This window comes from Sciurus vulgaris (assembly GCF_902686455.1).
Source record: "Sciurus vulgaris genome assembly, chromosome: 5".
Classification (NCBI taxonomy): domain Eukaryota; kingdom Metazoa; phylum Chordata; class Mammalia; order Rodentia; family Sciuridae; genus Sciurus; species Sciurus vulgaris.
The window spans coordinates 155,488,787-155,777,144 of NC_136465.1; the positions used below are offsets into that span (position 1 = coordinate 155,488,787).

Sequence of the window (288,358 nt, forward strand, 5' to 3'; positions counted from 1 at the left end):
AGTCCCAGATGAGAAGAAAAGTTATTGCAATCACTGGGAAGAGGTACCAAGGACTTGAGCCAGGCCTATACAAAAACAAATAGCAGTACAATGAGGAGGGAACGGATACAAGAGCAAGGACAGAGTCTTTTTTGAGATCTGGAGTCAGATTCTGGAGCCTCATGTGGTATCTTCCTATTACAAAGGGAAGTAAACAGACTTGAATAGGAAGAAAATGAGTTAAGTGTTAGTCACACAAAATTAATCTGCTTGGGGACTCATGAAGATATCCCAACAGGTAGTTGCAAATGTGGCCTCGCAGGATAATGGAAAGTCGTGTATGGTCTGAGTTTGAACACGGGCATTGGGGCTATGTTTGAATTGTAGATAAGAATTGTTCTACTTTTTTCTGTACAAGTGAACATTTTCTCTGTAAAGATCCAAGGAAGTTCTGTGGGAGAAAGCAATATATCAGATACAGCATCAGCCTTCAAGGAGTGTACACTACAATAAGAGAAATAGGGTTTACCTCTCTGAAAATCATGGTGACTACATTTGACCACAGTGAACCTCAAACTTTTCAAACCCTGAAAGCAATGGATGTGTATTCCAAAATGATATCAATGTATGCTGTGGAAACATTTATATTTTAACTAAATTATCAAAATAGGAGGCTTTCCCCTCTTCTAGGTATTTTATTAACCAAATAGTAAACATACATCTGTCTAACAAAACTATAAAGTCTTCCTCAGTAGTATCATTTTAAATTATGATGAATCAAGGGTTTGGTCTGATGTTCTCATTTACAGAAATGCTGCTAGGACTGGGGATGTAGCCCAGTGGAAGAGAATTTGCCTAGTGTAATCCTGGGTTTGATCCCCAACATCCCTAAAAAAAAAAAAAAAAAAAAAAGCTAGGGTCTAGGCAGGATGGCACATACCTATAATCGTGGCTAATCAGGAGACTGAGGCAGGAGGATCACAAGTTTGAGGCCAGCCTGGGAACTTAGTGAGGCCCTGTCTCAAAATTAAACAAACAAAGAGGGGATGGGGGTGTATCTCAGCATGTGAGGGTCCTGGATTCAATCCCTAATACCACAAATATAAAACAGCAACCCCCCAAACAAAACAAAACAAAACAAAACAAAACAAATTCCAAATACTCAAGCATTCAGTTGAAAAAGAGGGAAGTCCGTATCTTGGACAGTCAAAGCACAGTAGGAAGATACTGGCTACATTAGAAAATGGGAAAAGAAATTGGAAAGAGGTTCAGACAAGTGGGATCATTACATAGAACCTTTCTCACTTTCTTTGGACTCAGGTGGTCTCTGCATTACTGCTGCTACATATAAAGGAAGAGTTGGTCGGGATGCTTGCTAAGCATGCTCCTTTCCCCTAGTTCAGAGGCATCTCTTGTCTAGATTATTTTCGGCATCCTTGTTAGCTTAGCCATGTAACTACCTCTGACAAAGGGTTTCATGGAAATACATGTATCTGTAACAAATATAGTATTATTGGGATCTAGAGACTTATACTTTTTCCCCTCTTATAGACTGTACCTCACATTTTTTCCTTTAAAATGCTATCAAGACATGTTTTTAAAAAGTTTACAACAAATTGTATATAATTGGGTTCTCAGCACTGAATGTGCCAGATTAAATAAATAATAATTGGTCATCTTTAGTAGGTTATGAAGGACTGATACAGGAGGAAAGGGAATCCACATTTAACACATCTTTATGGGGGAGGATAATCTGATACCTTCTATTTTATATTTTTAAAAACACTCCATAAGGCTAAGAGAATAGTTAATACAGTTATAACTGAGTTTCACATGTAAAGAAGGAGAAATACTATAAGTCTGTGCTAGCTTTGTCTTATCTATGTATGTGTGTTTGCATATGTGTGTGTGTGTGTTTAGAGGGGTGGGTACTGGAGTTTGAACCCAGGGGCACTTAACCACTGAGCTACATTCCCAGCCCTTCTTTTTTTTTATGTTGAGACAGGGTTTCACCAAGTTGCTTAGGGCTTTGCTAAATTCCTGAGTCTGGCCTCGAATGTGCAATCCTCCCAAGTTGATGAGATTACAAACAGAAGTCACCTCACTGAGCTAGACTTTATTCAGTCAGGTGCCGAAGACAGAATAGTCTGGTTGGTAATTTTTAGATCCTGAGGCTTATGCCAAATTTTAGAGGCTGAGAACTCAAGGGGCCGGGGGGGGGGGGGATAAGAACCACAAATAATTTGTTGTCTTGCTAAATGCCAGACAACGCAACAGAAGGAAATACTTATTAGGTATTCATTGGCCTCCAAAAATAATACACTAAAAATGCAGAGGGGTTAACACAGAAAACTTAATGAATGTAATCTTGATTAAAGTGAGTTGCAAAGAAATATCAGTTTACCTTCTGTGACAAAAATACTTGAGAGGATAGTATGTTAGGATTGTGTGGAAGGCTGCATAGGGATTGTCACGATGCCATAGCAGGAAATAACCAGAAAAACACTAAAGCTCCCAACTCTAGATCTAGTTTGTTTGCAACAAACAGCATCTAAAAGGCCCCATGAAGCTATTCAGGAGATAATTCTCTTGACTATCAGAATCACACTGAATTAGAAAATTCTTTACAATGAAGCAGAAAATTCTTATGCCCTTTAATGACATAGTCTATAGATAACCTTGCCTTTTAAGATAATTTATAATTTAAACTCAGTCGACAAAATGTATATTATAAATATCGGGAATAACTTTAATCACAGTGCTAATTTCATTTTTCTTTTGGTGATCCAAAATTTTATGCACAAGGTAGTTCATATATTAAATAATAAGAGTGCCAGAATTAGCAATATAGGTGAACTGACAGTTAAAGAAAGGAATTTTATTATCAAGGTCACATCACAAATGGTATAAAAAGACCTGAAAAAGAATACTATACAATTTCAGTTAATACTGGCTTAGAATTTGTGCTTTTCTAAGTGGTAATTCCAGTTCATTTGTTAAAGCTCAATATTATAGGAAACATAACATTCTTTTTAGATATAAATACTATCATTGACTTGGGCTCAGAACTCTCAAAATAGCAGGGAATATTATATAAAATAATAGTTGCCTTATTTTGCTATTCAAAAAAAATACTCAATTTAATGAAAAGCCCATAGAGTTGATTACTTGTGTCTCTGCAAATGAAAACATCCTTATTCCTACTCACAGTTAAAAAAAAAATTCAGATTTCTATCCCTTTGTTATAATTCTTTGATGATTAATATTAACTCATGCCAGAAGATATACATAAGGTAGAAATACTTTACTGAAATTTCATTTCACAGTTACTGAGGTAGAAGCTGGTCATGTGTTTTTCCATTGAAAGATTAAAAAACAATTCATCAAAGTTTATTAATTCAAAGACATGCATTTTTCATCAGCAGTTTTATGAAAATCATAATTTCTAAATCAAGCACCATGTGGAAATTTGCTTCTTGATATGTGTTTTTTACTTACAAATATTTGTCACCAGTGAAAATGTCACAATGTAAAAGCAGAGAAAACAACGTGAACTGTGTCACAAATAATTAACACTGTATATAATATTAAGGTAAATTTTCTGGTCTCTAAAAAAAATGGTACTTTAGAATTCAGTGTGAATCTCAGAAACAATTCTGACCATTAAGTAAACATTACAATTTTAATAAATAACATACATGAAAAAGCAAACATTGAAAAAAACTCTTTATACCTAACAAAATAATTTCTTGTATCTGATGAAGTGTTTGCTTGGATTTATCTTGGCAGTGTTTATTTTTATAAAATGCTTGAATTGCTTTTACTCAATTCTGATGAAATCCCACTTCCTTGGAATCACAGAAGAGATGAAACCAATATGCTACAATATTGTACCTTCCTGAAATGCTTCTATCCACCTGTTGATAAGAGAAATCTTGTTAGATGTGTAAAACCCAGTCATCTGATATATGTGAGCACAATATGGATCATAGATGGGCCTGTGGACTGGATTACCTTGACAGCATTATTTAACATCTTATAGCAAACTAAAATCGTTGCGTACAGGGAGTTACCCTTTGTTAGTCTGGTTTAATTTGGCCTGCCAAGGATCTCTCTTAGGTTTGTGAGGCAGGAGAAAGGGACCATTTCATGTGTAAAAGTTCTATAAAGTCTTGATGCTCCCATTTAATTGGTTTTGGAAGTGGCTGTATCAGCAAAGGCTTTTATTACAACTCCCTTTCTCTCTTTTCTGATGTTCTGACTCAGTACTATTAGGAACAGTAGCTGTGTGCCTGTTTCCTTCTCTTTGACCCTATCAGAGTTCCTCTGGATATTCCCTACTACAGGCTGGTCCCAATACTTTTCATTAAAGGACATCAATATGGCATTCAGTCCACTCCCAGTTGATCAAAATTCTACATGCAATGCAAAAGTCTTTCAAAATTTCATAGAAGTCTTTCCAAAATTCTTCAGTCTCTGTTTTAATTTGACAATAAACACAGCTGCAATTACTCATAAGGCACTTAGGGGTAGCCTTTTTTCTATCCCTATTAGTGTTATTGCTTCTGAACCTATTTTTCCCTTTCTTCCTGAAATTTGATTTCTTATAGTAATATGTTACATTAAAGAAAAAGAGTCCAGTTCAGTGCTTTGGTGCACACCTGTCATCTCAACAACTCAAGAGGCGGAGGCAAGAGGATTCCAAGTCAGCAACTTAGTAAGACCCTGTCTCAAAAAATAAAAAGTGGGGCTGGGGTTGTGGTTCAGTGGTCAGAGTACTTTCTTAGCACATGTGAGGCACTGGATTCAATTCTCAGTATTACATATAAATAAATAAAGCTATTTTAAAAAGTCATCTTTGCCATAATTTAAAAAAGGGGAAGGCTGGAGGTGTAGCTTAGTCAGTGGTAGAGTGCCCCTGGATTCAATTCGCAGTACAAAAGGAAAAGCAGGTGTGTGTGTGGGGGGGTGTGTGTGTCTCTCTCTCTCTCTCTCTCTCTCTCTCTTTCTCTTTCTCTTTCTCTCTCCAGGGAACTATGAACATTTGAAATCACTCATTTTAATTAGGAAGAACACCCCATAACAGATTCAGCTCAAATTTCAAGAGCAGAATTTTCAAAAATTTAAATTTTATACATAAATAGCCTATAAGTTATACCATAATAGCAAAGCTTTTAAAATGTCTCACAATTTTTCACTAAAATTAACACATTTTAATATTCTGTCATGTATAAAAAATGCAATCCGTATGATATCAATAACTTCAAAGAGAAACTTATAAATTTAGCTTGGATCAATTCTAAATAAGCTGATTTTCTTCACCCAATTATATTTAATTGTCTTAACAGCCTTTCAATTCTGTCAACGTAATGGTATAAGCAAAAGATCATGTATTTGAAAAGCAATAATTTTTAAGAGTCTCATGATAAATATAGATGAAAATTATGAGAAAGACAATATATGGCAGAATCTTAGGATGATTACAATTTTGTCCCAGTATTTTTTTACAGAAAAATAGTAAAGTAATATAATTTAAAAATGTTCTTCAGTACCCAGAGAATTAGAAAAGCAGCTAATGTACCCTAAAACTGGCAGGGGTGGAGGGTGGGGGCAGCCTTATATGTTCATAACGCTGTATATAACTGGTTGGTAGTTGTTAGGTCGGAATTCGGGCAACTGTAGGAGGGAGAGCAAAGCAACTGAGACAAAGGGCAGCGCGCCAAACGGTGATCAATCAAACGGGCAAGAAAACTTCACTGACCCTTAACTCCACCTGTTGACTCTAATTCCACTGACCCTTAACTCCACTTGTTGACCCTTAACTGCACCTGCTGACCTGTCACTCAGCAGGACCCCGCCCATTCCGGCCTATAAAGACCCTGGGCAGCCAGGGCCATGCGTGATTTTTTCCGGCTCCCTACCCTGACCTGTACCCTGGGAGCCTGGGAGTTTCGCCCCATGAGCCAAATTCCAATAAAACTTGCTTCTGCCGCTTCCTGTCCAGTTTTATTTGGCCGCTAGCCGTGCCCGGAGCTTACATTTGGTGCCGAAACACGCGATATTCTGGTACATTGATTCTAATTGCCTTAAGAAACCACCAGACTTGCTTACTCAAAGCATTCTTTTTTTATCTTCAAGGACATTAAAGCCCACTGAGAAAACACCAGCATCTCTTATGAAAAACACAAAAGTGCATTTTGTGAGCCAAAGTAAAACTAAAAAAGAGGTGAACTGATCTATTTTGTTCAGGAGGGACCCTGATTTCACAGAAATAGACCTCTTCTCTGTTAAACAGCCTTATAACATCTAAATAAATCAAGATTATTGTTGGAATGTTGAAGAGGCTTTCGGCTTTCAACATCTAAAATGATATTCATTTTCTTCTACTCAGTCACTGGGAACAGCATGGAGCCTCTTAATGTGTTTGACCTTTTTCTCAAAGAAGTAAGTTTGGAAGCAGCTGTTTCAACTCCTGCTGTTCCACAGCACAATTGAATCATTGGATCATCAAAGTCCTGGGATGTTTCAAGGGAAGAGTCTTAGCCTCAGTGAGGGAGAGGTCAGATGCCTCCACTTCTCTTCCTCAGCAGATCTGCACCACACTGCTTCCTCTGAGGTCATGTGTGGACAGAACACTTTGGACAGGACTACCCACTTTCTTTTCCCATCTGTCTCCTGAAACTATTCCAGATACCCTTGCTTTCCTTTGTTTTAGAACAATTCTAAACAGTTTGAATAGTATGTTAAATCTTTCTAATTTGGAACTGTGATTTAAATTCTGAGTAGTCCCCATACCTGAAAGAAAGTGATCTTAAAATCAATCATTTAAATAGCAACTCGAAATCTCATGTATAAAAGGAAAATAAGTCTACATTACTTACTTCTGAGCTGAGTGAGCATCATCTGCTTTGAATACATAAAATAACATGTTTTTGTGCAGTAACTGAAATACTTTAGACTCTGAATTTTCATCTTTGACTTGAGTGACAGTGAATCCTAATAAAGGCTGGCTCTCCAAAGCTGCCACATCCTGATTTAAAAAGACACAAATGAAGATGGGCTTTTAAACTAAGACACAATTCAGACTTGAGAACTGTGATCAATATACCTCTAATTTAACTTCATATACACATATGTAAAACAATGATAATTCTAACAATTTATTGATTTTTTGTTTATTCAACAATATTTATTGAGCCATCCTCTCCCCACCTGCCAGACACTGTGCTAGAAAATTTCAGCATGTTTGCATCCATTGAATTTCACATTAGTTTCACTACAACCAAAGAAAGTAAGTAACTATATTACTTTAATTTTGTGGATGGACAAACACAGCTCGGAGAGGTGAGTTACCCAGATCCTCTTACAGAACAGCTTGGACCCTGGAGGTTTTCATAGGCTGTGCGAATACCTCCAGGGCTCTGGGCAGGAGAACAGGACAGAATTTCAGCAACAGCTAGAAACTGTTTATAACCCAAACAAAGCCTATTTCATCTATGCTGATGCCTGACCAATACAATCAGGGGACAGTCCTGAGAGTCTGGACAGAAGCTGGACAGAAAGTGAAACCGATCTGGTGGAGATCAGGAATGGGTTCTTCTTGTTTCCCAGTGTTGAAAACCAACACTGGCCAAATGCCAAGGCAAGTACAGCAAGCAAGTTTTTATTTAAGAAAGTGATAGAGACAGACTTCTCCAAAGAGAAGGAGGCTTCAGAGCTGAAAGCCTGTGGGAGGGGGTGGACTTGCCTTTCTTACAGACCCCAGAACCCCACTCCTTAATCATGATCTTCTCTTTCTTCCCCATATAAGTGACCGGGAGCAGGAGTATGGAGGTTAATTGTTAGCAACCCAGAGTGCAGAGGAGCACAAGAGGAGGTTAACTTAGCAACCCATTGTTCTCTCTTTGATAACCAATCCTCAGTCTCTTGACCCCCATCATTCATACCTACACTGGCTGCTAACCTTTGCCTCGGCCTCAAAAGGATAAGAAGCTCTGCCTTTAGTGAAGTGGTTAGTAGTCACCCCAAAAGACTTGCACTTTATTACTATGGAAAATTCTTAACGAGTGAGTAGGTGAGTAAGAGGTCTCTAGGTATACTTAAAAATAGCCGCAATGACACTCCTTGCTCCAAACGAAAGCAATAAGGAGCCGGGGGTGTGTAATTCAGTGGTTGAGTACTGGAGGGCCTGGATTCTAGCTCCCCCACCCCCCGAACACAAAAAAACAACCAACCAAACAAAAGCAGAGCAATAAAACATGCACAAACTAAAACAAGACCCCCATATTACTCATCTTTAGATTTCACATCTTACCTCACTTGCTGCATATGTATATAACACTTTATTTTTTATGACAAACCACAAGTGTTTCCATGGTTTCTTATTGCCCTTTGATCTGTACAAATAGCCACTTATAGAAGAATCTTCTGTGTTTGCTGATACCTATAAGGAAGCCCCATACATAGTTTAATGGTTTGCAAACAAATTTTAAGACAGCAAAGTTGCCTGTAATCATTACAAGTTAGTTGCAATCACCATAACAACAGAATCTTTCAGAATGAAATTGTGCATTTTCAAAGTCTGCTGCAATACAAATTTATATGAGCATAAAAACCCTTTCTCTTAGAACCAAGTTCTAGAACGTCACCTGTTATCCTGCTTGCACATGTTTGTGTGTGTGTATGTGTCTGTTTCTTTGTGGGTTCCTCTGTATTTCCTGGTTTGGCAGGAGAAGAAAAATAATCCAAAAGCCTACCAGGCTTTTCTGAAGATGTATTTTGGGGACTGCATATGTCATGTATTGCTTTCCTTGCAAATACTAGGGGAAATTTATTTAAATGGTTAACTCTGTTCCTGAAGTAACTCTCTGGACTTCTAAAAACCATTCGACAAACAGTAAATAGAAAATCCCGGCCCCTAAAGGGGATCTAACCCAGGGCTTTACAATGCAACAAGAGCCCTCTCACTGAAAATTCTATTAATGGAGGTGATTTTAAGGATCAATCTTTGCTCCCCAAACTTTTTTCAAAAAGAAAAGAAGCTACTGAGGCATGGTGAAGCATGCCTGAAATCCTAGCTACTCTCTGGAGGATGAGGCAGGAAGATCATGTGTTCAAGGTCAGCCTGGGCAACTTAGTCAGAAAAAATATAAAAAAAAAATATAAAAAATATATAAAAAAATAAGCAGCAGCTTATTTTTGTTTTATAAAAGTTGAAAATGTTAGGCTGGGGCTCTAGCTCAATGGTGGAGTACTTGCCTCGCACATATGAGGAACTGGGTTCAATACTCAGCACCACATACAAATAAATAAATAAAATAAAGGTATTGTGTCCATCTACAACTATTTTTAAAAATGTTTAAATTTTTATGCAAAAATATAGCAAGTGTTCATTGATTATAATCTGGCAATTTAAAGTGTTTTTTTTTTTTTTTTTTTAAATCATGTTTAAGATTCACCTTGGGCTGGAGTTTTAGCTCAGTGGTAGAGTACTTGCCTAGCACATGTGAGGCACTGGGTTCAATAAAAATAAATACATAAAATTTTTTAAAAAGTTAAAAAGATTCACCTTATTAGAAGTATGGTGGGCAGATAATTTATGTATGTGTGTTGCTGGGAAATCATACCCAGGGTGTAGGCATGCACTCTACCTTCAAGCTACACCCCAGCCAGATGGGCAGACTTCTTAAGGTGGACTTCCTATGATTCTTGCCTCTGACAATCACACTGTTGTGCTTCCTCCTGTTGAGCATGGACAGGACCCATGACTTACTTCTAATGAAAAGAATCTGATGGGGGATGGGAATGGGAAAGACAGTAAAATGAATTGGACATAACTTTCCTATGTTCACATATGAATACACGACCAGTGTAACGCCACATCATGTTCAACCACAAGCAGGGGAAGTTATACTCCATGTATGTATGATATGTCAAAACACATTCTACTGTCATGTATAACTAAAAAGAACAAATAAAAAATTAAAAATAAAAGAATCTGAAGAAGGTGATGGGAACTGATTATGCTATATTATATAAGACTCTGTCAAGCTAGAAAACTGGCTACAGAGATTTTTTTCCTTTGTAGTCATGCTGAAAGGTCCACTGTCAAGGAGCTGAGAGTGACCACCAGAAAAGAGCAAGCAAGAAGCTAGACCCTCAGTGTGACAACAACAAAGAAATGAATTCTCCCAAAACCTGCAAGAGCACTGAAGTGGCCCCTTTCCCAGTTGAGGCTCCAAATGAGAACGCAACACTGCCCAAACCTTAACTAAGGCACTGCAGAAGTTCTATGCTTGGACTCCTGAGATAATACGTGCATGTTATTTCAAGCTACCACATTTGTGGTAATTTGTTATACGGCTATGGAAAACTATTATGGGGGTGGGAAGGGCTCTGTTAATTTTATATTTGTAGTGCCAGGGTCTTGTTCACTCTAGGCAAGAGTCCTACCACTGAGTTACATTCCCAGCCCTATGGATTTTATTTTGTTTAAGTTTTTTTTTGTGGTACTGGGAATTGAACCTAGGGATGTTCTACTACTGAACTATATCCACAGCCATTTTTATTTATTTTGAGACAGGGTCTTGCTAAGTTACTGAGGCTGGCCTTGAACTTTTGATCCTCCAGTTTCAGTCTCCCAAGTAGCTAGGATTACACGTACACATCACAGTGCTTGCCTAGTCCTGTGAATTTTAAAAGTATATCTTTAATTATGCATTAATGGATGAATTATATTAATTTCTTACAGCTTTCACAAAAAGGATTATATATTGTTTAGTGGAAATTTTAAGATCTAACACTGTTATAAATATCTACTAAGTGAAAGTACACTTGTTTAAAAAAAAAGTATCCTTTAAAAGTCTACCAAGTAATATCAGCTCTCATGTCTCTTAAAAAAACTAGAATGGTTAACACTCAAATGAGATTTTGCATAAAATATAGTTGCACAGGGACACTACTATGTATTAATACAAGTGTTACAATGTTGCTCAAAATATTACTCCTTTAGGATTAATATACTAGCCACACAAAATAAATCATAATACTGAATACCCACACAGTCTTCTATTATCCATGAAAAAATAAAATTGGTGTTAACCAATTTAACCACCTGATTCACAAAAGTTTTAAATTTTTAAAATAACACTCAAGAAGCAGTCTGTCATTACTGAGGGTACTGAAGCTCTAAATGTAATTCTAAAACAGGGTTTTCTAAACATTTTCTAATATTACTGGAATAAGGGCCGGGATACGTGTAGCTCATTGGTAAAGTTGCTGGTCCAGCATGTGTGAGACTCTGAGCTCGATACCCAGTATCACAAAACAAAACAAAACTTCTCAGTTCGTCAAAAAGTTAAATAGAATTACCATATGACCAAGCAAGTCCATTCCTAAGGAGAAACCTAAGATATATGAAAATATGTCTACAAAGAAATCTGTACATGGATGTTTATAGCAGCATTGTTTATAAGAAGGTGGAAAGATCTCAAATGTTCATCAAGGGATGAATGGATAAATTGTGGAATACAAATAAAATGAAATATCATTCAGACATAAAAGAAATGAAGTGCATGATACATGCTATAATACTGACACATGCTGTAATTTTGACAAATCCTGAAAACACTGTGGTAAGTGAAAAGAAGATGGACATGAAAGTCACACAGTCTATGATTTCTTTCTCATGATATAACCAGAAAAGAGAGAGAGAGAGAGAGAGAGAGAGAGAGAGAGAGAGAGAAGCAGATTAGAGGTTGCTAGAGGGTGGGAGGAGGGGAAAGGGGACTGATCCCTTAATGTACAAAGGCTGTTTTTATGGGGTGATGAAAAGGTTTTGAAACTAGAAAGATATCATGGTTACCCAACATTGTGAGCACACTGAATACCACTGAACTGTATACTTTAAAATGGGTAATTATATGTTATGTAAATTTCGCTTCAATTAAGTAAAACAAAACCAAAGAACACAGCTTCCCAAGGAGAATACTACAGTTTGATGTTTATAGCACTTAAATACATATATTAACTTCTCCAGTAATGACTGTAAAGGGCAAAGAAGTGACTCTCAAACATGGGCACACATCTGAATCACCAGGGTGCTCATTAGAATTTCTGATTTTGTAGACTTTGGGTGGGGGCTGAGAATTTCCAAGGTGATAATGATGTAGCTGGTCTGGGGGACACTTAAAGCATTAGTGGACTAAAGGAAGAAATGGCTGCATTCAGGAACTGGAGGGCTATCGTGGAAGGCCTGTTTTGTGGTCGGGTGGAGACAAGCATAAAATGGGACTAGAGTTAAACTGATCTAGTCTATAAACAGTCTTGTAACTAATTCTGGAGAATTTCAACTGAAGATGGGAGCAAACTGAAAGAATTCTATTTAGAAACTAACATGACATTGGAGAAGTAAAAAGTTATAGAGAATTGAGAACAACTTCAGTTGATTAAGAACCTTAAAGTTATTTATTTATTTAAAGACAAGGGGTCTTGGTGTGTTGCCCAGGCTGGTACCAAACTCCTGGGATCAGGGATCTTCCCTCTTCAGCTTCCCATGTAGCTGGGACTCTAAGTGTGAATGACAGCACATGGCCAGGACCTCAAAGTTATAAATGCAGGTTTATTTTGGGAATTGAGGGATGGAAGAGACAGTTCAGAGATGCTTACTAATTTGGCTTAATCAGTTTCATATAGAACTTGACAATTAGAACTTCAAATCCTTTTTTTACTATTTCACCAGATTGGTTATCAGTCATTTCATATTATTTCAACTGGGAATGTACTCTTAATTTTATATAAGAAACATGATCTTTATCAAATTTTTAGAGTTGTTTGCTTCCACTTTGTATAACAGAACACCTTTGTGATAAACAAGCTTGAGAATCGAAAACCCTAGTCAGATTTGTTGTTAGTGGCATGTGCCTACAGTCCCAGTTACTTGGGAGACTGAGGCAGGAGAACCCCTTGGGCACAGAAGTTTAGGGCCAACCTGGGCAACATAGCAAGACCATATTTCAAAACGATACACATGATGGTGCACACCTATAATGCCAGCAACTCGGGAGGTCGAGGCAGGAAATCACAAGTTCCAGACCAGCCTCAGTAACTTAGCAAGGCCCTAAACAACTTAGTGAGATCCTGTCTCAAAATAAAAAAATAAAAAGGGCTAGGGATGTGCCTCAGTGCTAAAGCATCCCTGGGTTCAATCCCCAATACCAAAGCAAGGACAACAAACAAAAGCAACCTATTCTGCTGGCTACAAAATCAGCACAAGAGGAACTAATGAATAAACTAATCATGATGGGAGTGGCCAGAATAGTAATACTGTCTGCTCTTTGGCACTTGTTGACTGACACTTATACTGAGGAACTGTGACAGTGTATTAACAATGCCTATGGATTTTATTGCTGGCAGGTCAAAGCCTGCAGGCTGTTATGACTGTTTAAAATTTTAAGCTTAAAGAATGTCAACAAATAACAAACCATGTAGATCAGTAAATGCTAACAAGGAGCCCCCGATTATTCCATGAACTCCTTCCCTTTGGAAGGAGACCTCCTTGAAGTAATTTTAAAAATTTATATGTGTTCAACTTAGCGTTATTCTCTATCATTGCTATAAAATTTTCTCCAAAGCTTTCAACAGCCATTTTCTAAATGATTCAGGTCATAAGGGAGACCAAGCAAGATTGTAAGAAACCAGCCATCTCCATCGCCAGTATTAAAATTCATATTTTAATAGCAATGGGAAATGACATCTTCCTTTATGAAATAAAAACAGCATATTATACGCATATGAATAATTCAGCCTCTATCTCATTTTAAGTTTAATGGAAACACTTACTTCTTTGAGCGCAGCTGGGATTTTTTTCTGTTTCCTCCCTGATGGAATACTATGGAAGACTGATGATAAGGCACTTGAAGGAGATTTGTGATTCCCAGGAGATCCAATCTTAGGGAAGTGCTGGCGATCTAAAACAAACCAGATACACTTATGGAGCCAATGGTGATAAGCATTCTGCACTTCAACCTAATTCAAATCAATAAACACCACTGCAGAAAATATCCATGAAAGGATGCTGGAGAAATGGATGACATCCATGGCCCTGGGGAAAGGAAGATGATTGCTGAGAGCGGAGGGGGAGGAAGACTTTGCCACTGTTGAAGATTTTCTACTTTTTTTTTTAAATATATTTTTAGTTGTCCATGGACCATTTTTTTTTTTTTTAAATTTATTTATATGTGGTGCTGAGGGGAATTGAACTCAGTGCCTCACACTTGCTAGGTAAGTCCTCTACCCCTGAGCTACAACCCCAGCCCGATTTTCTACTTTTTGAACTTTAAACCATGGGAAAAACTATCCTTTTGTGCCTTTAGAATTTTGAAACATATGAATATACTACTAAGCTGAAAAAGTAAATTTCCTAAAACTTCCCTACTGACTTAAAAATCACCTACCTTTGTTCAGCATCCAGATACTTAATCAAATAACATTACAGTGAACAAGGTACTAAATAGGGGCTGTAGGACACAAATGAGGGAACAATAAATTCTGACCCCAGAGGTTCAAGGAAGCCTAGGAAGAGAAGGAGATATTTATGTTGGCCACCGAGGCCTAAGTTTGCCAGGTAGAAGAGAAGGAGAAGGCTCCACACAGAGAAGTCAGCATGAGCAACTGCTTTGTAGAATAAGAAAGTTAAAAAAAAGGGGACTGGTTCTTAGGAACCTGGAAAGTTGTTTAGGTTGGGTGTGACAAGACCAGATTAAATTTAGGAAATTATATAACCAGTAGAGATTTGCAACAAGGAGTTCCCACAAGGAAATTATTAAACCTTATTAGGACTGATACAAAATCAAAGACAGACAGACTTTCTTAGATAAAATTGACAAGATTTACTCATCAAATAGGTGTGGATGATGAGAAAGGAAGATTCAAAGATAAATTATTTTGTGTGTATTGTGGTGCGGATTGAATCCAGGGCCTTATACATGTGAGGTAAGCATTCTACCAACTGAGCTATATTCCCAGCCCTCCAATAAAAACAAACACACACACACACACACACACATACACACACACACACACACACACACATTTAGTTGTTGATGAGCCTTTATTTATTTATTTATTTATTTAATTTACATGTGGTGCTGAGAATCGAACCCAGTGCCTCACACATGCTACGCAAGTACTCTTATCACTGAGTTACAACCCCAGTTCATCGAAGATAAATTTTGTATATCTACAGTTTGTACTAGGTACCCAAAGAACAAAGGGAGGAACAGAAAGGTTGGCAAAGGAATAGAGGATGTGCCTCCTTTGAAAATTTCCAGAGACTGTAATGTACCATTAATTCACAAACACATGGATTCTGAAACGGCATGTCATCTAGTTTTTTTTTTTTTACTTAGATATTCCTATCTGCTGAGAAGCTATTGTTCCTGGACATGAAGGACAATCTTTTCAAGATTTAGATTTTATATGTTTCAGAATTTCATCAGAGTTCCCTTCCCAAATGTAGACTTGGATAGTCCTACCTACATTTGCTTTGCTTGGAGGATGGTCACGAATAACTAGAGGACAGGTATGAAGTATCATTTTGTATTTGTTCAAACAGCTACAATAAAATCTCATTAAATCAGTCTAAGTGACTAGAATTAGGCTAACAAAGTGCCACCATGCACGTTTCCATAGAGGATGACTTTGTAAATAGAAAATGATTCTCACGAGCACTCTACTGTGGGAAACAAGAAACTTCAAAATTACGTGCAAGTTAAAGTTCCCTTTTGTTTTAAGCGTTTACTCCTATAATTTTATTTAATGGGTTTTCTTAGCAAAATATTTTCACACAAATTTCAGTAAAAACAAATTTCAGTCCAACTTTCCTTGGAATTTACCACAAAATATTAATTAAGAAAGCTTAATACCAATTTCAAGGCAAGCATCAACACTACTAATGTACCAAAGATGATTCTTTCAGAAGGCTGTTGGAAAGCATCTGGGGAAGAACTGAATTTCTGGTTAAATCTTTATTTATACATTACCTAATTTCTGCAACTCTTGGAAACAATGTTCACATACTCTTGCTGGTTGATTTTTCAGGTAATCCAAGCCATACTTATTTGATGAACAAGCTTGGCATACGATCTGAAAACACATTGCAATTATTTTGTTTATAATAACTTTTGTTTCCAAACAACAAAGTAGGTTATGTCTTACAGCACTGTTCACGTTTTTTTGGCGGGGTTGGGGTACCAGGGATCAAACTCAGGGGCACTCAACCACTGAGCCACATCCCAAGCCCTTTTTTGTATTTTGCTTAGAGAGAGGGTCTCACTGAGGTGCTTAGTGCTTCACTGTTGCTGAGGCTGGCTTTGAACTCTCCATCTTTCTGTCTCAGCCTCCCAAGTCATTGGGATTACAGGCATGCACCACTGTGCCCAGCTGTACACTTTTCAAAACAGTTACGTTCATGTCCTCTCACTTATCTTCATGGAGTTCAGGCATACAGTGGACTAGCACATGGTACCACACTTGAAAGAGAGAGGCCACACATTACAGAGCAGCGACTTTGTAAAATAATGCAGCCAAGAGCTGATCACCATCACAGTTGCAGCAATACCATTTCTATGCTCCTCTCCCAAGTGTCTGGCTCTGCACTAAGCGCTCTCTAAATGGGACCTTGTTTAATCTTCAGAGTAATGTGGATGTCATTGTTATTAAGCTCACATTACTGATGATGTCAAGAGGGTTTATGCTATAGTTTGGATCTGGAATATCCCCCAAAGGTCTATGACTGGAAATCTTGGTCCCCAGCTTGGGAGGTGGCAGAACCTGTAAAAGGTAGGGACTAGTGGGAGGTTTTAATTAAGGAGGGAACACCCTTCAAGTAAATTGTGGGACCCTAGTCTCTTCCTCTTTCTTTTATTTTTTTCCTGGTCATGAAATAGTAAATAGGTTTGCTCTGCCATGTCCTCTGCTCCTACCCCATGATGTGCCACCACAAGCCCAAAGCAAGGGGGCCAGTTGGTCACAGACTGAAACCTCTAAAACCATAAGCCCAAACAAACCTTTTCTCTTTATAAGTTGATTTTTTTCAGGTATTTGTTACAGTAATGGAAAGCTGACTAATGACACTACTACAAGTGTCATTAGGGATAATTTGAGCACTGAAAGTTCCCCTTGCTAAATACTTAGTATGTAGAGAGAGGTGGTTTAAATAACTACCTGTAAATGTGAGGATCATTTAATCATGGATTTGTTAGTTTTGGTTTCTGCATGAAAGTTTCTATTACTGACATCATAAAGTAAATTTGGGGTGAGAGGAGGGAAGTTCCCCCTAACAAGATTTCCCTTCCCCTATCCCTAAATATTTAGAGAAGACAATGTCCACTTTTCCCACCATGACTATCTTGTTTTTGTTTTGTTTTGTTTTGTTTTTTCTTTCTTATGCCGTGATGACCACAGTGGTTTCTGCGGGGGAATATGCTTCCTCACTGTGCACAGCCTGGAGAGAGTGGAAATCACAACGGAGACGGGCTGTCCTCTCTGACCTTTCCACAGGCTCGGCAGTGGTGTCGTCTCCAGGTCAGAGTGAATTCGCTTGTGCAGATCATACACATTGTGGCTCTGGTATCTGGAATCCAGATGGGAGCCTTTGATCCAAGGGGACTGACTTCATCTTTATTTTCTGAGTCAGCCTGCAGAAGAAGAATGACTTCTGATTACCTCCATGCACATCGTCTGAGACAGAATTAAGGCTTTTTTTGTTGGTGGTGCCGTCTCCCGGTGCTGATGGTGTCATTAAAGAAGTGGGAGGAAACATGGGCTATTATATTTTTCGTGTCCTCAGGATATTAAGATTAGCTATATTCGCAACATCCTCTTGCTGCAAAATTAACTTTAAAAATGGGATAACAGCTGATTAGCTTCTTCCTTAAACTATTTTGTACTTGCTAAATTTCCTGCAGTGGAGACCGGGGGTATAACTCAGTGGCAAAGCACGTGTTCGGCATGCATGAGGCTATGGATTTAATTCCTAACAACACACACACACACACACACACAGAGTAAATAAATAAATTCCCTATAATTTTTATAACTAGAAAAAAAATGAGTGCACTATATGTTATCACAGACTCACAGTCAGGCATTCATAGATGGATAAACATTTACTGCTAAAATTAGGCACCTCTGATCCTTCTCTGCAACATGTTGCTTTGTTAAACCCCTGTGACATGTTTCTTTAAGGTAAAAACAGAAATGCACTGGAAAAAAAAGGAAAGGCAATACCTCATCAAGACTCCTACTAGGACAGAAGGTGATTCTTTTCTTGGCATACTCTTCTATTGACCTGGAAATTGCTTCTAGCCATTCATCCCTTTCAGTGGCAGAACTGTTGGGGGCAAAAAAAGGTTCCATCAACCAGATGTCAGCTTTGACTTTTTGCCTTTTTCTTACTTCTTTTAGTTCTCCCATGGCAACCAACTCCACCACCCTCCAACACTCCTAGTCAAAAGCAGCAACTTTGAGGTTGACGTGAACAAATAATCAGGGCAGGCAATAGGGAACCCGAAGCATTTTAGCACATGCAATGCTTTTACCCTTTCCAAAAGTACTCCCTTCTATTAAATAGCTCCTGAAGTCTCCTAAATTTACAAGTATCTTTGTTTGGCTTAAGGGCTAATTATCCAATTAACAATTATAAGTACTTACATAACCAAAGAGTTTCCTAAGACATAATCCTAGAATTTAGAAATATTCCAAGGAATTCTGTTTCAAACACTGATATATATGGCACAGAATACTAAATACCTTTAGATTACTACAGATTACCAAAAATTTCTAGAAAGGATAGTGAAGTGAAGAGAATATATTTTTACTGTCATAAAACAGATGTTAAAAATTTTTTTAAAAAAAGTAAAACATGGGGCCAGGGTTGTGGCTCAGTGGTAGAGTGCTTGCCTAGCATGTATGAGGCACTGGGTTCGACTCTCAGCACTGCATATAAATAAATGAATAAAAATAAAGGTTTATCAATATCCAAAAAATATTTGAAAAAAAAATAAAAAAATAAAAAAGTAAAACAGAGGTTGAAGGAGTGGTTAATAAGGCAAAGAGTCCGTGGCTGCTTTGAGTGCTCCTCTCCCTACTTGGCCACCAGGTTTTCTGTTCCTTCCAACTCACTAACGGGAATGGGCCAAAGAAGGGAAAGCCTGTCCAGTAAAGGGCATTCTTGTTCTGCAGTTTTGCTACCATGCCTCTCCCCCCAAAACTCTGTCATAATGTCTAATCATCAGGTATCAGGACATTTGTGGAGCCATTTAAAAAATTTTGTTTGTCATATTCAAAGCTGAGAGGTGCACATTAAGTAACATAAGTAGGAATAAATATATTGATTTATGCACATACATGGGGAGAGGGAGAAGGAATGGGAGAGACTTTAACAATCAACTTAAAAATTCATCATAATAAAATAATAAAATAAAATTCATCATAATGGATTTGTGACTATGTAAAAAAATATTTGACCTGATAGCTGCAATTTGTTTTAAAAATACTTTAGAAAATCATAAACTAGCAAACTGAATAGCACCAGGCATGGTGGTACACTCCTATAATCCCTGAAACTCAGGAGGCTGAGGCAGGAGGATAGCAAGTTAGAGGCCAGCTTGGGCAACTTGGCAAGACTCTGTCTCAAAAATAAAAAGAACTAGGAACATAGTTCAGTGATTAAAACACCCCTGGGTTCAATTCCCAGTACCAGAAAAAAACAAAAACAAAAACCCAAAAAACCCAGCAAGAATAGAAAACTGTGCAGCAAGCAGCCTCAATGATTTACGCATCAAGTGATTAAATATGCAATTCAGTATATTATTCATTATAATTTTAAGCATAAAAATTCCATCATAAGTAAGGACACATATAGACATACAGTGCTGTGTTTGTTTTTTCAGTGTTGGGAATTGAAGCTAGGTCCTTGCATGTACTAGGCCAGTATTCTACCACTGAGCTATATTCCCAGCCCCCTTAGAACTATATTTTGAAGAGCCCAGAGCAGGTCAAGAAGATACTAGAAACTACTCACCTTTCATACAATAATCACTCTCAGAAATGTAGCTCTCTATTAAATGGCTTTGAGTGCCATTTAGAATATTCAGTCATAGGAATATAAAAAGGTAGAAATCCGGTTTACAAAATAAAATGTTAAAACAAATATATTTCCCAAATATCCATTACATATAAAGAACAAAAAAAGAAAAAAAGAAACAACCCCCTTCTCTCTAAACTAAACAAAACCTACCTCAGTTATCTCTACTATTCTAGCATTACTGCCTGAAACAGCTAGTATCTACTAATGAGTACATGTCAGCCTGCACGGAGTACTTCCAATGTCATCATGCCTCACCCTCCGAGCGACCCTAAGGAATAGATACCGAATCTGACACACACCCCTCTCCCTCTACAACACCACCACCCATCATCACCACTTACTGATCAGGAAACAGAAGATCAGCCATGTTAGATAACTGGCTTTAGAGACAACAGGCTACTACATCACGAGCGGGTATCAGACCAAAGTGTAGTTTTGGACTGAACCCTTCACCACCAGGTCCCTGCCAGCTTGCTCAAGTTCTCTGAAGGACTACACTGTGGCAACACATGCTTAGGCTTCCAGGCAAACATTCATGCGATATTACCATCTCTCCCTCCCACCCTGTCTCTTTACTGGAGGAAATAACAGAGAGCGGAGAGGCAGATGGCTAATTTGAGAAAGGCTGTTGGATTTTTCTGGAGCCCTGGGAGCATGTGGAATGTGACTCGACTGTGCAAATCATGTCGCATATGCTGTTCTCTCATTTAATCATTCCTGGCTCTCTCCTGTGTGGGGTCTGCCAAGACGCTGTTTACCAGCTCTTGATAACACTTCCCTCACAGACCACACACACTTGCCCACAGCTTCCAGAGGAGACAGACATTCTAGCTCTCTCTTTGTAACATGATTAGCAGAAGAATAGGCATCTTTCTTGGATTGGGAAACAGGCCATTCTTTTCTTTGTACAATTTGTTCATAACTAGAATGCAAAGTTGTATCAAGAAAGTGCCATTTTTCTGTTAATTGAGATGAATTATCAAGGGGGGGAAAAACCCTTCAATCAAAGGGATTGCTGGTGCATTAGATGGATCTACACCACTACTTGTACTAACTGGGATGCTACCATGAGGTTCAAAAACCATACATCTCTTTGCAGCATCTGAGTAACATTTACTGGGAGAATACTAAGGGCCAGGAACTCAATGATATACTGGGCACACATAATACACCTCACTCTTAAGGGCTTACATCTAACTGAGACAAGATAAGTAATTAATGTAAGATATAACAAATGTAAGGCAGATAAATAACAGAGAAGGAATAAATCACCTCACTTAGGTATCAGGAAAGATTGTGGAGGTGATGACCAAGTTAGGACTTGAAGAATCAGAGGAGTTAGGGAACTGCAGGCTTTCTGTGCAGGCTCATTCGGTTTCCTAGCTGGTTATCATCCCAACTGATGACACCCAAATGTATACCTGGAGCCCAAGCTTCCTCCTGACACCCAGATCCTTACATAAGCTGCTCTGAGGGCTCCATGCTGACCTTCCTCACATTTCATGTGCACGTGTGAAACTAAACTGACGTCTCACCCAAGCCGCTCCTCAGCACAGTGAGTGGTACCACCACATACAAGCTGGACACTCCCAAGGAAGAAGCCCTTTCTTCATTGCCACGTCCAATGAAACACTTCCTATAGTCTACCTCAGCAGCACATCATTCCCTGGTATAGACAATTCAGTGGCTTCCAGTGGCTCTTAAGCTAAAGACCAAAATCCATAAGGTGGTTCTGCATAAGGACAAGGACAAGCCCCTTGTCCTTCTGGGCTGGTCGTGTTCCCTGTCATGTTCGAGCTCATGCCACACTGGCCTTTCGGTTCTTTGAAGACTCCAGGCTCCCTCGCACCTCGGGATCTTCGGACTCATCGTTCCTAATGACCAGGAGGCTCTTCCAACGCCTACTTTTCCTTCTTGAGTCAGTATGAACAGCAGGCCTGTGGGGACTATCCTCTTATCTTCTCTCTGAAAATCTAGCTGAAGGCCCCTTGTTTTATAGCTTCAGAGTATCTGGGACTTCTCCTGGGTACTATTTTTAAAAAATATTTTTTAGTTGTCAGTGGATCTTTCATTTTATTCATCTGTTTATATGTGGTGTTGAGGACTGAACCCAGGGCCCCACACACGCCAGGCCAGTGCTCCACCACTGAGCCACAATTCCAACCCTCCTGTGTACCATTAATCACAATAATACCTAACAGTGGTGATGCTTCCTGAGTGTTTGCTTCCCTAATGAAATGTAAGCTCAGTGAAGGAAGGACCTTTTAATTACCCACTGTATCCTGATGCCTAGTACAATGCCCGGCCAGGCGAGAGGATCCATATTACTTACTGAATGAAGGAGCGAATTCCAAGTGGAATTCCACCTGGTTAAGGCAGAAAGATAGTAGGATGGAATGCACGGAGAACTGTAAGCTTTGAAGACAAGCATTGACTTCTCTCTAGAAAGTCCTAGATGGCACCTTCTTCTAATATAAGGCTGTTTTCATCTACATTAAAGATCTAGCAGGGTCCAAGTATGATGGTGCACACCTGTAATCCCAGTGGCTCAGGAGACTGAGGCAGGAGGATGCAACTTCAAAGCCAGCCTCAGCAACTTGGTAAGGCCCTAAGCAACCTTGTGAGACTCTATCTCAAAAAACAAAATGGGGGGCTGGGAATGTGGCTTAGTGGTAGAGTGCTTGCCTAACATGCGTGAGGCCTTGGATGCAATGCTCAGCACCACACACACAAAAAAATGATAATAAAATAAAATAAAAAGGGCTGGGGATATGACTCAGTGGTTAAGTGCCTCTGGGTTCAATCCCCAATAGAAAAACAACAGTTTTTGTTTTTTCCCTGGAATCTCAGTGATTTGGCTGAGGCAGAGGCTCTCACGCTCAAGGCCAGCCTCAGCAACTTAACAAAGCCCTAAGCAAGTTAGGGCTTTGACCCTATGTCAAAATAAAAATGAAAAGGGCTGGAGATGGTGCCCAGTGGTAAAGCACCCCTGGATTCAATTCCTAGTACCCCCATAACAAAGTCCCTCTTGTGTAGTGTAGCCACCTTCATCTTTATCTCAGCTAAATCTTTAGATAACTCGCAGCAGATTCTCCATCAGCTCTTGCTGCTTCACCTTGTGCTTTATGTTATGAAGTCATGTCTTTCTTTAAACTCACAAACCAACCTCTGCTAGTTGCAAACTTTTCTTCTGCAGCTTCCTCTCCTCTCTCAGCCTTCAAAGAATTTAAGAGAGTTGGGCCCTTTCTCTGGATTAGGTTTTGGCTTAAAGGAATGTCGTGGCAGGTTTGATCTTCTATCTGGACTACTCGAACTTTCTCCCTATTGACAGGGAGAATTTTTCTTTTCATTCAAGCATTCACTGGAGCAGCACTTTTCATTTCCTTCAAGAACTCTTCCTCTTCATTCACAGCCTGCCTCACTCACTTTTAGCCTGTTCTGGCTTTTGACATGCCTTCCTCACTAAGCTTAATCATTTTTAGCTTTTGATTTAAAATGAGCTATGTGTGGCTTTTCCTTTCACTTACAACACTTAGAAGCCATTGTAGGGTTAATAATTAGCTTAATTTCAATATTGTTATCTCAGTGAATAGGGAGACCCGATGATTGTGAGAGAAGGGGGAGGGTGACAGGTGGATGGAGCAGACAGAACACATACAACATGTATTCACTAACTTTTCCATCTCACGTGGGCGTGTTCATGGTGTCCCAAAACAGCATAACAGATCAAAGGTCACTGATCAAAGATTACCATCACAGACAAAATAATAAAGAAAAAGTTTAAAATATTGGGAGGGCTGGTGGTGCAGCTCAGTAGTAGGGCATTGTCTAGCACGCTTGAGGCCTGGGGTTCAGTCCCTAGCACTGCAAAAATAAGTCAAGTCAAATCAAATCAAATATCGTGAGAACTGTCAAAATGTGAGTCAGAGACATAAAGTAAGCACTTGCTGTTAGAAAAATGGCACTAACAGATTTTCAGGGTTGCCACAAAACTTCAATTTGTAAAAAAATGCAGTATCTGTGAAGCACAGTAAAGTGAGGTATGTCTGTATGAGTCACACAGCTTCAGTTTTCCTTAATGCTTGATTTACATTATGATACTGTGTTTTGGTTAACACAAGTCACTGCAGGTTTCAGTGTAAGGTAATTTGGTATCATAAATAACAATAGATTTAAAAGCAAAAGACTTTAAATTACATCCTGGCTTTGCCAGCTAGGTATCCATTAAAGAGCAACTCAACTATTCTATAATTTGGTTGCTTCATTTTCAAAATGAGATGACACCTACCTCATACATTTGCTATCTCTTTAAATGAAATGTGAAAACTTTCTAGTAAACTATACGGCACTTGTTTTTTTGTTTTTTTTCAAATATTGTGTTTCACTGTAAAAATATTTGAAATTGCCATGTGTGGATCTGGAATGTCCCCCAAAGACCCATGTGTTAACAGTTTGTTCCTTGTTGCTACTGGGAGGTGGTGGAACCTTTTAAGAGGTGGAGCCTAGTGGAATGAAGCTAGGTTTGAGATGTGCTCTTCAAGGGAACATTGGTACTCTGGCCCCTTCCTCTGTTCCTCTTACCTCCTGGCTGCAATGAGGTAAGCAGCCTCCTTCACCACATGCTCCCTATAGCAGTGGGGTCCACAGATCACTGAGTGAAACCTCTGCAACTGTGAGCCAAAATAAATGTTTTGTCTTAAAAGTTTCTTTCTATTCAGTATTTGTTACAGTGCTGGAAAGCTGACTAATGCAGAAATAGTCACACGTACACACACAAAAAAGATCAGTGAGGCTGGCAGCGTAGCTCAGTGGTATAGTGCCTTGCTTAGTGCGGGCAAGGCCCTGGACTGGAACCCTGTCACTATAAACAAAAACAGAAGTAAAGCAAAAGATCATTTTACAAAAGTATTATCCTATTTGGAGGAATATTTTTATCTTTGTGCTTCTATTATACTATTATATCAGTTGTCAGTCATTTATGTGCATGTAAGTCAACTTTGAAAAAACCAGTTTTAGGAAAGAAAAAGAAGGAATGAAAAATCTAATATATATAACCTAAGTGTTAAAAAAAAAAAAAAAAACTAGAGGTATCTGACACTGTTAGACTGGCAAAATTCATGTAAATGTATATATTTTAAAAAATTCACCTGGCTGAGAGAATGAAGGAGCGTTCGACACTTTCAATCTTTAATTCATTCTGATATGCTTCCTGGGTGGGTTTTCTGACCTGGAAGAAAGCATGGAAACCTGAGCAAACTCATCCTATTGCAAATTCCATCTGTGAATTGTAGCTGAAGATGCCCGGTGCCCTCAGCTGCTGACATCCATGACCAACCTTCCTGCTCAGCTTCATCTACTCCTATTCTCCATCATCTACTCTATGCTTCAGAGGAATTTAAATACCCTCATCCAGGCCTTTGGTCACAATATTCCCTCCAGCCAGAATTCCTTTCCTCCTATCCCACCATGGCCCCCTGTGACCCATACTTTAAGGCTCATTGGCTCTTCTTCCTAAAAGACTTCCTTGATTCTCCTCTTTCAAAGATGTCTATCAAACTGTGCATGCCAGCCCCTCCACTACACTCATCAAAAGATGTGTGTTTATTTTATGAACTCCTGGAAACCTTTCACTGTGCCTTCACAGCGATATTTATTACTGTCTACTGGACAGTGTATTATCTTTCCAACTGTGTGCTCAATCTTGCTGGGGAGGGAGGCTAAGGTAGACAAAAAGAATCATGCTTCAACACATCCTCCTACTTTCCATCAAATCTACTATCATGTTTTGTTTATAGTCATTCTCAGTAAATATGGTATCAATAAATTAATGCATGAGTGAACAAATGACATGAATGAATAAGCAAATGCATGAACAGTAGCATAAGGAGAGAGAAAGTTAATGATGTGAGAAAGATGATTATCTTAGGGAGTTTTCTCTGAATTTATAAATATGTCTGGTTAAAAAAAAAAAAAATCTCCTAGGGCTAGGGATGAAGCTCAGTGTTAAAGTACTAGTCTGGCATGCAGGAGGGCCCTGAGTTTGATCTCCAGCACCACAAACAAAGAAAGAGAAAAACAAAAAAAAAAAAACAAACAAAAACCCTCTAACAGATGCACCAACCTTCATCCCAGCCAATGAGAGCATATTGTTCAGTTTATACATCCCAGATTGCACCGGTGTTGTATATAACAGGGCATCATTAAACTGAAAGTAGAAACATTTCACAGGACAAATTACAGAAAGTAATACTAGCTATAAATAATTGATTTTTTAAATACAATTTAAAAAAATAATTCATTTTTAAAGACAATTCTTCCACACTAGAAATGAAACTAAATTCCAAAAGAAAATCATTTTCTGATTATGTATTATAACAGAACTTATTTTCTATACTTGAAATGAAACTAAGTAACATGGCCAAAGACACCACTAAAACTGATATTTGCTGAGTTTCTGTGTCATTTATAAATGTCTCATTACATTAAGCAATGACCTGGGCACATTAGAGCTACACACGGCCTCTTACCAGGAAAAACATTCGGGGCTGCATGACCTTCCGGGATAGCTTCTTCAAAATTCCTTCTTTAAGGAAAACCTGATTCATCCAAGCAAAAACCCAGTTATTCCAACCATCATAATACAACTGCATATACAAGAAATTATATTATACATAATATTAATTTTTCTTCCCTGAGAATTTTTTTTTTTTCTTTTTGGTGAGAGTCTAGGAGACACAGTTTCCTTGTGACTTTTTATAGTCATGCTTTTTTTCTTTAGTTGTGCTGTGATCAAGCCCAGGTTCTCCTGCATGCTAGGCAAGTGTTCTACCACTAAGCTACAATCCCAGCCCCCCATAGCTTCTTTTTAAACTCTGTAGGTCACTTACAAATTGGACAAAGGAAAGATATTTTTTTAAAGCCAGAAAACAAAAAACAAACAAACAAACAAGAATAGAATTAGATAAGCAAGCATAGTTTCATAAATCCAATATTGGCTCCAGAAGAACAATGTGGACTGATATGTAATTCAGTGTGAACTTGGTCCTGAGGTATATCCAACATCCTGACAACTGCATTTTGTAATTTTCCTGAATCTATTCCCCCGGCCACTTCTGTGCTCTATGAGGAGCATCAAAATATCAATTTTCTCCCTCCCTTCGTAATCCTCTTTGCATTAAAGATTTTAAGTGAAATTGACTTCAAAGCTGTGTGAGGTCAGGTGGTATTACACAATAAAAATGATCCCATTAAATCATGTTATTGGGACTCTGTGGGGTCCCTTGCCTTTATCCTAATTGAAACAGACTTCTTGTCAAAGTGACTTATGTTATGAATATTTTGAACGGATGGGGCAATCCATAGTAGGTCAATGAAGACTAACAATAATGAGTAACCTATTTTCATAACTAAAATAAAATAACAGCTACAGATGATGCCTGAGTGCACTGTGTTAAAATTGCAAGAGGTAGTCTAAAACACTTACCCGTCCAGGCTGCACTATTTCATGGTGTCCATTTAAGCTGTACTGAATTTGCATAAGTTTCTGAAAGTTGTCCTAGAGGAAGACAATGTAGAGCGTGTGAAGGCCCAGGCTCCCAGGTTGAACAGTGTACCAGCCACTGATACCAAGATACTTACTCCTTGCTTCATGGTGTCATTGGCATGATTCGCTACCTCTATAACAACTGCAAGGGCATCTAGAATGTGTAGGAATAGAAGGTGGCTTTTGGTTATTACCATGACACAAACAGTTTGCAACATTAAGTAGTTCCAGATGGCAGGGTGGCTATTTCATAGCAACCAAACTCTGGTGGACTGGGTTGATTGTGAGTAGACATAAACAGAGACGATAAGGTTCAGTGGGGGTGTATCCAAGGAAAACAGGCAAAACGCAATACCTATGAACAAAAATGAGCCACAGAAAGACTCTAAAGAGACATACACAGTAGACCATATTTAGCAATAACATGGATTTCATGGTTTTGTTCTGGGACTTGATTGCCCTGTGGAAGTTTACAAGGGTAAGAATAGGATTTTACCAGGAAGCTAAGGACCGTATTAGTATAGGCTATCTTATAGAAGAGGGATCATGAGGGACAAGGATCCTGGCATAAGAAACAAGAACTAAGAGAAATGATTATTTAAAAGGCTCAGGGGTTGGGGTATCTCAGTAGTAGAGGGTGTGCTTGGCATGAGGCCCTGGATTAAGTCTCCAGTACCACAAAGTAAATAAAATTAAAATAAAATATAACTGGGCCAGGCTCAGTCTCTCTCTCCTAGTCTGATTCCAAGAGGTGTGGATTAGAAAGGAGAGAAATGCCACATGGTAGCACGTTAAGATCTTAGGGAAGTACAAGCATCATTTTTGAGCTGGGTTACTCAGCTTCATAATCAATCTATGTTTTATACTTTACATGAGTCCCTTGCCTTCTGCAAAGTCTGCAAAGTACTCCTGAATGCTCTAGGCTCGTCATCTTTGGAACTAGATATAAAGGACAGAGTCTACCTTTTGTCCGCTTTTGGGAAGTACTTGTTCTCCATCCAAGGCAGTAGCGCTCCCTGGGGACATGTGGACGTGTGTCAAGACAACTTGTGGTTGTCATGATGACCAGGAAGGTCACTGGCCTTTAGTGGGTAGGAGGCAGGGATTCTGAACACCCTGCATTATTCAGAAATCCACACAAAGAAGATTAGCCTGTGCAATATGACAGTGGCATCATTCCAACTGAGGAAAAATAGACTTGGTGATGAAAGGGGAATGATCACGCTCTTCTGAGGCTCTGTGGAAGTGATGATGTTTACCAATGATTAAAAAGAAAAAAAAAAAAAAAAAAAAAAAAAAAAAGACCATTTTCTTAAAAGGGGTTGAGTTTTTTGGTTCAACCACCATTAACTCATTAAGAGGTTCTCTAAAATTAACCCTGGAAGTTTCCATATTCTTTAAACATATATTACTGTGATTACTTTGTGTGGTGTGTGTGTGTGTGTGTGTGTGTGTGTGTGTGTGTGTGTGTGTGTGTGTGTGTGTGTGATGCTGGGGATCAAACCAGGACCTTGCTCAAGCTAGGAAAGAGCTCTAGATACACTCCCAGTCCTTTCACGGTTGTTAAAGATAAGCAGCATTTCCATACATAGCCATCTCAACCAAGTATCAGAATTTATGCACCTGGCGTGATCATCACAGCGTTACCCTGCACATGTTCCCTCCTTTCTGGCCTGCTGGAGTTCCCAGGGGGCAGAGTAAAGAAGTCTTGGGATTTAATGAGTGCAGGAAGGATAAAGCTGCTGTGGCCTGGTCACCTCCCTCTCCAGTCCATTCTGCAATTCTGCTTTCCCCGCGTCATCCTACAAGAGGGATTCGTGACTGTTCACTTAGCTGCTTACCTTGTAAAGGTGCATTTTATCTGATCCTCCCTCACCCTCAGGTAACCTCATCCGAAGCTGCCCACTACATTGTTCTGCTGCCCTCCGGGTACACAATGCACCTCACTGTTCTCTGCTTATTCTGATTTATGCCTTTCCTGAAGTGTGTGATTCCATTCAAGCTCCTTAATCTCAGGTCCTATATTTGTTTCATCCATAAAATGGAGCTAACAACTCACTTTATTTGAAGGCAGAAGCGCTGGGACATGGGACAGACGTCTCTTGAGGGTCCGTTTGCTAAGATCTCTCTACTATTTTCTTTCTTCATCCTCTCCCCCCTCCTCCCCTCCCCTTCCTCTTCCACCCTGCACCCCCATCCTCCTCCTCCTTCTTCCTGGTGAGGGGGATTGAATCCTGAGCCTTCAGCCCCTCAAGCATGTACTACCACTGAGCAAACCCCCAACCCCTGCCCACAACTGTTATCTTCACAGCACAGACTTTGTTCAGCAATGCTCACTCTTCTTTCCTACCCTTTGGCCTCTCTCCAATATCTCTTCTTTCTAAGCAAATCTTCCTGCCTCTCCAACCATCACCTTTCTCCTTCTCTCAAATGATTCTGTACTACTCATGCATCCTCACTCTCAGCCCTCCGCTGGGCTGGGGATGGAGCTCAGTGGTAGTGTTCCCAGCATGCAGGAAGCCCTGGGTTCAATCCTCAGCACTGGGAGGAAAAATATATGAGGAGGAGAGAAAAAGAATTTTCCTTCTTCCTCCCTCCCTCCCTCCCTTCCTTCTTTCCTTCCTTCATTCCTTTCCTTCCTTTCGTACTGGGGATTGAACCCAGGTCCCCAGGTTCACTCTACTGCTGAGTTGCTTCCCTGCACCTTTTAATTTTTTAAATTTTGAGACAGGGTCTCACTAACTAGCTCAGGTTGGCCTCCAACTTGCCATCCTTCTACCTCACCCTCCCCAATAGCTGGGATTATAGGCCTGCCCCACTGTGCCCAGCCCATGTGCTTTATTCTTTATTTGATGGAGATTATAGACTTCTTCATCAATTAGATTATTTGTTCACTGAAAAATATGTCATACTGCCCACCCCAAACTTTTCCTTTAAAAAGAAAATGGTAACTTTAAAAACATATCATCATTAAAGAATCCCAAAATAACATGGTATGTTAGACTATCCTTGATGCTTATAGCTTAGTCACTTCATGGGACTCATGACTTTCAAGCTTAAAAGAACCCTGCAGATCTTCTGGTTCAATTGCTGTGTTTGAAAGATGAAGAAATAGACATCTACAGAACTTGACTAGGGGGCACAGAGTGACTGAGCACAGGCAGGAGTATCCTGGCCCCAGGCCACGCCAGGGCCACTCTCAGGAAGCTGGTTCTTGTGTAGGGCTGCCTGTGGTCTCTAGGGTCTCTTCAGTCTCTCTTGTCACTAGCCACACTTTACTACTTTACTTAGTTCTATTTTAATCTGTACAAAGGGTTTTTTAAAAAGCTTCAAGTCTTCTTATGAATTAAATAGTTTTGTACAGGGGTTTTTGTTATCAGCATTTTTTTATTTCCCGGGTCTAAAAAAACATGATAGAGAAACTTGCAACATGAGATAGCAAAAGTTATTTACCTTGAGTGTCTCTGTAATCTCCAGAATCTTCTAAGAGATTCTTCAAATAATCTAGAAAAATATACAGAGAGAGACTTTAGCACAATGTAGCACTGTGCCCCCAACCACTTACCTTTCCTATTCAGTACTTCAGTCCGTTTTGTTGTTGTTCAACTTGAACTAAGCTTCTAAAAATGTGGAAAAATAAAGCCCTGGGATCCAGCTGAAACCAGGACATAGAATCAGAGCTGTAGAAACCCTTAGAAGTCACTTCTATCATTGTGAAGGAATCAGATGATTGAGTAGAAGAACTCACCCAAATCACACAATCTCTTTCTTTCAGAGCCAGGAGCAGAATCAAGGTCTCCTGGTGCCCAGTTCAGTTCTTTTACCCCAACATACATGAAATACCTTAAATGCCAGATCTAGTACAAAAAAAACTTTTTTAAGGTACCGGGAATTGAATCCAGGAACCTTCTCCCACTGAGCTACATCCCTAGCCCTTTTTATTTTTACTTTAATGGGAACTTGCTAAGTTGCCAAGAGTGGCCTTGAACTTATGCTTCTCCTGCCTTCAACTCCTGCTGGAATTACAGGTATGAGCCACTGCACCCAGTCAGATCTAGGATAAAATTCTAAGATAACCGATCATCATTCAATGCCCAGGGCACCAAAGGAACTCAATACATGTATCTGAATCAGTGGTTTTCAAGTGGGGGCACATTTACCCACCAGAGGACATCTGCTATTGTCTGGAGACACTTTTAGTTGTCACAATTAGGGCTAAGGGGTGCTACTGGCATCTGGTGGCTAGAGGATGGATGCTGCTAAACACCCTATAATATAGCCTAAAAACAAAGAATAGCCTAAAAGTCAATATGGCTGAGGCTGAGACATCCTGGACTATATGAAGATGGCTGATAAACAGTGTGATATACAGTACTTCTTAAAATGTAAGAAAAACTGAGGTGAATAGTTATATGTAACAAGTCTTCAACACTAAGGAATGTCACAGGAGTTCAAGGGAATACCTCCTTCTCTCCTGAGAAGCACTGGATGGCTCCCCAGTAACTATTGGATCAGTGCAAATTCCTTTCCCTGGAATTTACCATACCCTACTGCATGGTCCCTTTGGACTCTTCTGGCCCTTTGTCCTTAGCCACAATTTGGTTGTGCATAATTCCTTCTCACATGTTGCTGGCTCCATTTCTCTGAGTCTAGGACTCCTTTCTTTTGAATCCTTTCTCTGTCTATGCATATAATTCAAGTCATATTCTGTGTGTGTGTGTGTGTGTGTGTGTGTGTGTGTGTGTGTGTGTTTGGGGCTGGGGATTGAGCCCAGGGCTTCTGCATGGAAAGCATGTGGTCTCCCACGGAGCTATACCTCTAGTCTTCAACTCATATTTTTCAAGGCTTATCTCAAATTCCTATTCTCCTACAAAACTTTCCATTTGCAAGAACCATTTTATCCCTGTGAATAGGACTTGACACAGCAGATATGTGCTTTATGTTCTATCATTTTCTTTTTCATTGGACTCAAAGCTCCTTGAGGTCAGGACCCACATCATCTTTACCTCTATGAGCTTTGCACACAGAGGACAACAAATGCTTAATGAGTTAAAAAAAATTTTTTTTTGAAACAGTACTGAACCAGGGTCTTGCACATACTAAGCAAGTGTTCTACCTCTGAGTTACACTCCAGTTCCCCAACTTTTTATTTAAAGGCAGAACTGTGTCTTAGTTTAGATAAAGGCAATAAAGGCAGAAAACAGTCTGGATGCCAGTAGGAGCCCAGAAAATAAAAGGAGGAAATGCATGTTCAAAGACTGAATGCATTGCTATCAGACCCAATCTCTATTTATCAACACTATGGAACAGATATAATTTCATCCTGTTGATTCTGAAGTTATGCTCAAAGGCACAAAGGAACACTTGGATGTCAGTGCCAGCTTTCTGAACGTAATAATGACCCACACCCGCCCAACTGCTGAAACTTCCTAGGTCTTTGAGACACTGATCCAAGAGCCTGTGTGAGTCTAGACATGCATACCATCAACACCCAGCACTGGCAGTAAGCCATGGTGAGACGTGTATGACCACAATGAGCTTCCCTGCACCGCGGCACAGGTTCCATGCTGCTAGAGATCACTTAACTATTTACATCTTGAAGTGATCTCAACTCACAGGCTGAAGAGCATGCGTCTGATCAAAGAGCTCTTGAAATCCACAGAAATTAACAAAATACATTGATTTTACATTACATTATTCAGAGATGGAAAAAGAACCTTATTCTCATTCTGACTCCTTCCATATATAAGCCATGTTTGGCAAATCCAAGTGTTTAATAATCCTGTGGCTAGGAGTGATGTGGTTGAGACAAACTGATCCTTCTTGTTAGGGGTTCTCAATGACTAAGTTATTCATGAATCAAAAGTAATTTTTTAAAGCTTATAGTCAGTTGAAGTGTGTGGAAAGAAAAGCAGATTTGCTTAAATACTGGATTCACGACAGATTACAATTTTGTCTTCAATACTAAAGTATATTCATGCAAACTGAGGCATTTGTCTACACCAATAAAGCTCCCTAGAAGATGTCCATATTAGGAAATCCTGACCTCAGAATCACTGTGCTGAGTGAGCCTGATAAGCTTTGGAGCGGTTTTTTTGTTTTGTTTTTGCTTGTATTTAAGGTCGGCCACTGGCCCGTCAATCTGAACATTTAAGAACCAAGTCTATATACACAAGTTGGCTAAGCAGAAAACAGGCCACAAAGATGTTGCAACATCATGCTCTCAAGGAAGTGATGGGAGTTCAGTCTACTCTCTTTGCCAATTTTGAAAAACCTCTCAATGGTTTCCAAAATTCAATTTTCCAACTTATCCCTCCATGTATGCTTTTAGGGTAGTGTTATAGTATATCCTTCTGAGAACTTCTACCTTTTCAAAGAAGAAAGGACTATGATCCCCTTGAACAGTTATGAATCACCCAGTACCTTAGCTGCAGCATGACAAGTGTATGACTGATCACCCTGAGTGGGACGGGAGGAGCCTTGCATCCACGAGCTGCCCCAATGACTGCTATAACCAAGGTGACACCCAGGAGACGAGACAAGACAGACATGCCTGCATTTGTCATGGGGAATTACTTACCACCTACCACTTAGGACCAAGCTTCCTGGAGAAGCTTTCATAACAAGGGGGAAAACAGTCATTTCAGTTAGCCAAGTGAGACTTGTAGTATCTATGGCTTTCCTGCTCCTGCTCAAACAAGCTAAGCCCTGTTTAAAATTTCACTAATAAAAATGCATCAAATGCCACTGACTTTTTTTTTTTTTTTTTTAAATCAAAGAAAAAAATGAGTGGTGCTGGGTACAGGCACCACAAAATGTACCCTCTGGCCACCAGGTGGCACCGTTGATTTATAAAAGTTAATTAACTTGTGTTCATCGCCTGTCAGCACAAAAGTAACAGAAACACACCAAGTGCAATCTCCAAGGATATGCAAGTTACCATTCTACTCATGCAAGGCCAAGGATGAAAAGAAGGAGGCCCAACAAATACTCTACCCAATTAGAGGTGTAACTTTTCTCTACAGGTGTTCCTAGTAAGCCTTACTACTCCTTGATTACCTCATCAGTCATTAGCCAACTGAAAAGAGAAACTATTCAGAAGTTCTACAGTTAACCTTTACTCAAAATTAGTCATCAGTGGGAAGCTGGAACTTTCTACGTTCAACACCCAGTCAGATTCCCAGACTGTGTGCTGAAAAAGGTTTGGTGGCTGAGCACAGAGGAAATGAGCATATGCGGGGTAACATTCCAGAGGCAAGTGTTTCGAATTTGAGGATATTTCTTGCTTTGTATTATTCAGATTTCTTCTTTCTTCCATAAATATTTAGTGAGCTCAGCAACACATACAGAATTATGGGATCCTGAGAAATCCGGGCTTGTAAAACAAAGATCAGACCATTTTAAAACCCAAACAAATATCTAAGCATCGAATAAGATTGATATTTTCAAGGCAGCTTGGTGAAGTAGTCGAGAGCCTGGCGAGTGAATCAGAAGACTGAAATTCTTACTCCCCTGGTCCAACCACGTGGAGCCAAGGCACAGTTCTTTAACTTTTTAAAAATGCATTCTTATTTTTTTTAATTTGATTTTGTGGCATTAGGGATCAAACCCAGGGTCTAACACATGCTAAGCAAGTGTTTTATCTCTAGCCTCCACAGCAGTTTTGTATGTCAATATCCTCATACATAAAAGAGGGAGGGGGGAAGAGTATGAAAGATGGTGGACTGCGACAGACATCATTACCCTGTGTACATGTATGATTACACAAATGGTATGAATCTACATCGTGCACAACCATAGAAATGAAAAGATATACCCCATTTGTGTACAATGAATCAAAATGCAGTCTGTAAAAATTAAAAAATAATAATTAAAATAAAAAAAGAATCAGGCTGGAGTGGGTTGGAAAATACAATGACTCTCATTCTAAAGGACTGTGAGACATACTTTGTTTCACTGTAAAATGCATTAGGAGAAATTTGGAGATTAAACAACAGAGAAAACGTAAACCATGAATAACACCTCTCTAAAATAATGAGTTTCAATTTTCAACCATTTCATTCTGTTTTTATACATGCTGAATTTAACGCAGTTATATATGGGATTTTATACTCCACTTTAGCCCATGATGATCTTCCCTTACATCTGTTGTCCAGCCAGTAATTATAAATAGCATCCTCATTTGCTCTTGAAAGTTAACAGGTTTGGATAATAAATGATACACAGTGTTTGTTGCAGTAATGGTGATTGAACCCAGGGGCTCTCTACCACTGAGCTACATCACCAGTCCTTTTATTTTTTGAGACAGGTTCTTGTGAAGTTGCTGAGACTGGCTTTGAACTTGTGATCCTCCTGCCTTAGCCTCTTGAAGTCACTGAGATTACAGGTGTGCACCAATACACCTGGCCCAAGGTATGGACAAATGCTAAAACTGTGGGCTTCAGAAGGACAAGAAAGCTGAATTAGTTATCCTTACATCCCCAGCACTTAGAACAAGGTCTGATACACATTCATCAACAGTTGCTGAATTTACGATGGACTAAATGACACTCTACAGTTACCATTTCTTGCTTCAGATTTTACTAGGCAGTTGGGATGATACTTGGAAGGTGTCTTTGCTAATTAAAAAGTGCTATGGTCCCTGGCTGTAATTCTTCTGTTTCTCAAACACTAGTTCAATACTGGTCCCTAAATATGTGACCCAGGCCTGCCTCTTATACATGTAGTGTTGTCCTAAGGGGAGAAAAAAAGGTGACTCTTCTGGGCTGTCAGCCTCCAGGCTAATGGTTTGGGAAGCAAGCAATTCTTTCTGTGAATAAGAAAAGGCCCCTTCCTTGGGCTGATGCAACCCTCAGCAGGCCACAAAATATGGCCACAGAGCACAGGCTGCACCTGGACCTCACTCAGGTACCTGATGCAGAGAATAACCACACGAGGCAGCCTGTCCACTCTAGACTTTGATAACTGTGGTCCTGAAGTTGTACCCCCAAAGGACACATGAACAAAACCTGACTCCAGGCTTATCCTAGGGTAAAATTTTGGAGCAGATCTCACAATGGACAGAATTTCCCCTGGGTCCCTTTTTATGGGGACAGACAGGCTAGGCATATCCAGAGTGCCCTCAGATGAGTCAAACCCACAGGAAGTCTCTCACCAAAAGTAAACATCCAGTATTTTGACTTGGCTGAGACGGTTTCTTACTGGATACATTTTCCAATCGTTAAGGCTGCCAGTTTATCAAGTGAGAATCGTTAAGAGTACAGAAATGGCCTTGGCACAGTTAACCCACACTTTTAAAGAAGTTCTTATCCATATTTGTCCCCAACGCCCTATCAACCAAGAGCAAATTTAGGTTTAGGGAGACAGCATATCTTGCTATCCAACAGCCAAGTGAAGAATAAAGCAAACATAAGCACAAACTGAATTCAAATTTAACTGAATTTCAGTGTTTTCTCTAATTGGAACAGTTCCTGATGGGAGCCCATGATTCTGACAAAAACTGTGAGAGAAACTCTAGCAACAAATTCTGCCTGCTAGATCTTTGCCAAGACAAGTCCCAGCGACAGAGGCATTTGGCTACTTCCAGGGAATCTGGGTCAAATCTGCACTCAGAATTGGAATAAGAATGGCTTTGCAGTAATGTCTATGGGTAGAAGTCAGTGTCTCTGTAACCTTGAATGGGCAAAAACAAGCACATGAACAAACTCTAATTTCACTAACCTCTACGTGAAATATAGAATTTCCTTCCACAGTGAATACAGACAGCAAACCACAGAAGTATCAGCAATACCTGTGACATAATCACCATGGAAATTACAGATTTTTTTAATAACACCTTATAGCCATGGCAGAAAACTATCATTGATTCTTACTATTACCTCAAAAAAGCATGTTAATTATTAGCTCTGCCAGCAGATCTTATCTCATGAGGTATTAAAGAAGCACAGGTATTACTGTGGCACACTTTTAAAAGTGTGCTGGGGGTGTGCTTAGCATAAGGAGGCCCTGGGAGTTCCAAAAAATATAAATAAATAAATAAAATTTAATGACTTTTTCAGCACAATTAGTTTTCCTTTCAATCTTATTTATTTAATCCTGTAATTTAAAAAGAAAAGTTATTCTGAGAAGGACCCAGGCTGTGTCAGATCCCCAGCTAGATCCAGGCACAAAAAAAGATTAAGAATTCCTATTCTACAGAGAAGGTGAGGTTACATTGAAAGGCTCTAGGACAACAGAACAGGTAGATAAAGTGTGCTTACCTCTGATAGCCTAAAGTCTTTCCATAGTATTAAAATAGTTCACAGAATTTATTTAGCAGCATCTCTCAAAACAGTTTGTTCAAAACCACAATTAAAAATGAGTTGCAAGAGAGCAAGAGCTGAGCTAATTCACAACAGGAATTCTGAATAGTATCATCCTCCTATTTCACATGGACAGAACTGCCTTATTTCAGGGCCTTTGGGTTCATCAGAAACTAAACTCCTTGGCTGTAGTCCAGGACAGTCCCACTTTCTATCAAGTTCTGCCCTACAGAAAGTGTTAGAGTGATTTTTTGGTGTGCACAAATAGCCCTGGGTTTTAAAACAAATACTTGCTAAACAGAAGTTTTGTTTTTCAGTTTTTTTTTTTTTTAAAGTAATCCACTAGTTTGAGTGCTTGAATCTGCTTATAAGCCTGTTCACAGCTCAGGTTTATAGCATCAGAATACTATAACAGATGTGTTTAATAACCCAGGTTCTACCAACATGGGAAATCCTGGATTCCTAAAACCTAAGGGAGTTAATACCATCCCAGACAAAAGGCAAACACTACAGGAAAAAGTAATATGATATATTGTTAAGGCAACTTTATTTAATATAAATATTTTGAACAAGATCAAAGAAACTACCTGATCCACACTGAATCAAAGTTCAAAGGATTGTTTTTTCCCCCTAAGTATGTAAGTGGAAAAGATTTTTCAGAGGTATTTTTAAATTATATTTTTCATTATATTTTCCCTCTATGATCTTTACTGATTCAACTTGTTTCAGCACCAATGTAGTAACTTTCCACAAGTAAAAGATTCTTTATTGAAAAAAAAGGTATATATATACAACATATAACACAGGTAGAAGAAAAAACTAAAAGAATCTATGATAGTCATCTCTGGATGGCAGAAGATGAAAAGGGATTTTGCTTTTTTATATAACCTGTATATTTGTATAGCATAAAAGATCTCTTCAGAGAAAAAAAAAGTGACCCTTGCAAAAATAATTATCAGAATATTCTCCATCAAAATAAGCAAATATCTGTGTGACTGCTATTTGCATTTATTTTGCCTCTGACTTAAATGGCTTTACAATCTAGTTCAGAAGACCTGACATAGATTTGTGGGATAATTAAATAATTGAAAGATTCAGTCCCATAACAAGTGGTAAGATCAAGGATTTTTAGGGATGAGGGGAAGAAGAGGTCACTGGGAGCCTAAACAGTTGGGTACATCCTTAGAGAGGAGGCTGCCAGTAGCCAGGTGTCCAGCTCAGGGCTGGCTCATATTAATATCTATTGGGCAAGTGGTAAATGAGAGAATCTGGCCTTGAAGGACATGAGAAATCTATTGCCGTTAGAACTAAGGAAAATAAAGTTTAGATAATGCTGGGTTATAAACTGTGGTCTTTACACTATAGATAAGGACATTTTCAACTCTTATAATAAACAGAATCAAAGTGTGTCCTAGGCAGAGCAGTAAGCAATAATGTGCTAGGTTACTCAGGGTGTGTGTGACAAAAGGTGGCAAGACCAGTTTGAAAGAGATCGCTGCAATTGCTGTAGGTTGAGAAAGACCGCCCTGGATCATCATAGGGAAATGGAAAGACCAAGAATCAGAAGGGCAGGAAAGCTTGTTGGTAGATCCAACCAAGCAGGAGAGATGAGAGGGAAGGATTTTGGTCCTTCCCACGATTTTGTGCCTGGGTGACAGGAAGAATGCTTTCACTCTTAAATGTTTCTCAGTGATCCATCCAGCCAGCAAACATTCACTGGTGCTACTGCATGAGGATTCTGAACCTCATAAAAAGGAGCAATTTTTCACTTCCCTGAATCTTTCAGTTGACTGAGTCCCCGATATGTGTCATGACCTGTGCTAGACATAATGGGGGGCAATAAAGACAGTTCCCACCCTGAAGACACAGGAAGGAAGGAAACAAGCATCCAACACGGCTCCTGTAGCAGAGTTTGCTTTCCTCCTTCCTGCTGCTTCACGATTACCATTCTTCCAGCCTCAAACAGGATCTGAACCCCAAACAGACTTAAAGATTTGTCCCTATGCCTTGGCACAGAGTAGCCAGTATTAAAGAAAATTTACAAGATTTCAGGCTTAAATTAAGTAAATCTCTCACTTTATTTTTCCTTAAATATTTCATTATATAACTGTATGGATTCTCCTAGATCCTCTGTGTCTCAATGATTACTATTTATGTGACCTTTGCAGGACATTTCACCTCTCCAGATGAGATAGATCCTATTCGGAGGGTTTTTTTTTTTTCCAAAAAAAAAAAAAAAATTCCACCAATAATTTATTTTATTCATCTACTCACTTGTTTTGCAGTTTGGGTGATTGAACTTGTGAATGTTAGGCTCCTACTTACAAGTTAGTTGGAAGATTTTTACTATAATGAAGAAAGAGATAGCCTCAGTAGAATACCCTAGAGAACCTGAATTGTCCAGGAAAAAACAGTACAAAACAAAAGGATGGTTATTTGAACAGTAGCAAGGACTGCTGTTTTAGGGAATTCCCCCTTAATCTTTCTCTAAGCGGATTCTAAAAGAAATCCTATTTTATCAGCCCTTCATCTAAGAATTTCTCAATCTTCCTCTCCCAAGAAACCAAACTGGGTACAAATCTCCACATACCAAGTCAGGCAGGAACATTCCCTTTTCTGCCTAAAATCATGATAAATTAACATTATTACAAGGAGATGCTTCAAATAAAGCCTCACTCTTCCTTTCTGCTCCTGTACATCTTGTGCATCTGGAATAACTTCAAATTCCAAAATATAAATAAAAGTACTTATTTTACAAGGTTATTTTGGAGGATTAAATCAACTGAGTTTGTTTATCCAGTGGGGGCCTATTTAATTAACATATTTAAATAGATGCAAAAACTGAAGACTTAAAATCTAAACATCTCAGAGCATAGACAGGGGCCCTTTGGCAGCAGCAGTAGAAAGAAATCTTATAAAATAGGGAGCAATCAGATCGTAACAAGGAATATTGAAAAATAAGAATTTTTAAGTAAAATATTTCAAAAATATTTTAATATTAAAAATATTTTAATAATACTTATTTTATTTTTAAATAAAATCATATTTTATTTTAAATAAAAATATAAAACAAACCTTAGTATTCATGCCCACATGTCCCTGGGCTCATACCACCGTATGTGCTTCAATTAATACTATTCGTGTGAACTTTGAAGGACATTTTACTTCTCCAGATGTGTTTTTCTTACAGGGGAAGACATTTTCTCTAACGTACCGTAGGCCTATGAAATCATGTCTCAATGTTGTTTCTTTGCCTAAAAACTTTTGGCTAATGGAATGTTTTAAACCTAGCATAAACCCAATCAAACTTATTTCCCAGACAGCTTTATGGCATCTAAAACTGATCTAGCTTTTTTGGGGGTGGGGGAGCGGGTATCACTAAATTATAGATAAAAGATGCAGATCCCTGACCTCAAGAGGTTTATAATCAAGTTAAGGAAGTCAATATTTCAAGTGTCATAAATATTAGTGAATTTACAAATTATCACACGAATATTTTCTAAGTCACATGGTACTGATACTAAAGGGTCACAGGAGTGGGAGAAATTGGAGATGACTTCAAAGATAGAGGACTTCAGGTCAGGCTTGGAGGAAGTGAACAGTTTGAATCCATGGAAAGAAAAGGCACTGGGTAAATAATTCCATTTATTTCTTTGAGTTCTAACTTTGTGACCTCAAACAAGTCATTCATCATTTTTGCCCCTCAACCAGTCTGCAGTTACTGAAGGTTTGCTATATATAAGGTATTATGCATAACTTAAAAATGGGTAAGATTTTCCACTTTAAAAAACAGGGAAAACTGGTTTAAGATTAAATAGAGGCAAATCAAAACTAAAAATAACTCTAAGTTCACATGATGTGGGTACTATAAAACAAATAAAATCTGTTTTCTTAAAAAGAATTTTTAAAACTTGCTTCCTCCATTTCACCATTCCTCTATCAAAAATAAACTCAGCATGCAACCTAAATTAACCATAGTAGTTTTTTACTATATAGATAAGCCACAGAGTGGGAAATATTTCTTTTTCACATTATATTTTCAAAATGATGATTCTTCTTTCTCACATTTGAAACCATAGTTGTATTTTGCCACTAAAAACAGTACTCATTTGACATCTGTGGAAATAGCCTAAGCTATTCAAAAGCCAGTTTATGACAGTACATTGGATTTATCTAGCAAAAACACAACATGTGTATCAGTACTTCCTTTTGCACTGTGTATTCAAATCTCTGCCAAAAGTGAAAGAAAGAAAGTACAGATGGGCAGGATATCCTCCAATTATTTGGTTTGCTTTATGTCATTCCAGAGAGAAATCGAGTGACCAATTCACAGTTAGACATTAAAATTAAACATTTGACATGCCTTGGGTAGCAGGGCCTGGGGCTAAAAGGCTCGCCTTTCTCATCTGTAGTCTGTCTGTCACCAGGCAAGCATGGAAGGCCTAAAGTCTTTGTGTAAAGGGAAATGGGGATATCCTGGTTTTCCAGGATTCACCTACTACCTCCTTTTTAGTTCTCCATTTAAGATAAAGTGATTAAGGAGAAAAACATGCTCATCATTTCCTAAGGACACTAACTGGAGCCAAGTACCTCAAAATCTGTTTGCATAAAATTACAAAAATTAACTGTAAAGTCTTGGTGGTACTTCAATGTTATTTCCACTCTGAAACAATGCTTAATGCACATGTATATGTATATGAAGTCACTATACAGTCAATACATTTCAGCAAATATTCCGGAGGACCTAGTAGAATATGTTGTGTATTGTGCTTGGTACTGAGGCTATGTTCATTAGCATTTTTTGTGGTGCCAAACTACTGAATTTCTAAAAGCCTCTTGTTACGGTCTGCATGTGAGGTAAGCCCCAAAATCTCCTGTGTTAGTGCAGAAATATTCAGTAGTAAAAATGATCAGATAGAAAAGCTGAAACCTAAGTCCATCCTACTTTGAATGAACTGACTGGGTGGTAACTGAGGTAGGTGGGGCATGGCTAGAGGAGGTGGGTCACTGGGGGCATGCCGTGAGGAGTTCATCTTCCTGAGGTCCCTTCCCCTTTCTCTCTCTGCTTCCTGAATAGAGTAGCTTCCTTCCCTCGTGCCCTTCTGCCATGATGGGCTGCCTTACCTTGGGTTCAGAGTAATGGAGTTTGCCCACCATGGACTGAATCTCTGAAACTGACAAAAGGAACTTATTCTTCTGTAAGGTGTCCTTCTTAGGTATCTTCTTGGGATTAATAATGTTAATCAGGAATGATTCAAGGGTATTGTGGGGTTGGGATGGTGAAAGATAATCACAGCAAAGGAGTTACATGTATGAATGCCCAGAGGTAAGAATGCACAGGGAGAAACAAAGAACTGAAAGTAGGTCAGTTCAGGTCCATGTATGTGTAAAATATATAACATTCCATAAATCCATATATTAAGCAGAGTGGCTACTGGAAATGATAGGAGAAGGCAAAGCTTCATCAGGGCAATAGGGTTGGTGAAGCGTGGAGAAGCCCACCTGTGAGCAGCAGCCTGTACTGGGGAATCCTCTGGACCGGCTTGAGAAGGTAGTGCTTGAGGGCCAGATTAGCACAACGCGGGCTCATCTGAAAGAGACATCCAAAGTAAACATGATGTTGTCCAAAAAGCAAGGCACCCAGGTTCCAGAGCTCAGGAAGCCAAACTTGAAACAGCCAGAAACTCTGGAAAGGATTCAGAGATGCTCCCTTTCATGGTGAGGGACAGCTGTTCACACTGTTCACAGCTCTCGTGCTGCAAGGGAAGCCACAGCCAGACTCATCACCGAGGCCCTCCTCTCCTGCAGGAGATCCCTGAAACACCTGCTCCTAGGGAGCACTCATCTCGGTTCTCTCACAGAACGTGTGGCCATAGTCTGTGTTCCCTACTCAGGAGCTCCCACGCAGAGGGGAATCTGCCAAAGTAGTTATAACTACAAACCCCAAGGGACCAAGAAGGAAATGCTCAGCCCCCAAAATAAGGTGGCAGAAATAAAACCCCTGAGAATTGGACTCAAATGATAATCAGAGCCTTGGGGTCCACAGGCTCATAACAACAGAATGGTGGTGGGGAGACTTGCAGAAATTAAAGCTAATCTGAAGAGCAGCCTTGCTAAGCATGCCTTCTCTGCATGACTGAAGTTTGCAAAAACCTTTTTCAGAAGAATGACTCTACAAAAATCAGTTGCCAAATAAAAGTATATATAGGAGCCAGGTGTGGTGGCACATGCCTGTAATACCAGCAATTTGGGAGGCTGAAGCAGGAGGATTGCAAGTTCAAGGCCAGCCTCAGCAAATTTGCAAGGATCTAAGCAACTGAGTGAGGACCTGTCTCAAAAGAAAAAAATTTATAAAGGGCTGGGGATGTGACTCCATGGTAAAGCACCACTAGGTTCAATCCCCACTACCAAAAACAAACAGAAAGTATATATAGGAACTTTGGTGGTGCTGGGGATCAAACATAGGGCCTTATATGTGCTAAGTATATACTCTACCACTGGGTCACATCCCCAAACCTGGGACTACATTCTGAACTGACCTCAAAGGCATCTCGTTCTGCCTTCAAAGCTCTTTTCTTCAGTATGTACAACAGATATCTCTATCCTTTCCTGAGCCTGACCCCATTCTCCAAATTGAGAGTTTACTTTGAGGTGGTATCAAAATGTCTTGGAGGCAAGACACCCTGGCAGGCAACCGTCACCACCATTTAGTTCCAAAACTTTACGGCCCCGGACAGAAACTCTCCTCCCTCCCAGGAAGGACCCCTCCCATCTCCCTTCTGTCTGCTCGTTCACCTGCTGCAATGCTGCATGCAGGAGAGTCAGGTCAGATGTCACCCTGTTCCACTGGGTGGCCAGACCACTTCTGCTTTCCACCCATCTCTTTCAAGTAAAAACATTTCTGCATTCTTTTTATTTATACAGGGGCATACTACCACTGAGTTAATCCATCCCTTTTAAAATTTTGTATTTTGAGTCAGGATCTTGCTGAATTGCCAAGGATAGCCTGGAACTTGTGATAAGTGATTTTAGAGTCCAGTTATTTGTCTATTGCACAAATGAGCAATAAGTAATATTGTTATATTTTTGAAGTGTGACTGGAATTCACTGACCTTTTTAGTTTTGAAACAAAGAAATAAATACAAAATATAGTAACCCAATCAGTAGAGTGGACTTCAGTTACTTTAAAAAAATGTCACTGTATCCCTAATCGAATCAAGCTTGTACCCTAGAGCTTTGAGTCAAAACAAAGTTTTAGATGACACGTGCGATAAACAGATGCTTAATTTTTCTTAATGTTGACATTGAAACCGTTATTTATTTATCTAAAGGAAAACATAAATTCTATTTCCCTTCCATAGTAATAGGTAGTTGGGCAAATAAAAGGTAAGTTAAAAATAAGAAATGCTGGGTAGGGTTGTGGCTCAGTGGTAGAGCGCTTGCCTACCATGTGAGAGGCACTGGGTTCAATTCTCAGCACTGCGTATAAATAAATTAATAAATAAATGTCTATCAACATCTAAAAAAAATTTAAAAAATATAAAGAATGCTCTCAAGAGTACTCAGATTCATTGAGACCGAAAGCAGAAGGATGTGTAAGGGATGGGAGAGGAGAAAGGTGACAGTCAATGTTTAATGGTTACAGGGTCCCACTGCTGCAAGATGATGCACAATGATGTCAATGTCTACAACCCTTCCAAACTGTACGCTTGAAACTAAAAATCACCAGTGTGGTGGTGGTGCACACCTGTGACCCCAGCAACTCCAGAGGCTGAGGCAGGAGGACCATAACTCAGGGAGAACCTGTCTCATAATAAAAATTTTTAAAAAAGGAACAGAGATGTAGCTCAGGGTGGAACACCCCTGGGTTTAATCCCCATTGTTGGGGGAAAAGGAAAAAAGCTAAGATGGTAAGTTTATGTTTTGTATTTTACCAAAATGTTATAGACATCCCATCAACATACTGTTATTTCCCAAGGCAAAATAGACCAAAGGGCAGTAACACATTTTCAGAATTAAATCCTGTATACTGTTTGAGTTTTCACTATTTGATTTGATCAATTCCTTGTTTAATTTAGAAGGGATTCTATTTTAATACATTTTTGCCATTTTCAATGACCTTAAATTACTATTAAAGTTCTAAAACAAGGAGGAAAAAGAAACATTCAACATTAGATGGTAGCAAATACCTCAAATTCTCTAACAACAGCAGCAAAACCTGGGTTTTTCTTGCATTGCTCATCCAGCAAAGCTATATTCTTATCAAATTCTTTGATATATGTAGAATACATTTTTAGATATGGCCCCTTCTTTAAAAAGATATCGGCAATTCTTTGTTGTTCAGTCCTATGGATGGGGAGAGAGAAACAAAAACATCAAAGGAACATTATCAATGTGTTCAAAACACACCCAATCAGAAGCAGAGCTGGACATCTAAGCCACCAGGCTATCTCCTTCTCTTCTTATAAGACACGTCCCCAACCTGCTCTTCTCAATTTCCTCTTCTACCACCACATCTTGCCTGAACTCTGCTAGCTTTCTGACTGGTCTCCCTACTTCCACTCTTGTTCCCTATAGCCCATTGTGCAACCTGAGAGATCTGTACATATCAAGTACCCTCCAATGGTCCTCTATTACATAGGATAACAAACTCCTTCTTATTTTTTATTTATTTTTATTCATTCATTCATTTTCTTTTTTGCAGTGCTAGGGATTTGGGACATGCTAGGTAAGTGCTCCACCACTGAGCTACAACCCTGATACCTAAAAATAAAACGCCTTACTCGAGGTACAAAGCCCTCCAGGGACTCCTGCTGCCCACCTTTCTGATCCAGGCCATGGTTCTCTCCCCTCTCCCATTACTAACATACTGTCCTTCTTCTTCTTTTTTTTTTTTTTTTTTGTAGTTGTAGATGGACAGAATGCCTGTATTTTTATTTGTTTATTTATTTTTTTATGTGGTGCTAAGGATCAAACCTCACGCATGCTAGGCAAGTGCTCTGCCACTGAGCTACAGCCCCAGCCCACACTGGCCTTCTTGATACTCTCTGAATGTACCAGAGTTTATTCCCACTTCAGACTTCCACTGTGGTTCTCAGGCCCGGAAGTAAGGAACCCTGCCTGGTTCCTCCTTTACACTCTGATGTCAGTTTACATGCTCCTCCTTCTCAGAGGGCCTTTTTTGGCCACTGAGTCCTCACACACTACTCCAGCGGCACATTTGTCTCAGCAGATCAGAAACTGCTTCTGATATTTTCCTTATCTATTTATCTGGGCCTTCCCCTCTAAAGTGTCTGTTCATGGAAGCAAGTGCCTTGATGTTTTGTTTGTTTGTTCTGGTGCTAGGGATGGAACCCAGGGCAAGTTCTCTATCACTAAGCTACATGTCTAGCCCCATCTTATCTATTTAGTGAATATGCTGTGATATGCTCTGCATATTAAGAGCACTAACTAGAACACAGCATATATATAAACTCTTGTTCAATGTAAAATTAAATATTTCATTAAGTGTTATTAAGAGTCAATGGGGGGGCTGGGGATACAGCTCAGTTGGCAAAGTGCTTGCCTTGTAAGCACAAGGCCATGGGTTTGATTCCCAGCATCACAAAAGAAAAAAAAAAAAAAAAAAAAGCATTTAAGAGTCCATGGGACTCGACTCCTCGAGTTGGGCACAACGCGCTGGAATAAACACCTCTTGCGGTTTGCATCAAGTGACGCCTCCTGCGGTTGATTGGGGTTGCCGTCAATCCATGGGACAGAGTTGAGGTTTCCTTTTTGGGGGCCTTACATTTGGGGGCTCGTCCGGGATAAGACGGCCCCCCCTCATCCGCGGAGTCGACCTTGGAGGTAAGAAGGGGTACCCTGAAGTTGTCTGTCTTTGTCTTGTGTTTTGTTAGTTGGTCTGGTTCTGTGAGCGCGCTTTCAGTTTCGGTGGCAGCCGTTCGGTGACTCGTGAGAGTGGCCGGACAGTGGCCGGTAGACGTGCCTGGGGGGCCACAGGTTGCAGCCCTGGGGGACGCCCTAAGGGTGGAGGAGAGCCAGGGACGCCTGGTAGTCTCCGTTGGTAAGGGCGCTGATTGGGTTCAGTTGGTGGATCAGAGATTGGCGCCCGTCTGTATCTGGTTCTGTTGTGTGTTTGTGGCGGAGGTGGAGGAAGGGTTGGAACAACTGCGGGGTTCTCGGCCCGGGCTACTCTCGGGTGGACCCCAAAGGTTCCTTCTCTGGACTCCCCCTCCCGACAGCCCTGAAGGGTAACTTAGCAAAGTAGCTTCAGTCTCAAAAGTAATGAAAAATAAGGTCTCATAATTTTAACATCCAACCTGTCCTGATGAGATGGCTAAAATGCCTTAGACACAGAGTTTCTGTTAAAACCTGTTAGATCCTTCCAGATCTCAGTCCAGGCTTACATTGAAATATAAATAAAAGAAGCCTAAAGGCTCAGTAGGAGACCGGTCTCAAACCCAGGGAAAGAAAAGGTAAAAAGAGTCTTCAAAACTCCAGCAAAGTAAATGCTATGGTACTTTACTAAAGTAATTAACAGCCGTATCATTTTTCCAGGACTCTTGTTTTTTTTTAATTATATGTTTTTTTGAGCTCATGATTTTTTGATCGGTTCTATTTTTTATTCAACTAGAGTTTTTGAACATCTGTTACATTGCAATGGAGATTCACCTATAAAGTTACAAGGCCTTGATTTTGTGTTATTTGTATGTTGTGCTGTCTAATGTCATGTTTTGTCTGTATCAAAACTGAGCGCTCCTAAAATTAAAATTTTAAAATGGATCCAGATACTTTTAATTCACGTGATTTAAAAAGGTTCAAATTGGGTAAACTAATAAAAGTAAAATGTCTTTGAAAATAACTCACAAGTCTCTAGGTAGTCAAGCTAATAAAATACTGATGTTAATAAAGTGTCTAATATCAATTGTTTCTAGGACTTTTCTTCAACAGGAAAGAGACAGCAAATACTGTACAGGACACTTGTCTGATATCTTGGTTTTTACAGAATAAGTGAATTAGAGTTAACATATATAGGATTACTCTAATGTGTTTGTAGAGACATCTGATTAATTTACAAAGTTAAAATGCTAATTGTTAAATAACATCGAGTACTTTTAACTCCTTAAGTTCCATGGGGTATCATACTTGAACATTATTGGAGTTTTCATAGGTTGGTAAATAAAAGTGTTTACAATTTAAAAAAAAAAAAAAAAAAAGAGTCAATGGGAAAGTTGGGCACAGCGGCATACACCTGTAATCCCAGTGGCTGGGGAGGATGAGGCAGGAGGACCAAAAGTTCAAGGCTAGCCTCAGCAACTTAGCAAGGCCCTAAGCAATTGAGGGAGATCCTGTCTCAAAATTAAAAATAAAAGGGCTAGGGATGTGCCTCACTAGTAAATTTACCCTGGGTTAAATTTCCAGTACCAAAAAAAAAAAAAAAAAAAAAAAAAAAAAAAAAAAAAAAAAAAAAAAAAGGTTAGTGGAAAAATGGTACATCAGAAACTTAGAAAAATAAAGAAAATGTTCCCCCTAAGTACTGAGAATGGAACTTGAACATGCTCTACCACTGAGCTACATCTCAAGCCCCCCAAAATATGTTGACTCAAAAGACTCCTTAGAGGAAAAATACTTTAGTAGAAAATATCTTAACCACGGATTTAAAGAATTTTACATCACATAAGGGAAGCTTTTTCCATAATTATAGTTTTAATTATCCTGGTTCTTAGGAATGCTTAATATTTTAATAGAGAACATATGGATCTACATTTTAGGTAACTTTTAGCACAAGCAAAAAACACACCAACAGAAGCAAAAATATACTTCAACCCCCAAACACATAAGTATGTATATCTTTTAAAGACAATTCAGATTTTTAAGATATTTTTATAAGGAGAAAATAAAGCATGTGTAAGAATGTTTTTTGTAATTATGCTTTATTTCTATTATGACTTTTAAAAACTCAGTCATCCCTCAGTCCTTGTGTGTTATTTTATACTTAGCTATAGATAAGTATTAATTGTTTATCTAGCTTGGTTCCCAACACACAGTGGCATGATATTTCAAATACAGGCCAGGCCAAGGTGCTTTTTTGAACTGGGAAACTTTGATCAGGAAATTAGGTGATGCTATTCTTTTTTTTTTTTTTTTTTTTTTGTGGTGTTGGAGATAGAACCAAGGGCCTTCTGTATGATAGGCAAATGCTCTGCCACTGAGCTACATCCCGGCCCATTATTTTGTTACTCTTATCATTCTTTTTTTTTTTTTGCAGTACTGGGGATCGAACCCAAGGCCTTGTGCATGCAAGGCAAGCACTTTACCAACTAAGCTATCTCCCCAGCCCTGTTACTCTTATCATTCTGTATTCCTCATGGGCTTCAACAATATGTTCATTCCTCCTAAACCAATCTTTCTACAAATTTCCATAATGTCACTAAAGTTTCTGCTTATTTTCTTCAATCCAATAGAGATAGCCTCCAATACTACCTTTTGGTATTCTTTTCTTGTTCTGAAATCTAAAGTTTCGATAATGTGATATATATGTAATTTTGCCTTTGGAAACCAAAACAAACAAACAAGAACAGTGAATGGCCTCTTTCAAAATGCAATTAGTTTCATGACCTAAAATCCTAGATATATAAAATATTTAAAAACTTCTCTTATGTGAAAATCTCGATGGGGCATATAGCCAAGTGCCAGAGCACATGCATGCATGAGGCCCTGGGTTCCAGGCCCAGCACTACAAAAGAAAAAAGAAAAATCTTCATTATCAAAGGTCACTTATAGAAAGTTATGTCCACGGAGTTAAGTCCTCTGAGCGTGGAGCCTTCTTGCTTCTGAGCAAGCACTACTGAAGAATTGTTCAAACGATATGTACTGAACTCAGTGGGTCAAGGTTATGAATCCTGGCCACCCCAAATCATCAATCTACAGGTAACTGTCAAGAAAATTCAGTATATTGAAACAATGTAAAACCAACATCTTCCTGTCACAGGTGGGGTTATGGTCTCATTTAAAATTGGAAGCTTTGGGAGAGCCCAAAACTCAGTATTTTTTTTTTTTTTTTTTTTTTTTTTTTTTTACCAGTTCAACATTCTTTCTTCCAGTTCTTTCAGGAGGTCCCGGTTGAGCTCATACAGCTGAGGCAAGTAGTACAAGATCTGATTTAGGATCCGCTCCTCAATCACTGGCTTCCCAAGTTGCCTAGAAGCATGGGCTACAGCATCCCGGAAATCCTATTACAGTGCAGAGGAGGAAAAACAATATTTTATATATATATATAAAATATATAAGCAATATTGTTTATATATAAATATAAACAATATTTTATATATATATATATATATATCTCTCTCTCTCTTGACAAAAACCATTCCCTCCATCTTCCCTCTTCCCTAAAATGATATAAATTGCAAATTCCCATGCAGAATTCTCACTTCCTCCTATCCCATTCAGCAGATAGGAAATTTTAAGAAATTACAAGCTAGGGTACATATTTGATTTTAAAACGGACTATGATTATTTCTTTTTTAGCTGAGTCAGGAAGGTGTCTAGAAACTGTATGGCAAATCTAGACTTTAAAAATACTCCAAAATCATAATATACACACAATCATTTCAAAAGTCCTCCAGAGAGGTTAAATGTCTGAAATAAAAAGTCCAGGTAGTTCATTTTCAGAACACAGATTTAGCCTTAATTGGGATCTAAGATCCAATCAGAACCATTTTAACCATAGCCCTTCCCTTTGCCTACCTCAATTTTAAAATTAGCCAATTGTATAGATGGCAACCCCAGCTGCTCCTATCAGAGCAAGGGGCAGTGATGCCTTAGGGATAAAAACAGGTGGACTTCCCGACAGGTATGCTAGCTTGCCATACTTTGTTCCACAGCACACTTTTCTGCAGAAGTAAAATTCGTTTTGCCTACTTCCGAGCACATCTGATTCCTTGCTGTATTCCAATATTTCTAATATTAACTAATTTTATTCTCTCTTATGGTACCAGGGATTGAACCCAGGGGTACTTAACAACTGAGCCACATCCCCAGCCCCTTTTATAATTTTTCAGATAAGTCTCACTAAGTTACTGAGGATGGCTTTGAACTTGAAATCCTCCTGCCTCAGCACCCGGAGCTGCTGGGATTACAGATGTGCACCACCACAGCAGACTAATTTTATTCTGGATTTAAAAGTCCCTCTTTCCATTTTCAGTTACCATTTCCCAAAAACCAGAATATTCTAGGTGAGGCATGCAGAGGGAGCCAGACATTTGATAATCAGAATCCTGGGTCTAAGCCCTTGCTCCTGATTTAGAGGTTTCTTTGGGCTAAGTCTCATTATTCTCATTTGTTAAGGGGTATAATGGTTATGAGACTTCAATTAGATACTACATAAAAAGTTTTCTGCCATGCATGTGGTACCCAGAATCAACAAAACATTTTAACTCTGGATCTTAATATTTTTCCTCCCTCTAGCCACCCTCTCAATAAATTCACTAGGACTTGGACTTTTCACAAATAAGAAAATTTATCTTCACATATTCTTCATTTCCTGTGCCCAATAAGACCATCTGTACTGTGTTTTAATATGTCAACCCCACCACACCCTATCACTCCAAATCTTGGAAAGGGTGGGGTAGTAGATAAGTATTTGCCTAGATTTCCTTGTTCCCTGAGGGTGGGCCTAAGATGCAAGTTCTGTTTGGAGGTCCAGAGGATTCAAAATATTTGTTCCTTTTTAGAAAATGTTTTCAGCTGGGTATGGTGGTGCGCACCCATAATCCCAGTGATTTGGAAGGCTGAGCCAGGAGAATTACAAGTCCAAGGCCAACCTCAGCAATTTAGCAAGACCCTAAGCAACTTAGAGAGTCCCTGTTTCAAAATAAAAAATAAAAAGGGCTAGGGATGTGGCTCAGTGGTAAATTGCCCCTGGGTTAAATTCCTAGTAAATAAAAACAATAGAAAAGGTAGTTTTAATTAAAATCCTAAAGCTAAGGTGGGGTGAAATGATTCTCATCAGGTTTTATCTTCCTTTACCTTTATTTCCAACTGCTTTCCTTTAGGGATTCACGGGGCAAATGAAATAAACAAAACAAAACAAGATACCATTTCCTCTTCTGATTCCTTCATGCCTCCAACCATATATATGTTAGCCATGAGTATTTCTTACTTTTGGATAAAGCAAAAACAAAACAAAACCTCATGATCTAAAAGTACACAAAGAAATTTCTAAAGTATGGCTGTTTTTTCTTTTCTTTTTGCAATAGTGGGGATTGAATCCACTGAGACAGTCCCCTCCCCTTAAGTATGGCTAGTCTAGATAAGTCTAACCCTCCTATGTCTAACAAGTGCTAACACTTAGGACGCAGTACATGAGATCATCTTTATTGGTCTAATTGTCACACTGGCCCAAAAGAAGCAACTACAAACTAAAATAACTAACCATATTAAAAGAACTAACTTGTATAATTAGTATAATCTAAAACAAGAATTTATAACTTGCATCAGGTCCAATCCAGAAAACCACACAAACATCTCCAGGAACCCAATGGCTATTGGCCAAAGTCCACCTACCAGCAGCTTGCTTCAATCTTCACTCTCTCTTAAAAGGAGAAGAGAGAGCTACTTAACACTTTTGAAAGTCATTAGATTGTCTGCTCTCACAATACAATTACAGATAACTTCCCAAGTTGTGAATACATTGAAAACCCAGACATCTTCCCTAGTGCTGCATTTGTTAGGAACCAGGTTAGTGATTGGTATAATTTAGACGCCAAGAGCTCCTTGCTCAGCAAAGCAGTGAACACTGCCTTTTCTTCTGGCAGACTAAGTGATGTCTATGTTTGTCACTTGGCAGCATGATTGCTTTTGTTTTCCAGTTGGAAAGTATTTCCTCAGCCATGACAAGGACAGTAGATGTTAGCTGCTAAGTAACTTAAGGACTCAGTTTGACACAGCTTCTGCCCGACTCTACATTCCATGTCTGCCACCTCTGCCAAAAAGGAAACTTGTTTATTTAAGACACATTTAACAGAGACCAGTCACATCCACAGCGGGCTGACCAGTGAGGTGGCCACCTCTGAATGGAGGCCCTTGCCATACACCATGCAAAACTTTGCTTTATCTAGTACTCCTCCTAGATGTTTGTGGGCAGATCAACTGATGTACCATGATGGGTTTTTGTTGTTATTTGGTACTAGGGATTTAACTGAGGAGGTGCTTTAAACAGTAAACTACGTCTTCAGCCCTTTTTGTTTTTTATCTGTCTATCTATCCATCTATCTATCTATCTATCTATCTATCTATCTATCTATCTATCTATCTATCTATCTATTTATTTAGAGACAGGGTTTCACTAAGTTGCTTAGGGACTCACTAAATTGCTGAGGCTGGCCTGGAACCTGAGATTCTCCTGACTGGCCTCCTGAGTCACTGGGCTTATAGGCATGTGCCACCACGAGTGGCTCTATGATGTCTTTTTAAAAAAATCATGAGTAATATTTCAGAATAAAATGAACTTTGATACTTAAAAGAGCAAAAGACCAACATTTAATAAAAACTATAGAAACTTAAAGAGTATATATTCATAAGGCTCAGAAAGTTGTATATTCTAAGCCGCACTTGACAAGGATTCTATGCTTGGCCAAACTAGTCAGGTTCTTGAACCTTTTCTTAGGTCCACCTGTGTACTTCCCTGTCAAATCCAGTTTTTGTTAAGATCTTTCACCCATAGTATCTGGCCCTGCTCCTCATCCTCCACCATCCCTCAAGTGATATGTGGTCACATTGGCCAACTGTTAGCAAGAACCCTGTTAAGTTGGTTTAGCTAATAGAACTCCATACTGCTGAGGTTCCCTGTTGGTCATTTTTCATTCACTGATTCCCACTATGGTCCTGGGCTACAAGTTCCCACTTTTCCATGCTGAATTAGGGGTTAAGCCCAATCTCTCTCTGCCACTACAAAATCCCACTGCAATGGTCTCTAGGACTGTAGTGATGGTACTGGGTGAAATTTGCCTTACCATGCTTTAAAAGTCTTATTTTTTCTTCTGAAGTTATCAGTGGATTTCTTGGTGCCTTTCTGAAAATAGAAAAGAGCACCCATGGCTGGGGGTAGAGCACATATATGCTTATTAGCATGTGTGATTCCTGGGTTCAATCCCTAATAATAATAATAATAATAATAATAAAGCATTCCTTCCTGTAGGTCAATACAATTCATGCCAAAGGCTCCGACTTGGAATTTATGACTTTCACAACATCACAAAGCAGCAATGGCCCCAATCTCACTCCCTGACTTCTTGGGTCACCATCCTCTAGAAGCAGTACACTCTGCCCCACTGCCAGATGTAACCAATCACACAGGAACCACACACAGAATCTTTAACTTCTCAGCTCATGAACCTTAGTCATTGCCAAAACTGGTGCCACTGGGAGGGGGTAACATCCTATTTTTTATAAAAAGGATGATTACAACTTATGTCTGGTTATTTTTCTAATGTTAACAGCCAGGATAATTTGAGAAAGTGTCAGGACACTTAAGAGTCAGAGGCAAAGCTATTTTGGGCTAGAAGAATCTAAATTCATCAACACCTCCCAGACGACATCAGTGAGGATGCAAGACAGCAGAACGAGCATTTCAAAAATTAGATTCAGAGTTCACTTTTCCACTCTAAGAGAGTTGGGTAATTAAAATAAAGGGCTGGGGGGAAGTAGGGTGTGAAAATGTTAGGCAAGTCATTGAGATTACTGGTATCAACTAACTCCACTTGAGTCCTTCTAACATAAAACTCACCAGAGTCCATATGCAAAATTTAACCACCTATGATCTAGTTTTTGGTCCCACTAACCAAATGCTTGTTCAAGTTGGAATTTCTAGAGAGAAAAATGGGCCTAAGCATATCTGAATATTCTTAATATTTTCCCAAAAACATGCAAATAAGAACCAGAACAACTTTAAGTGGATCTTTAATTCCTTTAAGGTATTAACATACTAGCCTTGCCAGCTCTGATCACTTGGGGAAAGAATCAATGCAAATAAAATCAACTATGAATATCCGAGGCAACGAAGCACAAAGCAGATGGCCTTGTTCATGAGGTCAGGCTTTATATCTCCAGAGCCACAGAAGAGTAACTTAATCACCAGCTGTCCCCAGTAGGATTCCTGACCTCCAGACATTACTTAACCACTATCATGACACAGTGAATTACAAAGACCACATGGACATATGAACAGGAAGCTCTGTAAGTAAAAATCATGAAGAACCACTTCATGTTACGCAAAAGCAAAGCAGCTACTGAGGTCCAAGAGCTATGATAAATATGCAGAAATGAGTGAGAAACTAAGAAGTAAAACTACAAAGGGGGTCATCCCCACCTTAACACTTTGACTTTGTTTTTAAAATGAAAAATATTTTCCCAGAGAGTTGGGGCTGTAGCTCAGTGCTGAACATTTGCCTGGCACATGTGAGGCATTTGGTTCAATCCTCAGCATCACATAAAAATAAATAAATAAAATAAAGGTATTGGTGTCCTTCTACAATTAAAAATTTTTAAAAGGTGAAAAATATTTTCTCAATGAAATCATTCCTCTGTTCCTATATGTGCAGATCTGGTAATATCATGCAAAACTGTCTAAACATGGCTGAAATCAACTCTTCATCTCAAGTTTCCAATCCCCTTTAAATAAGATTAGTAATGATCATAATATATCCTAAGAAACAAAAGGGCTAGCTTCATTACCATCTTTAGAAGATGAAAGACTGCCATTTCTCTCATTTCCTAGGCAACTGAAAGACATCTAAAAGCAAGTTAAAATACCTCAGGTTACACCACATCCTATTCAGCATGGTCAAAATTTCAAGAAACAATTTTAACCAATTTCAACACAATCACTAAAGGCCGATCAGACTTCAAAGCCTGGCTTTGGCATTTAGTACAGACTTTTTTTTTTTTTTTTTTGGCAGCTAGCTTATTGTTTTCATTTAAAAAGTGGAAATAACATGTATTTGGTAGGGTTGTTACGAGGATTCAAACAGATAATTTGTACTGTGAAGGTACATAGAGGGCCTTCAATAGAAGGTTATTTATTTAATTAAAAGATTTGACAGTTTCAATGGTCACTTAAGTCCATGGAAGCTCTGAAACAAGAGGCATATAGAGAGAGGAAAATACCAAATCAACATGGGAAAGAAGCCTCTGCAGCAAGACAAAGGCGCTCTTGACCGTGAACTTCCTCAGTGAAGGCAGTCCACACATGAACAAAGCTGCTCAGGAGTGAAGTTAGGTAGCTATGTCATTACAACTCAAGAATAGAGGATAATTAAAGGGTTCATAAGACTCAAACCAGGATGCATTTAGTAAAACAGGATGAAGATTTTAAGATGGGAAAAGCTTGGGAAGTGAGGAAACCTTCTATTCATTTTATAATGCAGTTGAAAACAAAGAAAAAGCATAGTCAATTTAGTATTAGAAATCTGCATGTTCAGGTAATCTTGCCTCTAGCTCTAAGATTTTATTTTAAAATTTTGCTTTATTTTGTTTTGTGATACTAGAGACTGAACTCATGGCCTCATACATGCTAGACAATTGCTCTACACCACTAAGCTACTGTCCAGTCCTTATTATTTTTTTTTCAAACAAGGTCTTACTAAGTTGCCCAGGTGGTCTTGAGCTTGAGATTCTCCTGCCTCAGCCTTTTGAGCACCTGCAATTATAGGCATGCACCACTGCACCTGTCTACCTCATGGATTTTATTGAGAGACTCTTAAATTTTTAATGGAATGTATCTTTCCACCTAAAAAAAAATGAGAGGTACAAAGATGCTTATTAGCAGTACTACTTAATTAAGTATAACTTAATCAGCCAGTTGTTGTCTAAAAGACCCCAAAGTCTATGATTGTTTCTTTTCAAATTATAAATTATTTTACTCATATCATTTAGCTGGGTAGGGTGATGCATGCCTATAATCTTAGCAACTCAGGAGGCTGAGGCAGGAAAATTGTCAGTGCAAGGCCAGCCTCACCAACTTAGTGAGTTTCAACAAAATAAAAACTAAAAAGGACTGGGAATGTAGCTCAGTGATAAAGTGCTCCCAGGTTCAATCCCCAGTATCACAAAGCAAATAATATAACAAACAACAACAACAACAATACTTAAAACCCCCAAAGCAAGCAAATAAAAACCCAAAAACCAAGCCAAACAAACAAATAAAAAAACAACACATCGTATTATTTAACTTCATTACATCACATGTTTAAGGTATAGTGGGGATTCTCAGGGTATAGCAGCAAATGTACATTTAATTTGAAACTCAAAAATTACATTAGGGCAATGAAACACTATTTTAAAATAAATTACAAAAAAAGAACTTACCAATACAGTTAACAGCTAATGGTAGAAACTATTCATGGGGAATTATTTTTTTGAAATAAATTAGCAAAGTGAAAGAAATTTTTAGAAAATGTTTCCAAAGCCAGAAATTTTTCATTCAAGAATTAGGCCTGCATATTTCCAAGAGATCAAGTAAAAAGCAAAGGGGAATCATTTAGATAAGAAGAATCACATATAAGTGAAACCCACTTTTCATGTTCATATGTATTTGTTAAAAGGAAAAATGAAGCCAGGTGTGTTGGCACATGCCTGTAATCCTAGCTTCTCATGAGGCTGAAGCAGGAATATAACAAGTTCAAGGCCACCCTGCGCAACTTAGCAAGACCCGGTCTCAAAATTAAAAGTAAGAAGGGCTGAGAATGTGGTTCAGGGGTAGAGTACTTGCCTAGCATGTGCAAGGACCTGGGTTCAATTCCCAATATCACAGAAGAGAGAGAAGGGGTGATAAAAAAGAAAAAAAGAAAACTTATGCTCTGAAAGGACATAATATGGTTATATATTTTATGAACCTTCTTTCCTCAGCAATTAAGTTTAATTTATGAAGCTAATAATTATATCATACTAAGAAAAATTCCACTTCAATTTCTTTTTTCACTGTTTCCTCTACTTTGCCCTTTTCTTTTGTTAAGTCTTAATATTTTACAGAAACACAACTGGAATAAAGTAACCCTGAAAGCACTTTACCTGTGAATGCACAATGAAACTTGTAAAAACTTGCAAGTACAAAGGAATGCATGAGAAAAATGAATATGTGGTCAGACGCATATAATTGTTTCCCAACAGGTCTGTTCGAGTTGACAAGTAAAAAATTGAAAATAGAACTTTAAGCAGTCAGTTGTAAAAATGTTATTCCAGGTGTCTGTTTCCACAAACTATTCAGCTGGGAGAAAAACAGTTTTGAACAATGAAGGTGACATTCATTCTACATTGCTAAAGCAAAATTCTACTAACAGCAGGTGACTTCTGCAAATGCCCAAGGAGATATATTAATACTTTAAAAACTCAATTTATTATGAGGGCTGGGGATGCATCAGTGCTACAGTACATGGTTATCGTGCTTGAGGCCCTGGGTTTGATCTCCAGCACCACAAAAGGAATATAGGAACGAAGGCAGGAAGAGAAAAAGAAGCTTCCTTATTATGAAAATAGATAGAAGACTTTGGAAATACAGATATAAAGGCTTTATTTTTTAGAAATCATCTGCATTTATCCACAAATACATAAGATACATACATTTTAGAAAATGCCTACATTTACATATATGTGTGAATTTGAAGACATAACCAGGTATCAGAAAGCGTATGTGTTTAAGTCATTTAAGTTATATTGAAAACTTTTTGGGGTAGGAAAAGTTCAAAGGGGATAAAGTCTTAGAGCTAAAGAAAATATTAGCAGATACTTACAATATGCAGAAGTTTTAACACATCCACAAATCTGCAAAAAAAATTAAAAAAAGAAAAATGTTTTAAATGAGCCAATGAGGAAAACAACAGTCTTCTGAACTGTAAACTAGATACCTACACTTTCTCTGAGCTCATGATCTCCTTGGCAATATGATGAACTTTACTTTTCATCCCAGTATCTTCATCCTGTGGATAGGAGTACACTGCATGAACTCATGAAAGGATAATGGAAGTCAGTTATTAGCAGCTAGGCATTAGTTTGAGTTCTGATCCTTATAAGTTTCCTATTAACACACGGTTCACACTTTTATGTAACGTCTCAAAGGCAAACATGGCACATTAGATGAGACATACACCATGACACAGAAGTAGCCGAGGGCAGTGGGTAATGGGATTGTCGGACCCCACTGGGAAACCCCACGGCCTTGGTCAGCACAGCCATCAATGTTTCATAATGAAAAAGTCACATTCTGCAAGGGAAAGGACCCCTACAGTTATTGCATAAGCCCTTCAGGTATGCACAAGTAACCCAGCAATTACTGAAACATCCAATGGAAACGTACAGACCACTTCACCCTAAGTTCTGCTAACTGAGACAACTAAAGTATGATCTGAACAGGGCTCTTCATACCAAACACCAGTCAACACTGCAGTCACAGTATCTCTTAATTTCCTTGAAATCCCTTTTAGATGTATGCTATTGGAGTCAAGGCAGTTTTATTCTAAAAAGCTGAAATAAAATTCTGCTTTGTTCTTTCTGAGTTGAGGTCTCCCATGTTGTCCAGGTTGATCTCAAATTCCAGGGCTCAACCTTCAACAGATGAATGAATAAAGAAAATGTGGTACATATATACAAGGGAATATTACTCAGCCAAAAAGAAGAATGAAATTACGACATTTTTGGGCAAAAGGATGGAACTGAAGACTATCATGCTAAGTGAAATAAGCCAATTCCCCAAAACCAAAGGCTGAATGTTCTCTCAGATATGCGGACGCTGACTCACAATAAGTGAGGGTAGGAAGGGTGAGGGTAGGGGAGGGCAGAAGTTCACTGTACTAGACAAAGGGAAAGAAAGGGAAGGGAATGGGACTAGGAAAGACAGTAGAATGAATCAGACGTAACTTTCCTATGTTCATATGTGAATATACAACCAGTGTAGCTCCATATCACTTCCAACTACAAAAATGGGAAGTTTTATTCCATGTACACCTGATATGTCAAAATACATTCTACTGTCATATATAACTAAAAAGAAAAAATTTTTAAAAATTCCAGGGCTCAAGAGATCCTCATGCTCCGGCCTCCTAAATAGCTGAGACTATAGGTGAGGGTATACATCACTGTGCTGGCTGAAATGAAATTTCTTTACTTCTTTGTAGGTAAATTAAATGCCCTAGAAGGGACAAAAAAATGTGTGTGTTTGAAATAAAAAATAATGCAGATGCCTCAGAACTAGATCTTCGTATTTTGTTGTTGTTTTCAGTTTAAACACTGAAAGAGATGGCTTTGGTTCCAGCGGATTAGAGAGGAGACAAGTCTCTCTGCATTTCTGTTTCTATGAAAGATCTGAACATACAGTTCCCAGAGAAGGGCAAAAAAGAACAAATCAGGAACAAGCAGTTATGACATTTTAGATGTCTGAAGGTGAAAATCATGACTGCTGAATGACTAAGAGCAGAAAACCCAAGAAGACCCACTTAAAACAGGAATTTGCCAAGGTTCAAGGTTGATCATCAGAACTAGGGGGCGTGGGGAGTAGCTCAGTGGCGGAGCATTTCAAGGCCCTAGTTTGATCCCCAGCACTGCAAACACACAAAAAAGAATTGGGAAGAGAACCCAGATTTCCTAATCTCTAACCTAAGAATTATTGTATTTCATACTGAAACTCCTTCAATATCTGTGAGCGACCTTGTCATATCTTAACATTCACTGCTGAACATACATCCACATACGGACTCCTCTAGCAAGGTTTAACAAATCCAAATACTCTGCAGTATTTGCATACTTTTTAATGAAACAAATTATTAATTATAACTTAAAGTTCTCTCCTTTCTCTTTCTCCAGAAGTGACCACAAATCTTGCAATTTGTGTGTATTTGTTCCTTCGAGGTTTTCTTTCATACTTTATACTAGAGTTTAAGTGTAATACAAGAAACCCCAGCCTTCAGTCAGAATGTAAATACTGTTAACTGTGAAAATAATCTTTTAAGGACAATTGATTACTAATCAAAGTGTATAATAACCTAGTCCTAGCCTAGGACATCTATCTTGTTCCTTGCTTGACCTTAATTCTCAAACTCTATTGTTAAAGGGACAATTAAATGAATTTGACCTTTATCTCTGTTATCATTCCTCTTTTCTAAGATAAGGTGTTGAATGATAGAGACTAACAGGTTATATTAAGACTCAACCCCATTCATTCACCTTTAAGTTTAAAAAAAGAAAAAAAAAAAAAAAAAAGGAACGAGCTGGGTGTAGTGGCACCTATAATCCCAGCTACTTTAGAGGCAGAGGCAGGAGGATCACAAGCTCACAGTTAGCCTGGGCAACTCAGCAGAAACGCCCTCTCAAAATAAAATGAAAAGAGCTGGGGATGCAGCTCAGTGGTGGAGCACTTGCCTAGCATATGCAAGACCCTTGGTTCAATCCCCATCAACACACCACACCACACACACCACACGCTCACATACACAGAGAGAAAGAAACTACACACAGCTAACATTCCTGGGGAAGTCATCTTAAGAGCAATCTGACTTACAGGTCATGTATCAATCATGCATTAATAACCACAACTGCATACATGTACATACACACACTTGGATCACTGTTATTTTGAAAAAATATTTAGCAAATCAATACTTTTATATTATAATGGGTTTCTCTGTATCATTGTAGCTAGAAAGTTTAATGCTTATAAAATACAGTATATATTTTTAGAATTAGAAGTGCATATTAAGTGGAGCCGGGTGTAGTCTGTAATCCCAGCAACTTGGGAGGCTGAGGTGGGAGGATTGCAAGTTCAAAGCCAGCCTTAGCAACTTAGTGAGACCCTGTCTCAGAAAAAAAAGAAAAAAGAAGAGGAAAAAAAAGAAAAAAGGACTAGGGCTATGGCAAAGCACCCTGGGTTCACTACCCAGTACCAAAAAAAAAAGTCAATTGTCATGGACCAACCACGTCTGTAACCCCAAGAACTCAAGAGGCTGAGGCAGAAGGATTGCAAGTTCCAGACCAGCCTCAGCAACTTAGTGAGGCCCTAGGCAACTTAGTGAGTCTGTCTCATAATAAAAAATACAAGGGCTGAGGATGTGACTCAGTGGTAAAGTGTTCCCAGGTTCAATCCCCAGTACAAAAGAGAGAAAGAGGGAGAGAGAGAGAGAGAGAGAGAAAAGGAGGGGGGGGGGGGGAGAGGTGAACAGGCATTTCAGCAAAGACATAAAAATGGCCCAAAAATATGAAAAGTTGCTTGACATAACTAGTTAATAGGGAAATGCAAATTTAAACCACAATGAGATGCAGTTTCACACCCACAGAATGGCTACAATTTCTTTAAAAAATTAAAAATACCAGGTGTTGGCAAGTTTGTGGAAACATTGCAGGGCGTGGCAGCCCTGGTTTACATACTTTGATTCAGGCTTTCTGCTGTTACCTGATATCACTGAGGACACAGTTTGTACTTCTTATCCTCCTCGGTATTCTGAGGTCACTTCCAAGAAAGAGGAGTCAATATCACTTTACTCTGTCATTGTAAACCTGCAGTTAGTAACTAATTACCTACATTTGATAGCAAGGTGATTAAAACAGCTCCATTGCCAGCTGATTCACAGGTCTACAGCCCAGTCTGAAGTGACTGATCATTAGGACCACTAGCTACACCTTAAACTGCAGATTCCCAGGCAACTGTCTTAGAAATTCTGAATCTATAGGTCGGAGATGGAACATGAAAGTGTGTTAAAGAATTAAAGACAGAGCCTCAACCTTCAAGAATCGAGTAAGGGAGCAAACCAAATATGCAAATTAGCTATATATATATGTATATACATATACATATATATATATATACACACACATATATATATATATACATATAGCCAACTATGAACCTGACATCTTGAAGGAAAGAAAGATCATAACCAGACACATGTGAAATCAGGAAAGAATGATGAACTTCAGTCACTTTTTAAACGATCCATCACGTACTTGCTTCCAAGTGTTAAGGCTCATAAAACAATACCCCAAAGTATGATGCTTTGACATGCCGACCACTTTTAATTATAGGAAACTGGAAGGCCTCTGAGGCAGCCTTAGACTCAATGTCTCTCTAACCTTTTCTAGTTTCTGTCCACCCCTCAGCACAGGGAGGGGCTCTCACTGAAGTTGGCTTATCTGAAGAAAGTTCTTCCAAGAGAAATAAATTGTCTTGAATTTCGTCCCTAAAATCTCATTAATCAGAGAAGGCTAACCCATAGAGTATAGTAGAAGGTCTCCACATACATTTACACTAAATATGCCCTCTATTCTTCCGAGGACTTCGACCTGAGAGACTTCATCTGCATTATAAGACCACCTTTGATCACAGGAATATCCCGGCCTCCCCCCATTTCTTTTTCCCCTGTGAGGAGGGTGTCGAAGCTTCAACTATTGAGCCCTCTGCATATCATATTTTGTGTGGCTCCTGTGGGATCACTAATAAATTTGCATGCCTTTTTTGTTGCTGATCTGTCCACCGTCAGTTTATTTTAGCAGACTCCACTATGGAACCTTCAGATGGAAAAGTCCGGACTCTGCTATTCTAGCTACTGTACATACCCATGGATAGACACCAGGAACTGAACTCCTTTTTCTTTTCTTTTTCTTTTTTTGGTAATGAGGAACTGAACGCAGGGCTATACCCCTAGCCTTCTTTACTTAGAGATAGGTTCTCACTAAATTGCCGAGGCTGGTTTCAAACTTTTGATCCTCCTGCCTCAGCCTCCTGAGTCACTGGGATTATAGGTACCACCACACCTGGCCTTAACTCTTCTTTCTTTCCTCAGAGCCATATTTTATCATGAGTCAATTCATCCTTCTGAATATTTCTTTAAAGTTTAATTAATTCTTTCCCCACTATCAGATTTCCGTCACTGTGGCAAAATATGTGAGATGAGCAACTTAAAGGGAGGAAATGTTTAGCTTGGCTCATGCTTTCCTCAGGTTGAATCCATGGTCACTTGGTGTTGCTCTGGGCCTGCGGCAGCATGGCAGCAGCAAGCAGCCGAGGAGCTGCTCAGCTCATGGTGGCCCGGAAGCAAAGAGGGAAAGACGGGAAGGGGCCAGGATCCCAAGAGTCCCTTGAAGGGCATGCACCCAATGACCTAACTTCCTTCCATCAGACCTCACCTTTGAAAGGTCCTACGACCTCCCAACAGTGCCACAGCCAGGCAATCAAGTCTTTAACACATATGCCCTTGGGGGACACTTTAGATCCAAACTACAGCACTGTCCTTCACCCTTGTCTTGCTTTATCTATTAGGGTAACCTGTCTGGTTTACTAGGTTGAAGATTAACTGCACTGCCATGGATGCTCTACATTGGTACAAGAAAAATATCCTAAAATTCAAATACAATAATGCTGGTTATTGAACTCACAGCATCTCCCAAGGGTAACCAAGACCAAACTTTCCTTTGCCATGTAAATGAGGCACTTCACAATGCATCCACCTACCCTCCTGCTCCCTCCCACTCAACTCCACCCAAACTGGAATCAACCACCTTGTGACTCCAAGTGTGCTCTGTCCTTACCTGTCTTCTTCACAAGTACCTTTCTTTTGGCTTTGACTTCCTGCCATATCAAGGTGTGCCTTCTCCCCAAGGAGTTCTGCCTGACATGTTCCAACTCTTCCTTTAAGATAACACCCAAAGGTTTTCTCTTTGTGAAGGCTGTCTGATGCTCTCTTCCTGCCACCCCCAAAGGAAAAGATTACTGTCTTGTTCACACAGCATGTACAGGACTCTACTGGGTGGATGGTGTTCATTTCCTGAAATGTCCCAGTTCCCTCTAGTCTATGACCTTATTCACTGAGGTATCCTGCAGACAGCTTAGTACCTAAGCTTCTGTGCAGCTACTATTCAGGTATAAGTAAATGTGTACAAGGGTGGCCGCCACCTTCTCAGAATCAAAGACCAGAACATTGTTTTTAAAATGTGCTGCATAACATGAAAATACAAATTTAAGTAAACTAAAAACTTCTGTCACATAAAGGAGTCGTGGGCTGGTCTAAATGATAAGGCCTTTTTCAATTTCAGAATAATGAAAGTCTATTTATTCAATTATCTATTTTGCCTCTTAAGTAGGAAAAGTACCAAGCTAAATAAAGGAGGATAATTATTAGAAAATGAACCAATGGATTACAATCCTTTTCAAAGTAGACAAAAAGTCAGAGATAATTAAAAAACAAACAAAAAAAGGAAAGTTTCTACAGTACTTCAAACTTGTATGAACAAACAACTTATGCTGACCAACTCAAACAATGATGAAAAACACACCTCACTGTAAATCTCAAGAAAGACCATATTTGGCATCTCGAATTTTCAGTTAATAAAAATTCTCACTTAAATTGTATCACATTTCAAAGCAGTTTGCCTGTTAAATAACAGCACCTTCCCAAAATATGCTGCTGTGGAAGTTGAAACATGAGCCACAAACAAATGAAAACACTGTCAAGATCATAAAGTAAATCAAACAAATTCCAAAGCAGAACCTTTGATCTGAAATCCTATTGTATGCTCTGATCTCAGTAATGGCCAAACTTGGTAAATTCTTAATGATGTTCTCCTCTTTTTTTTTTGAGTACTGGGATTGAACTCAGGTGCACTCAACCACTGAGCCACATCCTCAGTCCTTTTGTATTTTATCTAGAGCCAGGGTCTCACTGAGTTGCTTAACACCTGGTTTTTCACTGAGGCTGGCTTTGAACTCACAATCCTTCTGCCTCAGTCTCCCCAGCCACTGGCATTACAGGTGTGAGCCACGGTACCCAGCTATTCTCCTCTTTTCATATTTGTTCACTACAATGCTCCATAAAATTTATCCATTTTTTGTTGTTGTTGTTGATGAGTCTTAATTTATTTATTTATATGTGGTGCTGAGGATCAAACCCAGTGCCTTGCACATGCAAGGCAAGCACTCTGCCACTGAGCCACAACGCCAACCCATATTCACTTTTTTTTTTTTTTTTTTTTGGATACTAACACTATTTTATTAACTTTTTTCTCTTAATACCTTTAAAATAAAAACAGCACATGATAATCAGTATCTTATCCCAAAACCTCAATTCTGTTGATTGCCCTAGAAAGGCCATCTTACTCCTCTGAATAACTACTGTAAATACTCAACTCCATAGCAATTTAAAGTTTCTGCCCACCCCATCCATTACTTTTTAACAGAATTATTAAAAGGCCTCTTCTACCCAACTCAAGAGTTTAAATAAAAAGAAAAAATGTCAACCTGCAGACCTACCTGAGAGTATCTCTTGTTCCTTAAGTTACCCCAAAGATGAGGTGACACCATGATTAGTACCTAAAGGCCAGTGCTCTCCCCCTGAGGGAATATATCACAAGCTATTTCACAAAGATTTGGAAAAGGACAAGGAAACAAGCCGAATGATAAGGGTGACTATCCACAAAGAAGCAGAATGATCCCTGTTTTTTTTCCCCTTTTTTTCCCTGGACTGAACCCAGGGCGCTCTTACCACCGAGTCACTTTGCAGCCCCTTTTAAGTTTTATTTTGAGAGAAGGCCTCGCTAAGTTGCTTAGAGCCTTGCTAAGCTAATGAGGCTGGCCTCGAACTGGCGATCCTCCCGCCTCAGCTTCCCGAGCTGTTTGGGTTACAAGTGTGCGTCACCATGCCTGGCCACCTCCAGTTTTAAACAAACATTTATTAAGTACTGAAAGGAAACAACAAAAAATACAAAACGAAGAAAATTTGGAAAAGGGGTCAACGGAGAACAGCATGGCTTTTTACTGCACCTATTACAATTTGGATATGAAGAGCCCCCCAAAGGCTCATGGGTTAAAGGCTTGATCCCCAATGCAGGAATGTTTGAAGGTGGGGATTTGGGGAAGTGATTGGATCGTGAGGGCTCTGACATCATCGAGGCATTGCTCCATTGAGGGATTCCTAATTCGATGGCGTTACTAGGAGGTGGTGAAAACTGTAGGAAGTGGGGTCTTCCTGGAGGAAGTGGGTCACTGGGGGCATGCCCTGGAAGGGAATCTGTCCCTGGACACTTCCATGCTCCCTCTCTGGTTCCCAGCTGCCATGAGAGGAGCAGCTTTCCTCCACCATGCCCTTCCACAGTGATGCTCTCTGCCCCACCTCAGGCCCAAAGCAATGGAGGCAGCCAACCCTGGACTAACACCTCTGAACCACTAAACCAAAATAAATACTTCCTTCTTTAAATTGTTTTCCTAGGCATTTTGAAACAGTGATGAGAAGCTGACTAACTTACCACCCCAAACATGTCCCATTCAGCATCTGAGAATGATGTACCAATTTGTTCAGAGATAGATTTTGGCTAAAAACCCCAATGCAGGGCATTCTAAGGCAAGTTACTTAACCTGTCTAAAACTTTTTCTTTACAAGAAACAAAAATAAGTCATAAGTCAGATTTATGTCCTAGGATATTTAGAATAGAGTGTAATAACATGTACCCACAGTACAGGGACAAGCAACAGCACACAGCAGTGGTACAATGCCAATTTCCACTTCCTGTGCAGTGCCATTTTTACCATTAGGAGAGTAACTTTTTGAATTTCTATTTGCTTTTTCTTTGTAAAAGGAAAACAAGGGCACAATAGTCCCTACCCTTTCTTTGTTCCTCGTACCGATTTGGACACTTTCATGAGAAAATGTTTCTGACATCTAGACACACATCAGTGATGAGCATCAATGACCACAGTGGTTATACGTCCATGGTATATGCCACCTGGTGTAGTTCGAATTCTGCCCTCCTCAAGAGATCCTCCAGGAAATAGGGTCATTACAGAGAAGGCAAATTGAGGTCATACTGACCTCCAATATGACTGCTGTCCTTTAAAAAAAAAAAAAGGTTCAGTATGGACAGACACACTGGAGTGGTGGGCAATACCACGTGATGGCCTAGGCAGAGAAGGAAGTCTGCAGCTGCAAGGCAAGGAATTTCAAGAATTGCAGGCAAACCACTAGAAGCCAGAGGAGGCAAGGAGGGATCCTCCCCTGTAGGTTTCAGAGGGAGCATGACTCAGTCACATCTTGATTCTAACTTCTAGCCCCCAGAACTGATACCACAAATTTTTGTTGTTTTAAGTCACCTGGTTTGAGGTCCTTTTGTCACAGGGCCCTAAGAACCTAGGACAGCCTATTCCAAATGCAATCATAGAAATAAATTACATGTTTAACATGCACAAACTTTCTTGATTTTCCAAATGCTTTTGCATCTATTATCCTGAAGCTGTCTGAACCTCAGAGCAACTCAGAGAACGTTATCCCATTTTACGAAAAGAGAAACAGAGGATCAAAGAAGGCACAAAGAAACTCCTCTTCCTATGCTCCAATTCCAAAGAATTCGTTTTTCTCTCGGACATTGATAGCACTTTTTCTACTTGAGTCTCTGGAAAGTCAAATCTGTGGCCATCCTTGGCTGATGTATAGGATTATATGATATGCAAGATTGAATGCTAATCTTCCTCTTAGCATTATTATTTTTCCTTTAGCAGGAATTCCTTTATTCTTTAAGAGCTTTATTGAGATATGATTTACATACTATAAAATGTATTTTCATTCTTTTAAAGTAAACAGTTCGATAGTTCTTAATGCATTCAGGGTTGTGTAAACATCACCACAACCTAATTTACTTACTTTAGAATACTTTCTCATGCAAAACAGAAACTATGCCCATTACCATTCACTCCATGTGTTAGCTTTCCTGAGATGAACAACTTAAAAGAAGGAAAGATTTATTTTGGCTATGGTTTCAGAGGTGTCTAAGTTCAGCCCACTGCTTTGGGCCTGTGGTGAGGCAGAACATGGTGGCAGGAAGCTCATAATGGAACAGAGTTGCTCATCTAATGGGCCAGGAAGCAGAGGTTGGGGGAAGGGGCAGAGGACAAGCTATACTCTTCAAGGACACACCCTCAGTGACCTTCATCCTCTAGTTAGGCCCTACCTCCCAAGTTTCCACCACTGCCCAATAGCACTACAGCTGGGATCAAGTCTTTGGGGGTCTTTTCAGACCCAAACTATAACACTCCCCATTCCTTTTGAGGGTAGAATAATATTCCATCTCCAGGATACATCACATTTAGTTCATCTACTTTTTTAGTTTGCATTCTCTCCACCTCTTGGCTGTTATGAATAATGCTGATCTGACCCATTCCTATACTAGTTCTATACTAAGAGCGGAATTACTGGGCCGTAAGATAACTCCACATTTAAGCTTTGGAGGAACTGCCAGACTCTTTTCTGAAGAAGTGGTACCCTTGTCCTTTCTCATCAGCAGCACATGAGGGTTCTAATTGCTCTACATCTTCATCAGCACTGTTACTGTCCATCCTTTTGATTACAGCGACCCCAGTGGGTGGACATCTAAGGTTTTGCTTTGCATTTATTTAATGACTAATGATGCTGAACATTTTTTTCATGTGCTTCTTGGTCATTTGTGTATTTTCTTTTGTCTGTTCAGATCCTTAGGCCTGGGTTCTTTTTTATTGTTGAGTGGTAATAGTGCTTTATGTAGTTGCTTAGAAGTCCTTGATCAGAGGGGTGGTTTGCTAATATATTTTTTTTATTCTGTCTGTTTTCTTTTCACTTTCTTGATGGCATTGTTTGCAGTATAAGGTTTTTTTGTTTGTTTGTTTGTTTGTTTTTTTACCAACTGAGCTATATCCCCAGCCCAGTATACAGGTTTTTAATTTTGATGAAGTCCAGTTTATCTGTTTTCTTCTCATCACTTGTGTTTTTGCATCTAAAAAAAACCTGTGTCTAACCCAAACCAAGAGTTACTTATTTCTGCATTTTCTTCTAAAGGTTTTGCTGGTTTTTTTTTTTTTTTTTTTTTACTTACTTTTCTTCTTCTAGTGGTTTTATACATTCTGACATTTAGGTTTATGATCCATTTTGAGTTAATTTTGTATATAGTGAAAGGAAGGGGTCCAACTTCGTCCCTTTGCAGGTAGAAAGCGGTAATTCCATTTCTATTTGTTGATATCTTGTTTTTTTTTCTTTTTTTGGGGGGGTACCAGGGACTGAACCCAGGGATGCTTAACCACAGTCACATCCTCAGCCCCCTTTATTTTATATTTTGAGACAGGGTCTCACCAAGTTGCTCAGGACCTCACTAAGTTTCTGAGGCTGCCTTTGAAGTTGAAATCCTCCTGCCTCAGCCTCCTAAGCAGCTGGGATTATCAGTGTGCACCACTGCACCTGGCTCACATTCTGGTTTTTTTTTTCCAACTTTTTTGTTCAGTCACCTGAAATTCACTATGAAGAGAGACTGGTATAAACAAACTGATTTTTTTTTTTTTTTTCTTGGTACGGAGGATTGAACTCAGGGGCACTGGACTACTGAGCCACATCCCCAGCCATATTTTTAAAAAATAATATTTACCTATGTATTTATATATTTATTTTTAAATTTATTTATTTTTTATTGCATCTGTTAAGATGATCATATGATTCTTATTTTTAAATCTATTGAAGTGATTATATTTATTGATTTCTGTGTGTTGAAACAACCTTGCATCCCTGGGATGAGTCCCACTTGATTGTGGTACACTATCTTTTTAATATGTTTTTGCATGTGATGGCCAGAATTTTATTGGAAATTTTTGCATCTACGTTCATCAGAAATATTGGCCTAAAGTTTTCTTTCCTTGATGTGTCTTTATCTGGTTTTGGTATCAGGGTGATATTAACCTCATAGAATGAGTTTGGAAAGGTTCCCTCGTTTTCTATTTCATGGACTAATTTGAGGAGTACTGGTGTTATTTCTTCTTTGAAGGTCTGGTAGAACTCAGCTGAGAACCCATATGGCCCTGGACTTTTCTTGGTAGGTTTTTGATGGCATCTTTTATTTCATTGCTTGATATTGATCTGTTTAAATTTTATATGTACTCCTGATTCAGTTTGGGTGGATCATATGTCCCTAGAAATTTGTTGATGTCTTTGAGATTTTCTATTTTGTTGGAGTACAGATTTCCAAAATAGCTTTTAATTATGTTTTGTATTTCAATAGTGTCTGTTGTGATATTTCTTTTTTCATCACAAATTTTAGTAATTTGAGTTTTCTCTCTCCTCTTCATTAGTGTGGCTAAGGGTTTATTGATTTTGTTTTGTCAATTTTTTTCAATTGTTTTGTTTCAGTTTCATTGATTTCAGCTCTGATTTTAATTATTTCCTATCTTCTACTTTTGATGTTGATCTGTTTTTCTTTTTCTAGGGCTTTGCCATGTAATGTTAGATCATTTATTTTTGGCTTTTTATTCTTTCATTGAATGAGCTCAATGCAATGAACTTTCTTCTTAAAACTGCCTTCATAGTGTCCCAGGGATTTTGATATATTGTGTTTGTATCGTCATTTACCTCTTAAGTTGTATTTATTTATTTTTATGTGGTGCTGAGGATCGACCCAGTACCTCACATGTGCTAGGTGAGTGCTCTGCCACTGAACCACAACTCCAGTCCCCCAGTCATATTTTGTATTTTATTTAGAGGCAGGGTCTCACTGAATTGCTTAACACCTCGTTTTTGCTGAGGCTGGCTTTGAACTTGCAATCCTTCTGCCTCAGCCTCCTGAGCCACTGAGATTACAGATGTGCACCACTGTGCCCAGCAAACAAACTGATTTTTAAGAACTATTTGACCAAAGTCATACAGTTAGAAATGGCAGAGCTGAGACAGAAATGTAGATATTACGACAGTAACTTTCAAAATCTCCATTAAAACAATAGTACCTTATAAGGAAACAAATTTTATGTTTGTATCAAAGAGAAGGCAAACAATATATATTTATTGGTAAGGTCATATAAAGCTTGGTTTGAGATATTTAAGATCTTGTTCATTTATTTTAATATAAACTAATGATCATATTTTTATATAAACCTCTAAAGAAGGGAACTATTAATACTACTGACATCAGGTAAAAAATGTTACATGTTCATGATTAACTAAGAGACAGACCTTCTTTCAAAAAAAGATAAAGATTTAACAGGGGTATTGCACTATGGCACAACTAAGGACATAAAACAATAAAGTAAATACAGGAAGGGAAATGAAAGGCAGGCACAAATACAAAGGAAGGAACTCTGGGAGTCTCCATGACCACAAAACGAATGAGTCAACCAGCAGTGTTAGGACAGGCGGCTGTGAAGGGGCGGACCCAGCAAGGTGAGAGACCACGCCTCCTTCACACCACCTATCAGCGCCATCCCTGGCAGACAATTCTGGTCACTACTTCAAGTATGTGGAGAAGCTGCAAAAGGTTCAAGCAAGAGAAATAAAGAGAATGAAATAACAGTATATGTTAGGAGAAGAAAGAACGTAAGTTGCTTATTAAGGAGAGTAAAGATTAATTTAATTACGGCCATCACAGCAGATCATCTGAATGCTCTTCCCCAAACTCGTCACAGGCTCTGGCTCTTTCCAGTCATTTAAACCTCAAACAAATATCACTTTCTAGATGCTTTCATCCAAAGCAGCCTCCTCAGTTCCTGGCACGTCACTGTCACTCTGTGTTGCTCCCTACATAGGCTGGAACACTGGAATTCTTCCTGGATGCGAGCACTACAAACAAGGACTGGGAGCACTACTTATCTCTAGTAAATACTGATGGCACCAGGGACATGTGGGTCTCTACACAGGTCTGCAGCACCATGTCCAAGAGGCACCAACATGGAAAACGAGTTTTCAAATTAGTACATGACCAAAACTGTCAAGGCACAGGAATGACTGACTACCTGACAGTCAAAGCAAAACCCACAGACTGCTGTGGGATGCTGTGACTCCTTAAGAGCGTCCTTCATTTGTCTTAGGAGTTTTACAAATTCATTTGCCTAAATAATGTCTAATGTTTACTCCCAAGACCATGAGCAATACTTTAGAGCATAGAAATGAAGTCTTATTAGCAATAAACAATTGACCGAAGAGCTCTTACTATGTACTGGACAGTTTTCTACAGTTTTTCACATATCAACTTGCTTAATCCTTATAATTTTGTAAGTACTATCCTGTTTTTCATCTACAAAGTAGCATCTTTAAGCCAAAGAGGTTAAAAAATTAGTCTTGAGGTTACCCAGATCATAGCTGGTAAAGTCTGGGACTCAAATTCAGATAATTGCACTTGTGCCACTCATTAAAGGTGAAAGTGAATTTAAATAGAGTAAAAAAACATTCAACATAAAGCACAGCAGATTGATGAATTATGGCACAGGAGTTAGGTGACATGGACTTTCTGCATGGCTCAATTTGCTGGAAGGATCCTTTCAGATTCCATCTTCTTGTAACCTCGCAGTACATCATGGGGCTATTGCTACTATACTAATTTTCTCCCTTTCAAAATGTCTTTATTCAAAGAAATGTGAAATAAATATTTGTGGCAAACTGGAGACAGTATAATGAACTTCCCCATCACACATTTTAAACAATGAACAACACACAATCTTCATATACGCTGTGTTCCCCCAAAACAATACACACACACTGGATTATTTCAAAGAAAATGATGATTGTACTAGTAACAGAAATCTTTATTCTATCCCTAAAAAGATGTGATTTGAGTCTGAAATGCATATAATTCCTTTCCTTCAAGAAATCTAAGTGCTGGCAACAGTACCAAGAACAATCCAAACAGGTTTTTTTTTTTTTTTTTTTTTTTTTTGTTATCAAAAAAGAAAGCTAAAAGACATTAGTACAGCAATTTCTCAGAATCACTAAATCTTTATGAGGAAACATGATAGCATTTTAGGTGCCACGTTGGAGCAGGAATTAAGTTTAAATTTGATGAATGTTGTGAAATGTTTAAGACGTCTCACTAGGTTTTTGTGCCCATCATGCTGATCAACATTATTCCCAAGCATGGTGACAGGCCAGCGAGCACAAGAGTAGAAATACGGAATCACCCAACACACCTGTTTATCCTCCAGCGGGTCAGGCTCTCCTTTACTCGACTCAGAGCTGACATCATCTTCATCAGAACTGTCAATGACTTCCTCCTCATCGGAGGGCAGGTCACCAAGACCGAGGTCGAAATCATCCTGTCCCTCCTGGGATGCTCCAGAACTGCTTCAATAGAAAGTATGATTCAGTCACCTTTAATAACAAGAGCTGGCAAAACAAAACCCAAAGCAACCACCTAATCCTTGTGATGTGAGCAAAGCATACATCTAAGGGACTCAGGGATGGAAATGGCCAGATCAGGCTGACTTCCCATTCTCTTTCCCTGACTTGGCTGTCAAATGCATTCATATTCATGTTGGGTTTAACATTTAATTCAACAACAATTTAATATCCTTTTGGTGACAGGAGGTGGATGGGAAGTTTCCCAGCTGCCACCATCCTGTGCTTCTATACTTCTTTCCCCTGGAAGATCAGGCTTTTACTCTCATTATAAACCAACAAGGCTTACAGGGTGGACTGGCTTGCCATAAAGAGCACTGGGTGCACAGGTTCACCAGAAGCTCGCCTGCCTCCTCGGACTTTGGTGTTTAAAAACAAGACCAATTACCAAATCGATGAGGATTGGGAGTAGATACTGATTATAAATAACCAACAACGCATGTGTTATTGTGAACACATGCCCACCTTCCTGGTTCTCACTGGTGAGTGTGCACATCACAAGACGTGGGAAGGAACAGGGAAATGCTAACAAATTCTCAGGTTCTACTCTAGACCTGTCGAGTCAGAAACCCTAGAGGCACAGGGCTCAGCAAAATGCATTTTAACAAAACTTCCGAGTGCTTCTGATTCAGGCTGAAGTCTGCAAACCACTGTAGGCCATTTACCAAGTCCCCCCTTGCCAGTCTGTACTGAGACAGACCTCATGAATCAACAGCCACGGTTGCAATCCAAACTGTAGGGGGAATTCCACAGGAAAGTTCCCCAGGAAGATGATGGAAATAGTTCTTTATAGTGTTGGTTGTCAAGATTCAGAAAAAAAAAAAATTGCCTTCAGAAAGAGCTTTTCTGCTGTCACTCTACAGGACTATCTGCAGAACAGAAGACTTGTAGGTGGGGCCAATAAAAGATCCAAAGGAAACCACCAGGGGAAACACTCCAGCAGAATAAAGAGACACTTGCATTCCACTCTGGCGGGCTCTTTCAGCAGGTCATGGGCAGGTCACTCAACTGCCAAGGCTTCAAGTTATAAGAGTTTCTAACGGGAATCTTAAAAGCTAAAGATAAAGCTTCTGTCAGTTCCTGATTACACATTGTAGGATACAGACTTGGTCAGAAACCACTGCTGCAGCCCAAGCACTACACAAACCCAGTTGCATGCAGGCAGAATGCCAAAATGAACTCCTCCCACTGCCAAGCATGGGGCTTCCTATTACTCAGTGGCGGGGGCCTCAGGGAATCTTATCTCTCAATTAGGTGGGTGCACACCTTATCATACTCTCCCATGACTCGGAGGAGACTCACGCCCTGGGGATGGGGTAAAGAGCAGAAGCTGTCCAGTCAGATCACTGGCAAGATTCACCGGCTCTGGGCACAGGGATAAGAGCCAACCCAGCCTGGCTGTTAGCTGTTGATTTAGATTGGCAAGAATAAACGAGAGTTACCCGGCACAGTGGCACATGCCTGTAATCCCTGCCACCTGGGAGGCTGAGGCAGGAGGATGGTAAGTTCAAGACAAGCCTCAGCAAGTTCAAAGCCAGCGTGGGCAACTTAAGTGAGAGACCCTGTTTCAAAATTAAAAATTAAACAAAAAGCAAAAATGTTAAGCAATTAATTAATAGAAAACAAAAAGGACCGGGGCTGGATGCAGTGGTGCACACCTATGATCCCAGTAGCTGGGGAGGCTGAGGTAGGAGGATTGAGAGTTCAAAGTCAGCTTCAGCAACTTGGTGAGGCGGTAAGCAACTCAGTGAGACCATGTTGCTAAATAAAATATTAAAAAGGGCTTGGGATGTGGCTCAGGGGTAGAGTGCCCCTGGTTTCAATCCTCAGTATAAAAATAAATAAATAAATAAACAAACAACTAAACAACAGTTACCAAAATGTAGGCTATAAAGTCCATCCATACAAACAGAGGAAACATCCCTTCACTGGTTTGTTCTTCCAGTGCTGGGGCTTGAACCCAGGGCCTGTGCATACTAGGAAGTTCTCTGCCACTGACCGCACCCAGCCCCATTATTTCCATCTATATTCCGTATCTCTTTACATCTTCTAACCCTGTTAACATGTCTGATTTCTGAGTAGCATCAGCATCACCTGGAAGCTTCTTAGAAATGCAAAATCTCAGCCCCCACGCCAACCTACTGAATCAGAATCTGAGCTGTAACAAAACCCAGGCGACATGGGAGAGGTTCTGCTCTAAGAGGCTTTCCCCATCAGCCCGTCTGTGGACTGTTTTGGATGCTGTGGCATAAGAATTTTGGAGAACTAAGCACAGGGCTATGGCGCAGCGAAGAAACGAGATTTATTTAGTCTAAAGAGTTGAAAGGTGTTTCATGGTCACACATTTTGAAAGCCATTATTAAAACAATAACCAGCTGTCACATCCATTAGGGACACAAAAGGGATTAAAGTACGAAAGTTAACACTTAAGATCAAGGAGACAGCAGCTGTAGGGGTGCACCCACGTAACAGCTGGGCGATTCTAATGTTTTTTGTTTTCCTTGCCTTAAACACAAATTGTGGTGCTTTTCAGGTATTTTATGTATAAATCACAAAGTTGAATTCTGATTATTTTTAAGACAAAAGTCTGTTAAGTCTTTTTATCATAAAGAACTGTTAATACGCAAATCTCTTATTTTGTGATATTTATTGCAAAAGACCGTGAAATGTACTTCTGTCTGAATATAATAAAATATCAATACTTAATGGGAAATAAAGTGACAGAAAGAATGTATGTAACTATAATGTAGAAAATATATTAATTAAGGGCTGCGGATGTGGCTCAGTGGTAGAGCACTTGCCTAGCATGTGTGAGGCACTGGGTCCGATCCTCGGTACCACATAAAAATAAATAAAATAAAGGTCTAAACAAAGAAAAATATATTAATTAATGAAAAAAAAAAAAAAGAAAAAACATAATGCCATGAAACAGAGGCAGAACTTTTAGTTTCCCAAATTCCTTCCCAGCTGAAAAGCTTCCCTGACTCCCTGTTTATCCCAAATTGGCCCACTATCTCTTCTGAATTCTATTCCATCTCATTCCACAGGTGATGTATTGTTTTCCTCATTAAAATGCAAACTCCTAAGGATTGGGAAATTGTGTTTCTTACCTGAGTCCCTAGCAGACTGCCAGAAATACAACAGGCCCCCAAGAATTTCTCCCCATTTTTCAGTAGTGCAGGTACCCTGAATCAGGATGGCTATACATGTCACTAGCAGAATGAGTGACAGCAACTGAAACAGAAATAGGAATAGGGACCTAGTTTTAAAGGAAAAGTAAAGGGTTTACTAAGAAATCAGAAAAGATGGCATCTAGGATCCACATTTACATGTTCATTTCTAAAACAATTAAATTGTTTCTTCACATAATTGTTAGCAGCTTTTGAATAAACCTAGATTAAAATTTTAGATTTCTGATAAACATGGATTAGTTTTTCTTTTTTGAATGTACTGGGAATTTAATCCAGAAGTGCTTTACCTCTGAGCCACATCCCTATCCATTTTTACTTTGAGACAGGGACTCACTAAGTTGCTTAGGATCTTGCTAAGTTGCTGAGGCTGGTCTTTAACTGGCAATCCTCCTGCCTCAGCCCCCTGAGTTGCTGGGATTACAGGGGTGTGCCACTGCACCTGGCTCTAGAAACACGGATTCCTTACTGATAACAATCATGCAGGTTAAGGCACTTCTATTCTTTTTATTTCCTTTCCAATGTCAGGAAAATAACACCCCAAAACTGTCTGCTTCGTGGGTTAAAGGAACAGGACGTAGTGCTTCCTCCACATCTTCCTGCCTAGTTATTTGCTTCTGGAGGGAGCCCAGTTTCTAGAAAATTAAGTAAAGCCAGAAATCATTCCTCCTGGTAGGCAATGTCCTTCAGTTCCACATGTCAAGATCTGTACAGTTGGAGTGAGGACTATTCAATGTCATCACTTTTTAAAAATTATATGCTAGATTTTTTTTCTAGATTTTATATATTGAAACAGAACATCCTCCACTGGAAGTACACCAGATTTCTCTTTCAGGTAAGATGTCACATCAAGAGTTCTCTCTGAGACAGAACTGTCTTTTGAAAAATAGTCCATTTCCTCTAGGAGTTTTTAGGAACATGAAACCTGCACAGTGTTGAGCCAGGCGTAAGGCTTGCCAGGGTTCACCACAAAAACATCCTTGTGAACCTCCACTAAATTAAAAATCCCAGCAAGGGTAAGGGAGAAGAATAAGGACAGCAGCCAGAAGGGAAGAGAAGCCAAGTTGACTGAAGAGAGATGTCAAAGCACTATCTCCTCTGTTACGGACATTTTAAGTTACCTTGTTCTTCTCTCTGATTTTACTCTGAATTCCTTAACTAAAGAACACTGGACATAATTCCTCCAAAGTTCAAAAGAAATTTCTTCCAATACCCTCACCTTCAGAAGTTTCTTTCACTTCCAAGTTACAACATGTAACTGGATTCCTGTGATCTTCCTCTTCCTTTGCTGTCTGCTGCTGGCCCACACTGAACAGAAATCTACTAGTCCTCAGGATGTTGTTAAAATTCATTTTGAATGCTGTCCCATTGTGACTTTGTGGTTATGTGTTTCCTTTGGCTGCTTTCAAATTTATCACAGAATGAGTGGAAAAAAACTATCAAGGACCTGAAGGATGGACATGGAAAACGCAGCAAAATATTTTTAAAAAATAAAATAGGTAATGATTAGTTATTAGGCTATGATAACAGTATAAATTTGGTTCACAATTTTTACCAGAAAACGATTTCTATTTAATTTTACCAGAAACCTTTATATTCTATTACTTCAGTTCCCTTACAAAACTATAGATTCCAGTGCTGTGGTGAAACCATGAACTGAGTCAATAAAAAGCTTCAGTTTACACACCTTTCTTATTCTCCTTTTTGAGTCCTCTTTGCAATTATACAGAACTTCTCGAATTTTCTCCATCCCCACTCAGATAATTTTCTTGGGAATTACCCCTAAAATGAGAAAGGCATTGCTCTAATTCTTTCGGGGAACATGCGATGCCTTGTGAAATAAGCATACGAGACCATTTCATCCTCTAATAGAGCAGGAGTCGCAATTCATGTCCTGTCTTTAGGTTCTCCACACAAAGCATCTTGCATAATTATTTTAAATATGTGCAGGGCTTGGGTGACAAGAACATAGAGGCCAAGAGATAATGTAGAGTTTGGGGCAAGCTTATCTGACCTGAATAACATCCGGTTCAACAAGTGTCAACCAGATCATCTGGTAGGTCTTCCCCAGGGCTGCTGAGACCAAAAGAAACACTGACCCTTCAGGATCACACAAGGTCGTGTGTGCTGATGCTCTTATGACAGCACAAGAGCGGAAATCCTGCCCCCCCCCCCAAAGAAGTATGTACATAAATTTTTAACCTTGCCTAAAATTTTTATCTAAAGGTTAAGGCAAACTTTATTTTGTGTAAAAAGATTAATGATTTCATTACCTTGATCTCAGATAAAAAAAAAACAAAACTGTAACAAATGTTTGGAGTTAAACTCTTTGTTTAATATAGAATTAGAGTAAATAAAATCATTAGAATACTAATAGGACAACAGGAGTTTGTTAACCCAAAAGAAAGAAGGAAAAAATAAAAAGCAGAAGTATAGCATTAAATGTTTTTATTAGTATTTTATTTTTCGGTCATAAATTTTAGAGGTGTTAACCACCAAGCCTTGAAAGCTAGCAAAGGTTATAAGTCTTCAGAAAAAGAAGCCACACAAAAATACCCCAGCTTCCCTGAAATGTGAACCAGAGACTGCTTAAAACTAGCTCTGGGTGACTTTTTTAGAAAGGAAACCAGGCTTCAAGGATGGACTTTGAGAAGCAGGCCTCATTTTCCAGAGCCTTTCTCCACCCCTACAAATGCCCACACCATTCCCCTTCCTAGGAATGCATTTATGATCAGGATTCTTAAAACTGTACCCTACTGATTAAAAAAACAAAATTAGCTTCTGTACCTCAAGATTACCATTTTAAATAGTCCTCACAGGGCAACTCTGAAAAGGGCTTAAAAAGCAAATGGCTTTTAGTGTTTCTTAAAGTAGAAGAGTACCTTCCAATATGCAATATCCCTTTCATGTAATTCTATTTACAGGTCATTAGGTTTAATTATGAAAGAAGCAATTTTAAAGGAGCTTGCAGCAGAGGCCAGTAATAGGGGACTGGTTGAATGAATAAACTGGGGTATTTCCAAACAATGAACTGGCAAGCAAACATCTAAAAACGAGGCAGGATTAGGCACCAGATATGACTGTTCTCCAGGAAATATTGGAGAACATATTTCTGGGGTTGTGGCTCAGGGGCAGAGTGCTTGTCTAGCATGAGTGAGGCACTGGGTTCCATCCTCAGAACCACAGAAAAATAAATAAATAAAATAAAGGTATTGTGTCCATTAAAAAAAAGAGAGAGAATGTTCCCATTTGTGTTATATAGGTGTATACATACACAAAAACACACAATAAAAATTATGCTTTGGGAGCTGGGGTTCTGGCTCAGTGGTAGAGCGCTTGTCTAGCATGTGTGGGGCACAGGGTTCAATCCTCAGCATTGCATATAAATAAATAAATAAAGGTCCATTGACAACTAAAATAATATTTTTAAAAGTTGTGCTTTTGGGAACTAGGGATGTAGACAGTTGGAAGAGTGCTTGTCTAACATGTGAGAGGCCCTGAGTTTGATCCCCAGCACCTCAAAAAACAAAAAACAAAACAAAACAAAATACTATCTATCTATCTATCTATCTATCTATCTATCTATCTATCTATCTATCTATCTTATTTGGTACTGGGGATTGAACCCAGGGGTACTTTACTACTGAGACCCATCCCCACCCCTTTATATTTTTTAATGTAAAACAGAGTCTTTCTAAGATGCAGAGACTGGCCTTGAATTTGTGATATTTCTGCCTCAGCCTCCAAAGTGGCTCAGATTACAGGTATGTGCCACCATGTCCGGCTAAAAAAGTATTCTTTAAATATACATAAGAATACATATGCACATGTGCAAATATGCTACTATATCCATAGGCATACCCTGGGAAGTTTCAAAAGAAATTGAAACTCTAATTACCTTTGGAATTAATGTCCTCAGTTAAGAGGGAGACTTCATTATCTACCCTTTGGTGTATTTTTAAAAAATGTTATCACATGCATTATCACTTTTTCAAAGACCATCCCACCACCTCACAAAGAAATTCTGAAAAGTCATATAAAAGGTGGTTCAAAGCACACACACACACTACTTTTAAAGTCTATGAACTCTTTGGGGATAGTTTATTTCCTTTCCACAGAGATGAGAATTAAGAAGAAAAACATTCTTGCCCTGTTCTTCCCTTTTCTCTGCCCAACCCATGGGTTTAGAGGTTTGCATATTTTCATAGTTGCCTTTAAAAAACAAAACAAAACAACACCTCCTAACTCTTAAGTTGCTAATATGCAACTATGGCTTTCCCTTATTCTGTAAGGGTTCATCTGGGAGAATCACTAGCATAAGTCTCTAAATAGAAAGGAGTGACTTTCTTCTCGGTGATATAGGACTTTAAAAAGAAGAGGTCAGCATAGGGGCTTGTTCAACAGTTTGTAGGGGTCACAGAATAACCACCAAGCACCGTAACAGTATGGTCATCTCCCACAGTGCCTGGAAGAGCTGCCTGGCCTGCATGTCCTCCAGGTTACTGGTTCTCTCTTTACGACACAAGCAGAGTCCAAAGTTGGACACAGTCCAACAGACACTCGTGCCCCAGCTGACCCAGGTCAGGCCTGAGCAGTTTCAGTCAGAAATGAATAAACTGTTATGAACATGTATCCTATAACAAGCACTAGCTAAAGTAATTACTACATTTAATTGCCAGCAATTTTGCTATCTTAGATACTGGAGGGCTTTAAGGAATGACTCCTTAAGATGCTCTTCAAGAAATGTGTTCTAAATCTGGGCATGGTGGCACATACTTGGAATTCCAGCGGCTTGGGAGGCTGAGGCAGGAGGATCATGAGTTCAAAGACAGCCTCGGCAACTTAGAGAGGCCCTAAACAACTCAGTGAGACCCTGTCTCTAAATAAAATATAAAAAAGGGCTTGGGATGTGGATCAATGGTTAAGTGCCCCCGGGTTCACTCTCTGGTACAGAAAAAGAAAAAAAAAAGAAATGTGGACTTAAAGTTTTTGTTAACACAAATAGAAAAGCATTCTATTGAACTTGAAACTGCCTTCAATAAAATATAGCAGGATTTCAATCTGGTCTTGTCACTGTAGCAAAGATGATATTCCTTTTATTGAAAACTAAAAAGGTTTTAGATAAGGTTAGGTTGACTCAATATAATTTCTCCTTTGTCTCCCTGTAATTAATGTATACCTACACCTACTTAGTATCAGAATAAAGGTCACTATAAATAATGAGGTTGAGATGGCTATGTGAAAGTGCTTCATATTTATATATCCATACCCACTCAAGTATATATTTATACATACATACAAATATATTTTGTAACACTTAGATATATAAAGTAGCTATACCACTTCATTTTTTCCCTGTAGTATTGGGGACTGAACCCGGGGGTACTTTACTATTGAGCTACATCCCGAGCCCTTTTTGTTTTTTTGTTTTTTTGGTGATGCTAGGAATTGAACCCAGGGCCTCATGCATGCTAGACAAGCACTCTACCAACTGACCTATGTTCCCAGCCCATCCCCAGTCCTTTAAAAAAAATTTTTTTTTTTTAATTTGAGACATGGTGTCACTAAGTTGCAGAAGCTGGCCTTGAACTTGTAATTTCTCTCAGCAATTCTTCTGTCAAGCAGCTAAGATTACAGGCATGTACTACCACACCTGGCCATTTATTTCTTTTTATGCCCTTTATTTCAATTAAATATTTATTTAGGGCCTATTATGTATCACTTGTTTTAGGATCTAAATGGAGATCATCTATTAGAATTACTTGTAGATAATGTTCAAACTATAAATTCTAATATGGCTTCTCTTTATTTTCCTGTTGAATGAGACTTTCCTAAACAGACAAAGAAAAAAGGAATTGGGATAACCATGCCAATTAGGATGAAGGCAGGGACTACTTTCTAAAAAGAAACTAAGGGTTAGGGATGTAACTCAGAGTGCTTGCCAAGCATTTGTGAGGATGTGGGTTCCATGCCCCGCACCACACACAAAAATGAAATAATCAGCAAAAGGCCCCACATGCTGGGGGTGGGGACATGACTAAGAAAAGAAAATAACTAAAAGTTAGTGTATGCTAAATGTTAAAGGCAGTCCATAAAAGGTGTGGGGCCAGAGAAATAAGATATATAAGTACTCTATCCAGGGTGCAGTCCTCAGCGAGACTCCAAGTGACTGCAGTTTGAGAAGTGACCCCAGCAAATGAAGGAGGAGCAAGACATCCTGAGTGGGAGAGGCCTGGAGGTGGCAGTGTGAGCAAGGACTTGGCGGTGGGTGAGATGGAAGTGATGTGGAGGTGACCTGGATGGGGTGCACGGGAAAAGTGTGGGGAGGGCATTTCTGTGCCGTTCAAGGTGGGAGACCACTGAGAGAGAAAGAGAGAGAGAGAGAGAGAGAGAGAGAGAGAGAGAGAGAGAGAGAGAGAGAGAGAGAGAGAGAGAGAGAGGTGGCTACTGCCAACATGGCTAGCAAGCAGCTGAGGCAGAAAAGCATCATCTATCCTTGATGGCAGATCCAAACCCAACCCTCCCTGTAGCTGTGCCAGGTGCTAACACTAGGGTAAGGAACCTAGCAGGGGCGCTAGGCCAGGGGATGAGCCCGGTTGGTGAGAAAGTGAGGGAAAGACTCACCTTTGATTACCTTCTCTAACAGTCCTGTCCTGTGTCAGGTGCACACACCACAGTTTCCTCTAATGTCTTGTCATAATCCTAACAGCCCACTGAAAGGTGACGAGACTTCTGGAAAATATGACCACGTGCTATGCTCTTGATCATGACTCAGTAGACAACCACTGCAGTGTCAGGCGTTAAGGCCAGTATTATGTTCTGCCTTGACAACTGTAACCAGGAGCCCCTGAACAGCCTCGCCCCAAGTTCCCCTCTCCACTCTGCTCCCATGGATAAGCACTCCTGGTCGAACAACCCTACTCATCCTTGAGTGATAGACTTCAGTTCCCTGCTGGCCCCTGGAATTACTCAAATGAACCAATCCTGTAGGCACCAGAAGTTGCCCACCCTCTTCACACCGCGAAGCCTGCCTCCCACAGCGCCTGGGTGTTCACTTTGTCCCGAGTGTAATCCTCAAGCAGCATTGCTGGCACGTGTGTCCTCCTCCTAAAGGCTGTAAACGTAGGTGACTAATAAGCCGTTGTTGGTCTTGTGCTGTGCTCTGCCATTGCCATGACACTAGGATGGGAACCCCTCCCTCACTAATCGGTGAAGAGAAGGTAATTAAAATAAGCAGGGGCACTGATGGTTTCTAACAGGACTATCCTAAGACATTGCATTGTGGGGTGTTCTAAAGTTAGTTTCGATTATACCTAATGATATTTTGCATAAACACCCAGACTCTGCCATGGTAAACAGAAGCAATGGTCCAGTCGAAATCATAAACATTAGCTGTTACAGAAATCTCACATACTCCATGTAACAGAAAGTAAAGTGTTACATCAAATACAGACCCCACTAGAGCAACAGTGAATGACAAGGAAACCAGTAGTTAAGCCCAAAGAATGTCTGCTTTCTAATACGAACCACAGACACAAGTGGGATTTCTCACTGACATGGGGAAAAGGGTAGGAGGCTTCTGGGGAGTTCCTTGGGAGCCAGAGAAGTGGGGCTTAAACTGTCCCTCATGAATAAATTCAATCCCCTTCCTTATTTACAACCAGGTGTGAACAATTCCATTTACCACTTCTCTTTCTAAGGTAGATCCACAAAAGATCTGTCTTAAAGATCTACTGTAGACCAGGTATGAGTCATCAACAATCCCACAGGCCCATATGGAACCTATTTCTTTCTGAAAAGCACCCTGTGGACATAGGTCCATTTTCTCAAAACTGAGAGGCTGTAGAGGGGAATCAGGGAAGGGCATGGATTTCTTTCTCCACTCTAAATCCCACACACCAGTGTATCCTTCCACCAGGAAACAAGGAAAAACCGTAACATTTCTATTAAACTGAGATAACATTTTCAAAAGCTGGAGTCAGTGAAAAAGGAAGGGAAGCGGAAACATGTATTCAGGAAGTGAAACACACAGGATCGTAAACATTTCTTCAGTGTTTCATAGATTTCTAGGAGCAAAGGAAAGGTTACAGAGAAGAAAAGTACCAGTTTCAGCTTGAGATAGACCAGCATTTGAAGCTGGGCTCACCACTCAAATGGCTGTGGCAACTGCCTAGTTATTTAGGTTATTTAATTCTATATTCTGCTCAACTGTAAAATTTAGATACTACCACCTGCTATGAAGATTAAATGATATAATGTGAACATGTCTGATACATACAGAAGACAAAGTTTTAAAAAACAAACATGGGAAGAAAGAGACCATCAGGGATCATTAAGCAAGCACAATGACAAGAGGAACTAGAAGATTTGTTTTTGTTCACCTCTGATAACCCCAGAGCTTAATATGATACCCGATCTCTCACATGGAATGAACAAATGAATAGACTTTATCTTAACATCTTACATGTATACAGTATAGTATAAGTAAGTAAACCCAGACTGCTGCCTCTTTGTATGCACACAAGCTAAGAATGATTTTTATGCTTTTAAATAGTGAAAAAAAATTGTAACGTGAAAATTGTATACAATCTAAAATTCAGTCTACAAATAAAGTTTTATTGGAACACAAACATGTCCATTTGTTTTTATACTGTCTGTGGCTGCTTTTGCACTACACTGGTAAAGCTGAATAGTTGAATAGAAAAACTATGGTCTACAAAGTCTAAAATATTTTCCACTGACCCTTTATGGAAAATGTTTGCTGAGCTTTGATATAATAGATTACCTGCAAGAAACAGTACATTTGCTTTGGACCTAAACTGCCTGTGTTTTGAGTCTCGGCCACTTACTAGTTTAATTAAATTTTAGTTAAGTCTTTAACCTCTGTGCATCAGTTTTCTCATGCATAAAATGGGGATGATAACAGTGCCCACCTGACTAGTTTTTGTGAGGATTTGCCTACAACAGAGAGCTAGTTCTCTGGCCTGCTTTTTCACTTCCCTCATATATATTTAGTGTTATCTGTAATATTGAGAAAAACAAATTATTGCTGTAGACACTTAATTTTTATAAAAAATTGCTTCAGAGAGAAGCTTCTGCATTATCAGTCATGTGAAATGGCTCCTTACCAGCTTGAATGTCTGAGTAAGGAACTCCTAAACTGAAGTCATGGGGTCACGGTTTTGCAGCACATCACTCCTAGGGTTTGGTTTCCAAGTTAACTTCTCCATTGCTTCTAGGTAGTTTACTGCTGTATAGTAATACTCAAAAACTCAGAATTACAGTTAGATGAAAATCACAATAGTATCTCTTATTTCTAAAAGAATTTCCATTGCTAACATAAAATGGGTACTTTAGAGGATTCCACTATTTCAAAGCACAGTTTTAGTCCCTCTTTAGTTAACAATGACTTCAGTGAGTGACAAAGACAGAAAAGGGCCTATGAATGACGTCATAAGCATGTGTCTTGTATGCAAAAATAGCTGCTGATTCCTTTGGAAACGTGAACTTCATTCTGGAATGGAGAGCAAAGCAAGCTTACTTCTTTTCTAAATGCGTATTTTTCATACTGGACCAAAGTGGAAAGAGTCCAGTAGACTTGAATTTCACAACCTTGATCACCTGCTCCTAGCCTGAAAGCAAAGGCACAAAACAAGAGGAGAAGAAGGAAGGAAGAATAAAATAACATACCAGAAAACAGTAAGAAAGGAAGGAAAGAAGAGAGAACTAAGGAGCATGTGGAAAGAAAGAGCTCCATCTGGGCACATGGGTGCATGTGGCATACACTTCCACAGACATTTACTAAACTGCTGGTGGGTCAGACTGCGATTCCTCAGGAGAGGAAGACAGAGCTCCTGTCTGGGGAAGCTGTGCTGTCAGTCTGTCTTTCTGTCCTCTTCAGAGATAACAACAGCCTTCTCGGGACAGTGGGACCACACCTAAACTTTCCACTTATTCTAAAACTTTCCATATTAAAAATCAAAACAAACAAAAACAAAACAAAACAAAACAAAAAAATAACCACTTGGGGAATAATGAGAAAGAAGGGAGCATTTTACTTTTCACTTTAACTTCAACAACAATAACAAGGATTCTATATGATTTTTATAATGAAACAAATTGATACATAAAATAGTTGAAAATTTCCATTCTCTCCTCCCTAAGTTTACTACTCTTAATAATTTTAAGCATTCCTTATTAACAACTTTTTTTTTTTTTTTTTAAATGCCTGGGAAGAAAAAGTCAAAGGCACAGGAAAGGCAGGGTTGGAGATAGCTATTCCTATCGGGTCTTCCCCCAAAATGCAAAATAATCAGAACATGGTGACGGGTGGATTATGGCACAGTTTCAGCACACTTACTGTAGGCAGTCTCTAAATGAGCTCTTTGATTCCCCTATGTGTCTCCCCTGACCTTCCACCCCCAGGGAAAATGATAAATTTCCTGTATTTTGTAAGGTAAACCCAAGGACGAAGACAGTTTTCACCGTGGGTAGCAGGTAAGTATGGTAAAGGGGAAGTGTGTTAAAGGTCCAACACCTCAGGTTCACAGTCATGGATTTTACTTACAGAATCCTCCCCAGGGTTTTAGTAGAGTAGACAAAATCTTTAAGAGCAGACTGAAAAGACCTAATTTGTAGAAGAGTGTACAGAAATACTTTTGCTGCTGCAGGGTTTTGTTTTGGCATCACTGGGGATGGGACCCAGGGACCCAGGCTGGCAAGCACTCTGGCGCAGGTCCTTACTTTTGTGTCTTAAAAGTATGAGGGCTCAGTTAAGAATTAAAGATGCTTAGAATTACTACTTTCAAGAATCGAGCTATCTGGGTGTGGTGGTGCTACCTGTAATCCCAGCTTAGGAGGCTGAGGCAGGAGGATCTCGAGTTCAAAACCAGTTTCAGCAACTTAGTGAGACCCTGTCTTTATATAAAACATTAAAAATGGCTGGGGATGTAGCCCAGCAGTTGAGTGCCCCCGGGTTCAATTCCCAGTACCAAAAAAAAAAAAAAAAAAAAGCGGGGGTGGGGGGGATAAAGAAAATGGCTAAGCACTGAGTGCAGGGGTGCAAGTCTGTAATCCCAACTACTCAGGAGGCTGAGGCAGGAGAATGGAAAATTCAATGACAATCTCTGCAATTTAGTGAGACTGTCTAGAAATGCACTAAAAAAGGCTGGGGAGGTAGCTCAACGATAAAGTGAATGTCCAGCATGTGTGAGGCCCTGGATTTGATCCTCACTATCACACACACCCTAAATAAATAAATAAATAAAAGGAAAGCAGCTAAGATCTCATTTTAATGTATTTACTGTATGAAAGCATCTACAGTTAATCAACTAACTCAGGGGTATAAAAATATACCTAAGCAGAGGGTGTAGTTCAGTGGTCAAGCAAGTTTAGCATGTACAAGGACCTGGGTAAGCAATATTTAAATTTTGTACTACTAAAAGATTTCATGTATTTTAATGAGATCAAAGTCATTTCCTTAATAGTCATAGAATATTTTCATCCTTCGGATCTTCATTTTGTATTTCATTAAAATGGTAGGGACAATTTTCATGGCAAAAATTTCTTTTACACTTCTCCAAATATGGTGCTCTGCACACGTGAATGTGAAATGAGTACTTGTTAACTAGAAATGGAATTTAAAATATTAAGAGGAAAGATGTAATCCGTGAAGTAGTTTCTACCTGTTGTCTTTGAAAACCATAAGCACACTTTACCTGGCTGCTTAATAGGTAAGACATGGCATTTTATATATTGTACAGTGAAATGAAAATATGAGTTTTCTTAGGTTAACATTTTTCTAAAAGAGATAGCAGTTCTCTAAAGTAACATTCTTAAGTATTTTCCCTAACGATACTGATTAGTTCATTCTGGGGTTCACAGAACACTTTATTTAAGCCATACTCATGTGTTGTATGGAGACCATAAAGAATCTAAAATAGTATATTTTGGCAAACAGATAGCATGTTCAAATAATGAAATATTTATATGAATAACTCATCCTATAAGATAAAGCATATTTTTATAGATAAATGATTCTCATCATTTTCCCATAGATAAAAAATTTTACCAAGCCCTTCCCTAGGATAATTTCTGCTAATTCCAAGGCTGCCTACACATTGGTCAGACTTTTTTCACTTTCAGGCTTACCACCAGGATAGTTCATAGTTCTTTCATTCAAAATTAGTTCTTCAAACTTCATGTTTTCTTTTTAGTGATATAATCATCTTTGCATTTTTTTAAGAGCACATGAAGATACCTTGAGATCTATACCACTTAAGACACTGTTAAAAGCTGCTTTTGACTGGTTAGACTCCACGTCTTCTTTCCACAGTTTTGAGAAGAGGTGTATCTGAGTTACACAAACAGAATGTTTTGATTAACCGCTCCACAATACAACAGATGCTCACTATGTAGTGAATAAAGACAGACACGTGTAAGGTCTTTTAACTCAATTTTTTTTCTCCAAGGGAGCTTTGTTTTACCAGAGCAGTAAATCTCCCAATCAGTGTAACTGCTTTCCAAAATTAACAGATGTTTCCTGTGCGTTCTGTAGTCTAGTCAGTGGGACACTAGTTTACCCAAAATGCAGCTGGATTCTGACCTCACAAGTAAAAGCAATATTTAACCTGACCACTATTTGCTCAGATGTGATCACCTAATTTGTGCCAGGTATCTGCTGGGGCAAGGATACAAAGGTGCTTGTAATCTCTCACAATATTTATTCTTAGAGATATTGTATTTGGCAGGGGGAGCAGGGGAAGATTAACAAAGTGTTAGGACAGAATGATAAGTTAGTGCTATCTAAGAATAAAAAGGCCAAGGAAAAGGGTAATTTGTTCTGCTGGATATATATATATAGTAAAATCATACAGCAAATGTTATCTATTACTTTCATTATACTACAAACAGTATAAATCAGGCAACATGCTATGGAAGGAACTGGGGTCACAAATATATAAAAATTCACTGCCTCCGTCACTTTTTTCAATAAATATGTACTAAACAGCTACTATATGTCAGGCACTATTCTAGGTACTGGGGATAAAGCAATGTAACAAAATTAAGTAATGGCCACTCATGCAGGCTGTATTTTAGGAGAGATGCATGATCAAATAGATAACATTCTGAAGGGAACAGGAAGTTTGACAAAGTAGAACTAGATAAATAGAGTAACGGAATGGATGTGGGGGTATTTCTGAAACTTTTCCTACATTGGAAGGGGAGATTGCCACAAAAGGTTGACAGCTGAGTTAAGTTTAGAGGGATGAGAAATAACATCATCCTTCAGCACAAGATACCTTCATGCACTATTTAGAAAGGGTTTCTTGGGTAGTGGAAGAAAAATATGGAAGGGAATGGGGTGTTTAGGACTGTGGTCGGTTTTTGTTTGTCTGTCTGTTTTTTGTTCTGGGTACTAGAGATTGAATCCAGGGACACTTGGCCCCTGAGCTTTTTATTTTGAGACAAGGTCTTGCTAAATTGCTGAGGCTGTCCTGGGTGGAACTTGTAATCCTCCTCCCGCAGTCTCCCAAGTTACTGGGATTACGGGCGTGCACCACCATGCCTGGTGTAGTCAGTTTGTGTAATAAATTTGTGGTCAGGTGTATCATAAGATTATGAGATTGGGATGGCAGACTGTGGCCAGACCACAAAAGGTCTTAAACACTTAACTAGAGTTAGAATTTTATTTTCCAGGGAGGGAGACACCAAATGATGCTTAATTAAAAAATAATTCTTTAAAAAAAAGAAGAACTGTTACTAGAAAATAGGCAAAAGAAACAGCAGTGGTACATACCTATAATCCCAGCAGCTCAGGAGGCTGAGGCAGGAGGATCACAAGTTCAAAGTCAGCCTCAGCAACTTAGCAAGGCCCTGTTAGCAGGACTTTGTCTCTAAATATAAAATAAAAAGAGCTAGGGATGTGGCTCAGTGGTTAAGCACCTCTGGGTTCAATCCCTGGTACAAAAACAAACAAACAGACGGCTGGGGAAGTAGCTCTGAGGGACAGCACTGCTTGGCTTAGACTCTGGGTTCAATCCCCAGGACAGAGAGGGAAAAAAAAAAAGGAAGAAGAAGAGGAGGAGGAGAAACAGATTTCACCCAAGAGGATATACAGATGGCAAATATTCACATGGAAAGATATTCAACATTATTAACCATCAAGGAAATGCAAATTAAAGCCACAATGGGATATCATTACACACCTATCTGAATCTATAAAATAAATAACAATGACAAACACCAAGTTCTGGCAAGGACGCAGAGACAGTGGAAAATAGTTTGGCAGTTTCTCATAAAACTAAACCTGCAATTACCATACAACCCTCAATTACACTTTTGGACATTTATTCCAGGGAAATGAAAATGTACTTTCACACAAAAATCTGAACACAAATGTTCATTAAGCCTTGTTTGTAAGAGTTAAGACAGTGGAAACAGCGTGGATGACTTTTAGCGAAAATAACACTTGGCAATAAAAAGGAAAAAATTATTGATGTACACAACTTGGGTGGACCTATAGGGAATTATGCTGAATGAAAAGAGTCAATCCTGAAAATCATACCCCCACATGATTCTATTTTTTTTATAACATTTGTTAAATGACCAAAACATTTGAAATGGATCAGGAGTTGCCAGGTGTTGGAGAGGGAGGTGGGAGGAAGGCAGGTGTGGCTGTAAAAGGGTAAGAAGAGGAATCTTTTTGGTGATGAATTGTTCATTATCTTGACCGTGGAGGTAATTACAAGAACACACACTTGTGATGAAATTAAATAGAACTGAGTACACATATACACGTTCGAACAATAGTACAAACAGGGAAATCAGTAGACTGTATCAATGTTAACCCATCATGTCCTGTTGTCTTACACATGGGACACATATGAAAACCTATAAAATCTCATAGGATACCTATAACCTTACTCAATTTAAGTCGTGATAGGTGCCCTACTTATGGGATGACAGGATATAAATATCCTAGTTGTGATGGTTTGCTATGATTTCACAAATGTTACCATCAAGGGAAACAAGCTAAAGTATACTCAGTTTCCCTCTTTATTTCTTCACTTGCATGTGAATCTATAATTGCATCAACAAACTTTTTCATTAAAAAAAATGATAAACCAGATTGTAAATTCTTTCTGAGTATGAACTGCCCTTAACATCTCTGACTTTTAGGCTGCATTTCCAAATGTTGAGAGCATCCTGAGATAAGGTCATAATACAAGGTAATTATTTGGTTCCTGATTTAACTGAGAGGAAATTAAGTTTACTAACATCTATAAAAGTAAAATACACATTTTACTATAAATTCTACATACAAATTACTATGTGAATTCTATGAAATAAAATCTAAAAATCCAGCTGTCTCCGAGGTACCTGAGGGAATAAAATCACCTGAAAAGATCCCTACTGGCTGTTAAAATGTCACTATGAATCAGAGAGCTTTGAAATCAACTGTCACTAGGCAGGAGTCTCTGGGCAGCAGAGCCAAGGAATCCTGGCAGAACGAGGCCATAGGACTTCACCTTCAGAGAAGAATCCCATCACGGTCCCTTCTCCACCCTTTGTTTTAACACGTGAAATGGGGGCAAGCCAAGTCAGGAAGCAAGTGATGTGAGGCTGTGGAACACACGTGCATTCACACCTGTAGACTAAACACTGCAAGCTACACTTACAGTCTTTAATGAGGGGACTCCTGGGCACCAGACCACAGGTGGCTACTTCTGGGTAGATATAAATTGCATTAAATTGAAAGAAAATATTATAAATTCACTAAAATTCTGAATTATAGGATATTTTTACTGCAATACAGTTTGAGTACTTTCACACATCAGTACCAATTTGTTTGCAGGGGAGGGGCACTGAGGATGGAATCTGGGGGCACTTCATCACTGAGTTATGTCCCCAGTCCTTTTTATTTTTTTATTTAGAGACAGGGTCTTGCTAAGTTGCTGAGGCTGGCCTCAAACCTGTGATCCTCCTGAGCTGCTGGGACTATAGGTGTGCATTTCCATGTCTGGCTTGGAAACAACCATTGAGAGCCAAGTAGAGGTCTTATCCAGCTTTGCTTTAGAGAAACTTGTTATAACTAGCATGGTAATTCATTTATGTAAATACAGTGTAAAAATATCCATTGGGGTGTGCACAGAAGGAATTTAAATATGCTTCCTATAATATAGTTGGCAGCCTTTAAAACGAGAGAAGACAAGTTCAGCTGAGCCTAGACGAGATAAATACAGGCGACAAGTTAAAAATCACAAAGGGACAAACAATGACTGAACTTTTTCCTCCCTGACCCATGAACTGTGTTAATCTAACTTCTCTAAGCCAGTCTCTGTGTCTGATATGCAGTGGGGAGGGGGTAGGTTACAAAGGGGGCATCTCAATCAGAAGGAGATTCAGCAAACCTTCTGAGGGACAGGGCCAGTGATGAGGATATGCGTCAGCAGCTCCAGCAACAAAGCTAACAGGGTTCTGTCCAGGAACTTCTCTCCACCCAAGCTGGACTGTGTGTGCCTTCCTCCTGTGTCCAGGTCTTACCCTCTTATGATTCCAAGTCTCCAGAAAGAACACCTCCTCTAAGAAATCCTCAGTTCATGAGTGACAGTGTATCATCTGCCTCTTTGGGGAAAAAGATTCTAACATTTAAGTCCACATTTTTTTCACTAAGATAACAAGGGTATTATTTTATTAGAAAAGGTCTTTTAACCTTATAACATAATTTACTTTGGGACTCTATAAATAGTGATTAACTATTGAAGTGTTTTAGAGGTCAAAAAGAATTTGACAGTATGAAATGAGGAACAGAAAAAACAGATAAAAAATCAATCCTCATGTAAATCAGTGGAGAAATGTGAGACAGGCATAATCCTTTTCATGTCACTAGTCCACATGCAACTAGTAAATGACAGAAAGCACATTTAACTTGCTCTGAGAGGTGACCACCACTACATGGACTAAATGCAAATAGAACATAATTCAGTTTCCAACCTTTATAACATCTATTGCCCAGCCATCAAAGATTTTCCAATCAATGAGTTCTTACATGAAAAATCTGGGGCCTTTGAAAATGCTCACCAATGTCTATTCAAATCCCTGCAGGTGTCTCTCTTATTTCCCTCTACACTGCGAACAAACTGGGAACAGGCATATTTTTTCCATCATGTCCCCTGGGTAGAAAAACTCACAGACCACGACAAATATTAAACATAGTAAAAACAAAACCATGGCTCACAGTAAAGAATAAAATGACCACGCTCTGATTTAAAACTTGTCTCAGAATCTGAATTCTTGGTTCCTTACTCAGTTTATCTGCCTTATCTGTGTGTCCTTCACAAGTTACTTAACCTCATCAAGTTTTATTTCCTCCTGTGAAAGAAAATGGTCATATCTATCTTAAAGGATAGCAGGAACTAAGTAATACATGTAAGAGCTCCTAGCATAACCTTCAGCATATCAGAAATATTTAGTAAATAGTAGTTATTGCTATCATATACCAAATCCATGCTATTTGACATGAACAGCACTCCCAATCTTTGGTATTGTCTATTTGATAGACTTTTGATGGGGTAGGAAAAAAACTGTACCGAAAGGAAGTCAGGCAGTTTGGTAAGGAAAGTTGTGTCGACACATACTAGTGGTAGCACCAGCCATTTGTGAACCTGGTTTGGTAGCATGAGGAGGCTGAGGCAGGTGGCACTGGAACCCAAGAATTTGAGACCAATCTGGGCAACACAGTGAAATACTGCTTCTCAAAAAACAAAAGCAAAATTAAAAAAACAAACAAAAACAAAAACCTGGTTTTATGGTGTATACCTGGATGACAGGGTAGGATCACTTGAGCCCACGAGTTCAAGACAAGCCTGAGCAACAGAGACTGTTGTCCCTAAAACAAGACAAAAACAGGACTAGAGATGTAGTTCAATGGTAGAACACCTGCACAGCGTGAGTAAGGCCCTGGCAGCCAAAGAAAAAGAAAAGAAAAGCAGGAGTCCTCGGCGGTTGGGTAGAGTTCAGTGTAGAGCTTGTGCTTAGCATATGCAAAAGCCCTGAGGTCAAAATAAAACGACACTTGTTTGCTCAAAGTTTAACTAAGCATAGTTTGAATATTCAGCTCCCTGAAATTACCACTGAAAATACTGGAGCCACATAATTCTGTGTCATGTGCAGCTACCTGCAGCTCTCCTTCCTGCTAGGAGTAACAATATCTGTTACAACAGGAGAGAAAAGGGCAATGAAGAAAGTAAACCTGGGCCTTTGCAGTAACTAAGATCACCTAAGTCTTCTAAACCCTGCCGACTCTGCAATGCTTCCACCCCAGCAGAAGGGACAAGACAGTGTTATGAAGCTCCAGGTTGGAACCCTGGTTTTGCAACTTCCCATCTCTGTGGTGGGGGAAAGCCAATTACTCTTGCTGAGCTTTGGCTTTATCAGCGAGAGAAGAGGCTAGACTGGATGATTTGTAATGACCCCTTCAGTTCTAAAATTGAGACATTCTATAAGTATATTCAATTCAACCTAATGCCTTTAAAAGATATACTTGAGTTTCCAAATTTTTCAAACCAGTTAATTCCAAAGAAAAGGCCACTATTGGGCTGGGGTTGTGGCTCGGTGGTGGAACACTTGGCTCACATGCATGACACTGGGTTTGATCCTCAGCACCACATAAATAAATAAAAGAAATAAAATACAGGTATTGTGTCTAACAACTAAAAATTACAAATTTAAAAAGGCCCATATTCATGTTACCTTACACCCAAACTTCTAAAAGATTGAGATTTAGGAAACTTGACACCAAATAACTCGTATCTGGATTCGTGAAGAATCTCATCATTGTCCTCCTTTCTTTGCCTCTCATCACCCAACTAGGGTGGCAGAACAGACGGTGTTTAAGCCTCAGGTTTTTAGTGGAGACATGGAAAGAAAATGTAAGTGGTGAAAAAGCTACTTCTTTAAACTGAAATCTCTCTTGTAATCCCGCAACTCAGAAGGCTGAGGCAGGAGGATCTCAAGTTTAAGACCAGTTTCAGGAACTTAGTGAGACTTTGTCTCAATAAAAAAAAAAAAAAAAAAATTTTTTTTTTTTTTTAAACGTCTGGGGATGTAGCTCAGTGAGTGGTCAAGTACACTGGGTTCAATTCCTGGTATAAATAAATAAAGAAATAGGAATCTCTCTTTACTTCTGACTGTTGATACAATCAAAAACCAACACAGTCAGGCATGGTGGTGCAGGCCTGTCTGTAATCCCAGCGGCTTAGGAGGCTGAGTCAAGAGGATCATGAGCTCAAAGTCAGTCTCAGCAACTGAGCAAGTCCCTAAGCAACTCAGTGAGACCCTGTCTCTAAATAAAACACACAAAAGGGCTGGGGATGTGGCTCAGTGATCATGCACCCGTGTCCACAAAGATAAGAGAAAGAAACTAAATTATTTCTTTTCTAAATTGTATCTACTTTCCTGGACTTGAATTACAGTTGCCAAAAAATTTAAAATCGAAACTACTTTTAAGATTTAAAAAACACCCCAAAAAAGCATTAAAAACCAAATCTAGTCTTTAATTTGTAACATTTCAAATATTATTAAAATTTGCCAAAGTATGTCCACTGATAGAAATGTCATCAAGAGGCTTACTTAAAAACAAAAGATCTCAGTGGAATTTACCAAGTTTTCAACTAAATCCTCATGACCTAAAGAACAAGCAGTTACATCATTTCAAACATAAAAACGATAAAACATGTTTGTTTTACTTTTTTGTTTTTATCCAAACATTCAGGGGAAACTTGATTTTCTTTGTTCAGTGTTTATTATTTCACCTTTCCTGCAACAGAACCAAAATACTTAACAAATGGGAGAATCTGTTAAATAGACCCTGAAAGATTAGGGCTCAAGACCACTAATCCTGTGTATTTCCATCATTGTCCATTTTCATGAAGTCACTTTATGTACATGACTCAATTTATATATAAGAGGGTATAAAACACCCTATACAACTTCACTCCAATTTGCACTTACATGGAATAAAAAGGGATCTATAATATATGCAAACCAGAAAGGCTGAGAAATCTGGGAAAGAGAGCTACAGAAGACAGCTGTATTTCCTGGAAATACTATCATGGTATTTTACTCCACTGCTACACTGTTTGGCCACCCATTTTTATAGCTCCAATGACACATTATCTTTGTCCAAAGTCAAAACTACTTACAAATACATTTTTCCCCCTACAGAGATCCACAAATACAATTACCAGGCGTAAACCAAACCACCAAAGTAGTTTTTCCATGCCACCCAGAAGACACTAGGCAGTTTCATTCTTGAACTTAACTTGTAAACTCAGTACTTTTTCAAAAGTCAGTACTTCCCACACCCAAAATGTGCTATAGTGCAAACTGCCCTTTATATCTAACATAGCTTCAAAAAAGTATTAAAATACATAGGCTGATATAAACATGTCTAGTTTTCTTTTTTCTAAATACTTTTTTTAATCCAAAAGGGTTTTCTCTAAATACCAAATTTATTTATGCAATTCCAGGAAAAGACGATGAATTTAAAAGAAATGTCTGGAGAACACAGAAAGTTTACCAAAGTAATTTATAAGCACAGGCATTACTGAGGAATACCTGCTACATCCATATGATTGGACCCTTGTGTACAAACAGGAGCCCAGATCCGGAATTCCCCTGAGCCACCTGGAAAATTCTCCAGTCAAAGATCATCTTCCCCACCTCTTCATCTGTTCTCTTCCCCATTAGAATTTCCCTCCTCAACACACTAACCTTTTCCTCCTTGAATGCACCAGTATTGCAGTCACAAAATCTATTTCTTTTATTGCTATTATATTATTGCCAGAGTCTCATTTCCTATCACTTTCTGTTGTGTTTCTCATGTTCCTATTATTCACTGTTTCTTCTGCCAAAATGCATTCCGATTTCCAAACATCCTAATTTTAATCCATTCACCGATTGGTCAATTGTTGGATTATCTTTATGGATCAGGTCCTTATCAGAACTGCAAATGCTTAGGAGGAGCCCTTTGGTCACCCTTCCCACATCTGCCCTTCCCCAGAAAGTTCATACTGGGAACATTCCTTCAGGAAATAGGTCAGAATTCCATTTTGCAAAGCAGTTTCTGTCTCTCTGCTGTAATTAATTCTAATTTTATAAAAACAAATCATCATACCCTTGGTTAAATTGTAAGACTGAAAAAATTCAAAAATTTAATAAGAGCCCAGTCATGGAAAACTTAGCAATTAGTTTTAAAGATAACAATGCCACTTTTTCTCTCCCCACTTAAATGTGCAAATTTCATCTATCTCAAAATAATGTGCTGTTACCAATCAGGACAGAAGATGTATGTGTATACACACACACACACACACACACACACACACACACACACACATGCTCTTTCAACTCTGCCTACAAATAGTGTAAAGTGACGCACTGATATGCAAAAGTAAATATCTGATAAAGTATTTATCTGCTTTGGCAGGAAATAATACTGCAGTCATAGAGCTACAATTTAACTAATTAATAATTACTTAAAAGGAAAACAGAAATGCTTTATTTACAAGAAATAAAACTAGATGCCTCTATCTGCAGTTTCAGGATAAGTGTGTAAACAAGCAGATTTGCCAAAACTATGTGGCTATGATTCTAACACAAGAAACAAAAAGTTAAAGAGGCATACAAATTTTTGATATTTCCTGAGCTGATGCTGAAAATAACTTAACAGGAAAGGGCTGCTGTTGAGATATATTTGTCCCAAACCCCACCGCTTTGCTGTGCATAATCTTATCTATGCTGGGACAACACTGAAAATTGCTCATTAGGACTACTAACTTATCCTTTAGTCATTATATTAAAAATCCAACAATACCACCAGATGGTAAACGCAACCAGATAGAGATGTCTTCTAGACCAGGTCTGATGATTAAAGTACAAATGCGGTAACAGGATTGGACATGCTGGTAAAGCCATTTGGCAGCACTTCAAGCCCAGCCTCGTTGGTAACATGGGAGAAACACTTGGTTGTTTCCTTCATCAGAGATAAGGGTATGCAGATCAATGAAAAAGAAGGATTCTGAGATGTAGTTATTTAAAATTCTGTTTCTTAAAGAAGACCAAAAGATAAATGAAAACCTATCAAAGGATGGGCACTTCTGGGCACTGTTTCAAGGAACAGCAATCCACATTTCTGATTCAACTTCCTCTCTCTTCTCAGTGTGCTCTGCTTTCACCTCCCGGAGCACCTCTAAAGTGCTCTTACTACAGTTAAAAAACAGCTTAAGTGCCAAGTCTAATCCCATCCATTTTAAAAGCCTTGATTCAAGTGTCACTAACCTCTGTAAGGACATCTTTAATACCATGTTCAGGGCAGAACTCGCTCAAGTACAACTCAGAGAAAGCCTGGATTTATAAAACCCCAGTGTGTTGTAACAGTTGCCTTACTGGGAGTAGACACCCCTTCTTCCCTTTGAATGCACAGTGCTCGACACCTGGTCACTATCTGTGGAATAAATAAGCTGAGTGCTTGCTTGGTTATTAGAGAAACCCAATTACCATACTTTTTCTTCAAAGTGCTTATCATGAAACACATGAAAAACCTGGAATGTTTCCAGGACAAGTTTTCTTCTCCAGAGTCAAGAAATCTGCCTCAATTTCAAAGGAAAATTCTAACATTTGGATATTTCATTTTGCTGACTTGCCTATCCACCTTTAATATCAAGCTCAAAGTTTAGGAACCTCCCTGTGAAAGTCAAATTCCCTGAATAAAAGCAGTAGTAAATAAAAACTCATCACCAGCACACTAGTGAACTAGAAATGTCCATGGCCTGCTAGGTGTTTCAGGTTTATGATATTTGAAACATTTGGAGGACGAGGTCTCATAAACACACCCATAACACACTGGAATTCTCCAGAGAGGCTCCCAATCTGACTTCCAACAAAACTACCTCTGAGACCCCACAGCAGTGACCAAATGATGAACTACCTGGAAATACCCAGTGCTACTGTGACTACAGTCATGAGAACACCCCTTCTACCCTCCTTTCACCTTCAAATGTGGCTGTTAGTCCGTCCCCACTCTGGGCTTCCCAGTACCTCTATTTCCCCACCCAAAACCCTCCCACATTTCTTCTTCTCACTCTGGCCTAGGGTCAGAAATTCAATCAGCAGAACTTTTCAGTCAGCAAAGGAGAAGTAGGATGGAAAGAGAGAAGGGCTGGGGATTATAAAGGAAAAGGAGGTAATGAAATCCTTTGCCTACTAGTTTCCAGCCACCCCACCCTTCCCTTCTCCTTATCACTCCCCCTTGCCTTAACAGCCTTCTCCAGCAGGCCCAGCCTCGAGTTTCCTCATTCTTCCTTAGTCACCTCACCCTTTGCGCAAACCCTGCGGCCTCTTCCTGGGGATCTGTCCTCTGAGACGTCAGGTGCTCACTCCGTCCTGGCCAGCACTCCAGACTCAGCCCCAGCTTGCATCACACCAGAGCACACAGAAGGGCCAAGAAAATTCCCCTAGGAACAGGGAGTGGAGGCCCAGACTGGAAAGGTTAATATAACTTGGAGCTAAACTGGGACCTTTACCTCCATCTCCAAAACTTTATTTGGGGAATATACACTCTGAGTTTCTAATTGTCCTGAGCTTTTAGAAAACTACCATATTTAGAATTGGGGTCTGCCAATGATTATTCCTAATAAATGATAAGCATGTTATTATATACTTGTAAATGTTAAGCTGTTGGATTTATGACACAGCTATATTTTAAAGACAAGACCCTATGGGCTAACCCAAGCTTGCCAAATGTCTGTTTACTCATCCAGAATTTTTTTTTTTTTTTTTTAATATACAGACTCTAAAGCTAGTGATTCTTTGATCCAGCACCCTAGTTAAGACCTAGACTCTCTTCCCTGAAGGCTGAGAAACTGAGAGATACTCTGTCAATGACTCTAGCATAAAAATCTTACGAAAAAATGAAAATGAACCCTGTTAAGATTTTAGAATCCCAAGCAGCCTTGTTGGATTTTGGATTAATTATTTGCAAGGCACAGGTCTACATTTACAACAGCCAGACTACCACACAGGATTTCCACTTGGATCCTCTCTGCTCACCTGAAATGTATGCCCTACTTCTCAGTTATTTCATTTTGGGGTGTCCTCCTTATGAAGGCTTGGATTTGGCTTTCTCTGACTATTCAATATTGTTTACAAAAGGAAAGACCTCCCAGGCAATACTGTTGAGTCTGACCCTGTGACTGAAGGCTTTTGATTCAGCTGGCACATTTTAGGAGTCTCAGTCTGTTTAGGGCTCCCTGCTACAGGCCTAAACAAAAACCTCTGTGGAATTGAAATTCAAAAGCAGAGCTTACCCACCCTTCATCAGGCTGCCTGACTTGACAGCCTGCCACCTGTCCAAAGCCACCCTCAGTTTCCTGCAGCCTCCAGAAAGATCCCCCTGTGTGAATGCCTGCTCAGCTGCGCTGGCTGGCAGCGTACACTCACCCCCTTCAACCTGGATCCCCTCAATCCAGCAGGAAGGCCCTAAGCCAGACCCTGCATAAGAAGAAAGCTGTTCAAAGAGCAAGTTTTAAAAGTGAAGAGCCTGTATCACAGTTAAAGCTAAGCCCTTGGGACTTAAACCAAAGAGCCCAAAGGAAACTTACCCCAAGGGTCAAACCTCCAATTTCAAGAAGTTTAGCTCAGTCAAAAGTAACAGTGTTATGTGGACAGCAGGTTGTGCACAGCTGAGTCACTCCACCATGTACAGAACAGCAGTTTTCAGGCTGTGCCTGAACCTTTGTTACTTCATTCTGTTAAGCAGTAGTTTGCCATAAGCTACTCCATCTTGAGTTTAAGAACTAAGGTGAAATGACTCTACACATCTGCCTGGCACAATCATAAGGAATAAACTGATAATAAATTAATTGTGCAAATAAGAATGATCACCCGTGAACTCATCAAACTAGCTAGAAGCTCATGGATGTATGGTTGTAGTAAACTCAAAGTGGATAAACCAAGCCGAAGAACTTATTGAACACACCAGCCCACCAAATGATGCAACTCCCTTATAAAAGGAAGAGCATGCTGAGAATAGACATGGTGGCAACCTGACCCTGTCACCTGGTCACTCATCACAAACCTTGCCCAGGAAAATCACCACAGCTACAACCTCCAAATTTCTGTCCTCAGGCTTTAGCAGAGTATGGTTTCTCCCTCGGGTGAGGACCACACAAGTCCCAATTCACTATAAAACTGCCCACCTCCAGATCTGGGCCTAGATTACGTGCCTGCTTGGAAAGCTCTGCACCCTGAACAGGTTCTGTGGCTGGTTTCTAATCTTGTCTGACCACCGACAGTGACTCTGCATTCCTATCTGCTCTCTGTCTTTGCTCAGTTCAGCCTTCTGAACTCCTATGGATGCCTTAACCCTTTCTTAGCCTTTATGTAACCTATAAACATATAACTGTGTGAGGTGTGATATGTAACTTGAGTGATTGGATTTAAAAAAAAACCTGTGCTTGCCCAGTTTATGACTTCCAGTTGACCCACAAGTATTCAGTAAACAGCCACAGATGAAAGTGGTGTAGCCTGTGAATTTATGGTTATTCAATAAATTCTGACATTGGGGAAAGGCACAAATGTGTTTGGCCTATGTTAATGACATACCACACTCAGGACAGCGTATCTTGAAGAAACCAATGAAATTCATGACATACACACATATGGAAAGCCATGTTAAAAAGAAGCCAGTACCAATAAAATTGCTCTGCAGAGAGAACACCATGCATGAAAAAAGAGAATAATTTTAAATATTTGGATACTGAACATCAGTTCTCTGTTGAAATATTTATACCAAGAAGAGGCTTTTGCCTAAGTGCTAATGTGTAGGGAGCACATCCCGGTGACCCATTTCTTCCAGACATACCCCACCTGCCTACAATTACCATCAGTCGGTCCTTTCAAAATTGAATGGGCTGATTAGGTTAAAGTTCTCATGACCTAGTCATTGACCTCTGAATATTCCTGTTGTAACAGAGATTTGGGGGTATATCTCATATCCAAACCAAAACAGAGTCCATGGGTTTTCGTTAAGCACAAATCAAACACTTTCATTTGTCTTCTCCTACTCCCATCCTGCATCTCCTGATCACCTATTAGACCCCTGGTTTGGCCTTGTGCAGGATAAAAAGATATGACTAGAACTCTTCATGGAGCTTAAAACTGCAGAACATCAGACACACCAAGAAGTAATTAAACCATATGACAGACTGAGGTAAAGGTTATAAGGATATCACAGCGTAACTGGGGGTTCAGAATAGGAAATCACACTTCCCATTAAGTAACTAGAAGCTTTAGGAAGCCAATGATTGATGAGCTGAACCATCAAGAATGGGCACAACTTTAGTAAGAAGGATGAAGGAGGTATTTCAAAAGTAGGAAGTGCGTACACAAAAGTGAGAAAGACTAGTTACCTGTTTCCTACATTTTCCCTAGACCTGAGGTTGGCAATTAGCCTTCAACAAGTAAAATAAGTATTCCTCAAAGAGCTATAACTTCTGCAAATATAGAAGTTTCATCTGTGAATATGCCCTGATGAGGGCATCATAGGTAAATGAATGGATTTCAGTAACTTCCAATTTCTTATACTAAGCAAATAATCTTCACTGAATTAACCAATTTCCTGCCCAGGGTTCCCTGCTGTGACTTCCCTGCTATGACTTATGAGCTGATGTTTGGAGGCCCTAGAAATTCTTTCTTCCAGGCCATCCTGGTAGTACTACATGGTTATTTAAATTCTTTGAATTAGCTACTAAAATGTTACCTACTCCAAGCCTGAAACTCAAATACCCATTCCCAATCTATGATATAAGGAGGTTGCACATGGAAATACATCCTTTCCAGATCAATCCCTTGCTAAGTGATTTTCCCCCTGCATTCCTACCTCCCGGTCAGTACAATGATGCATACAAAAGTGCAGTGTTACCTGAAATGCTGGTGTCTGGGTCCAAGTTGCCACTGGCCATCTGGAGCTTCATAGGGCTCTTCTACCTCATACACATTTGCATCAGTGTCCTCCCCACTGCAGGAATCCTGCCATTCCAACTCTCCAGTTTTCCCTACAGCCATAATAAATGGCAAATTCTCATACTCCGGTATTTCCTCATAATGGCATATATTTTCATACTCTGGTGTACAGCTGCTTATAAGAGACCTGCAAACCGCCTGACATGATGACTCCTTGGAGAGCATTTGGTCATCTAAAGACTCAGTTCTCAGACCATTAGCTGCACTGGTCTGGCCCCGGGATTTCTTCCTCTTCTTTTGAGATTCCAGGCTGTAGTTATCTGCAGAATATGCCTTGATGGGCTTACTTCTTTTCTCTCCGCCCACCACGAGCTCATGCCAATCACTTTCAATCCCTTTCTGCTCCCCACAACTGCCTGTGGTTGTGTCTCCGAGCTGGCTACTCTTGGACCAAAACTTCTGAAAGTCACTCTTCATGAAAGAGATGGACAGTTTCATGTTGAGCAACTTCTTAAATGAGTTTTTCTTTGGAGAGTCTTTACAAGGTTTAGTGCACCTCTCCACATCCACAGCAGATAATGATTTTGCTCTAGGCTTGGTGAGGGCAGTGGGAGGCTCACTATATGAGGACACAGTAACAGACTTTAAGGATTCTGGATTCCCTAAAAAGGGTAAAATAGGATGAGGTAATTTCCACACCGGCTTTTCTGAAGTTCGTTTAGGCATGTCAAAGGAGGTCGACATACCATGGTTTGAGGCACACAAATGACTTCTTTCTAGAACCTTCTCTGAACTTTTTTCTTCATTTGAGGGATACGAACTTTTCTCTACAAGCTCCTCGGAGGCAGCCTTTTTAAGTACTCCTGCAGCAGGCAAGCTGTGTCTCTGAGGTTTTTTGGGGACAATTTTTGAGGAACTTTCCTCTTTTATTATAGATTCCTTTTGAATTTGAGGGACAGATGCTCCCGAGTTAGACGCAGTAGGCAGATGTTCATTGTAAGTTAATTTGAGTTGCTTGGGTAGGCTCAAAGATAGAGTGCTGCATCTTATAAAACTGGTCCCTTTGTCTGTGGCAAGTGCCATACTAGAACCATCTACTGATGTGCCATCAGAACTCAAATTACAGTCTGTATCTAAAGAAGGTGTCACTTCTTCAAAGGAAGATGTGGCTTGACACGTGGCTTTCTGTGAATTGACTAAATCTTGGCTGTCACTGTTGGAGTTACTATTCAGTTCACTATTATTTCCTGGTTTCACTCTGTCCACTTGTTCCTGGTTACACAAAACATTCTGAAAAACACTGACTTTATTGTTTTCCAAACTATCTCCAATAAGACAAGAAGAGCTGTTGTTTAAATTCTCTGGTTCCTCAGTACTTTCACTAGGAGTGTCTATATGCTTTTGGCGCAACAGGCGAGCAGGGCGTGTCTTTCTGGGTTTGGGAGTTGGAAATTTGGGGGTACATGGTACTAAGTGAATTTCTAAGGGACCAAGGTCTTCAATTTCTGTTTTATTACTAACTCCATCTGAGGATATAAAAGTATTCGTTTTACCATTTTCTAGAGCTTCTTGATCAGATGAATGACAGCGATTATTACTGTTTTCACTGCTGTCCTGACAAGTTTCAGGATTTTGAAATTCATCCCTAGGAAGCTGTCCCTGGCAGCTGTGATGAACAGGAAGTTTTTCAAAGCTGGACTGAGAAGGTGACAGATCTGTGAGTTCAATTCTGAACTGTCTATTGGAATTACAGCCACCATTCATTTCTGGATTGTCTGTGGATCTTTGCTTCTGCAGGGAACTCACAGGTGACACCTGTTGTGTTAACACATCTTTGAGCTTCTCTTCTAGGATGCTTGCCTTTAAAATTACTCCACTCTGGCTCCTGTGCTTTTTGCCATGAGAATCCCACTTGCTTCTGGCTTTTATCGTCAAAGAGGACTCATCAATTTTACTATTTTGTAAATTTTCTTTCATTTCCAGGGGCTGTAAAACAAGCTGCTTTACATACAAATTTTCTCTATTCCCAAGCTTATGGATACATTCAGAACTGCAGGAACATATTGGTAAAATATAATCACTGCTCTGATCCCCTACATTTTTGCAATTCACATTGTCACTGCTTTCAGGTAATTCCAGTTTATGCTCTTCCAGGTTCACGGTGATTTTCCTTGATGACAGCCCAATGTCCCGAACAGGTGAGCTCTTTAGAACTTTTGGTTTCGGTGCGATTGCTGGTTTGGTTTTCTTTGCTGACTGTGGAACACTAGCAATCACAATATCAGGTTTAGGTGCAATAGGTGGAGGAGATGGCTTATTATTTGCCACCACAAACTTTGGCTTGGGGGCCACTGGTGGCTTCTTGATCTCTAGAAAGAAAAAAGCATAAAAAAAATGATAAAATAACCAATCCACAAGATGATATATGATTATATTGGATAACACTTTTAATTCCAACAGATTATATTACAATTATATAGAGTCAACAATACATTTGAAGATTCCCTAAATTCTAATATATGTAGCTTTGGTATATTGTACATCATTTAGTAAGTCCAATGCAGTTTTTCCTCCAACGTTAACACTAAATGAAATAACTGACTTCTGTTATAACCCATACACTAGTTTTCAGTTCATTTGCTAAGTGCTGAAAATTAAATTTGCCTACAGAATTCAACTCTTCAAATTTCTCATATAAAGAAGTAGTGTCCTTCTACCTTCATTAAGGCCTGTTATCAAGACTCTTTCTACTTCAGTGGATAGAATGCCAAAGCTATCTTTTTAAATTTTTTTTTTTTAATTTTTACAGACTGCATTTTGATTCATGGTACACAAATGGGGTACATCTTTTCATTTCTATGGTTGTGCTTGATGTAGATTTATACCATTCCTATAATCATACATGGACATAGGGTAATGATGTCTGTCTCCTTCCACCATTTTTCATACTCCCCTCCCTCTCATTTCCCTCTAAAGTTCCTCCATTCTTCTCTCCCTCTCCACTCCCCCCCCCCCCATTATATATCATCATTTATCAGGGAAAACATTCAGCCTTTGGTTTTTTGGGATTGGCTTACTGATATCAGAAATTTCTAATCTTAAAAAATGAAAATTAAATCTTTGGTATTATTTAAAGCTCATAATAAAGCTGGCATTTCTCTGTGTATCAACTGGGCATTTTCATAATATTCCTTCATGGAGCTTTATTTTTTAAAATATCCCAACCTTACCTCTGATCTCATCATATAGAATCTCTGATGATAGAGCCTGGACATATGAATTTCTTTTCTATTTCACAGGTGATTACATTGTTTGTTCCTCATTAAGAACCACTGTTCTATTGCATTTTAAAAATGATCACAAGTTCTAGCATAGCAATTCTTCTTCAACATTCTATATAAAGGACTTAATTATCACCTATTATAAAAATGCTAAATTTGGGTAGTCCTTTCCAAGCATACAGGAACTTGATAACAGCTTTACACAAAAGACCTATAAAACAAAAAGGTATATAAAGACCGTATATCTGCATTTTTAAAAATTTTTTTAATGATCTTCCACGTAAACTGCCACTTATCAACCATACTTCCCCAAGGAAACTTGAGGTGAAATATGTTTTATCATCTTCTTATATTTACGTCTGTTCCTTTATCAAGATTTAATACTTAATAAAAACCTTATTTACTAGGAAAAGTAATGTTTTCTCAAATATGTGCTACACAGGACCACTAGACATTGTTAATTTACTTAAACACACAGAGGCTTTGATATTTCATTTGGTGTTGATTTTATTTTCAACAAAGGAAATTAGTCACAACATTTGGGAAAATATTACATGGAACGAAGTTTAAAAAAAAAAAAAGTAGGGTGCTCTACTTCCTTTTCCCAACCAGGAAAGAATTTCCCAAACCTCTAATACTATATGTACAACCAAGATTATACAATAACAGATGTCTTCTCATCCAATTTCTTGACATAATGTTATCATAAGTAAGGAAGGTAATGAATTTTCAAAATAATGCAAATTCTGCACGGAGAGTGGGATGTGCCTGTAATCCTACTGACTTGGGAGGCCGAGACAGAAGGACAGCCTGGACAACTTGGTGAACTCCTGTATCAAAATAAAGAAATAAAAATGGCTGGGGATGCAGCTCAGTGGTAAAGCAGCCCTGGGTTCAATCCCCAGTAAAGCAAATTCCCAAAGTAGGTAATTTTCATTTAGTTGTTCAATAAGGATGTTATTAGTCTTGAGGGTTTTTAAGGCAGAAAATAATTTTGCAAAACCCTTCAAAGCCTAGTGATAATGCTAGCTGTAATGGTCTATTAAACTCTCACTCTATCAAGTCAAGTCTTAAGAGAAAGTGTGAATGCCATAGGACTTTTCCCAATTTCCCATCTTACTCAATAAAAAGTAGCAGACTGTCAAGTTGATTTCATTTCTGTTATTCTCAAAACATCTACCTCTGGAATTTTTTATAGAATTTAAAAAATCTCTTTTATAAGATGAAGAAAGTTCTGGAGATGAGGCTACCCAACAATGTTCTTAACATTTCTGAACTGTATACTTTAGAATGGTTATGATGATACATTTATGTGTATTTTACCACAATTTCAAAAAAATTTCATCTAATCTTTTACTTTTTGAACTTTAGAGTCTTGTGAGAGGTTTCAGTAATTTAATCAATCCATTTTTGCTTTTTAGTTGAATCATTTTTAAAAATCTCTGGTACCAATTTCAGTCTTTTCTTTGAGTTTTCTTCCAAGAGACATAAATTCTTGTTCTCTCTTGATGTCATAGAAATTAAATCAACCACATATGAGCTGAGGTTGATTCTCAAAATATAGCTCAACATTATGTTCCTAAAGCCCTTAATGTATATTCAGTGAATTAAATAAATACCTGTGAACTTGGGCTTAGCATTGTTGGTTACCTGTGTATTAAAGGGAGTCAATAATGTAACTCAGGAACTGGTTGACCTAATTGTGTGCTTCTGCAGACCTGGCTGCCTCAGTCTCCCTACTTACAAGTGGGTGAGTTGAAAAGTCTATAAAGTAAAATCTGAGATTGTACTTCAGAGGTGTCTACTTTGGAGAACCCTGATAAGCTGTAGCCTCTTTGTCCTGTGTTATTTTTCTGCAGTACACCTTTGTCTGACTTTGCCACTACAAGGCCAGCTCCAGCAGGGTTGCTACTTTCCCTTAGCTAACATGTAAACATGCTGTTTATTATGTCTCAGTGACAGGAAATTCCTTTAAAAAATTAATATTCATTTTAACCTCATATGATATTTTTAAAAGTAAGCAGAACCAACCAATAGGATTAGTGAATAATCCCTTAATAATTAAAAGAAACAAGTGTTCAACTAAATCACTGGTACAGCAATGTACGAAGTCTTTCATTACTATTATTATTTTTTAATGGCTCTATTTTGAAACAAACATAACTAGAAGAAATAAGCCATTACAGTATGGTGTACCACAATATTAAACTCTAGAAATAAGTGCATAATGTTTGGAAATGAATCCAGCACCTTTGGATCTTAATACTGATACTATCAATAGGCAGACCCAAAGCTTCTTTAGAGCAATGTAGCCAATCTTTTATTTACACAGCTGTTTGGCTTCAAGGAAATATAAGGTAAGAAAGTGAAGCACTAGTACAATTTTACTATTACAAACAGACTTGTCTTCTGTTATACACAGATGGCTATGGCTCATGTGCACACACTCTTGGCTACTGGATCAGCCAAAATACAAAGCACAGACATTAATGAGACAATGACTTGTATATGTTCAAAAAGATACAAGACAGACACCAATAATTACCTCACCATTTTCATATACTGCTTAGAGTAATTCTAAACTCTACTAAGCATCCATTCTTCCACAGATGTAGAAAAAACAAAGCAAGCTCTTCTTCAGTACACACACAACTTGGATGTTCTACAACACTCCTCTGACTTTCTTAAATAAAAACAACCCTTCCAAATGCAATAGATCAGATCCAAAACAAACACCCCTTCTGCAAACTGTAAACAACTTTCCTAAAAGTTTTAATGAATTTTAACTATTATGCCAAAAAAGCACCATGTGTTTGCAGGTTAGCTTATAAGAACAATGTATACATAGTTTTATAAGAATGGGATAGAAATAAAATCCCAGCTCTCATAGTTCCCATCTAAACATAAGTAGCATAATAAATTTTATGGGATGGGTGAGTAAAAAAGTAGCCAATGCTTCTTAGACAGTCATATTAAAAACCAACTAACTCAGCTACTTACAGGAAGTGTCCCCCTTTCAAAAACACCACAAAAATATCCGTGGATTTCTTTAATTGTAAAGTTGATCAAATATAAAAATAGCCTGCAATACTCTAGGGTAATTTGAATGAAAGAATCATAAACTCCCAGAGAGGGTCCTAGCAATCAGATTTACATATATAAATGTCAAATGTTTCTGTACCTGTTCACTATAAAGTGTCAGGATAGAAACTGAAAACAGGTACACATAAGATATGAATATTTTAGATAATTTGACACCCCAAACAAGAAAAGAACTATAAACGTGGAAGAATTTTAAAATTGTTAACCACTTTTAATGTAATTACATTGGTTCAGTCATTAAAGAATCCTTGACAAGGCACAGAAATTTAGGATGAAAATAATACAATATGTAAGTGAAAAGCTTTTGTTTAGTAAAAAAAAAGAAAGTTAATAAATCATTTCAATAGTGCATGATGACATATATCATACACAATGCACATAACATCAGAAAGGAAAAAAAAATCCACAAAATTTTCTTCAGGAATATTTCACTCCTTGCTTTCTTATTTCTATTGGCTAACTTCTTGCCTCATTAGTTGTAATCTGATGATTCTTAGCAATGCAACACTCCAGTATATCTAGGTTTTAGAAATAATACAAATCAGAACATTAAGAGTGCTGTTTGACAGTTTCAGGTTGCAAGAATTTTAAACAAATGCCAAGAAAAGCAATGAGAATTTAACCTGATACTTAAGTGCTGAATCTACAAGGAACTTTTAAGGGAAGATTTAAACTATTTGACTATAAAATTTCTAATCTAAGTTTCTTAACGTGGAAAAAAGTATAAAAAAAAACCCTTAATACATTATTGAGTTGCTGGCTTTAAAATTAACCCATGTTCTTATAAAATGACTGTGTCACCACTTTGGTAATTATTTTGTAAAACCAAACTTATTCCTTAAGAACGTTCAGCAATATACTGTGCACAATGGATCAAAATCCACACAAAGGTAAGTAGAGGCTTTGCCATTTGGATAAGGGGAAAAGTCTATAGGAAGCAGACAGAAAACAAGGCTTTGTTTACATTAAGCAGGTAGAACTAGGGAAAAAAAAAAAAAAAAAATATCCCAGAAGAAATGGAGTGAAGATGAGCAAAAAAATTTCCAGAGGCAATCCCACTCTACACTCAGGTTATCAGGGGTAAAACCACGAGGACACGTGTAACAATATTTAAACCTCTTTAATAAGATCATGAAAAGGGTTTTCAGTCCATTCTAGGTTTAAAAGCGACTCACCCTAGTGGCTCAGTTCAACACTCTGGGAACACTGCCCTTTCCTAGAATAACTGATTTCTTAACATGGGAACCTACGCTATCCTCACGCGTAAAAATAAAGTGGCTCAAATTGTAGGAGAAGTGAGCAAATTTCCATCGCGTGTTTCACCTGGAGTAAAGAGCCCCCAGCACCGGTCTCCCTCTGAAGGGAAGTCCCAAGAGGTCCCGCAGCCCTCTCTGAAGGAAGGGATGGGAGACTCCGGCAGCAAACCCCGTCTGCTCCGCGCTCGCCGAGGTGCTGGGGAAAGGCACAGGCCACGCGACTCTCCCACCCCAGCGGAGAAAGTTGCCGGAGAGCCCAAGTTTGGAAAGCGCTCTTTCCAAACTTTCCAGCGGCAGCGCGAGCGCGGCCACTTACCGGCGGCAGAAGTCATGATTTCCCTGTGCAGCTCGCCTCCCCGCTCGCGCCCCTCAATTCATGCTCCCCTTTCGGTCCATTGTTTTCAGAGTTTGGGCAGAAGAGAAAAGCCCCCGCGGAGCCACATTCTGCCCCGTGCCTCCGCGGCGCAGCCCGAGCGCCGCACAAAGGATGCAGCCTGCTCCAGCTACCCCGCGGCGCTCCCCGGCGCAAGTCGCTGGTGGCAGGCGGGCGAGCACGAGCGCCGCCCTGCCGCGCTCAGGGCGGACGGCCATACGCGGGCACGAGCAGAGCTCACCGCGCCTCCGCTAGCGCGCGCCCCTCTCAACCTCCAAAAAAAAATCAGTGCTGCGGGCGCCCCCTGCTAGTCGCGGCGGTAAAAGGCGGACAAAAGCCGCTGCCTCTTCCAATCGAAGAGCTAGAACTTCGTTCTGCTCCCGCCCCCAGGCTGACCCTCTGCGCCAATAAGCGGACTGGAAAAAGGGGCGTGATCTGCGAGGCATGCTGGGAATTGTAGTTGACCAGACCTACGGGACAGGCAGGAGCAGAAGCCTCGGTGCACGCCTGTTCTCCTGCCTGCCTTCATTTCCCATCGTGCTGAGGCGGGTGGCATGGCGGAGAAGGATGACACCGGAGTTTGACGAAGAGGTGGTTTTTGAGGTAAGGGGAAAATGGCGGTGGGAGTGGATTGCCTTTGTTTGAGAAGGACGAAAGGGAAAGCAAGGAGACTGGGCGATCCCTGGTCGAGGGATCCGCTGACGCGCTCTTGCCGGCCTGGACCACCCAACCCCAGCGATTTCGGGGCCTAGTATTGGCCGCAGCCTGACAGGTGTAGCCTCAGGCACCCCGGCCGCTGCCGGCTTCTGTCTCAGGCCCGCCCAGAATTCCCGGTCTGAGCCGGGTTGCCCGGCCCTGGGGCGGGAGCCCTGTCCATTCCTTCCTCGAGCCAGAAGCACCGCGGGGGACTGTTCCTGGGCGGGGCCGGAACGTGCATTCCAGATACCAATACAACTCAGCCTTTCCCTTTTTCATCCTCGAATTTTTGGGTCACTATCCAATAGTGCTTCGGGTCACTGTTCACCATCAAGGTGTGGTTCTCGAAACGCAGGCAGCAGGTGCCACCTTTCTAGCATGGATTAGTCTTTGGGTGTGGGACCTGCGGTGGGTAGTTAGGGCCGGGGTGCCTCAGCATCTAGGTTCCTTTCTTTTGTCCTTTGCTATTGCGCTAGGTGTAGCCAGTTTTGAAATCAAGGCTCTGGATTAGTGCTTTTGTGTAGGACTATTTTAAGACGTTCTCTGCCATCTTGAATGAAAAAAAATCAGGCCAGTGTTTTTGATACCAATTTTCTTCAGACAGGTAAAAACTCACACCGCTGTGTATATGCATTGCATATGTGTACGTTAGCTCATCCTACTAGATTTTAAGAAAAGAAAAAAGGAAGAATGAAAGAGGAAAATGACCTATGCCATACAACGGGAGAATGAGGCACTAACTGCAGAATGTTAAATGTTGACATATGTACAACTGTCATTGGAAGATTAATTTGGAAATGGTTGGCTGTTCTTGCGGTCTCCAAGAACTAAAGAACTATAAATGATATCCGAGGTGAATCTTGAATTACGAATCGAATTAGGAAGATGGAAAGGAAAAAAAATATCATAGGAGAAGAGCTCTGAGTATGTCCAGGGTGGGAGATGTGGAAGTACCTGATGTGCCTTTTTAGGGACTGGGGTGTGGCAGTTCCCTATGTAAAGTGATTTGATGTTTCTGCAATGTAGAAATAGTGGAAAATGTAGCCATTTAACTATAATGTAGAGTCTGGATGCAAGGGGTTCACTAGAAAACCTAGAGCCTGAATTTTGGAAATGAGAAGAATAATGGAAGGAATAATGGTTCGGACAGACATTTCCAATTGAATGTGGGAGAAATCCAGGTTGCTTAGATTTTTAGAGTAGCGGAAACTGGTAACCATATTTTTTACCCTATTATTTTCTCTGATTTCTGAATATAATAGTAATAAAAGCTCAAAGAACATTTTATTGTGGAAAATAAACAACAAAAAGAATTAAAATGACCCAAAGATGGCCACTATTAACAATATGCTGTGAATTTTTACAGACTTTTTTGTTCAAATGCATGTTTATATTTGTGTGTGATATTTGTTAACATAAAACATATACAAAGAATTTTATATGTATTTTTCACTTAGTTTAGCATAAATCTTTTCCTACTCATCACTCTTTGAAAACATGATTAATAAATAATTACTCTCACATCATGTAACATATAACCATTTTCTTTTTATGAATAGATTGTTTCAAAATACCACTGTAATCAACCCTGATATAAGTCCATCTTTTTCTGTAACTCTGATTTTTCCCTTAGAATAATTTCTAGGAACTAGTGGGTCAAAGAGCATGAGCATTTTAAGACTTATGGAGAAAGATTATGCCAATTCACATTTCTATTAAGAATAAGAGAGTACTTGTTTCACCAAATCATTATCAACAACCTTGTTAGTTTCCTTTAATCTTTGCTAGTTTGATAGGCAAAAATAGCATTCCATTGTTCTAATTTACATTTTGTATGTTTATACATTTATTAGCTATTTTTATTTCTTTGCTTGAGTGTTACATTTGTTTACCCATTTTCCCATTTGATGCTAGCCCCCCCCCCCCCTTTTTTTTTCAAATGCTGGAGATTGAACCCAGGGTCTTCTACATGCTAAGCATTCCTTCTACCCTTGCACTACATCATATGCAACCTAGCTTCTTAAAAATTGACTTAGGGACTGGGGTAGGGGATGTGGCTCAGGTGTAGATTGCTTGCTGCCTAGCTTGCTGCTTAGCATGCTCAAGGTTCTGGAATCAATTCCCAGCACAGGGGGAAAGTGCTTCAAATACTACTAAGCCCTTATGATATCTTTGGGAAAAAAAATTCCAATTGCTGTTTATTTTACTCCTTGTAACACATATTAATTTGTATTGCAGTATAATTGTTTTAGTCAGCTTTTTCATTGCTGTAACCAAAAGAGCTGACAAGGACAATTTTAGAGGAGGTAAAGTTTATCTGGGACTCATGGTTTCAGAGTCTCAGTCCATAGATAGCTGACTCTGTTTTTCTGTGCCTGAGGTGAGGCAGCACATCATGGCAAAAGGGTGTGGAGGAGGAAAGCAGCTCAACACAGGAAAACCAGGAAGGAGAGAGACCTCTTACCAGAGATAAAATATAAGGCCCAAAGGCATGCCCCTAGTTGCCCACCTCCTCCAACCACACCCTACCTGCCTACAGTTGCCACCCAGTTAATGACTGTCAGGGGATTAATGCACTAATGAGGTTAAAGCTCTCATAACCCAATTATTTCACCCCTAAACTTTCTTGCATTGCCTGACACATGAGCTTTTGGAGGACACCTCATATTTACACCATAACAATAACATAAGGAATATGCACATATCATAGGTATGCAGATTGATGTATGTACACACATTGCACATACCTATGTAAGCAGCTGCCAGATGAAGAAACAGAACATCAGGGTTGGGGATGTAGCTTAGAGGTAGAGTGCATGTAAGTGCAAGGCTGTGGGGTCTGTCCCCCATACAGCAGGAAAAAACAAGAGAGAGAGAGAGAGAGAGAGAGAGAGAGAGAGAGAGAGAGAAAGAGAACATTACCAGTTCCCATCTGCTTTTCACTCACTACTCCCTACCACAAAGATAACTGCTATAACTTGTAACTAACCTAGGTTACTCTTGTGGATGTGTTATTTTTTGTTTCTTGCTTACACACTGTGCAATTCCATTTACATTTTCTTTTGCATATGGCTTTTTTTGCTTTCTGACTTTCTTTGTGAGGTTTATCCATATTGTTAAGTCAACGTTTTAATTTGGGCATAGTATTCCATGTGAATATATGAGAATTTAATCCATTCTTTTGAGGATAATCATGAGGTAAGTTTCCAGTTTGAAACTGTTATGGATAGTGTTACTGTAAACCTTTTGCCTTGTGCTTTGTTAAATGTATTTCTGTTGGGTGTATACTTCATAGGAAAAACATAAGTTCTCCTTATTTAAATATTGTCAAACATTATTACAAAAGAGTTTGTACTAAAGTGTTCTGTGTAATGTTTGAAGTGTTCAATGTTCTCACCAACACTTGGTAATTTCAGTCTTTTTATTATTCTGGTGGCTATATTCTGATATCTTCTTGGTAACTTTAATTTGTATATCCTTGATAAGGAAGTTATGATGTTTAACATGTTTATTTGCCAATTGTATAACCACTTTTGTGAAGCTACTTTAAGTTCTTACATATTTTTCTGTTGGACTGTGTTATTGATTTGAAGAAATTCCTTATATATACTAGATACAAGTCCTTTAATGGATATACATTTTTAAAATCTCTTACCTCAGTCTTGTATACAGCATCTGTACTCTGTTAGTGTCTTTCAACAAAGAGAAGCTCTTAAATTTATTTATTATAATTCAACTTACTTTTTTCCTTTCATGGTTAGTGCTTTTTTAAAGAAATATTTGTCTACCCTATGGTCACAAAGATATTTTCTCTAAAAACTTTGACTTTTTGCATTTAGATCTGCCATCCACATGGAACTGATTTTGTGTGGTATCAAGTAAAGATAAATGTGGTTGTGTGTGTGTGTGTGTGTGTGTGTGTGTGTTGTTTTGCCTTATGAATGTCCAGTTGGGTGGCATTATTTAATGAACAGATCATCCTTTCCCCACTGAATTGTAGTGTTGTGGCAGTCAGGGTACCTTTGGTGTATGGATTTGTTCTGAATTCCTTCTTCTTTTACATTGGTCATTCACTTGCCCTTACCCATGTTTTTTAATTACTATAACTTTATAATAGGTAATATGTGATAGGATCAGCTTTCTTTTTCTTCAAGATTGCCTTTTTTTTTCTTGCCTCATTGTATTTCCATATAAATTTTGGAAGACTGTCAATTTCAGTTTTAAAAAATGAGATTTGATTGAGATTATTTGAATCTGTAGATTAATTTGGGAAAACTTGACTTTTAAAAATTTTTTGTAGTTATAGATGAACACAATACCTTTATTTTATTTGTATTTATTTATGTGGTGCTGAGGATCGAATCCAGGGCCACACATGTGCTAGGCAAGCGCTCTTCCATTGAGCCACAACCCCAGCCCAAAACTTGACATTTTCACAATATTGAATCTTCCAATCCCATTAACATTTATTGCTTGACTGCTGAATGAGTCAGGCAGTTTCCCATTTTTGGTGCTCTAGGACTGATTTTACAAAATGAGAATTATCTCTTCCATGAGGATATAGCTAAATGGCCCCTAAAGGATCTAGGTCTTTGCTGGAGAATGGATATTGTCTATCACTTCCATTTGTGTGTGTATGTGTATGTGTGCACATGGTTATTGGTCAGTTACATTTTCTATTTTGATAATTTCTTAGTTTAAAGTATGGGCTCTGGAGCTGGACAGCCTAAAAAATCCTAGCTTCGCTATTTATTAATGTGACTTTGAGCAGGTGCTTAATCCCTGTAAACTTCAGTTTTCATAGTAATAGAAATAATAGTACCTATCTCACAGAGCAGTTATGAGAATTAAGTAACTTAATGTAAGTAAAATTTTTATGTAATACCTGGGCATATAGAAAGTATTTAGTAAATATTACATATTAGTTAGACTTCCCAGAAAATTGTTCTAAATCTTAGTTATCAAAATTATTAATATAAACTGTCCTTAGTAGTTTCTTAATTTTTAGTCTCATTTATAACACTAATTAGATACTATGTATGTTTAGTCATGCCCTCTCTTTTTATCTTGCAGTTTTGCCAGAGTATTGATTTGTCAGACTTCTTTTTTCTTCCTCTTTTTTTAATTGATGCATTATAATTATACATAATAGTGACAGACTTTTCAAAGAATTAGTTATTGGTTTTGTTTGATCAGCTCAATTCAGCTGTGTTTTTAAATTTCTAAAAATTTGTAATTTTATCTATTACATTTTTTTTGTTGTTTATTGTGCTGTTTTCCTCTGGCTTCATGAGTGAAACACTTAAATACAGAAAATAATTTATAAAGCTATACGTTTTCCTATTAGTATTGCTTTAGCTGTATCTCCTGAATTTTGAAATGTAGTTTATCTCATAGTTTTGTAATTTCCATTTCAGTTTTTCCTTTAACCCATGACTTATTTAATACCCAGATGTATGGGTGAGGGATTGATGTTTATTGTTGGTGGTAAATTTTCTGCATGCATCCCTCAGACCAATAATTCTGCCTTGAGAAGTATGAACTGCATCACCTATATTCACCTGTATTCTCCTGCCCTTTTGGTTTCATTTGGGTTCAATCAGTAGGAAGGACCTGCAGATCAGAGGGCACTAGAGAGGTTTGAGTTTTTATTCTTGTTCTCTCTCCCCACAGGGCTAACATTTAGTAGTGATTACATTCTTGTACCTACAATCAGGCCTCTTTTTGGGTGATTCTTCCCTTGTAACTTCAGCCCTTACAGGGTGTCAGTAATACTGCTTCTTTCCTTTGACTTTTAGACCTATGGAAGGTACTGACTACCTGGTCCCTGGGTACTATTGTTTGTCTCAGTGCTGCTTACCACTTGTAAATGGTCATTTATTTTCCTTCCTTCCTTCCTTCCTTCTTCCTTTCCTTTCTTTTCCTTTGCCTTTCTTTTCTTCTTTCTTTTCTTTCTTTTCATGTGGTACCGGGGACTGAACCCACAACTACTGTACCACTGAGCTACATATCCAGGCTTTCTAAATTTTTTATTTTGAGACAAGGTTTTGCTGCATGGCCAGGCCGACCTTGAATTTTTGGTCCTCCTGCCTCCGTCTCCTGGAATTACATGCTTGTGCCTCCTTATCAGGCATGATGGTCATTTTCATTAAACTCTTCCCAGAGCAGAAAGCTTGTTGGGCATGTTTTCCTTGCCAGCTACAAGGTGTTTCCTCTGCCACTGCAAGGCATTTCAGGTTTATTAAACCAGCCCTACTTCTAGATACTAAATCCTATGGCAGACATTCACTCTATTTAAGAAAAGAAACCCATCTATCAACCATACACAGGAGGAGATTTAATACAAGAAATTAATGGTTAAATTATTATTGAAAGTTCTAGAGTATCAAACTCTATTAAGGTTACTATGCTCATAAAGCTAAGAACACATGGTTATGAAGTAGGAAGAGAGCAAAAGAGAAGCCAAAGGAGCAAAAAGTAGACCTCTTTCCCTCTACCTTCTCAGTGTCTCACAGGTACACCTAATTAGATGAACCCTAATTCTAAATTTATATCTAGAACTCTAGCTCAGGCTAATTTGAGAAATGTCAAAGGTACCTGCCTCTGCAAACAAGAGACACTGGAAGAAAGATGAAATGGAGGTTGAACAAGCCAGTCCACTGTATCTATCAAAGGGCCTAACCTTCTTCTCTACGGAAATTTGTGATATTTTTGGCATATTTGGGATAACACTGTTATTTTAATGATTTTTAGAGTCAGAAATCAGGCTCATTTATGTTTTGAGACCCAGAGGCACATGTCATGTTAAAATTAAAAAAAATTTTTTTTTTTTTTTTTGGCAGTGCTGGGGATTGAACCCAGGGCCTTGGGCTTGCAAGACAAGTACTCTACCGACTGAGCTACATCCCCAGCCCTAAAATTAAAATTTTTAAATCAAGCAAAGTTTTGGAAAGTACTCTAACAACATCCAATCTTTTAAAACTCTTTTGAAGTATCTTGTTTTAATTTGTTTCCTTCATTATTAGTAAATTTTACCATCTTTTCCTATAATTGTGGTCATTTGTGCTTCTTTTAGAGGTTGGCATTGAGTCCCTGTTTTAGTCAGCTTTTTCGTCACTGTGACCAAAAGACCTGACAAGAACAATGTAGAAGAGGTAAAGTTTTGGGGAGGGGTGGCTCATGGTTTCAGAGATCTTGGCCCATTGATGGCTGACTCCATTGCACTGGGCCAGGGATGAGACAGAACATCATGGCAGAAGGGTATGGAGGAAGAAAGCAACTCAGGACAGGGAAGTCAGGAAGCAAAGAGCTCTGTTCACCAGGAACAAAATATAAACCCCAAAGGCATGCCCCCAGTGACCTACCTCATCCAGCCACACCCTATCTGCCTACAGTGACTGCCCATTCAATCCATATCAGTGGATTAATGCACTGATTAGGTAAAGTTTTCATAACCAAATCATTTCACCTCTAAACTTTCTTCCATTGTCTTATACTTGAGCTTTTGGGAGATACCTCATATCTAAGCCATAGCAGTCCTGCCATAACAGACCTCCCAGTCTGAAACGAGAAGAACAGCCCTGAAAGATGGTGTAGGAGAGGAACAGAAGGAGGAAAGGAAGAGTGAGATTCTCAGACCAATTTCCAGTCCTTACCCTAGAATCTAACCACTTTCATCTTAGGCCTAGATTCCCTATATACTAATAAGGTTAATTCCATTATATGGGGCTATGGCTCTTATTTCTCTAGGATAATTTATTTCAGTTAGTTAGTTAATTTGTAGTGCTAGGGTTGAACCCAGGACAGTTTATTACTGAGTGACATCCCCAGCCCTTTATTATTATTATTATTATTATTATTAATTTATTTACTTTAATTTTTTTTAGACAGGTTTTCACCAAGTTGCCAAGATTGGCCTGGAACTTTTTTTGTTGTTGTTGTTTTTTGATCCTTCTGCTTCAGCCTCTCAAATCACTGGAATTACAGGTGTGCAATTACACCATGCCTGGGTAAGATTTTATGTTAATCAGAACCTTCTACAAGTCCTATCCTGAGGACGGTGTAACCTGTCTTGGATCTCTCTCGCTGGCTAAATGTCATCAGGACAAGGTTTAGAAAATGAACACCTTGTCTCACATGAGCCTTAAATAAAATAAATACCAAAATACTTACACTATTGTTTTACTCTGTTATTGTAATCACTAATTAAGATGTTTGAAAGTTTAAATTATCCACTTTTGAAAGGTGTTGAAGTTCTGATGTTGCCCTTTCTTAACTTTCAGATTTCTTCATTATAAATTAATTGCAGAGTTGGGCATGGTGGTGCACACCTGTAATCCCAGCTGCTGGGGAGGCTGAGGCAAGAGGATCTCTAGTTCAAAGCCAGCCTCAGCAACTTAGCAAGACTCTGCCTCAAATAAAAAGGGATAGGGATGGGGCACAGTGATCAAGTGCCCCTGGATTCAATCCCTGTTATATGCATACATACATACATGCATAAATAAATAAGTAAATAAATAAATAGCAGAAATTTTGAGTCATTCATTCTCTCTTAAACTCTGCTACTCCAAGAGGGAAAAGTACCTGGAAATAAGACCTTTTTATCTGAAGGAACAGTTTTTTCCTACCTCTTTATGTTATTTGTTGTCCATCTAAACCATTTCTTTGTTAAGTCCTTCTTATAGAGATAGTGCTGTCCTCAAGGAACTTTTTGCATTCTCCTCAAATCCGTCTTTGGTAACCTTATTTTTCATAATCAAGGTCTTTATTGGCAAAGGTGTTTGCTCTTTGTTTGAATTCATTCTCCCTCTTTTCCTTTGTCCCTCACTGAGAATGATAACTTTTACCTCTTCTAACATGATCTCTTGCTGTCCTTCATCCTTCATTCTTCTCTGTAAATTTTAAATGTTAACCCTTTATTGGCTTTGGTACTTTTGGTTCAGCTTTGGTACTTTTTTTGTCCATATGACTAAATCAATTCAGCAAAAGGAAACAACTCAAAACCTCCCACATGTAGAATAAAATTTTTAAAAAGTCCTCCTTTATTTGAGTGATTCCTTTCTTTGCATTTTTAAAGGTTATCATATACCTCTAAAGAACACTAAGCCTTTTTCCGAAGTGTTATTTGTAGAGTCCTACTTACATTATTGATTTGACTAATGGAAGGAAATTGTTTTGGTCTGTGAATGTACACATGGACAGTATTTGCTGTTTTGATAATGGAGCTTGCTGTCTGGAGTAATTATACATAAAAAATTTAAGATAATATGTCATCTTATTTTTCCTCAAAATGTATCTTCTGCTTCCATTTGTTCAACACAAAACCCTAAAACTTTATTATTTAAAATAATCTAGTTTCAAATAGTAACTGAGATTAGAAGCATACAAAAATCCATACTTTTATCAGTATCATAGAATAGTAATGACGTTATTAAATCACAAGCCTATCGACAGAAAAGATGGGCAATGAAGACCAAAGCTAGTTTATCGCCAGATATGCAAGAAGAAACTACATGTCTAATATGAATTATAAAGATTATTCTTGGGGATGAAGCCCAATTTTTCCCTGTTTGTGTCGTGTTGTTTCTTTAGTTTTGGTTTCTTCACATATCCTCAGGGCTCAAGTATAGATATTAACATTTTTTTCTTTTTAAAATCTGAACATTTGAAAAAAGTAACATATATGTCTCTCTTTTATCCTCTTTTAGTTCAGGCTTTTTCTCTGTGTGTGTGATCCTGGGGATGAAACTCAGAGCCTCATGCATGTTAGGCAAGGCCCCACCACTGAGCTAGTCTCCAACCTCTTTTACGTTTGTTTGTTCATTTGTTTTCTTCCAGTACTGGGGATTGAACCTAGTGGGATTTTATCACTGATCTACATTCCCCTCTTTTTATTTTGAGAGAGGGTTTCACTAATTGTTGAGGCTGGTCTAAGACTTGTGATCCTCCTGCCTTGGCCTCCAAGTAGTGGAGATTACAGACATGTGCGACCATATTTGTAATCATGGGATTTATTTTTTAAATCCCAGAACTCTTTTATGTATTTTCATTGCATTTTTTTTTAAATGCAAGTCCTTTTGTATACATAGCATTTACATTATTTATTATAATTACCTTGGTACTTTATGCAGTCATATTAAAATTTTTCTTTCTGTAAAAAGCATCATGGAATGTTAACTAGTCAGTGAATCAGAGACAGACATATTAATTAGCAATGAGATTCTGAATGAAATCACTTAATTTCTCTAGAGCTTGTTTCCTAATTGTAACAAAATTATCTTTTGTACCAGACTATCTTTAGTATGAAAATTTTCTTAAATTCATTCTAGGAATCTGAAACTATCTGGTAGGTTGAGTAAATGAGAGTAGACCCTTTGAGGCTTCCATGAATTGGGAAATGCAGGAAGAGATTCTACTAGTCCAGTCTGTTTCTAGGTTAGAAACCTAGACTGTTTTGCGGGGAGCAGGAGGGGTACAGGGGGTTGAACACATGGGTACTCAACCACTGAGCCACATTCCCAGCCCTATTTTGTGTTTTATTTAGAGACAGGGTCTCACTGAGTTGCTTAGTGCCTCTCTTTTGCTGAGGCTGGCTTTGAACTTGTGATCCTCCTGCCTCAGCCTCCTGAGCCACTGGGATTAAGGCGTGCCTGGCTCTGTTTTATTTTCAGTTCTGTACCAGGTGTTCCCCAACTTCCTGGAAGCAAATCATGCCTTATGGATTTAGGAGAAAAGGCCCTAAGCTCAGCCTACTCCGCAGGGCATGTGTGAGGCAGTGTACTAACCTGACTGCCTGGGTTTTTTGGGCTACTGTTTACAGTATCCATTGTGATGTCCTGTTATTCCCACAGCAAAACAGCAAATCAACGTGTGCATTAGTATTTATTTGAAATAATATATTTGAGGATACTGTTTATTTTAAAATCTATATTGCAATTTATGTAGCTGACAGATTTTAATCACCTATGTGGATAGATTTTGCTGATTAACCCACGGCTTTTAATTTCATCACTTTAAGATCTTTATGAAAATAGATTTTCTACTTTAATATATACCTGGTCCTTTCCTTGTTTTACTTTTACTTTTAGATTTCCCCTTTCTAATGTGAGGGAATTATGAATCATTTATCATTTTGAGAGAAAGGTCTCCCTTTTTATCTCTTCCCAAAACTACAGAACTACAAATCCTTTTTTTTTTTTTTTTTTTATTTTAATACTGGGAATTGAACCCAGGCCTCACATATGGCATGTGCTTGGTGAGCACTTTACCACTGAACTGCATCCCCAGCCCTTTAGACAGGGTTTGGCTATTACTGAGGCTGGTCTCAAATTTGTCATCCTTCCTCAGCTTCCCAAGTAGCTGGGATTACAAACGTGCCACCACACCTGACATTAGTCTCTCTTTATATGAATATGTTCGGTGTTTTAATTTTATTTTTGGACTTAGGTACTAGTGTACTTAATAGCATTTGTACTATTGTGTACTAAGATCTTGGAAACTGTTCTAAAAACTTTTTGCTTTTATAGCACTCATGTAGGAGTAAGTGGGTAAAATGCTTTTCAGTGAAAATATGAGAAGACTGCTGCCAGGAAAATTTATGAATATATTCTTATCTATCCAACTGGTTCAAAAAATGTTTAAAATGCACTGATATTACTAACATCCTTTGAAAGCCCACTTTCCTGTTACCTTCTGCAGTTGCTGAGTAATAGTAGCACAGGGGAAATAATGTTCAGGTTTTTTTTAAAGAGCAGCTTCAGATAGGAAAATGCTTAGTAATGACAAAGGCACGCCCTCCTCTTCAGTGGCCATTTTGTCCTGTACTTGTGGAGAAACAAGTGGGACTCATCACAGGAAGAGGTGTGTGGTCAAGAAGAGAATACGGACTAGAGGCCCTAAATTCTTCATCTAGGACCATTTGGAGAAATTAGAACTATGCTGTCTGTGAGTAGTGTAGCTGGATCCATTTTTATGGACCCTTTTAGCTTAATCTTTTTGAATTCTATAATGAGATTTTGCTTTGCTAACATTAAGGAACAATGAATGTTTGCATTTGGGGCTTTTGGGGTAGTGTTTAGGAGTTATATTCAAATGTGTAAATTTCAAAGTGTATTTCCTATTATTTTATAATATCTTTAATTTTGCAGGGCACTGTCCTATGATATTTTCAAGGATTAAGGGAGGGACACGAAGGAAGTAGTTAATTTCAAATTATACTTTCTGCTTATGTACTGAGTTAAAGAAAAGCCAATATTTAATGATTTCTGAAGAAATGTAGTATATTGGCAATATAATTAATAGTAATGGGAAAATTTATTTTCCATTGTAGGGTTTTGTTAATTTTGACAGAGTTTTAGCTCAGTAAGTACCTTCTTCATTAAAACTAAGAAAATTGCTGCCTTGTATAATTTGATGACAACATTTTTCCTCATCAGTTTATTTTGTGGTACTCTAAAGATAGCCTGAAAAGAAATATGGAAGTCATAGCAATTGACAAGAGTTTATCCTTTTTGATAGTATTTTTTAAAAAAGAGAATTGCTATTCTATATGAGATAATCACTTTTAGACCTATGGTTTTAAGCTATATTCAAAGATAATAGATTTTTTGAACAATCTTTTAAAGTAGCAAATAATGCTTTCCAGGCAAATATTCTTCCATGTGGTCCCTTAAGTACAGATATGCTGTTCTTTAAAGGTTTCATTCTAAATTCAAGAGCTTTTAGAGGTCTGTTGGCACAGTAGAAACTTAAAAATATACAACTTACTTTGTACCACATATATGGTATTATATATATATTTTTATATATATAAAATGCTTTTATATATTATATATATATAATGCTTTTTTAAAAATGATTTTTAAAGTTGATCAGAATTTTATTTATTTATTTTTTTTTGATCAGAATTTTAAAGTGAACTTTTAATAATTTGATGAGTTCTGTAATTTGGGAATGAAGACAAGGCTTCTTGGTCAGGGGGGCACAGATTCATGTAGGTGGGAAGGCTGCATTAACAGATTTACTCCTCAAACATCCCACAGTTGCAGGTTTCTGTGCCAATCCTTTGTGCCTCATATTGACTTCTGTTTCTAGCTAGCACGCCTGTGTCTTCCTGTTGCTTTTTGTGTTTAATATAGACTAGAGAACCCGAATAACATCTGACAGTGGTTAATGTTTTGTCAGACCCAGGAGTGTGATTTTGATATAGAACTGATGCTTTAAATAAAGGAATCTCTAATAATTAAAGTAAATCATTAATTTTTTTTTTTTTTTTTTTTTTTTTGGGTACTGGGGATCGAACCCAGGGCCTTGTGCTTACAAGGCAAGTACTCTACCGACTGAGCTATCTCCCCAGCCCCAGATTATTAATTTTGATATAGAAAAGAGCACAAGATTTTTCTGTTCATTTGATAGACTCATGATTAGTTGGCCATCTTCTTTTTTAGCAGACTTTATGCTGGGTACCATTTCCCACACAAATAGCATATGAATATATTCTTATGGTAAGAAGTTCGAATAATACAAGGAAAGCGTTAGCTTTCCCTTATCTTTCTTTGATCCCCCACTTATTCCCCTCTTCTCCGCAGAAGTAGCCACTATAGTCACTTTGGTATGTGTTCTTCGAGATCAGTTTCAATACAATTATATTTGTGTGTATCTTTATGTGACACACATAGATATATTGTATAATTTGATTTTGTGGATTTTTAAACACATAAATTGAGTTCTTAAATAGTTGTAGTATTCAGTATTCTTGTATGTATGTTCTGGCATACTATTGCAACTACATCAGTAGGCTAGATACCTTGTAATGGAATTGCTAGATGATGGACATATATATTTATATTTTTGCACTTATACTCCCACTAATAGTATATGAAATATCTGTTTCTCATACCTTGCCAATGTTATATATTATCAGACTTCTTAATTGTTGCCAACTAATAGATAAGAATTTTATCTTATTTTGCATTTCTTAAATCAAGGATGAAGTTTAGCATGTTTTCATTTATATTAACCCTGTTGTATTTTTTTCTTTAAATTGACTCTTTATATCCTTTCCTCATTAATACTGTTTTAAAATGTTTTCCTTATTGGTTTATATGAGCTTACTGTACATTAAAGAAATTCATTGCATCATATGTTGGCTGAATTTTCTCTCGATTTTCAGTTAAGAGTTGTTTTAAAAACCTCTTGAGTGACTGGGTGTGGTGGCACATGCCTATAATCCCACTGACTTGGGAGGTTGAGGCAAAAGGATCACAAATTTAAAGCCAGCCTCATCAATTTAGCAAGGCCCTAAACAACTTAGCAAGACCCTGTCTAAAAATAAAAAAAAAAAGAACTTAGGATGTGGCTCAGCGGTTAAATGTCCCTGGGTTTAATCCCTGGTACAAAAAACCAAACCAAACCAAAACAAACAACAAATAGCCATTGAGCTAACTTCAAAAGTAATTTATAAGAATAGATTACTATTGTTTTTATAGTACCCAAGAATCTTTACAGCCAGTATCTAGCCTTATGTGGCTTGAGGCAGATGCTCTTCCTGAATTCTTACATATAAATTATAGCTCATCTGAAACAAAAATGAGGTAATTGGTAATAAATGTAGATATTGTCAAGAGAATAATGCTGACCTATTTTGAGTTTTCTAACTTAATCTGCTAAATAGTTTTTAAATTCCAAGTCTACTTTCTGGTTTAAAAAAAAATAAACTATACTCAATACCTCACTAGATCAACTTAATGAACTTGTTTACTCCACATTATTTTCCGTTCAGTTGGTAACAACAGTGGCTCTATCAGGCCGCTGAAGTTCAAATCCTTGTTCTATCATTCGCTAACCTTGTGACCCTAAGTAAGTTAATTGATTTCTCTGTGCCTCAGTTTCCTCATATCTAAAATTAGTTGTGCCTCATAAGGTTATTATTGCATAGATGAGATAAGTTAGTACATAAAAAATACTTAGATTATTGCCTAGTCCCGTCTGGGTAATCAATAAATATTTGATACTGCTGTTATTTGAGGGGAAATCGGTGTGGAGAAAATCACCCAAACGGAGAACCTAAACTGATTATGTGAGGAAAAAGTACATCTGGGCAGGGTCACACAAAATTAGGAGCCTCCACTGACATCACAACACCTGAGGTAAAAGCTGCTGCAATGGGAGACGATCAGGGCCATTTCCAGGTACCACTTATGGTCCCTGTAGCCTGTGGAAACAGCACGGAAATAGATGCATCTTCCATTATCCTGCAGGGGGTTGGTTCTACGATTTCCTGTGGATAACAAAATTCAAGGGTGCCCAAGTATCTTCTATAGAATGGCATAGTATTCTGTGTTACTTATACTACCTAACAATGTAAATGCTGTATAAACAGTAGGTATACATCTGTGTCATTTAGTGAATGATGACGAGAATTAAAAGTCTGTACATGATTTTTTTTCAATTTTTTTAAATCCATCATTGATTGAATCTTCACATGCAGAATCCTCAGATAGGTGGGACCAACTGTGTTTACTTTGTTTAGTTTGCATGATCTTCATACTAGTGCCTGCTATGTCTCTATTTACCTTAGAAGCTAAATTAATTAATTTCCTTTCTTTCTTTCTTTCTTTCTTTCTTTCTTTCTTTCTTTCTTTCTTTCTTTCTTTCTTTTCTTTTCTTTTCTTTTCTTTTCTTTCTTTCTTTCGTACAGGGGATTGAACCCCAGGGTGCTTTACCACTGAGACACATCCCCAGTTGTTTTTATTCTTTGAGACAGGGTCTCACTAATTTGCTGAGGCGGGCATCAAAGTTGTGATCTTCCAGTCACAAGTCCCTGGGATTATAGGAGTGCACCACTGTGCCCAGCAAAGTTATAGTTCATAGGAAACTTAATAGCTATAGTTTGTAAGAAACTTAAAGCCACTGGCAAAAGGGAATAATTTGAGATGAGGACATCTTGAAGAAAGACAAAAACATGATTTAATTAAAAACTTATCTTGCAATGATTAGCATTTTGGACCTTAAAAAATGTAACAGGTAACATATGTGACTAACTTCAGACACAAAAGTTGACTGTTTCTTCTAAATTTCCCTTTTTCCTTAAAGAGACAGTTTTATGTTAAGGTTAAGAGTGTGTACTTCAGAATCCAACCAGCCAGGTTTTGTTCAGTAACCATGTAAGTCATAACCTCCCTATGATTAGGTTTTCTCGTCTGTAAAATGGGAGTAATAATAACACCTCTTCACAAGGCTGGTTTTAGAATTCAGTGTTCTGAAACATCCGGTGCCTAGCATATAAGCAACTCAACAAATGTGAACTATTTTTAGTGTTGCTGTTATTATTTTCCAGCTTTGACTCTATTCTTCTCTATTCGTGTCTTCTCAGCCATCTCTAGTGCACCTTGCATATGTCATCTAGTTCATCTACGTGTTTGCCATGTGGGCTTCTCACCGTATTTATGTGCTAAAAACTTGAATCTCTACATTCAGTAGGCCACTCTACTGATCTCCAGATATTTTAGGTTGATGGCATTCATCTTTGACTATCTAGTAGGTATTTCTAACTTGTTTTCCTCCTCCGACTTGTTGCTTTGCTGCTGTTTTATGTTTCAGTAAATAGCACCTCCTGATTGTTCAAACTGGAAATGTAGGAGTCATCTTGTTCCCTCCATTGCCATCTGCTTTCAGTCAGTAACCAAATCATTTTTATTTTAATACCTAAACATTTATTAATTTTTTTTCAGTTCCCATATACCTCCTGGTCCAGTTTATCCAACAATAGGAGACAAGATAAGTGACATATTCATAGAATTGAAATGCTATACGGACACTACAGAGGAATAAGGTAGAATATAAGGCCTAATATGGAAAGATCTTTAAGATGTATTAAGTGAAGAAAACCAGGTACAGAGAAGAGTATAAAATATATTTCCACTTATGTAGAAATGTTGAAGGTACCAGGTTCAGTGGCACATGCCTGTATTCCCAGGTGCTAGGGAACCTGAGGCAGGAGGATGCACGTTTGAGGCCAGCCTCAGCAACTTAGTGAGGTCCTGTATAAAACAGAAGGGCTGGGGATACAGCTCAGTGGTAGAGTGCCCTGGTTTCAATCCCAGTATTGCAAAAAGAAAAAATGTTGAAGACTATTCTTATATACATAAATGGACACTAAATTTGAAGAAAGGATTCACAATATAAAGAATGCTTATTATCTTGAGAGAGACCAGGGGTTAAGGGTTGGATAAACAAGCTTAATTCTCATTTTATGCCATTTTTTATCATTTTTGTATTGTTTAAATTTTTAAATTTAAAAATAGCAAAGCAATAAAAAAAAAATGAGGTTGAGCAGTTGAGTTTAGTTTCCTTTTATAGGTAAAATAAGTTAACATTTTCTTATATGTCCCTAGCAAGAAGTTAAAGTCAAAAAACAAAGCCACCCTAGAGCCTTATACACAGTGGGTGCTCAATAAATATTTGGTTAGTGACAAATGAATAAATAGCCACTGCCTGTCTTCTAATCAGATGCTTGGTCCCTGTAATGCTCTTAGCTCTCAGTCATTGGTATCTATAAGACAAACAGTTTTGTGAGAAATCAGAAAATATGACCCGTGGGTGTTGCAGACTGCTGGGTGCTTTTTAAAAATGGCTCTGAGATCAGCTCTTCTGGAGAAGGGACTGAGAGCCTAAAACGTGCGCCAGGGTCAGTGCGAAAAGAACACCGAGGGTTCAGGCCAGGACAGAGGAAGTGATGGAGAAGAAAAACAGAAAAAAGCATCGTAACACAGTGATGTTGTCTTAGTTGGAAGATACAGCCAGCACTGGCTGTTTGTCCACTAGAAGGGCTGGATTGTAGGCCCACAGCATAATCAATCACAGGGATTGGTTCCTGCCCCGGCCCCCCAGGATGTCCAAATCAGTAAATGCCATGTCTCTTATAGATCTTGGCATAGTAACCCCAGACATCCTCTTATGTTCTTTAAACCATCTCTAGATTACTTATAATACCTGATACAATATGAATGCCATGTTAGTAGTTGTTATACAGTATTGTTTAGGGAGTAATGAAAAGGGGGAAAAGTCAGTACATGTTCAGTACAGGTGCAGTTTTTTTCTAATATTTTCTGTCCATGGTTGGTTGAATTCACAGATGTGAAACCCAAGGACTGGAGGGCTGACTGTACTAGTGTCAGTAGCCAAAGAAAACCACTCAGCATGGAGCTGCTTATGGAAGAGGCTAGGTTTATTTAAATGCCTGACCTTCCTAATTAATATCTGTGACCCTGTTAGATATACATTTCTTTTTTTATGTTGACACCCCAACAGAATTTTTTTAAATATGAAAATTATTATATTGGAAAACTGAAATTCAGTTAAATGAACATGAAGTTCATGTAGAAATAATCTTCAAGTAGTCTAGCTCAACTAGAATTCTTATAGGATTTAAAATTTAAGTCCTTATTAAAGTGAACATAAGATTCTATAGAAAACTTTTTCTTCAGATATTTTTAATACTGTTATAATATTTCTGAACCTATTTAAAGGTTCATATTGATTACCACAGAAATTATTTAAGTATAACCAAGTAGTGCAGTTATTTGTTTTTTTTTTTAATTTATTTTTATTGTAAACAAATGGGATATATGTTGTTTCTGTTTGTACATGAAGTAAAGGCATACCATTTGTGTAATCATACATTTACATAGAGTAATGGTGTTTGATTCATTCTGTTATTTTTTCCTTCCCCCCCACCCCTCCCACCCCTCTTTTCCCTCTATACAGTCCCTCCTTCCTCCATTCTTGCCCCCCTCCACCCCCCATTATGTATCATCATCTGCTTATCAGCGAGATCATTTGTCCTTTGGTTTTTTAAGATTGGCTTAACTCACTTAGCATGATATTCTCTAATTTCACCCATATGCCTGCAAATGCCATAATTTTATTATTCTTTATGGCTGAGTAATATTCCATTGTATATATATACCGCAGTTTCTTTATCCATTCATCAATTGAAGGACATCTAGGTTGGTTCCACAATTTGGCTATTGTGAATTGAGCAGCTATGAACATTGATGTGGCTGTATCTCTGTAGTATGCTGATTTTAAGTCCTTTGGGTATAGGCCGAGGAGTGGGATAGCTGGATCAAATGGTGGTTCCATTCCAAGCTTTCCAAGGAATCTCCACACTGCTTTCCAGAGTGGCTGCACTAATTTGCAACCTCACCAGCAATGTATGAGTGTAGCTCTTTCCCCACATCCTCGCCAACAACTATTGTTGCTTGTATTCTTGATAATCGCCATTCTAATTGGGGCGAGATGGAATCTTAGGGTAGTTAGTTATTTGGTTTTGTATAGTTACCTGACATGAGTTTTTTTTGTTTTGTTTTGTTTTGTTTTTTTTGGTGCTGGAGATTGAACCCAGGGCCTTGTGCATGCAAAGCAAGCAGTCTACCAACTGAGCTATATCCCCAGCCCTGACATGATTTTTAAAAGACATTCATTATGGACTTTAAAATTATATATTTAAACAGAGAAGAATTCAATGAAAACTCCATGTATCCATCATTATTAAAATCTCAGTGTAAACTCTGATGCAGGTTTTTGGGTTTTGTGTTTGTTTGTTTTTGGTTTTTTCTGTGCTGGGGATCAAACCTTGGGGCCTCACACGTTAGGCAAGTACTCTACCATTGAGCTACACCCCCAGCACCTCTCGTGCAGTTGATTTGCAAGTAACTTGTTTCATTCTTAGAAATTCTGTTGAGTTTTTGGGTTGCAAATCATGGAAAATAATTGACTTTCTGTAAGGAATCCCATGGAAACCACGCCAGACACGGGAAATCACATAAGGGAGTTTATTAAGCAAACAGAGTGTCTCCCTGCAGGGTAAGAGAGAAAATGAGAGGAAAAGAAGAGAATGAGAAAGGGTGCATGCTAGAGAGTGTGTGAAAGCCAGGAGGATAGAGAAAGTGAGGAGGAGAGACAGAAGGATGAGAAAAGTTGGCTGGGGTAGCTAAAGCAATTGAATTCCGATGGGCTAACAGGGGACCAATATCGGAGAAGGACACTTGCAAGCTGACTGATGAACCAATAGCTAGCTAGGATGTTCACAGATTGACAAGTGGTTGGGAGGCGGGCAAAATGGCTGCACCAAAAAGGTCAGGGGGAGCAGCTTTACATTACACTTTTTGTTTTGAGTTTTGCTCTTTTTGAATCCATTATTCTCCTAAAATAAGAAGTAAATAGCAAAAGCAGGACTAGGCCACCTACTTTTTGTGGTTTTTAAATCTGTGATTCCTTAGACTCTACTAAAACAGTTTTTTCAGCCTCCACACTATTGACATTTTGAGCCAAATAACTCTTCATGGGAGCTGTCCCTATACTATGTACGATGTTGAACAGTATCCTGACCTCCACCCACTAGATGCTGGTAGTACTCTCCACCCCAAATCCCAGTTTTAACAATGGAAAGATGTCTCAGACATTACCAGATGTCTGGGGTGGGGTGGGGTTGCAGCAATTATCTACTTTGACTGAGAACCACTACTTTATAGGAAGATCGTAGTTTTTTTTTCTCCTCCTCCTCTACTTCCTCCTCCAATCCCCCCTCCAGCTCTTCTTCTTCCTCCTCCTCTTCTTTACTTCCTTGCTTAATGGTGTTTTTAAAACATGGCTCTGAAAGAATCACATAACTGAGAATTTCATATTCCATAATCTTTGTATTAGTTTGTGGAAAAAAAAGTGAATGATTGAAATCGACAGGTAACGAGACATTTATTCGTACCTCCACCAACATTGGTAGCTTGAAATCATGTTACTAGAGGATACCTTTGACTTTTGTTGTCCTTTGTGGGAGTGGGAGAGCCTGGGCATTGTCATAGAAGTCTGCTACTCTACATACTTGCCCTGCATTATCAGAATATTTTAAATGAAAGCATAAAATATCATGTGTGCATGTTACACTAGTTGACGCCTGTGTGTGATTAACTCACAAATTCATTTAAAGACATTGCTTTATTATTTTTGTATTCCTTTGTGCCATATTCCCTTTGAGTTGACATTAAAAGTACCACTACTATTAAAAGGAAATTTGTTAAGACTGTGTTTTAAAATCTAGTAAATTGACCTTTTTCCCAGATTAAGATAGTTGAATTTTGTCAATTTTACATTTTTCTTACATAATAGTTTCTTTAACCTTTTATGTCTAAATCTGGGAAAACCTGCCATATGATTTTTAAAAGACATTCATTATGAACTTTAAAATTATATATTTAAACAGAGAAGAATACAATGAAAACTCCATGTACCCATCATCCAACATCAACTTCCGCAGCTTTAATATTTTACCAAACCATTGTAACTGTTCCTCTCTACCCCACCTTTTCTCTTGGAGTATTTTAAGGTGAATTCCAGATATTACCTAATTTCACCTGTAAATACATCCGTATGCATCACTAACAGATACTCTTTTGTTCAAATGAGATAATCCCAATACAATTATCCCATTTAACAAAATTAATAATAATTCCTTTCCCATATAATACCTAGTTTGTAATGGATTTCTTTAAGTATCTGAAACATGTCTTCTAAGAGTTGTGCAAACCAGGTGTATACATTACGTTTTGGTGGTATGTCTGTTGGGTCAGTTTTCCCTGCCCCCTCCCCTTTAGTATGTCATTTATTTGTTGAAGAAACTGGGTAATTAGATCTGTAGAATTTGACTGATTGTGTGAGATAAGATAGCATTTGACTCAGCACAAAATTCTATATGTTAACATTCCACTTTTTTTAAAACCTGGCCCCATTCTCTCTTTAGCTTCTCAATCACCATATGGAAAGAGAACAGTCAAGAACATCATAATGATTAACTGCTATGTACCCTAAAAGTACAAAATATTTTACATTCACAGAGGTAGTCCTATGATATTAGAGACACAGTTAAAAAGTCATTTTTGAGACTTGATTTTACTCCTTCAGAAGAGGGCCCAGAGGATGGTAGGACATTGCTCTATAAAAAAAAAAAAAAAAATACCTTCTTAGTTAGTATCTCTTTTCATTAACATAGCACTTCTTTATCTTATTTCTTGAAAAGGATCAGGAATTTTATTTTACCTCCTGAACAAGTTTAAGAACCCCATACATCTTATTTGCAAGAATCTGAAACCAAGAGATGATTTCTCTGAAGCACAGCCTACTTGGAATGTACCAGATCTCTCAGTATTTTTCTAGCTAATTTTGAAAGCCTTATAAACCATGGTCTTATCAGAAGTACCAGAGGATGAAACTTTTTAGCAAGGACCTCTCCTGTTTTATTTCATTTTATCCCTTGTATCTAAATGTTGGGTCTTTTTGTCGTTGTTGCTATTGAATGATTGGCTAATTCTGTCATTTGGGGCCTATTCCTCTCTGAGCTCAGATCTAAAAGCTTACAACTTGTTCTATTGTGTTTAAATCATTTTAGAAGAGTTAATTAAGCTAATAGTAAAAGCATTTCATCCTTCACTTCCATTTCTGGACTAATCTTTACGTTAAAATGCAAACCAACAATAATAATATACTGCTACAGAATGTACTGTGGATCATACAGAAAACAGACACTGTGTTAACCGAGTAACTCAGACTTTATATATCCATTATTGTGGGATCTGATATCTTTAGGTGGGGCTCTATGCAGGGCCAGTACGAAGTACCATTAATATAAGACTTGGATGAGTCATTTTCTTGGAGTACTTGTTCAACAAAAATCCGGGGGTTTCTTGCCTATTTTTGTTTATTTTTCTTGCAAAAATATGTTTCAGCCACCAGAACAATCAGTACAACCAAAGACTCTTGAATATTTTTCATTTAGCAAAATTCTTTCTTGTGCTATGATGTGTGTTTTCTGTCAGCTAGAATTTACAGGAATAGTGAACCACAAGGATTTCCTGAGGAGGAGCTCCCACAGGCCATGACTGAGCTTTCTCATATTTCTCTTGGCGGCAGGAACATTTCTCGGATACTTCACAATTACAGTTTGAGTCTAGTGCTGATGATTTCTCTTCAAAAAACAACTTAACTAAAACAGCTGTGGTTCTGTTTTGCTTGAACCAAGGAAAAACTTATAATAGAAAAAACTGCCTAGCCCCAGCTACTCTGCCTTACCCCCTCCCAAAAAAGTCCCTTTCTAAAGTCACCATTAACCTCTAATAACACTATGAGAATAACAGATATTTCTGTATATTTGTTAATTTTTAAAACTAGTGGCCCCCAAACTCAAAGTAGTTAGGATGGTTGCAATAAGGAATCTCACTTTGCTATAAAAAAAAAGGCAATCAAAATAAAAATAAATTATTTTATATTGAGTGATCAAACTTTTTGATTTTGTCTTGGTTTTGTTTGTTTGTTTGGTGGTATTAGGGATTGAACCCCGGGAAGTGCCTTGCCATTGAGCTATATCCACAGCCCTATTTTATTTTGTGTTGAGGGGATCTCACTAAGTTTTTCATACTGGCCTCTAACTTTTGATCCTCATGCCTCAGCCTCCCAAGTAACTGGAATTACAGGCATGTACCAGCAAGCCCAGAAATAGTGATCAAGTTTTAATATTAAGACATTATTCACTCTGATCCTATCATACATGCACATAGTACAAAGATACATCAGTAAAATTTCATATTCTACATTAAAATTAACCTTTTTAAGGACTGGGGGTGATATAACTCAGTGATAGAGTATGTGCTTATAGTTGGGCTCAATCATTGAAAGAAAAAGCGAGAGACAAAGAGAAAAAGAAAATCTTTTTGAAACAATGATGTTTCGAGTTTTGGCATAGCCATTCTTTGTTGATACTATAATTATCAAAAAGACAGCTGGATGCAGTGGCACACACCTGTAATCCCAGTGACTTGGGAACCTGAGGTCGGAGGATTACAAAGTTCAAGGCCAGTCTAAACGTCTTACTAGGACTTACTTCAGAAACTCAGCAAGACCATGTCTTAAAATAAAAAGGGCTATGAATGTAGCTCAGTGGTAAAGCATCTCTCTGTTCAATCTCCAGTACCAAAACAGAGAGTGAGAGAGAGACTATAAAAATACTTCATCCTTTCCAGCTAATATCTGTTTAAAGCTTGGTTGTCTTTGTGTACTTCACCCAATAAATTCCAAAACATAAAACAATAAGTTGTATCACACTGAATGCAGGAATAGTATGTTAGTCACTTTTCTGTTGCTATGATAAAATACCTGAGATAAACAACTTATAGGAGGAAAAGTTTATTTTGAAATGTCTCATGGTTTCAGAGCTTTCAGTTCATGGTCATTTGGCTGCACTGCATTGGTCTGTGGTGAGACAGAACATCATGGTACGGGTGTATGGTACAGCAAAGTCGCTCACCTCATAGCAGCCACACAGCAGAGGGAGAAAGCGGACAAGGACCCATATCCCCTTCTTTGTGGGACACACCCACAAAGACTAAAGTTCCTTTCAGTAGGTCCCACCTCCTAACTATTCCATCACTTCCAAATAGTACCACAGGTGGTAACCAAGCCTTTAGCATATTAACTTTTGGGAGACTTTTAAGATCCAAACCTTAACAATTAGATATAAGATTCTAGCTATCTTCTATTAAACCAGATAGCGAGGAGATTTGCAAAAATGTGAAACAATTCATTCTTATAAATAAGTTTTTTATTCTTCTCAATAAATTTTGCATTCAAAATATGTTGTTTACATTGACATTGTAATGACTTGAACCCTCAATTTTTAAGACCGTAAGAAGTCTCAAAAAGTTTGAGAATCATTGGTCAGGATGTGGTTTCCCAAGATCCGTCAAATAGTCTATTTAGTTATTTGGCAGTTTGAGGGAAAAAAGTGATAATTTTATCCCCAAATATTTTTAAAGCATTAATTTCGCCAGAAATTTCCTCTGTATTCATAAAAATTGCTCATGTGCTTCAAGGTCTGTCTTGGTCAGTTCATCTTGTCATAAACATAGAAAAGGCACTTTTGCATTCATAGAGTATCTAGGTTTGTGTTAGAAAGTGATCCAATTTGCACTAACAGTCAAAAATAGAATATTGAATATGGCCAGGAAGAGTGGCAGTCGCCTGTAATCCCAGCTCAAGAGCCTGAGGCAGGAGAAACACAAGTCCAAGGTCGGCATCAGCAACTTAGTGAGACCCTGTCTCAAAAAGTGCTGGGGATGTAGATAGAGAGCCCCTGTGTTCAATCCCCAGTACCACAAAAACAAACAAAATTGTAAATATGAAATATAATGGTAGATGTCTAGAAATTACATTTTATTGGACCTCCAGTACATTCATTCCCAATCCAAAGACTTCTATGAGACTTCATCAAATACTTAATTGCATAAAGCCATGAACCAAAGCACAGTGATTGTCTTGGCAAGCCAGATTTTTCCAGAACTGTAAACCAGTACTTTCTAGAATGAAGGTAATAAAATTGTCACAAAAAGTAGGGAAGAAACCAAGGCTATTATGGCATCTTAAGCAATTACTTAGCATAAATGGATATGTCACACCTTTCACAAGAAACTTGTGAAGCCAGCTGGAAAGTTCATTTTTGTTTAGAGAAAAGGCAGAATAAGCTACTGGGAGTGTTGTGGTTTGGATATAAAGTGTCCCCCAAAAGCTCATGTGTGAGATAATACAAGAAGGTTCAGAGAAGAAATGATTGGGTTATGAAAGCCTTAAACCAATCAGTGAATTAATCACCTAATGATATTAATTGAGTGATAACTGAAGGCTGGTGGGTTGTGGCTGGAGGAGGTAGGGCATTGGGGCATGGCTTTGGGGTATATATTTGTATCTGGCAATGTAGTCTCTGTTTCCTGATCGGCATGTGAGCTGCTTCCCTCTGCCACACTCTTCTGCCATGATGTTCTGCCTCCCCTTGAGCCCCAAGGAATGGAGCCAGCCTTCTATGGACTAAGACCTCTGAAACTGTGAGCCCTCAAATAAACTTTTCTTCCTCTACAATGGTTCTGGTCGGGTCCTTTAGTCACAGCAGCAAAAAACTGACTAAAACAGGGAGAAAAGTGTATCACATGACACTGTTGGACATAATCTATGGTCTAGAAGGTGTCTATTAATGCTGCTATTTTGTGAATTAGGCAAGTGTTCTAGATTATAGTTAAGCAAAGTATATAGTTAAGCAAAGATTATAGTTAAGTAAGTATGTGTTTAACATGTATGAAGAATTTATCTGGAAAGCAAAATATTCATTGTTTATTTTCTATATATCATTTTGTTAAAAATCTGTGCTACAGACATTCCATTTTGTTCTTTTTCGAGTAATGACAATTAGAAAAGGAAGGGATATAGGGATCAGTGCTGAGGGAGCATCTGCTATATGTGCAGTAAATGGGGCCTTGTAATCTGAATAAAAAAAAAATTTGCTTCCACAACCACCCTCCAAACCTCTTCTCAGAACATCAGTTAGGAGTGTGCCTCCTAATTTCCACTGAGTCTTTAATTAGAATAGGAATCAGTAAGTAGGGCTATTGGGCCAGATTCTCCCACCCCATTTTTTCTTTTTTCTTTTTTTTTTTTTTTTTGCGGTGCTGGGGATCAAACCCAGGGTCTTGTGCTTGCAAGGCAACCACTCTACCGACTGAGCTATCTCCCCAGCCCCCCATTTTTTAAATGATTGGTGAACAGTGGTTTCCCTTTTTTTTTTTTTTTTTTTTTTTTAATCGCAGTGCTGGAAATCCAACCCAGGCCTCTTGCATGCTAGACAAGTGCTTTACCACTGCACTGTATCCCCATTTTTAAAATTTTACTTTGAGACTAACTTGCCCAGGCTGACCTCAAACTTGCAATCCTTCTGCCTCAGTCTCCTGATGATCTGAAATTATAGCCATAGGCCCACCCTCCCTGGTCACCTTTGCATTTTTAAATTGTTGGAGAAAATATAAAAATAATGATATTCTCTGACACATGAAAATTATGTAAAGTTCAGATTTCATTGTGTGTAAATAAAGTTTTATTGAGATGTAACTGTACTCATGGGTTTATGTATTGTCTCTGCTTTCACACTTCAGCAGCAAGCTTGATTGTTAGGACAGAAAACCATATGGCCTTCAAAGCCTAACAGATTTACTCTCTGGCCTTTTATAGCAAATGTTTGCTGCCCCTGACTTAACTCTGCTTTGATCAGTCTTATTTATTGTTCTTCCCCATGGGAGTTCATGTGAAGAAAGAGTTCTACTGCCTTAAAAACAAGTGTTTGATTTTTTTTTTTTAAGTATGTAAACTTTTCAGTCCAGACAAATGGGCCAGTGTTCTTATTCTCTTGCCACTCTGAGAGGCAGAGCAGGGTGGGGTTCACAGTTCAACTTGAAAACACAAATTGAATTTCAAGGCAATATTCGAATATACATTGTATGGAATACAAAGATTAACTGTTTATGCCACCAGAGATTTTAAATCTAGTAGAGGGATAAGAAGTATATTTCTCCTCATAATTTTAAGAAAGGCATTTGACTCATATTTCTATTCTCTCAAATTGCTGCCCAGCTGATTCCCACTGTCCCTTATTCTGAATTCAACAATATAGTCCCTGAAAGCCTAATTTAGCTGTGGCTCCTCTGTTTCCACAGCATCCATTATGTTCCTGTTACTGTTAATTTGCTTGGTTTCTCTGTACTAAACTATAAGTAAGCTTCTTTGGTATCTTCCTCACTAGACAAATGAATTCTTTTAGCTTAGAATAATATTTCAGAGTGTTGACTTTGGAGACAGATTTATTAGCCAATCCCAACTCTTCTGCTTTCATCCAGAATCTGTTTCTACATGTATAAAATGGGAATAGCAATAATAATTTTAATGATGATGATTATAAAACCCATTCAAATTTGCTGTGAAGCATAACTGAGATGATGCAAGTAAATACTTAAAGATTTGTTCACTGTGTGAAAGTTGTTAGCACCAAGGTGGACTCACTTATTTAAAATCCTAACAAAATGGAGTCCAGAGACAAAAAAGGGAGAACCCTCACTCAGGTATGCCTGAAATAGGAACTGCCAAAAAAGAACAAGAATTTACCAAACCAGAATTTTCCAAGTAAGCCACTTCTATAAAGACCCTCTGCTAGCAACAGCCTGCACCACCAAAGAACAAATGCTACCTCCTGCAATAAGTCTCTGTAAACCAGTCTGTTTCTAAATACCTTAAATGGACTTTTCATTTTTGCCCTTAATAAATGCTTTGCTCCATCTCTTGAGGCCCCTATAGTCTGCCATGGTGCAAGTGCCTCTCAGGTTGTAATCCCTTACTCTTCCTGAATAAACTCTGCTTTGGAGAATAGCTCTCTCTTGCTTTATTTAGCTGGGCAGCTGCATTACTGTTTTTATTATTTTATTTCTTAATACCTAGCATATAGATTTGTTGAAGATGGAGATATTTTGTTGAACGGAATCAAGACTTTTTGTGTGTGTGGTGTTGGACATCAAACTCAGGGCCTCGTGCATGCTAGGCCAATGCTCTATCACTGAGCTACACCCTCAGTCCAAGATTGATTGATTGATGGATGGATGCATGGATGCATTGATGCCAGGGTTTGAACCCAGGGGCATTTTACCACTGAGCTACATCCCCGCTCCTTTTTATTTTTTCTTTTGAGAAGATCTTGCCAAGTTGCTTAGGGCCTTGCTAAGTTGCTGAGGCTGGCCTCAAACTTGGGATCCTCCTGCTTCAGCCCAAGTTGCTGGGAGTACAAGCGTGGGCCAGTATGCCTAACCAAGATTTATTTTTAGATTTATCACCAACTTAAAGAAAGTTGGAAGTTAAAATTAATTTGTATACTTATCTAGAAGAGTTTTCTAATAGAAGTTTCGTCCAATAAGAAAAACAATGTTTCTGTTTGATGCAATTAGTCATATTTTTTAAAAGTCTGTTACTATATCTGTGTTTTTTCCACATAATTTATAAAAAGTTAGAGTATAAATCGAGCATTCACTATGTGCCAGGGACTGTCCTAACTGCTTTATATTAATTTAGTTTATATAAGAACCCTTTGAATTAAGGTTAACTCTTCCTGGTTTTAGATGGCATAACTAAAATACAGAAGGATTGTAAATTGCCATAGGTTACTTAGCTAGTAAGAGGCAAACTTGGGATTCAAACCTATAGTTTGGGTTCTAATGCTTTTATTAGCCATACTCTCTGATTTGCCATTTCTCATATGTGATTTATAGTTTATCTAATGTAACTGTTTTGAAGAGTTTCATTTGCAGTGCCAAGCATATGGTAATTAATCTATACTTGTTTGTGTTTAACAAAGTCATGAATATGATATTATGATAAAATTATAATTAATACAGTACAATCATTATTTAGTTCTTTTGGCTTAAAGTAATAACTGTTTTTCACTGTAGGTCCTCTTCGTAACTATAACCATCATTGACTATTTTGAAACAGTTCACTTTAAGAACACAAAAATTTGAGACAAAGATATCGCCTAACCAATCTATTTATATTCCTAAATTCAGTTTTGCTTGCTGGTACTTGCCCAAAATATTCTGTCTGTTTTACTTAGAGTTTTTCCTTTTTTGGGTCTCTCTGTTGAATGCTTGTTGATTTATTGGTATTAAATCACATTGATTGCAGCTTTCAATTCTCACAGAAGTCTTAAAGACTGGACATACTAGTCATGATGGTGAAATTTGATATTGAATTTGGCCTCTTAAACTTTTGAAAAAAATAAGGATCTTGAAATTTATTTTATATGTCTCTTACAGAATTCTCCACTTTACCAGTACTTACAGGATTTGGGACACACAGACTTTGAAATATGTTCTTCTTTGTCACCAAAAACCGAAAAATGTGCTACAACAGAGGGACAACAAAAGCCTCCTATGAAAGTCCTACCAAAAGTAAGAGAGTGTGCTCATTCTTTTTTTTTTTTTTTGGTATGTAGATTGAACCCAGGGTTGCTTTACCAGCGAGCCACATCCCCAGCCCTTTTAATTTTTTTATTTTGAGACAGATCCTTGCTAAGTTGCTGAGGCTGGCCTCAAACCTGCAATCCTCCTGCCTCAGCCTCCTCAGTTCCTGGGAATATATATATGCACCACCACACCCTTCAAGAACATGCTTATTCATGTGTGTGTGTGTGTGTGTGTGTGTGTGTGTGTGTGTGTGTGTGTTTTGCTAGGGACCTAACTCCCAGGACCTTCTTTCTACCCACTAGGCAAGGACTCTTGTCACTGAGCAACATCGCCAGCCAAATATGTTCATTTTTTATGGCTTTTGTTCCTTATTTTACTGTTTAAACACTTTTACTGCCCAAAAGCAAAAACAAAAGCAAAACCACCTCCCAAGTACCTCCGCATCCTTCCTCACATTGGTGAGATGCTTCTTTTTCATTTTATCAGTACTAGAAAATCGTTTAGGTAAACAGGAATCCTTATTACTGCTTCAGACTGTTTTGTGGATAACTTATATAAACTGAGAAAATGAACATGGTTGAATTAAAATGTTATTTTTAAATATTTAAGTTATCCAAAAGGATCCTGAAAAATATACTAAAACTTTAGTTAGAACCCAACTAATAGGAATCCTTTATTAAGTGGAATTTCCTCTTTAAATCTTTTTTTTAAAAGAGCACAAATTATAAGAGTTTTTGTAACACAGTTTCAAGGCTATATAATAGAATGGGTGTTTTTACCCCAATTTCTGATGCCCTTTATATTTACAGGGTTATATACATCTATATAGTAAATATCTCATATAGTTGATGTACAGCATTGTGAAGCTGAGTGAGATATTAGAAAAATCTCCATTAATTATGTCTTATAAAATGAATCTACCAGATTCACTTGTTTTATTAGTCATATTTCCTGAAATATTAAAATATTCTAGTACATTTCAGTTTTATTCAAAGGATTCTAAAAGAAAAAAATTAACCAGATTACCTCATTCCTAATCCTTCTAGTTTAATCCATGTTTTATTACAAGACTCAGTTACTATTGTGAAGAGGCATTAAAGTTTCCAATTAGTCATTTACTCCATTGATAAGGAGAGAGAGCATAAATTGACAGGAATATCTTTTCTCCTGATCTTGTTAGTAAAAATAAAATGTGAGGTAACCAAGCTCACTCCTTTGCAATAACGAAGTAAACACTAAAGAAATGTTTTTAACTAACACCTAGAAATGGGAGTTAGGGGAGTTAGTGCTCACATGGATCAGAATTTACCCCTTCTTCCCCTTTTCTTTTAAGAATGTGTATTCTTGGGAAGGGGTTTGAAAGCAAAACCTAATATTTTATAAGCTATTTATAGACTAGTACTTGTATTAGAGATTACTTAGCAGCAGCTAAGACTGGCTAAGGGATAATCTTTGGGTAGGAGATGGGCACTGACTTCTAGTTTTGGAAGTGGTTTGGGGCATAAACTCAGATGTTTAATGCTTGTCACTTACGATAAAGATTTTTATTTATAGGAATGTTTTCATTTATAAACAAATCAGATTAAGAGCTTATAATTGAATCCTCTCAGTAATTGAGGAGGGACAAAAAACACAGCCAGAGGATGTTTTAAAAGCTCACCACATGTCTAGAATAATTTCATTTAGTCTTCCTGTTGTACATCTCTGCAACTTCTTTACTGTATGAGCTTTATTTTCCTAAAATTAATTTTACCCCCTATATCTGGGACAGCTAAAATTTAGAAGCATTTATTGAATTATTCATTCTCAGGGAATATATTTTTAGAATTGTCCCCAAAATTCTGTTCAGGGAGTAAGCTATCAATTATTTTCTTTGCAAAGCAGTTTTTTAAAAAAAAATAAAATATGTATTCTTGATGAAGCAGTCATTAGCATTATTAATTGCCTTCTCTTTTTAAATTTTTTTATTAATGTTAAGTATTTATTGTATAGTCTGTTCTAGTATTTGTATCATGATATTCAATTTTTTTCCCGTTTCCTTTCTTGTGGTTGTTCTTAAGTGTCCTTTCATAAGGTTTTTTGTTTGTTTTTGTTACTTTATAGTACTGGGATTAAACCAGGGATTTTCTACCACTAAGCTACATCCCCATCCCTTTTTACTTTTTATTTTGAGGTAGGACTTACTAAGTTGCCCAGACTGGCCTCCAACTTGCAATTCCGCCAACTTGCAATCCTCCTGCCTCTGCCTCCTGATTGCAGATGTGCACTGTTCCCAGCTCTGTCATAAGATTTTAGCTTCAGGCCTCTTCTCTCCTTCATCTTTCTTCTCTGGGTGATCTCATCTACTTTCTTGCCTTCATTGGTTGCTTATGTACATTCTCCAGGCTTTGCTGATTTCCAGATGCTTATTAGACATTTTCACCTGTGTGTGCTCGAGTAAGCTCAGATTTAGCCTGTCCAAACAGGACTTCTTTTCTCAGTCACCCCCAAAACAAACAAACAAACAAACAAAAGACATTCTTTCTATATTCCCAAATTACTGCCCTCTGTCAGTTATCTTACCATTTCCTATCACTCCTGTGTTGCTTTGGTAACTAAGTGATATATCAGGTCAGCTTCTATGTATCTGAAGTCTGACCCTTATGCATTACTATGTTTGCATACATTACCTTGCAGAGGCCTTTATCATTATTTATATGAACTATTAAATATCTTCCTAGTCATTCTACAGACATTACCTGCCAGTGTAGCCTTTACAATTATTTTTGTAAAATGCTGATTTATTGGTTTTTTTTCTTGCATTAAAAATCTTTGTGGCTCCTCATAACCTACCAGATAATGTCCAGATTACTATGGTATCTAAGATTGTAGTGTACCTCTCAGTATACTACCCTCTGTTCCCAGACTGGGGATTAAGTCGGGGCCTCCCTTTTCCTAAGCATACACTCTACCACTTAACTACACCCACTCTGCCCTACCTTTTTTTTTCTTTAATTGACACATAAAAATTGTAATTTATGGAATCCATATACCTTTTAACTTCCTGACTAACCCCTTCTTCCCTTGATAACAACTGTCTGGGCTCGGCCACCATTCCCAGGGTCTGCACCTCCTTAGCCCCTCTCCTCTACTCCTCCTCTTTCCTTCCCCAGAATGTCTTCCCTCCTTTGTTAAATTCCTGCTCCTCTGATAGGGCTCAGCTCCAGTGTTAACTGCTCTTTTGACCTCCTCTTCTCCCATACTTTTCTTGACTTTGCATTGGTATGTCATTATTTCTACTGTCTTTTCTAGACTAAGTTCTTGAAAACAGCAGTTATGCATATTTATTTATTTTTCCTATGACCCTTTGCAGCATCTGGGTATAGTAATCACTTAATATAAACTCCATCACTTAATGAATATAACTTCCATATACTGGCATGCTCAGAGAACAACCTATTAAGGCAAATTGAATTTTTGGTTGATTCAGTAATAAATCTTTTATTTCAGTATGTGACAGTTTTTCTAAAATGATTAAAACATCTTTCTGCCTTAATATTATGAAATGAAATGGTCTTAGTATTTGAGAACTTGGCATGCCCTAGGGTTTTCATTCTGAAATAAATACCATCGTCACATTGACATAGTATATGGTGTTCCCAAGACAAATGGATTGCATTAGAATGACTTTTGGCTGCTTTTTGAGGAATAGATTTCTAGGCCTCATTCCAAACCTATTGAATCAAACTCTTTTTAGTTTGGAGGCTCAGAAATATATTTCTAACTAAAATCTCTAGGTCATTCTATTATACGACAAAAATTTGGAACTAATGAGGAGGCTGCAACATTGACAAGATGTATAGTAATCACTTAGTATAAACTCCTGTTTTGCCTCCCTTTTTCTGATAAAAATTCTGATTAACTAGACATAAGTTATTTGGAGTCTTTTTTATTTTTTTGGTTGTGTTTAATTAACAGTCCTATATAATATCATTCATCTCCTTCAGCAAGGCATCCTGTTAAAAGTGGCTGAAACCATCAAAAGTTGGATTTTTTTTTCTCAGTGCAATAAGAAAGATGACTTACTTCACAAGTTGGTGAGTATTCACTTTACTTCTTTTTGTCATTTTTCAGGGCTCCAGTTTATTAGTGAGAAAAATTATCAATCTGAATTTGTTTTGCTACTGATTTTGGCAGTGATTTTTTTTTTTTAATTAGAAATTCTGCAATAACTGGGATCTTTTAATTTCGGCTTTTGGTATTGTTCATAGCTTTTATAAGAGGCTAATAACAACTTAGAATGACAGTTACTGAAACTTTATTTGTTAGACTTATAAATTAGTGCTAGTATCTTCCTCCATTGACAGTCATTCCTCAGGAGGGATGGGAATCCATCTATTTGTGTGATCAGTTTAGTCTTGGCGGGAATGATGAATCACGTAATTTCCTAGACATTTGAAATAGTCAACACTGAGAGTCTTTGTGATTCCTGTGAAGCTTTCTTTCTTTTTTAAAAAAATTTTTCCCCTAGACTAGGCTGTAATTAATATATCTATTGCTTGACCCTTGACTTCAAAGGGGACATACTTCAACCTTCTTACAACCTAACCATATAAAATTCAGGAAGTATAGCTAAAACTTTTATATATAAAAGTTATAATGTTCTCATGGCTCCTAGAAGGAGTGATCAAGTTATGAGTAAGCAGGTTTCAGGATCCTCTGCTGGCCTGTGACTTTAAGAATTGTCATTCTTATAAATTAACGTTTATAAAGAGACTGTTTACAAAGTGCTTTCACATTTTGATTTGCTACTCCAATCCACACTATAAAGTTTAGTATATTTTGCCAGTGAAAAACCAAGGTTCAGACTATCCAGTTTAGTTTAATACCATTAAGTGAATTACCCAAGCATGTTCAGCTACAGAAAGTGATAGAGCCAGAATCTGAACCCAAGTCTCTTGGTTCCAAAACCCATGCTCTTTCCACTGAAACTAGCTTGAGTATTATTACTTTTTGACTAAAATTATGTTTTTAGCAATCCAAATTATCAGGTTCTCTGTTCAGGGTTTCATCTTTGTAGAAGGTATATTGAGAAGGTCAATGAAGTGTCTTAACATCTACATAGAATATCATCTTTACCCAGGTGCAGCCATCTCATTCTTCAGTGATACTAGGACTGTGGTAAGGTATATGAATCCACATACGTTTTTCTGTGGTTTAATCATTGTTTGCATTGGCCTGGTCTTTTGTTCTTGGTTCATTGTCAGTGGCCACATGTTTCATGTCATGTTTCACTATAAAGTGGCAGCCTCTGTTTGTATCCCTTTTGTGCCTGCATTATAGAGAATTATGGGAATACGTAACCAAAGAAGTAGTTGACGAGGAGTGGAAAAAGGAATTGCCCACTTAGTATCTGCCGTGTGATTGCTTGACTTTACCCCCTTGGTTATGATGTATTTAAAATTTTATTAGTTATACACACATTGAAGCAGACCCTCTTTCCTTTTATAAAAATATTGGCGATTGCTCCAATATTTTAATATGTCAGTTTATTTTCATAGTGCCTAAAGATTGAGGAAAAAAAAGAGATTCCTTTATAGCAATTATGATGGTAGTGTTAGTTTTTTAAGCACTTTTTGACCTATGAAGTGCTTTCATACAAGTATCTTGTTTGATCCTCCTATCAGCTTTATGAAATAGCATTATGATATTGAAAATATGTAAGATCATTGATGTATTGACATATGAGTTAGTTCCCTTCTCCATCTCTACAGAAAAAAAGTAGAAATCTCTTTATTCTTTAACTGTAACTTCTCGAATCCTTTTCATTTCATCCAGGCAGAAATAATCTTCCTAAGTTACTTTCTCATGCCATTTTCCTATGTAGATCCTAAAAATATTTCCATTATCCATAAAATCAATCCAAATTCCTCACTTCAGCACTAAAGAGTCTGCATAATTTAGCCCTCACCAACCTTTCCAACTTCATCCACCAATATTTTCATCAACAAATCCAGCCTTCCTTTTCCTTTATTTCATACTTCGTGTCTGTGTGTGTGCTGTACTGTGGTGGAACTCTTTCCATTTTTCTCTTGATCTCTTGGAGTCTGTTTAGTAAACAGTTGTAGCCTCTCCTCAAGTTTTTTCCAAAAACTTCATTCCATTGGATCTCTTTTTTATTCATCAACCTAGTAATAATTATCTATATTTATGTTCAGTAAGTTTTTATACTGTACTATGTTCAATGCATGCTTTTCTTGTCTTTGAATTATTTCATATGTGGTAACAACACTAACAGCCAACACTTAGATAGAACTTACTGTGTGCCAGGAGCTGTTCTTAGTACAGATATCACTGTATAGATATCTGCACAGCCCTATAAAGTGATACTGTTATCATCCCCATTTTGCAGATGAGAAAACTGGTATAACTTGCTTAAGTTGTGGGCCCAAGATATAAGCCTAGGTACAAAGTTTTGACACTCAAAGTTGTTGAGAATGAGCCATTTTACATAGTGTACCTTCCAACAGCACAGGGCTCCCACCTATGATATGTAAGACAGTCAGAATGTGTACCTTCTAAGTTTCTTCTTTTGTTTGATTTGAACTTGGACTTCTCAGTTAAAATAAGGCTGTTATGAGATGTTTCTTAATATGGCATGTGACTATTTTCCTAGTAGTTTGATTACTGTAGTGCAGCATAGTTTCCATATTTTCTGCAATTAATTCTTATTTTTATAAATAGTAATGTATAATTTTATAATTTATCAGATTCAATTTAAATAGCTATTATTATCAGAATATAGTTCAAGTTTTTCCTCTTTAGAAACAATCTAATCCCTAAGATAACATTGCCTTAGTTATTTGAAGTGTCTTGGTTCCTTTCAAGTTCATTATTATTTTAGGTTGTTGGTGTGTTATACTCTTTAATTAGATATTCTCAAAGCTATTACCATTTCTTGTAAAGCATATTGATTTGAGAAGGCAGAATTCTAGTTTTGTAGCTGGGTCTGATGCTAGGGAATGGTATTTAATCAAAAGAAAAGCAAATGACTGCCTTCAAACCTAAGGCCTATCTGATTTTACTTTTATTTATTGCAAAAGGCCTTATTCTTTAAAAATTATTTTTCTTTTGATAATATAACAAAATCACTGTTTCTAAATTTAATACAAAACTTAAAATTTTCCAGTGAGACTGAGGCTAACTTTGCGTGGGTAAGCAGAATTAACTACCAAAGACTACAGAGAGTACAGGGGATGGGGAAAGGTTGGTCAGTGGTTACTAAGTTACATAGGGGTAATAATTTCTCATGTGCTATTGCACAATATGGTTACTACAGATATCAATAATGTACTGTACATTTCAAAAAACTAGAAGAAAGAATTTTGAAAGTTTTCACCATAAAGAAATAAATGAGGAGATAGATATGTTTAACCTGATTTAAACATTATGCCATGTATCCATGTATTAAAACATTACATAGTACTCCATTAATATGTATAATTTTTATGTTCTTATGTATCACTTAAAATTAATCTTTAAAATAAAAGCTACTATTAGGCTTAGTATTTGAAATCAGAATTCTGGGAAGTAACTTTATCTCTTTTGGCTTTTGTTTTCTCCTGTATAAAATGGAGAAGAGGATGATTATGTACATCACAAGGTTACTGTGAAAATTAACCTGTCTGCCCTAACACTGCTACCTCCTCTCTCACCTCTCTACCATGTGCGATGTGCATTCTGTGCACATCAGATGACTTCCACTCTCCCAAATTAGAAAGGCTTCTATCCTGTCTATCCCACTCTTCCAACTCTTCAATCTGGTCAGTTCTTGCTTATCCTTTAAGACTAGCTCAAGTTTTACTTCTTTAACTTTGGCTGACTTTAAATTTGGTTCTTCTGGATCATTTTCTTAGTGTCCTACTTATATCTCATTGCACTTTTTTACACATTATATCATAACTGTTTAATTTTCAGTTCTGTCCATTAAATTATGAACTCCTTATAAGAGTAGAGACTGGTGGGCTAAGCGTGAGCTAATTGGTAGAGTGCTTGCCTAGTATCACAAAGCTCTAGGTTCAGTCCTATAATACTGCAAAAAATAAAAATAAAAAATAGAGACTTATATGTCTTGTCCACTTTTTGTGTTTTTGGTGTCAAGCATAGTGCCTTGCTTAAAGAAGATATTCCTTGACGTCCGGATACAAGGAAGAGAGGGAGGAATAAATGAGCTGGTATATGTGAAGGCATTTTGTAAACTATAAAGTACTATGGACATGTTAATGTTTTGTATTACATACCTAATGATATATTTTTAAATATCTCAATGTCCATTTTTAGAAGGCCTTGATCCTGTTGATATAATTCTTAGATAATGGCTATATCATTATAATATTCAGGGTCAGCATCTTTCATATTCTATTCTTTATGTTGCATCCCAACAATTTAAGTAGGCTCGAGTAGACAGGGTTATTAATCTGTAATTACTTTTTATTTCATTATTTAAAATTTGTATTTCATATCTAGTATCTTACTAATGTCCATCTCAATTTTTATTGTTTCACATATATAGTGAAAATAAAACTCCATCTATCATACTAAAGATAGATTGGACTGTTGTTTCTTTTTGGAGTCTATACTGAAAATAAACTCATCATAAAGTTTATTATATATTATAAGCTTAGCATTTAATACAATATTATGTATGTATTAATTATTTTCTTCTGGCATTTTAATGGCAAGGATACTGGATTCCGACTCGACTCACTGCATACCATCCTACAACAGGAAGTCCTGTTACAAGAGGATGTAGAACTAATTGAGCTACTTGATCCCAGTATCCTGTCTGCAGGGCAACCTCAACAACAGGAAAATGGACACCTTCCAACACTCTGCTCCCTGGCAACTCCTAATATTTGGTACTGTCCAGGAACCATCTATTCTTTGACTGCTTACATATAGAGTATTCACAGAGGAAATGTCATCATGCTTTCCATTGTAAAGGCATTATAAACATCCCATATATTTAGCATTACAATGAACGTAATGATATGCTAGAGATTAAAAAATGTCTCTGAAGTAAATACTATTTAAAGTGAAGCTGGAAAAATTCTAATTTGATCATTATGTATTTCCAACTCAGTAAAATTAGTTGTGTGCTTAGCAGCTCAACAGAAGTCTAAATGTGAGCTGGGCATGATGGGGCACGCCTGTATTCTAGTGGCTCGACAGGCTGAGACAGGAGGATCAGGAGTTCAAAGCCAGCCTCAACAACTTAGCAAGGCCTGAAGCAACTCGGTGAGACCCTGTCTCTAAATAAAATACAAAAAGGTCTGGGGATGTGACTCAGTGGTTAAGCACCCCTGAGTTCAATCCCCTGTACCAAAAAAGAAAAAAGAAAGAGAGAGAGAGAGAGAGAGAGAGAGAGAGAGAGAGAGAGAGAGAGAGAAAAGAGAAAGAAAGAAAGAAAGAAAGAAAGAAAGAAAGAAAGAAAGAAAGAAAGAAAGAAAGAAAGAAAGAAAGAAAGAAAGAAAGAAAGAAAGAAAGAAAAAAAAAAGAAAAGTATAAATGTGGCAAAAGGAATCTCGGGCTGGGGTTGTGGCTCAGTGGTAGAGCGCTTGCCTGGCATGTGTGAGGCTCTGGGTTCGATCCTCAGTGCCATGTAAAAACATAAATAAATAGTATACAGGTATTGTGTTCATCTACAAAAAAAATCTTTAACAAAAAAAAAAAGGAATCTCTCTTACCCAGACATCTATGCACATGTGTGCTTGCAAACCTAGCTAGTTTTTAATGGTTGTTTATAACCAGTGTAGTATAATAACCACATTATAGAGACACTAAGGTTAGTATAAGACTTGGAGATAACAGTCAACTATTGCTACTATGACTGAGAAGAGATCATAAGGAACATAATTTAATGATTTAAACTATTCCAAAACTTACTGAGGAGGCTGAGACAGGGGGATCACTGGAGCCGAGGAGTTAGGGCCAGCCTGGATAATGAAGCAAGACCCTGTCTCAAAAACAAACAGACAAGTATTATCCTGAAACTTTTCAATCTCTTGAAATACTTAGATCTAATGCAAAAGTCATTTTTTTAAAACAAGAAGAATGAATAGTAAAAAGAGATTATATACGAAAAGTTGCTGATGTCCTCCTATTAACATTTTTTAAATTTGACAGAGAAGGGAGGAATGAATCAAGGAATGCACTAAGTCACTGTTCACACTATTTGAATTATATTAGGCAGCTCCATTTATTGGCCTCAGTGTTCTAAATGTCTTTCCTGTCGCACTGACAGATGCTTCATATTGTAACAGATAGTGAAGTATGATACTTTCCAAATCTGCAGCCAACCAAATATCATCATGAGGAAGTAAGCATATTTTCCTTCAAAAATAGAAGAATTTTCTGGACAAGGTGCCACATACCTATAATCCCAGCTATTCAGGAGACTGAGGCAGAGTGATCACAAGATTAAGGCCAGCCTGAAAAATTTAGGCAGACCGTGCCTCAAAATAAAAAGAACTAAGGATGTAGCTCAGTGGTAGAGCACCCCTGGTTCAAAAAAAGAAAAAAAAATTATAACTATTTCATAGTACCTTATTAAATGTCATACTTTCAAAGTCATGTTTCACAAAGAAGCCAGCATTTTATCAATTTTAATACACCTAAATTTACTGTTGTTTTTACCAGTTGACTTTCTTCTTCTTGTCTTGGTTTCTCTGTTCCTAGGGATGTCTCAATGCTATTTGCCTTCATTAGTTTGCTTATTATGCTTCCCACTTGGTGGATTGTATCTTCTTGGATGGTATGGGGAGTGGTTCTATTTGTTTATTTGATCATACGAGCATTGAGATTATGGAGGACAGCCAAACTACATATGACCCTTAAAAAATACAGTGTCCGTCTGGAAGATATGGCAGCAAATAGCCGAGCATTTACTAATCTTGTGAGAAAAGCTTTACGTCTCATCCAAGAAACCGAAGTCATTTCCAGAGGATTTACACTGTGAGTTCATTTTTCATTTCATTTTAAAAATTATTCTTTTCCACTACATAGTTTATTAACTATCTGCATTTTCCTCTTGAATTTGCCAGAAAAGAGCATGTTACCCTTTAGCTCTTCTTAAAGTCTATTAACTGCTAAATGAAAGGATAAAGACATTATATGCTAGATTTAACATGTAATGTGATTCTGCTTCCCTCCTTTGAGAAACCAAAGTATTTTAAGGATCATGGTTATTTTCTCTATTCCCATGTGATTATATGAGATAATATGGAAAGAGTGCCTGACACCGAACCTAGGTACTCCATAAATGTCTGTTCCTTTTATTCCTTTTCAAATGCCATCTTTCTCCAGTTTAACTGATAGAGATGTATCTGACATGAATTCATTTTGAAGTCTCAACCTGTGTTAGTAATCATACTCTTTAGGTAAACATTTGCAGGTATTACAGCACAAATACTTTCAGAATATCACAGAAATAGTGATGTTTCACATTCCTAGGGGCAACTAAATATTCACCAGTTCAGCAATAAGTGTTTAAGCTACAGGCCATACTTGCTACTTATCTTTTTATTAAAAGAAAAGTTAAATGAGCACCAACTATGTCCCATATAATATGCTAATCACTTTTGCATACAACTAAAGGCAAGTTGTATCATGTTACAGCACATATCCAGAAACATTCCATCTGACTTCTAGAACTTATTTCCAGTAAGTCGTTGCCTACTCAATGCTTACAAATGGTGGTTAGACTACAGTATATTTAATAATTTATATAACTTATTTAACAATTGCAGTCTATCGGTGGGAGAAAATATATGATGAAGAATAATCATTACTTTTAGTTGTATCTGGGAAATCATGAAAATCAGAAGTGAAAAAACCTCTGGTATCTTGCATTTTTCATTCTGTTCTAGAATAGTACTTAAACAATCTTGACAGAAAAGATGTCTCTGGAAAAGAAGTAGAGGAATCGCAGTAGTTATAATGTTCTTTACTCTGTTGTATGCTTCACAACAGTCTTGAGTGTTCAGATTATCCCAAGACATAAGGGGTTTATACCTTCTCTTCTGCTCAACTCAAAATAAAAGTGCTCAGTGTCTGTTGATATTTTCCTTCCACTTGGTTAAGTCCACTTCTTACTGGTAGAAGATAACAATTTTACATTGTTCGTCAAATTTTAAGTTAAAAATCACAGTTAAAATAAGTAATACCTCCTTTTCATTCTTGACTTACACAGCATTTTATATAGAGGCCTGACTGATTAATCTGAATGGCTTTGTGCCCAACTAATGTTTAGGCATGTGTAGAGGATTCTGTGCCTTTGTCATTTTCAGACTTTTACCTATATATATGGAATTGGCATGAAAAGGTAATGTGGGCCAGTTAGACACAATTTACCTCTAGATGATGCTTTTATACCTGTTCAGATGGCAGACAGGAGAAGAAATATTAGAAGAAATTGTGTTTCATTTATCTCCATTTAACTGGACAGTGGACTAAAAAAATGAGAAATAATAAATTGTGCATCATATTTTTTTAGAAATATTTTTACTTTGTTAAACTGAGTAAAACACAAACAGTAGTTTCCATATATTGAAATCATGTGTGCTATTTTGTTTTCTGTCTCAATTCGTTCTCTCTAAAAACAATTTAACCCTTCTTTGCCTGCATTCCCTTAAGAATAAGCCTGTCAGTCATTGTCCATATATTTTAATTTGTTTTAACATCATTGAAGTTCTGAGTTAGGGTTTTTTTTTTTTTTTTTCTTTTTAAATATAGATTTATGGTTATGGTGTAGAAAATTTACAGATGTTGGTATTTGTTTTGCTATTAGAAGAGATTACTGGTTAGGTAAGAAAAGCTATTATCTAACAACTGTAATATTTAATTCTGCATACTTGCAGTCATAAAACAACACATATATCATTGCAAATAGATACTTTCCACTAATCTTAAGGAAAGTGTCATGAAATGTGCTCCTTTTGAACAATTTTGAGAGTAGCTCTCCTACCACATAGTAACCCTTACTTTACCTTTCTACTTGCATTCCCCTGTTGGCCACTGGTCCTGTTATCTTTCTGCGTCCCCTACTTCATTTTGAGTAGGTAAGTGCCAGTGGCAGCAGGTGGGTAAGTAATTTTACCCTACTTTTATGAATGTACAGAATGTTATTTCTGTATAATATTTGATGGTTCTGTACAAGTAACCAAATATATGATTAATTGAATATATGTAAATGTATATTAACACTGTGAATCTGTTGATAATTAAAGTCCTTCATATATCCTGTGGATATGGGTTCTGAATACTGAATGTGAAGTAGTTCCACTGTAGTATATTTTAGAAGGTAGAGTATCTTTATGCAAAAAATATGCAAATTCTTATATAAATATTCCTATATATCTATTATATCACAACCAGTGGTTTTTCCATATCCTTTACTCTTTGACATTTTGATTTTTCAATTGTTTTTTTCTGGTGGCCATTTATGGATCAGGGAAATGGTTATTTATGATACCTGAGTTGGGATACTTATAATCATTTTCTAATAAAAATTATGAGAAGGGAATTCTTTCTAACATTAATAGAATTGTGGATTTAGGAAACAAAAACTTTAGGACACCTGTACAGTTGTATCACATTTTACTTTTCAAGTTTGCTTGACAGGGTCAGTGCTGCTTGCTCATTTAATAAAGCTGGACAGCATCCCAGTCAGCATCTCATCGGTCTTCGGAAAGCTGTTTACAGAACTGTAAGAGCCAACTTTCAAGCAGCAAGGCTAGCTACCCTATATATGCTGAAAAAATATCCTTTTCTGTCTGTACGTGAGAATAAGCATTATTCCAAAGTCCATTATAGTTGTGTCCTGTAAAAGTTAACTATACGTTGGGAATTGCCTGTTTTGAAGCTAATTCTCATCATCGCTTCTATTTTAAAACTAGAAATGCATTCCGGGGAAATGACAGTAACAGACAGGAAGACAGTTCTGCTCTTGTGGGGCTCATTTTTAACAGGAAAAAAGTGTGACGACCCTCTCTTTAGTGATCCAAACAGTAAAGTCAAAAGAGCCTGGATTTGCTAGGTCTGAACATGGTAATAAACTGGCAACAGGAAATCCTTCCCCTTTCAAATAGCAGACTCTAGAATCAGATTATTGAAGTTCAAATTCTGACTGTTTTGATTTCTGCCTAGGTGATGTTAAGTTTCTTGACCTCTCTGTACTTTACTGTCCTCATCTTTAAAATGGCTTTAATAACATAATTTTCTTCATTGTGTTTTTGTTCAGGTCAAATGAGTTAAGGCACATAAAGTGATCAAACATTCCCTAGCTTATAGGAAGCACTCAAAGACTTCATGACAGTAAGTCTGTCACTTAAATTAACTAAATTAGGAAATTAGTTCTGTTTGCCAGAAAATAAAAGTGTATGTGATCTTTGATTTAAGAAAAGATTAGTGGATATGTTAAATTATGAGTAAATAAAGAGACTACCTGGTTATATGTAAAAAATAGAAAATATACAAGTATTAAAACAATAGTGATAGGGCTGTAATTACTCTGGTGTGAGATGATCTCCAAGTTTTATTTAGTGAAAAAAATAGCTAAGTGCCCAAAGCAGTATTTATAGTACCCAAAAGCAATATTTATAGTATTCATGCATAAAGAGGGACTATATAGATACGTAGGGATAAGTTAAGAGTGTATGTGTTCGTGTGCTTGGTGTATATATACTATATTATTAAATACCTCCAGATACACAAACATTTAAGTATAGATTTGCTTTTATGTATGTATGTATGTATGTATGTATAAAGATACCTCGAAGGATACACAAGATATGGTAATAAGGATTGCCTTTTCTTTTGATAGGAAAACAGGGCGACTAAGTGATGGGATGGGAAGCAATTTTCACTGGACCTCATGAATTTTGAATCCTATTCAAAAATTAATTGAATAAGAAAAATGTTAATTACCAGGTTCAGATGAATCTTTAGCTTAAAAAAAAAAAAAAATTCCAACCATAGGAAAGGTTAGAAAGCTTTCCTACATCAATTTATTATTAAAATACTTTAATCTCAGTATCCAAACATTATATATTACAAAAAATAAAAACTATAGGCTAATCTCACAGAGATACAGACTATTTAACAGAACATTTATAAATATAATCTAGCATCAAATCAAAATATCACAATATGATCAAATAGGCAAATGCTAGAAATGCAAGGATGGTTCAATATCAAGAATTCTATGGATATAATTCTTTCAAAAACAAAGGATGGCCAGGCACGGTGGTACACACCTATGATCCCAGTAACTCTGGAGGCTGAGGCAGAAGGATCATGAATTCAAGGCAGCCTCAGCAACTTAGTGTAAAAAATAATAAAACATGGTGGGGGGGGAATGTGGTATAATGCATGTGGGTTCAATCCTCGGTACCAAAATAAATAAGTAATTACATAAACAACAACAAAGAGGAAAACTAATTTTTTGATTAATATAGATATATATATGTCCATGAGGAAGAGACCAAAGGAAACATAGTAATAGTCTATGTCAAAAAACCTAGAAGAGGTTTAGTGCTATCAGTAGTCTGTGTAGTGTTAAGTTAATGATGTCCTGCGGTGTATGGCCTAGGAAGCAGAGAGGTATTTGCTGCAGCATAGTGAGGGGGGCTTGAGCTATGACACAGTAAAGTATGCAATACAGTTTCAAATGGTAGATGTTAAAGAGTACTAAATTAGCATTTTCACTTTTGAGAAGTTGAACTTTATTTATTTTTTACCTTTTTTTTTTTTTTTTAATGTGGTACTGAGGATCTAACTCAGTGCTTCATACTGCTAGGTTAGCGTTCTACCACTGAACCACAACCCAAGCCCCCTAATTATTTAGACATTAAAAATTTATTCACAAGTATCCTACACCCAAGTGCTGTTATATATAGATCTTGAGATTGATTTCTGCAAAAAAATTGATATAAATATCCTGCAAAAGTTTATAATACAGATTAGTAAACATAATTTTGAACAATTTGACTGTTCCTTTGTGCTTTATTAAAAAGGCTTTGTTGATTGCCTTAAACCAGTTTTTAAACCTACCCCCTGAACTCTGAGAGTGACAATGTTACCAACTACATCTGTGTGGTGCCTTTTAAGGAGCTGGGCCTTGGACTTAGTGAAGAGCAGATTTCAGAAGAAGAAGCACATAACCTTACAGATGGCTTCAGCCTACCTGCATTGAAGGTAATCCATTTGCAGAAGAAAAATACTGAAGAAAAGATAGATATACTTGGATCGTTCCTGTGCTTTCTGAACATAAATGGGCATACCTATTCACCTTCCTTATTGCTGAATATCATCATTGTAAATATGTTAGTGATGTTTGTGACACTTTTTAAAAGCTGAATCATACAGATTAAATGAAGAGATCTTTATGTTTAGTATCAAAATTCTTAAAATTCTTTATATAAGATATGCCTTAAATGGAAGCCTGGAAATAAGTGAATCACTTTAATAGGAAGCCAGTATGAGTGATTTTTATGGCCAGCCATTTGTTTCCACAAACATGGATAAAACATTTAAGATCCATATATTCCCTTGAAAACAATCCCTCTTTTTTTTTTTCAATAGTTTTTTAGATGTGGATGGACCTTTATTTTATTCATTTATTTATATGCGGTGCTGAGAATCAAACCCAGTGCCTCACACATGCTAGGCAAGTGCTCTACCACTGTGCCACAGCCCCAGCCCCTCCAGTTCTTCTTTTGATATATTTCATATATTAAGAAAAAGATTTCATATAGTAAAAGCCACATTAAATGACATAATTGATTGCATTAAAATTAAGTTCCAAACTCAAAATACTGATTAATTTTATTTCTTTTGTTGTCTTGTTAATAGTGGGATTCATTGTTAAATGTTTGTACCTGCATATAACGTAATTTGGTCAAAAACAAACTCAAAAAATTACAATGATTTATAACAAAGAGCTTGAATTTTTTCTATATAAAGAGTACTAAAGCTTCTAAAACTTAAAGGATTGAGGGTGTAGCTCAGTGGTAGGTCACTTGCCTGGCATGCATAAAGCCCCGGGTTTGATCCCCAGTACTGCAAAAACAGGTAGACAAAAAAACAAAGCTCATAACTGGGCATGGTGGTGCATGCCTGTGATCCCAGCAGCTCGGGAGGCTGAGGCAGAAGGATCATGAGTTCAAAGCCAGCCTCAGCAACTTAGCAAGGCCCTAAGCAATTCAGTGAGATACTGCTCTAAATAAAATATAAAAAGGGTTGGGGATATGACTTAGTGGTTAAGTGCCCCTGGATTCACTCCCTAGTACAAAAACAAAACAAAACAAACAAACAAAACCCCCAGAGTTTATAGAAGATAGGGCAGGTCTATGAATAGCAGTTCACAAAGCAGAAATACAAATACAAATAAATATGGTAAAATTTTTTTTTTTTTTTTTTTTTTTGAGTGCTGGGGATAGAACAAGGCAAGCACTCTACCGACTGAGCTATCTTCCCAGCCCCTAAAATTTTTAATGTTAGTAATGAAAGAAATAAAAAATAATTATTTTGCCAAGGATAATGAAACTTGATAATACTCATTATCAATGATGAATCAGGGAGACCTCACACATTAGTGGTAAGAGAATATAACTGGTTCACTTTAGCAGTGAATTCCAGTCTTCACAAAGGTGTGTATCCTCTCCTCCAACAATGTTACAGGTTAATCTAAGGAAGTAATCAAAGGTTTACCCAAAATAGTTCATATTACTATAGCAGCAAATATTGGAAAAAATTATGTTTAATATAAAGGGGAATTGGTAATGATTATGGTAAATACATTTGATGAACTGCTTTGGTGTTAGTGGCATTGAAGAAAAACAATAACATGGAAAAACATAAGTTAAAGCAAGTTACAAAAATCATGTGTGCAGTAAGATTTTTAGGAGTATGTTTAAAAAGTCAATCCAGATGTTCTAAATTACTTTTTAGTGAGGCGTAATGGAATACACCTATAATCCCAGCTCCTTTGGAGACTGAGGCAGGAGGATCACAAGTTTGAGGCTAACCTGGCAATTTAGGAAATCCTTTCTCAAAATAAAAAGGACTGGGGATGTGCCTCAGTGGTAGACTGCCCCTTGACTCAATCCCCAGTCCAAAAATAAAAAATAAAAAACTGTTCAGTGTTAGTATTTAAGAAGCTCTTCTTAGATATTTCTTTGTTTCTGGTCTTTAAAACATCTCATGATAAGACAAAACAAATGCAAATAGTTTAGTTGATGGCATTTATCAAGATCCACTTTGTTTTGAGACTGTATCAACTTGTATCTTTAAATTTTTCTAATCTATGTAAATTTTCTGATTCTGGAGCTACATGTGTAACTCAGTGGGTTCAGTCTCCAGCACCAGACCTCCAAATTTTTTTTGGATTCATCTTAAATAAATGGCACCACACAACTTAATTAGAAGCCTGGACCCCGTCCTATTCCCTCTTCCTACTTCTCACAGTTGACCAGCAGATTTTTATGTCAATTCTCCCTTTAAAATGTATTTTAAACTCATCTACTTTTTTCTATATCCCTTCCTACCATTATAGTCTTAGGCCATCATCTCTATTTTCTTTCTTTCTTTCTTTCTTTTTTTTTTTGAAAGGGAATCACATCATGTTGCCTAATCTGCCTTACACTTGGAATTCTCCTGCTTCAACCTCCCAGTAGCTGGGATTATATGTGCATGTCATTGCAGGCAGGTGCATTCATGTCTTGTGTAGGCCACCACACTCATTTTCTTCCCTGTTTCCTCCAGTTCATTTGTTTGAGAATGCAATTTGACACATAAAGAGCCTTTGAGGGGCTAGTGTTGTGGCTCAGTGGTAGAGCACTTGCCTAGCACATGTGAAGCATTAGGTTTGATCCTCAGCACCACATAAAAATACATAAATAAAATAAAAGTATCACATCCACCTGAAAATAAAAAGCCATTAAAATGATTTATCCCTTGGATCAGTAATTATACTTATACAAATCTTTTTTTGTTTTTTTGGTGCTACTGGGGGTTGAACCCAGGGCTTCACACATGCTGTGCAAGCACTCTACCACTGATCTACATCATTAGCCCTGCAAATTTTTTTAAGGAAATTATTCTAAATACAGTCAAGCTTTATGTATGTAATAGGGAGACATGGAATATTGCCTACGTGTTCAGCAATAAAGGAATAACGACATGAATGGTGGAAGATCCCCATGGTGAAAGATTGGGTAGTAGCTATAGCTTACTTATGAAGATTTTGTAAAAACTTGAAGAAATATCTGTTTACAGTGAAATAATCAGGATCCATAAGTGTATAAGCAGTGTGACCAAAATTCTGCTTTTTAAAAAAGACTAGGAGAAAATACCAAGATATTAATAGTGCTTGTTGGGGTGGTGGAACTTTAGGCAATTTCATTCACTTCCAAATTCCATACCAGCACCATGCTTTACTCTACAAAGGAAATAATTTTTTTTACAAAAGATATTCTGAGAAATTCTTTTTTTTTTTTTTTTTTTTAGTGTTGAAATTCATTTTTAATGAAACACCCTTTTCTCAACAAGTTGTATTTACTCAGAAACAAAGAAACAATGTTGGTTTGGAGAGTAGGAATTCTGGTAGATGACACTGTGTCCGCTATCTAATTTATGTTTCACACCTGCATTCCTAAGTAAAATGCCCAACAATACAAAATTCACATGAAGTAATGCATTCAAGAATATATTTAAATCTTTTCTATAGGTCTTAAAGTGTATTTCTTATTGAAACCACGATTACATTTATTTACACACTAAAAAAACCTTTATATTCTATTACCATTTAAAGTTGGGTGTTTTCTCCAATCATTTCATAAAACTTGGAACATCTACAAAATAATTTCTCTTGAAGTTGTTTCTAAAGGAAACTATTTTTCCAGATTAAGTGCATTTTAGAATATACTCTCCAATACCTGATGAGGCGACCCTTCCTGATGAGGCTTCCCCTCATGTGGTGCATTCATAGATCTTCATTCCTACAATTATTATTATTATTATTATTATTATTATTATTATTATTATTATTATTTTAAGCTGGCAATTTCTAGGTGAAGAAACTGCAGTGGTCCTCCTGATACCTAATGTGTTTTCTCTTTTGATAGTTCTGCCATTTGTTGGTTCTAGTATTTTTCTCATTAAAACCCTAACAATTAATAAACAATGAATGTCAGCAGAGTCCATTGCACATCCACTTCCTTCATGGAGCTTCCTCCATGAACTAAGACAATCCCAAGCACTCACCGCACTCATGGTCTCCCTGAGAAATTCTTTTATATATATATATATATATATATATATATATATATATATATAAAATATTCGCCAGGTATGCCTTCTGTAAACAATTAATTAATGTTAGCTGTTTTTTTACCTTGCAGCTGATATGACCTGCTCCAAAATGTTAGCCCATTCTCTGACCTTATCTCCCCAACTTCCCCACTCCACCAATGATTCCAATTATGACTGGATTCTTTTTCTTGTACATATTGTTTTTCAAATCAGGCTATAACAGGGTTTTTATAGTTCCTTTATTTTGACAAATAGCTAATTGTAACCAAATGCAATAATTGTGTAGTTGTGAGGATTATGAGGCCCTAAAAGAAGACTTATCTTGGTATCTGTAAAGTTTTTTAACTACTCCATCTCCCTGTCATATTCAAAACATAGGTATTGCCACCTTTAATAATTGTCATTGTACCTAAAGAATTTTAAAATGATTTTTGTAATTTAAATTTTTTAAAAAGCCTTCTTTCTCCCTGGGTTCGATCCCTAGCACCGCTAAAAAAAAAAAAAAAAAAAAAAAAAAAAAAAAAAAAAAAAAAAGCCTTCTTTCTCAAAAGCAATACTGAAGTTTTATAAAAAGACCTAATGAAAGATGGTTTACAAATAAATCAGGGCCTTTAGTTTTCCTTTGTAATCTTCATTGTTCATGTATCTTCCCTCAGGAAAACTTAGCAGTAGGGAATGTTGCACATTTGTTTAGAAAAGAAAACAACCTTCTGAGGAGACCTATAAAATACCTAGTACAGGAGCTGCCCCAGTACTTGACGCTCCAGTCAGGTGCCACTACATCCAACTCTTTTAACTCTTTAACTAGTTTTTAAAATTATAAAGTACTATATTTTCTGATTTTAAAAATGAATCCATACACTGTGAAATGCTTTAAATCAAAATTTCTTTTTTGCCCATAAGTTATGGATATCCTCTTACCTCAGAATATTTTTTTTTTTCTTTTCTTTTTTGTGGTGCTCGGGACTGAACCCAGGGCCTTGTGCATGTGAGGCAAGCATTCTACCAACTGAGCTAATATCCCCAGCCCTCAGAACACCTTCTTTATCCAAAGAACAAACAGATAAAGACATATATAATTCTGAGTTTCAGATTAACTAGATAATATGACAGTAATTAGATAACAAATTAGTCATTTTAAAGCAGCAGGAAGCTATGCAAACTTGATTCTTTTAGATGCTCCTGCCACAGAAGCATCCTGATTTGCACTCGAACCTCCTGCTCCTTAGAACTCTCTTCCCTCATGATGGTCTCATGGATTAGCTCTTTCCAAGTGAGTCTGGTAGAGACCTTCCTGGCCACTCTCTTCCTCTCTTTTCTGATGATTTCCTTTCCTTGCTCGTATGTGTATGTACATATACACACTAGCTATTCCTCTTCTCTACAGTATTTTTCTCTACAGCCCATCAACCAAGAAATACTATCTTTTACTTGGTGATTTTTATCTGTTTCCACCCCATGCTTGAATGAACCTTTATTGGGGTGGGGATTTTTTTTTTTTTTTTTCATTTTTGTTCATAGCTGTATTGTCAGTACCCAAAACAATACCTGACCCATTGTAGCACTCAATATTTTCTGAATGAACAAATAAAGTTTTAATAGTTAAGTAAGAAAACATATAATAGTCCTATTTTCTGTGTGTAAAAAATTGTTAAATAATTCATGAAGAAAGACTCACTCCCAATAAATGTATTGCATATTGCATCTCATCAGCACCTCCTGTCTAGGGTAGAACTGTACTAAACCACATATGTGTTACCTACTATACTGAGATCATAAGTTCCCATGTGCCATGACTGCAGAATTTATATATGTATATATATATATATGATTCTATGTAATTTGACATATAATAATATATAATATTCTTGGCTAATCTTAAGAGTTGAATCAGCTTTCAGATTAAAGCTACTGTGCTGTACTTGTTGGCTTTGAATTCATTCATGATTCCAAATATCTCTTGCTTAGAGAAGAAGAGCAACATTCAACTTAGCTGTTGACCTGATACTTAATTTGGGGTCCTTTATTCAGAAGTAAGAATTGATAATGTGATTTATTTTTTAGAAAAGGGTCTGAACATCATTTTATCAATTGACTCACTTGTGTCCTTTTTATAATAGTCATTTAAACAGAAAATTGTGCTTTTCCAGTATTAAGAGTTTAGAAATCATCTAAGAATTGTTTAGGAATACAAATTTTTCTGCCATCCCAGATTTAAACATTGACTGCTGACCTTACAGGCTCCCCAGATCACCAGATACTTGGAGAAATTAAGGAATTCAAGAAAGCACTGGATATGGGAAGATATGAGAAAAATAAGTGCTTTGAAGCCCTGGGTTTAATCTCCAGCTCCCCAAAAGAAAATCTTTTTAGAGGGCCTGTGAAATTAAAATTTGTCATAATGACTCTAAAATATTACTTGGCCTTTTCCAAGTTCCAAACAAAACCAATAATATTATTTATTTAATAAATGAATTACAGAAAAACATAACCAAATGACTTGAGCAAAATTCATGTTGGTTTCAATTTTCTACTGTTTGTGACATGCCTAACAGATGTCTGAGGTCAAACTAATGTAGTTATGAATTGAAATAGAGATGACTGCATAGAAAAAAAAAAAAGAGTTGGTTCAAACTCAGTATATTCATTACTTAGGATAAAGTAAAAATTTTAAACCAAAAATTAAGGTAAGCAAATTTGTGGTTTGTTTTAAATGTTTACCAATATTTTTTATTGGTCAGTCCTTTTCTTTTTCCCCCACTCTTTAGGTGTTGTTCCAACTCTGGGTGGCACAGAGTTCAGAGTTCTTCAGACGGTTAGCCCTGTTGCTTTCTTCAACCAATTCACCTCCAGGGCCCTTACTTTCTCCAGCACTCTTGCCTCATCGTATTCTCTCTGATGTGATTCAAGGTCTACCTCATGCTCATTCTGCCTGTTTGGAAGAGCTTAAACGCAGCTATGAGTTCTATCGGTACTTTGAAACTCAGCACCAGTCAGTACCCCAGCGTTTATCCAAAACTCAGCAGAAGTCAAGAGAACTAAATAATGTTCACACAGCAGTGCGCAGCTTGCAGCTCCATCTGAAAGCATTACTGAATGAGTAAGTTTAGAGACCATATAAGGAAATGTCCCTGTGATTAGCAAGCTTCATTCTTGTGCCATTGCAGTTGTTGGCTTGTATCCTAGTTAGAAAGAAGAAACAAAATTGAGGCATGCACCATGAAGGATGGTTTATAGCTACAATATAACGAGAAACAATGATTTGCAAGTACTAATTTTGGAGAGTCACTTACAGTTTTACTTTTCCTGATTTTAACAGAAAACCTAGAAAGATAGGACAAAGCCAATGTTCATTGTCTTTGAAAGCTGAGATGAAGAAGGTTTTGAAAAAGTGAACTTCTTTTAACTCTCTTCAGGTAGGGTTTTAAACCTGGAACCTGCAGTCTGAGAGGAGTACTTGCCAGCACTGGAACTGTACAAGAGCCATGGTTACACAGTAGTTATATGTTGCTATTTTTCTAGATAAATAAATTAGAGCAGATTCATATGTCTTTTTCTATAGCACGAACTAGCTTTTTTGGCTTCAGTTAAACAGTAAAAGGTAGGGGTCCACAATTTATAGTTGTTGATCTTCTATTTTGCATAATGTTGTGGGTGCTCTAACATAATTTCCAAATTTTGGGGTTCCACTTTGGTATACCTTTATCAATTAAATTACTATTTCCAGCCAGGGTGTCATCCCACTTTCTGTAATCCCAGCAACTCAGAAAGCTTAGGCAACAGATTCCAAGTTTAAGGCCTGCTGGCAACTTAGTGAGACCCTGCCTCAAAATAAAATAAATAAAGTCTGAGGATATTGATCAGTGGTAGAGTGCTTGCCTAGAGTAGTTGAGCCTGGGTTCAACCTTCAGTCCTACAAAAGTAAAATAAAATAAAAACACTATTTTGTTTATTTCAGCATGGAAATTATTCACATTTAAAATCTGAGTCAAAGCATATAATATCTGTGAGGTGAAAATGATAACTGCCATACTGCAGAAACCAGAATGTAATATCTGTAATCATTCCCAGTGCAATCTTTCTCTAAATGTCCATACTGTAGGGCTGGTTGAGTTCTTATTGTGTTGGTAATCAGGAAGGTCATAGGAATTTATTGAACTCATAAGATTATAGTTGATGTCTTTGACCCAGATTACCAGGCAAGAAATAGAAGGAGAAGGGCAGCAATTAATTTTGTAAGATAAGAAAATGGCTTAAAAGAACTTGACATATCAATAAAATGAAAAGGCTAGTTTAAGTGGAATGAGGAAAGATAAGATATACAAGGATAGAAATTTAAGGTCAAAAAGACATTTTGAGAAGATAAGTTTTACCCATCAGTTGGAGACCTGGAATAGTTAGATATAAAGCTCATGAAAGAACCATGAGGTGGGCTGTTCTAGCAGTCTGTTTCTGCTATTTAAGATAGCAGGTAATTGTTAACTCAATTCTTAGCAGGGAACACGGGAGATAAGGCTGTCTCCACTTGAGTGGGTTCAAAGGTTGAATCAGTACCAGAGAAAAATAATATTTCCATGGGAAGTTTGTATTAGGTAAAGCCAGAGTCTACAAAGGATTAATTTTTGGCCATAGAATCAGAAATACACTGAGCATATTGAAATGCATTAAAGTGAAGGAAGATGGCTTAGGTAAGGAAAAGTGCCACACTGAGTGGACATAAATACAGAAAAGAGACTTTGGGTAGAAAATGTGGAATATGCATGAGAAGTATGTGCCCTGTTTTAAAATGCAATTTCTGTATATGCTACTATAGCTTACCTTCTAACTATTTGAACTAGAAAATATACCAGTCACAAATTATTATAGGATTTGTTCTATAGTGCTGCTACACACCACTTTTAAAAGTATTATCTTAAAAAATTGTTCTGTTTCATATTTTGAAACCCTCTTTGTGCTTCAGTCCTCTTTCTCCCTTGTCCCTTCTGCTCTTCCCACTCTCCATGCCTCCCTGTCAGACCATATTGCCCCTTGCCTTCACCAGGGGATTAGCCACTAACAGCTCTCCCCACCTCCACAGTGTGCCCTGCCAGGTAAAGGTTGCTGAGACTTGTATTTGCTTTTTTACTTAACTGAAAATCTTCACTGGTTTCCACATACAGCAGCTTAATGTCTGTACAAAACTTCCTACAGAAAGGGTGACCATAACCGAGTATAGTTCACGTTTCTGTCTTTATTTCTCACTCCTTTCCTTCAGTCCTGCCAAACTGTGTAAATGCCTCTTCCCATGTTTTATTTACTTTTTGTAAAAGCACAAAATTATCCATCCTTCAATGTTTCCTCAAAGTATCTCTTCCTTAGCTGTTCCCCGTCTGTGCCATAGCTGAATTTACATTAAGACTATCAGTGTCTCTGTTGTGTTATCTTTGGGGGCCTAGATTCAATGCAGCTGTACCAACTTTGTGACTCTGGGCAAATTTCTTTAACTCTCTGGACCTAATTCCTTATGTGTAAAGTGAAAATTAAGTGTTTTAATTTTTTTATATATGTTGTAGTTTTATATATATGGATAATTTTCCTGGTTCAGTTATTAATTTCTAGTAAGTAGGCAATGGGTTTAATTAACCTTTCATCTCATAAAATGCCTAGTAGGTATGTAAGAAATATTTTTTAAGCAATACATGATATTCTTTATAAGCCTTTTTTGGGAGAGGGAGTGCTGGGGAATCAAATCCAGAGCCTCATGCATGTTGGCCACATACTCTATCACTGAGCTATAACCCCAGTCTCATTTGCCCATTTTAAGTGTACAGTTCAGTGGCATCAAATACATATTTTTTGTGCAACCATCACCATTATTCATCTTCAGACCTTTTTTTTATCTTATAAGCTGAATTTTTAAAATTAAACTTTGTAAGTTATAAATTTTCCATTTCATATTTTAGAATTCTATTTTTCTCTATTCCCCAGGGTTATAATTCTTGAAGATGAACTTGAAAAGCTTGTTTGTACTAAAGAAACACAAGAACTAGTGTCAGAGGCTTATCAAATCCTAGAACAGAAGTTAAAGTTGATTGAGCCTCATGTTCAAGCAAGCAACAATTGCTGGGAAGAGGCCATTTCTCAGGTGGACAAACTGCTTCGGAGAAATACAGATAAAAAAGGTACCTGTGAGAGATTTCCATGGTATTTGTTGATTGAACATCCTCATTCCACTCTGGTAGAATTTTATTAGATAGATTGCTTGTCTGCATGATAAAACTGACCACAAAATTTCTTAGTGTACTACAAAAAAAAAGGTGAAAAAGTTGAATTTATATGTACAAATTGACACTGAATTCAAAGTCTCTGCCTTTTTTTTTTGGTACTGGGGGTTAAACCCAGGGCACTTAATCATCCAGCCACATCTCCAGCCCTTTTTATATTTTCTTTAGAGACAGGGTCTTGCTAAGTTGCTTAGTGCCTCACTAAGTTGCTGAGGCTGGCTTTGAACTTATGATCCTCCTGCCTCAGCCTCCCAAGCCACTGGGATTACAGGCATGTGTCACTGCGCTCAGCTTATTTTGAATTTAGAAAAGATTATGATTTTATGATTTGAACATTGAGTGAACATTTAAATAATTGAAATGAAGGGATAAATTTTGTTAGTATTCTCTATTATCAGAACTTCCAGAGACATTCAAGTTAGGGTAATAGAAGTAACCTTTAGGATAAAATGATGAGGTTGATAGTTAGGGGCCAGATATTGAGTTATCTTAAAATACTTATATCAGTTTCAAAAATAATATATAAATTGGGCTGGGGTTATGGCTCAGTGGTCAAGGGCTTGCCTTGCACATGTGAGGCACTAGGTTCAATCCTCAGTACCACATAAAAAAATAAAGTTAAAAAAAAATAATATGTAACATATAATTAATGGTGCTGCATATTCATTTTTATGGGTCCACGTATATTAAACACCATTATTTAATGATTCTATATCAGATCACTTTGTGATGCTAGGTGAAAAAGCAGTCTTTTTTTTTTTTTCTTGACACTGGAGATTGAACCCAGGGGCACTTTACCAATGAGCCACATCCCAGCCCTTTTTATATTTCATTTTGAAGGAGGGTCTCACTAAGTTACTTAGGGCCTTGCTGAATTGCTAAGGCTGGCCTCCAACTTGTGGCTCTTCTCCAACTTGCCTCGGCCTCTGAGTCACTGGGAATGCAGATGTGCTCCGCCATGCCTGGCATAAAAAGGCAGTCTTGAGGTTGAGGGCTGTGGCTCACGCCTGTATTCCCAGCTATTGGTGTTAGGGGACAAGGTCGACTAACGCAGGAGAATTTTAAGTTCAAGGCCAATTTATGCAACTTAACAGAGACCCTGTCTCAAAATAAAATAAAAAGGGCTGGGAACGCAGCTCAGTGGTAGAGCACTTGCCTAGCATGTGTGAGTCTCTGGGTTTAATCCCCAGGACTGGGGAGTGACGGGGAGGGAAGCAACCTTTTCTACCTAACTGCTGTGACATAGATTCTATACTTGTTCTACGTCATTGTTTTTATTTTGAATGTTTAGCATATTAATTTTTAAAAATTATCCTATAAGCCAATATAGTTTTCCCTTGGATCTTTATTATGAGATTAATCAGACTTATACATAGAATTTACATTGTTACCAAAGAAAATTTAATACTTTTTTAAAACAATTTTAATGTTTTTAGTTATACATGACAGTAAAATGTATTTTTTAAAATATTTTTTAGTTGTAGATGGACACGATATCTATATTTATTTATTTTTATGTGGTGCTGAGGCTTGAACCCAGTGCCTTGCATGTGCAAGGCAAGTGCTCTACACACGGCCCGATAATTTAATTCTTTATCATCCTGTTATTGTTTTGTTTACTGTTAGATTTCTAATACTTTACTGTCTTTAAAAAGCTGAAGAAGTCCTTAGATAGAACAAGTATTCAGTTTTTTCAAAGAAAATGTTAATATACTAATTACTTATACTTTATCTGTCAATGTAAATGGTGAATAATTTTTTCTCCAAAGGATAAATCTGCTAAAGAATTTAATATCTGCAAGTGATCAAATATATTAATTTTTCTATTAATTCTAGAGCTTTTGAGTACATATTCTATAAGAAGAAATATTCAGAAGTATTTGTGATATTAAAAGAGCATCCTTGACTGAAAGGGTAGTGCAGTCAATGGTAGAGCATGTGCTTAACATGCAGGTGGCCCTGGTTGCAGTTCCCAGCACCAAAGAAAAAAAGTATATCCAATTCAGCCCTCCTTCAGCATACTTTGAGATGTTGAATCTTACTCTGTAATATAACCATTATTGTTAATTATTACTGTGAAAACTGTCTCCAAATAAGTGGGCAGGTAATTACAATAAACCATTTCTTAATTATGCTCTGACTACATGACTTTTGCTCGTAGCTAAGGATATGAATAAGAAAACAAATAGTTCACAAACTTTCTCTACTAAAACATCTATGGTGCCCATGGCTATACAAATTTAAATATTTGATTATTTTAAGAAACGAGTGCTTTCAGTCAGTCATTTGTGTGTGTGTGTGTGTTTTATTTAAAAAATCACTTCAATTTGTAGAAAAGTTCTAAGAGTTGTTCAAAATACACTTCATCCAGATTCCCTGGTTGTTGCCATTCTACCACATCTGTTTTGTCTTTGTATGACTGTGTGTGTTTGGATAATTCTTTTGGTGGCGGTGTTACTCTGAACTGTAGAAGTTGCAGATATGAAGTCCCATTACCCTAAGTGCTTCTTTTTGCAGTTTTGAAAAACATGGACATTCTCCTACATAACTACAGTATGCCATCAAGACCAGGGAATTAACACTGATATAATATTGCCATCTAATCCTCAGAATCTATTCAAATGTCACTGATTGACCCAATAGTGTTTTTTAATATGTCCGGATCTAGATGATGTGCATATTTATTTGTTGTGTTCTTTATTATCCTTTAGCCTTTCCTTAAAATCTTTCATGATAAATATTTTGTGAAGAAATACTTAGAGGTTATATAAAATGCCCTTCTCATCAAAATTTTACTATTAATATGTATACCCCATATGACTCAGTGATATTGTTCCGAGGTATTTAGCTGGAGCCTATCAAAACTTCATGTTCAGCCAGGTGCAGTGGTGTGTATTTGTAATCCCTGCTACTCAGGAGGCCGAGGTGGGAGGATCACTTGAGATAAGAAGTTCAAGACCAGCTTGGATAGCACAGTGAGATCCCATTTCAAAAGTACAAAAACTAGTAAGTGCTCTGTTCACAGGCTGGGGGTGTAACTCAGTGGTAGAGTGCTTGCCAAGTGCATGCAAGGCCCAGGGTTCCATCCCTAACACTGCTAAATGAATAAATAAAACAAAATATTAGTTTCCACTTAAAAAACTACATAATATTTACAGTGGCTTTGTTCATAATTACTCAAAACTGCAGGGCATATGTCCTTCAGCTGGTGAATAAATTGGTACATCCAGCCATCCAGTAGAATGCTACGCAGGGATTAAAGGAGTGATGCATAGTGTGAGTGAATCTCTAATGTCTTATGCTAAGTGAAAGAAGCCAGACTGAAACCTCTATATACTATATTATTTCATTTATATGGCATTTTTTAAATTGCAGAGGAATAGAAACTGGATCAGCGGTTGCTGGGAATTGGAGATGGAAGGAGGAATGAGTCATAAAGAGCCGACATAAATTTATATTTGGGTGATAGACTATTCCGTATTTTGGTTGTGGTAGTTCCCTAGCTGTGTAATTTATCTAAACTCAGAGAATTATGTGCCAAAACGTGAATTTTTTAAAGAGAATAAAATAAATTTGCTTAAATTATTTTTATCCCCTTATTTTAGTTACTGCTTGAATTCAGTGTTACTGTGATGGTTGCCAGTTGGTAATTTTCTAGTTCCATTTTCCCTTTTACATTTATTAGTTGACACTCTGCTATAGGTAAGGTAACATGCTATAAGTAAGGTAACATATCCCCTTTCCCCACACAGTTACTAATTTATATCAGTAAAGACCTATGGATTCTAATTTTATCCAGTGAATCATAACTCAGTCCTATTATTTTGTTGCTCAACTTGTCCAAGATTTGGCCAGAGGGAGCCCCTTTGAGCTGATTTGTATCAGTGTCATTCTGTGGGCACTTCCCTTACTTTCTTTTTTTTTATATTTCTTTTAGTTGTAGATGTACACAATACTTTTATTTTATTTATTTATTTTTATATGGTGTTAAGAATTGAACCCAGTGCCTCACACATGCTATGCAAGTGCTTTACCACTGAGCTACAACCCCAGCCCCCACTTCCCTTCCTTTCTTGTACTTTCCTTGACAACAGCCATGTCTCTAAGAAACCCTAGTCCTTTTAACAGAGAATGGCATTTAGAAACCAAGATCTGGGGGCTAGGTAAACTCCTTGCCCCTGGGATGTTATTGCTTTTATACCCTTTCAGTGTATGGATGGAGCTACAAAATATGTATGTGTATATGTGTGTACACATATACACACATCTATTTCTTTTCTATATCTGTCCATGTATGTTATAAACCATGAGTCACACTAATACCTCTAATTCAGTTTCAACATCACATGATTTATTCTGTCCTCCATCTTTCCATATTTGTACCTGCCTTCTCTGATTGTGAAAAACTTGGCTCCCATCTTCTTCAAAATATTTACTTAACTCAATCCCTTTGTATAAAACTAATCACTTGACACTGTGAGCTGTCTCATAAGCCACGTGGCTGCTAACTCAACCTTCTGAGAGTTCTTCCCATCCTGGATCTACTTTGCTTTGAAAATGCCAGCCCATGCCAGCCAAGAGTCTCTTCCAACTCTGGTCCCAGCATCTTGCCATCCCTTGCTGGCTCTTTACCCCCAGCATCCAGATAATTCATACAGGCTACCTCTTTCCATCTAAGAGTTGGTTCCTCATTGGTACCTGTATCTCACTGATTCCCACCAGTTGATAATTTAGTTGACCATATCATTCTTAAAATTTTCTTTGAATACTGATTGCATGAAAAAGTAGGGTGTTTATATTCTCAAAATTTTAAAAACACCAAAGAGTAGAAATGTAGTAAGGAAGCTTCTATGAAATTGCCCCAACCATTTGATTGCCTTCCCTACAGGTAACTACTTCTTTCCGTTTTTCCTGCATCCTTCTAAAGATTTTATACACGTTAATATAAACAAGTATTAGTATTTTTTAAAAAATTCTTTTAGTTGTAGATGGATACCTTTTTTAAAAAAATTTATTTACCTGGTGCTGAGAATCGAACCCAGTGCCCCACACATGCGAGGCAATCACTCTACCACTCAGCTACAATCCCAGCCCAAATATCAGTGTTTTTAAATTTATTATAGAATAGTACACAGACTGTTAAGTATCTTGTTCTTTCAAATCTACAATGTTCAGCTGCATTGTGTACCTTTCATTTCAGGTCTCTTAATGAATGCTTATGGTGTTTTCAGCCTTTTCCTGTGTTTAGGAACCATTTGTAATTCCTGTCCTGACACCTGCCTATTTCATATACTTTGTTCATTATTTTGGTTGTCCACTTTCTTATTGATTTGTGGAAGTTCTTTTATGTGTTAGTGAAATGACCCTGTGTGAAATAAAATGCAATTTTCCCCCTGGTTTATCATGTAACTTTTTGTTTTTGTTTATGGTAGTTTTTCCTTGTAAAGATATTTTTATGTATTTTTTTTCTTTGTGTTTCTTCTGGGTTTTTATATCATAGTTTAAAACATTCTTTATTTCAGATTTATTTTACAAATTCTCTCCTGATTTCTTCTCATACTCAATGTGGTTTCGTATTTTTACATTGGCAAGAATTGCCATAGAGGCTTGAGGTGTGGCTCAGTGGTAGAGTACTTCCTTATTATGTGCTAGGACCTGGGTTCAATACCCGGTATCAACAGAAAGAATTACCATAGAAAAGAACCTCCAGAAAACAAGTTTCCCATTTTTAAAAATATCACCTTATCTAAAAATTCTTAACATTCGTTACCTCTAGGGCCTTCTACTCAGTGTCCCCAGACTAGCATTTAAGCATCACTGAGGAGATTGTTACAGTGTACCCCATTTTTAAAAATCAGGGTGCATTTTAACAAGATCGGTCATGCGTATACATATTAAAATTTGAAAAACTGCTCCAGGCAGGGGTCAGCAATTTTTTCTGTAAAAGACCAGACAGCAAATATTTTGTTTTGTAGGCCATCTGGTGTCTGTTGCAACTATTCAGCTCCTCTAGTAGTGTGAAAGCACCAGACTGTACTTAAACAAATGGGCAAGGCTGCCTTTTAATGTAAGGCCTTTTACAGCCATCCCTGCTGTCAGGAAGTAGAATTGAGAAATAAGGGGGCTTTTTTCACTTTATACCCTTCTGTGCTGTGTGAAGTTTTTACCACAAACATGTGGTTAAAAATCTAGGGTTCAAAAAAAATTTTTAAGGTATAATTTTAGATAATGGCTGTAAATATCAGAGAAATCCATACAAAGACCTCTTGTTTTAGTTGGGCTGTTTGATAGTGGCTAATTTTATTTTTTCCACCTCAAACCTTTCTTAGGAAAAGAATGAGTGCAATATAAGGAAATGCAAACAGATGCATACGTTTGTATAAGACCAAAGAAAAAAAGGTGATATAAACTATTTGCTGAAGCTGAAACTTGAGAAGTACCCATTCATTTCCCCCAGATGTCATACTGATATGCTAAAGTGAAAGTTCCTCCAAATAAATTCAATAGAGCATACATATACCTCGTATTCACCCAGGACTATAAATTCATTGTTGAGCTCATGATTGGTACTTGGTAGATCTTTATTAAATGGATTACATGCTGGAGTGGGCTCTCCATAGAGTATTAAATATTCTTTGAGCTGGTTGAACACCATTTGTAGCTTAAAATTGGCCATGGTGGGTGCATTTATGCCATGGAGATTAGAAATCAGCAAGTGCTAAAAGTTGGACGTCTGTTTTGTTAGCTGGGTTACCAGCACACTGTTGAATGTTCCGGTTTATTGTTATTAATAGAAGTATCTTAGGAGCTGAAATGTGGCTCAGTGGTAGAGCACTTGCCTGGCATGTATGAAACCCTGAGTTACCTCCCCAGCATTAGGAAGAAAGGAAAAGTAGTACCTTGGATTTTTTATTTGTTTTCATTCAAAGAGCTAAATATAGGGCTGTGGATATGACTCAGTTGGTAGAGTGCTTGCCTTGCAAGCACAAGGCATTTGTGTTGTGCTAAATACACAATAGTGGAACTTTTTGAAGCACCTAGTCTGTGGTAGGCACTGTTCTAAATACTTCATGTATTCTTACTTCGTAAGATAAGAACTGTTATTTTCACCACTATTCTACAGATAACTGTGACTTAAACTAGAAAACTGCAAGAGCTGAGATTTAACCCAGGTGTGTCTAACTCTGGAGCTCTTGGCTACTGTCCTGTCCTGTCCCGTCCTCTCATTTGTGCTACCCCTGCTGTGATTTATCTTGGTATTAATCATCAGCCATCTTGCTGGTAGAAATGCTCCATGCATCTTTTTACATTTCCCCAATACTTCTTTTTTCCTTTATTTAAAATCATGTAACTATCATTATTCTTGAAAGGCAAAAATCTAGATGTTTAAACCTTATTTCCTTTTAAGTAGAGATAATCATGAAAGGTAGCAGCTAAGACTAACTAATCCTGTGATTAAATACCAAACATGAATTTTAAGTAATGAAAGTTAGACTGACTTTGCAAAGTATTTACTTAAATTCATTTTCAGGTTTTTTGGTTTTTTTGTTTTTTTTCTTTTCTGGTACTGGGGATTGATATCGGGGGTTCTTTACCACTGAGTTTCATTCCCAATCCTTTTTACTTTTTATTTTGAGATAGGATCTTGCTGTGTTGTCCAAGCTAGCTTCTAACTTGTGATCTGGCTCAAGCTCCAGAGTAGCTGGTATTACAGTCATGGGCCACCGTGCCCATCTTCATCCCCAGTTCTAACTCGTAGGAATTGAAATAGCATAAGTTTAAGATTAAAGTTAGGAAAAGTGCTGTCTTTAAGACCATTTCTATTCTCTGAACAGATTCTTTTGTTCAACAAGTATTTATAGTGTGTGTCAGATGCTGTTGTGAGGCAAAGAAGAGAGAAAACCAGTCCTCTCCCTCCAAGAGCTTAATTTAACTCAACTGTAAATCTGCTGTTGTTGTTAACTTTAGTATCTTTAATTTTTTTGTGTGTGGTAAAAGTTAGAACAAGTTGGACTATGAAATTGACAAAGTTTTAGTATCAAGGATATTTTTGCTATATGTCCACTCGTTTTTGTATGGCCTGTTTCTCATCTTTATTCTGCCCTCCACCCTTTAAAGGCAAGCCTGAAGTACCATGTGAAAACCCGCATTGCACAGTAGTCCCCCTGATGCAGCCTACTCTACACATTGCAGACAAAGATCCGATCCCCGAGGAGCAGGTAAGGCAGAAGATGACTTTTTTTTTCCCCTAAAGAGTTTGACATACACAGTTTACCTGCCTTTCTTTTAAGTGATGTGAGTAATTGTCAAATAGCTGGTTGAGTTTCTATTGCTCATGAATTTCAAAAATCACAATGTAAATTATTGAATCTGTATTAAAGCATTAGTTCTTGGTCCCCTGAACTTGTATTCTTTGAAACCACCAGATTTTCTTGTTATTTATATCCAAATGTCCACTTCTTAGAGGCTTTTAAAAGTGCTTAAGCACAATAAAGATTAGCGTGTGAGTATTGGCAAAGGTGCCTTCTGGAATCCTGGAAATGTTTTTATCTTGATCTGTGTGGTGGTTATGGTATGTATACACATGTAAAAATCTGTACCTTAAGATTTGTACACTTGACTTCATGGATGTTATACCTAATATTTTTAATGGTTGCATTAGTTAATGACAAGTTTTTATACACATTAATATAAATAAATATAATTAAATATAATTTGATTAATATAAATATTTCTTTTGTTCATTCTAAGCAAATCTTCTTTAAGTCATATTACCTTTCAATATTCTTAATTGCAAATGGAAAACAACGTTAGCTAGTTTAACAGACAGATACTTTATTTAAAACAATTAACTAGCTTCTAGAACAGTTCAGAGGACTAGATAAACAGGCTTGAGCCAGACTGGGGTTAACAGCTTGTCGCTCAAAAGAGCTGTTCCATTGAAATGTCGTTGCTGAGTCCAGGGGCACGGACATTTCCTCTTGCTCTTTCAATGCCAAATAGTAAAAACTACCCTCAGAACCACTCCTCTGGAAACATTATCTGCTGCCATCCTTGCCAGAATGGCCTTCTCCAGGTGTCTGCTTTTATCACAAACTTCTAATTCAGGTACTTCTCTTTAAAGATGCCATTTTCCTAAACCTTAACTGCAAGGAAAACTGAGCAAGTAAATATTCTATCCTCTATCTTAGAGATATGGAGACCCATGAGATGAGGTGATCCCTAATCCTAGGAAGAGTATCAGACTTCCTGGGAAGTCAGAAAGAACTGCAGAATTCCCATAAGAACAACATTGCCTGGCCATATCCCCAAATTGTCAGTCCTTCTAGTTTTGATTGGTTTCTGCATAGCAAATAACCATAATCTTAACCATATCTACAGTATGGTTATCAAGAGTGGAAAAATAACCATGGAATAAACCCTTTTTTTAAAAACCAACTATTAAGCTTCTTGAAGATTTTAATTAATCTATAGATGTTTGCTTTTTCAATTTTTTCTTCTTTCATTTTTTTTTGTCCAACTGTGCTTTAATGACCTGCACCAAGAGCAAGTCCTTGGAGCACGTTCCTGTTTTATAACATCAGAGATATGTAGCTACAAATAATGAATGCTCTAGAAAATTGGAGTTCAGTGCCTTTTTCTTATATTCATTTCAGGAATTAGAAGCTTATGTAGATGATATAGATATGGACAGTGATTTCAGAAAAGATGATTTTTATTACTTGTCACAAGAAGACAAAGAGAGACAGAAGCGTGAGCAGGAAGAATCCAAGAGGGTACTGCAAGAATTAAAATCTGTGCTGGGATTTAAAGCTTCAGAGGCAGAAAGGCAGAAATGGAAGCAACTTCTATTTAGCGATCATGGTAAGCGCTGACTTCAGAGTAAAAAGCTTATTTCAATAAAGGGGTTCTTTTTTCTTATACCATGCATCTACTGTAACTAATTCTTATGGCTTTAAATTCTAGGTAACTACCAATAACGTAGTACTTTTCTTCTAGAAGCAAATCAGTTTGAGCAATAAAAATAGGTATGTAAACATAATAGGAATATAAAATGAGATCTTTTCATCAGTTATTTAATTTTTTTACTAAATTTGTTTTGGAATCGACATTACATTGAACAATTGGAGCATTTTAATAAAATGTTTTTCAAATTTAGTGAATTTGAAATTGTTTTCTACATTAAAAATACCTTGTTGAAACACAAAATGAATAACTCTATGTTTTACCATTGAGAAAGTATCTTAAGGCCTAGGCCATTTAGGGTTACTTAAGTGAGCTGAGTACTTTAGGCAGATGTGACGGGAGGAAGTCTTCTGTGCATACTGTCTCCATACTCTAATTTGTATAATAGACTGAATGACTGGGAATATACCAAAGGTAATCTTCACGTTAGTCACCCTTCTTTCCTTCAGTCCTGCTGCAGCGGGGGCTGGGGAAAGAGTGAGGGGAAGCTTGATCCTGGGCAGCTTAATCATTCTGGCTAATTGCTAGTTGGATTGATTCTTGTGATTTCCAGGAAGCTAGAGTGGGGGACCTCCCTTCCATTTTAGAGTATCTAATGGACCCTCAAAAATTCAATTGCCCGCCTTTCCCTTTCTCACTAGAAGTATTCAGATTACCTGTACTTCTGGAATGCGCCTCAGGGTTCTCTTCTCTTCTGAGCCCTCCCTTTCTCTCCACTCCAGGTCGGCATTTCAGCTTTTAACTTTTCTTTTCCTCCCCAGCGGCCCCCTTTATAGCCAAAGTCCTCACTAGATTTATGCTTATACATCATATAGTTTTCTTAGCTAGCTGATTTCTATTTTCAGTACTTTTTTTTCCTAAGCTATCTTACAAGCTCTTTCCAGATATTTCTCAAATAGCACACTGATAATGGCTTTATCTTAAAAGCTACAGTGGTTCCCTCTTACAGTGCATTTCAGCCTATTCATCTTAAGAATCTACCATGTCCAAAATTATATTTCCCACTGTTTCTAGTGAAGATAATTCTTCCTCAATTTATGTTCAGTTACTTAGACTATAATTCCACAAACTCACTATTTTTATTCTTGAAGAAAATTCATGCCAAGAATTCTGTCTCTACCAGGCTGCACTGTCTACTAGTCTCTCCTCTAAATCCTGAGTGCTGTGGTGCTGCTACCTCTCCAAGCTCTGTGGACCCTTATACTAGAGAGGCATTGTAGTGAGAAATAAAGGAAGACCTGAACAGCAAAGCATAAAGCAGAGAAAGGAAATGATTAAGGACTTCCCAAAAGCAGCAGGAGAGTTTCTGTAATCTGCTGCTTCATATGTCGAGCCTACCTAAATCAGAACTTAATGGTGTGGTTTTAGGTACTGTTGTTTTTATGTGTTCAGGTGTTTTGTTTTGTTTTTTGTCTCTGAAACTAAATTACAGTTTAGTAATTGGCAGGAGTTCAATGCCAGCCTGGGCAACTTAGTGAAATTCTGTCTCAAAATAAATTTTAAAAGGCTGGAGATGTAGCTCAGTGATTATGCACTTGCTTGACATACATGAAGCCCTGGGTTCAATCTTCAGCACTAACAAAAAAAAAAAAAAAGCTTGTATTCTAACACACTTGTCAACTGTTCCTCCCCTTATGCAAATTATATCCCCCATTCAATTAGCACTTATCATGAATATCAATATCTAACATGTTACATTTGTTAAGAACTAGTATATTTATAAACTAAAAATGTGCATAAATACTGAAGATAGCATTGTATATAAGCTTGTGTCTTTTATTATTATTTAGTATTTTCTTCACATAGTTTTAAAATTACCTATTGACATTATGGGCAAATGAGAGAAGTGGGTCTCATTTTCAGGTATGTGCTTTTGATGCAGTTTGCATTTTGAAAAGGCAATAATGCTGTGTCGTTTTCTAAAATAAAAGCTGCTGATACCATAAAATGCTTTTCCCATGAAAATTTCAGTACATCTTCCAGAGCTGTTTTCATCTCTGCCTACAGGGGTAAGTCCGAATGGAATTAGAGAGGGAAATTCTGCACTGGAACCTGCTGTGGCCATTTTTTTTCTGTTGTTGCTGCTTTCTCTAGTGGAGTTACTGCAGAATAGGGATGTTTCGTGGAAATGGACACATTTTACAAAAATATTTTTTAAACCACCCGCCAGATCTTCAAGAAGCACTTTTTTCCTTCCGTCATGCTTCATAATATATTGTATTGTACTAACCCCTCATGCTGGGAGGGAGAGGACTGCCCTAGCAAGCAACCCACTGCCTACTAACATCAAGAGGGGCCTAAATAAACTTCATTTTCCTTGCAAGGACAACTTCTGCCGTATGGATATGTGTTTATGTATTATACTTTGTTCAGTAGTTAATCTTGAATGCAGATTTTATTTCATTTGTATTTTTCTGTGGCACTTCAAAATATGTAGAAGTATGACTTTACTTCCATTAGGGTCTTGTTAGGTGGTTGGCAAGTAAGTTGAATTATATGTTATATTTTTTTCTGTGCTGTTTTAACTTGTAAATAAATATAAATATGTTGAAGATGGAATTATTATCTAGGTCACTTTAGGCCTTTTATCAAACACATTTTCAGTGAAAAGTACTCTGCTTATTCTTTAATAACAGTGGTTCTCAAATTTTAGTGTGCATCAAAATCAAGTGGAGGCCTTATAAAATATATCTGGTCCCCACTCCCAGTTTCCAATTTAGTAGACTGGGATTAGGCCAAGAATTTCTATTTCTAACAGATTCCTAGGTGATGACTGATCCTGTTGGTTCAGGGACCACACTTTGAGAACCATTGTTTTTGAATAAGATAATAGATAACCTTAAAACTCTTCATCCAAATCTCCATCCATTCCATTTCTTAGGCATTTTATTTCTTATAAAGTTACCTAGACTTATAAATTTGTATTGATTTTACTAGTAAGTTTTATTGAATTTTATTTATTTATTGTTCTTTTTTAGAAAAAAAAACTACTGGGAATTTAAATTAAAGTTTAAATTGTTTGCTGGGGTCCTTAGTTATATTTTTCTTTTTTCTTTTCTTTTCTCTCTCTCTTCTTTTTTTTTTTTTTTTTTTTTTTTTTTTTTTCCTTTGAAGCTGTGTTGAAATCCTTGTCTCCTGTAGACCCAGTGGAACCCATAAGTAATTCAGAACCATCAATGAATTCAGATATGGGAAAAGTCAGTAAAATGATACTGAAGAGGAAATAGTAGTAAACCCTCTACAAATGGACCAATGAATAAGTAGGACTGAGTATTTATGTGAGAACCTATTAGAGGATAAAAATAAAGACAACTTCTGCCAAATAAAGTCTTCCTCCAAGGACCTGAAGAAAGAATGTGCTACCAATGTAGAGTGAGGACGAATCTCCAGAGGCCAATGAAGGCAGCCTGGCCACTGCCCCTCCAACTCCCAGGGACTCCTTACAGCCCTCCATTAAGCAGAGGTTGGCACGGCTCCAGCTGTCACCAGAATTTACCTTCACTGCTGGCCTTGCAGCCGAAGTGGCTGCTAGGTCTCTTTCCTTCACCACCATGCAGGAACAGACTTTTGGCGATGAGGAGGAAGAACAAATAATAGAAGAAAATGAAAAGGAGGTAGAGGAAAGTAAGAACCAAGATTCAATGAAATGATTTTAGATTGTTCCTTTTATAAAAGTGTTTTAGCTTCAAGACTGGAAAGGGAAAATGAGTGTAAGTTTACTATATATAAAGCTAAGATGTGAATTTATAGGATGAACCCAGGTTTGAACAGCTGTCTGAAATTAATAGTTACCTGTAAGTGGCAGATTTTTTAGGAAAATAAGAGAAAGGTAAGGGCTCTTTTGAATAAACTGCTGTTTTATTTGTGGCCCAACTGATAATCTTGGTAATTATTTAAATACTTTTAATAAGAAATGAATTTATCATTTCTTTCCAGAATTTGCTACCATAAGGTGACTAGGATAATTCTCTTGCAAGAACATTAATATTTAGTATGACTTCTTTTTACTGTATCCTTGCAGTTAGTAACTGCAGTTATCATGTTACTAACAAGTTGTTTGTATTTTATTTTTGTTTATATCAGTCTTAAAACAAAGATACAGGTTCTGAATAAAAAAAATTTAATTCATAAATTTGATGTGTGCTGGGATTTGGAACTTAAAAGTGGCTTCAAAAATAGTTGGGTTATGACACAATTCTTAATGTTCATGTATATATTCAGTAGTTAATTTTAAGATGTTCCTAATAGTCTTTGAAAGGAAAACATACCATGTCAAGAAAGACCCTTTCAATTATTTTTTGTTATTACTTCTTCCTTCTGTTCCTGTTGCAACTAGAAGAGATGATGTCAAAAGTGGGATCCCTAGAGTCAAAAACCCCACCCCCAACCAAGCAGAATGTTCTTTCTTTGTATCAGTTTGCCTCAGGATAAGTGTGCACCATTATCACAAGCAGGTTGCAGTGTTGCTCTTTTCTAACCCTGTGAGACTCAGGAAACCTGTCAGCTTCCTGGAAAGCCCCTTGTCTCCTTAGTGCTTCATTTATGAACTACCTCTTAGAAGAGACCGCTTTCCAAAGTGGCCAATCTCATCCGTTTTGTGTTGTGATTACATTTTCAAAGACTGATATTTCCAGGAGTATACTGTTTTTGAAACCTGTAACCCCTGTGCACTGACATAGTGTATGGACATTATTTGGGGAAAATGTAGGAATAACTCAACTTATGCTGTTATATTACAAGGAAATTACATGATGAATCTAGATTGTCTTCAGAGTTAAAAAAATATTTAAATTCTCACTTAGCACTTAGAGTGAGCAAATTTACTTACACACAGAATTTTTTTTAATAACTATTTTTTTTTTTTATCCTGAGGAAAAACTTTGTTCTACTTTATATGAATAGTAGAGGCCCTTTGTACCATAGGTGATTTTGCCTTTTGCCAAAATTGTGGGACTTAACATAATGAACCTCTTAGGAGTTAATACCTTAGGTTGGACTTCGTTTTACCAAATTTGAAGGAAAAAGGGATCTTCTTATGTTGTAACTGACTTCTGTATTCCTAAGTAATAATACCTGTGCTTTCTGATTTAAATCACAACTTCGTTTGCCAACTCCATTTTTCCTTGGATTTAGAAAATAGCAATTACAGAAAAACTTGGTAATCTCTATCTTAACCTGTTTTTCCTTACACAGGAAAAACTAGAGTTTAATAATTTTAATTCTTGTATTCTATTTTGTTTCCACTATCCTGATTTGGGATCGATATCTTCATAACATTGTATCGGTTTTATTCAGTGCTCTACTTCTTAGTTCTGAAAGATTAGATAATTTCAATCAGGAATTTCCAATCTTCCAGTCTGATCCGTTTTATTCACTAGCCATTACATAGTTTCATGAAACCTCTACTTGTTGAAATCATAATCTAAATATATTGGAACATGAAACAAATATTGTGTTTTTTGTGAATGGTTTTTCAAAATTTCTTTCATCTTTTAAAATATTCCCAAGATAAAATATTGTCTTCTCTGAAAATTCCTTGATGATTTTTTTTTCTGATAATGTTCTAAGTTAGTGTTTCTCAGTTTTAGTGGCGTACCTGTTTCAGAATTAACTAGAGGTCTTATTTTTGTAAATGAGAATTTTAGGCCATACTCTGTAATTCTTAGCTTGAGACCTAAGTAATATTCATATCCACTAAAATGTAAGACTCTCTGTCTAGCACTGAGTCTTTTCCTTGAGTATGCCTTAGGAAATATAAGCAAACAGGCCAATGTAATATAAGGAGGCGTTCTTGTTTGTTATTTTCCTAAGAATATTCTGCTCTCTCTTATCAGGTTGTTGCTAGTTTTAATAGCTGCCATTCTACATCTAGAAATCCTCTGGGAAAAAAACATTTTGTAGAGAACACTTATAATTGTACTTTGCAGATTTTATAGTATTGTTTTGACAGTATAATTCTCGTTAGTACTGGTCTACTGACGGCTCTTAATACAAATATTGCCATGGTTTGTTTTATCAGGACAAGCCTAGTACTCAAAGGAAATACACACATGAGAGACTGATTTAATCCACACTTGAAGACAGAATTTTTATCCTTTGTCTATATACAGATAGGAAAGTCATGATAGAAAGTGGTCTGGTACCAGTTATCATGTGTTAAATTCCTTTTCTCAGCTTTCATTAAAGCCCTACCTATCTGTCTAGGGCCAGACTCTTGTTGCAATCCTCTGCTTATTTTCACAAGATTTTTGTGTTTTCTGATTTTATAGGTTAAGTCCTCATTAAAGCTAATGGTACTCACAGCATCTAAATATTTTTTATTGGAAACGGATGCCTTGACTCAAGTTGGAATTCTTAAGTTCCTGGAGACAAGCAAGTTGAGAGAAACACACTTAAAAGCAAATTACGAGGAAGTTTAAGAAGATAGGTTCAGGCTTTCCTATAGAAGAACAGGCTGTTTAAATTCCACACCCTTCATTTAAAAGCTGAGTGCAGCTGACCTAATAATGTTAGGGAGAGTCTTTCCAACAGAACCCAAATTCTCTGAATTTCTAAATGCAGTTTTGCACTTTCTTCGTAGAAGACAAAAAAGAAATAAAATGTTTGAGACTGAAAAACAAGATTGGTTATAAATATATTAGTAAAACAGGTAAAAAAGTTTAAACTCCGTTTTCTTAATAATGTAATATTCTAACATAATAAAAATCACAAAACTTTTAAAGCATAAAAATCAACTTCTGGTACCTTTCAAACATTATAGGTTAATGGAGTATTAATCAGAACGGACCCTAGATTTCATTTCTCTCTGGTGACAATTTACTTCCTGTGTAGAATGTGAAACATTTTACCAAATTATTAGAAATCCTGTGTCAAAAAATTCTATGTGATTTGATTTAATCACACTATATTGTTTCTATACCCAAATAAAACCAGAATACAAGAACAAAACACCATAAGACAGTTGTATAGTGTCGCTAAGTCATTGTTTGAGCTTAAGTAGACACCATGCTATGAATGACAGTCAGACAAGGCATAAAGATTGATTTATTTTTCCAATTCTATTTATAAGAACATATATGTACAGTTCACACTTAGATTAGAAAATGAAACTGCAAATAATGTAGGAGAGAAAATACAGGGAAAAAAGCCTCAGTACTGCAATAATTCAGTCATCTGTCATCATTGACAGGTTGCTAACTTGAATCAGTTAATTTTTAAAAAAAAAATTTTTAGCTGTAGATGGACAGAATATTTATTTGTTTGTTTGTTTGTTTATTTATTGTGGTGCTAAGGATGGAACCCAGTGCCTCAGATATGCTAGGCAAGTGCTCTGCAATTGAGCCACAACCCCAGTCCCACTGAATCAGTTAATTTTTGAGGCAAATTCATTTCATCATTCTCCATTTTTTTAGAGCATATAGAATGTAGTTTAACCTTTTCTTCGTTATCTTTTAAAATAGCAACTCCTTTCATGGGTGATTGACAAATTCACCCTCAGGGATGACTGGAATATATGGTGTCAGGGCCCCTTACTGCCTAACTTCTTGTTGCTATGCTTTTTGAATGCTGTCTGTTTTTTACAGTTTCTCTATCTTCCCTTATAATCAGCTGTGACTTTTGCCGCTATCTTGTGTGCCTGCTTCCTGCAATAGGCCCCTAATTTGCTGCTTCTAATCTGCTGTCGACTGAGAAACCAGATTGCCAAGCTTGCTAGAATTGTGTCTAAAATAAGAGTAAGTAGACTGCAACAAGGCTATAAGGGCTTTTCTGTCAGTAAAGTGCATGGACTTTGTAGTACCCATTTGGCTTCTAGCATTCTTCAGTTTGCCTCTTACTAAGAACTTGCTAAAAATGCTTGGTTGAATATGTGATTGCCATACATTTGAAGTATTAGTTCCATTTTAACTGATGTTTCTAACACTTCCTGTTAATGAATTCAATGGTAAAAGAAAAATTTGACTATCATATTTGTACAAATCATTGTGTATATGTCAGGAAAATGTTAAATATTTTGTTTTTGTTAATTGTTCTTAGTTGAGTACACAGATTTGAAACTTATGGCATTATTAACATGACTTCAACTCTGTTCACCAAGACTTATATTCTAGAACTATTGGTTTGAGACTAAACATGACATAATTTAGTAAGAACTGGCTGACTTGAATATTTGGGGAATGAGCCATTCTTGATATCTCAGTTTTCCATTAAGCTTAAATTTCTTTCAGCATTAAAGTTTTTTTTGGAATAATTTCTGAAGGCAATCTTTATACAAATTATTGCTGTCTTCTTAAACAATATATGAAGTGCACTTTTAGCTTTTTATATTAAAATGATCATTTTGAACCCTAGTTATTATACTCAGACTAAACACTGAGAACTATTTGTCCCTATACTAAATAACTTCATTCTGCAGCACTTGCTTCAGTTTTCATGTCTTTGCTTTCAGTGGATGTTCTGATTCCTCCATTTGTATTACTGCTTGCTTAAGTGTGCTTGTAGCAGTGGATTTTATTCACCTTCGTGATGCACCTTCTGATCTGCTTGGGTTTGGGAGACCAGATGACTAAGACAGTTAGAACTGAGTGTTCACTAAAGTAGAGTAAATAGACACAGAGTGAAGACCTGAAGAAGCAGATTGTGCTTCAATGCATGATTTTTGTGACATCTGTTACTCCCTACCTGTTAGGTTATTGTCTTTAATTCAGTGAAGTTACCATATTAGACACCCACCCTCAAAATAGAAGTTGTTATTGTATAAAAGGAGCCCTTTTGTTCCATACTTTACTTTCTCTAAAGATAGTTCTATACTATAATTCTTTGGCTCTAATTAAAACCAGTTCATTTGAGTTAGCATTTTCTATACTATTTCCTCTTTGAATTGGATGCCACATCTTTTTATTTTCCAAGAGAAATGTATTTTCATTTCCAATACATACAGTAGATTAAGTCCTGGAAAATAAGAAAACATTGATTATTGTTATCACAGAGATCTGAGAAGGAACAAGGTTTATAAGAGCTAGGCAATTTTACCACAATGTATTTATTCTTTGATATGGTACTTTTTCAAACAGTATCTTTATTTTCATTCAACTAAAGGAAATGTGTGTTAAAAGCTTACCAAAATTGTCAGTGTTCAATCTAATGATATTGAAGATATTTGAATGACTAAATTCCCACTGTCACTCTATTATTTTTGGCATGCCTAAGTGATCATTTAATATGTAAAATAATCGAGCAGGATGGCTTTCCTCTCTTGGATGGAAAAAAACCATGAAATTTGCATGTTACAATAGTTATAAGTAAAATTCAAATCTGTCTAGAAGTAGATATAGCATCAAGCAATTTATATTTACTAACAAACGGAGTGTGTTTTAGCAACCATTTGTTGACTTATGCTTTTCATCAGTACACAAGGTTATTGGCAAATCAGTCTATTTATTTCATGACCATGCTGCATAGAGTCAGCTTTCAGCTATCCATGCTAATGGAAGGGAGTTATGATAGAATAGTCATAAAAAATAGATGATCCAAACCCATTTCTGGAGTTGAGACTGCCATTGCAGAAGAGATAGTCACGATGCCCAAGCCAGGTTGGTTCGAAAGTGATTCTGCACAGTGTAATTGCTGTGAACCAAAAAGAAGACAAATCATTCCAGAACTCACACATGCAGAACTTTAGCAGCAATCAGGAGGAATGGATTTTATGCAGATCTTAAAATGTGTGACAAAATGCAATGAACATATCTTTAAAATGCTATGTATTTTAATCTACGTTAGCCTATTGACAATGAAATATAGTTTTATCCCTATGTACTGAAATTTGTTTAGCAACATTTATTGCAATAGAATGGTATTTATACTTCTGGCTATATTATCTTTAAAAATGAGTATAGACTGAGATATGGTTGTAGAAATATATATTTCCTCTTCTTATATCTTAAGAATTTCTTAAAGGGATACTTTCAATATTTGAGGCTTTATATTTTTCAGCTTTATAGCATTTCTTCAATGTCAACTATCTACAAATTGTTGAACATTTTTTTCTAAAACTGAAGCATGTCTCTTACAAGTTTATTCTTTTATGATATTCTAAACAATTACCTATCTTTTTTTTCCTTCCCAATTCCATTTCTAAATCATAGTATTTTTTACAATTTTATCACACCAATTTTTACCTTCTGTTCATACTATGATTTCCATAATCCTTACACAGGTTCAGTATTAGCATATGACAATGTATAGAAGACTCCAGAAATGTCACTCCCATCCCTTAAAGGTTGGCTTATGTCCTGGTACAGCCCTGGAGGTCCATGTAGGTGAAAAGCCCAGAAGTCGACCTGAGCTGAAAGCACTCCCAAGGAGTTTGGTTTTGTTTGGGTTTGTTCTAGGTATGGTCCCAGGGATCCCAGATCAAACCAGGCCCCTGGGCCTATCCTAGAACCAACCTAAGCTCATGCATCTTTCCTGGAACATCAAGAGTGTGAAGACTGAAGATAACCTGAGGCTGACCAGACATCCTGTGTTCACCAAGATTCACATCTTTGTGTATGCATGCTGTCTTTTAGCAAGGATTGGTTGGTTATCCTTCTAAAATTAGAGGAAAAACATTTGGTAACACTACATAGTTTTCCCAGACTTTGACATTGTAGTAATTTCTTAAAATAGAAATTCTCTATGATTACTATTAATTACCAGTGAGGAGAGTTGTTCTTGTGATTTTTATTATCAGATAATAAATAGATGAAAATGTCTATTTTTGACAGAAGCAACTTAGCCACAAAAAAAAAAAAAAAAAATCAATCCATCAATCCCTGCCCCAAAATAGCCTTCCTCCAAAATGAGCGGGTTTTGTTTTCTACTTAACAATATTGTATCAGTTTCATTTAACTGAATAATAATTGTTCACAGTTTCTGAAGGGCATTTGGTCTTTGCCTTCTGGTTTCAATACTAAGTGGTTTTTAAATCTTGTTTGGGGAGACTATTGCCTTTTTCCTTTAATCTATAATTGAATCTGTGACATTTCAGAGCTCACTTTGAAAGTTTCTGCTATTAACGAAAACAAGCCAGGGTAATATAAAAATGGGTTAAGGTCTCACATTTTTCATCAGTAGTTTGCAGAAGATTTTTAGTAAGATTATTTTAATCCCTTGCTGCTCTGAATTTCTAAAATACTCTGACCTAATAAATTCATCTTGTGGTCTCATATCATAATTGTGACATTACTATAGTCACATAACATGTTTTTTGTTGTTGTTGTTGGTGGTGGTTGTTTAATTCAATAGATAAGATCTCTGAAAAGACATGCAACTCCCTTACACCCAAAAGTTATGGTACACAATGAAAACCTACTTCTGGTAATGCTGGCTTTTGCAATAGCTTTAGTCCATGTGTAAATAACTGCAAACTAGCCAGAAACTCCTCAAATGAAAGAGACTTTAAACTGTGCTGTTCCTCCAGGCTTTACAACAGCAGCAAAATTTGGTCAGTGAGCGATCCTTCAAAATAGGACTGGGAGCCTATGAAGGCACACTGGAATAAGTCAACTGTGGAATTAGTTTTAGCCATATTTATCCATCATCATTCATGCTATTATTTTTCCTTTTAAGTCTGATGTTTACACTTCTCTCTCAATGTTTTCTTTTCTGCAACATCATTTTCTGTATTGCTGTGCTCATCTGGCAGCACTGTTCACTGTGTTTGTTGCCCATAACCTGAATTGAATGTGAACCCATCTTAGGTTTATATATGGTACATATTGTCTATATATTTTGGGGGCCCTCGCACTCTCTTCTAACATGGTTAATTAGGAACACTGAAAACAGGAATGTGTGGACTGTTTAAAGAGTTAAGGTTTGCTTATATAGTAAGTTTTTAAAGTCAACCATTGGAGCTGGAGATGTAGCTCAGTTGTAGAACGCTTGCTTAGAGTTCCCAAGGCCCTTGGTTCAATTCCTGGGACCACCAAGAAAATTTTAAATGTACAGTGTAGAAGCTTTAGTGTATTCACATTGTAATGATGTGTATCTCCAGAACTGTTTCATCTTGCAAATTTGAAACAGTTACCCATTAAATAGCAACTCCTCTTTTCCTTCCCCATGGCCCCTGGCTGCCACCATTCTACTTTCTGTTATGTCTTCAAAGTTCATCCGTGTTGTATCATGTGACAGGACTGCTTTCTTTTGTAAGGATGAATAGTTATGTATTAACTACATTTGTTGATCCATTCATGTGTTGGACACTTAGGTTGCTTCCACCTCTTGGCTATTATGAATAATGCTGCTATTAATGTGCAAAATCTTTATTAATCGCTGTCTGTATTTTATCACATCAATTTTTGGTCAGCTATTTTAAAGGATTTTACAAGAACCCAACTGTAGGTTTGTATACATCTGTATTATTGTTGTTCCTTCTAAGCTTAAAAAGTCTCTAAATAAAATCTGTACTTCCTTACCTCTTCAGTGTATGTAAATTTATTATTTATTTATTTTTGAAAAAATTATTTTTTAGAGAGAGGGATTCTTTGTTGTCAAGACTGGCCTCAAACTTCTGGGCTTATGTGATCCTCCTGTGTCTGTTTTTCTCCAATATGATATCTTTAGCATTTAATATATTAAAAAAAAAAAAAAAAGGCAGTTGTCTGAGAAAACCTTTCATTCATTACCCCAACTTTGGTTTGTTCACTGAAGTGCCTCACTTGATAGTTTGTCAGTGTGGAAACAGCAAGTTAAAATTTCCATTTTCATCATTCCTGTTGGACACATTCTAAGCATGTTATATTTATGACTAATATGAACTTCCTGACAAAAAAAGACACGTCAAGAAGGAAATTCACATCCAGTGGCTCATACTTTGATGGGTGGATCAAGTGAAGGAGTTACTAATTTGAACCTTTCTGGCCTACCCACATTCCCGGAGCTCCAAAATGGTTCTGTAGACTACATGTAGCTAAGAAAGTGGCATTCCTTGAACTGAACTTTAAATAAGCCACCTCTTTCCAGAAATGACTTGATGCAAGGAATAAATATCCATAAAGGCAAATTTTGAAACTGGGCCCTTCTCTAAGATTTTCCAATTAAAAGCGAGAGGTGAGGTAGGATGTGAGTAGTAACTCTACCGGATTCTGAAGTCACTGGGTAGGAAGTGCCCCATATGGTAGTCATTCCTTGTCTTCTCAATTTGCTTTTGAAGGTCTTTAGCAGATGTGCTATAACCATTGAAGATAAAGTTGGCAAATAATAATTTTCCCCGAACATACATCTGCAAAAAGTTAATAAAGCATTTTCAGAATGTGGTCATAAAAAAAGTAGTCCTATTTTTATCAAAGGAAGATCTTCAGATGTGTCTCTATGAGGACATGTTTATGAGTATATAAATAAAAATCATCACACATTCTTCTTGAAATTAAGACAAAGGTTCAGTAGTTTCGTTACTCAGTCACACAAAGTGGCAGAATGCATATCCTAATTAATACTAAAGGTAGCATCTGTTCCTAACATTATGATAAGCTGTCTATGTACACATGTATATGTATAGCTAATCACTAGGAGACAGTACAGAGCCCTTGAATTTGGAAGTCAGTAGATTTGGAATCTGAACAAAACTACTTCTCTAAAACTCAGGCAAAGTATTTAACCATATTTAGCCATTGTTTCCTCTGTAAGAAAAAAAACCACATTGATTAATATTATGAATTAGAGCAGACCTCTAAAAACCTATTCCATTTCTAAAATTCTGTTTCTCTATTCTTAATAGAGATACAACTCTCCTGTGTAAAGCCAAGTTTGTCTTTCCATCCTAAGGTGCAAGATGAACACCTTAAGTTGAGACACAGGGAACAACTTGAGAATATTAAACTTTTAGAGATTGGGAAGAAAGAATAGAAAAGGTGGCAGGGGAAGGAAAAAAATATTTAACAAAAATAAGGTAGCTAGTTCCAGCACTGAGCTTAATACTGTTAAGAATAAAACATACCTGGTATCTTCAAACACTGACTGCTTGAAGTACCAGCACAAGTTTTAGGAAAAGACGTGTATGGATTCTGAAGGAGCCGCTGTTCCCTGTGATTCCATGTTGTTCCTTTCCCCCGTGATCTGCATAATCTCTACATTGTGAGGGAATATCCTCTTACACATTTTTTTCTCCATGGGAATGGATTTTTCTAGTTTAGCTTCATTTCTGCAACAATAGAAGCTTTCTGCAGCCTTCTACATAGCCAGTTCTGGCTGAAATGGAGTTCTGTGTGGTTGCTTGATCTGAAATACTTCATGTACTGGTTTTGCCCTTTAGTACCCACACCTGGCAGTTAGCCAGGAAGCCCTTTATCTTGGAAGATAAGCTATGACACCTCATAATGATAGTCAGTGACAGGGTTATAATGCATATGTGAATGTTTTATGAGATCTGAAAAACCTACCAGTGATTGTTTCTTTTTCTTTTTCTCTTTCCTATTCTTTCTTTTTATTTTTTTTCCTCTTCAGTACTGGGAATTGAACCCAGGGACGCTATGCCACTGAGCTACATCCCCAGCCCTTTTTACTTTGAGACAGGGTCTTTCTAAGTTGCCCAGGCAGGCCTTGAACTTGTGACCCTTCTGCCTCAGCCTTCTGAGTAGCTGGGATTGCAGGTGTGCAGCAGCTCCAAGAGTAACTATTTCTAAACAGGGGCATAAGGGTGACTTTTAGCCATTTCCCTGTACCCCACAATGAATATGAAATGCTTAACTTGAAAGTACAATTTTTTAAAATGGGTATGTTGAAAAAGTTTCATTTGTGTTCAAGGCTTATATTCACATATCAGAAGAAAGCTTTCCATTCTGCATTTAGTCAAGTTATTGCCTCCTAGGCTAAGCCTGGCACCTAGTGGCAAGGAGGCAGGGCTGTCAGATTTCATGCAGGAATAACTTCATAATACAGAAATACTAGCAGAAAAAACACTCAGGTTTCTAAAACATAAGGTATGACCAGACTCAGTAACAAAATCCCCTTTTTTTGGTTAATGACAATGTGTTGAATTTAAATTTCAGTTGAACTTCAAAACCTAGAATAAGGATTGGGGATGTGACTCAGTGGTAAAGCATGTGCTTAGCATGTCTGAGGCCCTGGGTTCAATTGCCAACACCAAAACCAAAACAAAACCCTGGGATAATACAATCTAGGAGTCTCAGCATTCCAGTGACCAAGAAACCCCTGATACCATTTTCACTATGAAAGTCATATGTTTTAAAGAATGTTGAATCCAAGACGGCGGTCTAGAGGGAGGCTGCGTTCCTTGTCGCTTCGCAACGCCAGATTCAAGCAGAGGATTTCTGTTTCTCAGTGAGGCAGTTTTTGCTGCTTATGGATCCCCTGCTCTTTACCCCATTTGTCTGCTGTGATCACCTGCAATCTGCCAGCATATCGATGCCTTTTTTGAGAGCAGATTGCTCACTGTCAGGCATCTATCATCTGCCATTTGCCTGCCTCTCACCTGTCCATCGCCTGCCTTACCCCTATCCATCACCCAACGCTCGAGGTTCACCTCGCGATCTTCCGACAGCTGCCAGCAGATTGACCGCAGACCACCAGTGGAGCACCAGCTGCCTGCTGCTGCCTAGAAGTTCACTGTTACAGTACCTGCAGGTTTGATTACACATGGCTGCCGCCATTTTGAGACAACAGCCAGGCACCGTAGGACCCCTGGCCGGACTGACTGAGTCCCGTCTCCAGGATCCCTCAGCCCGACCAATCACTCCCTGCCTCTGGGGCCCTCACATCAACTGACTGCTCCCTGCTGCCAGGACCCCCAGACCAACTGACTGTGCCCTATCACCGGGAACCCAGACCAACTGATTGCACCTGGCCTCCTGGATCCCACAACCACACCAAACACACCCGACCTCCAGGACCACTGCTGGACCAACTGCATCCTGTCTCCAGGACCTCCAGCTGAACACGTCCACCCCTGAGGGGCAGCTCCCCATTTGTCAACACATTTCGAAGCCAGAGCAGCCATCTTGGATAATCCTGGAAGCCGTAGCTCCAGTCTTTGGGTGGGGCAAATCCCATCCTGAGACCCTGATGGAGGCTTGAAGCTCATTGTCAGGTACCTCTCATACATCAGGAGATTTCATTAGTATATGAATGTTTTTCAGTAGATTTTCTTTTTTCTCCTTTTTAAAAAAAATATTTAAGTTTTTATTTCTTTACATTTCTTGCTTTCTTTTCCTTCTGTTTACCTGTTCCCTCAGAGTCGCTTTCTCCCTTATTTACATGCTAACATCCAATTTCTTTTTATTACACTCTCACCCTTTCTATTTTCTAGAACTTCTGTATATTTTATTATCCCATTAACAGCCATATTCTTCATCCCTCTGCATCCTCTTTGTCCTTCATTAGAAACTGCAGACATTATTGTAAACCTATTTGTTTTACCGAAGATAACATTTGAACACATTTTGTTTATTATGACAATTTTGTTATCGTCCCCATAGGGGCTATTTGGTCTAGGATTGCATAGTGTCTGATTTGGGCACTGCTAATATTGATCTCCCCTTAAAGAAAGGGTTTTGGAAACCTATGGGGCCACTATAAGCCTATAGGGGGAAATCTGCAATACCCCAGATCTGCACTGCTAGAGGGGAAGATACATGAACAACATGAAAAAACAAGGGAAGAAAATGATCCAAACAAATCTAGATTCTATATTAATAGAATCCAATGACAGTATGTTAGAAGAAATGTCAGAAAAGGACTTCAGATTATACATGATTAAGATGATTCACGAAGCAAAGGATGAGATAAGAGAGCAAATGCAGGCAATGAATGATAATACCAATAAGCTGAAAGAGTACCTGCAGGAAGCAAAAGATTATTTCAACAAAGAGATAGAGATTCTCAAAAAAAACCAAACGGAAATCCTTGAAATGAAGGAGACAATAAACCAAATAAAAAACTCAATGGAAAGCATCACCAACAGACTAGACCACTTGGAAGACAGAACCTCAGACAATGAAGACAAAATATTTAATCTTGAAAATAAAGTCGCCCAAACAGAGAAGATGGTAAGAAATCATGAACAGAATCTCCAAGAACTATGGGACATCATAAAAAGACCAAATTTAAGAATTATTGGGATTGAAGAAGGCACTGAGATACAAACCAAAGGAATGAACAACCTATTCAATGAAATAATAGCAGAAAATTTCCCAAACCTGAAGAATGAATGAAATGGAAAATCAAATACAAGAGACTTACAGAACACCAAATGCACAGAATCACAACAGATCCACACCAAGGCACATTATAATGAAAATGCCTAACATTCAAAATAAAGATAGGATTTTGAAGGCTGCGAGAGAAAAGCATCAGATTACATATAGGGGGAGACCAATACGGATAGCAGCAGACTTCTCAACCCCGACTCTAAAAGCTAGAAGGGCCTGGACCAACATATTTCAAGCTCTGAAAGAACATGGTTGCCAAACAAGAATCCTATACCCAGCAAAACTAACCTTCAGATTTGAAGAAGAAATAAAATCCTTCCATGATAAACACAAGTTAAAAGAATTTACAAATAGAAAGCCTGCACTACAGAATGTTCTCAACAAAATATTCCATGAGGAGGAAATGAAAAACAACAATGGAGGTCAACAAAAGGAGGAACTACCTTAGAGAAAAACCACTCAAAGGAGAAACCAAGCCAACTTAAAAACCAAAAATAAGCCAAATGACTGGGAATACAAATCATTTCTCAATAATAACCCTAAACATTAATGGCCTAAACTCATCAATCAAAAGACATAGACTGGCAGAATGGATTAAAAAGAAAGACCCAACAATATGCTGCCTGCAAGAAACTCATCTCATAGAAAAAGACATCCACAGACTAAAAGTGAAAGGATGGGAAAAAACCTACCACACACATGGACTCAGTAAAAAATCGGGGGTTTCCATCCTTTTATTAGATAAAGTGGACTTCAAGACAAAGTTAGTCAGAAGGGATAAAGAAGGACATTTCATACTGCTTAAGGGAACCATAAATCAGGAAGACATAACGATAGTAAATATTTATGCCCCAAACAATGGTGCATCCCTGTACATCAAACAAATCCTTCTCAATTTCAAGAATCACATAGACCATGACACAATAATTCTGAGCGACTTTAATGCACCGCTGTCACCACTAGATAGATCTTCCAAACAAAATCTAACCAAAGAAACCATAGAACTCAATAACACAATCAATAACCTAGACTTAATAGACATATATAGAATATTCTATCCATCAACGAGTGGATTCACTTTCTTCTCAGCAGCACATGGAACCTTCTCGAAAATAGACCATGTGTTACGCCACAAAACAGCCCTTAGGAAATGCAAAAAAATAGAGATACTGCCTTGTGTTCTATCAGATCATAATGGACTGAGAGTAGAAATCAATGACAAAGTAAAAAAAGGAAATCACTCCAACACTTGGAGACTAAATAATATGCTATTGAATGAAACATGGATAACAAAAAACATCAGGGAGGAGATAAAAAAATTCTTAGAGGTCAATGAGAATGATGATACAACATATCAAAATCTCTGGGACACTATGAAAGCAGTACTAAGAGGAAAATTCATTGCATGGAGCGCATTCCAGAAAAGAATGAAAAGTCAATAACTAAATGACCTAACATTACAGCTCAAAGCCCTAGAAAAAGAAGAAGAGAATAACAGCAAAAGTAGTAGAAGACAGGAAATAATTAAAATCAGAGCAGAAACCAATGAAATTGAAACAAAAGAAACAATTCAAAAAATTGACAAAACAAAAAGTTGGTTCTTTGAGAAAGTAAACAAAATAGGCAAACCCTTAGCCACACTAACAAAGAGAAGGAGAGAGAAGACTCAAATTACTAAAATACATGATGCAAAAGGAAATATCACAACAGACACCACTGAGATACAGAACATAATGAGAAGCTACTTTGAAAATCTGTATTCCAACAAAATAAGAATCTACCGAAGACATTGACAAATTTCTAGAGACATATGCTCCTCCCAAACTGAACCAGGAGGACATACACAATTTAAACAGATCAATATCAAGCAATGAAATAGAAGAAGCCATTAAAAATCTACCATCCAAGAAAAGCCCAGGACCAGACGGATTCTCGGCCGAGTTCTACCAGACCTTCAAAGAAGAACTCATTCCAATACTTCTCAAAGTATTCCAGGAAATAGAAAAGGAGGATACCCTATCAAACTCATTCTATGAAGCTAATATCACCCTCATACCCAAACCAGGAAAAGACACATCAAGGAAAGAAAATTTTAGACCAATATCCTTGATGAATATAGATGCAAAGATCCTTAACAAAATATTGGCAAACCATATCCAAAAACATATTAAGAAAATTGTGCAACACGATCAAGTGGGGTTCATTCCTGGAATGCAAGGATGGATCAACATTGGTAAATCAATAAACGTAATCCATCATATCAATAGACTTAAGGATAAGAATCATACGGTTATTTCAATTGAGTAGAAAAAGCATTTGACAATATACAACACCCCTTCATGCTGAAAACACTAGAAAAAATAGGGATAGTAGGAACATACCTCAACATTGTAAAGGCTATTTACGCTAAGCCCATGGCCAACATCATTCTTAATGGAGAAAAACTGAAACCATTCCCTTTAAAAACGGGAACAAGACAGGGATGTCCTCTTTCACCACTTCTATTCAACATTGTCCTCGAAACTCTAGCCAGAGCAATTAGGCAGACTAAAGAAATTAAAGGGATACGAATAGGAAAAGAGGAACTTAAGCTGTCACTATTTGCGTATGACATGATTCTATATTTAGAGGATCCAAAAACTTCCTCCAGAAAACTTCTAGACCTCATCAATGAATTCAGCAGAATAGCAGGCTATAAAAACAACATGCATAAATCTACAGCATTTTTATACACAAGCGATGAAACAGCTGAAAGGAAAATGAGGAAAACAACTCCATTTGCAATAGCCTCAAAAAAAATAAAATATTGGGCATCCATCTAACCAAAAAGGTAAAAGATCTCTACAACGAAAACTACAAAACACTGAAGAAAGAAATTAAGGAAGACCTTAGAAGATGGAAAGATCTCCCATGTTCTTGGATAGGCAGAATTAATATTGTCAAAATGGCCATACTACCAAAAGTGCTATACAGATTCAATGCAATTCCAATTAAAGTCCCAATGACGTACCTCACAGAAATAGAGCAAGCAATCATGAAATTCATCTGGAAGAAAAAGAAACCCAGAATAGCTAAAGCAATTCTTAGCAGGAAGAATGAAACAGGGGGTATCGCAATACCAGATCTTCAACTATACTACAAAGCAGTAGTAACAAAAACAGCATGGTATTGGCACCAAAATAGACAGGTAGATCAATGGTACAGAATAGAGGACACGGACACAAACCCAAATAAATACAATTTTCTAATACTAGACAAAGGTGCCAAAAATATGGAATGGAGAAAAGATAGCCTCTTCAATAAATGGTGCTGGGAAAACTGGAAATCCATATGCAACAGAATGAAACTAAACCCCTATCTCTCACCCTGCACAAAACTCAACTCAAAATGGATCAAGGAACTTGAAATCAGACCAGAGACCCTGCATCTTATAGAAGAAAAAGTAGGTCCAAACCTTCAACTTGTTGGCTTAGGATCAGACTTCCTTAACAGGACTCCCATAGCACAAGAAATAAAAGCAAGAATCAATAACTGGAATAGATTCAAACTAAATAGCTTTCTCTCAGGAAAGGAAACTATCAGCAATGCGAAGAAAGAGCCTACAGAGTGGGAGAATATCTTTGCCACTCATACTTCAGTTAGAGCACTAATTTCCAGAATATATAAAGAACTCAAAAAACTCTACACTAAGAATACAAATAACCCAATCAACAAATGGGCTAGGGAAATGAACAGACACTTCACAGAAGAAGATGTACAAGCAATCAACAGATATATGAAAAAATGTTCATCATCTTTAATAATAAGAGAAATGCAAATCAAAACTACACTAAGATTCTATCGCACCCCAATTAGAATGGCAATTATCAAGAATACAAGTAACAATAGGTGTTGGAGAGGATGTGGGGAGAAAGGTACACTCATACATTGCTGGTGGGGCTGCAAATTAGTGCAGCCACTCTGGAAAGCAGTGTGGAGATTCCTTAGAAAACTTGGAATGGACCTACCATTTGACCCAGCTATCCCACTCCTCCGCCTATACCCAAAGGACTTAAAATCAGCACACTACAGAGATACAGCCACATCAATGTTCATAGCGGCTCAATTCACAATAGCCAGACTATGGAACCAACCTAGATGCCCTTCAATTGATGAATGGATAAAGAAACTGTGGTATATATATACAATGGAATATTACTCAGCTATAAAGAATAATAAAATTAGGGCATTTGCAGGCAAATGGATGAAATTGGAGAATATCATGTTAAGTGAGATAAGCCAATCTCAAAAATCCAAAAGAGGAATGATCTCACTGATAAGCAGATGATGACACTTAATGCGGAGTGGGGGGGCCAAGAATTGAGGAAGGAGGGACTAAATAGAGGGAAAAGAGAGGTGGGAGGGGTGGGGGGGATGAAAAAAATAATGGAATGAATCAAACATCATTACTCTATGTAAATATATGAATATGCAAATGTATGCTGTTACTCCATGTACAAACTGAAACAACATGTATCCCATTTGTTTACAATAAAAATAAATTTAAAAAATAATAAAGAATTTTATTTATCACCAAAATTTATATTCATTTAAAAACTCTGTAACTTGTGTGATTGCTTTTTTTTTTTTTTTTTTTAATCAAAACCCAATGACCATTCAGAATTTGTGTGCTACATGCTAGGCACTGTTCTCTGTGTCGCTTCTGAGGACAGAGCAGGGAACAATTTCTCATCCTCATTGAATACTAGAAGGGAGAGTCAGACAATAAATACATATACTGAGAGTGAAGTGATAATAAATGCTACACACACACACACACACAAATTAAGCCACATGGGAAACAGATGCGGGGGATGGAGGGTTACTTTTTTCTATAGGGCAGTCAGATATAAAAGGAATGAGGGAGCCAGCCCCACACACACCAGAGAGCAAAGTACTGCAAAAGTAGTTAACACAGGACCTTGAGGCAAAACGACCATGAGGCAAATGGTTGAAGCCCAGCAAAGAAAGGGTTTGCTGGGTGATGGGGGCTTGAATGAGATGGAAAGCCTCGAAGGGTCTTAAGCAGCGGGGTAGCATGATGTGATACAGGTTTTCAAAGTGTAATTATTTCTATGTGGAAGCCTGACGGGGTGCGTGGGGGAAAGGCAGACCTGTTGGCTATAGCAGTGGTCTATGCGCTGGCTGATGGCAGTGAGGAGCGATCAGATTCTGGATGTATGGTGAAGGTAGAACCAATAGGATTTGCTGATGTATGAGAAAGGGGAAGGCTAGAGGATTCTAAGGGTTTGGGGCTACACATCTGGAAGCACAGGGCTGTCATTTTCTGAGATGGTGAAGCAAACAAGGCTGGGTTTGAAGTCAGGAAGTGGTTTTCCATGGGCTGAATATGAAATACCCACCCGTCCTCAGGTGGGAATGTTGAATAGGCAGTCTGATACGTGAGCTGAAGTTCAGGAGGAAGACCCAGACCAGGTATGGTCAGCATTTGGGGTGGTGTGTAAAGTCATGACCCAAGGACTGAGGCAAAACCTTGGAGTTCTACAACTTAGACATCAAGACATAAAAAGGAACTTGGAAAGGAGTCTTAAAAGGAGCAGGAGGTGACCGAAGTGGTGTCCAGGAAGATGAATGAAGAAAGTATTTCATACATGATGGAGTGATTAACATGTCAGATGCTGCTACAAGACCAAGAAAGATGAGGCCGTTTGTGTGTCTTCTTTGGAGAAATGTCTTTTACCTATGTTTGAACTGAGTGGTTTGTTCCCGGACAGCAACCCTTATCAAAAATTTATGATTTGCAAATATTTTCTCACCTTCTGTGGTCTCTCTCTCTCTCTCTCTCTCTCAAGTTGTAGATGGACACAATACCTTTCTTGTATTCATTTATTTTTTACATAGTGCTGAGGATCAAACCCAGTGCCTCTTGCGTACTAGGCACGTGCTCCAACACTGAGCCACAACCCAGCCCTCTTTTCACTCTCTTGCCCTTTGATGATCAAGTTTTAAATCTTGATGAAGTCCAATTTGTGTATTTTTCTTTTGATGCTGTTTCCTCATCTTTTTCAAAGGGGACAATAATACCACTTAATTCGTGAGATTATTGTGAGGATTAAATAATACATGGAAAGGGATGGGGACAGTGCCTGCTACATAAGATGCAAATGTTCCATAAATGGTAACTATTTATTGCCAGGGCCCAGAAAACAAGACCCCAAAGTACAGGCCCCAGCAGCAGCTCAAAAGCAAAGCCTCTGTGACCTTCCTTCATCCTGCCTCCTGCTTCCCTCCCCTTTCCCTGACCCAGGCACATCCAAGAAACTAGAATTTCTTCTCCTCAAGGCAAGTCATAGAAACTAGAACCTCTTCCCCCCAAAATCAAGCAATAAAGTCTTAAAAAAAATCCCTCTAATCTTCCTCTGCCTTTCTGACTTGGAGTTGGCCTTAAAGAAATTCTCTGACCTACGTTTTCTGACAGTAGGTCCAAAGACCCTTGTTGCAGAGGGGTCCTGTACCATACCAGGGAAAAAGGAATGTCACCCAGAGTCCAAGAAGAATCTGAACAGAAAGGCCTTCTAAGTTTTCCTTTAGTCTGTTCACATCAGATCATACACTTTGGTCCAATCACATCTGTACAAGGCTGACCATACTTCATTGACTCTAAGCATAAAGATGGATACTTCTCCCTGGGTCTTTGGGGTCTTTGATGTGAAGATGCCCCTGTGTCACCTAAAACTATGGTCACATAAATTCGTTGTGCTTTTCTGTTGCTAACCTGTCTTTTGGTATAGGGGCTTGGTTGTGACCTTTTCGGGTGGGCAGGAAGAGGACCTTCCTACACTATCATCCAAGCCATGCTTACTGTATAAAACCCAGTGATCAGAGGGATAACACTAGGACATGTCACTTAGAAGCCACTGTACGAGTAGAGAGTTTTAAATAACAAAGGCAACAGCACAAAATGTTGCAGAGATGAGTTTTAAAACAAAAATAAAAACAAGGTTGAACATGACACCGAAAAGATCAGACCATAGTGGGACAGGAGCAGATGACAGACGATCCTGAGTTGAGAAAGTCTGTTGGTCTCCAGCTCTTTGAGTGCTCTAAAATACAACTGAAGCTTGAGACTTTGCTGGGGTATAGCAGAGAACACTAGATTTGGAGTCAACTGGTCTTTACCCCTTCACCTCTGGGGTCACCTGCTAGGACTACAGCTTCCCAACTCTTAGAGGGTGATAATTTCTATTTTAAAGGGTCATTGACAGGTTTCAGCACAGAATAAGTCATTAATTGTTATTATCCTAACAAACGGTTCTTTCTTGTTTCCTTATCTCGTTCTGATCTTCCAGCTCCACATGTATTCCAGGAAACTGCACCCCAACTGGCACAGCCATCTGTGAAGTGGGGTATTCTCACTTACAGATGCCTGGCTTACAGGCTTGCAGTGATGGTGAGTTGATTGATGCCTGTCAAATGCTTGCACCCATGTTGGCTGCTGTTTTCTTCTAATGGAAAGCTTTAGCCTGGTGTTTCATGGTTCCGCTGTGTTGGGGTCCACCTCCTGGATCACTGCATTCCTCATAGGTCACGAAGCTCTTCAACTCCCCAAACTCCTCTGTTGCTGTCGGAAGCAGTGCTTATATGTTATCATTGGACAAAAAGAGATCTTTTGTGCACTGTGTTTTGGTTGCAGATATGAAAACGTGTGTTGGCCAAGTTGTGACTGCTCTGCGGATGTTCTGTTATGAGAGGTTTCTGTTTGTTGATTTTTTTGGTTTTGTTTTGTTTTGTTTCTGGTACAAGTAAACAGAATAGTCTCCTTTTGAAACCCTCCCGCCACCAAAGCAGAGGGGTTTTTCAGTGGAATAACTGTCCAGTCTGATTACTTTCACCCTGTATACTTCAGGGAAGGATCTAAATTATATTTATTTAGTTTCATTTGTACTTTATTATCTGTTTCTTTCTTTTTCTTCTTTCTTTCCTTTTTTTTTTTTTTTTTTGTACTGGGGATTTAACCCAACGTCACTTTGTCACTGGGCTACATCCCCAGCCCTTTTAATTTTTATTTTGAGACAGAATCTCACTAAGTTGCTCAGGACTTCCTTAAATTCTTGAGACTGACCTTGAAACCTGTGATCCTGCTGCCTGAGCTTCCCCGAGTCACTGGGATTACATGTATGTGCCACCATAATCTGGCCTGTTCTTTTTTTTTTTTTTTTTTTTTTTTAAGATTTGTATCTCTTTTTAATTTATTACATATTCCAAATACCTTACGAATGAATATGCTTTAAAAATGTAATAAGTTCTATAAAGAATACCTTAATGGTTTTTAAAAAAAATTTTTTGTAGTTGTAGATGGACAGAATGTCTTTATTTTGTTTGTTTATTTTTATGTGGTGCTGAGGATTGAACCCAGTGCCTCACACATGCTAGGCAAGCTCTCTGCCACTGAGTTACAGCCCCAGCCCCCTCCATAGTTTTATGAAAAGCCAAATAAGTCATGATTTTGTAATATTTTGTTTGTTAATGATGGATGGTAACAAGTAGCATAATTCATTTGACACACATTTATTGAGTGGCCTTCTTGGTATAAGACACAAACACCTTGTGAGATAAGTATCCCCATTTCACAGACAACACTTCTCTTGTTAACATGGCTAAGGACTTATCAACTTTATTTATTTCTTCGTAGAATGAACTTTTTGTTTTGTACATTTTTTGAATTGTTTCTTTTGTTTCAATTTCATTGGGTCAGCTCTGATTTTTAATTATTTCCTGTCTTCTACTGCTTTTGGTGTTAATTTGTTCTTCTTTTACTAGGGTTTGGAGATATAATATTAGGTTATATATTTGTTGACTTTCTATTCTCTTAATGAATGAGCTCAATGCAATGAACTTTCCTGGCTTCATAGTGTCCCAGAGATTTTGATAAGTTTTACCACTACTCTCTTTACCTCTAAGTATTTTTTTATTTCATCCCTGATTTCTTCTGCAATCCATTCATCATTAAATAGCATATTATTTAGTCTCCAGGTGTTGGAGTGGCTTCTATTTTTTATTTTGTCATTGATTTCTAATCATTCCCTTATGATCTGATAAAATGCAGGGTATTATCTCTATTTTTTTTTTTTTTTTTTTTTTTTTGTATTTGCAAAGAGTTGCTTTGTGGCATATGGTCTATTTCAGAGAAGGATCCATGCTGCTGAGAAGAGAGTATATTCACTCATTGATGGATGAACTATTCTATATGTCTGTTAAGTCCAAATTGTTAATTATATTATTTAGTTCTATAGTTTCTTTGTTTAGATTTTGTTTGGAATCATCAGTGATGAATCCACTGAAAGAGAAATTAGGAAAACTACTCCATTCACAATAGTCTTAACAAAAATAAAACACTTGGGAATCAATCTAACAAAACAGGTGGAAGACATCTACAATGAAAACTACAGAACATCGAAGAAAGAAACTGAAGAACTCAGAAGACAGAAAGATCTCCCACGCGCTTGGATAGGCAGAATTAACATTGTCAGAATGGCCATACTACCAAAAGCATTATACAGATTAAAGCAATTTCTATTAAAATCCCAATGACATTCTTCATAGAAATAGAAAAGACAATAATGAAATTTATTTGGAAAAATAAGAGACCCAGAATAGCCAAAGCTATCCTTATCAAGAAAAGTGAAGCAGGAGGCATCACAATACCAGATCTTCAACTATACAGCAGAGCCATAGTAACAAAAATGGCATGGTATTGGCACCAAAACAGACAGGTAGACCAATGGTACAGAATATAAGACACAGAGACAAACCCACATAAATACAGTTATCTCATACTAGACAAAGGTGCTAAAAACATACGATGGAGAAAAGATAGCCTGTTCAACAAATGGTGTTGGGAAAACTGAAAATCCATATGCAATATAATGAAATTAAACCTCTATCTCACCTTGCACAGAACTCAAATCAGATCAAAGACTTAGGCACTAGAACAGAGACCCTGTGCCTAATAGAAGAAAAAGTAGGCCCAAATCTTCATCATGTCAACTTAGGAACTGACTTCCTTAACAAGATTCCTAAAGTACAAGAAGTAAAATTAAGAATCAATAAATGGATACATTCAAACTAAAAAGCTCTTCTCAGCAAAGGAAATAATAACGTGAACATAGCCTACATAATGTGAAAAAATCTTTACCACATGCACCTCAGATAGAGCATTAATCTCCAGGATATATAAAGAACTGAAAAAACTCAACATTGAAAAAAACCAAATAACCCACTCCATAAATGGGTTAAGGAACTGAACAGACTTCACAGAAGAAGAAATACAATTGATCAACAAATATATAGAAAAATGTTCAACATCTCAAGAATTAGAGATGTGCAAATCAAACTAATTTCATCTCACTCCAGTTGGAATGTCTATTATCAAGAATACAAGTAACAATAAATGTTGGTGAGGATGTGGGGAAAAAGGTACATTGCTGGTGGACTGCAAATTTGTGCAACTACTATGGAATTGTGAATTGAGCTGCTATAAATTGATTTTGCTGCACCACTGTAGTATGCTGGTTTTAAGTCCTTTGGGTATAAACCAAGGAGTGGGATAACTGGGTCAAATGGTGGTTCCATTCCAAGTTTTCTGAGGAATCTGCATACTGCTTTCCAGAGTGGCTGCACCAATTTGCAACTCTACCAGCATTCCGAAAGCCTACTTTCCTGGTTTGTTTAGAAACCAGAGACACATCTTGTATCCGTGGCGCTGCGCGGTGCATCAGATTATGAAACCAATGATAGCAGTGCAGAATTTTCAGACACAGGCTATTAAATTTTGTTAAGTCCATACTTCACAATACTGTAGCAAATTTCAAGTGTAATATTTTGCCTATAATGCACAAATCAATAGCAACTAATGTGCTAACTTTTTTCAGACGGGAATAATGTTTGCTAACAGTCACAAAGAAATGATGTACCTTGGCTTAGACTGTTCAATTTTAATGTATATTCATGAGTATTATGTGCATCCTAATCTTGCACCAAAGACAGTTTAGTAATATAATGATTTTAAAGTAATACTGGCACTTTTTTTTCTTAAAAAATTTTCATCTAATGGTTGCACCCCACTTAAATAAATTGGCATAAAATCTGCAATGATTATGTGGTGAAATACCACAGCTGGGATTACAGGTGTGCACTGCCAGCACCCAGGCATCTTGACTGTTTTCAAAGACCCAGGTGAGGTCATCCAGAGCAAACCCAGATGGAAAAGGAAACAGACCTTAGCTAAAATACCCTAATCCCTTCCTAGAGGCCAAGAAAAATTGGCTTGCTTTGAACCCTGGTTGTATATGAAGATCCTATATATAGAGAAGAGTCTATTAGAAAATACTCAGGCTCCACCCCCAAATCCATTGCCCAAGAACCTCTAAGGGATGAGGCCTGATATAGATTGTAAGGAGTACCACAGTGGAAAGTCGGCTTTGGGGACTAAGAATTCAGGAGAGGATAAGATGAAGAGTGAGGGAAAACTGTAGCTCAGGTAGCATTTTTAAAAATAGACCAACATAGCTGAAGGATTCATTTAAAAACACACCACACACACACACACCACGCACACCACACACACACCACCACCATCCACACTAGTCTTCCTGTGCTGGACATTGAACCAGTTCCTTACGCATGCTAGGAAAAGTGCTCTACCACTGAGCTACACCCCCAGCCTTTTTATTTATTTATTGCTAAATTGCCCAGACTGGCCTTCAACTTGCAATCCTCCAGCCTCAGCCTCTGACATAGCTGGAATTACAGTTGTGCACCACTACGCCCAGCTCACCCTCACCATTTTTTACCACCACCATCACTAGACAAAATCTTAAAGACTGAGCTGTATGCAAACGCGAGTGTAACTCCCAGCTCCTCATAACAACTTAGTATTGCTTAGTAAGTGCAGAGTTCAAGGACGTTGAGGACACCCACACTGTTGTGTGAGCAGCACCACCATCTGTCCCCAGACTCATCTTCGCCACTGAAACTCCATGTCCATTAAACGACTCCCCATTCCCCTCACCTCAGCTCCTGCCAATCACTGTTCTGTTTTCCGTCTATGAATGTGACTATTCCTAGGTTCCTCGTATACGTGGAATCATGTAATATTTGTCCTTTTGAGTCTGACTTATTTCACTCAGCATGCTATCTTCAAGCTTCATCCATGTTGTAGTGCATGTGAGAACTTCATTCCTTTAAACATTTGACTAGTATTCTGCTGTATGTGTGTAAACACTACATTTTCTTTATCCCTTCATCTGTCAATGAACACTTGGGTGGTTTCCATATATTAGCTATGTGAATTAATGCTTCTCCAAAGCAAATATTTGTTTTGGGGCATACAACCATAGTGGAATTTTGGGGGTCATATGATAATTCCATGTTTATTTATTTTTTATTAAGAGCAAGGGTCTTGGGCTGGAGTTGTGACTCAATGGTAGAGTGCTTGCCTGGTATGTGTGAGGCACTAGTTTCAATTCTCAGCACCACATATAAGTAAAATAAAGGTCCATTGACAACTAAAACAAATATTTTAAAAAAAGAGCAAGGTTCTTGCTATATTTCCCAGGCTGGCCTCTAATTCCTGGGCTCAAGCAGTCCTCCTGCCTCAGCCTCCCAATTAACTAGGACTACAGGTGTGCACCACAGTTCTCGACTTCTGTTTAAAGTTTTGGTGATCACCATACTGTTTTTCCTGTGGCACTTTACATTCCCTTAGTTTATGATGTGCAGTAGAAAGAGTAGGTAGTGGCAGTTGTCACCTGAGCCTCAGGACTGATTAGCTGCATGATCGTGGCTGAACCACTGTATTGCTCAGACTCTCTCTGCCCCATCAGGAAGGGAGGAATGACTCTTGGTTTGCTGATGACATCGAGTTATTATAAATGTGACACATGTACAGAACGAGATACACAGACTGCTTTATAAATTAAAACAGATCCCTCAATGTGTGTTGTTAGTCATTTGGACTTAAAGAGTCCGATCCAATCTAAAGGAGAAAAACATGAGGTTAGGAGGAAAGTGCTCTTTAAAGAAATTTGTTACTTAAAAAAGACAAAAAGACTTTAATTTTAAGGTTTTTGTTTTGTTTTGTTTTGTTTTGCCAGACATGGTGGCACATGTTGTAATCCTAGTGATTCGGGTGGGAGACTAAGACAGGAGGATCACAAGTTCAAGGCCAGCCTTAGCAATTTAGTGAGAACTTAGAAGCAACTTAGTGAGACCCTGTCTCAAAATAAAAACTAAAAAGGAGCTGGGGACATACCTCAGTGGTGAAGTGCCCCTGGGTTTGATCCCCAGTACTGAAAGAAACAAAAACAAAACAAAACAAAACAAAATCCCAAGGTGGGACAGAGAAAATCAGCCCTTTCTGAATCTGACACTGAAACCAGAATTGGGAACTGGCAGTTAGTATAGAAATAGGGGATCGGGTCAAATCGAGGAAATGGAGGCCATGAAAGCCATCTGCCTCTGGAAGTTGGAGACTGCCCCTGGGAGAATGGAGTGTCAAGGATCTCCAGAGTCCATTGATTACCAAATTTACCTGTGCTTGTCAGGAACTACAGACAAGGAGCTGCTAATTGATGCCCCCTGGGCCCTTGCCTGTCTGAATCACTTTGGCCCTCCCCCTGCCCCATCCACTTCTCACTTTTTACATCTCACCTGCAAAATCAGGCCTAGTCACATAGGCAGGAAGGAGAGTAAGAGGGGAGAGGACTGGAGAACAAAAGAGACCTTAACCTATGAAAGATGTAGGGTGCGCTCACTTCTGGGGACTTTAGAACATCAGCCATGGTCCCCTTCTCCCTCCTGGGAGAAGTCTGTAATATTACCTTTAAATAAAACCTGCTTAATAAGCTCGCCTTGGCGTGCTTCTCTAGTGTTCAAACTTCAACATTAGAGGGAGTAGAACTCGTTGCCGGAAAACGGCGATAGCGGAACTAAGCGGGGGGAAGAGTTCCAGGATCTCAACCTCAGTCGCTGGAGTTGCAGTTGTGTGCCACTGGCCAGCTTCGCTATGCGGTTCTGCATTTTCAAAAGTCACACCACCCCAGCAGAACGCTCTGCCCAAACAATCTGTGGCACCAGCATCTCACAGAGCCATCACAGGTGCCTCCAGAGACCTTCGTGTCAGGAAAACTAAGAAGGTAGGAGCAATCGGGTGATGAGTGGATCCTGTGCATGTCGCTGCAGGGATGGACTCCTGAGGGCTCCACCCTATTCTCTTTTCATTGGCCTTCTGTGTGACTCACTGGCGAAAAGGGCAGACTCCACAGGAGGTGTCTAGGTTGAGTTTGCTTCTCAGGAGAAACTGCTATGCTCTGGGGAGTTCCAGAAAGTTCTCCACCTCTGTTGCCCAAGGCCTCCCCTCATAAACCCTTCTACCTCCCTGCCAACGACAGGGTTGGGCCCCACTGGGCAGAACTCAACTGAAAATCTCCTAGAAAATATTACTGCACTTTTAGTGCAATTTAAAGATTAAAAATCTTTGCTATTTGAAAAACTCAAAACCTTTCTTAAGTGTGATAAATATAAACATGCTAATTTAGCACAAATATATTAGACCAGATAACATGGAATAAAGCAAAGGAGAATGAGAAAGCTTTAAGTGTAATGTAATACGAAGCTGCTCCCCCGCCCTTTATGTTGCATCACAACCTAGCTTGTCAGTCTGAAAGCTGCTCTCCCCGCCCTTTCCGCTGCAGCCATTTCCCCGCCTCCCAACTACTGTCAGTCTGTGAACATCCTGGCTAGCTATTGGTTCATCAGTCAGCTTGCAAGTATCCTTCTCCCTTATTGGTCCCCTGTTAGCCCTGCGGAATTCAACTGCTTAAGGATAGCACCCCCATCATCTTTTCTCTTGCTTTCTCTCTGCTACTCACTTTCTTCCTCTCTCCTCCTGGCTTTTCCATTCTCTCTAGCACGTGCCCTTTCTCTTTTCCTCTCATTTTCTCTCTTACCCTGCAGGGAGATAGTCTGTTTGCTTAATAAACTCCCTTATGTGATTTCCCATGTCCAGTGTGGTTTTCGTGGGTTTCTTACATTAAGTATTAAAAGTTTTGCAAAATACTTTCTTGAGTGTCCTATTTCAGTCTTTTATCCTGATTAAAGAGTGGGGCTCAAAGCTCCCCATTAATGTCAACTTCATTGCTCGCAAGACATTGTAATGAAGAGTCACGGTGTTTTGAATGATAGTCTCCACTTCATTCTGGAGGAGGTGGAATGGAAGAGAACAAAAATCAATTTGGGTCAATTCCAGCCTCCTGAAGCAAACGTACCACTAACTTTCTGCTCTCCCTTTACAATGGAGACTGAGTCACATCTTGGTCATCCCTCTGTGGCTCAGTGGCAGCACGCTTGCCTGGCATGTGTGAGGCCCTGTGTTTGATCCTCTGCACTGCATATACATAAATAAAATAAAGATCCATTGACAACTAAAAAAAATTAAAAAAAAAAAAAAAGGATCAAGTCAGTAGTCGGAATAATGTAAAAGCATGACCTGCCACTTTGCAAATAACATGTCATAATGACCATCTCGTCCCTTGCAGAACCCTCGGTACATAGGCCATACACGTGCACACATAGGCAAACATCCAATGAATCGAGTAAAAAATGAGATGAATTTTCAGTTGCATGTATGTATTGTTTTCAGCAAGCTTCTTGCCTTCTTTATGTGGAGAATGCAGGTTAGTTTATTGTGAATAATCACACCTATCCTCCATGGTGCTTTGGCCAAAGAAACCAAGCCTAACATGACAACGGAACAGCGTTTCCCCTCACATTTTTCCCTTGAAAGATAAAGCAAGCACGAACCCGTTCTGCCTGGTTCTGGGAAAAGAAGCAGAGCAGCGCCCCAAGGCCCTCAGAAGCCATCTGGCTGCAGTCTTTCCTTTTAGGGACCTGGAATTTTCTGGCCCAGGGACAAAACACATTTTTTTCCAGCAGATCAACACTGTCACCCAGTGGACAGACAGCTCAGCAGGCAGAGGCCTAAGCCTTGCTCTTGGCTTGACAGCCAGACATTGACAGCTGGTGTTTAAATAGGAACCTGTTGGTTTCCAGCCATCAAGGAATAATTGCTAATATCCTCTTACGGGGAACTGGGACAACCTCTGCGGACAGGCTTTGATTTGGATGTCACGGACGAGTGCCACTTAAGGAAGAAATATGTTTTCATTGGGCTGATGATCTGTTCTGTTTTGTGTTCTCTAACCACCAGTAAATTTATAAGCAGCACAGGCTGCAAACCAACCCAGCTCGTCTGCCAAGACGCCTGGGATCCACTGGGCTTGCAAGAGCAGGGTGTTAGTTGGTGACCGGCCAGGTACTCTGAGAAGACTCCCCTGCCACACAATAAAACTCATTGTTCATTGTTCAGAACGACAGTGACGTACATTTTGAAAGCTGAAAATAGATTTTTTGGGACTTGAAATCTAAGAAAATAATTTGCAGAAGTGAAATCAGTGGTCGAGCGACTTTTGCTCTCTGTCTTCTATATGTCTTAGAAGATCTACAAGATGAAGCCTCTGCCCCATTTCATTTGTACTAAATCCCTTTCTCTTGTCTAAACAGTTATTCGGCACTCAGATCAAGCTGGCTTGCTTTGTGTAGTGTGCCAAGAGGCTGTGTACCTTCTTGCTAAGTGTATGTTTAACTTACACTCCTCAGCAGGAGCCCATCCTCAAGCCAAAAACATTCATTTGGTGTCATTTTATACTTTTTATGTGCATCCAAAGAGACTTGACCTTGCAGAATCTTCATTAAAAGCAGTCTCTGTTTGTAGGGAGAAAATCAGTATTCGAATCCTGATCCTACCACTTACTAGTTCCTTGACCTGGATGAGTTACTTGATCTAAGGCTCAATTTCCACCTCTTCTTCTCAAGGATAATATTGGTACTGTACCTCTGCCCTGCATGGCTGTGAGGATTTACATAAGAAAACGCACATGAATAACTTAGCATGGAGCCTGGTCCATGGTAAAAACTCAATAAATATTAATTTATCATCATCATAATTATCATAATGGCAGCAGTCATACTTAATATTCCTAAAATGCAACTTTCATAAAGTTGTCTTTGACTTTATAATACATCTATTGACTGGCAGATGAAATAGAGGTTTTTTGTTTTTGTTTTTTTTCTTTTTTGGGGGGTGTACCAGGTATTAAACTCAGGGGCACTCAACCACTGAGCCACATCCCAGCCCTATTTTGCATTTTATTTAGAGACTGAGTCTCACTGAGTTACTTAGTGCCTCACCGTGCTGAGGCTGGCTTTGAACTCTTGATCCTCCTGCCTCAGCCTTCCCAGCCACTGGGATTACAGGTATGAGCCACGGTGCCTAGCAAAATCTAGATTTTTTTTTTTAGCTGGAAGGGTCTTGAGAGGTCACCCTGTCTGTTGCTTCTCATTACAATCACTGAGAGAATCTTTTAAAAACCACTGATACCACAGTGTAGCGAGAAAAAAGAATAGTTTTTATATGACTCCTTTTAGATGAAATTGTAGAAAGGGCAAAGCTAATCTATGGTGACAGAAAGCAGACAGCAGTTGATTGGGGATGAGGACGTAAGAACTGACAGCTAATGGGACAAAGGAACTCTGGGTTGGCGGTGATGTTTCCTACCTTGATGGTGGAGGTGGTGACACAGGTGTACACATCTGTCAAAACTCATCAGAACCATTCAGTTAAAAAGAGCACCTTACATTATACGTAAAATATAACAAAGAGAATACCTACTATACATCTCTGCCTCAGAAATTCTGATTTTGTTGTTCTGGGGTGAGACTCAGGAACCATTTTTTTCCCATGTACCCAAGGAGTTGACCAGGGTTGAGAGTCACTCATGTAATCCAGTCTTTTCTTCCAGATGAGTTTGACCCAGACAAATATGACTGGTCACAGTGAAAAGCCCAGAGTAAATATGGGGTTTCCAGGTTCCTTGCATTCCCAATCTGACCTTGACTAGTAACATTCCCTGTGCCTGGAACCTCCTTCTATTTGTTCTTGCCTGACTGTCGGGCTAAATCCCACCTTTAGGGGCCAGCTCACATATCACACTGCTCAGGAAGCCTCAGGCCACACAGCTCTCCCCACTGGCCTCGAAGCTCCTTGGCAGGAGGGACTGTAGCTAGCTGAACGATTGATTGATTTTGTCTTTTCTATCATATACTGTGTCTGGCACAGAAAAGACATTTGATCAACATTTGTTGAACTGAAAAAAACTGGTAGTAGGTAACTAACATTTTTTAAGTGCCTCTGATGTACCAGAAGTTAAAACAAACACTGAAATTTTACAATCATTTTATGAGTTAATTAATCATTTCTTTCTTTCATAAAAGGAAGAAAACGGGCTCAAAGAGGCTTAGGAATTTGCCCAAAGTCTCAGAAGCAAGTAGTAGAACCAAGGTTTGGGCTCAGTTTCGTTTTCAGTGATCACGATTTCTCTACCACACTAGGCTGTCTCACGTATGGTAGTTATTCTTTTAGGTCTTAAATTATGCACTTTTATGTACTCTTATCTCCTCAACTGGCTTACAGGTATAAGAATTGACTTTTAAAATTTACGGTAATCTCCATATCAATCCATGAGGGGAATGATTTGGCCACCGGCATTACAGTATCCAATTTTAAATTTCATTACAGCAACAGTAAGGATAATCTAACAGTGAAGATCTGTACTTACAACCTACAGTTATAAAATCTCTGGAAAAGAGTTATTACAGAAGGTTATAATTCAAACTAAGTTGTTTCTGCCTTCTCTCTAGCCTCTTGGTGACTGAATGATCTTCAGGTCGTGCAGCATTATACACAACAGTCAGTGGAAGGATTTGTCTATCTCAAAGCACATACCAAGAAAACTCCTGGGATGACATTGTGCCTTTGAACCAGAAGTGGACAACTGCTGCCTGTAAATTTAGATGCAGAGATGATGTTGTATTTGAGCAATCGAAAGGAATCCAAGCGACTCTAAAAGAAAAAGTTGTGAAGTTATTAAAATCCAGACATTGAATCTCTTGCTCCATTGTGTCCTTGAACCAAAAATTCTAAACTCTATACCCGCTACTCCATTGGACATGCCTTCATAAACTCACCAGGCCCTCCATATTGCCAAGGCCAGTGGACATTTCCATGCTTCTCTTACTATTTGACCTCTTCATGGCATTTGAAATCATTGAACAGTACCCGCTTCTCTAGCTCTCTCATGGCTTCTGCGGCCCTAGTCTCTTCCGTCTTCTTTCTATTTCTCTAGGTCTTCTCTTCTTCATCACGCACACTTTTTTTTTCTTTTTCTGTCCTTGACCGCTAAATTTCGACTGTACTAAAATTCCCATCTTGTCTCCTGCCATTCACTCCCTTCACACACTCTGTGGGTGACCCATGCTTCTGCCATTTATAATGGATATGGAGAATGAGAAATTCCCAAGATAAGGAGGCCTGAGAAAAGGAAGTAAACACGAAGTGCATGCACTGACAGCTTTCATCTCCCAAGACAAATATTTTCCAAGTGCTGGCCGCAGGCAGAGAGGAGGTGTTTTATCACCCTTAAAAGAAACAGTCTCCAGGAGATACCAATCTCCTCCAAGGTAAATCCTCTCCAGATGCTGCCCACAGAACTTGACCCCCAAAAGCTCAAATTCCTGAGTGTCCAAGGAAACTGATGTGTTCATTAGACCACTCCTCAAAATAACCTATATAAACCCAATCCCTTTGTTTGTTTAGTGGCTCATTTTCCACCAGGAAAGTGGGTCCCTGGGCACCATCTCAACTCCATGAATAAACAGCTGAGATGACACTTGAGGTGTGCATCCTGCCCAGTCTTTTTGTGCTAACAATTTACATCTACCAAGTGACCAGATACCTACCAAAAGCTTGTGTTCTCCTGTGAGTGCAAGTTACTCAAGTGTAAGTTGAGGTATATTTTTAAAAATTTTTATTTAGTAGTTGATGGACCTTTATTTCATTCATTTATTTATATGTGGTACTGAGGTATATTTTGACCTCTCCATTTTTTATGTCCAGCTTCACGTGTCTAACCTGAGCTCTTCATCTTTTTCTTCAGACATTCTTATGGTGGATTAAACATGGTTATAAATTACTTGCCACTCCACCCATCAACTTGGGAGTCTAATTATACCACCTTTGAATCTGGTCTGGCCTGTGGTAGGTTTTGACCAACTGCATTACTTTTGAAGTCAGACATTCAGAGAAGTACAGATTCCATTTCACATCTTGGAACATTCCTTCCCTGAACAGACACTATGTTGTGAGGACCCCAGGTAGCTATGTGGAGAAGCCCTCATAAAAACACAGACCCCTGGCTAGCAGCCCCAACTGAGCTCCCAAATGGGGGCTGCACCACCTGCCAGTCATTTGAATGGGCTGTTCTTGAATGAATGGTACTCAAACTGCCCCAGCCAATGCTATGTGAAGCAGTGTTAAGCAATCCCTGCTAAGTCCTGAGCAGTTCATGAGCAAATGTGTGCTTGTGGTTTTAAGCTTCTAAATTTTGGGGTGGTTTGTGATGCAGTAATGAAGCCAAACCCTTGTCCCAGAGCTGGGGTGCAGTGGCCTGGGTGGGGAGAAGCTAAGGCAGCCCATGGAGACCAACATGCCAGCTTGGGCCTGAGGCATGGCAAGCCAGGACTGAGGCAAGGCAGGGTGCCCCTACCTGTCACCCTGTGGCAGCCCCATGTGGCCAGATGCAGATACCCCACTCCACACAGTGCCACGGCCCATGAACCCCAGAACATCCACAATCCAACCTTGTGCTTCCCAACCAGCCCGATAAGATGGAAGTGGGGCAGACCTGAATGGGATTTCAGGGCTAATCAATAGTGTTGACACTTTTCCAAACCCTGATTAGCATAAATTTGGGCCAATAGCATTGACCGAAGTATATACAGACCCCTAGACTAGCACACTCAAGCAGAACACTTATTGGGGTTCCTTCTTGTTCCTGCAAGAGCTCTGTTTCTATTCCTCACACTTCAATAAATCCTACTCCTTTCACTCTTGCCTTCATTTTCCTGGGAATTTCATTATTCAGATTTGTGAGACAAGAAACTGGGAAGAAGTTGGCAGTGAGCTGCTGGGTTTTTTTTTGCAGCACTGGGGGGCACAGTCCCCACTTAGAGCTCTGACACTGTCACCCGTTGGTGGTGGAGAAGAATCGGGCTACAACACTCAGGCTTGATTAGCTAACAGGACAACAGGCTTTCTTGACTGCAGAGGCCTGCAGCTTGCACAGGCCCCAGCTGGCAGCAGAGGCAGCGAATCCTGCTCTATCTCAAACTCCAGTTTCAGTAATACAGACTGAGACAATGCTTATCCTCTTCCCTCTGAATTCCCTCTCAAAAAGTTGTGCTACTGTTCTTCTAATTGTCCAAATGAGAAGCCAAGAGACCCCTTAAACCCTTCCCTTACTCAACATATCCAATCTTACAGATTCTCACTTCCATCTTCCATTCATACCCAGCATCTTTTTCCATTCCCACTTACTGCCTGATCATTTCTCACTGGTTAAACGCAATAGGAGTTCTCTCTGTTGCCATGACCTTTTCTGCATTGTTCTGTCAACGTCCTTCTAAAATACAATCTTTTCATGTCTGTTCTCTGCTTAATGTCCTTCCATGAATCCTCCTACTTTTCAAGGAGAGTTCAAATTCTTTATCAAATCTCACAATCAGGCTTTCATGAACTCTCTAGCTGCTAGCTCCCTCGAATGCACTGCCTCAATACTGATTTATCTCCATCTCCCAGGACCAGTCTATCATTGTGTGTCCTCTGCCTTCCAACATGTAGTTCTCTGACATGCCATCCAAAATGGCGGCCTGCAGAAATGTTCTCCACTGACTCTTACTGGTCCCACCAGATGCTTCCTGCCTCAACGCTCCATTCATACTTCTGACCCATTTCTTATTTTGCTATGTCCAGATTATCTGTTCTCTGGATTGTCTTTTCTTTGAGGACAAGATTAAGAGTCAAATCAGACTTTCAATTTTCTATCACACTCCCCCCATGTCCTGGAAGCCTGGTAAATGCTATCTGAATTAGTGAATATATAGAAAGATACTATCGAAAATGCTTCTTGGAATGATCATCTCCAAGCAGATTACTTGGTGTAATCTTGAGGATTTATTTCTTTGCTGTTGAAAGGGTCCAGTCAGACAGGGCTCCCTTTGTCAGCTGCAGTGGAATCCATTTCTGCTGAGCACAATATGAAGTTGCTTCCTTGCCTCCTGCCCCCACATGGCCAAGCTTACATTCCTGAGTTGCAGGATATGAACTTTTCTTTTTAATCCATTCACCTCATTTGATTCTCCTCTTGGCCTCCTTAGCTGCTGATTTTTCTACTCCTTTGTACTACATGGCATGGCATGTGCTTAAATGCATGGGTCCTGGAGTGCCTGGTCTGAACCTCAGCTGAGTAACTTAACTGTCCTCATCTCAGCTACTGATATGTGCTCCCTAGACTCACATAGAGTGCCAGCCATTTAGACTTCTTCTGAGGATTAAATGATAAGTGGTCTTAACACAGTAAACTCTCAATAAATATTTGCTTTCTTGATCTTGTTCTTACTTTGATATTTCTGGTCAGTTCAGTCAACATTTACTGTCTATTAGGAGCCAGGCAAGGAAGGGGGCATTCATAAATGACTAAGACCATGGTCATTGTACTGAAGGATCATTCACTCATTCATTGGTTCATTTATTCATTAAAAAAACATGTCTTAAATGTTTACATGTGCTGGGCCCAGGGATAGGCATGGGGGCTACAATGGTGAATGGGACACAATCCTGCCACGGAGAGACTTTCAGTTATGAGCAGAGGGATCAGTTTCAAGGTGCTTCCCAGAAGCCAACACACACCCTCCATGGCTCAGACTACCCTCTTAGCAGCTTTGTTGATACCCTTTTTAAAAAACATTTTTTTTAGTTGTTGATGGACCTTTATTTTATACATTTCTTTATGTGTGGTGCTAAGAATCAAACCCAGTGCCTCACACATGACAGGCAAGTGCTCTGCCACTGAGCCACAACCTCAGCCCTGTCTATTCCCCTAACGCTTCCACCAGGGTACTTGGTGAATTCCCATGATGTCTAGCTTCCAAGGAAAGCTTAACCATTTCACCACCATGCACTCTTTGAGGTTTCTAGGTATATGGAATGAAGAGAGAAACCCAGATAGGCACCAAAAATCTTGTTACCAGGCAAGAGGGAACATAAAACTCTTATGGGAAGTAAAGCTTTCTAGCTTCCCATTCAGAGAGACAATTTTTATATTGTGCTTTAGATAGGGGACCCCAGGCCTGTAGCAAAAGCTGCTCAGGACATATGTTGGGCAACATCCTAAAAAGCAATTCATTAGAAGCAGTTCAGAGCTTTGACACAGCCCAGGCCTTTGGCTTCCACATGCTTCAACCTGATGAAGAGCAAGATCTGGGCTCTCTAATGCAACCCTGGAGCTATCACTAGGGTTGAGATGGAGAACCGAACAGGTGGGTGGGGAGGCCACAGTGAAAGTGGGCCCCAAGGACCTTGGACTTGACCCAAAGGGAAGTCCTCAGAGGATGTTAAATGGAAGAACAGCACAGTCATATTCAAATGTTAAAAAAAACACCTTGTAATGGGTAGGGGCTAAGACCAGAAGCAGGAAAACCAGTTAGAGAGGATTTGGTGAAAACCATGTAGGAGGCAATAAAGTAAGCAGAAGCAGTGTGATTGAAGAGAAGGGACAGTTTTTTAAAATTCACAGTGATAAAATCAGTAAGAATTAGTGAGGATTCATGTGTAGCTGCTGAGGTAGCAGTAGCTGCTTGGAGCACAATCAGAAAAGAGTTCAGGACCCAGTCTGAGTTTGATTAGTAATGTCTGCCATGGATGTAGAATGGGAGAATACTAGCATATGACTGCTGTTTACTATTCCTAGTCTCTGGAAGAGGAAGCATAAAAATGTACTGTGTGTTTCATGAAGTTCACACTGTGTGATTCCATGAAGATCTAGAACAGAGAGAACTAATTTATGGTGATAGAAATTAGAATATAGTTACTTGGCGATGGGTAACTGGGTAGATTATTGACTGAGAAGGGACGAGAGAACTTTTTTGGGTCAGGAAACACTCTTTATCTTGAATACATAAATACATAAAAGTTTCATTACACTTTGTATCTGTCTTAGTCCATTTTGTGTTGCTCTAACAAAATACCTGACACTGAGTGGTGTATTAAAAAATGAGGCTTATTTGAGTCATGATTCTGGTGGCTCAAAAGTTCAAATAGCATGGTACCAGCATCTGGTAAGGAGCCCCTGGCTGCATCTCATGGTAGAGAAGGATAAGGGGAAATGACCACAAGCAGAAGGGACCAAGTGCACAGAGTGGCTTCACTTTACAGTAACCAATTTCCATGAGAACCAATCCAAGTAAATGAGACTCAACCCACTCCTGAGAGAAAAGCATTAATTTCTTCCAGAGTTGATACACCCATGACATAATCATTTCCTACCAGGCCCCACCCTTTAGAGTTTCTACCACCTAAATACCATGACATTGAGGACCAGGCTTCTAGCTAAGGAACATTTGGGAGACAGACCATGTCCAAACCATAGTAGTACCATTAAGATTTGTAACCTTCCTTATATAAATGTGATACCTCAGTAAAAAAAAAGTAGGGCAGAAGACCCTCTATGTGGCTGAGGAAATCTAAAAGATGAAAAATACAAGTATTTTTGTCTCACACACAGAGTTCATCTTTATACACATGATACTTACCTGAATGCAAGGCATGCTTCTAGATCTGTTCAGTTTCCTGTATACTTTGGCCACTTCTTTCATAATCCTGTCTTTTTCCTTAGCTGAGAACACATAGACTATGATGATCTGATCCACAGAGGACAGCTGGTTGCTTATAAGGTGATCGTACTCCAGGTCTGTCACTTCAGGGATGCTGTGAGAGCTACACCGGCATGTGTCCCTTTCCTTCCCACACAGTGTTCTCCTGAGTACCACAGGACAAACCAGCTGGGAAGTAAAACACGCATCCTTGCTTTCAATGAGAAGAGGGAGCCTGGAAATGTAATGGTTAGGAATCGTGTTAAAGAACTGAACGGACAGAAAGAACATCCCCAAATTATGAGTGGCTGCTTTGGTAAAGCATCACAGTTTGATTCTGGACAGAATCTTATTTGCCAACATGTGAAAATACTTGTCAATATTCTAAGACTTAAATGTAAGTCTTCTCATCTCTGCAGGCAAATGATTGCAAATAATTGGTCAGTAAGAATATCAGAGGGGATATAGCTCAGTGGGTAGAGTGTTTGCCTTGCATGCATAAGGCCCTGGGTTCAATCCCCAGCACCACACACACACACACACAAAAAGAAAAAAAAAAAAAAAAAGGAATGATATTAGAGTGTTAATATGCAAGAAGAATGCATGCAAGCCTGGTCTGTTTGGGAAACTTCAATAATTTGATCACAAACACACAAATAGTAAATAGTAAAGCTGTAATCTGAACCTGCAATTTTTTTTCCTATTAAAATATTGCCATCCAAGTGACTCCTGAAGATGAAATACCTGTTGCATACTCCTGAGTTGGTTTATTACATCTATTACAGACTGGATAAACCATAACTCTATATTTAGAATGGAAATCAGGAAGTTATATTTGGGTCCATCATCTGTCACTCTCAATATGACTATACATCTTCTGACTGTGCCTTAGTATTTTTTTTGCAGTGGGTGGAGGGTACCAGGAACTGAATCCAGGGATGCTTAACTACTGAGTCATATCCCCAGCCCTTTTCCTATTTTTATTTAGAGACAGGGTCTCACCAAGTTGCTTAGGGCCTCACTAAGTTGCTGAGGATGGCTTTAAACTTACAATCCTGTCTCAGCCTCTGGGGCCATTGGGATTACAAGCGTGTGCTACCACACCAGGCTGTTACTCAATATTAACTTGTGTTATGTACAGGTAAGTTCACATTTCCACAAAACTTCCAGGGAAGTGACAAAGATTATAGAAACAATTTTCTGAATTTTGATTAGTGAAAGGATTTTTATTTATTTATTTATTGGGGATGGGGTACCAGGGATTGAACTCAGAGGCACTTGGCCACAGAGCCACATCCCCAGCCCTATTTTTTGTATTTTATTAGAGGCAGGGTCTCACTGAGTTGCTTAGCACCTTGCTTTTGCTGAGGCTGGCTTTGAACTTGAGATCCTCCTGCCTCAGCATCCCTAGCTATGGATTTCAGGCATGCTCCACCACACCTGGCTAGCTGAAAGGATTTTTATAAGCTGTTAAAACTTGTTTAGAAATACAACATTTTAATTAAGTTATTTAGAACTGACATTCTTGGTAGCCAAGAAGAGTACTTTTTCTTTTGCAGTACTGGGGATTGAACACAGGGGTACTCTACCACTGAGCTATATTCCCAGTCTTTTTTATTTTTTATTTTGAGACAGGTTCTCACTAAGTTGCCTGGGTTGTCCTTGAACTTGTGATCTCCTGCCTCAGTTTACTGAGTAGCTAGGATTACAGGTGTGTGCCTGTCTGAGAAGAGTTCATTTTATTATTAAAATAGTCACTATTAGCTTCAATTTCTTTATTCTGACTCCATGTAGTGTGGACTCAATGTTTGTGATTCCCTTTTAAAACTTGTATGTTGAAACACCAACCCTCAATGCACCTGTATTTGTAGACAGGGTCTTTATGGAGGTAAGGTTAAATAAGATGATGGAGGGTGGCTGATCTGAGGGGATTAGTGTTCTTAGAAGGGAACGTCAGAGGGCTCACTTTTACTGGTTCTGCCATGCAAGGACATAGCAAGAAGGTGACTGTGTGCAAGCCAAGAAGAGAACCTTCCCAGGAACCAAACCCCTTCCATCACCCCAGACTTTGATCATGGACTTGTAGCCTCCAGAAATGTGAGAAAATAAATTTCTATTGCTTAAGCCATCCAATCTGTGGTATTTTGTTATAGCAGCTCAAGCTGACTAATACACTGAGAAACTTAAGTTTGTTAAAGTCATGCTTTCTAAAGTGTCTTGATAGGAACACATTTCTATGAAAAGGAGATTATCATAAGAAAGCCCATGCATGGAACTGGGTATGTAGCTTAGTGGAAGATCACTTGTCTAATATGCATAAAGTTCTGAGTTCAACCCTCAATATCTAAAAAGAGAAAGAGAGAAAGTCCATGTACACAAATAGAATACGTTATTTTGGCACTTGCCTTAATGCCCGACCAGGCCCATTTTTAATGTCTTTTTTGTTCTTTCTCGGTATAATGTTAATTTGTGAATTTAGATATAACTTGGAAACAAATCTGCTTTTGTGGAAAAAGAGGCAAATAATCTCAGTAGGATATTATTTTTCTGAAATGTTCAGAATATGATCAGTTCCATATCAGTTACAGTAAAAGTTTATATATGTGCATCATTCTATGCATGTAATGGAATAGTTCACATATTTATAAAAATATGAATAATAAAACAAATACCCTTACAAATATCACTGTTTTATCAAATCATAATGTTATAATTCATTATATATGTGTATATATTTTTTTCATGTTTTAATTTTAGGTAAAATTAAAAGCCCCAAGGACTCCTGCCTTATTTCAGTCAATTCAAATTTTGTGTGCATGTCCTTCTGATAATCAGTCGTCCCTAGTACCATTGCTCAACTAATCCGTTCTTTCCTTACTCATTTGTGATGCTATCTCTGTTGTGTATCAAATTCCCTTGTGTGAACAGGTCTGAGTAGGGCTCTGTTCCATGGGTCTATTTAAATAGTCTTGTGCCAATGCTACAATATTTTAGTTACTATGGCTTCATAAAGTTCTTATCTGGTAGGCGAGTCTTCTGGCTTTGCTTTTCTTCTTCAATGTATTAATGTTATTTCCAGAGTTAACAATCTTATACCCTGAAGAGTACAGTGTTCAAAAGAAAATAACTTTTTAGCCTGTCTGCCTTGGTATACGCTGTGATCCAGAAAGAGCAGCAACCTGACCACCTTTGCCAGGGACTGGGCAGCACAGAGAGCTCTGAGAAGAGGCAGGAGTTGCATCAAAGAAATCGGGTGTGCTTTGAAGTAAGGCTCTGATCTCCACCCTGAAAGAGCAGACTGCTGGGAGTCCTAGCCCCAGTGACATTCTCTTGTTTTGCAGTGACCACTTCCTCTTCCGTCCCACCTTTGCCTCCCCAGGGATCATGACTGACCGACAGAGCATAGCAACATCAGTGCCCCTGGAGAGGCATCTGAGCATCCCTGCACGACACCAGCGACGGCTTGTGTGCTGTGAAATCAATGAAATTCAGGTTGCAGGCAACAGTCCTCCGTGGAAATTTCTGATCAAGAAGGTGTTGTAAGTTCTTTCCGAGAACAACCCCTCTAACTTCATAACAATGATAGGTAAAATAGAAATGAAGCAATTTAAAGGACAAAGCTGCGCTCCAAACCAAGGGAGCAGTCCTGTGGATAGAAACCCAATATGTTGGTTGGGGATGTAGTTCAGTGGTACAGCACTTGTCTAGCATGCACAAGACCCTGGGTATTCCAGCCCAGCACTACAAAAAACAAAACAAACATCTGAAACCCAATATGTTACTGGGACTAAAACCACTTGCTTGGCTTCAAGTCTAGAAACAGCAAAATTGGACAAGAATCTGGCTCTTGTGGGAAAATAGAATAAAATAAAGTGAAAACTCTCAAGGAAGGGGTTGGGGTTGGGGAATGTTGCTTGGCTCACTCCTTGAAAACGTGGCCCAGGGCCTTCCACCAATCTGCATGAGGCAGAGCTGCTGCCTACTCCTGCTCACAGGAAGCTTCATGCCTGGGCAGGTGGGAGAACACAGACACAGCCTCCCAACTGGGACCAAGGCAAGCTGCTCACTGGCCTAGAGACTGGGTTTGCAGTTTCCTGATATGCATAGGGCAAGACACCTGAGCCACTGTTACTAGAGTCCATCCTGACTGTGTGACCACTGAGAAGCTACTGGATGGGGAGAAACAAGCAGGTGTACACACACACACACACACACACACACACACACAGAGAAAGAAAAAAAGAAACTTTTCACTCAAGAATCCAAAATGGCAAAACATATAAAGATAGTTAATTCTAAGAAAATCCACAAAAATCAATAGTCAAAAGCTATATTTGATCTATGGGCTGGGGATATAACTCAGTTGGTAGAGTGCTTGCCTTGCAAGCACTAGGCCCTGGGTTCAATCCCCAGCACTGCAAAAAATAAATAAATAAATAAGTGAAAGCTATATTTGATCTGGGCAAAATAAAAACAATAAAGTAAATCTAAGACATACATTTTTAAAGGTATGTTTAGAATCCTCAAGGCAAAAAAATGATGGAATAGATAACTTCAGGAAAAAAAAGAATTAAAATGCTTTTTTTAAGACATTGGGGACTGGACAACACTCAGGTTTATTTCCACTCTCTGCTGATATCTACTATACTGTCTAAAAAAGGAAACTAAAGGTAAAACCCTGGGAGGCCTGTTATATTACATATCATGTCAGTTGGGACTCCTTTCTTTGGCTGCAAATTACAGAAAAAGCAACTCAAACTGACTCAGCCAGGATACTGACTGGCTCCAGCTGGAAGCTAGAGGCAGGGCTTCGGGGTGGAACCATCCAGTGGCTCCACATCAAACTCCCCTTCTTTGTGAGTCAGCTGCATCCATAGCCAGATACAGATGGCCAAACAATCCCAGGTCTCACGTCTGCCCAGGACAACCATGAAGGAAGAGCAACTAATACTTGGAATGTTCCCAGCATCCCCAACAAAAAGCCTGGAGTCCATTAGGTCTGGCGTCGCATGCCCACGTCCCCAAATGTCACCAGATAAATGAAACATTTTAAGTGCTTTATACCAACCAGGGTTCATCTCTAGAGTGGGGTGGGGTCAAAAACTGCTGAGGAGGGATGGATGGATGCTAAATAAAGTCAGAGTTCTCTTGGGAAGAATGAGGATGAAAAGAACCCCTGGTATTCAACTAAATGTTCACCAATGTCTACCACAAAACACAATGATTCCAAATGCATCCTTCAGGCAAGAAAGAGAAACAAAAGCATAAAAAGTTAGGGAAAGGGACATGTTGATAGTAGTGTGCTTGTAAATTGTCACTCATATGGCCTACTGTAGAAGGGAAAACTGTCTGAAATATGACTAAGATCATAGCTTTCAACACTTCATCTAAATACTATTATACTACCAGCATTTCCCTGTGCATTGATCTCTGCAAGTGAAAAGAGTTGCTGATCTTTGTTTTAAAAGAAAGAAAGAAACATGAATTTTCTTTGTTCACTGTATTTCTCAGTTTTATTCAATAAACTTGCATTTTGAGGACTGCATTGTCGATTTTAACTTCAAATGTGGATCATTGTCAAAGGTTCCGAGAAGAGGATGGAAGGACAAAGTTACCATGAGGAGGGTCCATAGATGACGGGGTAAAAAGAAATTAGCTCAGTTCTCTAAGAGCTGATAGTTGATGGGACAGTTTAAATAGCAATAAACTGCCAGGTGTGGTGGGATGTGCCTGCAATTCCAGATACTTGGGAGACTGAGACAGGAGGATCACAAGTTCAAGGTCAGTCTAGGCAACTTAGACGCTGTCTCAAAATAATAATCAAAAGGTCTGTGGATGTAGCTGAGCAGTGAAGTGCTCATCTAGCATGCCCAAGGCCCCGGGGTTCCAGTCTCAACAAACAAACTTTTTTAAAAAAGTTGGGGTGGGGGATAGATTCAAACTAAAAAGCTTTCTCTCAGCAAAGGAAACTATCAGTAATGTGAAGAGAGAGCCTACAGAGCAGGAGAATATCTTTGCCAATCATACTTCAGATAGAGCGCTAATATCCCGAATCTATAAAGAACTCAAAAAACTCTACACCAAGAATACAAATAATCCAATCAACAAATGGGCTCAGGAAATGAACAGACACTTCACAGAAGAAGATGTACAAGCAATCAACAGATATATGAAAAAATGTTCAACATCTCTAGTAATAAGAGAAATGCAAATCAAAACTACCCTAAGATTTCATCTCACCCCAATTAGAATGGCAATTATCAAGAACATAAGCAACAATAGGTGTTGGCGAGGATGTGGGGAAAAAGGTACACTCATACATTGCTGGTGGGGTTGCAAACTAGTGCAGCCACTCTGGAAAGCAGTATGGAGATGCCTCAGAAAGCTTGGAATGGACCTACCATTTGACCCAGCTATCCCACTCCTTGGCCTATACCCAAAGGACTTAAAATCAGCATACTACAGAGATACAGCCACATCAAGTTCATAGCTGCTCAATTCACTATTGCCAGATTGTGGAACCAACCCAGATGCCCTTCAGTTGATGAATGGATAAAGAAACTGTGGCATATATATACAATGGAATATTACTCTGCCATGAGGAATGACAAAATTATGGCATTCGCAGCAAATGGATGAAATTGGAGGATATCATGCTAAGTGAGATAAACCAATCTCAAAAAACTAAAGGACGAATGATCTCGCTGATAAGCGGATGAGGACATATGGGGGGGGTAGGAGGGGTTAGTGTTAGGGTTAGAGTTAGGTTTAGGATTAGGGATAAGGAGGGTGGTAAGAATGGAGGAAGAAAGGAATGTATAGAGGGAAAAGAGGGGTGGGAGGGGAGGGGGGAAGGGAAAAAATAACAGAATGAATCAAACAACATTGCCCTATGTAAATTTATGATTTTTAATTAAAAAAAAAAGTTGGGGGAATGATTGAATCTCATGACATACTCACAGTATAGCGAGCCAAGCACATGACAAAACAGCATATATCCTTCATTAGTGGGATGAATCCCCAAATAGCTACTTTGCATTGAGGAGTTACAGGGTGGAAGACTGCTAGGAACTTGACATGTTTATCTCAATTAACTCTTATACAACCTTGTGAAGTAGATATTATTAATGCCCATTTATAGATAGACAAAAGTTCAGAGAGGTATAGGTTGCTGAAGTTTTCCTAGCTAGTCTGATCTGTGAGTGTGTCTTTAGGACATTATACCACTGTCCTACGAAATGTCATCATATGTCACACACAGGATTCGACTGGAAATTGAACGACAGTGTGGAAAGCGTACAGAGCAGTGCTTGCAGTTAAAGACTTTTTTCATGCATGGTGCTTGTTTCCAGTTGATATTTCAAGTTTATTTCAAGATTGAGAATCTCAGATCAAAAGGTTTCTGTGAAGTTTTGATAGAAATCAACAAAGCCCTTATTGAATGTGTATTAATCTCTTCAGATGTCTACCTATGTTACTGAGCCATAAAAATAAGTTTACATTTAAATGTGAAGTGCTTGGGCTTTGACTTCTAGAGTTGTTTTGATAGGCTAAGTAAATATTTTAGAGCTGCCTCACACAGTGCCTGCTTGCTTCATTATTGCAAATCTGAAAGGATTTGGTTAATTTTGTTTTTGCACACGGTTCTGGCCTGGAGTCAAGTCTCTCCATGATCTGGCCCAACCCTGCAATAGAAATCCAGCTTGACATGACCACAGCCATCTTGGTCACAACAATCATTTTGCTTGTCAGGTGACCCTGGCACACATTCCAAACCCTATAGGATAAACAGTCTTTAAGACAGCCAAGTGCTCCAGCTGGCCACTGACATCTGGACTGTTTTTTAATTTATGTTCGACATGTTAACAGTTGTTGAGAAAGTCCAGGTGCATTCTGTTGTCTGTGGCCCATCTTTGTCTAGCTTAGCATCTAAATCCCTTCTTCCTGCCATGCGGTGCAGGTATCCTCTGGATTTACTGCTGCCCAAGACACACTTCTGTCTCTAAGTTCCTAATGAATTGTACTCTGCATGCCTGGATTTGTCTTGCCTCTTCCTTTGGTCTCTGGGCACCTTCGAACTTTGGTGCTGGTTCTGGTACATAGAGTCTTTCTGAAACACAACCTATCATCTGTGTCTTCCATACCCTGAGCTCCAATAATGCCAAGTTGACTTGCCTGCGCCATCTCACCTGGATTCCTTTGCTCAAATCCCTGATCTGGTGCTCATTAACTGAGCCTTTGCATAATTACTTAATCTCTCTGAGCCTCAGTTTCCTTAGCACTAAAGTAGAGATGGGAAGGACAGCAAGGGATTAATTATAGTTAACCCTTACATGTGTTGTGAACACTAAATAAAATCCTCCAAGTACTTGCATTTGGAATACCCATTCCTCCCTACTTGCATATTCAAATTCTCCCTGTCACTTGAGAATATTCAAATTCTTGCCCCCACCAAATCCCTTCCTATCAACTGGGCATGTATTTCAGTGGTAAAGTCCAGACTTGGCATGCACAAGGCCCTGGGTACAATACCCATGACACACACACACACCCCACACCTTTTCTATTCTTCCTCCCAACACCTCTCTATAATTCTGTGTACACTACTCTGCTAGCACTTTCTTCCTTGCCTTCCACTGTTAATGGTGTGCACTATCTTATCTCTTCCTGCAGACTTAAAGCCCTAGTCCTTCTATCGCTTAGCCTATACACCTATAGTGACAGACAGCTTTTACATGGTACTTAAATTCATTCCATGGCCATGCATCTGGTAGCACTATTTCACTTTGCAGTACTCATGAGGTAGGATGACAATACTTCAAAATACATGAAACATTTCCCTCACTGCATTTATAACTTTTCTGTTCATTTACTGTTTGTGCTAAATGTTACTGAAGCAGTGTTAGGTTGGGGAGCTCTAGGGATTGGGGCCAGATGTATGCACAGCTGTTTTGCAGTATGTAAGTGGGAGAACCCAAGCTTTCTCTCTGGCTTCAGGGGACTGCTACCCAGCGTGAGACCAAGCTGCTCTTCCCAGACGCCTCCCCGCCCCCAAGTTACCTAGACGTAGATGGAGATGCTTCCTGTCTCCACCTGAGGTATCGAGCCTCCCTATTTGGGAGCCAGTCCTAGAGATACAAACGCATAGAGAACTAGGCTTTTATGCTGATGAAGAAAACAGGGACACACTTATTTCCCTGGGGAGAACTGGGAGCAGTCACTGTGGCACTCGTGCACTATCACCCAGCACGCAGTGAGGCGTTTCCAGCGTAGAGCTAGTTTTTAACGTGTTCACTAAAGAGGTGAAGGTGAACTCAACCTGGATTCCTGATTGATCTGAATTCCACTGCTAAATGGGAAACCTGTTAGGAGCAGATTAGAGAGAGATTGAACGCTTGAATCCAGGCTGTGTGACCCAGCTTTTAAAGAGGTTTGTCATTAATGAGCATGAAAGTGACTGGCTTACAGAGAAGCAGTTTAACAGCAGGCCTGGCTGAGCATCTCCAGGTGGACCGAACCAGATGTCTACCTAACATTCTCTCAAACATAAGCTGGACTATGACTTACTGAAACAAATGAGGTTAGTTACCCGAAGGACTGATTGCTGGCTGGGGTCCTCTGGATCCGACGAAGAGGTGAAGGATTAAAGAAACCCTTCAGCATTAGGAAGGTATTTCGGTATCGAAGATACTCCTTATCCTCATTTTTATCCTTTGCATCTTGTCTCAGAGGAACATTCACTAATAAGACCTTTTGTTTTCTGACCACTTCTTGTGGAAACTTGGCTATTTTACGAGTGAGCAGTGATTCCATTCCTGAAATGTAAAAGAATATATTCGACTTAGTAGACCAGGGCACCTGCTGACTGAACTGTATGGGTTAATTTGACTGCAATAAGGATGCTCCTTCACCCATATGGAAAAGACCCTTTCTGATGATTCCTTTTTTTTTTTTTTTTTTTTTTTTAGTTTGTTCTAATTGGTTATATGATGGTTCTTTTATTTTCATGTACCTTTAGGTCTGCTAAGAGGATAAATGGTATTTGTGTAATAATATACAAGGAAAAATTTTAGGCTATCAACAAATCTAATCCACAGGAGTTTGTGCTTACCAGGTAACAAGTCAAGCACTTTAAACACATGGTCCTACTCACCTATGGGTATGTGGATACAGTTGGTCTTCTAGATCCACAGGTTCTGCCTCAGACCAACTGCAACTGGTTGGGCCAAAATTAGGATCAAAAAATATCTTTTTAAATTGCATCTGTACTAAATATGCACAGACTTTTTTCTTGTCATTATTCCCTTAATAATACAGTAAGACAACTATTTATATAGCATTTACATTGTATTAGACATTACAAGTGTAGAGATGACTTAAAATATATGGGAGGATGTGTGTAGGTTATACACAAATACCACATCATGTTATATAAGGGACTTGAGCCTCCTCCCATTTTGATGTCCAGAGAGGTCCTGGAACCAATCCCCCACAGACACAAGGAACAGCTATACTCTTATTTTTACAACATCACAAGTAATTCCAAATATACCCAGCTGGAGAGAGGCATAATCAAGATTTGGGCAGGTCTGTTTAACTCTGAGAACCGTCCTTTAATCATGTTACAAATACACCAGTGTGTCTCAAGTTTTTCTCATCACATAGAAAACTGTAAGCTGCAAAGCACTATACATGTGGATTCTTGTTATAGACAGTGCGATATTAAAAAAAAAAATGATGTGGGGTTGGGGTATAGCTCAATGATACAGCGCTAGCCTAGCATGTGTGAGGCCCTAGGTTCAATCCCCAGTACAGGAAAAGAAAAAAAAAAAGGACGGACTTGCCAATTATAGTGGTACAGTCCTATCATTCCAGTGACTCAGGAGGCTTAGGCAGGAGGATCATATGTTTGAGGGCAGCCTCAGCAACTCAGAGCAACTCTGTCTCAAAATAAAACATATGGGATAAACTTACAGAGCTGCTTGCAGGTAGAGATGACTATCCCGGGGCTCAATCAGGCCACCCAGCCGGGCTCCCCTGAGGGCCATTTTCACTTTCAGTTCCCCTGAAAAAATGTGTGGCATATCCTTTGGGACGCTCTGGATATACCATAGAATGTAGCACACTAACTCCTTGAACGGGGAAGACTGCCTTTGGATTGAGCACACACTCAAGGCTCACTCCATTATTGTGAACTCACCTACTCCCTAAAATTTATTTGTATCCCCGAAGTCAGTATCTGTGGCGATTTTTTGGCCATTCACAGACATGAGCAGAGCAGTGGAATTTTTGGGGTGCCTCTTCTGCACGTTCCCAAGTGAAGTCCAACCGAGCTACGCTTTGCCTCTTTATTTCAGCTCATTCTGTAAACAGCTGTCCTTTTCAAGGCCTAGTTAGTGCCATGTTTTTAACTTTTATTTTCTGTTTAAAATGACCTGCATATGTAATGCTGAAGTGCTGCCTAGCCTTCTGAAGCTCAAGAAGGCTGTGAAACTGGGTGAGGTGGCACATGCCTGTAATCCCAGCAGCTTGGGAGGCTGAGGCAAGAGGATTGAAAAGTTCAAGGCCTGCCTCAACAATTCGGCAAGGGCCTAGATAACTTAGTGAGATCTTGCCTTAAAATACAAAATAAAAAGGACTTGGGATAAAGCTCAATGGTATAGTACCTCTGGTTTCAATTCCCAGTACCAAAAAAAAAAGGCTCTTTGGAGAAAATACACATTAGATAAGCTTCACTCAGGCATGCCATTGGCATGAATGCACTGTTAATGTATCAACAATATGTAATAAACAAGGTGTCTTTAGGCAGAAACATACATAAAATAAGGTTCTATAGACAGATTGACAAAAATGTGACCAGACTCACAGGAAGTTCACCTTGTGAGCGACCTCAGGGAACCAATGACTCAGTATTAAATAAACGTTGTGGGGACTTAAGAGAACTTAACTTCCACAAATAAGGAGAATAAAACTATATTCTATTACCAGGCAAGAACTGAAACTGTGTGAGGCTCTGCAGCCAAGCACCAGCTGTGAATTGATATTGATGTTGCAATAGCACATTCTAACTTGAGGACACAGGCCCCCTCTCAGCTCAGCAAGGGAAGAAGACATTGGTGAGGAATGAGTTTTCAGTGGGAGACCGAGGTCGTGATGGTAAGGTCGTGATGGTTGAAGGGGTGAAAGTATTGTCTGAATACTCTCATATAAATCACCTCTGCTTATGAAAACAGACGTGGGCAAATAGATTCTCTTCTCCAAAAAGAGAAAGAAAATAAAGTGAAGGTTGTCTTCTATTTTTCCTGCTATAGCCAATCACCTACATCCTTGATAAGAATTGGTATTGTAGGGCTTTACAGTTTACGACCTGGCCACTGTGAGCAGGTTGGAGGGGAGAAGCATTTAAATGTTGGTTCTCTGGGAGTTGGAAAGATGGGAACTAGAGGTGTGGAGCAATGGAATGGATTCCAGAACTGACCCAATGCACATCTGTAGTGATTCAGCCAGTGAAGGAAGATGTGCTTGACCTTCCTCTGCAGTTTTCTCAGTTGGACAGCTGTTGCAATGTCAAGCATAGGGCTTATGTCCATCGCTGGATCCACTGTGTCCGTATTCCCTGGGTCTGCTAAACCTGAAGCCTTTAACACAGGAAGAGAGTTACGGTTACAGATACCTACCAGATAGAGATACACAGACACACAGGGGAGGGCGGGAGACTGCTGTGGCATGATTAGCAAACATTCACTCATTTATTTATCAAGTAGGTCATCCAGCAAGTATTTATCAAGTGCTATTTATGAGCTAGGCAATGTGCCAGAAATGAGGACTAGAGACACAAAGACACACTCCCTTGTGAGTGTACTTAAGGTCACTGAATCATATACTTAGGAATGGTTAAAATGGTAAATTTTATGTTATGTGTATTTAGCCATCATAAAAAATGAGAGCAAAAGCCATTTCCTCATGCTCAAGGAGTCAGTGGATAACCTGGATGGGTTGTTGACGGTATAACACAAAGGAAACTGTTACATGTAAGCTCAGAATGTTAGGACATAAAGAAAAAAATTAATGTTCATAATGCTGGGTTGTATGTAGCAGTTAAAAGTTTCAAAGAAATGCATCATGAGGACATTAGACTTAAAAATACATGGTTAGTCAGGTGTGGTGGTGCACGCCTGTAATCCAAGCAGCTTGGGAGGCTGAGGCAGGAGGATTGAAAGTTCATGGCCAGCCTCAGCAATTTAGCAAGGCCTAAGCAACTTAGTGAGACCCTGTCTTAAAATAAAACACAAAAAGGCTGTGGATGTGGCTCTGTGGTTAAGCACCTCTGGGTTCAATCTCTGGTACAAAGAATAAAAATAAAATAAATAGTTATAGTGAGTAGTATATGTTTAGGTTTGAATGAGCTAGGAAAATTGGTCATTTAGTTATATGCTTATTAAGTATATATAATTACATGAACATTTATATATACAACATAAGTACAATTGTATACTTAGCTCATTACCTGGGTGTTATATTTGCATAATTCTGGTGTGTTACAGTGAAATCAGATGAATGTATATAGAACTTAAGAGGACTACAAAGAGAGTTCAGGGGTCAATGATCATGAAGAAATTAATAAGGCAGAAGCGGGGGTGTTTGAGGAATTTGGTTTACAGAAATCAGGAAATGAATGTTGAGACTTTAACTTAACTCCAGGAAAAGCCAACTACTTCTGAGGGGCATGAACTTGAACTGGCTTTTCAGGATTACTCCAACAAGAGTCAAAGAAACCAGCAATGGCTCTGATAACACTCCCCAGGAAATGGGAGTCTTAGGACCCACGTCTCAAAAATCTGCTGGGTAAATAAACTCCAGGAAAGTTCAGAATTCAAGTAGAGAGATGAAGTAAATTAATCCCACAGGATTAAAACTTTAATGCATATGAATGAAGTTTGAGTTGCAGGATAATCTTGTGTGTTTGCTATGTTTGAAATATAAAAGGATTTTGTTAGAGAATATGAGACATTACCCTTAAGCTTTCCATTTAAATTGAGTAGATCAATTTTTAGACTTGTGATTATTAAAAGTTTAAGATATTTTGACTAAGTCCAGACATATAATTGGAATATGAACTTGAGCTTTCCCTTTATTTAATTTATTTGCTTGATAAAAATTAAGAACTTGGGAACATTTTGCTTTTTAGGGTCATAAATATGCATGTGAAATACTTAAAGGGGAACAAAGCATTTTAAAATTGTAAATACACTTTAAAATATGTAAAAGGTTGTTATTCATTAAGTTGTGGAGGAGTCTAATTGTTAAGTGGAATTTAACCAGCTCAATTTGAGTTAATCAAGGAAAAGGTAATGTATTATCTTAATACAGTTTTTAATTACAGATAGACTAAGTATGTTTAATGGCTTTAAAAACTTGATAAAAAACTTTTTTGAGGAAAATGATTTTTATATATTTATCAGTTAGCAAGCAAATAATGGTGGCAATATGATTTATATTCCGAAAAGAGATGTGAGGGATTATAATCCTGGCAGAAGGACCACTACACTGGCAAGAACCCTGATATCCATACTTATATTTTGAAAGAGCAGTAAACATAAGCATCCTTTCAGGTATTTTAGGCATAGTGCTAGTTTATAATATTTGGATTGACTCATGATGATATATGTTCAGTTCTTCTAAAATACAAGTTGATTTTTTGTAAGCCTGAACTTATTAGGGGAAAATATTCAGGGAAAAGTAAAATATAAGTGCCACATTTTAAAAAATTGTGAGAGGGAAAAGAGAGAGGGGGAGGGGGAGGGGGTATGAAAGCTGGTGGACTGAGACAGACATCGTTGCCCTATATCCATGTGTGATTACACGAATGGTGTGAATCTACATCATGCACAACCATAGAAATGAAAAGATGTACCCCATTTGTGTACAATGAATCAAAATGCAGTCTGTAAAAGTAAAAAAAGAAATAAAAATATTGTGAAGTTTGATCCAAATACTACATTTTAAAAAATTCATTCTTTTTAGTTAAACATGACAGTAGAGTCTACTTTAACATATCTATACAAAGTTGGAGTCTATCTTATTCTAATTAGGATCTCATTCTTGTGTTTGTACGTGATGTGGAGTGACACTGGTCATGTATTCATATACAAGCACAGGAAAGTCACGTCAGATTCATTCCACTGTCTCTCCTGTTCCTACCCCCTCTTCTTTCCCTTCATTCCACTTTGTCTAATCCATTGAACTTCTATTTTTCGCTCACCCACCCTTTGTTGTGTTTTAGCCTCTGCACATCAGAGAGAACATTCGACCTTTGGTTTTTGGGAACTGGCTTGTTTCATTTAGCATGATAGTCTGCAGATCCTTCCAATTACCTGAAAAAGTCATAAAGTCATTCTTCTTTAAGGCTGAGTAATGTTTCATTGTGTATATATAGCACATTTTCTTAATCCATTCATCTGTTGAAGGCTACCTAGGTTGGTTCCAATAGCTTAGTTATTGTGAAGTGAGCTGCTACAAATATTGATATGGCTGTGTCAGTGTAGTGTGCTGATTTTAACCCCTTTGGTTACACTGGGTCAAATTGTAGTTCTATACCTAGTTTTTAGGAATCTCCATACTGCTTTCCATAGTGGTTGCACCAATTTGCAGTCCCACCAGCAATGTATGAGTGTACCCTTTCCCCCACATCCTTGCCAATATTTATCATTACTTGTATTCTTGATAGTTGCCATTCTGACTGGAGTGAGATAAAATCTCAGTGTAGTTTTAATTTGCATTTCTCTAATTGCTAGAGATTTGAACATTTTAAAAATATATTTGTTGACTGTTCTCATTCTGTGAGGTGTACATTTAGTTCCTTTGCTCATTTATTGATTGAATTTTTTTTTCTTTCTTTTTTTTTTTGGTGTTAAACTTTTTGAGTTCTTTGAATCTTTTGGAAATTAACGCCGTATCTGAGGTGTGGGTGGCAAAGATTTTCTCCCATTCTGTAGGCAATCTCTTCACGTTCTTGATTGTTTCCTTGGCTGTGAAGAAGCTTTTTAGTTTGATAGCATCTCTTTTATTGATTCTTGATTTTACTTCTTGACCTTAGGAGTCTTGTTGAGGAAGTCGGTTCCTAAGCTAACATATTGGAGTGTTGGGCCTACATTTTCTTCTAGTAGACACAGGGTCTCCAGAACACTTCACGATTTGCCAATTGTCCTCGCACAGGGACCATGCTAATCTTCTCTATATGGTTCCAATTTTTGTATGTGTGCTGACAAAGTGAGTACAACATGGGGTTTTTAATGGGTCACTCTAATAAAATGAATTTTAAATTCAAAGTAAAGTGATTGCATTTTTCTATTCACAAAAATGTTTTGGGTTTGAAAAAACTCCCACAGGGACACCACTGGTTTTTTTTTTTTGTGTGTGTGTGTGTGTGTTACTGGGGATTGAAGCCAGGGCCTTGTGCTTGCAAGGTAAACACTCTACCAACTGAGCTATATCCCCAGCCCTATACCACAGTTTTTTACTGCTTCTTGCCCCCCTACATGTTTATGGAATTGGTTAGTAACAACCAAAGAGAATTTCTTTAGTGGTCTTTCTTTTTCCCTTCCTTCCTTCTCTCCTCTCTTCTCCTTCCTCCCTTCCCCCTTCCTCCCTCCCTCCCTCCTTTCCTTCCTTATTCTTTCTTTCTCTTTTTCCTTATTATTATTATTTTTTAGAAATTTCCCTTTAACAGAATGAGATCAACATAAAATTCTCCTAGACTTGCTAAAAATACAACTTGCTAGCAAGGACAGTAAATGACATGGGCTAGATGTGACCATTCATAGACATGACCACTCCCTTTGGTGAGAAATGAATTTTCAGAGATGTAAAGGCAGAAGAAGGGAGAGAAGGGTTTGTGTTTTCCCAAATGGTTAGTAAATGTGCATCTGAGGTCCAAGGAGGCAATACACAAGCCCCCAAAATTTCCAAACATGTGTCTCTCTCCTCACATGCACATAGCCCCCCTAGGAATTATTTCTTTGAGTTTGTATAATTAACCAACTGAACCAGAAGGATAAAGAAGTGGTGGCCTAAAAATTGAAAAAAAAAAAAAAACATTAAAATAACAGAAAAAGAAAACCCTGCATTTCCTTTACTTGTGTCACATTTTTAAAAAAATATATTGAATGATTTGGCAACATGCCGGCCTTCTCTAGCTTATGCCTTCACGTATCCAGCAAAATCTCATTTTTTGTTTTTAGTTCTACATGGACATGATATCTTTATTTTATTTATTTTTATGTGGTGCTGAGGCTCGAACCCAGCACCTCTCAGGTGCAAGGAAAGTGCTCTACCACTGAGCTACTGCCCCAGCCTGAATTTTTCACTTTTGTTGATCAAAAGTGTCTTCTCTATGGATCTCTTATACCAAGTCTTCTCTGACCTATACTCCTACCAAAAGTCTTTTGAGCTTATTAACTTTTTTTTGAGGTACACTTTACATACAATAGACAGTATCTTTTTTTAAATTTTATTTAAAAATATTTTTTAGTTGTAGATGGACACGATGCCTTTATTTTATTCATTTATTTTTAGGTGGTGCTGAGGATGGAACCCAGGCCTCACATATGCTATCTCGGGGCTACAGCCCCAGCCCGACAGTACCTTTTAAAATATATCATTTAATGAGTTTTATTTATTTTTTCCTGTGGAGCTGGGGATTTGAACCCAAGGCCTTGTGCTTATAAGGGAAGCACTCTACCAACTGAGCTATACCCTCAACCCACCCACTTGATGAGTTTTGATCCCTTATAAGCACCACCCAAATTAAGATCCAGGTTGTTCCCATCAACCCCACCTCTTCCTCCTTCCCCTTGGCAAGCGTTCCTCGCTTGGCCTGTGGGGTCTTTTCTAGAATGGCCTGTAACAGGAGTCATACCATGTGTTCTCTTTTATGACAGGCTTCTTTTGCTTAGCTTCATGTTTTTGAAATTCATCTATTTTTGTGTCTCAGCGGCTCAGTCCTTCTTATTAGTGAGTGAGGTTGCATTGTGTGCATGTATTTTGTCTGACTATTCACCAGCTGATGCACGTGTGGGATGTTTCCAGTTTGGGGAAATTATGAATAAAGTTGCTATGAACATTCACGTAAAAGTCTATGAAAATATGTGTCTCGTCTTGAGTAAATAAATACTTCGCAGTAGGATTGCAGTTTGCCTTTTAGGTCAGCCCACAAGAAAGCAGATTCCAAGAAATGTTTGGAAGGAAAAATAGTTTCCTAAGTGTTAGACACCTAGGTGTAAATTAAGTGTATACTTCAAAAGTAGAAAACTCAATGGTACACTTATAAGTGCCAGTGTTCTGGTGTGCCTCAGTTGGCCCATCTTACATGAAAGCTCAAGTTATTTGGAGGAAATGAAACAAACAAAAAATCTTCTTTGAAAATGTCATGTTATTTCCTTTGGAAATATTGTACAAAGAAAATATGGAGGGTTTTCAAGATGGCAGCCTAGAGGGTGGCTGCATTTCATGTTGCTCCAGGACTCAGGAGTCAAAAGAGGAGATATTGAGACACTTGGGACCAACTCAAAGCAGCTGGGTGAGTCCCTCCCGTTGGGGAGGCATCCCAGATGGGGCGGTGGTCCCGGAACGCAGGGAACTTTGTGAAATAGAGCTGCTGGCGAGACACCCCTCACCCCGCTGGAGCAGTGAACTTGGACAACTGGGAGCGTCGGAGAGGAGGCCACTCAGCACAGCGCTGGGACTCGCAGCAACCACTGGGGCTCTGGTGGCTGCCCAGGGGAGGAGTGGCGAGGTGAACTGTGTGGACTCAGAACCCCGGGGCCTGCCTTGAGGAGGAGGAGCGTGGCCGCTTGGATTCAGAGTGACTGCACCAGAGCTACAGGCGGTTGCCAGAGGAGGGGCTGCGTGGCGAGCTGTTTGGACTCAGACCGCTTCTGAACACCGGGGCCTGCCCGGAGGAGTAGGAGGAGGAGGAGGAGGAGGAGCGCGGGGGGTCGTTTGGACTCGCAGTGACTGCATTAGAGCTCCAGGCGGCTGCTCAGAGGAGGAGGCGATTGGTGAGTTGTTTGGACTTAAAGCGACTGCTCCTGAACACAGTGGGGCTGCCTGGAGGAGGAGCACGGTGGGTCGCTTGGTCTCGAGTGGCCGCACCAGAGCTCCGGGCGGTTGCCCAGAGGACCCGTGCAGCGGGTCACGTGGATTCAGAGCCACTCAGAGAGACCGCTCCTGAACACCCGGGGGGTTACCTGCAGGTGGAGGAGGAACGGGGAGGGTCACGTCGACTCAGAGTGATTGATTTCCCCGGGCTACGGGTGGTTGGTGGGAGGAGGAGGCACGCAGTGAGTTTCTTGGACTCCTAGTGACCGCACTGGAATACTGGGCGGCTGTCTGGAGGAAGAGGCGTGTGGCGGGTCTCTGGGACTCAGAGCGATTGTACGGGGCCCAAGGTGGCTGCTCAGAGGAGGGGCTGCATAGCCAGGCGATTAGGTGCAGAGCAGGGTCCCAGGATCTAGGAGGCTTTTTGGTGGAAGAGCCGCACAGAGCCATGCTTAGGGGCGGAGCGAAGGTTCCAGGACTGCGGGCAGATTCTCTGAGGAGGGGCAGCCTGAGGAGATTCATCTGCAAAGGGTGAGGCTCCCAGGCCCAAGAGGTAGGGCCGGGCCCCTGGGAACTTTGCAGAGGAAGGCAGCCCAGCCCAGGCGGTAGCTGTAAATTGAGGGGAACCTCTAGGAGGGAACTGACCAGCGAGACCTCCCCACTGGGTGAGTCTTCCCTGCCGGGTGAGGTTTCCCCACAGGATGGTAAAACCAGAGACACAGGCCCAAACAGGACTTGCCACAGCCCGCAGCCTAGTTCCCCTTTGGATGACCATTGGTCAACAAGTGGAGGCACCTCTGCCCACTAGCAGGGAATATACCCCACCTGAAGGCCACCACTCCTACAGAGGCAGCTTCCTTGTGGAGCACCGCATTATCAACTTCCTCCAAGACTTCAGCCTACTGAATGCTAAGAGGGGATATATATAGAAATCTTCAGGGACATTGTAAGTCAATAGAGGAAATCTGCAATATCTCAGCAGTCCACTGATACCTGAACAATATGAGAAAACAAGGAAAGAAAATGCTGCAAACGAATCTAGATGTTACATCAATAAAACCCAATGACAGCATGGCAGAAGAAATGTCAGAAAAGGAGTTCAGAATGTACATAATTAAAATGATCAGGGAAGCAAATGATGAGATGAAAGAGAAAATGCAGGCATTGAATGATCGCACCAATCGACAGTTAAAAGAGCAAATACAGGAAGCAAAAGATCATTTCAATAAAGAGTTAGAGATATTGAAAAAAAAAACCAAACAGAAATCCTTGACATGAAGGAAACAATAAACCAAATTAAGAACTCCATAGAAAGCATATCCAGTAGTATAGAACACCTGGAAGACAGAACCTCAGACATTGAAGACAGAATATTTAACCTTGAAAACAAAGTTGAACAAACAGAGAAGATGGTAAGAAATCATGAGCAGAATCTACAAGAACTATGGGATATCATGAAAAGGCCAAATTTAAGAATTATTGGGATTGAGAAAGGCCTAGAGAAACAAACCAAAGGAATGAACAATCTATTCAATGAAATAATATCAGAAAATTTCCCAAATCTGAAGAATGAAGTGGAAAATCAAGTTTAAGCAGCTTATAGGACTCCAAATACACAAAATTACAACAGACCCACATCAAGGCACATTATAATGAAAATACCTAACATACAAAATAAAGACAGAATTTTAAAGGCTGTGAGAGAAAAGAACCAAATTACATTCAGGGGGAAACCAATACAGATATCAGCAGATTTTTCAATCCAGACCCTAAAAGCTAGAAGGGCCTGGAACAACATTTTTCAAGCCCTGAAAGAAAATGGATGCCAACCAAGAATCTTATACCCAGCAAAACTTACCTTCAAATTTGACGATGAAATAAAATCCTTCCATGATAAACAAAAGCTAAAAGAATTTACAAAAAGAAAGCCAGCATTACAGAACATTCTCAGCAAAATATTCCATGAAGAAGAGATGAAATACAAAGAAGCAAATCAGCAAAGGGAGGAATTATCCTAAAAGAATTGTCAAATAAAGGAGGAAACAAGTTGTGTCAAACAAATAAATAAATAAAATTTAAAAAATGAACCAAATGACCGGGAAACCAAATCATATCTCAATAATAACCCTGAATGTTAATGGCCTGAATTCATCAATCAAAAGACATAGACTGGCAGATTGGATTAAAAAGAAAGATCCAACAATATGTTGCCTACAAGAGACTCACCTCATAGAAAAAGATACCCATAGACTAAAGGTGAAAGGATGGGGAAAAACATACCATGCACATGGACTCAGCAAAAAAGCTGGAGTATCCATCCTCATTTCAGATAATGTGGACTTCAAGCCAAAGTTAGTCAGAAGGGATAAAGAAGGTCATTTCATACTGCTTAAGGGAAGCATAAATCAGCAAGATATAACAATCATAAACGTCTATGCCCCAAACAGTGGCTCATCCATGTATGTCAAACAAATCCTTCTCAATTTCAGAAACCAAATAGACCATAACACAATAATACTAGGTGATTTTAACACGCCTCTCTCACCACTGGACAGATCTTCCAGACAAAAATTGAACAAAGAAACCATAGATCTCAATAACACAATCAATAATTTAGACTTAACGGACATTTATAGAATATACCATCCAACCAAGAGCGAATACACTTTCTTCTCAGCAGCACATGGATCCTTCTCTAAAATAGACCATATATTATGCCACAAAGCTAATGTTAGCAAATACAAGAAGATAGAGACACTAGCATGTATTCTATCAGATCATAAAGGATTGAAGTTAGAAATAAATGAAAGAGTAAAACACAGAAACTATTCCAACATCTGGAGATTAAACAATATGCTATTATATGATGAATGGATAACAGAAGATATTAGGAAGGAAATTTAAAAATTCTTAGAGGTAAATGAGAACAAAGAAACATCATATCAAAATCTCTGGGACACTATGAAAGCAGTACTTAGTGGGAAATTTATTTCATGGAGCGCATTTAATAAAAGAAGTAAAACTCAACAAATAAACGACCTATCACTACAGCTCAAAGCCCTAGAAAAAGAAGAACAGACCAGCACCAAAAGTAGTAGAAGACAGGAAATAGTTAAACTCAGAGCTGAAATCAATGAAATTGAAACAAAAGAAACAATACAAAAAATTGACAAAATAAATAGTTGGTTCTTCGAAAAAATAAACAAAATTGATGAACCTTTAGCCACACTAACAAAGAGAAGACGAGAGAAAACCCAAATCACTAAAATTGGTAATGAACAAGGAAATATCAGACAGGATTGAAATACAAAACATAATTAGAAGCTATTTTGAAAATCTATACTCCAACAAAATAGAAAATTTCGAAGACATCAACAGGTTTCTAGAGACATATGAATTGCCTAAACTGAACGAGGAGGACACACACAATTTAAATAGACCAATTTCAAGTACTGAAATAGAAGAAGTCATCAAAAGCCTACCAACAAAGAAAAGTCCGGCATCAATGTTCATAGCTGCTCAATTCACAATAGCCAGACTATGGAACCAACCTAGATGCCCTTCAATTGATGAGTGGATAAAGAAACTGTGGTATATATATACAATGGAATATTACTCAGCCATAAAGAATGATAAAATTATGGCATTTGCAGGCAAATGGATGAAATTGGAGAATATCATGCTAAGTGAGATAAGCCAATCTCAAAAAGCCAAAGGACGAATGATATCGCTAATAAGTGGAGGATGACACATAATGGGGGGGAGGGAAGGGTTAATATTAGGGTTAGAGTTAGGGTTAGGGAGGGGGGCAAGTATGGAGGAAGGAAGGACTGTATAGAGGGAAAAGAGGGGTGGGAGGGGTGGGGGGAAGGGAAAAAATAACAGAATGAATCAAACAACATTGTTCTATGTAAATTTATGATTACACAAATGGTATGCCTTTACGCCATGTACAGACAGAGAAACAACATGTATCCCATTTGTTTACAATAAAAAAAAAAAAAAGTCCAGGACCAGATGGGTTCTCAGCCGAGTTCTACAAAACCTTTAAAGAAGAGCTCATTCCAATACTTCTCAAAGTATTCCATAAAATAGAAGAGGAGGGAACCCTCCCAAACTCATTCTATGAAGTCAATATCACACTGATACCTAAACCAGACAGAGACTCATCAAGGAAAGAAAATTTCAGACCAATATCCTTAATGAACATCGACGCAAAAATTCTCAACAAAATTTTAGCAAATCGCATACAAAAACATATTAAAAAGATAGTGCACCATGATCAAGTGGGTTTCATCCCAGGGATGCAAGGTTGGTTCAACATCAGGAAATCAATAAATGTCATTCACCATATCAATAGACTTAAAGTCAAGAATCACATGATTATTTCAATAGATGCAGAAAAGCATTTGATAAAATACAGCACCCCTTCATGCTCAAAACACTAGAAAAAATAGGGATAGTGGGAACATTCCTTAACATTGTAAAGGCCATTTATGCTAAGCCCATGGCTAATATCATTCTAAATGGTGAAAAACTGAAAGCATTCCCCCTAAAAACTGGAACAAGGCAGGGATGCCCTCTTTCACCACTTCTATTCAACATCGTTCTTGAGACTCTGGCCAGAGCAATTAGACAAACCAAAGAAATTAAAGGGATACGAATTGGAAAAGAAGAACTCAAACTATCCCTGTTCACTGATGACATGATTATATATTTAGAGGAACCTGGAAATTCCACCAGAAAACTCTTAGAACTCATAAGTGAATTCAGTAAAGTAGCAGGTTACAAGATCAATGCCCATAAATCCAACGCATTTTTATACATAAGTGATGAATCTTCAGAAAGAGAAATTAGGAAAACTACCCCATTCACAATAGCATCGAAAAAAATAAAATACTTGGGAATCAATCTCACAAAAGAGGTGAAAGACCTCTACAATGAGAACTATACAACACTAAAGAAAGAAATTAAAGAACACCTTAGAAGATGGAAAGATCTTCCATGTTCTTGGATAGGAAGAATTAATATTGTCAAAATGGCCATACTACCTAAAGTGCTATACAAATTCAATGCAATTCCAATTAAAATCCCAATTGTGTACCTTACAGAAATAGAGCAAGCAATTATGAAATTCATCTGGAAGAATAAGAAACCCAGAATAGCTAAAGCAATCCTTAGCAGGAAGAGTGAAACAGGGGGTATTGCAATACCAGATCTTCAAACTCTACTACAAAGCAATAGTAACAAAAAACGGCATGGTATTGGTACCAAAATAGAAAGGTAGATCAATGGTACAGAATAGAGGACACGGACACAAAACCCAAATAAATACAATTTTCTCATACTAGACAAAGGGGCCAAAAATATGCAATGGAGAAAAGATAGCCTCTTCAACAAATGGTGCTGGGAGAATTGGAAATCCATATGCAACAGAATGAAACTAAACCCATATCTCTCACCATGCACGAAACTAACTCAAAATGGATTAAGGACCTCGGAATCAGACCAGAGACCCTGCAGATTATAGAAGAAAAAGTAGGTCCAGATCTTCAACATGTCGGCTTAGGACCAGACTTCCTTAACCGGACTCCCATAGCACAAGAAATAAAAGCAAGAATCAGTAACTGGGATAGATTCAAACTAAAAAGCTTTCTCTCAGCAAAGGAAACTATCAGCAATGTGAAGAAAGAGCCTACAGAGTGGGAGAATATCTTTGCCAATCATACTTCAGATAGAGCGCTAATCTCCAGAATCTATAAAGAACTCAAAAAACTCTACTCCAAGAATTAAAATAATCCAGTCAACAAATGGGCTAAGGAAATGAATAGACACTTCACAGAAGAAGATCTACAAGCAATCAACAAACATATGGAAAAATGTTCAACATCTCTAGTAATTAGAGAAATGCAAATCAAAACTACCCTAAGATTCCATCTCACCCCAATTAGAATGGCGATTATCAAGAATACGAGGAACAACAGGTGTTGGCGAGGATGTGGGAAGAAAGGTACACTCATACATTGCTGGTGGGGCTGCAAATTAGTGCAGCCACTCTGGAAAGCAGTGTGGAGATTCCTTAGAAAACTTGGAATGCACCCTCCATTTGACCCAGCTGTCCCACTCCTTGGCCTATACCCAAAGGACTTAAAATCAGCATACTACAGAGACACAGCCACATCAATGTTCATAGCTGCTCAATTCACAATAGCCAGACTGTGGAACCAACCTAGATGCCCTTCAATTGATGAGTGGATGAAGAAACTGTGGTATATATATATATACAATGGAATATTACTCAGCCATAAAGAATGATAAAATTATGGCATTTGCAGGCAAATGGATGAAATTGGAGAATATCGTGCTAAGCGAGATAAGCCAATCTCAAGAAGCCAAAGGACGAATGATATCGCTAATAAGTGGAGGATGACACATAATGGGGGGAGGGAAGGGTTAGTGTTAGGGTTAGAGTTAGGGTTAGGGAGGGGGGCAAGTATGGAGGAAGGAAGCACTGTATAGAGGGAAAAGAGGGGTGGGAGGGGTGGGGGGAAGGGAAAAAATAACAGAATGAATCAAACAACATTGTTCTATGTAAATTTATGATTGCACAAATGGTATGCCTTTACGCCATGTACAAACAGAGAAACGACATGTATCCCATTTGTTTACAATAAAAAAAAAGGAAAAAGAAAATATGGAACATCTAAACCCCCAAACAATCCATATTTCAAAAATTGTAAAAAGAATAGTCACCTGTGAGAAGTTAAATTATTCTTGCTCATGCAATCTTCAGCATTTTTTTTTCTTTTTCTTTTTTTGTGGTGCTGGGGATTGAACCCACAGCCTTGTGCTTGCAAGGCAAGCACTTTACTGACTGAGCTATCTCCCCAGCCCCTTGGCATTTATTTTTGAGGGGAGGAGATGCCTGGAAAAATTGCTAACTGTGAACATTAACAGAAGTTACAAAAAGGGACTCGGGTGTTTGCTTGGTATCATTTGTGAATGTGTGAGATAAATATATTATTGTTATTATTATCATCACTACTCTCAGTACTGGGGTGCCACTCAAGGCCTTGCACATTCTAGGCAAGTGCTATACTACTGGGCTGCATTCCCAGCTCAGTATATCAATCTTGATTAAGAAATAACACAAGAAGACTTTTCATGCATAAGAGAGTGTCCTCATTAAACTCATTGAAAAGCGATAGATTTCATGACAGAAAAGAGTATAAATCGTAGCCCTCAATCCTTCAGATCTGCTGGGCATGGTGGCATACACTTGTAATTACAGTGACTTAGGAGGCTGAGGCAGGAGGATCACAAGTTTGAGCAACTTAGTGAGGTCCTAAATAACTTAGTCCCTCAAAATAAAAAATAAAAAGAATTAAGGATGTAGCTCAGTGGTAACTTGCCCCTGTGTTAAATCCCCAGGACAAAACAAACAACGACAACAATAACAACAACAAAAACCCCTTCAGATCTGCAGCCCTTTATCATGACAGCGTGCTGTACTCATTTGGTTTTTCTTCTAATCTTACCCTTAGTGTTTCACTTGTGTGAATACTGTACACATTTCACAAATATCTTTTTCTGTTTCAAAAGTAATATACTCAGTATAAAATAAGGTATGCATTCTTCCAGTCTTTTAAAATGTATATATAAGAATATTTTCCATTGACCCAGTATGAAATCACCTACTACATGCTTCTTTGTTACCCGCCCCTCCCCCACACTTAACATTCTATGAGCATCAAGGGGCCTATCTGCGTGATATTACTTTCCTTGGAACCTGAAGGCCAGATATTTGATAAAGCAGCAAATTCTTCATACTAGAAAACCGTGACTATAAACATACTTCAGTTAATTTCTAAATATCATAAGAGCATAATTTATAAACATTGGTTAATATTAAGATCAGGTGTGGTGGTTACACGCCAGTTGGTGGTTACAGTAACTCAGGAGGCTGAGACAGGAGGATCTCAAGTTCAAAGCCAGCCTTAGCAGTAGTGAAGCACTAAGCAACTCAGTGAGACCCTGTCTCTAAAAAAAATACAAAATAGAACTGGGGATATGGCTCAGTGGTTGAGTGCCCCTGAATTCAATCCCTGGTCCCAAAAAATATTTTTTTTGGTTAATATTAAATAACTAAAAATAACTGAAAGGCACTCTCCAGTTATAACAGGAGTTCCTTTGATAACTTTAGAGTTGAAAATTCTCCATGTCTTAGAGAGAGGCCTGGAACAGAGAGCTTAGATTTGTTCACCTTCATCTGAGACAGAAACCAGCAGGGGCCTGATCATTGGCTCTCTAAAACCAATCCCTTAGATGCCGGAGGAGAAAAAGAACTGAAAAATGTGAAGAGCACGATCCTCCTTCACCCCAGCGACTACTTCGCACTTACGTCTTTGTTCTGTGTCGTGGGTTCCGGCTGCTCGCACTTCATTTTGTAGACCTTGAACAACTCCCAGGCTTCTCTGGAGTCAGGATTAATATCAGCGAGTAACTGAGAGAGAGTACAAGTTCTTTTCAGAAGTCGTGGTTAATCAAACCCAGGGAGGCAAGACAGCTTGGCATAAGGGCACTCACTCATGGTGGCAAAAGTGATACACATTTAGCATATTCAAGACAATCGGAGTAACTCTAAAGAGTAAAGATCTAAAAGTAAAGATCTTTATAGGTCCTCATACAATTTTTGTAACAAGTGTACACATAAATGCACTTGAATTTTTAAAAGTTTGCAGTTTGAGTCAAATTAATCAGTTAAGTAGCTAACTACTACTTAACTAGTAGTAGCTAACTACTAAGTAGCTAATTACTTAACTATATGAAAGTAGAGCTCCTAACTTAGTGTCTTACCTCTTGATACACACAGGGCTTCAGCCTCGAGTTCCTCCACAGGGATTTAGAGCAAGCGTGAAATAGTTATTAAGCAAAGTTATTCTGGGCCATAGTTTTAACAATGGCCTGCTACCATAGGTTTATTTTATTAAAAAAAATTTTTTTTGAAATGTTACTTATGCAAAAACAACAAAAAAGTTACTTTAAATCAATTTAGTTTCACCTGACTTAAAAAAACAATATATAAGCCCTACGTCATTTTTAAAGATTATCATTTATATAAATGCAAATAATTCAACCAATTAGGACACAGAGGAAAGTAATTCTGCAAAGCTTAGGAATCACAGCCTTAGGAGAAACTAGGTAATTTTTCTCCCAGTTCTACCTTTGCCTTCTAATTTCTCCTCTTTCCAAACTTTTCAGTTATTTTGCAAGTGAGATCCACAAACAGCCATGGTAGGATTTTTTTTAACTAGGCAGACTTCCAGCATCAACCAGATGAAAGTAAGTTAGTCGCCATTGCTCTGCACGGGGTGGTGGCGGGAGATGATTAGGAACCTCCGTACCTACCTACCGTATCAGGGCAACAGGGAGAGACAGTCTTGCATTTTGTAGGTGCCAGGGACAGTGTCACGCTCTGGGGATGCCATTTGTAGAACAAAGTGATGGCAAAGCGCCCAGAAATCTTCACGGTGATGAACTTATTCACCTGAAGAGGTAGAAAGGAGGGGTTTTGGTTTGTTTTTGCTTAAAATTCTTACTCTCATAAATCAAGTGGAAGTCAGCTGTTTGCAGGATATTTGGAAGGAAATTTGGGACCAACATTCACAAACAGCTTGAATCTCTTGACTTAATTCTATTAAGTCAGAAATAGTTTTGGGGTTTGGGGCTGCTATGATTATTGAGGGAAAGAAGACACTCCAGTGAGCAGAAACTATTTTGCAAGTCGTGAAGTCCTATCTTATAAAGAAGGTTGGATCCATTTTAATTGAGAAAATGCTAGGCCAATTTATGGGTACCTCTGAGCCCTCCATTCCAGCCCTGAGCTAAGGACGCACTTTCCTGGAAAATACATTTGGTAACAGCTGATTGGTTCAGCTTTGAGAAAAGCCATTCATGGCTGCCGAACGCTTAGACACTTTACAAGCTTTAATGTTACTGTGAAACTCATTCGAGTTAGAGAGATTTTATAAACGACAAGATGGAAAAGTAACAATAGCCAAATGATTTCTTAAAATGAGAATGGACATCCGCAGATTTGAAAAGAATATTTAAAAAGTTCCCTGTAGGTAAAGCATTTTAATTGAGTCAGGTGCTCTGAAGCTGTAAGCACTTTTAGGCTATCAGCTGAGGTCCTCTGTACTCAATAATCTACTCCATTAGGATTTTGGTTTGTATTTTTGCACTACGAGGGGTTGAACTCAGGCCTCATGCATGCCAGGTAAGGGCTCTACCACGGAGCAACATTCCCAGCCTGATTCTTTTTTTTTTTTTTTTTTTTTTTTTTTTTTTTAGGTAAAGGAAGAGAAAATTTTGACTTCAGAGTATTGGAAAATTTGCACATAGACTCTTGTCTGATATGGTTTTCTTTACCTACTCTTTACATCCCTAAACTTCTTGAGATAAGCAGAACTTCTTTAAAAAATTACCATCTAAAAAATATATGTAGGACACAGGGCCACCACAGGTGATTTTGTAAATTGTATGGGAAGAGACTTAGACATTAATAGTCACACAGAAACCTAGAACAGCATTGTCCAGTGGAAGTATAATGAGAGCCACAAATGTGAATAGTGTGAATAAGTTTTAATTTTTCTAATGGATATGTTAAAAGCAGAAAAGTCTGGTAAAATTAATTTTAATTACATAGTTTACAATCAAACATATCCAAATAGTATAGTATTTCAACATGTGATACATATAAAATCATTAATAAAATATCTTACATTTTTTGTACTAAGTCTTCAAAATCTGATGTGTATTTTATACTTCCAGCATATTTCAAGGGTTCAATAACCATGGGTGGTTAGCGGCTGCCATACTAGACAACATAGCTCTATATAAATGATACCCTCGAAGTTGGTTGTTCAGTGTGCTACCTGCACAACCACACACAGTCGCCCTAGACTATTGCAGCCCACTTTGTATACACACACACACGCACATACACATGAAGTAACTATATATGAATCAAGAAAGAACAGAGATTGCAGACTGGCAATTCTAAAGTATTTGATTTAGGTCTCTCAATGTTTTAATTAATTGCTAATTTTCAAATAGAATATTTCCATCAAACCCTCAATTTCTAGGTATTTTTTCCTTCAGAATAAAATATATATATAACCACATCAGGCCCATATTCCCTGAATAAAGGCTGCCCTTTAGGTAGGACATGTCCTAGTTCACCACAGTTCCTACCTGGCAGGCTCACTTTTAAATGATCTGAGTCTGTGATCCTTGATCCTACAGAGATGTACACCAAGTTGTCAATAGGATTAAGTTCTGCAGAGTGAAATTGAGGGGAAGAGGACTTTCACCTGAATCTGATATACTTTCCACTTTTGAAAATGTTTTTATACTATGCATGAAATGATTTTCTAATAATATTTTTTTTAAAAATTTGTTGTTTAAACCACCTGCTGTGTAGCAAAGACAAACCCATTAAGAGCCAAGCATCGTTTGCCAAGTGAAATGAAGGACTGAAATAAAAAGTCATAACATCAGCTGGTTCATGGAGACAGCCAAACAGAGCAACTGAGTCCTTTCAATCCTCTTTTCCCATAATAACATATTTTAGAAACTCAAATTATTATCAAGACATAGGCAGTAATCGTAAGAATAATAAATTATTAAATAATACCCAAATTTCAACCGGATCGTCAAGTTTTCCCTTTAAAGGCCACATCCATTCCCTCACGATTTTTCCACTTTTGTTGGTCACTATGCCGCCATCTAGATTAAACATCATTGCTATTATTTTCCTATGAAAAAGACAGAAAAGAGACCTATTTAGGACAAGAAAAATCCATGGCCTCATTGATTTGGCTGAGGTGGTGGAAGTCACCAAGATATAGTCTTTAAGATTCCAGGAAACTGACAGGTGCAGTGGCACATGCCTGTAATCCCAATGACTCAGGAGGCTGAGGCAGGAGGATCACAAGTTCAAGGCCAGCCTTGGAAATGTAGTGAGACTCTTAGTTAAAAAAAAAAAAAAGTTTATTTTAGGTGTCTGAGGGTATGGCTCAGTGTTAGAGGGCCCCTAGATCAAACCCCCAGGACCATGGGGCAAAATTCCAAGAATACCTTCTCTCTCATCACTCAGGCCTGTAGGATGGCCACTCTGTTTCTGCCCTAATATCTTCCTGGAAGTGAGGCTGGTGCACATAGGCTGGCTGATTAGGATGCCCCTTCTTGGAGACACATCCTTTCCCCGCATCACTCCCATCTATAGGGTTATAGGAATGAGCCCTGCCAATCACACACATCATATGTTGGCGATGGCTCATCAAAGCCACAGCGATGTGTTCCAAATAGATGGAACAATATATGTAAAAAGGCCATGAGAATGGAGGTGGGCACAATGAATTCAAGGGATTGAAAGAAAGCCAGAGTAACTAGAGTTGAGGCTGCAGTGGTTGGCAGTCAAGGATCAGAGATGCAGGAATCCTAGGCCAAACCATGAATTTTGCTGAGTGAGGTGGTGCACACCTGTAATTCCAGCAACTCAGGAGGCTGAGGCAGGAGGATTGCAAGTTTGAGGCCAGTCTCAGCAATTAGCAAGGCTCTAAGCAACTTAGTGAGACCCTGTCTCAAAATAAGCACAAAAAGGAACTGGGGATGTGGTTCAGTGGTAAAGCACTCCAGTATCAAAAAAAAAAAAAAAAAAAAAAAAAAAAAAAAAAATCATGATTTTATCTTAAGAGGAAAAAGACATAGAAGGGTATTAATAACAAAGTAAGGAGAATTTGATCAAATGGTTTGAGAAGGAACCAAACTAAATATTGTAAATATTTTGCAGAATAAATATTGTATTGTTTAAGGAATAATGACAAGAACAGAAGTCTAAACACAGTACAGATGAAACCTCGTAGGCTTAACTACATCTTCTAGTCACGGTTGGTTGAGTCTCAGATGGACTCAAGAAGCCAAGGGTGTGGAGCGTCAACTGTAGATTATCATGTGTCGTTCACAGTACAAAAGGGGCATTTTTGGTTTAACCAAGAAGCCTGCACTTCAGGCTGGAGGAGCAAAGCAAAGAAGTCCCACGCCCTGGAAACCTAGAGCACATTATTTCTGGAACTGGGGACAGTCTGGACTCCAGCTGTTCTTGTTCCTTTGAGGGGCCTCAGAGAAGACCCTACCTCCTGCCCACGAGTCTGGCTAAGGCAGCTGTCTCCCTGCCAGCTGTCTCCCTGCCAGTCGTCTCCCTGCCAGTCAGTCCCTATGCTCTGGATCCGGGTGACAAGGGTCCTGGCCCAGGTCCTTCCTGTGTCCATCTTCCGGCTGGCAGGGCTGCTGCATCTTCTCTCTGAGATCCCATTAGAGGGGATGACAGAGAGGACTGGTTGATAAGGTCATTAGCAGTTAATAATGAAGTACTTTTGGAGCAGCTTCATGGTTGTCCCTTCCTGTCCCTCCCTGCCCTTCCTTCTCTCCCTTAACCTAGGTTGTGCGGAAAGGAGACCCCAACCCCTTCCATGGAGAGGTCCCTTGGTGCTCAGGATGAAATTGCACAAGGGCAAGGCTTAGCGCTGGGGCTTCTAAAATGACATCAGCAGATGCCATTGTCCCGTCTGTCTGCGTAGTTGCCATTCTCAAGGAAGTCAGGGGAGGGGCGAGGAAGACAATGGCCTCAGAGTGGCGAGTGCGGGAAGTTCTGTTACCCCCTGTCTGTTTCATGGATAGAATTCTCATTCTGGACATTTTATTCATGTAACCAAAAGTCAAAGGGACCATTTCCCAGCATGCACTCCACTCTGTGGCAATACTATAGTTTGACGAGGGCAGCAAAGCGTCTGACTTCCATCTAGAAAGTTTAGATGTGGAATGCGCCTTAATTTCCATTTTAACTTAGTTGACTTGTAATTCTGTATTTCTGACTGTAGGTTAGTCCTGAAGGAAATCTAGTAATCACTTGCATCAACCACCAGCTAATAACTGTTTTCATTTGTAGCTTTTTTTCTTTAATTTAAAATTTGGAAAAATGGATAAAGCCTCAGAGCCCTGTAGGGCACCAGTGAGCACATCAACGTACATGTAATGGTCATACCAGAATGGAGAGAAGGAAATGGACAGAGAAAATATTTAAAGACATAATGGCCTACAGCTTCCCAAATTTGATGAAAACAGAATCTATCCATCCAAGATGTTCAAGGTAGGATAAAAATCAAAGAGATCCACATCTACACTCTTTGTAGTCAAATTCTGAGAGTCAATAACAAAGAGAAAATCTTGATAGCAACCAGAGAACAATCAACAAGGTAAATTGGTCTGACACATAGTGGGTGTCCTAAAAATGTTAATCATCTATGAATTGTATCTTAAAAATTAGAGAAGAATCTTTTGCAATGATATACGCAAGAATGGAAATGCCAGCCCATCTTCAGAAAGCATAGGTTCTGAGCTGCTTTTCCAATAGTGAGGATAATATGATATTGTCCATCGTCTAAACCAAGAACAGGCAAACTACAACCTATAGGACAAATGTGCCTGCTACCTGTTTTTGTGAATAAAGTTTTATTTGAACCCACAGTTATGCCCATTTGTTCATGTGTTGGCTCTTCCTGCTTTTCTGCTATAAGAGCAGAGCAGAGTTGCAAGAGAGGCTGCACAGCCCACAAAGCCTAAAATGATTGTCCTCTGGCCCTTTAATGAAAAAGTTGGCCAGTTCTTGATCTAGGTGTCTCCTTCATTCCCTCCATTTAATATCACTAAGCTCTGGAAACACTGCTGCCACCATGCTCCTACCCCTCCCGTCAGACCCCCAGAGATAGCTGCTGAGCTGAAGTTCCATCCGCTCGCTTCACTGTCCGTTGCCCACCCAGCATCCATTCCCTAAACCTTCCTTTCTTTCTGACAGATTCCTGTTTGCTCTGCTTGTCTCTCCTTGCTAATCTGCTTATACTGAGTCTTTCCCCATTTGTAGAGTACAAATGTACCCTCTAGGCCACAGGGTAATGGCTTTTCTTGGCAGCTGCTTTTAGGACAGGAGTGGGCTTCGAACTAAGTTGGCTTAAAGATACTGAAAAGAAGAACATTTAATTTATTATTATTATGGTTCCAGGGATTGAACCCAGGAGTGCTTTACCACTAAGCCACATCCACAGCCCATTTTTATTTTTTATCTTGAGACAATGTCTTGCTAAGTTGCTTAGGGCCTTGCTAAATTGCTGAGACTGACTTTGATCTTGCAATTCTCCTACCTCGGCCTTCCAAGTTGCTGGGATTACAGGTGTGAGCCACGATGCCCGGCTCATTTATTCTTTATTTTTTGGCCGTACTGGGGATTGAACCCAGGGCCTTGTGCTTACAAGGCAAGCACTCTACCAACTGAGCTATCTCCCCAGCCTGCTCATTTATTCTTGAAAAAGAGTTTTAGGCTGGGGGTGTAGCTCAGCAGTAGAACAGCTGCCTAGCACACATGAGGACCTTGGTTCAATCCCCAGCAACGCATACGCACACACACACACACACACACATACACACACACAATATAGAAAGCGTTATTTTATTTTATTTTTTCTGTTAGGAATTAAAAGAAGCATGTAGCCAATATCACTAATAGTCATCTTGTAAATATCTAACTACAAGGGGAACTGCCTTGGAAGGAAGGATGCCAAGAACAACCAAATGGAAAGAGGAAAAGAACCCAGTCCTTGATGATATCACTGAGTCATAGATCATGTGACGCCTAGAACCCTCTGATCTTTGGTTTGAAATGGGAGTCTGGTTCGTTCGTTCTTTCTTTCTTTCTTTCTTTCTTTCTTTCTTTCTTTCTTTCTTTCTTTCTTTCTCTCTCTCTCTCTCTCTCTCTCTCTCTCTCTCTCTCTCTCTCTCTCTCTCTCGTCTTTTTGCTATAAAAAGCATTGTAACTCTGCTTTTATAGAAAAAAAATCATTCTTCTACTTTGATTACAATTTTTTGACTGGGTCTCTTAGAACCCTGTTTATGCCAGCCTTGCAAACCCTAACCTTCCACCCAATACCAGTTCCCGATAGCTGACACAAATCTTCCAAAAGTCTTGCTTACTCACTCTCCAATCACCTAACGCATATTTAAGGAGCACTCACTCGATACTGAGCATGTACCAAGTGTTAGAGATGCAGCAGTGAAGAAGACTGGCATGGTCCCTCCTGCCACCTAGCTCACGTTCTAGTTGCACAGACTCAATAAGCGAAATTTTAATTTCAGACAGTGATTAATGCCAAGGGTAAGTAAAGTTTGAGGCTACAGGAATGAGGAAAAGAACTGAATTTTCTTAAGATGAATGATTAGATCATCTCTTTTGGAAAATCACCTGAAAGTTGCTCAAAAGGTTAAAAGTAGAATTATCATACCACCCAACAAAATTCCACTCTTAGTTCTCTACCCAAGAGAAATGTCTACTCAAAAACTTGTATGTGACTGTTCATGTGAGCCTTGTTCATGGTATTCAAAAAAATGGAAACACCACAAATGTTTATCAACTGACGCATGGAGAAAGAAAATGTGATACAGTGAGTATTGCTCAGCCATGAAGAGGATCAAAGTATTGATACATGGTATAACACAGAAGAAACTTGAAAACACTATGCTAATGAAAAAAAGTCACAAAAGACCATCATTGCATTATTCCCTTTATATGAAACATACAGAATAGGCAAATCTCTAGGTATATTAGCAGTTGCCTAGTGCTGGAGATGGGAGTGAGGAATACTGAGTACTAACTGGTACAAGGTTTCTTTTTAGGGTGAGGAAAATGTTAGATGATGGTGATGATTGAAACACTCTGTAAACATACCAAAAACCACTGAGTTAGATGCTTTAAACTAGTGAATTTTGTGAAATGTAAATTATGGCTCAATAAAACTATTTAAGATAAAAAGTAAGAAAAGATTCTTCAAGGAGCTGACTTTTAAACCGAGACCTGAAGAATAAGAAGGAACCAGTCATGCAGAGTTGGGACAAGAGCCCTCAATCAGCTAGAACAGCGTGTGCAATGGCTGTAAAGAGACTCAAGGCCCATAAACAAGGGGTGACTCATAGGAGATGAGACTGGAAAGGCTCCAGAGCAGCCACGCTCATCTGAGACTCTCAGATCACCAAGTTCCACAGGGACCCAAACTATTATCAGGCAAAACAATTCATATAAAAGTCAGCATGAAATATTTATAGTGAAATGCAAGGATGAAGCAGCAAATAGAGAGTTGTCAATCCCAGATTCTACAGCGGCAAAACACCCGGCTGGGGAGAAAAGAAGCATCATTAAGTGTTTTTTTTTTTTTTCTTTCTTTCTTTTTTCTTTTGTAGTAATGGGGTTTGAACCTAGGGCCTTGCACATGCTAGGCAAGCACTCTGTCACTGATCTACATTCCCAATCCCCAGCCCTGCGTCATCAAGAGACAAATCTGTTGGTGAGGATGTGGGGGAAAGGGTCCACTCATACATTGCTGGTGGGACTGCAAATTGGTGCAACCATTCTGGAAAGCAGTATGGAGGTTCCTCAGAAAACTTGGAATTTGACCCAGTTGTCCTACTTCTCGGTTTGTACCCAAAGGACTTAAAATCAGCATGTAGCCACATCAGTGTTATAGCAGCTCAATTCACAATAGCTAAACTGTGGAACCGACCTAGGTGCCCTTCAAGAAATGAGTGGAAAAAAGAAAATGTCACACACACACACACACACACACACACACACACCCCGGAATATCACTCTGTCATAAAAAAGAATGAAATCATGGCATTTGTCAGTAACTAGATGGAACTGGAGAATATCATGGTAAGCGAAATATGCCAATCCCAAAAAACCAAAAGACCAACTGTTTCTCTGATATGTGAATGCTAATTTCATAATAAGGGGGGTCTTAGGAGAGAATAGAAGTACTTTGGATTAGAAAAAGGGGAATGAAAGGAAGGGAGGGGGAGTGGGAACAGGAAAGACAGTAGAATGAATCGGATCTTACTATCCTACGTGCGTATGTGATTACATGACCAATGTTATTCCACATCATGTACAACTAGAAGAATGAGAAGTTATACTCCATATATGTATAATATGTCCAAATATGTTCTACTGTTATGTATGACTAATTTTAGAATAAATAAAAAGTTAAAAAAAGTAAATAAAAGAGACAAGTCTTTTGTAAGTCATCATTTATTTGGTGGTGCTGGGGAACAAACCCAGGAGTGCTCTCCCACTAGCCACATCCCCAGCCCTTAGTTTTCCATATTTTTAATTGGTGCATTATAGTTGTACATAATTGTGGAATTTGTCATTACCTATTCGTACATGCACACAATATAATAATATAAGTTGGTCGATATCATTTCTCAGTGTTTCTCCCTTTCCCTCCCCTCGTCTCTCCACCTGATCCCTTTCCTCTACCAATCTTCCTTCTGTTTTCATAGATCACTCCCACCTTTTTCTTTTTTCCTCTCTCGCTTCCACATAAGAGGAAACGTATGACCCTTGGACTTTCTGAGTTTGGCTTATCTTGCTTAAAATAATGTTCTCAAGTTCCATCCATTTTCCTGCAAATGACAGGATTTCATTCTTCTTCATGACTGAATAAAACTCCATTGTGAATATATATACCACATTTCATCCACTGATGGACATTTAGGCCGGTCTCAATTTGGCTATTGTTAATTGTGTGCTATAAACATGGATATGCATGGATCACTGTAGCTGAATTTAATTCTTTAGAAAAAATACTGAGGAGTGGTATAGCTGGGTCAAATGGGGGTTCTATTCCTAGTAAGAGACAAGTCTTTTAAGCAACACTCATGTTACAGTCAAAGCATTCATTAAATCACCCCAACATTGTCATAAATACATATCTTGTAGACATTTACAGGCTTCGTAACAAGCACATGAAGAATTCACATGTCTAGAAGGTTCTGAACATGTGGGATCCTATAAAGTGCCAGTCAGAAATCCCTGAAGTAGCTGGTTTGATTGGAATGTGTCCCTTGCTTCCTGTGCTGGATTCCTCAGCCTGGCAGTGTTTGGCGGTGGGCCAGGCAGTGGTGTTGGATTAACACCTTTCCCCCTGAGAGAGTTCTCACCACCCCCAGGGATGTGATTAGTTACCACAAGAGCTGTTATAAAGTGAGGCTCCTTTATGTTTTGTCTCCACCAAATGTGCCCACTCGCCCTTCTGCTTCCTGCCATGAGTTGAGGCAGCACGAGGCCCTCACCAAACACAGCTGCCTGATCTTGGATCTTTTAGTGTCCAGAACCCTCAACCAAAATGAACTTCTTTCCTTTATGTATTACCCAGTCTCAGTTATTCTATTATAGCAACAGAAAATGGACTCGGGCAGCAGTATAAACATAACCTCGTGGAGTCTGAACTTCCTGAGTAGTTGTAGGCAAAAGACCTGAGACTTGAAGTGGCCAATTCAGGTTGGACCAGCACAGGATGAAGAAAGGGATCAGAGAATGATGCAGAATTCCAACTGAGAATATAAGAATATCTGGATCAGATCCAGGAGGAAGAAGGCAACCAATCTGTACACATTCTCATCAAAATCCTGTACTAACAGACTAACACTGGCCTGATGATCCACCTTCTATGTCTTTATGCTTCTCCAAGGTCACAGTAAATGATGATTATAGAATAGGAGGTGGAAAGAAGCAGGGGGATAGGGAGAGAATGACTAATTTAGATTCAGGTGTTTCCTTTGTAACTGATTGCAAGAGCAACAACAAAAACACAGTCACAAAAACCCGACTGCAATGTTTTGTAGCATCTCATAAGAAAAGTAGGTTTTTGCTGGTGGGGCTGCAAATTAGTGCAGCCACTCTGGAAAGCAGTGTGGAGTTTCCTTAGAAAACTTGGAATGGAACCATTTGACCCAGCTATCCCACTCCTTGGCCTATACCCAAAGGACTTAAAATCAGCATACTACAGAGATACAGCCACATCAATGTTCATAGCTGCTCAATTCACAATAGCCAGACTGTGGAACCAACCTAGATGCCCTTCAATTGATGAATGGATAAAGAAACCGTGGTATAAATATACAATGGAATATTACTCAGCCATAAAGAATAATAAAATTATGGCATTTGCAGGCAAATGGATGAAATTGGAGAATATCATGCTAAATGAGTTAAGCCAATCTCAAAAAGCCAAAGGACGAATGATCTCCCTGATAAGCAGATGATGACACATAATGGGGGGTTGGAGGGGGCAAGAATGGAGGAAGAAGGGGCTATATAGAGGGAAAAGAGGGGTGGGAGGGGTGGGGGGAAGGGAAAAAATAACAGAATGAGTCAAAAACTATTACCTTATGTAAATGTATGATTACACAAATGCCTTTACTTCATGTGCAGAGAAACAAGATGTGCCCTATTTGTTTACAATAAAAATAAATTAAAAAAAAAAAAAGAAAAGTAGGTTCTATTTCTCCAGCCCTGAATCTAGGTCTGGCCTTGTGACTTGCTTTGACCAATGAGCCATTGGCAAATGTGATGGGGGGTGGGGAATGGGGGGGTGGGGGGGTGGACAGGCTCTGCAAAGTGCCTCTGCCCTGGGGTGCTTCACTCTCCCTGCTTTTGGAGTCCTGTCCCGTGCACAGCAGCCAGAGCCAACAGCCAGACAGGTAAGTGACCTAGCCCCCCGGCTCAAGCTCACCCTCCCATTATTGCTGTTACCACAAGGAAGCCTCATTACTCACAGAGTGTGTTCTGAACTCCAGACATTTCTCAAGGGGTTAAGAGCTAGAAAGGGCAAAAAGCACTGGAATTGCAGACTGAATACTGACTCCAATGCTCTTCTCCCCCTCGTGACCTGGATATCTTCTCAGCTGCAAATTACACCTAATCATTGGAAAAAGTTAAATAACTTGTAAGAGTGCTCTTTCAACTTAAAGTGATATATACCGGCAACGGTAAGGGTTGATATTTTAATCAAGCTCACCAGAAACAGCGTCCAAAGAACTCAACTTCAACAGTTCTTAAAAAACCAAGTGAAATCCATTTGCTCTTTGGGAAAGCAATTGTCACTTTTATGTCTTGACTGCAGTGTCCCAGAATAGAATGTTCAGTTAAAATGCTATAAAATGACATCATGGTTTTCCTGAGGAACTATTGTCTTTCTTGCGAAACTATGGAACTACTACTGTTGAAAGACGGAAAGGCTTTTTGAAAGTAAATGCTTTCTCAGCGTTTGAAATGATTCCAGATTCTTTACCTTTTCATCTCAACATCAAAGTTGGGAAAGACTCTGACACACCAAAGGCAGGTGTTTACAAGAGGTCCACCGGGCACTTCATTAGCCTATTAATCTCTCTCCCTCTGTGGATTTGCATCTTTGAAATGAAGTATTCGTGTTTTATTTCTTTTAGCTTTTTGCTGGCCTGTCCTCTCTTTACTGACAAGCTGCTGACACATTGTGGCAGGTGACTCGGATCATAAAAACAGCCTGGGGAAGAAAACAGTGAGAAGGGGCTTCACGAGAAGTGTGGTCAGTATATATGGAACGTGGCAGAAGCCTGTGAATGAATGTTTACAAATTAGCTTGAAAAAAAAGCTTTCTCAATCTCTGCATGACTTAGTTCTCAGTTCCATCACCTTGAAGCCAGGAGAAGTCAAAATATAGGAAATGGGAAGGGACTCAACTGGGGCTCATTAAAAAAAATCAAATTCAGTGAATCCAGAGGCCACCTCGTGGGGCAGCTACCGTATCAACCTCTTAAGCTTCTGAGAGCCAGGAAATATTTTTTCTAAATCCACATTTCTTGCTTTTTTGCTTGTTTGTTTGCTGTATTTAGATATTTTCAATGCCTTTGTTACACATGTTCCATCTAAGATGCTTTCACTGCATTACCAATTAAATTGAAATTGAGCACATGGAAGAGGGGTAGGCAGAGGAATGAGGGAAACTGCATCCCAAAGAAGAGTAATACAGAGAAGTAGTAATTAGAGTGAGTTGAATCCTGTGCCCCCTCATTCATGTCCCCGGAACATGATCTTATTTAAAAATAATGTCTTTGGAGACTGGGAACATAGCTCAGTTGATAGAGTGCTTGCCTCGCATGCCCAAGACTCTGGGCTCAATCCCCAGCATCATCTTAAAAAATAATAATAAAATAATAATGTCTGGGGTTTTGACTCAGTAGTCGAGCACTTGCCTAGCACCTGTGAAGCACTGGGTTCTATCCTCAGCACCACGTAAAAATAAATAAGTAAAAGAAAGGCATTGTGTTCATCTACAATTAATTAAAAAAAATTTAAAAATAAAAATAATGTCTTTGCAGAGGTAATTAGTTAAGGACCTCAAGATAAAATTATGCTGGATTTAGGATGAGTACTAAATCTAATAAAGGGTGTCCATAAAAAAAAGGGCAGGTCACAGAAGGACACATGGTGAAGGTAGAAATGGGAAGATAGAAGCAAAGATTGGAGCAATGTGTCTACAGGCTAAGAAATGCTAGGACAGAGTGTGGGGCAAATTCTCTCCGAGCCCAGTCCTCCTTTATCATTTCTTTCTCTTCCTTCCTTCCTTCCTTCCTTCCTTCCTTCCTTCCTTCCTTCCTTCCTTCCTTCCTTCTCTCTCTCTCTCTCTCTCTCTCTCTCTCTCTATATATATATATATATATATATATATATATTTATATTTATATTTATTTATTTATTTCTTCCCTTTTTGGTACTGGGGATTGAGCCTAAGTGTGCTTAACCACTGAGCCACACCACCAGCCCTTTTTATATTGACAGAGTCTCTAAATATTTATATTGTATTTAGAGTTCCTTAAGGTCTCTCTAAGTTGCTGAGGCTGGCTTTGAACTTGTTCTCCTCCTGCGTCAGCCTCCTGAGCTGCTGGGATTACAGAGAGTGCACCAGTTAAGTACTTCATTTCTGTCTTCTAGTCCCTTGATCTGTGAGAGAAAAACTGTCTGTTGCTTTAGGCCATTCAGTTTGTGGTCATTTGTAAGGGTGGCCCTAAGATATGGATACCATGGACCAATACCTGCTACCAATGGTCTGGAAGAGACCTGCAGCTCCTGCTAACTGCTCTTAGTTGGTGAACATTTTGACATTCTCACCTGACTCCTTTAGCTCATGTTTGACCTCACCCTGACTGTCACTAACACTTAATGCCATCCATTACCCTCCTCCCCTTCCTGAGCTCTGAGATGTAACACAGAGAGGGGGTGGAGTAGAGGAGGATGTGGGACAGGTTGTCAATCAGGAGGAGCTTTGGATCAAGCATGGGTTAGATTCATGGTTGGTACTAGGATAAAGGATCAACGTCGAGCACTGCACAGCCTATCTAAGCAAGCATCACTTGGTAATATTGTTAAAAGTCAAAATCTATAGTTGAAAAGGCATGCTTTACTGGGTAAGGTGGTGCACTCCTGTAATCCCAGGTACTCAGGAGGCTGAGACAGGAGGACTGCAAGTTTGAGGCCAGCCTCAACAACTTAGCAAGACCCTCTTTCAAAGAAAAAAATGGAAAAGACTGGAAGTGCTGCTCAGTGGTAGAGCACTTGCCTACCCAGCACAAGGTTTAAAAAAAAATACTGTGCAACAGAGATGTCTGAAAACCCCTGTTGGGTGTGGTAGGAAGAATAATGACACCCACCCCCTGCCAAAAAAAAAAAAAAAAGATGGCCATGCCCCAAACCCCAGAACCTGTGAATCATGTCTTTACATAGCATACAGGATTTTGAGTTGCCCCTCAAGCTACAGACCTTGAGATAGGAGATGGTCCTGGACTATTGTGCAGTTCAGTGTTACCACAAGGGTCCTTATGGAAAGTGGGTAGGTGAGTTGAAATCAGAAAGGGAGGGGTGATGATCTCAGAGAAGAGGATTTGAAAATATGCTACTGGCTTGAAAATGGAGGAAGGGGCCAGGAGCCAAGGAACAGAGGCCGCCTCTCAAAGCAGGAAAAGGCGAGGGAATGGAGCCTTCCTAGGTATGTCGCTTGACCGCAGTGAGGCGCACCCTGGACCTCTAACGTCCACGACTACAGGAGAAAACACGTACGTTCAGTCACTGAGTTTGCGGTGGTTTGTTACAGCAGACCTATCAGGCAATACACTTGTCCCTCCTCCTGGGCCACCAGCGTGCTCCCTGGGGAAGGGGTCGGTCCCTGCTTCCCAGCCTTCACCTCCAGGAAGATCCTCAGGAGTAATCCCCAAAGACGCAGAAAACCGGCGGGTATCTCGGAGGGAGGACAGGGAGGTCTCCCTGGTGGGTCCCACTCCTCTTGGCAGCACTCCGCTTCACAATGAACTGTCTCTGACTTTATAAAGAAACATTTTTACTGGGGGGCATTTCCTAAAGCAGTATAGAAGCTGCAAAATTTTGAAACAGCCACTTTGATGTTCTCTATGACAGTATCTCTCAATCTCACTCCTACCTGTCCAGTGTCATGTGCACACTTTCTCAGCCTTAGTGCTTCCAATACAGTTGGGGATTCTCAAATCTCCCCACTCAACACTCCCTGTGTCCCCTGAGTGTCAGGAAGCCACTCAGAATCACTACTTGTAAACCTTTCAGATCTTTATCCACCTACCTATCTCCATATCTATTCAGCTAACTAGCTATTGTCTATCTAATCTACCAGTTATCTCTATCTTTTTAGAAAGAGACTTCCTTGAAGAATGACTGACATACAAAAAAACTATACATAATACATACAACTTGATGAATTTGGAGAGAAGTATATGTCACCACAATCTAGGCCACAAAAATATGATCACTTCCAAAATTATCTTTTTTAATCTTAGACCACACTAAATACTTCCATGGCAATTTTTCTCATTTAGTCTTGCAATCACACTATGGCGGCAAGAACAATGTATGCATGTGAATTTTTAAAATAATATTTATGTTTTCTGATTATAAAAACATTGATATCCCTCTACTCTTGTTAATTGACTGTAAACACTTTGTAGAGACTGTGTGTTCCTTATTGTAACTTCCAAGTACTAACACTGCAGGCATTATCTATAGCTTTAGAAAAAGCTTATGAGAACTAAAGTGTTGACCTCTTGGCTTTTGAGATTGAAAAGTTGAGATGTCAACAAAGGACAAAAACAATGCCAAAGAACATATAATGTCAAGAGCAGGTTTTTGCACCCCACAGAGGTGGGAGTGGAGAGCAGTGCTGGAGGGTCAGGGGGTTAGGCGCTGGAGACTCCCTGAGAAAAAGTCTTCTGTCATCCTCCTGAGGCCAAGTCACAGGACAGTGGGACGACACCAGAGGCCCCAGATCAGAAAGCCTGGGCAGGTCCTGGGCGTCAGTGCTGACGCTGGGCCCAGCATGACTGGAGAGGCGGTGACTGAACTGATGTTTGTGGGGGCTTCTGCGCAGGCGCGTATGGGACAGCCCCGTTTTAGCGTAGACTAGTAGCCCAGTGTTTCCGGTGTGCAGAAAGGTCATAGGAGTGGCTCAGGGAAAGCCTGTTCCCAGAGGCAGCTGGAGGTGGGGGTGTGGTAAGGGACACAGTCACCAGATCTGGGAGCAACCGCTGCAGACCCATTGGAATGAAGGTGCCGGAGGACTAGACCACAACTCCCCAAGGCCAATGCCTTGTCATTCATCCGCCCCTGGAACTGAGATGAACTTAGAGAAACGATACCAGGGCCCTAACTAAGCTTCCGCTGCTCACTGGGAGGGTCTTACTGAGAAATTAAATTGAGCAATAAAAAAGAAAGTGGTTTTTCCTGCTCATCTGGATGTGTGGCCTGAGATTAGTTCCCATGACAGCAGTTCCTTGTGGCTTACTCAACCATCCTCAACCAGTGGATCCTGGGAATGCCCTCTCCGCTCACAGCAAGCTCAGAAGCCTGTGTCAAAGCAGGGCTCCCTTCCCTTGGTAAGAATAAACCTGCCTTTGTCTTAACAACAGGTTGACATTTTGATGACATTTTCCAGGAGCTGGTATTCTACAGATCATGGTTTTGTTTGGAAGTGTCAAGCCTGCTCTTAATGCAGGGCTTTGCTCTGGCTTTGCCCTCCACCTAGAACACTTCCCCCAAACAGCCAGGTTGGTCCCTCACTTCTACTGTTTTCTGCTCTGATGTCCCCTCATCCAACAGGCCTCCCTTGACTGTCCAATATAAAATAGTAGCTCCCCATGCCCACCACCTTTAGTTTCCCTTACCCTGCTTTATTTTTCTGTATGGTACTTTTCGCCACCTGATATCATTTATACTTAATTATTTAGTTGGTTTCCCTCCCCTGAAATGTAAGCTATCAAGGACTTTGTGACCCAAACCATCGCTGGGGACTGAACCCAGGGCCTCGCACGTGCTAGGCAAGCGCTCTGTCCCCACTGAGTGACACCCCAAGCCAGAATCTTATTTTGTTCCCTGCTATACAGTTGGTGCTTAGATTAGACTCCAGATCTTGGCAATGCCCACACTAGTCCATGCTCTGCAAAGATTTTGAATCAATGCATATAAATATCATTTACAGGTAGTTTTTCATTTTGATGTTTTATATTTTTGTTCTTTTTAAAAATACTGCCTTTGTTTCTTTATACCACAGCTCTTGACAAAGAGGAACCAGATCTCATGCCACTCTCCAAGTGTCTAGGATGTAATAGATGGTCAATAAATATTTATCAAAGGAAAGAAAGAAATGTGTAAGCAAATGAATAAAACATCATAGCCATGGTGTGGCGAAGTGACCCAGCCCCTCCTTTCTTTCCTCCCATCCCCCCACGCCAGGTTAGCTAGCTACATGAAAGTTGCCTGGTTGGAGGATACAGTTGTAAAGAGAGGCATTTGTCTTCCATTTTCTTTCTGTAAGAAAATGAAAATGTTTTGGGAAGAGAGGTGTGGAATGAAAAGTTGAAAGAGACTCTTAAAACAGAAAGGAAGTGAAAAAAGAGGACCCAGAAGAGGAAAACATGACACATCAGCAACATTTTAGGGCGGATGAAGGACTTGATGGAACATTTACTACATTTTATGTTCCACGCAAGTTGTTTATGTTACTGTGCCATAAATTCCTTGTGACCCAAACCATCAAGAAATTCAGCTATCTTCACATCGGCCTCCAGTAAATGGTTTTTATGTGTGAAAAATCAAAGAAAGGAGCTAAGTCCCCAACTGGCTGAAATCAAAAGAGAGTCAAAATAAACGCACAGGTTTTAGACACAGAAGGAGAGACCAAGATTTGAGAAGGATGACAAAGCCAGAGGAGAACCATCGTCATAACCCCTGAGACTTTTGCAGAAATTTTGAGAGGGATGTGACTCTTCCCAGACACGGGATCCAGTGTGGTCTGGTTCTTAGGAGGCAGGAAGGCTCAGCTGACCCCTGGTTGAGTTTCCCCGGGTGGAGTCGCCAGGCTGAGCACTCCTGGGCCTGTCCTCCTGCAAGCCCCTCTGCGCTGGAGGGCCATAGCATCCATCACCAGTGAATGGCACAATTGGATTGAGACTCATGGAATTTGACCCCATGCTAAATTGCACATCTGTACAAGGAGCAGCCTTTGAACCCATGTCTACCTTTCAAAAGCTCTCCCTGCTTTTCCAGTTAGGCTGATAATTAAAAAGATCGCTTTTCTGTGCTTGCCTTTTTGGCATTTAGCTCTTTCTTGACAGCGTGCTTACCCACGGGTTCTAGTTTGTCTCACATACCTCTTAGGAAAAGAAATGCTACCACAGCCCAAGGGCGTAAAGGTTCCCAGGATAACTGGATCTGGCAAGTCACTGAATATGTTGGTGTACAGGCCACCCCAAGGGAGGTCAGAATAACTTTGGCAGACAGCTAGGCGGCCAGAAGGATAGATAAAATCCAGGTCAAGGAATAGATATTAGTAAAAACAACAATAATACTAATAATAATTGTCCTATAGAAAGATATTCACAAATAGTTAAGATATGTTGAATGGACTAGAGTTCTGCTATCCTCTCTACAAACGGAAAGATACTTTACAAATTAAAAAAAAAAATCACAGAATCAAATGAAAAAAAAAGACATTAACTATCAAACACATTCTTCTTTTTTAAAATTAGCTATTTACATAAAAGGTAACAGGGGTCCAGAGAAGATGACTCTCTGTCCAGAGAAGGTCACTGAGCATGGTGGGACCTGCCCACAGCCGTCCTGACTCCCAGTTCCAAGCTCTCTCCCTGCCCTGTTGTTTTAGCTCCTCCTTCCTCTAAGCCAATCTGTGAATAATAACAGGGGAGTCTGATCAGACTGGTCCTGGTAATGCAGAGTTGCTGGAAACCAAAGCCATCATCCCCACTCAGAGCAGGAGGGTCAGGTCTCCTTCAACATCTGTGGACAGACAGAGAAATGGAGCCTGGAGTGACTTTACAAAATCTGTCTGTGCCAGCCTCTAACAAAACTGATGATGGTGGACTCTTGAGGCCTCTTTCCCTTTGGATTTGTAGAAGCTGATTACAAAGTCAATCTTCCCTCTCAGCTAGATTCTCCAGATGCTAAATTTCCATGTGGTTCTAGTAATCGTGAAAACGAACCAGGGAGAAGTCATTTTCTCAGAACACGAGCCTTGGGAACTTAATGAAAATGTCAGGGACCACTAGGGCTTCCCTGAAAAAGAAGGACGTTTTGAAAACCAGGGAAAGTTCCCCCACCTGTCTTTTGGCTTTTCTTCTGTGGCTCCAGTGGGCGGGAACACAGATGCTTACCGGAAAGGGTTGAACAAACACAAGGCCTGAGACCTCTTTCTGATTTTCTGCTGGATGGAAACCCCCAACCTGTCAGCCCCTTCCTTCACTCCTTGTTGCCTTTCTCTTCCTTTCCCCTGGGAATTTCATAAGGATATTAGGTGAGAGAGGAACCGTCTACCAGGGCATAATGGAATTTCTTCATCTCTGGGTGGGCCTCTCTGATAATCGGCATCTGAGGCCTCCTCTCCAGCAATTCCAGCCAGAAACTCTGAGAACCTTGGGTATCCTGGCTCTTCTTCTCAATTTCAGGTTCATTATAATGGCTCAGGATAAGTTGTTTGTTGAATCCCTCTTTTTTCATCTTGGCTTCTTCTCTTTTTCTGTTCAAAAGAAAACAATTCACAACATGGCTCATTTCTTGATCTTATCTGGCTAGTGACTCTCTTAGAGGCCTCTGTAGCCCTAACAAGACTGATGATGTAATAAGTTTACTTTAAATCAGAGGAAGTGGATTTTGAAATAGATTTACACTGAGTCCTTAACCAAGGGTCCATTGAGTACTTATTGTTTTAAAACAGTGTTTGACATCTCCTATGTGTGAGTACTATACCAGAGGCTGTAGGAAATGTAAAGACCAGTAAACAGTTCCTGGGATCATTGGAGCAGCACAGTGCAGTGCAGACTTTGGGTGATAACTTGAGTTTGACTCTACCCCTTGGTACTGAACAAATTAGGCAAATTACTTAACTTCCCTGAGCCTTGATTTCTTCATCTATAAAATGGGGATAATAATTTTAAGGTGAGCAATATTGTTATATTATGTGTGAAATCTGGGTTATGCCTATGTAAATGAGTATGTATATAAAATATATGGGTTTTTATATGACTTTATATCCCCAAATACATAGGTACATTCATGTAAAATGTTATGGTTTATATGTATAGAGGTTTCCCTGAGGTGTATTGGTAGGTCTAGGACTAATGTAGAAAAATAGTTAGGGTTAGTTTAGAGATTGAACATTTTTATCCATACACAGGAATACAAATATGACTACATATTGAATATACAGATATGAATATACATGAAAATATTTAAATGGATATAAATTTGTATATAGTTATTTTTCTTTTGAGATGGATGTTTGCAATTTGTTTTAGTTATAGTTTATGATGTAACTGAATATATGTGAAAATATGTGTGCAGGAATTTGGTTGCTGTTAGGATATATTCATATATATGAATGTATATAAACATATAGAAATATGTATATGTGAAAATATATATGAATATTCAAACTAAAATAAATTAAAAATGTTTAGAAATGGGAATAATAAGACTCAGAAATGTGAGGATTCTCTAATCAATGCACACGAATCCCTGAGCATGAGCCAGTATTTGGTATGCACTAGTTGTAACAAATACAAGTTGTAATTGTTTCAATTTTATAGGGAATACACATATTTTCACTGATAATAAGATGGCAAAGGAAAATGGGAGGTGAAAGTACTTTTAGGTTTCAAACTGAGACCCTGATATGCAGACAGTCTCTTAGAACATTCATTTAATCATTCGCAAATACTCAAATATTCAAATTGGGGACCTTCTACAGGCAAGACGCCTAACATTCCTGTAAGACGAATCACCATTCTAAAGAGAGGTGCCTGAGTTTGCCCTGCAAGGTGGCACACACATGTAATGCCAGCTACTTGGGAGGTGGATACAGGAGAATCACAAGTTCAAGTCCAACTTTAGCAACTTAACAAAACCCTGACTCAAAATAAAATAAAAGGACTGGGGATGTAACTCAGTGGTAGAGCCCTTGCCCAGCATATAGGAGGTCCTGAGTTCTATCCTCAGGACTGCAAAATAAATAAATAAATAAATAAATAAATAAATAAATAAATAAATAAAGTGCCTGAATTACACAGCTACATGGTAAAGCCAGGATTCAGTGGCATGCATACCAATTCAAAACTCACTACCAGATCCACCAGGAGTCTAAAACTCAGCTAAGGAAGCAGACCTTCCTAGTTTTTTCCCAATCCACTTTCTTGCCCCCAACACACACACGTGTGTGACACATTTGTACATGTACACACACACACACAGACACACACAGACATGCACAAATTTATGTACCCAACTATGCCAAGCTGTAGCTATCAGCAACATGTCATTCGAAGAAGCCTCAGGAGTCAAGCTGGCCAAGTAGGGGTCAGATACTAAACAGACCTTTGTTGCTGCTCTTGCAGACCAATGTTGCCTGTTTCCTATCTATAGGGACTGGCCAGCTTGCCTCTACCCCATGGTCCCAGCAACCAAAGGAGGACAGCTGACTTCCAAGTTATTAAGATGGAATGTGGGGATGGATTGGGCAGCTCCATGCGCAGCACTTGAGAATAATCAGAAGTGCCAGGACTCTTATTAGGAGAAACCAGAGTCAAGCTTCTCAGAGAAAAGTCAGCACTTCCATTGTGAACATAGAGAGGGGCTCAAAACAAAATCCCAGCAACAGCATGAAAGAACGTCTAAGACTGCCCTTGGCAAGTCCCTTCAGACTCAGAACAGATTTGATCAGGAGTCCCTGGTGTTTTTTATTTTAAGGTGTACTTGAAATATCCTAAAATGGAGCTGGCATGTCTCAAGAAGGCTTTTGGAGTGTTTGGGAGAATTGGTGTGTGTGTGTGTGTGTGTGTGTGTATGTGTGTGTGTGTGCGCGCGTGTATCCTGGCAGCAATGTGTGAATGTACATGTTTATTTGATGGGTGTAGGGCTTGGAGAGTGGAAAAAGCTATGCTGAAAGGAAATTTTTAAAGGATTAAGAATAAATCATTGGAAATAATGTAGCTGATTAATGATACGAGGAAGAGGTATAATCGCTGGGGAAGGAATGAGAGCCAAATGTTCCACTTGGTAGCTGGAAAATGGAAACACTTCAGTAAAACAACTGCTTTCTCTCTACCCTTTTTTTTTCTCTTCCCTCCTCCTGCCTCTCCTCCATTCTTTCCCATATTCTCACTGTAAAAAATGAGATGAGAGGGCAGCATTTTTGAACAATGTGACAAAAGCAAAACACTCAGATTGCCTTTCTTCCCTGCTCTGGAACACAAGCATGCCATGCCATTTATAAGCTAGCAGAATGTCAGCTTAACAACACATATTTATAAACCCAACCAGAAACCTGAATCTAATTGCCAATGTCCCAAGCTCAAATCTCAGCCCTTATATTCAATGCTGCTGAGAACCGATTCTGTTTTTCTGTACCTTTCTGCAAATGGATCATTTGGATTATTCTAAAAGAAAGGCAAATATGCCCCTAGAGTGTAAATCCCTGCAATTAATGGGAGAAGAAAAGGCATGCTCCCCCTCCTTACCAACAAGGCCAAAATTTAAAATACAAAAGCCCTAGTACAAAAAACTCTGAGGTATAATCTCTCACAGTCTATAAACATCACATTAATCAAATACTTGGAGTAGGCAGCCATAATTGGGAAAAAGTTCCCCATCTCCTTTTTAAAAGCAGCGCTTCCTTTTCTAACGCATTTAATAGGGCAAAGAGTCTTCTGTTATTGTATAAAGACCAGTCAGTCTCTAGGGCCAATAAAAATGGTCTTTTCTCTACTTTTCTTCAGGTGCTGGCAATGCAGTAGTCTTGCCCTCCTGCCTGCAAGCTAGAAGTGGATTCTCTAGCAGTTGATGATTTATCTCCAAGTTCATTAGTTCAACAAACGAACCCTAAAACTTGCATCAAGTGGTTTCTTGGGAATTTTATGTGGCTTGTTGTTTTTAGGAAAAGCCATTGCCTGATTTAAGGAATAGTTCTTCTTTAAATCAGTTGTTACCCAATTGTCCCAGTCCTCTGGTATTGGATTACTCCAAACAGAGACTGGAATAGAAAGAAAGCTGCAGCTCAAGTCATCTCACATCAAATTAGACTAAGGATCTAATAGCAAGCAAATCCAACATGGTGTGGCATTCATTGAAGACAGGAACTGAAGGATGTGTGGAGAATCTCTCATCCCATTCTACAGATGAGGGAGCCGAAATACAGGAAAAGAACAATTATCAAAGTTGTTGCTTAAGGCATTTGCCATATTGTATAGATATACTTAGTGTTATTGAGCTGCATGATTTCACTTAATGCTTTCAACAACTTTATAAGGTAGAATCTAGTAGGATTTCCATTTTACCTATGAGAAGGAAGTAGAGCTTTTTGAAACTAAGTGCCTCTAATCCCGTGGTTGGCAAATGGGAGCGTGAAAATCATGTGGACTCCAGAGTCTAAGGTCTAACTGATGTATCTTGTTAACTCTGTATTCCTCGTCAAACAGCTAAGAAATGATATGGTCAGAAACAAGCCTGTATTCCAGACTCATGCTGTGTGCATCAATCACCAGGTTTTAACCATGAATATGAGCAAAAGCAGAGGACCAGAGCTCCTCCAGCTACTGCTCAGAGATGCCATCCAGGCCCAGACAAAGAGCACCTGGAAATCCTGCCTGGGGAATGTGCTCTGCTCAAGAAGTGCCTTGGCATCTGGTCTGGGTGGTTTCACTTTGTTTTTCAGACCAGACTTCCTGTGTTAAATCCAGTCTATCCCACTGTGAACCTGCCATTAGGGTTAGAGAGCATTCTTCCTGCCTTTAATTTCCCTGGGTCTGATGATAGCAAATGTTTATTATGTTCTGTGTTGAGTAAATGTGGTAAGATAAAGAGATTGAAGTTCCACTTTATCTAAAGCTGCATTTCATTCAAACAGCATTCACGTTCTCTCCACAGTATCTCTAAGGACAGCAACCAAGGGATGCTAGAATTTGCTTATCTTGCAGAAGTGTTTTGTAATACATATATTGCAAAACTGCATGTATTCATTTTGAAGCTTGGCTTCTGTGTATGACAGATCCCTTAGGGATGAATTCAACCAACTTCAGCAATTATCATTGTTTAAAAAAGCCATTCCTTGACGAGGTTCATTACTGTGGGTCATGTGTGATGGTCTCTTACTCATCCTGGCTGCTGCATGCCAGCCAATTCCTCCTTCTCCATCTTCTCCCTTGGGCCTCTCCTTCTTAGTTATAAACCCATTTGTTTAAAAAAATTATCTCTGATGGTACTGGGTTATGATTTTTTAAATATCTTTTACTAGCTTAGTGCTTTAGTGTCTACCAAGCATGTTTATGGCTATTGTGTTGAATTCAGCTTTATAACCACCTGCTGTTGTACAAACAGAAGACCTATCATTATCCCCAAATGACTGAAGACACTGGATCAGAGAGTCCAAGGGACTTATACAAGATCCCACACCCTTTGACTAATGAACCTGAGTGTTCTGACTCCAGCTTTGATGGACCTTTTCCCCCCCTTCAATTAAAAATAAATAGAATTAATCTTTTAGAGTAGTTTAAGGTTCACAGCAAAATGAAGCAGAAAGTACAGAGAGTAACCATTGCAAATCTGATGTTCTTTTCATTGAAATATGCTACCTGCTCCACATCACACTGGAGGCCTTTTAAACTTGAAAAATGAGTTCTTAATTCACCTAGAAGGATAAATTGGTGAAAATGGCTAGGATTCTCTTACATAGAATGAATAACCAGAGAGGAGCTGTTAAAAGATATTAAGATAATAATTAAAATTTATTGAATGCAACTTGAGTTAGAAATCTTACAATCCGATATAGGTAGCTACTATTATTATGTCCATTTTATAGATGAGGAAAGTAATACACAGAATTTAAATGAATTTCCCAAGGTCACATGAATGGATGGAGTTGGGATTTTAACCCGTTCAGATGGGTGTCCAGGCCTCTGACACCATTCTCTGACCCCCTCTCTCATTATACAATCTGAATAAAGCAGCTGAAGTCTTAAAAGTATATGAGTGAAGATAAGATGAACTGTGAATTCAAATCAGAGGGTCACAGAGAGGGTGTTCAGAAAAGGTTCTAGAGAGATAAAAGAGTGTTGCAGTTGAGTGCACCAGCTTGGGGGTCAGATGACCTAAGCTTGTACAACACTTACTAGTTCTATGATCTTGGTGTAAAACAACAACTAACTCATGGAGGTGCATAAAGTGCTTCATGTGGTGCCTCACACAACACAAGCACTCTATAAACTATCATTATTGGCACGCAGTAAATACCAGCTATCAGTACTATCAGCACAGGAGGAATAAAGGTAGAATCTTGCCACCTTACATCGCATGCATCATTTTCAGTTAAATGCAGAAAAAGAATAAAAAGGAAATAAAAAGTAAGGGAGGTCTATCTAATCTCAGAATGAGGACACGTTTCTCTAGTTAAGAGAACAAGGGAAAAAAATCATGAAATGAAATATTGATGAATAATAATAAAGGTTAAAACATCTATGTGTTCAGAGGCAAACAAACTGGAGAAGAAAATATTTGCCACAAATGACAAAAAATTAATATCTTTAGTGCAAGTAAGAACTAAAACCCATGGGCACTCAACAGAAGTAGTTTTTCTTATTTTTGGTTTGCCAGTTTAGCAAAGTTGCATGAACATAGTAATTCTGTTTAGGGCTAAGAATAATGCTGAGATGGGTTAACTGGCATGATTTTTATGTAAAGCAATTGGAAAGCAATGGCTAAAACCTTAAAAATATTCATTATATATATATATATATATATATATATATATATATATATATATATATATATATATATATATAAAAACTCCTAGTTCTAAGCCCTCTTCAGATCTATCATGGCATATTCAACACTAATCAATGTGCTCTTCTAAACCAAAACCAAAGCACATGGTTATCCAAGAGTACATGAGGACCATCTGCACATCTTGTTAAAAATTGAAATATGGGGCTGGGGATATAGCTCAGTTGGTAGAGTGCTTGCCTTGTAAGCAAGCACAAGGCCCTGGGTTCAATCCCCAAAACCACACACACACACACACACACACACACACAAAATTCAAATACTTGATCATCAGGCTTGGGGTTGGCTTAGAAATGTGTACTTCTTTCATTGACAACAATTTAAAAAAAAAAAAATTGATCTCATATTAGATACAGGTGCCAAAAACATTCATTGGTGAATAGATAGCCTCTTCAACAAATGGTGCTGGGAAAACTGGAAATCTATATGTAGCAAAATGAAATTAAACCCCTATCTCTTAACCCACACAAAAACTCAACTCAAAGTAGATCAAAGACTTAGGCACTAGAACAGAGACTCTGCACCTAAAAAACGAAAAAGTAGGCCCAAATCTTCAACATGTTGGGTTAGGATCTGACTTCCTTAACAAGACTCCTAAAGCGCAAGAAGTAAAATCAATAATCAATAAATGGAATGGATTCAAACTAAAAAGCTTCTTCTCAGCAAAGGAAACAATTAATAATGTGAAGAGAGAGCCCAGAGAATGGGAGAAAATGTTCGTATCCTTTAAACAAATTCCACTTCTAGGAGTCTAGTTTTAAGAAGGAACCAAAGAAACAAAAAAGTTTAGGACAGTTGAATAACTGTAGATGTTCAATGATGGGAGAATGGTTTTTTAAAAAAATCATGAAACATTCATGCCTCTGAATTCAAAGTGTTCATTCAAAATCTTGTTTCTGAAGAGCTGGGATGTAGCTCAGTGGTAGAGAGCTTGTCTAGCATGTGCTAGGCCCTGAGTCTAATCCCCAGTACTGAAAAAATAGATAAACAAAAAGCAGGGGCACAGACCAAAATCTTGTTTCTGAATAATTTAATAGTGTGAGAAAATGCTTATGATCTAGCAGGACAAAAATGTTATTCAAAAAACAGTTTTTAAGATGAGAGAATAGAAAATTTGAGCCCCATCTGGGCAATTTAGCAAGATCTTATCCCAAATAAAATAAAAAATGCTGGAGATATAGTTCAGTGAAGAGCACCCCTGGGTTCAATCCCCAGTACCACTTAAAAACCCGTAAAACAAAAATGGTAGTTTTTATTTAAAAGAAGACTTTTTAAAGATCTATAAACATACACATAAAATACATGTACAAAATACATTTTCACTACATGTATGGGGGAGGGTGCCAGATGGGTGCGAGTGTATGTGTGTTAGAAAAAAGGGAGAAAGGAAATAGCCAGAATATAAGAATGGTGTTTTCTTGGTGAAAAGATAGAATTTTAGTTTGTCTGGTGCTTTTCTAATTTTTTTTTTTTTTACAAAGTTTAAGTACCAAATGTGTGTTATATTTAAACTTCACCTCAAAAGCAATGTGCTTTATTCTCACACCAGAGTCCAGGAGGAACACAAGCAGAAACCAGCAGAAACCAGTTAAGGGGGTTGTTGGGGAGGGGTTGGGGGGAAAGGAGGGATGAGGAGAAAAGGGGAGATGGGGCCCAGGTGTGGGACATGAATAGACAGTAGAGTTGGACAGGTCTGGATTTTACCCCTGCCTTTGCCTTTTTTAGCTGTGTGATGGTGACAAATTGTTATACTGCATGGTATGTTACCTTCCTGTTTAATAAAATGGAGATAGCAATCACACCTCCCTTGGGGCTCCTGCGGGGAATGTAGATGACATGCGTAAAACCTCAGGTCAGATATCAGCACAGGGTCCTTGCTTTGCCAGTGGTGGTTTGTCTTCTGTTGATTGTTAACTTGCTGAGATGTTTAGGTTGGGGGTGACAAGTTCCCTGAATTACCAGGTGTTACCAGGAAGAGCCTGCGTGTGCCTGTGCACATATATTTTTTCTCATTATGGGCACAACAGATACGGTGCTAGAGTGCCAAGGTGATCGAGTGGCACAGCCCATAACCCCACATCTACTCCTGCCTACCATGCCATATGCCTCCTAGAAGATTATAAAGACGGCAGGGCTCCCTACATTTGAGTTAGGGCTACTTGTAGTCTCTCCACAGCAGTACTGAGGATGGTCGTCCATTCCAGAATTTCCAATTTTGAGTACGGATGTTGAAAGATCCAACCTTAAAAAAGAAGACACACATGTTGAATGCAGATGGGACACTTCAGAACATACCCCAAGTCAGTACTCCCAACCTCACCATCAGGCTACCAAGGCCTGCTTTAAAAAAGGAACCAAACCCATTTGTGTTGAACTATACATAATTATCAGTTTAAGGATTACCTCTCCTCAAAGGGATTTACACTAGAATGGTATCAAAGTTTTTACTCAAAGCTGTCTTCGGAAGTATTTGAGGTCTTTCCAGAATGCCTGCATACCACAGGGACCTGCTGGTTCTTCAGCATCCCCCTGGTCTAGGGATGGACTGTCCGCTAGAGAGAACAGGTATCAGGAGTCAGTAGGCTTGGCTTCTGTTTCTGACTCTCCCCTTAATGAAATGGGTACTCAACTTCTCTAAGCTTCAGTTTTCTCATCTGCAAAAGGAGAGGCTTGAGGAGATGATCTCCAAGGCTCCTCCCAGCACTAACATTCTTCTTTTGTAAAAATTCCACCTTTGTAGTGAACTAATGGAAAGATTCGCAGGCAGCTTTCAGGAATTTGGGAGAAGAAAACCTACTATTTCTTTATTTTATCCTCCCAAGAATAGTCCTTCCATTGCACAACTAAATTACATATAGAGCAATGTGACCTGGCCCGGCCCAGGCCCTGCACCCGCAGTCTAGCGGTCCAGCACCCACAATTGCGGCTGACCATCTACCAACATGTGGGGTCACCTCTGCCTGCTGTCATGGATTATTCCCGACCTGGAGGACACCATCCCTAGTAGTGAGGCAGCTCCCTTCTTGGGACACTGCATTACCAAGTACTTCTCAGGCATCAAGCTATTGAAGACTAGGAGGTTTGAACAGTATAGTATAGCTTTATTGTAGAATTTTAAAATTAGTAGTATATTATAATTATTTCTATTATACCTACTATTATTCCTACTTTTCTTTTTTAAAATTATTTTTCTCACTGTATTTTCCTCTTATCTATCTGTTTCCTTAGTGGCTCTTTCTCCCTTTTCTCATGCTAACGACCAATTCCTTTTAATTCCACTTTCACTATTCCTATGATGTAGTTCCTCTATAGACTCAATTCTTTTTTTTTTTTTTTTTTTGGCAGCACTGGGGATCAAACCCAGGGCCTTGTGCTTGCAAGGCAAGCACTCTACCAACTGAGCTATCTCCCCAACCCTAGACTCAATTCTTATCTCATTGTTACAGCCTACACTCCTCTCCATCTTCTTTGTCTACCATTAGAAATTGTGATCCTTATTGCAAAACTTTTATTTATGCTGTAGATAATAATCAGACTCATCATCTCTGTTTATTAAGACAATACTGTTAATATCTTAATAGGGCCTATTTGGGTTAAGGATGCATATTGTTTGTATTGTGTGCTGCTAATATTGATCTTCCACTTTAAGATGAGGTATTGGAAACCTGCAGGGATATTATAAGTCTATGGGGGGGAATGGCAATACCTCGGATTTGCACTGTTAGAGGGGAAGATACAAAAACAGCATGAAAAAACAATGGAAGAGAGTGTCCCGAACAAACCTAGATGCTATATCAATAGAATCCTATGACAGCATGGTAGAAGATATGTCAGAAAAGGAGTTCAGAATATACATAATTAAAATGATCTGAGAAGCAAAGGATAAGAGAACAAATACAGGCAATGAATGATTGTACCAATAAACAGTTAAAAGAGCAAATGCAGGAAGCAGAAGATCATTTCAATAAAGAAACAGAGATTCTGGGGGAAAAAAAAAAAACCCAGAAATCCTTGCAATGAAGGAAACTATAAACCAAATTAAAAACTCAATAGAAAACATCACCAACAGAATAGAAAACAAACAAACAAACAAACAACAACAAAAAAATAAAACAGAAATCCTTGCAATGATGGAAACAATAAACAAAATTAAGAACTCAATAGAAAACATCAACAGAATAGATCACTTGGAAGACAGAACCTCAGACAATGAAGATAAAATATTTAATCTTGAAAATGAAGTTGACCAAATAGAGAAGATAGTAAGAAATCATGAACGGAATCTTCAAGAACTATGGGACATCATGAAAAGACCAAATTTAAGAATTATTGGGATTGAGTAAGGTACAGAGATACAAACCAAAGGAATGAACAACCTATTCAATGAAATAATATCAGAAAATTTCCCAAATCTGAAGAATGAAATGGAAAATCAAATACAAAAGGGTTACAGGACACCAAATGTACAAAATTACAATAGATCCACACCAAGGTACATTGTAAATGAAAATACCTAACACAAAAAATAAAGATAGAATTTTAAAGGCTGTGAGAGAAAGGCATCAGATTACATATAGGGGGAATCCAATACAGATATCAGAAGATTTCTCAGTCCAGACCCTAAAAGTTAGAATGACCTGGAACGACATATTTCAAGCTCTGGAAGAACATGGTTGCCAACCAAGAATCTTATACCCAGCAAAACTAACCTTCAAATTTGATGACAAAACAAAATCCTTCCATGATAAACAAAAGTTAAAAAAATTTACAAATAGAAAGACTGCACTACAAAACATTCTCAGCAAAATATTCTATGAGGAAGAAATGAAAAACAACAATGTAGGTCAGCAAAGGGAGGAACTACCCTAAAAGAAAAGTCAATTAAAAGAGAAACCAAATCAAGTTAAAAACCAAAAATGAGCCAAAATGACTGGGAATACAAGTCACATCTCAATAATAACCCTGAATGTTAATAACCTAAACTCATCAATCAAAAGACCGACTGGCAGATTGGATTAAAGAGAAAGACCCAACAGTATGCTGCCTTCAAGAGACTCATATCATAGGAAAAGATACCTGCAGACTAAAGGTGAAAGGATGGGAAAAAACCGACTCAATAAAGAAGTGGAATCCTATTAGATAAAGTAGAATTCAAGTCAAAGTGAGTCAGAAGGGATAAAGAAGGACATTTAATACTGCTTAAGGGAAGCATAAATCACCAAGATATAACAATCATAAATATTTATCCCAAACAATGGAGCATCCATGAACATCAAACAAATCCTTCTCAATTCCAAGAACCAAATAGACAACAACACAATAATACTAGGTGACTTTAACACACCTATCTCACCATTGGACAGATCTTCTAAACAAAAATTGAACAAAGAAACCATAGTACTCAATAACACAATCAAAATTTAGACTTAACAGACATATATAGAATATTCCACACATAAAGGAGTGAATTCTTCTCAGTAGCACATGGATCCTTCTCTAAAATGGACCATATGTTATGCCACAATAAATACAAATACAAAAAAATAGATACTACCTTGTATTCTATCAGATCATAATGGAATGAAAATTAGAAATCAATGATGAAATAAAAAAACAAAAACTACTCCAACACCTGGAGACTAAATAATATGCTACTTAATGATGCATGGATAGCAGAAGACATCAGGAAAGAGATAAAAAAAATTCTTAGAGGTAAACAAGAACAAAGATACAACACATCAAAATCTCTGGGATGCTATGAAAGCAGTACTAAGAGGAAAATTCATTGCATGGAGTGCATTCAATAAAAGAAGAAAAAGTCAACAAATAAACAACCTAAAATTACAGCTAAAAGCCCTAGAAAAAGAAGAACAGATCGACACCAAGAGTAGTAGAAGATAGGAAATAATTAAAATCAGAACTGAAATCACTGAAATTGAAACAAATAATTCAAAAAATTGACAAAACAAAAAGTTGGTTCTTTGAAAAAATAAACAAAATTGATAAACCCTTAGCCACACTAACAAAGAGAAGGAGAGAGAAAACTCAAATTACTAAAATTCATGATGAAAAAGGAAATATCACGACAGACACTATTGAAATACAAAACATAATTAGAAGCTATTTTGAAAATCTGTACTCCAACAAAATAGAAAATCTCAGAGACATCGACAGGTTTCTAGAGACATATGATCCACCCAAACTGAAACTGGAGGACATACACAATTTAAACAGATCAATTTCAAACAGTGAAATAAAAGAAGCCATCAAAAGCCTACCAACAAAGAAAAGTTCAGGACCAGATGGATTCTCAGCTGAGTTTTAATAAGACCTTCAAAGAAGAAGTCTTTCCAATACTCCTCAAAGTATTCCATGAAATAGAAAAGGAGGGGAACCCTTCCAAACTCATTCTATGAAGCTAGTATCACCCTGATACCAAAACCAGACAAAGACACATTGAAGAAAGAAAACTTCAGTCCAATATCCCTAATGAACACAGATGCAAAAATTCTTAACAAAATTTTAGCAAATCACATACAAAAACATATTAAAAAGGTATTGCACTATGATCAAGTGTGTTTCATCCCAGGGATGCAAGGTTGGTCCAACATCCAGAAATCAATAAATATAATTTACCACATCAACAGACTTAAAGTTAAGAATTATATGATTATTTCGATAGGTGCAGAAAAAGCATTTGATAAAATACAGCACCCTTTCATGCTCAAAACACTAGAAAAATAGGGATAGTAGGAACATACCTCAACATTGTAAAAGCTATCTATGCTAAGCCCAGGGCCAATATCATTCTAAATGGAGAAAAACTGCAAGCATTCCCCCTAAAAACTGGAACAAGGCAGGGATGCCCTCTTTCACCACTTCTATTCAACATTGTCCTTGAAACTCTAGCCAGAGCAATTAGACAGACCAAAGAAATTAAAGGGAGATGAATAGGAAAAGAAGAATTCAAACTATCCCTATTTGCTGATGACATGATTATATATTTAGAGGAACTAGAAAATTCTACCAGAAAGCTTTTAGAACTCATAAGTGAGTTCAGTAAAGTAGCAGGTTATAAGATCAATGCTCATAAATCTAATGCATTTTTATACATAAGTGATGAATCTTCAGAAAGAGAAGTTAGGAAAACTACCCCATTCACAATAGCCTCGAAAAAAATAAAATACTTGGGAATCAATCTAACAAAAGGGGTGAAGGACCTCTACAATGAGAACTACGAACACTAAAGAAAGAAATTAAAGAAAACCTTAGAAGATGGAAAGATCTCTGATGTTCTTGGATAGGCAGAATCAATATTGCCAAAATGGCCATACTACCAACATGCAATTCTAATTAAAATTCCAATGATGTACCTCATAGAAACAGAAAAAGCAATCATGAAATTCATTTGGAAAAATAAGAGACCCAGACTAGCCAAAGCAATTCTTAGCAGGAAGAGCGAACCAGGTGGTATCACAATACCAGAACTTCAACTATACTACAAAGCAATAGTAACAAAAATAGCATGGCATTGGCATCAAAATGGACATGTAGACCAATGGCACAGAAGAGAGGACACAGAGGCAATCCCACATAAATACAGTTATCTCATACTAGACAAAGGAGTCAAAAACAACAAATGGTGCTGGGAAAACTGGAAATCCATATGCAGCAAAATGAAACTAAACCCCTATCTCTTACCCTGCAGAAAACTGAACTGAAAATGGATCAAGAACCTAGGAATTAGACCAGAAACCCTGCACCTAATAGAACAAAAAATAAGTCCAAATCTTTATCATGTTGGCTTAGGAACTGACTTCCTTAACAAGACTCCTAAGCACAAGAGGTAAAACCAAGAATCAATAAATGGTATGGAATCAAACTAAAAAGCTTCTTCTCAGCAAAAGAAACAATCAGTAGTGTGAAGAGAAAGCCTACAGAACAGGAAATAATCTTTACCACATGCATGTCACATAGAGCATTCATCTCCAGGATATATAAAGAACTCAAAAAATTTAACACCAAAAAACCCCCAAAATAACCCAATCAATAAATGGGCAAAGGAACTGAACAGACACTTCACAAAAGAAGATATACAGTCAATCAACAAATATATGAAAAAAGGTTCAACATCTCTAGTAATAAGAGAAATGCAAATCAAAACTACCCTAAGGTTCCATCTCACCCCAATTAGAATGGCAATTATCAAGAATACAAGCAACAATAGGTGTTGGAGAGGATGTGGGGAAAAAGGCACACTCATACATTGCTGGTGAGGTTGCAAATTGGTACGGTCACTCTGGAATGCAGTGTGGAGATTCCTTAGAAAACTTGGAATGGAACCACCATTTGATCCAGCTATCCCACTCCTTGGCCTATAACCAAAGGACTTAAAATCATCATACTACAGTGATGCAGCCACATCAATGTTTATAGTGGCTCAATTCACAATAGCTAGATTGTGGAACCAACCTAGATGCCCTTCAATAGATGAATGGATAAAGATACTGTGGTATAAATATACACACACAGAGAGTGGAGCATTATTCAGCCATAAAGAAGAATAAAATTATGGCATTTGCAGGTAAATGGATGGAGTAGGAGAATATCAAGTTAAGTGAAATAAGCCAATCCCCAAAAACCAAAGGCTGAGTGATTTCTCTGATAAGTGGATGATGATACATAATGGGGGTGGGAAGGCAAGAATGGAGGAAGGATGAATTGTATAGAGGAAAATGAGGGGTGGAGAGGGGCAGGGGGAAGGAAAGATAACAGAATGAGACAAATATCATTACCCTACGTACTTGTGTGATTACACAAATGGTGTGACTCTACTTCGTGTACAACAGAGAAACAACAGTGGTACCACATTTGTGTACAATGAATCAAAATGAAGAGAAAAATTAAAAAATAGTTTACATATAGAATAAAATTAGAAAAATAAAGGAGTGAAAGGGTAAAAGGAGAACATGGAATCCTACTATACAAACACTGGTAACAGTCTGGTGTCTCTCCATCTGGAACTTTTGTCCTATACCTGGGGAACGCCTGAGCTATAATCAGGGGGCTTACTGTACTCCATCTCCAGGTCCTTGCCTTTGCCTTGAGCTCTTCATAGCCAAGGCTCTGGGTGGAACTCTGGATCAGGCCAATGTGGCACCCCGCCACGCTGTTCTTCACCTCCATTCCCGACTTAACCCTGGATGAAGGACAGGCTTACCCTCTCTTCCAAAACTATGGCCTGGCTTGTGTGCCTTCTTTTGGGATATCAGCCTGTACCACCACACGTGACTCAAGTTGGACTGATGATCACACTTCCTTGCCATCCGTGAGCCAATGTCCCAGGTCTGACCAACGAGATTACTTTGTCTTCTAGGCAACCATGGTTGGGCCTCTTCATTAAATAGACTAATCAGAATCATTACCCGGGATCAACACATGACATTGGGAGAAAAATAAAAAATCTCTTTCTTGTTAAGCAGGGGAGCATGTGAATCTAGATGTGGCAGGGGCAGTTTCACCACTGGAGAGAGCTTGACCACAGAGTGCATTCCACCAGAGATGGCCAGCGATGAATTCCTGCAGCATGGAGTCCCACATCCTGCTGTGGACTCTGTTCCTGAAGCTGTTCTTTCAATCTTGTACGTTACTCCCCAAACATGAACAAATGGTCACCTTGTCACGTAAGCTAGAGTGAGTTGACTTCTTGTCACTAACCACCGAAAGAGTCCTAACACCATCGTAAGCACATTCAGGCTCATCCTTACTGGATCATGAGAATCATCCTAGCCTTAGACTGGAAGATAGAACAAGCTCGGTCTTGGTGTCCTTAAGATTGGATAATATCCTAATTATTCCCAGTTTCTCAAACTGCGATTAAGTCCTGCCCTTCAGTGATCAAGGCCTTGTACTACAAAGACCTTGACCATTGGCTTGGCATTTTATTGCCTGCTGAGAAACTTCTAGTCGTGGACTACCTACCTGAAATCCCAGACAATCATGTTGAACTCTCTGGATTCCCAATTCTACTTGCTCTTGTGCCACATGTTCAGATTTGTTCGTATTAGCTTGTACACCTGGGCCAGTTCCTCACTAGCTGGCCTGCCCCAGTGAGACAGGGCCAGTCCTAAGTTCTGATCCCTCAGTACATCAAATTCAGAACTATATGTAGAGAATAGGGAGGTGTGGAGGGGACACCCCTAAGCCTATTCTTCAAATCAAGCATCTTTCAACAGCTCTTAAGGTTGGTTGTTCTATGATAAAACATGAAAAGCAAGTCGGTGAGCCCCATGGCAGTCACACCTACCTCCTGTCATTCCCTGGGCTGTGGAGCAGTTGGCTATATTATGAGTGTACTCCAAGGAATGACAAGCCTCCCTTTTCCAAGTGGCCTGTAGCCTACTCACTTATAACCTTTTCCAAGGATCGACAGTATTCTTTCTGGATCTGTGCAATTATAATCTTCCCTGGGAGGTCGCCATGATAACATTTAAACAATTTAACAAGAAAACTTTGCCTTTTAAAACACAGGTCTGCATCCTGGTTCAGGGTGATGTTGTGTGTGTGTGTGTGTGTGTGTGTGTGTGTGTGTGTGTTGGTTTTTATTTTTATTTTTTATTTTATTTATTTTTACAGACTGCGTTTTGATTCATTGTACACAAATGGGGTACAACTTTTCATTTCTGTGGTTGCACTCGATACAGAGTCACACCATTCAGGTAATCATACATGTACATTGGTTTTCTTTATATGTATATTTTTAGTTGCAGGTGGACACAATACCTTTCTTCTATTTTATGGGGTGCTGAGGATCCAACCCAGGGCCCCACATGTGCTGGGCCACAACCCCAGCCCCAGGGTGGTTTATTTTCGTGATGATCGGATCCTGGGTCTCTCTTCTAAGAACCTGAATGTCATTGTCACCAAACTTGCTTCTCAAGACTATGAAGGAAAAACTCCCAGGGCAGAGGGTGGAGAGCTCAGGGGTGGCTGGCTGGGTCCCGGGGGAGGCCTCTGAAAAAGCCCACTTGAAGGCCGTGAACTTCAGTGTCCGGCTCTGATCTCGGCTGCACAAAGAGGGTAACGGGAAAGATGGGGAACTCGGGATGGAAATGACTCTCACTCTGCCGGCTCCCCAGAGCTGGGATTGGTGGGCGAAGGACCTTACCATTCTCCACACAGACCCTGGACGACAGCGAGAAGTGGAGGACCACAGGCAAACTCTCCTCCTGGGAGATCTGGGAATCCTGGAGCTGGCTGAGGGAAGCTGGGCGATCAAAGGGAATGGGGCACGGGAGGGGAAGGAGAAGACCGGGAGAGTGTTTTACTAGATGATCACCAACGGAAAACCAAATTGCCAG

General features: G+C 38.5%; 3 protein-coding genes across 4 annotated transcripts; 1 reads left to right on the forward strand and 2 right to left on the reverse strand.

Moving 5' to 3' along the window:
• Nucleotides 1-775: 775 nt before the first annotated feature.
• On the reverse strand, nt 776-113,536 carry FGD6 (FYVE, RhoGEF and PH domain containing 6). 2 transcript variants are annotated; one of them, XM_079142856.1, is made up of 21 exons: nt 113,276-113,536; nt 105,280-107,689; nt 74,901-75,051; nt 59,879-59,946; nt 59,761-59,791; nt 51,053-51,204; nt 46,162-46,318; nt 43,475-43,562; nt 31,125-31,175; nt 27,767-27,825; nt 27,612-27,683; nt 26,656-26,724; nt 26,250-26,333; nt 25,276-25,355; nt 18,268-18,370; nt 17,529-17,675; nt 16,020-16,122; nt 13,819-13,946; nt 8,294-8,422; nt 6,861-7,009; nt 776-3,896 (listed from the first exon to the last, which is right to left on the reverse strand). In XM_079142856.1, the coding sequence occupies exons 1-21, from the start codon at nt 113,289-113,291 to the stop codon at nt 3,860-3,862; spliced, it is 4,284 nt and encodes a 1,427-aa protein (XP_078998982.1). In that variant the 5' UTR covers nt 113,292-113,536; the 3' UTR covers nt 776-3,859. The 2 variants fall into 2 exon arrangements, with proteins under 2 accessions (XP_078998982.1, XP_078998981.1); XM_079142855.1 differs by having other exon boundaries at nt 74,901-75,054.
• A 250-nt stretch (nt 113,537-113,786) lies between these two features.
• VEZT (vezatin, adherens junctions transmembrane protein) lies at nt 113,787-192,924 on the forward strand. Its single transcript, XM_079141335.1, is given in 17 exon segments — nt 113,787-113,935; nt 143,746-143,880; nt 147,882-147,971; nt 152,617-152,792; nt 154,612-154,887; nt 157,543-157,692; nt 159,981-160,128; nt 167,013-167,344; nt 170,212-170,405; nt 178,626-178,726; nt 180,164-180,371; nt 183,588-183,674; nt 183,677-183,696; nt 183,699-183,728; nt 183,730-183,792; nt 183,795-183,839; nt 183,845-192,924. Coding segments are annotated over 17 exon segments (2,370 nt in total). The 5' UTR covers nt 113,787-113,899; the 3' UTR covers nt 184,124-192,924.
• Nucleotides 192,925-193,584: 660 nt separating this feature from the next.
• Nucleotides 193,585-235,166, reverse strand: LOC306661127 (uncharacterized protein; the record flags this gene model as incomplete). Its single annotated transcript, XM_079139916.1, has 4 exons — nt 235,035-235,166; nt 232,146-232,371; nt 222,497-222,791; nt 193,585-193,731 (listed from the first exon to the last, which is right to left on the reverse strand). Exons 1-4 carry the CDS (start codon nt 235,144-235,146, stop codon nt 193,585-193,587), a joined length of 780 nt encoding a protein of 259 aa, XP_078996042.1. The 5' UTR covers nt 235,147-235,166.
• Nucleotides 235,167-288,358: the final 53,192 nt, after the last annotated feature.

Coding starts and splice junctions, on each gene's coding strand:
- FGD6 (XM_079142855.1), bottom strand. Junction 27,684..27,766: donor ATGACACCATGAAGCAAGGA/GTAAGTATCTTG, acceptor GTCTTCCTCTAG/GACAACTTTCAGAAACTTAT. Junction 16,123..17,528: donor ACTGCCGAGCCTGTGGAAAG/GTCAGAGAGGAC, acceptor ATGTGTTTTCAG/ATCGTATGCCAAGCTTGTTC.